The 288,358-nt window shown below is 41.0% G+C and overlaps 2 protein-coding genes and 2 pseudogenes across 2 annotated transcripts; 2 read left to right on the top strand and 2 right to left on the bottom strand.

Annotated features, from left to right (window-relative positions):
- The first annotated feature begins 2,629 nt into the window (after window positions 1–2,629).
- On the top strand, window positions 2,630–72,575 carry SNX14 (sorting nexin 14). Its single transcript, XM_052646110.1, has 30 exons — window positions 2,630–2,769; window positions 3,558–3,641; window positions 18,323–18,443; window positions 19,591–19,667; window positions 19,749–19,827; window positions 23,710–23,753; window positions 25,604–25,691; window positions 29,902–29,986; window positions 33,986–34,142; window positions 35,436–35,511; window positions 36,244–36,288; window positions 36,391–36,471; window positions 36,563–36,677; window positions 42,059–42,214; window positions 42,581–42,705; window positions 43,226–43,284; window positions 46,442–46,468; window positions 48,313–48,445; window positions 50,591–50,792; window positions 53,471–53,554; window positions 58,565–58,665; window positions 60,376–60,487; window positions 64,309–64,349; window positions 64,478–64,597; window positions 67,177–67,300; window positions 67,567–67,731; window positions 68,456–68,551; window positions 70,920–71,011; window positions 71,545–71,601; window positions 72,442–72,575. Exons 1-30 carry the CDS (start codon window positions 2,630–2,632, stop codon window positions 72,478–72,480), a joined length of 2,925 nt encoding a protein of 974 aa, XP_052502070.1. The 3' UTR covers window positions 72,481–72,575.
- Window positions 72,576–81,037: 8,462 nt separating this feature from the next.
- On the bottom strand, window positions 81,038–148,743 carry NT5E (5'-nucleotidase ecto). The gene is made up of 9 exons (XM_052645986.1): window positions 148,405–148,743; window positions 116,385–116,607; window positions 110,941–111,129; window positions 91,245–91,442; window positions 90,364–90,518; window positions 87,647–87,752; window positions 86,441–86,590; window positions 84,630–84,830; window positions 81,038–81,201 (listed from the first exon to the last, which is right to left on the bottom strand). Exons 1-9 carry the CDS (start codon window positions 148,741–148,743, stop codon window positions 81,038–81,040), a joined length of 1,725 nt encoding a protein of 574 aa, XP_052501946.1.
- An 11,063-nt stretch (window positions 148,744–159,806) lies between these two features.
- On the top strand, window positions 159,807–161,967 carry LOC128053488 (heat shock protein HSP 90-beta-like; annotated as a pseudogene).
- A 58,518-nt stretch (window positions 161,968–220,485) lies between these two features.
- On the bottom strand, window positions 220,486–220,808 carry LOC128053620 (uncharacterized; annotated as a pseudogene).
- Window positions 220,809–288,358: the final 67,550 nt, after the last annotated feature.

Here is a 288,358-nt window from a genome sequence, read left to right on the forward strand (position 1 = left end):
AAGTTGGAAAAAAATCTCAAGCTCTGTGTATGACTGCTGACCTGGATGAAGTGAAATAAAAGTTGCTTATGGAGTATACAGTCCATGGGATTCTCCAGGTCAGAAATACTGAAGTGTGGGTACCGTTCCCTTCTCCAGGGATTGAACCCAGGTCTTCCACATTGGGGGTGGATTCTTTACCAGCTGAGCCATCAGGGAAGCAGACATGGATACTAGGCCATAATGTAAAGAAAAAACATTTAATGGAGTAAAAATTTTACTTCATTAAAGTCTGATCCATAGGAATGTTTTTTCTTCTTTTAGACTGGATTTTTATGGAGTATTCTTATAGCAGGAATTTGTTTTTACTTTTTCCTTTTCTGAGCATAAGAGCAATATGAAAATTTAAATTTGTCTATTGTCTAATTAGCTTATATTCTAATTGCTCCTGCAAAGAAAACCATAAGGGAAAGGAGTTGGGTGGTGTTAAGATGTCTAATTTGAAAGAACAAAATATTTTATCATTAAAATGTAGTGGTGCTCAGTGAAAAACTGAACAGGAATTTCAGAATGAGCTTACAAATACGGAAGCAAATTTTTTAAACAGGAAAAAAAGGGCAATATAACTTACTGAAAAGTTTGATGAAGTAACTTACCCAAGTATAAAGTACTCAAGTCCACAGTAGGCACTTGATACATGTAGATTAATTCAACATACACCTTTTATTTATACTTCAGTTTAGCCCTAGAATGTTCATATAAATGAGGGGTTATGTGAATTTATGGTTGTGGTGGGGGAAGGGACTTTTGAAAGATCATGACACTGCTATCTTTAAAATGGATAACCAATAAGGACCTATTGTATAGCACATGGAACTCTGCTCAATGTTATGTGCCAGCCTGAATGGGAAAGCGTTTGCAGGAGAATGGATACATGTATATTATGGCTGAGTCCCTTACCTGTTCACTACCACAACATTGTTAATTAGTTAAAATTAGTTACACCCCAATACAAAATAAAATTTAAAATTTGATAAAAACGAGGGGTTATAGGTAGTTAAAACGACACCAAAAAAAAAAAAAGGCTGAAAATTTAATTATGTGCCTCAAAATATTTTTTAAAAGCACTAAGCTTTCCAACGATGTTACAGAGTAGTCTTACAGTGTATATTTATGATGTGCGTTTAAATAATACCAAAAGATGATCGGTGAAATTGATACTTTTATATCTCATTGTGGAACTGGTAAACCATTCTAGATAGGATCTTGAGTTGGTACCATGTTCTTACTCTGATACAGCAATTTTATTGATGTTGATCTTAAAAGGATTAGAAATGTGTATAATTTGTGATCAAGGTTAGTAACATCATTGAAATTAAATAGCACTAATAGATGCTACGTTGGAAGCAATGCGTAATTAAAGACCCATGCATTCGGAATAACATGGGAACATATTAAGCTGTCCATACACCTTTTTATGTTTTAAAACAATAATTTCTGAACATTCTATCTCTGCACTTTGGAGGCTCACCCTCCCAAGAATGAAAAACAAACGGAGCAGGAAAACCGGCTTTAGTTAGAATAGTTGCAAGCCTGGTTTCGCTAGCTGTGTGATTCTGAGCAAGTTCCTTTCTGCCTTAGTAATGTCAGTTATCTAGCCGTAAAATAGGAGAAACCAGAGTACCTATATCAGGAATTAAACGTGTGAAGGGTAAACTGCTTAGAGCACCGCCTAAATAAATCTTACTACGATACTGTCTTCCTGCATCTGTCAGAGTAGCGGCGAAAAAGGAAATTAAAATTGAGAAATGTGATGACTTGGTAAAGCAAAAGCCCCAAGAGACTCTATTGAGGGATTTAACCTGCCAAGTTGTATCACCCAAACACACATTTTGGTTAGGTCTGCGGGGCTGCTGTGCACTGAAGTCTACCTCGCCCGTGAGCACGTAAAAGATGCTTCCTCGCAAGCGTGGTGACCCGGCGGGTTTGACTCTTCCATGTTCCAGGGTTGTTTTACTCACCCGCGCGCGGCCCGTGCAAAATAAGGGCTGAGAGGTGTCCCCCCCTCCTCCCCTTGGGGCGTCGCGCAAAGCTTGGACCTGTCCCCACGCAGAGCGGAGACTACGGAGAGGAGGCGTGCAGAGCGCTGCAGGGGCGCGTCCCAGAGACTACAGTCCCCAGCGGCCCCGAGCTCCGGAGTACCGCAGGCAGGGCCCGGTGGCTGCAGGGGGCTGCAGTTTCTCCTGTGCTCGGGCACATCCTTCTGTTTCTCCTCCGCAATACAGGCGGTTACTGGGTGCTGCAGCTTCCCCTCGATTTCTGCAAAGGGCCGGCCGCCGGGGAACGGGGCTCTCCACTGGAGGCCGGTGCGAGGGTCCAGACCGGGGAGGTAAGCGATGGGCCTTGCGCCGCCGGCTGACGTCGAACACATCTCGCGGCTGTCCCCGCAGGCCGACGGGGGGCGTGGCCGCGCACGCGCGGCGGGGCTCGTGGGCGGGGCTTTGGGCGGCTGCAGCCGGCTGACCGACCGCCGGTCGCCGGCGGTCTGGGTCCGCGATCCTGCCCCGGGGGGTGGAGACGCGGGCGATAGATGGGGGTCGCCTAGACCTCGGCCTCAGTCTTTAGTACAGCTGCAGCGACGCCGACGAAGATGGCGCCCTGGGTGCGGACTATGGGGGAGAAGCTGAAGCAGCGTCTGCGGCTGGACGTGGGACGCGAGATCTGTCGCCAGTACCCGCTGTTCTGCTTCCTGCTGCTCTGCCTTAGCGCCGCCTCCCTGCTCCTCAACAGGTAAGACGGCGGCGCAGGGGCGGCCGGCCACTGCCCTCCTCCCCACCCCCCGCGAAGCTGCGGGCTCAGGCCGTGTTACATCGCTGCGCGGGGACCGTCGGGCTGCGCAGCTGCGGGACGTGGGGCGAGCTGCGGGGGCCTCTGGGAGAGCGGCCCGTGGGAGCCGGGCGGGGCGCCGGGCCCGGAAGTGCGGACGGGTGGGCTTGGGTGCCCCGGGTCCTAAGGCCTCGCTCCTCAACCACCCGGCCCCGAGTCTTCCCTTGTTTTCACCCATTTCATAAAACCTGGGCTTCCGTCGTCTATGCTTTTCAGAGGAATAAAATCTTTGAGGGCGGTCCGGTCAGCTGACGGAGGAGAGTTGCAAAGTCCGGTCGCGGTCTGTTTTTGACTGACTCCCCTCGCTCCTCCCCGCGGGCGCACACGCCCACCCTATATGAAGCGATCCCAGCCTAGGCTTTCTCCCTCAAAGGAGTGGTGGTGTTGGTTACAACACAGCAAAGATTTGTTGCCTCGAAGTCAGAAGGCAAAATAGTACTGTCATCCCTAGAATATTTCTAAAGGGAAGACTGAAAGGTGAAATTGGTTAATTTCGTTGACATTTTGAAAGCGGAAGGTTCTGCCTCTGAACTAAACTGGTCGATGTCCTTCATTCTGTTATTTCTAGAAGCGGTAGCGATGAAATAGGTAGTAGGGGCGAAATTATTTGAGAATTATTTCCAGATTTGCTTTTGGTGGAAAGACGTGTGAGGCAGTTGTCAGCGATAACACCTGCATGTTTTCTCTCGTAGTCTGAGCGTGCAGCCATCGTTACTCTTTATCTGGAGATATTGGTCCCCAAGCATAATATCGGGGAAACTTTCGCATGAAACTTGGTAAATTGATTTTGTTCTAAGATAACCGTTTCCTGGGGTTGTGTTGAAGTTGGATTTCTTCCCTTGTCGCTTTGCTTTCTAGTTGATTCTGAGTTATATAATACTAGGTTTAAATTGCGATTAATGTTATTGGAAAATGTACTTTGTGATGGTAAAATGATTTTAAGAGCATGGAGGACGTGGAATCCTTAAGAGAGTGGAAGCTATTAATTATTTACTTTATCATCTGGAAGGTATTTCAAGCCAGATAAACAGGTGTAGTATGAAAGATATGCCAACTTTATATGATTGTTTTGTCCAGGCATCTTTACTTATCTTATTTGGGAGTCAGGTCAGTTTAGGTGTTCCAAGTAGGACAACTATGTAGGAACAGGTTGAACTAGATTTCTGAGGTTTTCAACTTAATCATAGCATCCAGCATCTATATTATTAAGGAATCATAGGATAGCATCAATGTCTTTATAACATCTGAACGCTGTACCCTGTATTTGTATTATGCAAAGAAAGAACGAAATAACACGTGTTACCTCTGAGTGGTTGGATTTATGAATGAGATTGTTTTTGTGTCCATGGCACCATTGGGGGTGTAGCGGTGGAACTAGAAAAATGAGAAGATATGCTTAGTACATATTTTCAAAAAATGATTTTTATACAGGCATTTCACCAGTTAATTTTTAGAAATAACTTTATAAGAAATTCTCAGTTTAAAATCTCCCCTGGTTGGAAATTCCCTGGTGGTCCAGTGCTTAGACTCTGGACTTCCACTGCTGGGGGCCTGGGTTTGATCTCTGGTCAGGGAATTAAGATCCACTGCTATACTTAAAATGGATAACCAACAAAGACCTACTGTGTAGTACAGGGAACTCTGCTTGGTATTATGTAACAATCTAAATGAGAAAAGAATTTGAAAAAGAATGGTTATATGGATATGTATAACTGAATCACTTTGCTGTACACTATCACAATATTGTTAGTCAACTATACTCCTATGTAAAATAAAAAGTTAAAAAAAAAGATCCTGCAAGCCTCATGGCATGGCCGAAAAGAAAACAAAAGCAACAAACAAAACAACCCCACACCTCCCCAGAAAACCAACCAAACAAAAACTACCCCGGTTAATTTGTGGTTAAACTTAGACTAGTACTCTTTTTGAAATTAACTTTTCTCTTATTGTCTTGAAATTTTAACCCCTAAAAATCTCTCAAGATGTTATTTAGTATATAAAATTTTCTTTCAGTATTAATAAAATTATGAATTTTATCTGTGGAAAGATAAAACGGATATAACCTTTGGACCATTGTAACTGCTTTGTGGGAAGAGTAGAGTAATATACTTTATGTATTTCAAATTATGATATCTTTATAGTATTTATTTAATATATTAGAGCATACGATTAGAATATACAATTATATACATTTGCTAATCGTAGGATTGAATATTTGAGTATTATAAGGAATATTTTTTAAGTTAATCCTAATAATAATGGTAATATCAATAGTATTAATAGGTAACTCTTTGTGAGTACTTTGGTCTAGTTACTGTGTTGAGTTTTCATTATTATTGAGGCAGTTTATTCATGTGGTCACAAGTTTTGAATCTGAAGCTTGACTGTTAAGAATTTTATTCTGATTCCTCCTTTAACTAGTTATATGACTTTGGATAAGTAATCTTAATTTTTATTTGAGTCAGTCCCCTAATCTGTATAATGTGCATAATACTGGAGCCTACATTTTGTGATTACTTTGATGATTTAAGTGTTTTTGTTGTTGTGCTGGGTCTTTGTTGCTGCACACAGGCTTTCTGTGGTTGTGGTGAGCAGGGGCTACTCTCTTGTTGCGGTGTGTGGACGTCTCATTGTGGTGGCTTCTTTTGTTGAAGAGCACAGGCTCTAGGCACATCGGCTTCAGTAGGTGCAGCCCGCAGGCTCTAGAGCACACACTCAGTAGTTGTGGCACATGGGTTTAGTTGCTCTGTGGCATGTGGGGTCTCCCCGACCAGGGGTCAGACCCGTGTCCCTGCATTGGTAGGTACATTCCCATCCACTGTATCACCAGTTCAGTTCAGTTCAGTTCAGTCTCTCAGTTGTGTCCGACTCTTTGCGACCCTATGGACTGCAGCATGACAGGCTTCCCTGTCGATCAACAACTCGTGGAGCCTACCCAAACTCATGTCCATCGAGTTGGTGATGCTATCCAATCATCTCATCCTCTGTGGTCCCCTTCTCCTCCTGCCTTCAATCTTTCCCAGCATCAGGGTCTTTTCCAGTGAATCAGTTCTTCCTATCAGGTGGCCAAAGTATTGGAGTTTCAGCCTCTACATCAGTCCTTCCTATGAATATTCAGGATTGATTTCCTTTAGAATGGATTTGTTGGATCTCCTTGCAGGCCAAGGGACTCTCTCAAGAGTCTTCTCTAGCACCGTAGTTCAAAAGCATCAATTCTTCAGCGCTCAGCTTTCTTTATAGTCCAACTCTACATCCACATGTGAGTACTGGAAAAACCATAGCTTTGACTAGATGGACCTTTGTCAACAAAGTAATGTCTCTGCTTTTTAATATGCGGTCTGGTTGATCATAACTTTTTTCCCAAGGAGTAAGCGTCTTTTAATTTCATGGCTTCAGTCACCGTCTGCCATGATTTTGGAACCCCCCAAATAAAGTCTGTCACTGTTTCCACTGTTTCCCCATCTATTTCCCATGAAGTGATGGGACCAGATGCCATGATCTTCATTTTCTGAATGTTGAGCTTTAAGGCAACTTTTTCACTCTCCTCTTTCACTTTCATCAAGAGGCTCTTTAGTTCTTCACTTTCTGCCATAACTGTGGTGTTCCACCAGGGAAGTCCTTAACTGAGTTTTAAAACATGGAACATGCTTGGAATGGTGCTCAGCACAAAAACAGTTATTTTTGTCTTATTTATCCTCACAACATTGTAAAGTATGTACTGTTAACTAGCCTTGGTGATTTTTTTTTTTTTGAGATACAACTTATAAAAGAGTACATAACACATATGTAATTGTATAGTTCTGTGAATTATAAAATATAACTACCCATGTAACCACCACTTACCAAGATATAAAACATCACCCTACTAGGCTCCATTGTCAGTAACATTCTCAGTTGTCATGTATCAGTTTTGTTGTTTTTTGAACTTTATGTAAATGGAATCATATGGTCTTCTCTTATCTGGTTTCTTTTTCTCAACTCTCCTTTTGAGATTTATGCATATTATTGCATATATTGGTAGCTGTTCCACTGAGACTATACCACACTTTGTCCATTCTGTTGAAAGGCATTTGTGTTGTTTATAATTTTTGGCTATTATGAATAATGCTGCTGTGACTATTCTAATATATATTTCTTTGAATAGGCATATGTACTTATTTCTGTTGGGTGTATATGCCCATAAATGAACATGCTTCATTGTAGCATATACATTTGTTTAACTTAAGTAGATACTGCCAGTTTTCCAAGGTTATTATACCAATTTATACTCTCGCCAAAAATGTTTTATAGTTTTGTCTAATATTGTTTATAGGTTTAATTTAGCCATTTTACTTAGTGTATAGTGGGAGGTCATTGTAGTTTCAATTTGTAGGGTCTTGATTATAGCCCCATTTTACAAATGAGCAAACTGAAGCTAAGAGTTGTTCAGTAATTTTCTCATAGATAGTAAGTAGCAGAATGAGATTCTAATGTTGATCATTCTGATTTAGAAGCCCAAGCTTTTAAAAATTACATTAAAAAGACATTATTAAGAAAAACTTATTAATAAGTTTTTAAATAACATTGATTCATATAAACTTTAAGTGAAAGTTGCTCAGTTGTGTCTGACTCTTTGCAATCCCATGGACTATACAGTCCATGGAATTCTCCAGGCCAGAATACTGGAGTGGGTAGCCTTTCCCTTCTCCAGGGGATCTTCCCAACCCAGGTTTCCCTCATTGCAGGCACATTCTTTACCAGCTGAGCCAGAAGGGAAGCCCAAGAATACTGGAATGGATAGCCTATCCTTTCTCCAGGGGATCTTCCTGATCTAGGAATCAAACCGGGGTCTCCTCCATTGCAGGTGTATTCTTTACCAACAGCTATGAGGGAAGCCCTAAACTGTAAAGAAGTCAGAAAATTGAAAGGTGTTCAGAATCACTCATAAATTTACCATTTAAAGATGGCTACTGTTGTTAACATTCTAGTCACTTTCCCTGCAGTTTACGATTTTATTTTATAAATTGTAGCCTTTTCTATATATGGAGCCACTTCTTAATGTATTTTATTATTATTTTCTTTGTTACTTTTTAAGTTACCACAATTGGCTTACATATACTTTAACAGTATTAAGACAGGCTCTTCTAAAGTACTTTAATGAACTTGTTTAATTATTATAACAACCCTGTGAGTTAGGTATTATTATTATTACACCCGTTTTATAGAGGACCAAACAATCGGAGAGATTAAGTAATTTGCGTTTTATCATATCCAGGATTAGAACCCAGACACTACAATGTTTTTGATTCCAAACTTAATGGGCCTTTCACTCTGTGTTCTGTTTCTTTTGTCTGTCTATCTTTCTCTTTCTACAACAGTTTGGAATTGTTTTTAAAATGACAGTATTGTAGTTTTGTAGTATGTTTTTTATATACAGTTGGGCTCTTGGTCAGAACATCTACGTACAGTTTCACGTGTGACTTTTTTCCCCACATAGTGTTGGGTGACAAGGGTGAGTATTGTGAGGAAGAGATTCCACTGGAAGCTGTATCTTTTTTATGACCTAACCCTGAAATTTAGACAGTTAGGTAGCTTCACTTCTGCCACATTCTTTTGATTAGGAGTGAGTTATTAAGGCCAGCCTCTATAGAAGGGGAAGGAAATTCGATTCCTGCTTTTGATGTAAAGAGTGCAAAGAATTTGCACAGTTTTATTTAATTTGTAAATTAATCTGGGTAGAATTGATGACTTAACTATATTTAATGGTTTCATCCATGAACATACCTTTCCGCATTCATTGAGATCCGCTCTTATGGTCTTTTAATAGATTTTTTTCTTTTTCTCATTTAAAAACTTTATTATAGAAAACTTCAATCACATACAAAATAAAAATAGAGTAGTACAGTGAAACCTGTAAATACCTATCACCTGGCTTAAAAAATGATCAGTTCAAAGCCAAGTATCACTCCTGTCCCTAATTATTTTGAAGGAAATGCCATGTGAGATGTTTTATCTATAAACATTAAACATACAGTGTGTATGTGCTCAGTCGTTCCAGTCATGTCCAGCTCTCTGCTACCCTATGGACTAGAGGCCTCCAGGCTCCTTTTTGTCCATGAGATTCTCCAGGCAAGAATACTGAATTGGGTTGTCATGCCCTTCTCCAGGGATTCTTCCAGATCCCGGGATCAGGCCTGCGACTCCTGTGTCTCCTGCGTTGCAGGCAGGTTCTTTACCCACTGAACCACTTGGGAAGCCCAAGCATTTCAGTGTGAGCGTTAGTCCTCAATTGTGTCCGACTCTTTGCGACCCAGTGGACTGTAACCGGCCAGGCTCCTCTGTCCATGGAATTCTCCAGTCAAGCACATTTGAGTGAGTTGCCATTTTCTCTTCCAGGGGATCTTCCTGACCCAGGGATCAAACCCAGATCTCCTGCATTGCAGGCAGATTCTTTACTGTCTGAGCCACCAGGGAAGCCTCAAAAGCTTCTTATTTAATGTGTGTGTTAGTCAGTCAGTAGGTATCAAATATTTCAGTAGATGTCTTTATCTGATAAGAGCTTTTTATCCCCTTGGCTGTGCCATGCGGCTTTCAGGATCTTAGTTTTCAGGCCAGGGATTGAACGCGGACCCCCGCAGTGCCCCAGAATCCTAACCACTAGGCCACCAGTGACCTCCCAAGAGCTTTTGTTTTTTCTACATATCCAGGATACCATTTCATTCTTTTTTTAAAGTTTTTTTTTTTTTTTTTGATGTTGACCATTTTTAAAGTCTTTATTTAATTTGTTACATTATTGCTTCTGTTTGATGTTTTGACTTTTTGGCCAGGAGGCATGTGGGATCTCAGTTCCCTGACCAGGGATTGATCCCACACCCACTGTGCTGGAAGGCAAGGTCTTAACCACTGGACCACAAGGGAAGCCCCCACAATACCATTTCACAATAAAAAAGCTGTTAGCATCCTTAAAATATCTACTCATTGTTCAGATTTCCCTGAATCTGTTAGAACTTTATTCTCCAATATTTTATGATGAGAAGTTTTAAATATACAGCAGTGTAGAAATTTATAGTAAGTGATCAATTATCATTAAAATTTTACTGTATTTTTATATGCTTTATTATGAGCCTGTCTCTATTACGCCAACATAATGAATCTTATTTATAAACAGCCTTTTAGATTTATTCAAATAATACCCAAGTATGATCTTTTAATCTGAAAATTTCTTCCCTTTTTTTAACCTTGTAATTTATTTGTTGGGGAAACTGGCCATTTGTTCTGTAGAGTTTTCCACAATTTGGCTTCTGCTGATTGCTTCCCTGCAGTGTTTTTGAATCTCCCTCTAGGTTCCCTGTAAACTAGTAATTAGGTTAAAAGGCATCATTGTTTTGATTTTTTTTCTCCTTTAGTTCATGATGATTAAAAGATATTGAACTATTTAGAAAAATATGCCTTTTTATGGTGTGTTATTCTTTACTTTATGATATATTGCTAGTTTTAGTTAACTACTATTTTACTGAGTATTTCATTTCTCTATTCATGAATAAAATAGACCTAAGGATTTCCTTATATTATCTTTATCAGGTTGGGGGATTAAAATTATTAGTCCTTTTAAATGGGCTTCACTGGTGGCTCAGAGGTTAGTGTCTGACTCCAATGCAGGAGACCCGGGTTCGATTCCTGGGTCGGGAAGATCCCCTGGAGAAGGCAGTGGCAACCCACTCCAGTATTCTTGCCTGGAGAATCTCATGGACAGAGGAGCCTGGTAGGCTACAGTCCACGGGGTCGCAAAGAGTCGGACACGACTGAGCAACTTCTCTCTCTCTTCTCTTTAAGTTGGCAGCTTTTCCTCATTTTTTTCCTCCCTGAAAGCAGTCTGTATAAAGTAAGGATTATCTATTTTATGAAAGTTTGGTGAAATCATATGGGCCAGGGGCCTTTTTTTTTTTTTGAGGCCAGGTCTCTGATTATATTTTAATTCCTCTAATAAATAGTTGGCCTTTTCAGGTTATCTAGTTCTTAACTTCCTAATTCTTAGCATTTTTTTTTTCTAAAAGTTTGTCATATTATTTATCCAATTTATGACTATATAGTTGTTTACAGTCTTACTTTTCATTTCAGTTATAGCTGTGACTGCTTCTTTTTTTTCATTCTGTGTTGTGTCAACTACAAGTTGGCTCTTGCTATGGGCACTTGCCATCTATCTCTACAAGGATTAAATCATGTGCTGCTTCAGCTGCTGATGTTCAACACCTCCTGAAAGAAGTTCAGGATGGAGAGCAGAAATGAGGCACTCTGTGCTGGGGGTGGTGTGGTGGGACTGGCAGCAGAGGTCTTCAGATAGATATTTTCAGGAGCCGATTTTATTAGCATGATTCTTGTATCTCCTGATACCTAGAAAAACACTAAAAGCCTTCATGGTGATGACTGTTTCTCGTGACTCACGAAAGGTTCATGAGTCTAGCAGAAACCTTTCGGAAGAATATGTGCTTGATTGCATGTATTCCCCCTTCACCAAAATCTCATATATACTGAACATCCCCCTTCCTTCTTTGGAGTAGTTTCTTAGAGCTATTTCAAAGTGCTGTCTCCCACACTGCAGTCCTCATTTTGCCCCAAATAAAATTTACAGCTCTCATGTTGTGCATTTTTAAAAAGTCAACAGTTTTATATTTGTATCCTCTCTTTTTCTTTTCTCCCCTGATCTGTTTTGCTAAAACTTTGTCTTTTTTAACTTTTGCTTTTGAGAATTTCCAAGCATACATAGAAAAAAGAGAGTACAAAGAACCTCTAAGCACTCATCACTCAGCTTCAACAACCGTTAGTATTTTAAAAAAATCTGACCTTCCTCCTTTTAAAATAATTATTCTGCACAAAACCATAACCTTACAAAATTAACAGTAATTTTTAAATGTCTTGTAATAATCAGCTCATACTCAAATTTTCTTAATTATATAAAAATTTATAATGCATTTGTTCTAGTCAGAATTGCAACTGGGTCTACTCATTTTATGTAGTTGCTGCATCTTTGAAGCTTTTGTAAGTATAATCTAGAACAAGAGTTGCCCAACTTGCTGTAAAGTGTCAGTAAATATTTTAGGCTTGGCGGGCTATATCAGGTCTCTGTCCCATATTCTTTTTTAAATGTAAAAATCTTAGCTTTGAGGGCTATACCATAAGCCTTTGTCAACCCTAATCTAGAACATTCCTCCTCACCCGCTCTTTTTTTTCCCTTTGCCATTGACTTGTTGAAACTGGGTTATTTGTTCATACTTTGGATTTTGCTGATAGTCATCTGCACCTCTGTATTTCTTGTAGACAGGGAGTTAGAGTTATAAACTCTGTTTGATTTACATTTTTTTAGGGGGGGTGCAGGTGTACTTCAGTGATGATGTGTACATTCTAATACATCACATCAAAAGATAACTCCACATTAGGTCGAGTTGCCTCACATGTTGTAGATTCAGGTGGTGACAGCTGCCCAACACATTTTCTCTTTGATTTCACCATTTATTTCCTCCCTGAATCATTGTAGGATGCAACATGGTGATTTGTTACTGTTTCATTCCTTCTGTATTTTTTAATTTAAATTCATGTGTGTGTGTGTGTGTGTGTGTGTGTTTGTAGAATTGCTTTAATTTATCCTCTGTTAAGGTCTGTTTAGTTACAACGAAGTATAGCTCAAGCTGGAAAAGTAGAATATATGCTTATACCTTTTTCTCTTAATTATCAGTTTTTAGAGTAATTACTGGTGCCCTAATAACCTCAAGTAGTATCCAGCTAGAGGTTTTATTTTATTAATTTTTCCAAAGAACCAGTTTATAATGTCTTTTGTCATTGTTGTCTACTTGATTGATTTCTGTTCTTTAGTGTGTCCTTCCTTTTTATGTGTTTGGATTTGTATTTCCTCCCCCAGCCTTCTGAATGCTTAGCTTGTTGGTTTTCAGTATTTGTCTCTGATTAATGCAGGATAACCTCAACAGTATAGATAATTTGGGTCAGGTAATTCTTTGTTGTGGGGGGCTGTTCTGTACATTGTAAGATATTTAGCAGAGCCTTGGCCTCAAGTCACTTGATGTAAATACCACACCATAAAAAATACCTCTCTTTTATTTCCCCACAGTTGTGACAGTGAAAAATGTCTCCATATATCGCCAAACTCCCCTGGCAGTGGGTGAGATCACCCTTGGTTGAGAACAGCAGGATTAATGTATTTAACGCTAAAGATTTCCTCCTTAAATAATGCCTTTCAGTTAATGCTTGCCTTACAGTGATGTGCATATTGCATGAAGTGTTTATTGTCACTCAGTCTAAGCACAGGTCTATAATTCCTAATCCATAATTCAGAAATCCAAAAGTTCTGAAGAAATAACTTGTCCTCTAGATTTGATACACCAGTTACATTTGATAACAAAACCTGGACCTGAACAGGCATGAGACTTGTTTATTGTATTTATTTCTGACTTATTTATTTATGGTGTATACATTTTTCTATGGAAATATTAATAATAATACCTCATTATTTATGTTATTATAACATGATGTATTATGCTATATAATTTATGTTGTTTATGAAATATGTACTATATAAGTGTTGAAGGATTCTAAAAATTGTGAATTCGGAGTCGTATCTTTCTGGCTCAGAATGATTTTCAGTAAGTGGCTGTGGACATGGATTTCATAATGTGAATACCTCTATAACCCATTGAGTTAGTTTCCAGACTTAAGGTTTTTTAAAAGCTTGATGTCAAGTGTGCTATTTATTGGTTGGAGTGAAGCTTTGTATAAGGCTTTGTATAAAGGAATGGGAAGCATAAGAGCAGAAAAGTGAGTTGGGGCCAGGTTGACAGGGACCATAGAGGTTTAGAGGGTTTGTGTTTCCTTCTGCAGGCAGGTTAATCCGTAGCAGTTCTTTGAGTTAACAGTAACCATATTTATGTGAGAACTTTTAGTGATAGGTTTGTAGTGGATGTTTGTCAAGTGCAGAATTGCCCTGGGGGCCTAGAGACCAGTTTCCTGTGGCTGAGTGGTGCAGCCTTTGTCTCACAGCATTTGCACTTACTGTTCACTGTCTGTAATATGTGAGCACCTTTAATCATCATCTTCACCTTTTCTTACTACTTGGTGCTTTATTCTTCAATTCTGAAATCCCCAGTCTTCACAGTATCTTCTGTAGCTGGTTCTATTTCATGGTGCATTTGGGGCAGTTATCCCCAGTCAGAGAACGGGGCTGGATGTGGCACTCACTTGTGTGCTTCCCTTTTCTGTTCTAAAAATTTTAATTGGAGGATAATTGCTTTACAGTGTTGTATTGGTTTCTGCCATACAATAACAGAATCAGCCACAAGTATGTATACATGCGTCCCTTCCCTCTTGAACCTCCCTCCTACCTACCCCTCTGTCTAGGTTGTTGCAGAGTACTGTGCTTGAGCTCCCTGTGTTACACAGCAGCTTTCAACTAGCTGTCTGTTTTACATATCATAATGTACGTGTTTCAGCGCTGCTTTTGCCCCACCCTCTCCTTCTCCCGTCGTGTCCACAAGTCTGTCCTCTGTGTCTGCATCTCTGTTCTTGCCCTGCAGATAGCTTCATTAGTACCATCTTTCTGGATTCCATATACATGAGTTGATATACAATACTTGTCTTTCTCTAACTTCACTCTGTATAACAGGCTCTAGGTTCATACACTTCCCTTCTTTTCAAGATTCTGTTCCTGTATTGCTTGTTGCTGCTAAGTCGCTTCAGTCGTGTCTGACTCTGTGCAACCCCATAGATGGAAGCTCACCAGGCTCCCCCGTCCCCGGGATTCTCCAGGCAAGAACACTGGAGTGGGTTGCCATTTCCTTCTCCAGTGCATGAAAGTGAAAAGTGAAAGGGGAGTCGCTCAGTCGTGTCCGATTCTTAGTGACCCCATGGACTGTAGCCTACCAGGCTCCTCCATCCATGGGATTTTCTAGGCAAGAGTACTGGAGTGGGGTGCCATTGCCTTCTCTGGTATTGCTTGTTATCCAGTGCCTAAAAACAGTGTATATGGTTTGTCCAGTTTTCCAGTTGTTTATGGTGGGAAGATGAGTCTGGTACCAGTTATTCTGTTGAGGAAGTAGAAATCTCTCACTCCTTTGGAACTTCTGCCATCTGTCTTTTCTTACTGATATCAGTCTCTTGCACTGTAAGCTTCTAGTTTATACACTCTTTCCATTTTAAATCTTGTGATTCTGGGTAACTTTAGTGTTTGTGCAAGTAACCCATCAAATACTGCAGTTTACCTTGAGGTGTCTCTTCTATAGTCTCTCACTTGGATCACCTTTTGGTGGCCTGTGTTATCACCAGAGACTGTTCTGTGAAATCTTAAAAATTAAGCCTCCCACTTGCTGACCTGTGGCTACGTCTCTTATTCCATCAGTCACACTGTACCTGCTTTTCTCTGCTTTCTTCCTATCTATTGTCCCTCTTCTGTTATCCTTTACTTTCTCGTGTGGTTTAGTCAGTCTAGCTTAGATTCCATGGCTCATCACTTTAGCCACTCTACTGCCAGCATCCTTGACTCTCTTTGCTTGCATGTCACTCACTGAACAAAATCCAAACCTTGGATCAGTGATGCTGGTTTGTTTTATTAAGTGTTTATATCCTGGTTACTGAGGGCTGCTAGAGAAGATCGCACACCTGTAAACTGAACTCTTCAGCTTTAGTACTGCCCAGCAGTTCCTGAGGATACCTTTCTCTTTACTTCGCTCCAGCTGCTGCTTCAGAACTTCCTCAGTTTTCTAGAACTCCTGTTCATGCCACCTTTGCCTTTTCCTCTCAAGCAGCACCTGTTTCACTTAAAGGCCATCATATGGCTTTGAATTCTTTTTGTCTAATCTATAGATTTAACTCCATTCTCATCAACACTTTCTTTTTCTCTAGTATTGAAGAGGAGATATCACTTTCTTTTATAATTATTTTTTTCTGTTTTGGCTCTGAATCCCAACTACTCCTGTATTCTCTAGGGGAAAATAATTCTGTGTTATCTTTTCTCTCCTACCTCGTTTTCTTTTTTCTCTGTCTCTCCTATTAATGTTTAAATGTGATCAGATTTTTCTAAACACCTTTCCTAATTGTCTCTCTCCAGCTGACACCTTAGCTCTTTTATTTATTTATTGTTCTTCTTTCCTTTGAAAAGAGAATTATCCACATTTCCTGATTCCACTTCCCCACCAGTCTTCAATCCATTACATCCTGCGAAAATTGATTTGCCTAGTTCATCAGCATCTCTCTTGTTGCTGAGACCAGTGGACACTTCTCAGTCTCTTTTACTTTATTTTACTAATATTTGATCATGTTTAACTACTTCATTCTTGTTGAAATGCTTTCTTCACTTATTCTTCTTTTTTAAAATCTTGACAGCCTTTATGATTTGACCCCTGTGTTTCTTCTCAGCTCTCCTAATCCCTAGATACCTTTATAGATTTCTCTGCTTCTGCTTATTTCTTAAATGTGTCGAGTTCTCTTCATTTTTCAGTTTGCAGCTTGTCTCTGGTCGTGACATTCATTCCCATGACTTCAGTGATCTTTATGCTGGTAATTCCCAAGCCTTTATCCTTGGCCCGTATTCTCTGCAGAGATTTAAACTACCCAAAACCTGGCTGGTTATGGAACATTTCTGCTTGGTACATCTTGAAAGTGAAAGTGAAAGTCACTCAGTTGTGTCCAACTCATTTCTACTTGGTGCATCTTGAGAAACCTGAAAATCAGCATGTCCAAAAGGAACTGATTTTTTATTTCTCTCTTCTCCTTATATCTAATCAACTACTTAGTCCTTTTTTTTACTTTGTTTTTTGAGGGAATTCCCTGGTGGTCCAGTGACTAGGACTTTGAGCTCTCATTGTGGAGGCCCTGGATTTGATCCCTGGTTCTCCCTGGTTGGAGAACTAAAATCCCTTAAGCTGTGCAGAGAGGCCAAAAAAAAAAAAAGGTGTTTTTTGGTCAGGCCATTTGGCTTGCAGGATCTTAGTTCCCTGACCAGGAATCAAACCCCTGCTCCCTGTAGTGAAAGTGTGGAGTCCTAACCACTGGACCGCCAGGGAATTCCCCTACTTGGTCCTCTCAATTCTTCCTCCTAGGTGTCTCAAAACAGTCAGCTGCTTTTTATCTCTAAGTCTCTACAGGCCATCCGTAGATTCTCCTAGAGTAACTGCTTCAGCAGCTTTCTAACTAGCTTGCTTGTTTCCAGTTTAGGCTATCCTCCATATTGCTGCTAGAGTGGTTTTCTGATTAAACAATCTGATGATACTGCTTTCCTTCTTAAAACTCTTAAAAACTCTTAAAATCTTCTTAAGCTGTTCATTATCTCCTGGGTATTACTCAGGACTCTTGATGGTAGACGAAAGAAACTCATCTTACTCTAGGTTTGGCAGAGGGGGAATCATTGGATGCTTATGTAAGTGCAGAAAGAACTGGCAAGTAGCCGGGCCTCAGAAACTTTGAAATACTTTTTGCACCTCCCTGATTGTCCCCCTTCTCTCTGTGGCTTGGCTTCATTCTCTTACTATGTAGTGATTTGTGAACTGAAGAGCGGGCACCGAAGCTTGAACTCCGTGTCCTTGCTCACGGTTAGAGTTGTTGAGGGGCTGCGTTGTTGAGGGGCTGGTGCTTCGCAAAACCATGGTAACCGAAAACTGTGCAATGTGAGGACAGACTGTATTGCTACACCGTCATGTGACTTATGTGACACTAGGTGGTATGGCTATGGCTTGTTTTTTTAGGTTCCTCTCAAGGCCACGTCTTCCTTGGAGCCGTGCACAGATCTTACTTAGCTCACGTTGTTCTCTCAAGTTTGAATTCCCCTCATTCCTCTACCCTGTCCCCTTCTGTTGCTTTTCTCCTGCTCATTCTTTAAGTTTTCCCAGAGACACAACTTTCTCTGCAAAAAGCTCTGCTGTTTTGGGTTGTGTATTCTGCCCTGGGTGCTCTCATATCACGCGTACTTTCTCTGTCATAGTATGGCACACATCATCACACTGTGTTCATTTCCTTACTGCTACACCTGCGGGATAGTATTTCCTATGCAAATAGACACAGTGCTGTTCCTTACTATATCCCCAGAGCCTAGTACCGTGTAGCACTAAATGGGTACTCAGTACAGTTTTTGTTTTGATTTAATGCAAAATAATCAGAATTTTGGTGGGGTATGAATACTACACTGTCATTAGAAGATATTCTGGAAAAATGTAGTATTGGCTAGTTAAATATGACAGCCTAGGTGCCAAGTTATGAAATATTGAGGATTTATACTTCCTTATACTTTAAATGAAATATACTTTTGATAGCAAACATTCTAATATTCTTATAGTTAATAAGTATATTACAGAAAACATGACTGGAGGAATTGCATCAACCTGATACTGTAGATGCTTAATTAAATACTCATTAAATCAATGAAGGCACAAATTAGTTTTATATGTGTTTTTGGTTCTAATAATTATCTTCATTTATTTCTAAGGTATCTTCATGTTTTAATGATCTTCTGGTCGTTTGTTGCTGGAGTTGTCACATTTTACTGCTCATTGGGACCTGATTCTCTGTTACCAAATATATTCTTCATGATAAAATACAAACCTAAGGTAAAATATATGTGTTCTTATTTTTAAGAGTCAGTATATATGATTCTGTGCTGTTCGATATTCTTCTTGAAAGCATGTTAAAGCAGTGATTTCTAAAAAATCTATCTGCTATAATTTAATAATGGAAGACATCAGAACATTTTCAAAGTGAAATTTGCATATGTATATATTTTTAAAGTGTACAGTTCTCCTAGGAGAAGCTAGAAAGAGAAAATTCAAAATGCTCAGAAAATTGGGTCCACAATTTCAGTGTCCTTTAACTTCATATTAACTATGAGGACAGTAAATTAGAGGTTCCCAAAGTTGCTTGTACAGTAGAATCACCTAAGGAATCTTTAAAAAAAATACAGGTTCCTGGGCTCTACCCCCGGAATTTGATTGAATAGTTCTGGGCTAGGACCTTATAATTAGTACTTGTTGAAAGCTTTCCAGGTGATTCTGAGGCACAGACGCAACTCAGGAACTCATTGTTCCACGGATGTCCGTTTGCTTCATAGAAACAAATAATCAGGCAGTTTGCTTAACCAAAATAGTTTGTTTTGTATATCTGAACTTTGAGGAAGATGGTACTGTATTGAGTCTGTCTCTGGTAGGTAAAGTCCCAAGAGTGTAGATGAGGGTTAAGTGGGATATCTTGAAGTCTTCCTTGATAATTCTTCAAGTAGCTGCAGTCCCTCATCTTAGGTTGGTTGATATTTCTGCTCAGAGGAAATACGGCTGTAAATGGTGCCCTGTGTTTGGTCAGGAAACTGACTAGTTATAGCATATGTTCTCCTTCATTGATTAAAGGTTTTGGAGAAATAGAAAATAGTTTTTTCTTATACTTTTGCAGCAGAGTATCATTTTCAAATATAGATTGAATTTTTTTTTTAAATAAGTGAGCATAGCAATTGACTTTAATTTTAAGCTTGGGAATTTGGCTTAGTTATTATAAAGCATTTCATTTGGTATTTTTCTCCTGTTGGCAGTTTGGTATAGCAAGATTTATTTATTGTAAAGAATAGTTTCAGTGTTAAAGCAGACAGTAATAAAAAAAAATCATGTCCTCTGAATTCATACACTGATTAACCATTTTTTGAAAAGTTGATTCTCTTTAGTAAATATGATGTGTAATGTAAAGACAAATCTCCCCACTTCCCTTTTTTAGCAATTAGGACTTCAGGAATTGTTTCCTCAAGGTCGTAGCTGTGCTGTTTGTGGTAAGGTGAAATGTAAGCGACATAGGTAAGTTAAACACTTTTAATTTGTTGATATTTTCCGTTAAGTTTTGGGTTTCAAGCAATTTAACTGTATGATTTTCTTTAGGCCTTCCTTGCTACTTGAGAACTACCAGCCATGGCTAGACCTGAAAATTTCTTCTAAGGTTGATGCATCTCTCTCAGAGGTAACTGATTTAATTAATATTGCTGTGTATACCCAAGCAAAAAATGTTAGATACTTAATGGGAAATGGAATCACGGAGCATTTTAATAAATGCCACCTAGTTGATTCTTGGTTAGATAGTTGATTGTTACACAACTTGAATTGTAAGTCATAAGTATTTTTTGATTCCATATCTAATAAAAATGAACATTTTGGCCAAAGAAAATAGTTTTACCTAGTTACTATTTATCTCTTTAAGAAATAGTCATTTTTTATAATATGGCAGTAGAAATAACCAGAATAGAGCAGAGAACAGGATACATTTCACTGTTTCTGCATAATATAGGAACAGGAAGTGTGATCTCTTTGTGGCAGTCACATTTTATATGTATCTTTTTGGTAATATACCATGTTTTAGTTATTTCTTTGAGATACTTGTTTTCTTCATCCATCTGAGAAAGCTGTCAAATTCTTGAAGGCAGGGAATAGATCTCATTTGTCCCCAGCACCAAGTGCAGGGGCCAGATGTATTGTTGGTATCTGATAGATATGTACTGAATTAAACTAAATGCTGATTAGTTGAAGAGTAGCATTAAATATCTGAATCCTGCCTAATTGTCACTTTTCCCACTTTGAATCCTCCGCTGGCTAAAAAGTATGCTGCATAAATGCTAAATTATTGGCATTTTCCTTTTCCCATTTCTTCTCTAAGCTCTTTTTCATCCTCCAGATTCCTGGATTGAAGACTGTGCTTTCCAGTATGGTAGCAACTAGCTACATGTGGCTGTTAATAAATACTTGAAATATATTAGTTCTAATTGAGATGTGCTATATATGTAAAATATGTACTGGGTTTTGAGAACTTCTTAAGGAAAAAGAAATGTAAAATATCCTATTATATATTTTATATTGATTATATGTTAAAATGATAATATTTTGGGTATATTGGGTTAAATAAGATAGATAATAAAATTAACTTCACCTATTTTTATTTTTCTTTAAATGTAGTTAGTAGAAAATTTGAAATTATATATGTGGCTGACATATTTCTATTTGTGAGTGTTGATCTGAGGTGTTCTGAAGACAAGACTTCTAGGGAAATAGTAATTGTGGTAATTTGACACTTTATTTCTTTGTGAAAACTTTGACACTTTATTTCTTATGTAATTTTTGACCTAGTGCCTGGAACATATTGGTGTTGAGTAAATATTAGCTCTAATATTTAAAAACCATTTTCTGAGGTCTTGCTTTAGGCAGGAACTAGACTACGTCCTAGGAATAAAAAAATAAAATATGCTTCTTTTCTTCTGGGAGCTTTGGTCCAGGAGGGGAGGTAGGCATATAAACAGACAGGCACAGTGTAATGTAATGCAGTCAGTTATGGAAGAAACATACAAGGTATGTCATTAGTACAGAGGAAGAAGTGCATAACTGTAGAGAGGGGCAGTCAGAAAGTATACCTAGATGTTTGCAAGCCTGATAGTAAAAGGGAAAGGGTATTCCAGGGTGTGGAAAGAGTTTTTGGAAGGAAAAAGAGGCTTTGAAACCGGGTGGACAGTTCTGTAAGCTGAAGGATGAAATGTGAAGGAGAATGTGGGCAACGAAGAGACCATACTCTAGTAGCTAGGGTTTATCAATTACTTACTATATAGCTTCCCCTGGTGGTTCAGACAGTAAAGAATCTGCCAGCAGTGCAGGAGACCCAGGTTTAATCCCTGGGTAGGGAAGATCCCCTGGAGGAGGAAATGGCAACCTACTTCAGTATTCTTGCCTGAAGAATTCCATGGACAAGGGGACCCTGGCAGGCTACAGTCCATGGAGTTGCAAAGAGTCTGATACAACTGAGCGATTAACACTTTCAATACTTACTGTATAGTAGATATCGTGCTAATCACTGTACTTGTATTCATGTAACCTATGAAGTAGGTGCTATTTTTGATGGTTTTACCAAACCTAGGGTTTAGAGCATTTTAATAATTTTCTCAAGTATAGCTGGCTGGTAGCAGAACTCATCAAAAATGCAGGACTGCTTTAGTTCATAACCAATTTTTATATCGCCGTTTGGAAATCAGATCATCAAAAGACTTAAAAGGCCATGCTGAAGATGTTTAATTGATCATAGATGTCAGTGATTTTCAAATTGTGTAACTAGAGTTTTCAGATGTGACTCACGGGATGTTTAGTTCAGTTCAGTTGCTTAGTTGTGTCTGACTCTTTGTGACCCCATGGTTTGTGACCCCATGGACTGCAGCATGCCAGGCTTCCCTGTCCATCACCAACTCTCGGAGCTTGCTCAAACCCATGTCTGTTGAGTCAGTGATGCCATCCAACCATCTCATCCTCTGTTGTCCCCTTCTCTTCCTGCCTTCAATCTTTCCCAGCATCAGGGTCTTTTCCAATGAGTCAGTTCTTCACATCAGGTGGCCAAAGTAATTGAGTTTCCGCTTCAGCATGAGTCCTTCCAATGAACGTTCAGGACTGATCTCCTTTAGGATGGACTAGTTGGATCTCCTTGCAGTCCAAGGGACTCAAGAGTCTTCTCCAACACCACAGTTCAAAAGCATCAATTCTCTACAGGATGTAGTGGGAGGTGAAAAGGAAGTAGAAGGTCACAGCTGCTGGCATGCAGCTTTCTCTTGCCTTTTCAGAATCAGTGCAGCTCCACCTTTCTTACTTTGATGTGTGGTTTGTTATATTGACGGTTTCATGCAGGTGAGTGATGTGGTCAAATACATATTTTAGATCACTTTGGCAGTTTTGTGGAGGATGGAAGGGAGCTAACTTGGAAGGAGGGAGACTGATTTAGAGGCTATGTATAGGGGTGAGAAGAGGTAGAAAAGAGCTACCTAGGATGTAAAATCAGTAGGACTTCTGGTTGGATTATTTGGGGAATAATGTAAGATGAAATGTTGAATGGTAAGCTTTCTAGTCTCCTCTCTGTGTCCTAACCCTGTCTCTGTGTATCTTATTTTTCCAGCTGATATCACTGATGCTTAGTTTTTGTAATAAAAAATCCAAATCTTGTTGCCTGAGTATGTAGAGAGTCCACAATCTTCATTACTGGGCCAGAGAAGGTATATAGTCAGATTAGGTATGTTGTTTCATTACCTCCCTAGTGCTTTTTAAAATTAATGCCCACTGCTGCAAGTCCTTTTAAAAATTATACTGTTCCACCCAGGCTCAAGAAATGGAAGGTTTAACACCAAGGATTTCTTTTGTTTCGTTTTGTAACTTTTTTAGATGTAACTTAAAGTTGTCACAAAGCTGAGCATATTCATATACCAGCACTCAAATCAAGAAACAAAAACATCTTAGCACCCAGAAGTCCTGTTCATGCTCCCTTCTAGTCTATCCTCCCTTGAAAGATAACCACTGACTCCTTAGTTCCCCGACCAGAGATCAAACTTGTGCCCCCTGCATTGGGGGCACGGAGTTTAACCACTGGACCACCAGAACCAGGGAAGTCCCCTACGTCTTATATATTTGTCTCTTCATTTTATCCTGGGAATACTGATTTATAGAGGGCATTAGGAATGCAAAAGACCAGCCTATTATTTTCCTTCTTTCCGTAGAATTTTTTTGGTTCATTGAATCTTGAGAGTCAGGAACAATTTAGATTAAATTTTTTTAAATTATGGACATATTTTAAAGTGTGTGTGTCATTCTGATAGTAACTTTTCTTTTTAATGGAGTTTTATTGTTTTCAGAGTGTTTTCCCGTATGTCCCTTTTCATCATCACAGCTATGTGAAGTCGACATGGACATTTTGTCATGCAAAAGAATGACACTAGGGGTCAATATTTGGGATACTAAGCTTAGTTTTTGTTATATATTTCTTAGTATGAGAGTTTATTTTCCCAGAATTAATTAACTTGATTTTTCTTAAAAAATAATTTTTATGCAGGTTCTTGAATTAGTGTTGGAAAACTTTGTCTACCCCTGGTACAGGTAAGTTCTTTCTTTAAGATCCCATTAAGTGTGCTAATGATACATTTTTAGTATAGATGGTGATTTCTCAGTGTTGGCACTATTGATATTTTTGGCCACATAATTCTTTGTTATGGGGACCTATACTGTGCATTATAGGGTATTTAATGTACCCCTGACTTTTTCCCAGTGAATGCTGGTGGCACTCCTTGTTCTCCTTAGTTGTGATCACCAAAAATGTCTTCAGAGATTGCCAAATTTACCTGGGAGGCACAGTGGTCTCTTAAGAACCATTGATGTAGGTAATCAATTAACAATTTAGTGATAGCAAAGAGGAAAAAACCCTAGGCTACTTTTTGAAAAAACAGTAACTTGTACAGTTTCTTATGACTCCTAATTGTAGTGATTTATCATTTTGTATGCACTTTTTACACTTGAATTAGTTGTACATTTAGAGAAAAAATTTTTATTCAGGTATTTCATTAAACTGAAAGTTAATTTCAGTAGACTTCCTGGAAAATTAATGTTCCAGAGTAGCTTTGTTTTTGGTATCTGATGCTAATGTACAAATCCCCCTATGCTCAATGGAATATGGAAAATGCTCTAGATCTGTGGGAAAAAAAAAGTCTGATTTGACAATCAGAAATCATTTAATAAAACATATACTCCCTTACATAAGCATCATGTACTTAGTTATATATTTGAACACTTACACCTATATGACTTATAATATTTAATTATATCTCCCCTAATGTTAGAATGATTCAGTATATTTTGAATTTCCTAATTTAAAAATGCTAATAGGCGGCTTCCCTGGTTTCCAGTGGCTAGGACTTAATGCTTTCACTGCCATGGGCCTGGGTTCAGTCCCTGGTCAGGGAACTGATTCCACAAGCTGAGTAATGTGGCTGGGGGGAAAAAAATGCTAGTAGTTGAGTTGATCTATAGTGGATTAAAACAAATTTAATACTCATATAATATGTTATTTTTGCATTTATAGCTTATATACATTGGCATCTGTCTTAAACATGGGGCATTTGTCATTTAAGTAAATTGATTGTGAGGCCTTTTATAAAATGAATCCTGTTGTGAAACTCCCTGACTGCCACCCCATCCCCACCCCGCCCCCACATTATAACTTTTCAGACAAAATCTGGCTGTATTTTTTAGTGTGTATCCTGTATAGCTATTGATGCTATGATATTCCCTTCCTTGGAGTTAATAGTGGGAACCATGATTGATACAAAATTATCTTCTTTATTCTACCAAGGGACTTAACAGCATCATCTTCTAGTTCAGAAAATTATGATTATACATACCTTTCTTTCTTGCCTTGGATTAGGAAAGTATCCTAATTCTTCTAGGGACCTCAGGCTATAGGAAAATTCAGGAAAAGGTTGTCAAAATTTCTATTTAAAAACATTTTGAGTTTCAATTTATTTTCTTTTTCAAATAGAACACACACTTTTTTTTCTTACTTTTAGAATTAGTTTATATTATTAATCTATAAATATTTAATTTAACTTTTCTATGTAATTCTGTTTCTTTTCAAAATTATTGTGTTTTTCAGATATATCTTTGATGATATTTAGAAAAGGATCTTAAAAATCTTAAACATGTGACTACATACACATGAATGTCTACAGGGAAATCTATACAATAATTTAGTTAATAATTATGTCTTGGTACTAGAATTATGGGAGATTTTAATTTTCTTCTTTGTTCTTCTGTTCCATAATATAATGCATTGTTTGTTAAAAAATAGCATAAGTAAATGGGAAAAGAGTCAGTTCTAGACTTCTCTTGATTTCTAGAAAGGGAAGCTGTATTTCTTTGAACTTCTAAATGCTTGTTTTTCTTTTCAATTGAAGGGATGTAACAGATGATGAGTCCTTTGTTGATGAACTGAGAATTATATTACGGTTTTTTGCATCCGTCTTAATTCGAAGGATTCACAAGGTATATATTTATAATGAGAAATTTGGGAATTTCTATACTATATGTTGGAGAAGGAAATGGCAACCCACTCCACTATTCTTGCCTGGAGAATCCCATGGACAGAGGAACCTGGTGGGCTTAGAGTCCATGGGGTGGCAAAGAATTGTACATGACTGAAGCAACTTAGCATGCACACTATATGTATTTGCTTTGTTCTTCACCTTTAATTTTTTTAGATTAAGAGATAAATGGATTACTATTGATTAATTGATCAATTTTGCTTTCTTTAATGTTTGGATATCTTGGTTTTTAGCAGTTAGAGATAAAAAGACAACTGTAGAAAAAAAAGTCATGTTCTTGTTAGATGAATTTACTGAATACATTGTAATGATTATGACGTTTTAAAAAAATTTCAAGCCATATATATACACTTAACTTTGTTGGCTATAGACACAAGTACTTGTCTACTGCCTTGTCGGTTCTATATATTGAACATATTAATAATAAATTAGTGATCTGTATCTCTGCCAGTAATAAATAAATTCTTGTTAAATGTTGCTATACCCATTTGAGAAATGACCAATAAAATCAACCACTGTAGCAAACATATGCAAAAAATTATGAATAAGTAGTTCCCAAAAGGAAAATATAAAAGTGCCAGTTAATATTTGAAAATATGTTGTCTTTTAATGAGATACTATTCTTTTGCCTATCAGGTTGGGAAAGAAAAAAGAATGATAGTGTTTAGCACTGGTGATTGTAGAGAAACAGGCAAAGCATGTTCAAATTGATATAACTCTTACCCTGTTAGGGGGTTTGGTAATCTTCATTGAAAGACTTAAAAATGTCTGTACTCTCAAATATAATTCCATTTTTTTAGTATATTTTAAAGAGATAGAGGGGAAACATGTATATTCAAAGATTCATTGCAGTATACCTTATAATAAGGAAGACTGAAAAGGAAAACTGATGTCCAATGACAAGATTGTTGGTTGGTTGAATATAGTACATGTTAACTATGAAATCCTTTCTATAGTTTTTGTGATTACTTGCTTTCATTTAGTATAATGTTTGTGATTGTTTGTTTTCACTTTGCATAATATTTTTGAGGTCTATTCATGTTGTCCTGTTGTACCTGTATCAGTACTTATCCTTTTTTATGTCTGAATAATATTCCATTGTATGGATATACCACATTTTGTTTATCCATCTGTCAGTCGGTGGACATTTGGATTGTTTCTACCTTTTGGCCATTGTGAATAATGCCACCATAGGGTTTGTGTACAAGTTTTTTGCGGGGAGAATGTGTATAGAATATTTGTTTTCCTTTCTTTTGATTTTACCTACAAATGTAATTACTGGGTCAAATGGTTTATGTTTAAACCATTTTTTTAAGAAACTGTCAAAAGACTGTTTTCCTAAATGACTGCACCATTTTCCATTGCCACCAGCAGTGTATGAGTGTCTTGATTTCTCCACATCCTTGCCATAACTAATTATTATTTCACTTTTTGATTCTAACCGTGCTAATGGATGTGAAGTCGTATCTCATTGTGGCATTGATTTGCTTTTCCCTGTGACTGATGGGGCTTCCCTGATAGCTCAATTGGTAAAGAATCCGCCTGCAATGTAGGAGACTCCGGTTCAATTTCTGGGTTGGGAAGATCCCCTGGAGAAGAGATAGGCTACCCACTCCAGTATTCTTGGGCTTCCTTTGTGGCTTAGCTGGTAAAGACTCTGCCTGCAATGTGGGAGACCTGGATTCGATCCCTGGGTTTGGAAGATCCCCTGGAGAAGGGAAAGGTTACCCACTCCAGTATTCTGGCCTGGAGAATTCCATGGACTGTCTAGTCCATGGGGTCGCATTGAGTCAGACATGACTGAGCGACTTTCACTTCACTTGATGGCTGATGATGTTGAGCATCTTCTTGGATGCTTATTGGCCATTTGTATATCTTTTTTGGGGGGAGAAATGTATATTCAAATTTTTTGTCCATGTTTTAAACTGAGTTATTTGTCTTTTAATTACTGAGATGTAAGAGTTTATTATCTATTCTGGATTTCCTTGATCAGATATATGATTTCCAAATATTTTTTCCACTTTCTGGATTGTTATGCTATATATTTTTTTCTTTTCATTTTATCTGCATACTGTCCTGGAAGATAAGTGGGTCTTTATCATACTCATTTTGTAGAAAGTTAGTAATAACTCTATGTCAGAGTGTCAGAGGTAATTGATGGGCAGAGGATTAGGCCTGGGTCATGTTATTCCTAGTACAGTGTTCTATCCTTGGTAGCATTACCTGAATTATGTACCTTGGGGGTTTGGGGATAATGAAGACAATCATTTAAGGTCCACAGTGTTTTTTTTTTAAATCGAAGTTTAGTGACAAACTCATTGTTTTATTCATTTTGACTTTGACCTGAAGTTTCTAAAATAGAACTTGCAAGTGAAAATTTTCATGTGTATTCTCAGAAGATGAGATTTTACAAAATATTTGAAAACAAAGACATCTTGTTTATTTGACAATTAATGGAACTAATTTATAATCACTAAGTACCAAGAGGGCAGGGGTAAATGAAGAGTAATGTTATTTTGCAAAAAGCCGTATTGCTAGCAGAAACATAGCCCCTTTTTGAACATGTTTGATATTCATAGCTGAAAGATACCTATAAACTGCTCTGGGTTTTACTAGTAAATCACTAATATTGGGGGCTTCTGAGTCATTACACTTAATAGATTTATCAGGCTGTGATGTTTTCCCTCTTTCTTAATGAGGAATTTAAAAAGAATTGAAAAGTTAACACAAAATAACACTGTTGGGATGCAATTTTCTCATGCCTTTGATAAAGGGAGAATGTAATGTGTTGAGCTTTGTGATGGCAAATAACCCTGTTGAAGTCTAATAAACAGGCTTTTTGGTGATTTACTTAATTTACAAGACTTTTTTAAGTTATTTTATTTTCTGTCTCTTTTATGTGTATTCATGTACACTCCTAATTCTGTCTTACTAACCTACCCTAGTCACTACAGTTTCCAATCTTTAAGTTGAAAATTGTCTGTGGGGAAAAATGAAACTTAGTATTATTCCAAAATAGAATGTTGCCATATATCTTGAAACCAAGATTTGTCTTGTAATCTGAATGAAAAGTTTATTTTCAAGCAGCCTTAGTTAACACAAATATATAACCTCAAAGGAATGATAAGCTGCTTGACATTTTTTTTTCTTGAATTTATTTAGAACAAATACATTAAAGAAATAAGTCAAGAATAAAGACACTAATTTCATGAGAAAAATTTAGTGTATAAGGTATGCCTGTTAAGGTATATTTTCATTATTGTGGTAGTAAAACTGTCTGAAGTTATAATCAATGTGGTCTAAGACTGTAAAGTGCTTTTAAGTTATATTTTTGAAAGATTCCTAATAATATAACTAATTTTTTAAAAATTTATTTTTAATTGAAGGATAATTGCTTTACAATATTGTGTTGATTTCTGCCAAACAGCAACATGAATCAGCCCTAGGTATACATATGTCCCTTCCCTCTTGATACTCCCATTCATATCCCACCCTTCTAGGTTGTTGCAGAGCCCTGGTTTGAGTTCCCTGAGTCATATAGCAAATTCCCATTGGCTGTCTAATTCACGTATGGAAGTGGATACGTTCGGAGAAGGAAATGGCAGCCCACTCCAGTATTCTTGCCTAGAGAATCCTGTGGACAGAGGAGCCTGGTGGGCTGCTGTCCATAGGGTCGCATAGAGTCAGACATGACTGAAGCGACTTAGCATGCATGCATGCGTTGGAGAAGAAAATGGCAACCGACTCCAGTATTCTTGCCTGGAGAATCCCAGGGATGGGGGAGCCTGGTGGGCTGCCATCTGTGGGGTCACACAGTCAGACATGACTAAAGTGACATAGCAGCAGCAGCAGTTTCCATGTTACTCTCTCCCTCTGTCCCACCCTCTCCTTTCTTCCCCAGACCCCATGTCCATAAGTCTTTCTCCATGTCTGTGTCTCCATTGCTGCCCTGCAAATAGGTTCATCAGTACTGTCTTTCTAATTCCATATATATGTGTTAATACACGACATTTATTTTTCTGACTTACTTCATTCAGTACAGCTAATTTTTAAGATCTTATGTCCCAGTGTCTTAAATATAGTGTTCCTGCCATTGTAACTTAGAGATAAATTATTTTAAAAGTTTTTATTTTAATGTTGGATTTTTCTAGGTGGATATTCCATCTATTATCACCAAGAAACTATTAAAAGCAGCAATGAAGCATATAGAAGTGATTGTTAAAGCCAGTCAGAAAGGTAATACAATTTCCTGCTCCGAAATTTGAGTGATTTTGTTTTTATATGCCAACTTTCACCCTAAATATCTGAGTACTGATAAATTAAGTGATATATTCATAAATATTCATATATTTATTAATAATACAAGTGATTATGTGAACTCAAGAATCTATGAAAATTAAAGTACAGTCATTAATTGTTAGGTATATTATTGATGAACCTTGTCTTTTTTTTTTTTTTGAATGGATCCTTTGCCTTTGTTACTTCCTTTGTGGTATCTCTCACATGTCTTCTCTCCTTTTTCCTTAATGATTTCAATTTGACCTAGCCTATCCTGTATACTGTTACTATGTTAATTTCACAATACCACAATCCTGTTACCTCCCTACTTTAAAAAAAAAATTAGTGACTGCTGTAGAGTCAAAACTGTCTTATATTTAAATACTTTCCTATGTAGTTAAGTTGTTTGATCTTGTCCTTCAATATGTATTATACTTTAGCTAGGATGACCTCTTTTCAGTTTCCCACATATGTCCTGGGCTTTATACTGTCGTGATGTATACATAATATATATTCATCAAATGTTTGCTGATTGAACAAATGAAATCTTTCTTTGGGGCTTTTCTTACTCTTAGATCAAGTTGAAATATACTTTTTAAGCAAAATTACTTATATGCTCTATATTTAGTTCTTTGTGAGACTGGTAATTACCATGTATGGTATTCCTCTTCTGGAAATTACCAGTAAGTATTAGCAGTCCAAAGCCTCTCAGGAGTCTTGCAGCAAAGATATAGCTTTAACTTTGTATAACCCGGAACATCCTAGACTCATTTGAGTGTGGAACCAATTTTCCCTTCTCATATAACATCAATTCATATAATCACAGTATATTTGAGGAAATTGTGTTCTAGGTAGAGTGGAAGTTAAATTATTAGTTTACTTGTCATTTGGTATAAATCATTCCTCAGGTACGAGAACCAGTTCAGATTGCATGTTTAAGCTCTTGTGTTTTTGTCTTATATAACAATTAAGAAGTTTTACCTTCAATGTAGTTTAAAAGTAGAAAAGTTTAAATGTGTGTAGTTTAAATGTTAAACAAAAAAAAAATTAACTTTTAAAATTGTCCTTTCACTGGCAAAATCATACCAGAAGATTGTAGCCATTCTGTTAAGGGTACTTTAATGACAGAAAAAAATATGGAAAATGTGTTTTTTTAATTAGTAAATTTTAGTTTTTAGAGTAGTTTTAAGTTTATAGAAAAATTGAGCAGTTATTTTAGAGATTCCCATATATTTCCCCCCTTCCCGATTGTTAACGCCTTGCCTTGGTTGGTACATTTGTTACAGTTGATATGCCAGTATTGATACATTGTTAACAAAGTCCATAGTTTTCATTAGGGTTTTACTCTTCTTGTACATTCTGTGGATTTTGACAAATGATTAATGTCATGTATTTATCATCCTTTATCATACTGAGTGTTTCACTGCCCCCATATCCCCTGTGTTTCACCTGTTTATCCCTCTCTCTTTCCTTCAGGAGCCCCTGACTACCACTGATCTTTTTGCTCTTTCTACAGTTTTCCCTTTTCCAAATGTCATAAATTCCATAAATGGAATCATACTGTAGCCTTTCCAGACTGCTTTCTTTCATTTAGAATTATGCATTTAAGGGTTCTCCATGTCTTCTGTGGCTAGATAACTGATTTCTTTTTAGTGCTCAATTACATTCTGTTGTTTAGATGTGCTACAGTTATCCATTCACTTTTTCAAGGACATCTTGGTCACTTGTGTGCAAGTTTTTGTGTGGGAAAATTATTTTTAATATGGTCTTAATTTTGTTATAAAGACAAACACTTTGAACTCAGGATATGAATAAATGGACTCATCTTTTTACTTTTAGTTGAATTGATCAGTTTAATAAAATCTCCAAGTTGTTTTGTTTCTGAGAGTGCTGAAATTTATCCTTTAGTCTTTGCAAGAGAAGGGTTGCTAGTTTGCTACCACTATTCATGTCAAAAATGGTCCTCAATTACAAAATCACCATAAAAGGCTAGATTGGATTCATTAATGACATTGTATTAGTAATTAATGAAATCCATAAAATTAAAAGACCTAAGTATTAGGAGGATTCCAGTTTGTCCAAAGGTTCTGGTGTTCTAAATGTTATAACAGTGAATTAGACTTGTAAGATTTTCCGGGTTTTGATTTTTCTTCTCTTTCATGCATGCATTTGTTTTCTAAATATTTTTTGCTACACAATTTTGTATACTCCGGAAGTAATTAAAGGTTAACCTCTTTATCCATATACATTTTTACTCTCTTGGTGTTCTCTCCTTATCTGCCTCTTGAAAGTAGGAATTGCAAAGAGGTTTTCTATGTAATTACTTCTGTCATCCTTAGACATGTTGAAAATACGTACATTAGAAGCCTTGGTTTAATTTAAATTCAGTAGTAGTTGAAGGGCCTTATTATATCAGTCTTTTCATCCTAAAGGAATCTTTTTTGTCATGGATTCTGAAAACTTCCTTTCGTGGTCTGAAAACTCCATTGATTAGGCAGGAGGTATACTGGTGATTAGTGGAGTTTAATTCATACCCTGTTTTTCAGCATCTATATTTTGCTTGTACTTGTATTAAGGTTTTCTTCCTCCACATGTTTTTATCTTCTGCCTGATTTTTAAATTCTTTCATTAGCTAAGACTACAAAAATCTCACATCTGAGTAGAGTCCAGTCTAGTGATTCAATTTATATATTATGTATAAATGCTTAATAGCATCAAATATTATAATTACTTGTACATTTTACATGGAATCTTTTCAGTGTTATCTATTTAATGACTTTACTGAGGGGGAAACTGAGGCTCAAAGGGATTATATTATTTAAGATCATCAATTAGTAAGTAGAACTGGAGTTTATAGCATAGCTTAGTCTTCTTATTTTAAATTCCTGTTTATGATATAAATTTTTAAAAGACCTGTACCCCGAATACTTGGGGCAGAATGCTTGGTAAACAATTGTATAATTATAAAATAAAATGCATGAACGTGGTTTGTATGAAAACCACATCATCTTTGTCAGTCCTGCTTTTGCACCTCTGGTGCAGGTAACATTCATTTACCTTCACACCTTTGGAATGTATATATGAGCATTTTTTTTTTTTTTGGTAAATATGCTTGCATTCTCTCAATAAAAATAGAAGTAAATAGTATAAAATAAATGCCATTGAATTAGAATTAAGATTCCCTTCACAGACTTCATGATTTTAAAACTTGGCCCAGAGTGCAGATAGGGGGAAATCGTGACTTCTTTTTCTCCTGCTCTTTTGAGGTCTGTAAAAAAGGATTGACAATACTATTATTTTTAAGTTTTGAAGTATTAGTTTAGTGCTTGGCCTTTAAGAAAACCTTTTGTTAGTGTAACTTTTATCATCAGTTAACATTTAGTAAGTAATCTAACTTCATGAACTTCCACTGTATACAGTTCTATACCTTTTCTGTCCTATACTATGGGCAGAAGATGCAGAACTTAACCAAGGAAGCCCGTTTCTATTCTGTAATTAGTTTAAAGGGTTACCTGATTGATTCTGATGTGAAAGAAGAGATAATAGAGAGCTTTAAGATGGATTTTTTAATACTTGCAGAGGATGAATAAGATGTAATGTTTGATAACTAAAGCTTTGTGTGTGCTGGAAGATGTTTTATTTAGTTTTTTCCACTTAAAACTTTTGCTTTTAATATAATTTGTAATGACCTGAGTTTAAAATTTTGTTTACCAAGGGTGAAAGGACTTTTTTTATCAATTCATTTTGAATAAATTAAAAACTTCCAGCAAAGAGGAAAATTACCTTCTTTACTTTATTTTTGTGGAAAAGTTTACCAGTAGAATACATATTGGAAAGAAAGAAAGGTTAAGAAAGGAATGGCTGTGTTAAATTATTTTCTGTTTGTTAGTGGAAATGGCTGAAGTTATTTAATGCTGTTAACTTCTTCCAATGTTTATTTCTTATTTGTATTTATAGTAGAAAATACAGAGTTTTTACAGCAAGCTGCTTTAGAAGAATATGGTCCAGAGCTTCATGTGGCTTTGAGGAGTCGAAGAGATGAATTACATTATTTAAGGAAACTTACCGAACTACTTTTTCCTTATATTTTACCTCCTAAAGCAACAGACTGCAGGTATAAATAAGACTGGAAAATGTCATAGCAGTATTTACATACCATGCCATGTGTATATTGCTGTTTTTGATCATAACAGGAATACACTAAAACTTGAGGTTATCCTATGATGTGAAAAATTTTCCATTTAAGAAATATAATTTATTAGGTCCTAAAATGCCATTTTAGGCACTGAACATTCATGATATATTGTATTGCTAACAGTTTTTTCCTAGAAGCTGATCTTGGGAAATCAAAGATAAACATAAAAATTAAGTTTCTTACTTGATATCATTATACTGTGTTACATCCTTGGTGTTCCTTTGAAAAGACATGCATATTGGGACTCACTGGCAGAAGCACTTTGGATAAATTATACAGCTAAGTTTGGAAAGTATAGTTAAAGCCTCCTTTGTTCCTATAAGAGCATGTTTAGATTATTCCATAAAGTTCCTTTGTTGCTCTTATCTTTATGATCCTTAGAGATAAGGACCATGGTTTATTTTATTTATTTACTTTAATTGAATTATAGTTAATTTATAGTACTATTTTCAGATAACATAGTGCTTCAGTATTTTCATATATTACACTCTGTTTAATGAAAGAAAGGGGAAGTGAAGTCGCTCAGTCGTGTTCGACTCCTTGCGACCCCATGGACTGTAGCCTACCAGCTTCCTCTGTCCGTGGGATTTTCCAGGCAGGAATACTGGAGTGGGTTGCCATTACCTTCTCCAGGAGATCTTCCCAACTCGGATTGAACCCGGGTCTCCTGCATTGGAGGCAGACGCTTTACTGTCTGAGCCACCAAGAAAGTACTCTATTTAGAGTTATTATAAAATAATAGCTATATTTCCTTGTGCTGTGCAGTATGTCCAACCATGGCTTATTCTTGGTGGTACACTTTAAATGTTACTTTATTTTAAATTTAAAATATTTTAAATAAAAGTTTAAAAAATGGCTTTATTAATTTAAATATTATAGTCACACAATAATTATACTATTAAAATTAGTTTTACTTATTAATTTGTTACATGTAACATTGTAATATTCTGAAGTAGAGTTTTTCTAATGCTTACTCAAGTTCCCCCTGCCGAGGAAATGCTTTTTCCCTCTTAATAGTATTCCTTTTAACCAGTTAAGAAATCCAGATGTGGTCTCTGAACCAATAGTGTGAGCATTAGTTGGTGGCTTGTTAGAGATGGCAGACTCTCAAGGCAGACCCCAGACCTCCTGAATCATGGTCATATTAACAAGATTCCCACGTGAGAGCTGATGTAAGTCACTAAATATGTACAATATTGTTCTTTTTTCCAGATCTCTGACCTTACTTTTAAGAGAGATTCTCTCTGGTTCAGTGTTCCTCCCTTCTTTGGATTTCCTAGCTGATCCAGTAAGATGTAAAAAATTTTTTTTCTTTAATTGTGATAAAATGCATATAAAGTAAAATTTACCATCTTAAATTACATGGACAGTTCAGTGGTATTAAGTACACTTCACATTGTTGAGCAACCATCACCATAGCTTGTCTCCAGAACTCTTTTTATCTTACAAAATCGAAATTCTGCACCCATATAAACATTAATTCTCCATTCCTCCTAACGCCTGGCAACTCTGCTTCCTGACTGTTTTCTGTCTCTGTGAACTTGACTACTCTGGTTACCTTAGATGAGTGGAGTGATGCAGCATCTGGCTTATTTTACATGGTATAATATCGTCAAGGTTCATTCATGTTGCAGCATAGATCAGAATTCCCTTTCTTTTCAAGGCTGAGTAGTATTTCATTATAGATATATGTCACATTTTGTTCATTCATCTATTGATGGATAGTTGAGTTGCTTTTACTTTTGATCCAGTAAGATTTTGAAGAAATAGGGATAATTTATAAGCATTTTGAATGCCAAAGTCAGAATAACTTTTCTTTTTCCATTTCCACAAAAGTTGAGAACCCTGTATTGTAGATTTTTTTAAAAAGTTCTTCTGTGTTACAAAAGTACAGATGCTTTGCCACTGCTCTGTTTTGTCATTTTTCCAGAAACCTTCACAATCTGATAGAAGCTTTCAGAATTCAGGGCAGAATACACTAATGAAATTATTTTGATCTATGTTTATTATTTTCCATTAGGATACTGTGAATCATTTGCTTATCATCTTCATAGATGACAGTCCAGTGAGTATTGAACATGTTAGAAAATATTTCAGATTGCATTGAAGTTTGATACATACCTGTAAAATCAAATGACACTTGACTGAATTAATTCTCTTTTCAAAGCCTGAAAAAGCGACTGAACCGCCTTCCCCTTTAGTTCCATTCTTGCAGAAATTTGCAGAACCTAGAAATAAAAAACCATCTGTAAGTATTTTCAGAAATAACATACTTTTGACATAAACAATTTTATCACGTATTTATATAGCTCTAACTTCTCCTCCCATGTTGTATCAAGGTGCTGAAGTTGGAATTGAAGCAAATCAGAGAGCAGCAAGATCTCTTGTTTCGGTTTATGAACTTTCTGAAACAAGAAGGAGCAGTGCACGTGTTGCAGATTTGTCTGACTGTGGGTGAGGCTTACCTGTGTACTTTACTAAAGTCATTGTTAAACTTTGTCATATACTTGACAGTTCAGATCAGATCTGATGTTGTAGTTGCCAGTGTCTACTCCTTTCCACATTGGAACATAATCTATAACTGACTTCAACCAAGTGCTCTTAGCAGGAAAAAAAACTACTAAAAATTTAGAGTAGTGAAATTGTGTTAAAGACCTGGTCATGAGCATTTTGTCACAGTTTTTGTTAAGAATTATTTTGATTAAGTAATCAAATATAAAAATGTTCTATTTTGACTAGAAGTTCTATAACATCTTGTGCTATTGGATTTTGAGGCACTATATGGACTCTGAAAAGATAGTTTTTTTAATGCACCTAATTTTTTAAAATATATAATGAAAACAAATTGAGGTGTATTTTACACAGAAAACAAATAGAATTTAAATATACGATTGCTCTAACAAATCTGCACTCCATATAACCTACACCTTTACTGAGATCAGGAAGATTTCCATCACCCTAGAAGGTTCCCTGAGAGCCCTTCCCAGCTGATGCTTTCCTGCTCCCACTCCTGCCAAAGCAGTCACTGATCTCATTTCTTTGACCACAGATTGGTTTTTCCTGTACAGTTTCCTTATATAGATGGAAGCTCATAGGATGTACTTTTGGAGCCTGACTTCATTGATTCAGGATGATGCTTTTTAAGATTGATTGATGTTATTGTGTAGATGAGTAGTTTGTTCTTTTTTATTGCGAAGTAGTGTTCTTTTGTATGAGGGTACCACACTTTCTTTATTCATTCTCCTCTAGATGGGTATCTGGACTGCTTCCACTCTGGGGCTATTATGAGTAAAGCTGCTCTGCACATTCTTGTACAGGGCTTTCTGTTGAGCATATATTTAATAACTAGAAGTATAATTGCTGTGTCACAAGGTAGATATATGTTTAATTTTATAAGAAGCTGCCAAATTGTTTTCCAGAGGGTTGTATGTACTATTTTACTCCACCAGCAGGGTAAGAGAGTTCTGGTTGTGCCTCAACTTTATAAAAATTTGGTGGTGTTTATCTTTTTAATTTTAGCCGTTTTAGTTGGTATATGGTAGAATTTTGTTGTGCTTTTAATTTGCACTTCTCTAATGATTAACAGAGATGAATACTTTATCATGTGCTTATTGACTATTTGAATATCTTTGTGGAATTGCTGTCTTTTGCCTGTTTCTTACTGAATTGTTTTTCCTTTTGTCAGAAATTTCAGTAGTTCTTTAAATATTCTAGATATGAGTCTTTTTGTCAGATATAAGTATTACAAAGATTTTCTTTCAGACAATGGTTTGTCTTTTTCTTTTTGAAATAGTGTCTCTTGATGAGCAGAACTTTTAAATTTTGATGAAATTCAGTGTATCAATTTTTAATTTTATGCTTAGTGCTTTCTGAGACTTCCAAAAGACTTTTTTAAGCCTTCACCTATCTTTAGTCAAGGTGATGTTTGCCTGTTTTTCTCTAGGTGTGTTATAGTTACTATATTTTATATACAGGTTTGTGATCTATCTTGAAATAATTTTTAGGTTGGTATTAGGTAGGGGTGGAGGTTCATTTTTCCCCTGTATAGATATACAGGTTTTCCAGTATCCATTTTTTGAAGAGACGTTTCATTCCCATCTTGAGTTACTTGGGCATCTTTGACAAACCTTTTGACCATATGTGGGTCTGTTTCTCGGTTATATTCTTTTCCATTGATCCATATGTCTACTTTTTTTGGCCAATACCACAGTCTTGATTGGGGCTTCCCTTGTAGCTTCGTCAGTAAAGAATCTACCTGCAGTGTAGGAGACCAGGGTTCGAACCCTGGGTTGGGAAGGTCCCCTGGTGAAGGAAATGGCAACCCACTCCAGTATCCTTGCCTGGAAAATCTCATGGACAGTGGAGCCTGGTGGGCTGCAGTCCATGGGGTCGCAAAGAGTTGGGTACGACTGAGCGACTAATACTAATACAGTCTTGATTACTTTGACTAAGTAAGTTTTGCAATCAAGTGGTTTAAGGCTTCCCACTTAGTTCTTTTTAAAGACTGTCCTTAGCTATTTTAAGTTCTTTGCATTTCTATATAAAGTTTACAATCAGACTGATAATCCTACCCCTTCATCCACATACACAACCTGCTTCAATGTTTTAATTGGGGTGGTATTAAATCTGTAGCTCAACTTGGGGAGTAATGACATCTCAACAGTATTTAGATTTCCAGTACATGAATAGGGCGTATTTTTTCATTCATTTCATTCTTAATTTCTCTCCATAAAAGTGTTTCATAGTTATCACTGTGGATCTTTATTTTTGGATTTATTTGAATGTGATATTTAAAATAACTTGTTAAATTTTTTTGTTGCTTATATACAGAAATAGAATTGATTTATTGCATACTGATTTTGTATCCTGTGACATTACTAAGTTTACTTACTAGTTCTAGTAGCTTTTTTGTAGATTGCCTTAGGATTTTCTGCACACACAATCATGTCATCTGTGAATACACAGTTTTACTTTTTCCTTTGTGATGTTTACATCTTATTTCTTTTTCCTGCCCCTATTGTAATGGCTAGGACCTTCAGTGTGGTGTTGAATCTGAGTGGTGAGAGCTTACATCCTTGCTTTACGGGGGAATCATTTAGTGTTACACCATTATGTATAATATTAGCCTGGGTTTTCCTGGTAGATCTCCTTTACTAGATAGAGAACATTTCCTTCTGTTTATTGTTTGCTGAGAATTTTTATCATGAATGAACAGTGGATTTTTAAAATGCTTTTAGTGCATCTCAGCACCCTATTTAATCACCAAGTTATTCCTAATATTCTTTTATTATGGAGGTGTAGTGATATCCCCTCTTTATTGCTAATTTGTACTTTCTAGTGGTTTATAAAGTTTCGAAATATTTTTGATTTGCTAAGTTTTAGCTTTCATATTTATTATTTCCTTTCTTCTTACCTTGTGATTAGTGTGTACTTTTGGTTTCTTAAGGTGAAAGCACTGATGATTAATTTGTACACATTTCTTCTTTCTTAATATAAGCACTTAAAACTATAAATTTCTATGAGTTGCTATAACTGAATTCTAAGATTTTTGATATGCTGTGCTTATTTAGTTTGAAATATTTTAAAATTTTCCTGTGGTTTATCCTTTGACCCTTGGGTTATTTTGAAATGTATTGCTAAATTTCCAAAATTTGGGGATTTTTGAGTTATCTTATTGTGATTGATTTCTGATTTAATACTGTCCTGATCAGACAACATATTTGGTGTGATTTCAGTCCTTTGAAATTGATTGAAACTTGTTTTATGGCCCATCCATATGATCTGTATGAATATTCCATGTACATGTGAGAAGAACATCTATTTTGCTGTGTTGGGTGGTGTCCTGTAAATATTATTTAGATTAAATTGATGGCTTTTGATTTCTTAATGGATTTGCTATTTCTCCCTTTAGTTATTAATTTTTTTTCATCTATTTCAAGCTTCATTATTAGGTGCAGAGACATTTAAGATTGTTAATGAATCTATCCTTTTATCACTATAAAATGCTCTTCTTTATCTCTGTCTTGAAGTCTACTTTGTTTGATATTAATATATAGTTATACTATCTTTACTCTTGGGTTTGCATTGTATTACCTTTTTCTATATAATTAAAGAATTTAACATTTATTATAAATACCACATAGCTGAATATTGCTTTAAAAAAGGCGAGTTTGATAATCTTTATTTTCTAATTGGGGGTTATAGTACATTTACACTTAGTATAATTATTGCATATTTATTGTTAGGTCTTTGGTCTTGGTGTTTTGTATTTGTTCCATGTATTATTTTTTTAATGTTTTCCTACCTTTCTTTGAATTACTTGAGCATTTTTCAGTGTTTTATCTCCTCTGTTGACATTTTCTTATTTTTTTTTAGTGGTTGCTCAATGATCATCATCCTTCATTTATCGCAGTTTTCATTTAAACATATATTTTACTGTTTCAGAAACAGTGTAAGAACCTCAATATACCTCAGTTTGTTCGCTTATTGTCTGATGTGACTGTTACTATATAGTTTAATTCTGTGTAGGCTATGAAACTCCACAGTACATTGCTTTTTCTCCCTTAAGCAACAGTCTTAACACACACACACACATGCACACATATTTTGGCCTTGATAGTTACCGGCAAATTTACTTTTTTGGTGGCCTTTATTCTTTTTCTGCAGAGCCAGTTTCTGTATCATTTTCCTTCTGCTGAAATTAATGTTTTTTATTACATTTCTTATAGCACTATTCTGCTGGAGGTAAATTCTCTTAGCTCTTGTCTGTCTGAAAAGGTGTTATTTTGTATTCATTTTAAAAAGATATTCTCACCAAATAAAAATTTCAGGTTATGTTTTTTTTCTTTCAGCATTTTATGTCATTTTTTCATTGTCTTTTGAGCAGCGTCATTGTTTCTAAGGAGAAATTAGCTTCCATTCTTATGTTTGTTTCCCTATATATATTCCTTTTCTCCCTGATTTTGCAGTTTTCTTTTTGTGTTTGGGGTTTCAGCAATTTAACTGTAATGTGTAGTTTTTAAAAAGTTTATTCTGCTTGGATTTTCCTAGGAATCTTAGATATGTAGGTTGGTGGTTTTCATCATTTTAGAAGATGCTTGGTTGTTATCTCTTCAAATACTGTGCCTGATTTTTTCCTCTCCTTTTTGAGATTCCAATTTTATGAATTTGCTATCATTCCAAAGATCTCATATGTTCTGTTCTAGTTTTTTCTTATTCTTTTTTAAAGAAAAACTCCTTTTCTCTTTGTTTCAGTTTCGATAATTAAGAATTAAGGGGTAAGCTCCATATTACCTCTTGTAATAAAAAAGGCAGTCAGTATTTTGGGTTTTTTAATGCTGTCCTCTGTCTCTTTAGAAAAAATTGATTTGTTCAGACTCTGAGCCCTGTCACTAGTCTACAGCTTCCTTGATGGAAAGAAACATTGTTTAAAAACATTGACCGGGACTAAAAAGAGCCTTAGTTTTCACTATTATTTAGTGAATCAGGTTTCAGAATATTAAAGACCCTTGGTATAAGAAATTAATCCAATATGTTTCTTAAAGAGAATTTTACAAACATGTTTATTATTCTAAGTTTTAGAAGATTTATGTTGCTAGGCTAATATTTACACATTTTATGTTGGTATATATTATATTTGACTGTTTAACTTCTCTTTCATCTCAGTAGTTGTTTTATTGCTCCCAATTAAAACTTTTTTAAAAACTTAAAATGATGAATAGACTACTCATACTTGCCACTTTTGATATTCATTACAGTTAGACTGAGAGCCTAAAGTTTTCACTGAATAGTTTGACTCTATGAAAATCTTTTTTTTTCCTTTCTGAATTTGCTAGAGGAATTCAATGACAGAATTTTACGACCAGAGTTATCAAATGATGAAATGCTGTCTCTTCATGAAGAGTTACAAAAGATTTATAAAACATATTGTTTAGATGAAAGTGTTGACAAAATTCGATTTGATCCCTTCATTGTAGAAGAGATTCAAAAAAGTAAGTAAAAGATGAGGATGAATTCTGTTGTTCTGTAGTTCTTTTACTCTTTTCAGAGTTTTCTGATGTATTCCCTGTTTATTGCAACAGCTGTGTGAGATACACAGGCAGGCATTATCCCATTTTACTAACAAGATGAAAGCTGTGACGAAGAAACTTATTCACAATTCACATAAATAATACTTGCCAGAACTGGCTAGGTTGTTCTAATTCTTCATTCTGGTGTGATCTGCACCTTACAGTGGATTTTCTGCAAAACAGTTTTAGTGTTGTTTGTTTGCTCTTTCACTGTAATGAATTTTAAACTAATATATAATGTATTTGTGCTTTTCATAAATAATTTTTGCAATATAATTTTTTTAACAGTTGCTGAAGGCCCATATATAGATGTGGTGAAACTTCAAACTATGAGATGTCTTTTTGAAGCTTATGAACATGTACTTTCTCTCTTGGAAAATGTGTTTACTCCTATGTTTTGCCACAGTGATGAGGTAAGTCAGAATATTAATGTTGTGTGAAGATTTTTCTTTAAAACTTATTAGTTGCTTTGATATCATTGCATGAATAATTCAGATAATAAATAGAAAAATAAAATGTAGTTAATTAAATGCTGTTTTGCACTACATAATTTAATTTAAGCCACTACATAATTTAAGCCACCTGCCAATGCAGGAGATTAGAAACTGATAATATTATTTCTTAATATCAAAACCATGTTTGTGTATGTGGCTAGTAGATTGCTACCTAATTGGTCTATTTGATTTTCCATATATCTGAGTGGCTTTGTAGTGGTGATGGGGAAACCCCATTTTTGTATGTATATTGTTTACCTACTAGTGGAAATCAGATGGTTTGAATACCTCCATTTGCAATATCTTAATCCTTACTCTATTTGACTGTGATTGTATTCACTTGATTTAAGTAATATTTTCTTTAAACTTGTAAGTAGTAAGGTAAAATAGCATATTCAATATCAAGTACTGGTTTAATAAATCATAATTATTTTTTAAGTATTTTAGACAACTTTTAAGAGGTGCAGAATCACCAACACGCAATTCAAAATTCAACAGGTAGGTATATTCAATCGTATATATGGTGGTTGCTTTTTTTTTTTTTTTGGTTCTTTTTGATACTAATCATTCTGTGATAGCATCATTACCTTTATTAGCTGTTTTTCTTTGACTATGTGGTTTCTTTGCTGTATAAGTAAACCAGATATTTTATTAAGGAGTTGTAGAGCCATATTACATATAGTAATGTAAAAATGCCAGACATTCTTTTAGAAAAATTTAACAAGGTACACACCATTGCTTTGTTAATATTATAACTAACATGTATTATTGCTGGAGTACCTGCTTTATTGGAAACTGTGGACTGCATGCATAATTGAAATCCACAGATAACTCCATTTTAGAGAGTAGTTTGTTTTTTTTTTTTCCAGAGAGTGATGTTTATTAGAGTACCCACTGGTTACAAAAGTGGAAGGGTTTTCCCTTCTTGGCTTTCTGGAAACATAAATGTGCAGTTAAATGACCTAATAAAGGCAGTGTAAGAGAGGTGCTTTATCCATTTATAAACTGGATAATTAATGTCTTGATTTGTTCCTTACATTGTATATGTACAAAATTGACACAGATATCAAATATATAAATCTATAGAATTGATACTCACATTGCTCTCAACATCTTCCAGTTTGTGTATTATATGCTCTCATGTGAAACTCTTTGCAACCCCATGGACTGTAGCACACCAGTCTCCTTTGACCATGGGATTTTTCCAGGCAAAAATACTGGAGAGGGTAGCCATTCCCTTCTCCAGGATATCTTCCTGATCCAGGTGTTGAACCCAGACTCCTGCATTGCAGGCAGATTCTTTACCGTCTGAGCCACCAGGGAAGCCCAGTTTGTTTGAGCAAGAATCTAATAATAAACATAAATAAATTGGAGATGTGTTGCAAAGAGAGAAGTAGATAAGTCAGAAAATGGAGTGGTTTTAAAAATAGCATAAGGAAAAATGTGAAAACCTGAGCCGTGGGGAGACTGTGTTACATATTTTGACAAAACTAAGGGTTGTAGAAATATATAGATTTGAATTTTTTTGTATGTTAAATATTAATTTTTACATAATTATATACATATGTAGTATATATGTAGTAATTTTTCTGAAAGGTGCCCCAGTGCTCAATCGTGTCCAGTGCTCTGTGACCCCATGGACTGTAGCCCACCAAGCTCCTCTGTCCGTGGGATTTCCCAGGCAGAAATACTGGAGTGGGTTGCTGTTTTCTTTTCCAGGTGATTTTCCCAACCCAGGGATGGAACCTGTGTCTCTTGTGTCTCCTGCATTGACAGGTGAATTCTTTACCACTAGCTACCACCTGAAAGGTGGGACATAGCTTTCTAAATGGAGAAGGCAATGGCACCCCACTCCAGTACTCTTGCCTGGAAAATCCCATGGACAGAGGAGCCTGGTGGTCTGCAGTCCATGGGGTCGCTAAGAGTCAGACATGACTGAGCGACTTCACTTTCACTTTTCGCTTTCATGCATTGGAGAAGGAAATGGCAACCCACTCCAGTGTCCTTGCTTGGAGAATCCCAGGGATTGGGGAGCCTGGTGGGCTGCCGTCTGTGGGGTCGCACAGAGTCGGACACGACTGAAGCGACTTAGCAGCAGCAGCTTTCTGAAATGTGGGACGTAACCTTTATGATTCTTTGTTAAAATGTTACTCCTTTACTGTTCCCTAAGAATTTATATATTGCAATTATGTAATAGTTACTTTATATAACAAAAATTCCATGCATACTATTTAAAATAGCATTCTTGACCCAGTCCACACAGGGCTTCCCACTTGGCTCAGTGGTAGAGAAGCCACCTGCCAATGCAGGAGATGTGGGTCCTTCGCTGGGTGGGGAAGATCCCCTGGAGAAGGAAATGACAACCAACTCCAGTATTCTTGCCTGGGAAATCCCATGGACAGAGAAGCCTGGTGGGCTACAGTCCATGGGGTCGCAAAGAGTCGGACATGACTGAGCGACTCTTTAACATTTTATTTATTTATTTTTATCTATGGACTTAGGATGTTTGGAGTCTCACATTGATAGTGAAACTCCTCTATTGGATTCCTTAAGAGGAAGTGGTTCTTTGATCTTCTGAGCTTGCTGAGTAGCTAAATGTAAGTCAGGGTCATAACCTCAGAGATGGAAAGCTTCCTTTGCCACTTTGAGAACACCTAGTTGTCTTCAACATATTGAGACTCTAATTTTGCTGACTTAGCATATAAACTTAATAGGAAGAAAATGTGGATTGTTTTCATTCTGGGTAATGGTTATGGCCTTAGAAAGTATGTTTTTCTTTATGTTGACCTGACTCTGACATTATCTGTCTTGTTAGGACTCTGCTCCAGTGACACTCAATGATTCATTTACCTGTGTAGAATAAGTAAAAGACTTTCTTAACAGTCCTTCACTGAAAATTTATAGTAGCATTGCTAATTAGCTGTTAGATGACTGAAAATATGTAAAATATTTATTCATACATTTTATGCCTACATTAAAAGCAGGTGACCAAGCACTAATATATATTAATTGTGAGATTAGCAAGGCATTGGTGTGTATCTTGTTAAATTTTCCCAAATGTTTAGGCATTTTCACATTATTATTATATTTGCATTTTAAAAGCAAAATTTTAATGCATGTTAATGTTAATCTGTTTCATTCTATACTTACAGCATAACTTAAATATTTAAGGCTGGATCTTTTGTTAACTTTGCTTCGTAGCTTAAGACATGATTTTAAAAAATATTCAAACTAAAAATGTGTTGAGCTTGCATCCATAGATATGAATTCCATGTTAGAAAATACACGTTTGTTTTTTCTGCCAAGTTTTTGGTGGCTTAGTCTCTGAATATTTTGCACTGTATTAAACAAATAGTTTGCTTAAATGAGGGCAAAAAATACAGAATTATTTTGTGACATACTGAGTTTTTAAGAATTTTTTTAATGATCTAGAATTCAGATTCCATTTCCGCAAAAGAGCCATTATGTTTTATTTCTCTTTCCTTTATCATGTTAGTCCTAAGAATTCCTTTTCTTTGTCAAGATGAATGTTATCCATCAGTGTAACTTTTAAAGCTTTTAAATTTTGTTTTATTGTTCTAAAGTGAAACTTGTTTAATGTCTGGGGTTTCTCTTTCTCTTTTCCTTATATAATTTCACATATCTGTTACTGCAGAGGTAGCCTAAGTTTGGATGATTTTCGGTAAGTCTTGAGACAGCATGTGATTCTTTTTTGTATAAATTATCTGTTTAATTCCAAAACATACACCCAAAACAACCTAAGTAAAACTAAAAAGGAAAAAAAAAAAGAAACATTATGCAGCTACTGCCTTTATATCAGCTATTTGGTATATCTCTTAAAATTAACCTGTAGTTTGATTCTAGATGTCTCATTTTGGAAATAACATGATATATATCATTATAAAATAAAAATGTCAGTATAAAAATAAAATGAAAAAGCCAGTATTCAGCTTTTAAAGCTATTACCTCATTTTTTAAATGGTATTGATCTTGCTAAATTACATTTAGACTTACTTGTGTTTAAAGAACTTTTTTTTTTTAAGCAAGTAGTACAATTTTTTCAGTATTTCTGGGCTTCATCACAAGTGAGATATTAAAAAAAAATAGTTCAAAAAGTCCAAACTGTTTTATAATCCATTTAGGTTCTGAAGATCAGCAAAATCTATCTAGATTCTGGAGATTTTAATATTTTATCAGTATTTTCATATTTGTTTTTGACATTTATTTCAGAGAAAATTGTGTTTACAATTTTGAATTTTTAAAAAACACTAATTTTATGCCTGTTTAAAATAATATTCTAGCTTAAGTATCCTTTTTTACAACTACTACTATTTATTATTAGCGTTTTTCCAGTTTTAAAATAAGTTTGATTCACTTCTTCACTCCTTGAACGTGTATAAAATGTATATGTTACTCATATACCTAGTGCATTGAAACTTGATCAGTTTACTTGTATTTCTGTAATTGTTGCATTATTTTTACAAGTACATTTTCTTAGACGAATAGTAGCTATTCATTAAGTTAAGCCGTTCAAAACCAACTTTCTTAAATTTTAAAACAGTCATTTTTTATTTGGAGGTTTGTTATAAGGGCAGTATTACATAGTGAGCATGACTTTTGAATAAAAGTTATGTTTTTACTTGTTGAATCAGAAGCAGTAGGCTGTAATGGACGAAATTTTTGCTGCTTTTTGGAGTATTTTTGTTGTCGCTTTTCAGCTATTTCTGCTTTTAGAAATTCACTTTTATAAAAAATGGCAAAACCATTATTTAATATGTAAGACAGAGCAGGGCTTCTTCCTTAGGCTACATTTGTTTTTATCTTTTATGTTCATTGCTAGCTTTTCCCTTGCCATTTTATTTCTTCTCTTGTTATTACTTTGAAATAATGTAAGGTACACTTTATACTTCATTCTTCTTTTGAGTATCATTTATGTGATTATAAAGTTGAAGTATGCTTAAAAATTTTTAGCCATTTTCAGAATTTTTTTGTTCTATCTAAAAATGAAGTACTGAGAAAGTTTCCTAGTCTTCTTGTTTTTCTGTTACACTGAATTATTTCAGAAGTACATTAGCAGGCAGATTCTTTTACCACTGCACCACCTGGGTGGGTACAGTTTGAGTGGTATAGTCTATTTTGAACATTGGTCTTACCAAATTATTTAACCTGTTATTTCAAAAGCTGAATGGCAGTTAGAAATATGTACCACTAGAGGGCTCTCATCTTTTATACTTGGTAGTTCCATTAGTATTCTAAGGTAAAAGAGTAGGTAAATTTCAAATGTTTGTTAGTAAATACTGTCCCATTTATTCATCCCCTCAAATTTAAACTTTAAATATACTGTCACTTTTGATTATGAAGATATTGAGACTTAATCTATGACTGAGAACTCCAAAAAGTTATGTTTAGCCATACCTTCAGTTTACCCTTTTTGCAACTATTCTTATTATTGTTTACAGTAAACTAGACTGTTGTGATAATGTAATAACTTGCTATATTCTTGATACATTTTTGTTTAATATTTAGGAGCACACAGAAGAGAGGAGAATCATTTGGAATCAGCCGAATAGGCAGCAAAATTAAAGGAGTCTTCAAGAGCACCACAATGGAGGGAGCTATGTTGCCAAACTATGGTTTAGCTGAAGGTGAAGACGACTTTGTAAGTAAGAATTTTTCAATTTGATGTATGTATAACTTCAGACTTAAAAATAGCATAAAAAGTTGGATGTGCTTACTTGTTATTTTCTCTCTTTTTTAATCTTACTTCTTACTTCAGACTTCATTTGTGTTTTCCATCCATGGTGCTAATCTAATTTTAAAATTTCTGAGCATTAAGTTACTGCTTACTAAGGCCAGAATGGTTTCTGTTTTGGTGATAATGCTTCTAATAGTCAAACAATTTATCATATTTTGATTACGCTTTTACTTCACATCCTGATCTTATCTCTTCCTAACCGTATTAGCCAGGCGTTTGGAGTTGTATTAATATGTCCTGTTTAACCCCTTGATACTCAAACTGTGATCTGTGGATCAACATGATCAGTATTAACTAAGAGCTTGTTCTCAGTGCAGACAGAATCTCAGTCTTCATCCTAGACCTACTGAGTCATAATTTACATTTTAACAAGATTCCAGCTGATTTTTAAGCACATTATACCCTCCGTGCTATTTCTCTGTATCTTTTCATGTGATGCCTTGCTTGAGATGCCTCCCCGCTCCCCTTTATTTACCTGGAAAATTCATATGCATCTTTCAGAATCCAGCTGCTTCCCATAAACCTTACCTGGGTCCTCAAGCAGAACTGAACACTCCCTCCTTTGTTACTCCTATTAGATTATGTGTTAAAATATATACCACATTGTATTTGAAATCATGATGTTTTTTTCAACACCATAGTTAGGTAGCCTTGTAGCCTTGTCCCAAAAAGGCAAAAACCAACACTTCCTATTTTTGTAGTTCCATTTTTTAGGCCTAGAACACTTTTGATTTTAACAGAGCATTAAGAAGTCTTCCTAAGATCATTAACAGTCTTCTTAGGGATGACAGAAAACCATTTGAGGACAAAACAGAAAAGGGAATCACTGCCAAGGGATTTTGTCGAGGAGGAAAATAATTTACTTAGAAGAGAGGTGTGGGAAGAAAATACAACCCAGGGTGAAGGGAGCTAGAATTCTGGAAAGAAAGACCTCTCACTACTGGTTTACTCTGACTAGACTATTCAGTATTCTCTTACTTAGAAGAGAGGTGTGGGAAGAAAATACAACCCAGGGTGAAGGGAGCTAGAATTCTGGAAAGAAAGACCTCTCACTACTGGTTTACTCTGACTAGACTATTCAGTATTCTCTTAAGTATTCTCTTACAAGATTCATTTCGTTTAAAAAGTATGTTCAAGATGATTGTGTTTTGTCTGTAAAATTTGCCCCCTTTAGCATGAATCAGAGATGTCTAGGTGACTGGATATTATTATGTGTCAATTCAGAGGTTCTCTTCCAATTTAATGAAGTACATTTTTTCCCTTTCTTTCTGCATGTATATTTCTAGAACATGTATCACACTGCCTTCTTTTTAAAATAATATTTCTTCAAAAATATTTTAAAGAATATTTATTTTAAACATTTATATGATTAAAATTTTTGAAGCCAGGAGATGCAGAAAACAATTCTATAGAAATAGGTTGCCTTCAGACCTTTTTCCAATATTATATTACTTTCTGCTGCAGTGAATATATTTTTTACTTGTGCCTTTTTCATAGTTTAAAGAAATTATTTAGAATAAATACTTTCATAAGTTCCCAGAAATGGGATTACTTGATTGAGGCTGTTTTGTAGCTTTTTATAAATATATATTGCCAAAATGCTTTACAAAAGATTTGTACCTGGTGTATCCAGGTACAATATATTTCCAGTTTGTCTGTGCAATTTCTGTCAGTGGCTATTATCACAAAATTATGCATCTCTAAATGAAAGATATCAGTACAATAATTTTATACTTGTTATTACTAAAGTAAAATATTTACCTATATTTGTGTATTTTTAATATCTTTTCCTGTAATTGCTGATGTATGTGTTTTCTGTTGAATTTTCATATACAGCTGATGTAATAAAACATGAAGTCGATTCTAGTAACTTGCTAGTTTTAGTTTCTTATCTTTATATTTGCAGTAGAAAATTTGATATCACTTAATTTTAAAAGTATTACAAATTATAGGCTTTATAGGGGCACATTGCTTTATAGTATATCTCATATGCTGTAGGTGTAAAGGTCCTGGAAATATTAAATTTTTCTCTGATTCTTTTTCTTTCAGATTGAAGAAGGTATTGTTGTAATGGAAGATGATTCTCCAGTGGAAGCTGTGAACACACCGAATACTCCTCGAAACCTTGCTGCATGGAAAATTAGCATTCCATATGTAGACTTTTTTGAAGATACTTCCTCTGAAAGGAGGGAGAAAAAGGAGAGAATACCAGTGTTTTGTATTGATGTTGAAAGAAATGATAGAAGAGCAGGTATTATTATTATTAATGCGTATAACACTATATATTAAACCAATTTGATTAAGACAGCATTTCTCCTCCATTGTTGTAGCATATAGTAATTGATAAAAATATGATCAAACACAACTGTTAAGTGTTCTTTATATTTCACTGTCTTTTTTCTTTCATTGATTTCAGCCATGGCTTGCAGCAGAGACAGGGATAAACAGCCTCCATAGCTGTATAAATAGTCACCACTCTGGGCTTTATCCCAGAGAGGAGACAGTCTGTATAAGTAAAACCACATCAAAAGTGAGCACATTTTGGGAATGAGAGCAGAAAGCTATAAAGTTGATCTCAGGAAGAGGGAACTCTGTGAGGAAAGAAGGAAAAAATTTCATGGTACTATTAGGAAATGGGTTTGAGAGAGGAGTGGAGGAGTGATTAATATTTCCAGTTACTTGGATAGTATGAAGGTAGGTCAGTGGTAATATTTCCCCTTATTTATTTATTTTCCCCTTATTTATTTTTTTAAAAGTTCAGAATAGGGTTTTTGCTAAGATTGTGTCTCTGCCCTTCTTACTTGTCTCAGTATGGTGCTTTTATCCTTTGTTGCTGAGAAGCAGTTCTTCTAGTTTTTAGATCTTTTTCAGAGGGAAATGATCCATATGTAGCTGTAGACTTGGTATGTCATCTGTTGGAGGTACTGAATCTAGCATCTTCCTATACTGCCATCTTGGACCTCCCGTCCAATATAAATAAATTTATGTAAGCATGTAGTATTTTCTCCTTTTGAAAGTTTTAGATGTGATATACTTTAAAATATTTGGGGAATTTACTTTTGTTTTTGCCTTTTGCACAACTGCCTTTTTTTTTTTTTTTGCTTTATTTTTTAAAATTTGGCTTAATTCAACATAAAATTGAAATGAAGTTATCTTAAAACTTGTATTCTAAGATAATTTTTGTCAGCTGTGCTGCAGACTTTTAAGTAATGTGCTCTTGGGAAGCCATGCCCTATGAAGGATAAAAAAGGTGTATCGTTTAAATGCTGCATTGATTTTATATGTATAAGTGAAAAGTAAAAGTGATAGTCGCTCGTTTGTGTCCGACTCTTTGCAGCCCGTGGACTGTAGCCTGCCAGGCTCCTCTGTCCATGGAATTCTCCAGGCAAGAATACTGGACTGGATAGCCTTTTCCTTCACCAGGGGATCTTCCCTACCTAGGGATCGAACCCAGGTCTCCTGCATTGCAGGCAGTTTCTTCACTGTCTGAGCCACCAGGGAAGCCCAAGGAGAATGCTGTGAGCAGGATGTATAGGAGAATACCGATTTCAGGATTTTAAAAACCAAAACTGAATACAATATAGATCTTCTAAGATGTGTATTCAAGAAGAAAAACAGTATTTGCTTGATAGGTTGTAACTGTATCAGGCTGGTTTTTCTGAATATAGGTGTTAGTTTTGAGTTATTGTGGGTTTAGTTAACTCAATACATTGAATTTCCAGATTTATGCTTGAATGACATGAGGTGCTCATAATTGCTGTTAACATTTTTTGGGGTGCTTGCTCTGTGCTGTGCACCTTACAAAAAGCTCTGTAGGTGGATTATTTAATGTAATAGGTACAGTTCTTTTTATTATAAGCAAACTAAGGCAGAGTGTTGTTTAGTTGCTAAGTCATGTCTGACTCTTTTGCAGCCCCATGGACTGTAGCCCGCCAGGCTCCTCTGTCCATGGGATTTCCCAGGCAAGAATACAGGAGTGGGTTGTCATTTTCTTCTCTAGGGAATCTTCCTGGATCTGGGATCGGACCTGGGTGTCTTACACTGTAGCTGAATTCTTTACCAACTGAGCTACCAGGGAAGGACAGTGAGGTTAAGTGTTCAAATTTACATAGTCAGTAAATGGGGGAATTGGAACTGAAATAGGCAGTGTGACCCGACTCATTCTTTAAACCATTATGTTGTACTGTCCAATTTTTGAGTCTCGAGTCACATGTGGCAGTTAAAATTAAATTAATATTAAAAATTGAGTTTCTTTTACTCTAGCCACATTTCAAGTGGTCAGTAGCAATATGTGACTAATAGCTATGATGTTAGTACAGATAATATAGAACATTTTCAGAAATGCAGAAAGTTCTGTTGGATAGTGCTGTTCTGTACTGTGTTAGTTCTTGACAATTGGGGTTTGAGAGCTCCAAAACTGATTATAAATTTTTATTAAATACAAAATGTGACATTTAAAAATTAAGCATAATTGCATGCTTTTTTGAAGTTTATAAATTCTCTGATACCGTTGTAGGAAAAAATGTATATATTATTGTGATAACCTCATAAATAGCTGAAATTTATCAAGCTCTTCTAAGTTTCTTAAAATTAAAATATAGGATAAAATATATTAATAATGTGAAGCCAAGAAACAGTAAATTATTATTATTATTCTGTTTGGCCTGGCATGGTGTGCAGGATCTTAGTTCATTGACCAGGGATTGAACCCATGCTCTTTGCAGATGAAGCGTGGAGTCCTAACCACTGGACCCCCAGGGAATTCCCAAGAAATAATAAATTATTAAGACTGGGAATAATAATTAATAATAAATTAATAATAAATTATTAATTTCTAGCTTTGTATACTTACTGTTATAAATAGTACATTCCTTTAATAGTAGTTTGTAAAATTACTTATTTCTCATTGTGTATTCATTCATTTCACAGTTGGGCATGAACCTGAACATTGGTCTGTCTATAGAAGATACCTTGAATTCTATGTACTTGAATCAAAACTAACAGAATTTCATGGTATGTTCTTTTTGTATAAAGCATTACATTTCAGCATTAGCTTTCCTGAAAGCCATTGAACAAGCTTTCTAAAGTTACTTTCTAATTTTAATTGAATTGTAATAAGGAAATGTAACAGTGACACTTGTGTACGCTACTAGTGATAATAGGAGTGTACTGTTTTTATCCTATTTCTGCTTATTTATCTTTTTAAAGTTTTTACAATGAAAATTTATTGCTTTTCAAATAACAATGATACTAAAATTTAAGACAGTGGTAGAGAATTTAAAGGAGGCATTTTAGAGCTGCCATCTGTTCTTTTGCCATATTCCTCTGTGGTAAATGTGTTTGCTATGCAACATAGCAAGTATTTTGGTCTCAATCCTAGATTTAGATATAGAAAAAAAAAAAAAAATCAACCAAAACCTTGTAGTTATATGTTTTAAAAACAAATAGCTCAATCAGAAAGGTAGAACACTCTTTTCAGTTATTCCTCTTCTCAGTTTGTCTCTGTTTTGTTGTTGTTTTTTAATATTTACAATTTTATTTGACTGCTCCTAGTCTTAGTCGTGGCATGTGAGATGTAGTTCCTTGACCAGGGATCGAAACTGGGCCTCCTGCATTAGGATCATAGAGTCTTAGCCTCTCAGGGAAATCTTATAGTCTCTCTTCTCTCTCCACTTATTGGAGTTAATATAGGCTTATAGTCATGAAGTATTTCCAGTTGTTTTATTTGTAAATTGGTGTGTTTGAATTGTGTATTTGGAATCTTATTATTTTAGAACAGTTCTTTGGAGTGTCAGTTCAGTTCAGTTCAGTTCAGTCGCTCAGTTGTGTCCGACTCTTTGTGACCTCATAAATTGCAGCATGCCAGGCCTCCCTGTCCATCACCAACTCCCGGAGTTCACTCAGACTCACGTCCATCAAATCAGTGATGCCATCCAGCCATCTTATCCTCTGTCGTCCCCTTCTCCTCCTGCCCCCAATCCCTCCCAGCATCAGAGTCTTTTCCAATGAGTCAACTCTTCGCATGAGGTGGCCAAAGTACTGGAGTTTCAGCTTTAGCATCATTCCTTCCAAAGAACACCCAGGGCTGATCTCCTTCAGAATGGACTGGTTGGATCTCCTTGCAGTCCAAGGGACTCTCAAGAGTCTTCTCCAACAACACAGTTCAGAAGCATCAATTCTTCGGTTCTCAGCCTTCTTCACAGTCCAAATCTCACATCCATACATGACCACTGGAAAAACCATAGCCTTGACTAGACATTACTTTGTTGGCAAAGTAATGTCTCTGCTTTTCAGTATGCTATCTAGGTTGGTCATAACTTTTCTTCTAAGGAGTAAGTGTCTTAATTTCATGGCTGCAGTCACCATCTGCAGTGATTTTGGAGCCCCCAAAAAAAGTCTGACACTGTTTCCCCATCTATTTCCCATGAAGTGATGGGACCGGATGCCATGATCTTCGTTTTCTGAATGTTGAGCTTTAAGCCAACTTTTTCACTCTCCTCTTTCACTTTCATCAAGAGGCTTTTTAGTTCCTCTTCACTTTCTGCCATAAGGGTGGTGTCATCTGCATATGTGAGGTTATTGATATTTCTCCCGGCAGTCTTGATTCCAGCTTGTGCTTCTTCCAGCCCAGCATTTCTCATGATGTACTCTGCATATAAGTTAAAGAAGCAGGGTGACAATATACAGCCTTGATGTACTCCTTTTCCTATTTGAAACCAGTCTGTTGTTCCATGTCCAGTTCTAACTGTTGATTCCTGACCTGCATATAGGTTTCTCAGGAGGCAGATCAGGTGGTCTGGTATTCCCATCTCTTTCAGAATTTTCCACACTTTGTTGTGATCCACATTCAAAGGCTTTGGCATAGTCAATAAAGCAGAAATAGATGTTTTTCTGGAACTCTCTTGCTTTTTCGATGATCCAGCGGATGTTGGCAATTTGATCTCTGGTTCCTCTGCCTTTTCTAAAAGCAGCTTGAACATCTGGAAGTTCACAGTTCACGTATTGCTGAAGTCTGGCTTGGAGAATTTTGAGCATTACTTTACTAGTGTGTGAGATAAGTGCCATTGTGCAGTAGTTTGAGCATTCTTTGGCATTGCCTTTCTTTGAGATTGGAATGAAAACTGACCTTTTCCAGTCCTGTGGCCACTGCTGAGTTTTCCAAATTTGCTGGCATATTGAGTGAAGCACTTTCACAGCATCATCTTTCAGGATTTGAAATAGCTCAACTGGAATTCCATCATCTCCACCAGCTTTGTTTGTAGTGATGCTTTCTAAGGCCCACTTGATTTCACATTCCAGGATGTCTGGCTCTAGGTGAGTGATCACACCATCATGATTATCTGGGTTGTGAAGATCTTTTTTGTACAGTTCTTCTGTGTATTCTTGCCACCTCTTCTTAATATCTTCTGCTTCTGTTAGGTCCATACCATTCCTGTCCTTTATCGAGCCCATCTTTGCATGAAATGTTCCCTTGGTATCTCTAATTTTCTTGAAGAGATCTCTAGTCTTTCCCATTCTGTTGTTTTCTTCTATTTCTTTGCATTGCTCGCTGAGGAAGGCTTTCTTATCTCTCCTTGCTATTCTTTGGAACTCTGAATTCAGATGCTTATATCTTTCTTTTTCTCCTTTGCTTTTCACCTCTCTTCCTTTCACAGCTATTTGTAAGGCCTCCCCAGACAGCCATTTTGCTTTTTTGCATTTCTTTTCCATGGGGATGGTCTTGATCCCTGTCTCCTGTACAATGTCACTAACCTCCGTCCATAGTTCATCAGTCACTCTCTCTATCAGATAGTCCCTTAAATCTGTTTCTCACTTCCACTGTATAATCATAAGGGATTTGATTTAGGTCATACCCGAATCGTCTAGTGGTTTTCCTACTTTCTTCAATTTAAGTCTGAATTTGGTAATAAGGAGTTCATGATCTGAGCCACAGTCAGCTCCTGGTCTTGTTTTTGTTGACTGTATAGAGCTTCTCCATCTTTGGCTGCAAATAATATAATCAATCTGATTTCATTGTTGACCATCTGGTGATGTCCCTGTGTAAAGTCTTCTCCTGTGTTGTTGGAAGAGGGTGTTTGCTATGACCAGTGCATTTTCTTGGCAAAACTCTATTAGCCTTTGCCCTGCTTCATTCTGTATTCCAAGGCCAAATTTGCCTGTTACCCCAGGTGTTTCTTGACTTCCTACTTTTGCATTCCAGTCCGCTATAATGCAAAGGACATCATTTTTGGGTGTTAGTTCTAAAAGGTCTTGTAGGTCTTCTTAGAACCATTCAACTTCAGCTTCTTCAGCATACTGATTGGGGCATAGACTTGGATTACTGTGATATTGAATGGTTTGCCTTGAAATGAACAGAGATCATTCTGTTGTTTTTGAGATCGCATCTAAATACTGCATTTCAGACTCTTTTGTTGACCATGATGGCTACTCCATTTCTTCTGAGGGATTCCTGCCCACAGTAGTAGACATAATGGTCATCTGAGTTAAATTCACCCATTCCAGTCCATTTTAGTTTGCTGATTCCTAGAATGTCGATGTTCACTCTTGCCATTTCCTTTTTGACCACTTCCAATTTGCCTTGATTCATGGTTCCTATGCAATATTGCTCTTTACAGCATCGGACCTTGCTTCTATCGCCAGTCATATCCACAACTGGGTATTGTTTTTGCCTTGGCTCCATCCCTTCATTCTTTCTGGAGTTATTTCTCCACTGATCTCCAGTAGCATATTGGGCACCTACTGATCTGGGGAGTTCCACTTTCAGTATCCTATCATTTTGCCTTTTCATACTGTTCATGGGGTTCTCAAGGCAAGAATACTGAAGTGGTTTGCCATTCCCTTCTCCAGTGGACCACATTCTGTCAGACCTCTCCACCATGCCCACCCATCTTGGGTGGCCCCACGGGCATGGCTTAGTTTCATTGAGTTAGACAAGGCTGTGGTCCTAGTGTGATTAGATTGACTAGTTTTCTGTGAGTATGGTTTCAGTGTGTCTGCCCTCTGATGCCCTCTTGCAGCATCTACTGTCTTACTTGGGTTTCTCTTACCTTGGACGTGGGGTATCTCTTCATGGCTGCACCAATAAAGCGCAGCTGCTACTCCTTATTTTGGAAGAGGGGTATCTCCTCACTGCTGCCCCTCCTGACCTTGAATGTGGAATAGCTCCTCTAGGCCCTCCTGTGCCTGCACAGCCACCGCCCCTGGCCTTGGGCGTGGGGTAGTTCCTCCTGGCTGCCGCCCCTGGCCTCGTGGAGTGTACCCTGATCCAAATTCAGGTTGGTTCTGAAAACTGTACCTTGCTACAAGAATAAAATCCACAATAAGGAGAGTATAGAAAGATAAAAATTAAAGGGTCCCTTTGCATACCTTTTCCCTAGATTTCGAGTTTGTACTTATTCTTAAATGGTTTTCTCCTTGCCTTTGTCACTCTGGTACAATGCCATCCTTGTCTTGGTCTTTCTCTGAGACTTTCCCTTTAGATTTAGAGTTGAGAAAAGATCGTTTATCTCCATAATTTAAAATCGTAGATCAACCAAAGTTGATTGTTCCCCAACAATATTTTTTCTTTTTGATACTAAAATTTCCAAAGTTGACCCTATCTGAGAAAACATGTCCATGGTTTTTACATTTTGTTTTTAAGTTTATATAGCATTGGCAAAATGCTGCATTTCCCACCATGAGACCGTGGATATTTTTTTTAGTAGGATTTTGTCTAATAAAATCCCATCAATTTAAAAATAATCTCATGATAATTTTTGGAAGCTTTTTTGCTAATGTCGATGGCTAAGTAAATTTGTGTCAACCCCAAGTGGTGATATTGTGGATATTGATAAACTCAAGTTCTTTGGTCTTGTTTTCTGACTTTAGAAATCAGGTCTCTGACTTTTTCAAAATTATTTAAGGGATAATGCAACATCTCTACAAGGCAGCACTGTGAATCTGAACTTGTTACGGTAAACTATAAATAAGGTTTTCAAAATAATAGCAGGGTATAGTAATAACTTTCATATGTATTAATTTCAGGCACATTTCCTGATGCCCAGCTTCCTTCTAAGAGGATCATTGGCCCTAAGAATTATGAGTTCTTAAAGTCTAAGAGAGAAGAATTTCAGGAATATCTGCAGGTATGGCACCAAGTTAATTTAACACATCCTCTAGTTTGTTTTTTGCTTTGCCTCACAAACGTCTTTCAATGTGGATTTCTAGAATTCTTTTATTTAAAAAAATTTTTCCCGTGTAGAAATGAATTACTGTCAAGAGTCTGCTTTTTTAAAAAAGATGGATAACCAGGAAATACCAGTTATTTTCTTAGAGGAAATAAGTCTTGTATTGGGCTTATTTTAAAACTTTTGGTGTGGGAAGTTAAAGAGTGAGAGAGAGAAAGAGAATGAGAGAGAAAGAAAGAAAAAGTTTGATGTAATAGATTAAATGCATTCTAAGAATACTGGGTTGTTTTGTTATTTTTTTCTTAGTTTTTATTTGATTTTTGTGCTTAGCACTTTCTGAACTCTGGAATTTTCCCCTCCTATTTTTATTTCTCAACTTTTTTGTTGTTGTTGCAATTGTAGATGTTTTTCCAGTTACTTGGAATCTTCTGACTCTACCATTCACCACTTGGAATTGAATTCCGTTTTTTTCAGTGTGTACATTGTGTTGTATAAACAATGTAATTGATATTTCCATTATTGGTACCATCTGCTTTAAAGTTACTTACTTGAGACTTGGCTAAAATTAAAGACACCATTTTTCTTTAATCAGGTGATTAAGACCAAAGAATGGATGATTTTGTTTTATTTTAAAAAATCTCCTTTAATTGGACATGCCATTTTGTAATTTTAATTGTTAATTATTTGGATGCCTTTTAGTAACCATAATAAGTACTTTTTGTAAAGGGGTAGTTACATTTTAATTTCTGTATTTGAACCAATGAACACTTGAATCCAGAAAGTATTTTTATTTAATTTTTTGGTGGTAGGAAAATTAAAAAATGAAGTATACATTGACTACTGTAAGGATGTTTGAACACAGCATGTGCTAGTGTTAACCTGTTTCTTTGTTGATATCATTAGACTGTTGTTTGAACCAACTAATTCTTTCTAAGAACAAGAGAACCTGTTTCTAGAAGAAATACTTTCCAGTAATATGGAGTTAAATGTTGCAGTACTGGCATTTCATTTATATAGATTTCTGCTCATAGAGTTTTGTAACTGTTTCTCAGTTACAGAACTGAATATTAGGTAAGACTGGGTTAAATTTGGCTTTAAGACATCAGTTTTATCTTGTAAGAAAATAGTGTTGCAAGAAGATCAGACAACAGAGTCCAAGTTATGTCATATTTCCACATTTATTTGTAAAACCCTTTATACCAACTTCCTTTAATTATCAAGAAAGATATATGATATTGTAATACTTGTGTCATAGTTGAGAAACTGAGAAATAATATTAGCTAATGTTTAATCTTCCTTCCTGTGTGTCAGGTACTGAGCTAAAATGCTTTATCTAACAATGCTAGAAGTAAGTAGTGTTATCTTCTTTCTACACGTGAGGAAACTGACTCTTAGGCAATATAGGAACTTCTCTAGGGACACCTGCCTAGCAGAAGGAAGAGCAGAATTCAAACCCTTTCATGTTTGACTATAAGGGTCTTACCTGCTATGTGATAATCTTTCTATAAATGTATCTGGTTATTATTCTGAATATAAAATAGCTTTTGAAGATTTAAAATTGTTCTTGGTTAAAAAAATCGTTTTAATGTAGTTTTTGCGACTTCTAGATTTTTGAAACTGTTTCCCTCCCCCCTCCCTCTTTTTTTTTTTTTGTTTTGGTTCATCAAGAAACTTCTGCAACATCCAGAATTGAGTAACAGTCAACTTCTGGCAGATTTTCTTTCTCCCAATGGTGGGGAAACACAGTTTCTTGATAAGATACTACCAGATGTAAATCTTGGTAAGTCAATTTAAAGAATCATATAGAAGATGATAAACTGAAAAGATAAGCAGCATTTTCAGGTTAATTTAGAAAAGTAATTTATATAGTGCAGCCATGTATCAAGCTCTGAAGGACTTCTTATATACCATTAATAGGAATATAAATTGGAAAACCACTTGTAACTTTTTTAATGGAGTATAGTCTATAAAAATACTGAATGATTGTGTTGTACATTTGAAAGTAATATAATGTAAATCAGTGAAAAATAATTGTAAATATCATAAAGTCAGTTAAAACAGAAAGGAAAACCAGTTTGGTATAAGATCTAATGATCTAGCAGTTCCTCTCTGAGATACTTGAGATACTTGAGAGAATCTTGTATTTATATTTAAGAATGTTCTTAGCAGCATTGTTTATGGTATTGGGTTGGCCAAAACTGGAAATAATACAAGTGTTTATCAGCAATAGAGTAGACAGATAAATTATAGTAGCTTCACAAAATGAATACTTAGAGCAGTGAATACCTGTAGCATTGTAGCTGCTTGGAATGGTGCGTGTAAAAGCAAAGACACAAACCAATGTATACAGCATGATTCCTTTATAAAGTTTAATCCAGACCAAGCAATAAAATAAGCTGGAGAAGTTTGGATAAAAGTGTTAAAGATCATAATGGAAGAAAAGCAGTATTTCTAAATATATTTTGTGTAGTGTCATTTTTATGTGCTGTGCTTTGTCATTTAGTCATGTCCGACTTTCCTTGCAACCCTTCGGACGATAGCCCGCTAGGCTCCTCTGGCCTTGGCGTTTTTCAGGCAAGAATTCTGGAGTGGATTGCCATTTTCTCCTCCGGGGATCTTCCTAATGGAGGGATCAAATCAGCATTTCCTGTGTCTCCTGCATTGCAGATTCTTCACCTACTGAGCCATTGGGGAAGCCCCATTTTAAGAGAGGGTGTGCCTGTGTGTCTGTATACACACACACACATATACCTCATGAATAAATCTGGCTTTCATCTAGATCTTTCCAAATTAGTACATGTAATTCAGGCAGAATATTTAGTGTGTGTCTTATTGAGGGGAGATGCAAGAATATCTTGTATTTGGTTATATATGATGGTTGTTGTTGTTTAATCCCTATGTGGTGTCTGACTCTTTTGCTGCCCCATGGACTGTAGTCCACCAGGCTTCTCTGTCCATGAAACTCTCCAGGCAAGAATACTGGAGTGGGTTGCCATTTCCTTCTTCAGGGAACTTTCCCAACCCAGAAATTGAACCTGCCTCTCCTGCAGAAGGAGAGGAAAGAGAAGAAAATCTTCTCTCTCTCAGAAGGAGAGAGAAAGAAAATCTGCCAGAAGTTGACTGTTACTCAATTCTGGATGTTGCAGAAGTTTCTTGATGAACCAAAACAAAAAAAAAAAAGAGGGAGGGGGGAGGGAAACAGTTTCAAAAATCTAGAAGTCGCAAAAACTACATTAAAACGATTTTTTTAACCAAGAACAATTTTAAATCTTCAAAAGCTATTTTATATTCAGAATAATAACCAGATACATTTATAGAAAGATTATCACATAGCAGGTAAGACCCTTACAGTCAAACATGAAAGGGTTTGAATTCTGCTCTTCCTTCTGCTAGGTGGCAGGTGGATTCTTTACCAGTGAGCCACCAGGGAAGCCATGTATAATGTTTAAGAGGTATAATTGGGTAGACCTGTTTACTGACTCAGTTAGAGTGAAGGAGAAGAAATGATCAAATATGAGCCAGATTTCTGTTTATATAACTGGATAAATACTGTTTATTGCTGAGGTATGGAATAAATTTAGAGTAGTTCTAAACTTGGGCTTCCCTGGTGGCTCGGACAGTAAGGAATCCATCAGCAATTGGGGAGACCTGGGTTCGATCCCTGGATTGGGAAGATACCCTGGAGGAGGGCATAGCAACCTCCAGTATTCTTGCCTGGAGAATCCCCGTGGACAGAGCAGCCTGCCAGGCTACGGTCCATGCGGTTGCAGGGTTGGACACAACTGAGCGACTGAGCACAGCACAGCACAGTTCTAAACTTACTGGTTTATAGAATCCAGTTGAGGAAGTTTTATAAAGTAGTAGCGGCAGCAGAAAGCATGAATAAAGATTTGGATGTTGTTTGAAATCAGATTGAGTAAAAATTTTGGCTCAGGAAGAGCATGTAGAAGAGAGAAGCACAGGATGAAACACCATAATTTAAAGAACTTTGGAAATTCTGAGGCGAGGGAGTAATTCTGGGGGTACCAAAGGAGAAATAGCCTGGCAAGAGGGTTGGAGGTTTTCATGTTATGAAACAGTCTCTGTTTTAGCTTTCATTAGCATGCCTTTTGTTATTGTCATTAGGGTCTACTTTTTTCCCAAACTGTACTGAAAGAAATTTAAGTTATATTAATCAGTTTGATGGATTTTGATAGCCATTTGTAAATGGTTGAGAAAAATCACGTTTGATATTTTATTTTATAATAAAGGAACCTGGAGATAAGATCAAAACAATATTCTGGCAAACTGGATTAGAATATATATATTAATCTAAAATCAAGAACACAGACTATTCAAATAGCCAATTTAAATGTTGTAGCAGTGTTTAGAAATTTTTTTCCTTTTGACTAAATGCAAAAGTTAGATACATTTATATATTTACCATTGTTTAATGTCTTTGCAAAAATTAAATATCTTTATATATTCACCACTGCTTAATATCTTTTGAAAACATTTCTTGTGGACAGTTACATATATACACAAAGGTAGAGAAATTTGTATAATGAACTCTTCACCCCTTCAAAAGTTACTACACTTGCCTTGTTCCAGTCCTTTGAAAAGTTGTTGCTGAGCCGTGAAAAACCCCTCAATTCTTGGCCTCCAGAGGAGAAGAATTCAATCTGGGGCCAGTGATGAGGCTTGATCTCTCAGAGCTTTTGTGAAATAAAGTATTATTAAAGTATAAAAGAGATTAAGATTCTGACATAGACATCAGAGGGGGACAGAAAGAGTGCACCCTGCTAGTTTTTAGCCAGATGATATCAGCTACTAGCAGTTTGCTAATTAGAGAAAGGAAATGTCTCAAAACTCAGAGAATGGCACCAGACCCCTTACCCACAACAGTGATTTTGTGATAACACTGGCACAAGGTGAGTTGTCCTGAGCCGTAAAATGATTGACATGAATCTTGAAGAAAGGCCCGGTTCCAAGCCAATACAGTCTCATTAACATAGCTTAAGAGAACATTTGCATGAGTAAAGCATACTGGTTTGTCAAGTGGGTTCTGAGTTTTAGGGGAACCCACTTGAAGACAGAGTCTAGGGTAAATACATAGTTCATTAACATGGCTTAAGACAAACATTTTCATAAGAAAAACCACACTGGTTAGCTCAAAGTTTGAGAAGAGTTAAGTTTAGGTGGAACCATGTATCATCATGGCAGCACAGGATTTTAAAAGAAACCTCTTTTTAAATGTGTATAGAGAAGGGGAAAAAAATCTAAGATTTGTTTGTTATCTCCTGCCGCTGTAGAGAGAAAGAAAAAATGTCTGACACTTGCAGCCTATTTCCTATGTTTGGAGATCCCTGGCCTTGCTGCCTGTTACCCTCTTACCTTCCCCTGCCTTCCACCCCACTGGATTATTTTGAAGTATCCCAAGTGCTGTATCTGAAAACAGTTAAGAATACCATGTTTATTATAAATTTTTGTGAAGTATGAAATGGTCCATTTTGCTTTTTACTTGGCTTTTTGGTATTTAAAATTACCTGGTGAGGTATTCATATAAGCAGTTATGAGATATATTTTACCTTCTTAAGATTAATATTTTATTTTTAATTGCAGGGAAAATTATAAAATCTGTTCCTGGAAAACTAATGAAAGAGGTGAATATGGGCATTCTATAAAATGATAGTTATAAGCATATTTAAATACTAGTAAATTTTAATTGGCTATATGATACTGAAAATCATAATCTTGATTTTTTTTAATTTTTATACCATGGTTTCCACAGAAAGGTCAACATTTGGAACCTTTTATCATGAATTTCATTAATTCTTGTGAATCTCCAAAGCCTAAACCGAGTAAACCAGAACTGACCATTCTCAGCCCTACTTCAGAAAATAATAAGAAGGTACTATGCATCGTCTCGGAGAGCCATTGAGTTTGAAATTGTCCTACTTACGACTTTTCCGTTGGAGAATTCTGTGTTAATGAAATGGACGGGACTGTATGTCTTTGTATGGAAATCAGTTGTAAAGGATAAAGAGGGTATTATAGGTAGTTGCTTGGTTCTTTGCTTTAATGGGTAAATGTTTCTTAAGAATCTTATTTGTCCGCTCCTACCGTTTCTCTATTGGGGAATTTTTTAAAGTGGTTTTCTTAGGTTGTAAATCACCAACTTCCAGTAATCAGGGAATTGATTTCTATAATGTATTTGCATTTATTTGATGGTATTATATAATTTTGATGACTTATAAAATATTTCATCCTTTCATTAAACAAGCACTTTATTATGTGCCTGCTATTGGGTGCTAGGCACTGGGAATATAAATTCCGAGGACTTCCCTGGCAGTCCAGTGCTTAAGACTTTGTGCTTTTTTTTTTGGTTTGTTTTTTAAATTTTTAGTTGGAGGATTGTGTTGGTTTCTACCAAATATCAACATGAATCAGCTATAGGTATACATATGTTCCCCCTCATCCTGAATCTCCCTTCCACCTTCCTCCCCATCTCACCTCTCTCGGTTATCGCAAAGCACCTGATTGGAGCTCCCTGCATCATACAGCAAATTTCCATTTGCTGTCTAATTAGACAGCCTTGGTTTTAATGTGGGGGAACTAGGATCCCACAGTGGTGTGGCATGGCCAAAGAAAAAAGGAAAAACAGATAAATTTCCTGTCTGGAAGAAGCTCAGTTTAGTGCCAGCATGGGGGATTCTGTGAGCTCAAAGAATAGCACCCTCTTCCTCTAGAGAACTTCTTTGATTTATTACTATAAAGGGTATCTTTAATTTTTTTTACTTTATAAGTTTATTGCTAGTAAACAGAAATACAGTTGATTGTTGTGTACTGATTTTCAATTCACAAGTCTTGCTAGACTTGTGTTAATTTTAGTGGTATATCTGTTAATTCTTTTATATTTATGTATTCAAATGATGGCAGTTATGTTTCATTCATGACTAGGACCTGCTATACAAAGGGAGTGATTGCAGTGTCTCACCATTAAATAATATAATGTAGTTCTTTTTGTAGATATCCTTTATGAAGTTTAGAAGAGTTAACCTCCATGTTTGTGGGTGCACTTAGCCTATAGTTTTTCTTTCTCATTGTATCCTTGTCAGGTTTTGGTATTAAAGTTACGTTAAGTTTTCTTTATTTGCTGGTAGAGTGTTAGTTATTTAAATAGTGATAACTTGTTAATAGTCATCTGGGCCTCAAGTTTTGTTTGTGGAAGTTTTTTTTTTAACCAATGTAATTTCTTTAATGATTATAATATTCTTCAGATGTATTATTTCATGAGTCAGATTTTGATAGGTTGTACTTTTTAATAAATTCTCCATCTTGTCTAAATTTGAAAAATGTTGGCCTTATGTTGTCAATAATATCCTCTTTTCATTTTCCTCTGACATCTATGGTTGTGTCCCCTTTTATTCCTGGCATTGTCTTCTTTTCCTTTGCTTTTCTTTTTGCTTTTCTGACCCATCATACCAAAACTGTCCATTTTATCATTTTGTTTACCTTTTCTGTCAGTTTTTTTTAGTTCTTTAGTATCTGCTCTTTGATTATTATTAATGATAGATTTTTTGGTATAGTAGGCAGGGCTAAGATTTAGTTGCATTTTATTATTTTGCTATGAGTAATTCTTCATTTTTTTTCATATACATTAGGTCTTTGATTATTTTGTCCAAATAAACTTAGCTTAAATCTAAACATTCATCTGTAAGCATCCCTTAATTAGACAGTGATTTACAACCTTTAAATCATGTTGGGATTAAAATCAGTTATTCCTAATTTTTTTTTTTAATAATTTATTTATTTTTGGTTGTACTGGGTCTTCATTGCTGCGTGGGCTTTCTCTAGTTGTGGAGAGTGGACGCCACTCTCTAGTTGTGGTACTTGGCGTTCGCATTGCTGTGACTTCTCTCTTACTGCAGAACGTGGGCTCTAGAGTGCTCAAGCTTCTAGAGCACTGCATGTCATTGTGACGTGCATGCTCAGTAGTTGCAGCTCATGGGCTCTAGAGCGTGGACTCCATAGTTGTGGTGCATGGGCTTAATTACCTGGTCGCATGTGGAATCTTTCCAGATGAGGGATCAAACCCAACCCGGGGATTGACAGGCAGATTCTTAACCACTGGACCACCACTCTAGTGCTAATGGTTTTATGCATCTTTCTATGTTTACTTCTTTTGACATAAAAAATCAAAGGGATTCTTTGTATGGATGATGAATTATCTGTTGCATCTAAAATAAAGGTAGATTTTTATTTAATATTTTGTCCCCCCAAAGTATTGTATTTTTAAATTCAATTTTGGGTATAAATGTGGCATTTAGGGAGCAGATCTTAACCACTCTGGTATTATGTGTTTTTTCCTTTAATATTCTGTTTTGATTGGACAAAGTTTAAACACCTTGCTCTATAATTACTTTACCCTTAGTAATTATTATTAGCCTGTGTAATAAACTTTTTTTATTATTTCAACTTTTACTTTAGCTTTTTAACGATCTGTATAAAAATAATGCAAACCGTGCTGAGAATACAGAAAGAAGGCAAAATCAGAATTATTTTATGGAAATGATGACTGTAGAAGGAGTCTATGATTACCTGATGTATGTCGGTAAGATATCTGTGGTTACTGTTAAAACCCGTGTTATATTTCTTCTGTGATGCAAATTAATGCTCTTGTGTATTGCTCCATTATATATTTTTTGAATTGAAGGTACTTTTAAAATTAAGAATTCAATACATAGAATATAATTGGTCTTGAACATACTAAAGTTATTAGTCTTTAAAAATAAAATATTGACCATTTGTATTTTTTGTATTGGAAAATGTTCAGGTGTCTATTTACCTTAATGAAATGTTCTGTGTGATCCTTCTCAGGACAGGTGGTTTTCCAAGTTCCTGACTGGCTTCATCATCTCTTAATGGGAACTCGAATCCTCTTTAAAAACACCCTGGAAATGTATACTGATTACTATCTTCATTGTAAACTGGAGCAACTCTTTCAGGAGCACCGTCTGGTTTCACTTATAACACTTCTCAGAGGTTTGTATTTCCTCATGTGTTTGTTTCATGTTTGAGTACTCAATTTTTATTTAATTTTAATTAGATCTCAAAAGAGTGAGAAGCCTGGCTTTTCTTTGCTTTTATTAGTATTGCTATTATGAGGAAATACTTTGTATATAATAGGTGAAAATTCCTGCAAATGTTTCTTTTTTAAAAAATTTATTAATTTTTTATAAGATTATTTTTTTAAGATTTATATTATTCATTTATTTATGGCTGCTTAATAAATGGAAACAGCAACCCACTCCAGTGGGGTCAACCACACAGTCCATGGGGTCGCAAAGAGTCGAACACAACTGAGCATTTATGGCTGCGCTGGGTCTTCGTTGCTGTACTCGGGCTTTCTCTAGTTGCAGCGAGTGTGGGCTACTTTCTAGTGGTGGTGAGCTAGCTTCTCATTGCAGTGGTTTCTCTCGTGGAGCACAGGCTCTGGAACACAGGATCAGTAGTTGTGACTCTCAGGCTTAGTTGTCCCTCAGCATATGGGATCTTCCCAAACCAGGGACTGAACTGTCCCCTACATTGGCAGGTGGATTCTTTACTACTGAGCTACCAGGGAAGCCCTAATTTTTTATTTTTAATTGGAGGATAATTGCTTTATAATGTTGTGTTGGTTTCTGCCATATGTCAACAGGAATCAGCTATGTATATATGCATGTCCCCTCTCTCTTGAACCCAGCAAATATTTTTTGTCTCTTTTTAGATGCTGTATTTTGTGAAAACACTGAACCTCGCTCTCTTCAAGATAAGCAAAAACGAGCAAAGCAGACTTTTGAAGGAATGATGAACTACATTCCAGGTATAATATTTAAAAAGTAGTTTAATATAGATTAGCACTCTTTGGTGGTCACAATGTATAGTAATTATTGAGGCAATTTTTACTGTGAGTTTTTATTTTAGAAGTAGTTAGAAGAACCAGTTAAAATTAACTCATTCATTAAATGGAATTTGGTTTTTATGTTAGCACTAAGAACTTTTAGATAAGGCTGTTTCTACTCACACAATAGTTGGATTCTTTCAGTAACTTAGAATCAAACTGATCATAGTGGTATGTCTGTGGGACAGCTGGAGTCCTGCTGTTCACTTCACCATGAGGAGAGCTACATTAGTGTGTGTGAGTTAGAGGTCAGAATTCATTAATTCATCCTGAGTTTATTGAACACCTTCCATGTGCCAGGCACTTAGCACAGTGCAGGAGATATAAAAATTGTACTCGGGTAGCTCAGTGGCAACCCACTCCAGTGTTCTTGCCTGGAGAATCCCAGGGACGGCGGAGCCTGGTGGGCTGCCGTCTATGGGGTCACACAGAGTTGGACACGACTGAAGCGACTTAGCAGCAGCAGCAGCAGCTCAATCTGGCAGGAAGATAGACACACAGATAAGATGTACCTGTGATAATAGAGGCTTGTTTAGGTTATGCAGTATCTCAAAGGAGGAGGGTGAATCCCTCACATAAAGGAGGTAGGCTTGAGTGAATGGTTAGTAACCTCTTACTGAGATGTGAATATAAGGAAAAAACATCAAGGAGTCAAAGCAGATGATACTTAATTTAGGACATTTTGAATGTGACAAGCCTAACTATACATTATTCAGGATGCATTGTCTCGTAATCGATTAAATATCCAGGTTTTGGAATTGGAGGAGCAATGATATAAGATGAGATCTGGGAGTCAGGTAATGCCCAGCAAGAAAATATAGAGTAAAAATTGAAGGTGTCTTAGAGAATTCTCATCATTGAAAAATGAGTCTCAGAATGGTCCTGCTTAATTTTGAAGACAATTTCTCTCCCAAGTCTGAATGTAAACGTGAACCACAGCTGTTGTTGAGTGAATCTTCTGTAGGTGTATGATGAAGTCATTTCTTCCTTCTTTTGTGATGTAATATAGAGACCTTCTATATTGTAATATAGCATTCATGGTTTTGACAGTCTTAGTTTTAATATTTAGAAACATGGAAAGCCAGTTAATATAATAATTGTAATTTTGCTCAGCCATGAATTTGAGTCACATCTGCTTCAAGACTTCCATTTGGAAAGGGGTGATTTAGCTAGTGAGGAAGCATAGCATGCCTTTCTGCTCTCCTCTACTCATTTCCTCCTTAGTGATTCTTGAAGAATCTGAAAGGATCGTCTGTTTTTGTCCATGATGCTTCATGCATATTAATTGGGAAATTCTGTGTAGTATTGGTGAATTAGGGGATTCACAAAGATGCATTGTGGCCCATCTCTCTTGAAAAATATCAAGGATCTACTGACCTTCCTATAAATTGAATTTTGCCTCTCAGGGTTAGATTTACCCTGTAAAAGCAAACATAAAATGAAGATTTTCCTTGAACAACATTAAGTGTTTTATGATGATTGGAGGGGAAAGGACAAATATTTGAGCACCTTGTTTACTAATAAGCTTATTTTCCTGCTTGGAGGAAACCATTCAGCACAGATTTTAATAAGGACCGACTGTGGTACCAGGAGTGATACATGACAGCTGTGTAGTCAAACATGAATTAGAACTTTTGGGAGCATACTTGTGTTTAAACAGTTTCCCAAAAGATTGTTCTGTAAAATAGTTATTAGTAATTTTGCAGAAAGTACAGAAATAAATTGGTCATATTCATTGAAGAGAGTCTCTGTTCACCATAAAATTAAATTAATTAAATTTTAAAAAACATTAACATATTCAAACATGAAAATATGAAGAGTGAAAAGTAGAAGTGATCCTGTCCCTACTGTGCAGAAGTAGCGGTATGCTCCAACTGGTGTTAATCCTAACAGACAGTTTCTTTGTATCTCTCTCTATATATGCACAAGTGTATGTACCTAGTGTTTTATTTTACTTGAACGGGATAATAAAATATGTATTGTTTCCCAACGGTCTTTTATCCTTTAATAGTATAAGCAGATTTCTTTACGGTAACATTCCTAAGAGCTTACAGCTATGCTTTGTGTGTTGTGAATCTTTAAATTCAGGACACATGATGCTGCATTTCTCAACTTGACCACAAAGCCCTTTTTTCCAAGAGGTTCTTACTGAAGCACTGATTTAGGAAATGCTGACTTACAGATTTTACGTAATACCTGGGGGAGAGGGTAGGGATTTTGCCTTATGATCCAGTAAATGATGAGTCACTTTATAATATAAAATTGTTTCACATATGGCTTTCTTGTTTAGATTTGATAGTCAAGTGTATCGGTGAAGAAGCCAAGTATGAAAGCATCAGACTTCTTTTTGATGGTTTACAGCAGCCAGTTCTCAACAAGCAGGTAAAATTCGTTAAAGCAGACTGACTCGGGTCAGCTTAGCTTAGTGAATGACACAGTAGTGTGTCTGGTATATTAACTGTGACGTGATACTGTGCTAAGTGAAGGCAATGTAATTCAAACATGAGGATGGAATAAAAGTGTCTCTTGTTAACTCTTTTTGCTCATTTTTTTTTAATAACATGATTGAAAATAAATATTCATTATAGGAAATTTGAAATATACCAAGCGGATTCTTTACCCCTAGCACCACCAGGGAAGCAAAAATTCATGAAATAAAGTAAAAATTTATATATCAATAATTCTGTCATTTATTCAGGTCATTTATTAAAATTTTGCATCAGGCTTGTTTTCTTTAAAATTGTTGTTATATACAAAATATTTGACATATAAATTCTGAGGCATAATAATAAAGTGTAAACATGTGAAAACATATCTATCTAAAACTCATCCTAAAAATAGAACATTATGGATCTTGTTGAAACTACTTTTTTTTTTTGGTCTAATTCCTTAAAATCATTTTTTTTGCATTTTAGCTGACTTATGTTTTATTGGACATTGTGATACAAGAACTGTTTCCAGAGCTCAATAAGGTAACTGAAAAGCAGCGATACTTTCTTTATGTTCTTAATGGTGTACTAACATTTTGTTAGGGACATAAAAATTAAGGAAATCCTTGTGATCGTTTTAAAAATGAACAACCTTAACAAATAGCTCTTTGTATTTTCTTCATTCAACATACTTAAACATAGAGTGGATTTGAGGATGTATGAACTGAATAGCCCCTGCCTTGCCTTCCCCCCTTCCTGATTCCAGTCAGATGGGATCTGTAGAGCCTCACCAGAGGAAGGTGTGAGTGTACATCCTATCTCTAGGATGGGCCAAGCTCTGCAGGCTGTCATCTGCACACTGAATGCTGTGTGAGCATTTTTAAAGCAGTTGAGCTTATATGAAGCCAAGAACACAAAATGAATGGGAGTTGCAGGATGGTGATACTATTATTACCTTGAATCCTGCAGATTTTGAGTTTTGATGAAATAACTAACTATTCAGGGTTGTGATACAGCAGTGAAATGTTAGTTTTATAGAGGGAACTAGATTTGGACTATTTACCTATTGAATACAGGTTTTCAAGTTATAGCAGTATTCAGTGTGTATTAAAACAGGGTGGCAGTTACAGACATTTTGTGTTCAATTTATGTAGGAATCAGTACCAGGAAATTCCAGCTCTGTTTGAGACTTTATGAGGTCTATCACATGCTTTTTTTTCTCCTCTCTAAAACATAAATATCATCTGTGGCATATGCAGGTTTTAACACATATATATATATGTTTTAGGTTAGAATTTTAATACACGGGAACTGTTAGGCAATTCACAAATGAATTCTTGTTTGTTTTTTCTCTTCTATTAAATACATTTATTTTTACTTTAGGTGCAGAAGGAAGTTACATCTGTGACGTCCTGGATATAAACATTTGGATTTGGGATAGAATAACCAGTTGAAATGTTTGCTGTGCTAGTGTAGTATATATGTACTGTTTTTTCTTTTACTTTTGTATATTCCTGTATATATCATGTAATTCAGTGTCTGACGTTTTGATTTTGTTGTTTTAATAAAGACTAACAAATTTAATAATGACGAAAACTGATTAGGTCTCATGGCCTTTCATTTTACATCTCTTATCCAAATTTTCTTAGATCTGTGTCACTTGTTATTGCTGTTTTTAAAAGAGATAATTCATAATCTTCTTGGGGCAAATCAGTTAGACTGATAACTTTGAAAGTATTGTATCACTTTGAAAATAATTATTTTTAGTGCAGAGATCTGATTTGCTGTCATATTTGGAGTTAATAAATTATGGCAGATTTATTCCACTCCCCCTTTTCATTTTTCTGTGTAGGTAACTGTGTGTCTGTAAAGAAGACATACTTTTATGAGTTTTTCATAACAAATAAGGGACTTCTTACTCTTCCTAGATGATTGACAGGTTATATGTAGACCTTTTGCGTGTGAAAACCGAGTACTTAACAGATATTTGTGATTGTGTGGTTACAACTGCATTTCACTGAACATCTGTAACTATAATCCAAAAGCTTATATAAACAGTTTAGTCAAGTGGATTTTTGGTTTATGTTGTCTCTCCAAAAGAAAGGTATAAATTAACTGTATTCTTTGGAGAAAGTTAAATAATTATTTTTAAAGGTTCAACATTTAGAGTTTTGCTTATAATTGCTCTTCATGCTGTATTTTTCTCCCTGAATCATATTTGTCTTTCAAGATCGGGCATTTTGTGTTTGGTTATTGGCTGTGATGTACATTCAGAATATATTTATTGAGTTTCAACCATGTATCAAGTGCTGATAATGTGGGAACTCTAAATATAATTTGGAAAGTGAAACCAGTTGAATGATACTGTTCAGTTATTTTTTTCCCAGTTTTGAAAAATGGTCTTTAGATATTATAAAAATTTTTTAAGGTTTTGCCAGTAGTTCTATTATCTTTTTAACTGCTGAAAAATTCTAAACTGTGTATGAGTTTCTGTGCATCAGTACTTTTAACCAAGCCTTCAACATTTTACTTACTTCTCAGGGGCAGGTGGGAAATTAATCAAGGTAACTCTTCACATTTTAATCCATAGCATTTTGGCTGGAAAAATAAAATATTTACAGCCCTTTTATGCCTTTCTTACCTACTTTCTTATAAATTGTGATATTTTGTTTATTTAGATGAGAAAAAATTCTTTTGAGTGTCTCAAACAACCTAGGCTTACTCTGATAAAATACCATAAATGGGGTGACTTAACAGAATTTTATTTCTCACAGTTCTGGAGGCTGGTAAGTCCAAGATCAAGGTGCCCAAAAGGTACATTTCATTCTGGATCCTCTTCCTTTGCTCTGTGGATGACTGCCTTTTTTCCCTGTGTACTCACATGACCACTGTGTTTGGCCGTGTGGGAAGAAAGAAAGAGATCTTTCACTCTCCTCCTTTTCTTCTTATAAGGCCCCGAATGCTCTTAGGTTAAGCCCATGACCTCATTTAACCTTAATTACCTCCTAAAGGCATCATCTCCAAAGACAGTCATATTGGGGTTTAGGGTTTTAACATGTGAGTTTTAGAAGGACACATTTAAATCCATAGCAGTGGGTGAGCTCTGTTTAAAGAAAATGTAATGTATAAAAATCTTTAAATACAAAGTCATTTGCATAATAAAAGAGGAACTGGATGCATTCCCCATTGGTCAGGCGTTTTATATTACATTTCACCATGCAGTAACTGTGAGATGGTATTATTCCTCTCTTGTTATTTATACTGAAGCGAGAGAGAGCAGTGAAGCTGGAATTCAGACAGATCTGTCTCTAGTCTTGTACTCTTCCAGTGTTGCCCCATGAAAGGAGCCTTTACTTCCAAAAGTGATTACTCGAGATTCCTTTAATGGTCCCCTGGTGCATTTCAGATATTTTACTTTGCACTTTCCTTTCTATCCATCTTTATGTATGTCTTATACTGCATGAGTTTTACGTTTTGAAATGTGTTTAGAGAAATAACTCTGGTTGCAGGGGTAAATTAAAAAGATGAGAAGACACTGAAATTTATAAAGGACATGATGTCTGTGTTATAATCATTAAGCTATGGATATCAGAAGATTCTGAGAAATGGTTGAAACACTTAAATTATTATTTATTGGGACTTCCCTGGTGGTCCAGTGGTTAAGAATCTGCCTTCCAATGCAGGACACTGGGGTTTGATCCATGCTGGGGGAACTAAATTCCTACATGCCCCCGGGAAAACTAAATACAGCCCGCATGCCCTGCACCACAGCTAATGAGCCAGTGGGCCACAATTAGTCAAGTACTGCAACAAGGATCCCATGTGCTGTGACTGAGACCCAACACAGCCAAATAGATACATGTTTTTAAAATTATTTATTGACTTACTAAAAACAGAGTTTACAATAAAAATATAAACAGAAGTCTAAATTTGCCATTGTTCTTTGTAATGATATATATGTAAGTTGTAACTTCAGATATAGTCAACATTAGAATAAAAATTACCCACTGAATGAATGAGCAAACAAATAGATCTTGCTAGTCAACTCCACTTCCATTTCAAAGACTGTTCTCTTTTATGTATATGTTAGTGTCTTCAGTGTTGCTAGGTACATGAGGAGAAATCCTTAACCTGAGGCCTAAGGACCCTGGAAGATTTTTAAGTCCACTGCAAATGGTTTTTTATTTCACTTCTTTTAAAATTAATTTGATGTTGATGATTTTTTTCTATCAAATTACACTAAAGTATTATTCCAGGTATTGGATGTGGCTGTATTCCAATAAAACCTTATTTATGTGAAGCAGTGGCAAGCAAGATTTGGCCTTTAGGTCCCTGATGTAGAGAAACAGAAGTGGAGAGGGAAAAGGGATCCTATTAGAAAAATTGTAATCACCTTCAAATTAAGGAGCAGGGGCTGCATGTGTGCTTACTTAGTCACTTCAGTCACATCCAGCTCTTTGCCACCCCATGCCGCCAGGCTCCTCTGTCTGTGGGATCGAACCTGTGTCTCTTAAGTCTGCTGCATTGGCAGGAGGGTTCTTAACTGCTAGTGCTACCGAGGAAATCCAGGGAGCAGGGAAGGAGGCTAGAAAATTCATTTTTATAAAAAGGCAGCTATCCTTTTCAGGGAAGACTTAATTGGCCTTTTGGTTGCAGAGGGGTTACAGTAAAAAAGAGGCAAACTGCTCTGCATGATGAAAAGGGTGGTTAGATAGAGAAATTATTTTCTGGAGGAACTGATACTGGAGAAAAAGGACTGTGTGGCTTTTGGACTGAGTCTAGAGGGTGAGAGAGAGGTAGCAGAGAAGGGATTATTCATGGTTTATTCAATTTATTATGCACATGTGTATTGAGCAATTACTATGTGCCAGGCAGTTTGAGATGCCAAGGATATATTTGTGCATTTACACCTCACGCGAAGAGTTGACTCATTGGAAAAGACTCTGATGCTGGGAGGGATTGGGGGCAGGAGGAGAAGGGGACAACCCAGGATGAGATGGCTGGATGGCATCACGGACTCGATGAACGTGAGTCTGAGTGAACTCTGGGAGATGGTGATGGACAGCAACTCCTGGCGTGCTGCAATTCATGGGGTTGCAAAGAGTCGGACACGACTGAGCAACTGAACTGAAGCTTACATGTAGCCCAGGAAACAGAGACAGTATAAACAGTGTAAATAAGAAAGTAGTATATAGTATGTTAGAAAGTAACAAGTGCTCAGAAAAAAAATTAAAAAGAGAATTGGGTTGCAGTTTAATGTGATCATTGACATTGAAGAAAAAGACCTGAAGGTGAGAGATTAAGCCGTGCAGATATTTGGGAGCCCATATTCCAGGTAGAAAAATAGCAAGTGGAAGGTTTAAGTGGAAGTCCTTTTGAAAGAAATCTGCCTCAATCACGGTGCGTGAAGGAATGATGGGAAACAAGATCTCAGTGGTCCTTGGAAGCCATTATGATAACTCACTTCTATTTGGTCCGTGATGGAAAGATTTTGAGCACATGAGCAACGTCATCTTTCTAATACTGTGATAGAATCTCTTTGGTTACTGTGTTGAGAGTGTTGAGAAGAGACTAAAGTGGAGTAAAATTTAGAGACAGAGGATTTCCCTAATGGTTAAGAATCTGCCTGCCATTGCAGGGGAGACAGGTTCACTCCTGGTCTGGGAAGGTTCCGCATGCCTCTGGGTGGCTAAGCCTGTGTGCCACAAGCACTGAGCCCATGCTTTAGGGCCTGTGCTCCTCACAAGAGAGGCCACCGCGATAAGTCCACACACCGCAATGAAGAGTAGCCCCACTCCCTGCAGATAGAGAAAGCCCTCGCGTAGCAACAAGAACCTGCGTGGCCAATAAATGAATAAGTAAACATTTAAAACAGAGACAAATGGCTCATTTAGGAGGCTGGTGAAGTAATTCAGGTGACATGACAGTGATTTGAATCAGGGCAGTACTTGTGAAGTTTTTGAGAAGCTGAAGTCTCTTTTTAGTTCTTTTTTAGTCAGGAAACAGAATTTACTGATGGACAGGTTGTGAGTTTGAGAGAAAAACAGCAGCCAAGGATATTCCAAGATTGAGTTTGAGCAATAAGAATGATGAAGGGTCCATTAAATGAGCTGAAGGGAATTGTGCCTGGCACCAGTTTTCAGGAGGGATCAAGAATCCACCTTTGGGCATGTAAAGTTTGGGTTGCCTATTAATCATCTCAACTAGAGATGCCAAGTAGGCCATTGTATTTGTGAATCTGGAGTCCATGGGACAGATGTAGGCAGGGGTATAAATTTGAGAGTCACCAGCCTTACAATGTAAAACTGAATGAGAGCACAGAGAGATTAAGTGTAAAGAGAAGACAGAAGCAGTCCAAGGACTGTCCCCCTGGGGCTGTCCAGTGCTTGACACTAAGAGAGCTGGAAAGGAACCCAAAAGGACTCCAAGTGATGAGTTTGGTTGATTGTTTAAATTTTTATTTATTTACTGATGACTCTGCTGGCTCAGTAGTTGTGGCTCCCAGGTTCTAAGCAACGGACTTGGTTGCTCCGCAGTATTCAGGATCATCCCAGAGCAGGGGTCAAACCTGTATCTCTTGCATTGGCAGGTGGATTCCTTACCACTGAGCCACCAGTGAAGCCCTGGTTGATGCTTTTTAGGAGCACTGCTGTCTCACCTTGAGTTGTAAGTTTCCTTTTGCATTGTAACTCCCATTTATGCCTAATCACTAAGGTTTTATTTTAACACTTAAGCATTATGCTAGCTGCTCTTGGTGAAGATAGTACTATATCCATATTTTAGGATAATGCAAGGTGGAGAAAAACTGGTGCAGCATGGAGAGGTGGTGATGAGGTTACCTGAAGAAATTGTGGAGCAGCCTAGAAGGGCTTCCCTGGTAGCTCAGCTGGTAAAGAATCCGCCTGCAGCGCCGGAGACCCCAGTTTGATTCCTGGGTCAGGAAGATCTTCTAGAGAATCGATAAGCTACCCACTCTGGCATTCTTGGGCTTCCCTGGTGGCTCAGACGGTAAAGAATCTGCCTGCAATGCGGGAGACCTGGATTCGATCCCTGGGTTGGGAAGATCTCCTGGAGAAGGGAACGGCTACTGCTACCCACTCCAGTATTCTGGTATGGAGAATTCCATAGACAGAGAAGCCTGGCGGGCTACAGTCCATGGGGTCACAAAGAGTTGGACACGACTGAGTGATTTCACTCACACTAGAGCAAATGCAGCAACCTAGATATGTAAGCAAGTCCTGGCAACTCTCACAAATAGGAAGGGACCTGCCAAATTATTTTTTTTAATTAATTAATTATTTTTGGCTATGCTGGGTCTTTGTTGCTGTGTGCAGGCTTTTTCTAGTTGTGGCAAGCCAGGGCCACTCTCTAGTTGTATACAGGCTTCCCATTGCGGTGGCTTCTCTTGTTGTGGAGCATGGACTCCAGAGTGCATGGGCTTCAGTAATTTCAGTACTCAGGCTCGGTAATTGTGGTGCACAGGCTTAGTTGCTGTGTGGCATGTGGAATCTTCCTGGACCCAGGGATCAAATCCATATCCCCTGAATTGGCAGGTGAGCTCTTAACCACCGAGCCACCAGGGAAGCCCCCTGAGGGAACTTACTCTGTTGTAAACTGCTCAGCTCAGCTCTGCCACCAAATGGATCTAATGTGTCTGCCCAAGGTGTAATAGCTGGTCTGCTGTATCATCTGTATTAAATGAGGAAGATTCTTAGATGCACGGCCAGTTCAGGTAAATTAATTAAAATCCCCAACACTGTATAACTTGAACATCTTTTATTTTTTGGAAACCATTATTGTCATCAAAACAGATTCTGTACATAAAATTTATTTATTTATTTATTTATTTATTTTTGGCCATGCCGTGTGGCATGTAGGGTCTTAGTTCCCTGACCAGGGAGAAGTCCACCGCAGTGAAAGCATGGAGGCTTGACCACTGACCACCAGGGAAGTCGCGTTAGTCTTAAGTACCCTTTATCTACTGTTCTTTCCTACCTGAAAACTGAATGTATTTTTCTTATTTTTAGGGGGGTAAGATGGGATATAGGGAGGGCTGTCAGATGGCAGGGGGCTTATAATCATGGCCAGTGGTACCAGTGATGAACTGTCAAGAGTTTTCCTTCAGTCATATTGTCTTGGGTTGTAAGTATTTGCTTGAGAGAAGAAATAACTACCAAAGACAGAGTGTATCTTCAATTTTATTGTTTGGAACCTATAATTGAAAAGTATTTTTAGCTCATTTCTTAAACCACTGAACAATACAGGCACACGGATTTAGAAAACTTACAAAAATGTTCTTTAAAAATTTGTGCTTCAATAGGGTTTACCCTGTTTTCCTGGCCAAGCATAAAAAATGTAGCCCAAATGCAGTCCTATTGACATTCTTCTCTTACAATCTTATTGGCATTCATTTATGGTCAATCTCCATATGCATAGAACCGAGGGCATTACTTTATTGCATCAATCTTTATAAAGAGGTTATGAAATTTAAAAGTACATTTGTATCAAGAGTACCTAATATTTGTAAACATTAAAAAACAAGCATTCTCACTCTTCAGTCCTTTAGCTGTTGTCTGCTCACTCATTTTTAAGGTGAGGCCTCCCATTTCTCGTTGAATCATGTATACAATGAGGAGCAGGCTCACTTGGTCCCCACTACCCCTTTAAGCAAGTATTTGTGCATAAATCATGTATGGCATTAGTCTGGGTATTTCCTGAGCACTCACTCAGAGGGTGCTCCCACTCTCAGGCAGGAGTCCTTATGTCTGTGCTTGAGAATGACTGAGAGTGACTGTTCAAATATGGAGGCAGAGCTGACTTTAAACTTAGGTGGACCACTTGAAAAATCAACCTTGTCTCTCCTCTGGATTTTCCAAAAGTGAGGAAGGGGTGAAGTATATATGTGTGTGCCTAGAATAAGTATATCTTGCTAGGAGACACAGGTGCAGGTTTAGAATTACACCTTCTCTAAGAAGGTTCTCTTTTTGTGACACCTTCCCATTAGGAAGGAGGAGGAAAGAAATGGAGAACTGATAGAATGTCATGAAATTATTAGTAGCTACTGCCATGTGTTAGGGACTCTGCTGCTACTCCCTAGCAAATATCTATGTAGCAAGAGTAAACGGGCTTTATCTGTTTCTCTTCTCTAATGGAAGTTGTTCCTGGGCGTCCCAGTCTTTCCTTCCCCTTCTTCCCTACCCCCAGATGGCCTTTTGCAGCTCCCGGCCTTTCCCATTATCTGCTGCCCGTTGTGTCCCAACTCCTCAAAGGTACATGGTGGTGAGGAAGAGAACACCACTGTGTGTTTAGTCCATTAAACTCCCTATCACATATACTAGCGAGGAAAAAAAGAGAGACCAGAAATAAAGCAGAGACTTGTCCTCCATCAGTGTGGGGCTCCAGTAAATATCATCCTGAACAGTAACTGGATTTAACTGAAGAGTGTGGGACTGAGGTCAGAGGGCCTAGGTGCAGGTCTGGGATCTGTCACTTTTACCTATATGGCCTTAAGTCAGCTCTGAGCTTTAGTTTCTTCATCTTTCATACAAGAAGAAAACAATGCCTGTCTTTCCACGCACAAAAGTTATGGGCATCAAATAAGAAAATATGCTTAGAATTCCCTTGTAAATGATAAAGTTATGTAAACATAAGTTGTTTGGTGGATTAGAATGGATATAAAGGAGAAAAAATGATGTGTATGGTTTAAAGGTGTTAAAGTTTTATTAAAATTTGCATATGTAAACTAAAGATGGCTGGCCTTCTCGTCAGAGGTCCCATTTTCATTTCTTTTCCTGTGTGTTCACTAAGTTGCTGACCCTGAGTGATGATGTCAGTGTCTTTACTTACAACCGTCTAAGCTCAGCTTCTAGGAAACTGCAAAGACGGTCTGCGCCATCGTAAAACCAGTTCCTAAAAAACCGACTTGAATCTCACGTGAGAAAAAAAATACAGTTCCATTAATGGCAAGGAGAATTTTTGGCTATTGGTATAAAATAATGATCACTGCCAAAACTGAAAGAAATATTAAAGAAAAACTTTCACAGCAATGACTTCCTGCAGAAAACTGGATCCGACCTTCAACTGCTGGATAAAGCACTTTCATTTTTGAGATGTATCCGGAAACCACATTGATATCTTGGTCACCTAGAAAAATACATACATTATTTTAACTACAGAAAATGATTCATTAATAATAATAAGGGGAAAGCCAATGTATTTCTTTAAAGTCCTTTGTGATTATAAGAAGGAAGATACTCCTTTCATAAGTGAGGCTAAAGTATCACGAAAGACAAGGACAGTGGTGATCATAAGTGCAAAGAATCTGATTGCTTTTCATGTTTCAGATGAGAAATGTGCCCATTGTCTACTACTGGATAATTCAGGGGAATAGAGTCCTCTCAACTCTGAGATGACTTGGTAAGAAGGGACTTCCTACCTAGGGACTTCCCTGACAGTCTAGTGGTTAAGAATCTGCCTTCCACTGCAGGGGACAAAGGTTTGATCCCTGGCTGGGGAACTAATATCCTAATGCCTGAAAGCAACTAGTAGCCCACACACCACAAACACTGAGCCTGCAGGCTCTGGAGCCTGTGTGCTACAAGTAGAGAGTCTGCCTGCCACAACTGAAACCTGAAACAGCCAAATAAACATATGAATGTTTGAAAAGGAAAAGGCTGTTGTCATTATTGCCTCTGAACCACTCCAGAGTGGGGGCACTAAGGAACTGGGTTAAGATAATTAGTTGAGAAATAAATGTGGCTTTTTTGTTTTTTGGGTTTTTTGTTGTTGTTGTTCTGCCTACTCAAGAATCATTTTCACATCGTTGATGGTGAAATAATGGAGGCTTCATTTCCAAAAGAGAAGACAACTGACAAATACTAATCACCTGTAACTACAACAAACCCACAGTGACCTGACAGACTTTTATTTTAAAAGTACCACTTCAAATCATATATCTGATAAGCGGTTAATACCCAAAATATGTAAAGAATGCACACAACTCAATAGCCTACCCCCCAAAAAATCTGATTAAAAGATGGGCAGAGAATCTGACACGTTTTTCCAAAGAAATGCAGATGACCAAAACCACATGAAAAGATGCTCAATATCATGAGTTATCAGAGAAATGCAAATCAAAACCACAAAGAGTTACCACCTCACACCTGTTAGAACAACTATGACCAAAACGACAAAAAATGTCAGTGAGGATGTGGAGAAAAGGAGCTCTTGTGCATTGTGTGCAAAAATGTAAATTGGTGCAGCTGCTATGAAATATAGTAGGAGGCTCCTCAAGAAATTGAAAATAGAACTCCCAAATGATTCAACAGTTCCACTCCTGAGTATATACGTAAGAAAATGAAAATACTAATTTGAAAAGATATGTGCACTTCTGCGCTCATTACAGCGTTATGTACAATAGCCAAGATAAGGAAGTGTGTTAGTCACTCAGTTGTGTCCAATTCTTTGCGACCCCATGGACTGTAGCCTGCCAGGGCCTTCTGTCCATGGAATTCCCCAGGCAAGAATACTGGAATGGGTTGCCATTTTCTCCTCCAGGGGATCTTCCCGACCCCTGGATGGGACCCAAATCTCTGGCATTGCAGGCAGATTCTTTACCATCTAAGCCACCAGGGAAGCATAAGGAAACAAATGTCCATTAACGGATGGATGAATAAAGATGTGTGTATATATATACAATGGAATACTCTTCAGCTATTTAAAAAAAATTACCTTTTGCCATTTGCAACTACATGGATGGCCCTTGAGGACATTATGCTAAGTGAAATAATTCAGACAAGACAAATGCCATAAATTCAACAACAACAGCATAGCAAGCAAGCTCAGTTACAGAGAACAGACTGATGGTTCCTAGAGGTGGAGGGAGTTGGGATTGGGTGAGGATGCAAATGGGTGAAGGGAGTCAAAAGTTAATACAAACTTCCAGTTATAAATAAGTCCTGAGGCTGTAATGTATAGCATAGTGAATATAGTTATTAATACTATTGCATATTTGAATGTTGATACAAGAATAGATCTTAGAAGTCCTCATTACAAGAAAATTTGTAATTATGTAAGGTGACATTAATTGGACAATGTGGTGATCATTTTGCAATATATACAAATATGGAATCATGTTTTATACCTGAAACTAATGTTATATTTCAATTATACCTCAATAAAACAATGTATTACTATAGTACTTAAAAAGAATCCTTCTCTGCAGTGGTTCTCACCCCTGGGTATACATCAGAATCACTGCAAAGCCTTTTGCTCCAACCAAGTAAATCAGACTCTCTTGAAAGTCAGGACCAAGCTGGTATTTAGTTTAAAATACTCCCCAAGTGATTCTAATGTATGATGAGGGCTGAGAACACTTGCAGCCAAAGCTTTCTCAGCCTTGCATGCGGGATCTTTCCCTCCAGCACTCACTAGTCTGGGCTTGAGTGATACACAGCCATTAACTTTGTTTCATGCAGGACTCAAGAGGACACCTTCTAAGCCTGCCTTTCCACTTCCTATCACGGAATGGTTGGAAGTAGCTGGCGCCTTTCCTCCCAGGAAGGGCTGCCTCCTTGGCCCTGGCTCTGCCCTCCACCCTCCTTGGGATATGCAGCTACGGTGGCAGGACCCTCATGATAAGGCTGTAGAGACAGACGCAGAGAAGCTGTGCGTGTGTCTTGTGAACACACTAGGTTTTGCCCTGGAGAACAGGAAGGGGTCGTGTACTGGCAGTGTACTCCATGCACAGGAAGTGGTTCTCAACTGAATTTTTGAAAATGAGGCTGGGGTATAATGACCCTCACCTGGGGTCAACTTGGTGGTTCCTATGATGTCCTCCACCAACACATTGTGCTGACTGGGGCAGGGGGCATATCCCATTTGTGCCTACCTGACCTTCTCACACCAAAAGCTTCTTCAAGAAAGTTGAGGTGATTTGGGGACTTTCCTGGTGGTGCAGTGGGTAAGAATCTGCCTGCCAGTGCAGGAGACAGAGGTTCAATCCCTGATCTGGGAAGACTGCACATAGAGTGGAGCATCTAAGCCCTTGTGCCACAACTACTGAGCCTGTTTCAGAGCCTGTGCTCTGCAACAAGAAAAGCCACCGCAGTGAGGAGTGTGGGCACTGCAACCAGGAGTCGCCCCTTGCTAGCTGCAACTAAAAGAGAAAAAGCCCGAGCAAACTAACCAAGACCCAGCACACCCCAAAATAAATAAATTTTTAAAAAGTTGAGACGATTTAATATGGTTTCCCGCATCCAACCTAAAAATGCCACATGTTTATATTTCACAATTTAAATAGCTGCTTAGCTGCACTTTTAAAAGGTTTAAAACACTTTTTGATGTAAAAATACGTTTTCCCGGGGTGTGGATGGATGGGTTGAGTGCTGGGGAGAGGTGAGACTACTACGCTAGGCTGTTTCCGAACAAAGTGGGAGCGAGCTGACAGTGTAGGGGCAGATCTCGTTTCTGGCTTTGCCCTCCTGGTGTCATCGTGGGCTGCTCCGCTCTTGGGATCTGTTCTGTTCTCGGGTACCTTTGGGTTAGGGAGGGGAAGAGACACTTGTGCTTACCAGAGTCATGTTTTATCATTTCATCTTTTATCATCCGGAACCCGTCTCCACCACTGACAAGGAAGCTTGGGAGGATCACCTTGTACACCTTATCCATTCTGAGAGGCTCATAACTGGGCACACGACACTGGGTGCAAAGAACCTCTAGTTTGACGACCCTGTCCCCAGGGTTTCGGGAAATATCGTACACCACGTGAATTCCTAGAAAAGAAATGAGGCTGTAGGTTTTCACTAGATCCAAAGGAAACTTTTTGTTTTCTAAGAAAGATTTTGGCCCAAATCTGGAGTTAGGGGGCTGCGGCTTAGTTTTCATTTAGTTTGAGCGAAACTTCAGCAAGAGAGCTGAAGTGACGTTGGAGCTACTGTATCTGGTTAAGTTTATGCTTGAGTCTTTCCGGGAGGCCTGAGAACCCCTGGAAGGGAAACTGGCTCTAGCCCAAGGTGGGCACTCTGAGACTCTGCAGGGAGAAACCACACTTTTTTAAATTCACTTCATGAATTAATCGGTCCAGCAACTTGGTTCAGTAGCTTTGGAAAATGAGGAACAGATGAGAGATACAGGATATTTACCATTTTGCTGACCAACAAATAGTTACTAATTTGGCCTGGGTGACTTCTGCGAAACATACAGCTACCCAACACAGTGCCTCTCTCTGTTCCCTCTGCTCTCTCCTGGAAAACACAGAATATCTGGGCAACCCTATAGGCAGCGGGTGGGACTCCACCAACCTCTGCAGCCCCTCAGTCCCAGCAGTGAGGTGCTCTGGGACTTCCCAGAAGGGGGAAGACTTGAAAAGCAATCAGACCCCTCAAGTGGGGCCTACCATCTATAGTACAAACAGTGAGGTCAGACTGTGGTGTCAGAGTCAATTAAGATTATTCATATTAATTTTAACTCATTGGGCTGTGGAATCAGTGATTGACAAAAGCACTTTAGAAGTCCTTAACAATTTGGGAAGCATTTATTTTCCTTCCACTTCCATGGCAATCCATAAGATAAGCAGGCACATTTTCTTACTGTTCTCTGAGAGGCTGAATGAAGACTTGCCCCAGGTCCCAGTGGAACTAGAACCAGGTTCCAATGTCTTGTCCTGGCTGCCCCTGGCAGAAATCATCTTTGTTTATAGTGATCGGACATTGCATTCCCTTGAACCTCTGCATGCTTCAAGGCAATTACCAGGCAATAGAACAGAAAAAGGTTTGGTTTGTTTTTGTTTTTACAAAGAATATTGAATGTTTAAACAACTAAGGTAGAAGGCAATGGCACCCCACTCCAGTACTCTTGCCTAGAAAATCCCATGGACGGAGGAGCCTGGTAGGCTACGTACGGTCCATGGGGTCGCTAAGAGTTGGACACAACTGAGCGACTTCACTTTCACTTTTTTTCACTTTCACGAACTGGAGAAGGAAATGGCAACCCACTCCAGTGTTCTTGCCTGGAGAATCCCAGGGACGGGGGAGCCTGGTGGGCTGCTGTCTGTGGGGTCGCACAGAGTCGGACACGACTGAAGCAACTTAGCAGCAGCAGCAGCAGACCTCAAGGCAGCTGACCTGCTTAGACCCAGAGGGCTAGCTCCTCAGAGAAGATCGTCTGATGTCCAAATCAGACTTGGCAAATATTGCTCATTTTCAGGGCCTTGGGGCTTTGACCCCGACCTATTCTCAGTGGTCTGGGAGTCCACAGCCACTGAAAGACTGTGCATTGGTGCTGGGTGTGTGAAGCCCAAGCAAACCTGGCCAGGACGTCCTGGTAAGGCGGGGAGCTAAGCCAACCAGCAGGAAGCCTCCCCTCACCTTGGAAGGTGACTTACCTCCCACCTGCAGAAACTCGCCCGTGGCCTGGCCGTAGCGGTACACGCTGTGCTCGAAGGCCTTCTTCAGGGTGGAGCCTTTTAACTGGATCAGGTCAAAGGTGCCTCCAAAGGGCAACACAGCAGCCAGGTTCTCCCAGGTAATCGTGCCTGAGGGTAGTCACAGATGAGGCCAGAGGGAAAATGGCTTGCGAACAAGCCCATTGTCCGCAGAGGAGGTAAAGGAGACGGGGGCCACGAGGAGGCTATGAGGACAGCATAATCTGAGTGTTCCTGATGCTCGGGAAGACAGGGATCAGGAGGCCCCTGGCTGTGCCCCCCTCCACTGAGACTATTTTGACAGTATATCAGGGAAGATGATTAGGGCTTCCTAATCAGGTGGGTCAGTGGTAAAAAACCCGCCTGCCAATGCAGGAGACATGAGAGGCCCGGGTTTGATCACTGGGTTGGGACGATCCCCTGGACGAGGCCATGACAACCCACTCCAGTATTCTTGCCTGGAGAATCCCATGGTCAGAGGAGCCTGGCGGGCTACAAGTCCATAGGGTTGCACAGAGTTGGACTCGACTGAAGCGACTTAGCATGCACGTACGCAGGGAAGATGACGGGAGTGTCTTGAATATCTGTCTGGTTGGCTGGTTTTACCATGTGCTATAATCTGGGATATCTGTAAATGCACTAAAGGAAGTTGTCCAGCTGTTTTGTCCAGGGCTTGAGATTGGCAGTTTTGTCCTCCTCTTTCCAGATATCCAGGTGGAAACTGTCACTATTTTGCATAAATCAGTCAATGACTCATGTGAGTCAGAAGTTTGATTTTTTTTTTTTAATTTTTGGCTGCACTGCACAGCATGTGGGACCGTAGTTCCCCGACCAGGGCTCGAACCCGTGCCCCCTGCATTGGAGTTGCAGAATCTTAACCACTGGACCACCAGGCAAGTCCCAAGTCAGAAGTTTAGGTAAAGCTGGGTTCCACTAAGGCTAACTGCTCCCTCTGTGTGCACATGCATCCAAGAATGCAAGTGCGCATCAAGAATACAAGTGTGCGTGTGCCCTGTAGGTGGGGCGCTGACTTGAGTGGCAGCTAACCCAAGCTGAGGGGCCTGGCACTTTGGATTGTGGCTGGCAGCACAGAGGAGCTAAGGCTGCCCATGGCCAGGTTTGGGGAGCTGGTCAGACAGAGAGCTGAGGCCGGGTCCAGGAGCATACCATTGTTCCGCTCGTCAATGGGCGACCGGATGCCACCTCCATTTAAAATGCACATGGACACGTGGTTCCAGGACATCTCATCCGGGTGTCTCAGGTTGTTGTTAATCTGCAACAGCAGCAGGAATTTACACTTGTTACTCTGAGCCTTCTTTCTGAGGGTTCATTCCCAGAAATGAAGCTGCTTTTCTTCTGCCCCTGTGTGCCCGGAGCTCTCTCAAGTGTAACTTGTCAAAACTAGCTTTATGATCTGAGAAGCGACAATAAGATATTGTGACCAGTCCCAGGGAAGACTCTGAGCAGCCAGCAGCTCTGAGACCCTCTCCTAAGACCCTGCATCCCCAGAGCAGGGGCCCTGAGCAAAGCCCACCCCCCAACCCCCAGCAAAGGCCGGGGGCCCCTGTGCAGAGTGGCTCACGGGGCTGCTCCCACAGGACAGGCCCCACACTTGCTCCTGAGGGCAGAGCCCAGAACCCTTTCAGCTCTAGACCTTGGGCCGCCAAGAATCCTGGCATCCTGGTCTAGGTCCCCAGCCAGTTCCCAAGCTGGCAATTTTGGAGACGCAGACAGAGACAGCCCCTGAGATGGAGTTCCAGTCTTTTCTTTTACCTAATATGTGTTTAGTGACTAGAAATAAAATGAATACATTCTCATTTGAAAAAATAGGATGGTGGAGGAGGTGAGGGAGACACGGGGTCGCGGCCAGGAGGACAGCACCACGGCAGTGTTCCTGACATGGGAGGAGGGACTCCTTCATGTGCGGGGAGCACGGCTAGAGCCTGGGGTGTTTCCTTGCACTCCTGCCTCCACACAGTCACACTCTGGCTTCTCTACAGCTGCTGGTCTCACATGGATTGCATGGTGCTTAGGAGCCAGCGCTGGTCCTGCCTTGGGAAGTATGAGTGTTGTCATTTACTTGGCAGGCTTTTTTAAAAAATTATTTTTAATTGAAGGATAATTGCTTTACAATATTGTATTGGTTTCTGCCATACAATAACATAGATCAGTACTTGGCAGACTTCTATTGAGTGTGGCTTCATCCTAGATACCAGGCATGGCGCCAAGGCCCCCTGGGTTCCCCTGGGCATGATGAGTTTGACCCTGAGACCTCAGTTCGGCATGGCCCCTGGGGGGCTGCCTGCAGACAGGTGGACAGAGGGGTGCTTTGGGTGTGAGATCTCACTCACCATGGGACTTACTATCCTAAGGATAACTACATGTCATCGTTCTCTGCTTGTGAAGGCTGTTCCCACAAGGCCAAGTTCTCAGGGCCAAGAGGAGACAGATCAGGGAAACGCAGCCTGGCCTTGTTAGGCCCAAGCAAAAGTGTTTTATCTACTATGTCCACATCTTCAGGGAAGCAGAGTGTGTGGAGTCAGGTCATCTTACAAAAGGAAAGCCATAACCAAAATTCAGAACTTAAGATGAGCACCTCCAAGTAAAGGTTTCATTCTTGTCCAGCAATAAAGAGGTTAAATAGTCTTGTTCAGGCTTCAGAGACAAAGCCGAGCAGGCCTCTGACCTTGCTTCTAACCTGCCTGTACATAGCCCTGACTGCTGCTGTGAGTGTCAGCCATGCCTGCTGTGAGGGTTGGCTGAGAGCCACCGTAGATAGATAAAGGGAGGATCTTTGCTGAGCCATCTGGCCAACCAGGACCAATCGACTGGGACTTAACAACATTCCAAGATTTGCAGAACAAAGCAAACAGCATTGTAAAAGATGGTGGTTGTTGTTCAGACTCAGTCGTGTCTGACTCTTTGCAACCCCCCTGGCTTCCCCATCCTTTGCTATCTCTTGGAGTTTGCTCAAACTCATGTCCATTGAGTCGATGATGTCATCCAACCATCTCATCGTCTGTAGCTCCCTTCTCCTCCTGCCTTCAATCTTTCCCAGCACCGGGGTCTTTTCCAAGACCTACGTAATCTACATGAAAAAGATTAACATAATACCAGAGCTGCAGTTTTGCTCGCAGACTGATGATGATGGTTTGCGGCCTGGGGATTGTGAGCAGGAACCCCAGACTGCAGCCCTTGAAGTCTCATCCGCAGAGCAGACATGCTGCCTTGGGCCTTTTCCCAGTTGGAACTCCGGATGTGCTATGTCACGGGGCTTCCCAGCACTGTTTGTCTGATAGTCAACCCCCAGTTTGGTGATGCATCCTCTGCTGTTCCTATTTCTCTTTTCTTTTAGTGTTAGTATATTGAAAGTAAGCTAGATACTTCTCTAATAAAGGTTTCTATTATTTATTTGTATATAACAAGTGGCTTATTTTGTTAACAAACCTCCTGAACCTGAGATAAAAGTGAAAACTTTTTACAAAACAGGGATGGTCCACTGTATGGTTCAGGCACCTTCCCAGGGTACTCAGTGCGAATCCACACCAAGCTTTTGTCTGGGCATTAATTGTTAAAAAACATTTTCACTGGAGTATAGTTGCTTATAATGTTTTGTTCGTTTCTGCTGTATAGCAGAGTGAATCAGCCGTATGTTATATGTATCCTCCCCTTTTCGGATTTCCTTCCCATGTGGGTCACCACAGGGCACTGAGTCGAGCTCCCTGTGCTAAGCAGCAGGTCCTCTTTGGTTACCTATTTGGGCCTTAAGCTTTAAACGTCTTCGCTTCTGTGTCAGGTGGTCCGTCCTCACATCCTCCCTCCCTCCTTCCGTCTCTCCTCCACCCTCCCTAGGCGTGGGCTCTGCTCTCCCGGGAACCACTCACCATAGCATCGCAAATCAGGTTGCCCATGTTGCATTCTCGAAAGCGGCACGACTGAGCGGTGCCATCCAGATAGACAATTGTTTTCCCCAATTCCTGGGTCGAATAGTTATCTAATTTTACCCGCCATTTGTTAATGTCTGCTTTTATGTTTGGATCTAGAAGAAAACAAACAAATCAGCCTGCAGTTAGAGCAGATCTCACACTGGCTTAAATGTGAGAGAAAGACTCAAACATCATTCAGCTAACCTGGCGTGAGTCTACAGTTCTTCACCATATGTGTGTACATTTTGGTTTTTGACCAGGAAATTTCCTTAGGCACATCTGTTCTGTTTCCTGGAAATAAGGCCCTGCTTGGATCTTAAAATGCCAAGTGAACCAAAATCAGCTCATCACATCTGACTACCTGCTGGCCCACCGGGGATAGCATCCATGGTGCAGATGGGGGCAATGATTATGCTTATACTTGGGCAGGTAAAGGGATGAGAGGTCCTGCTATGGGGTCCTGGCCCCTCCCTTTGGCTGTCAGAAGCTCTGACTCTCCAGGGCCCCTGATCAGCAGTCTTTCCCTGTCTGAACCCAGCTCTCCCCCAGCTCTCCTCTGGGACATGAGCTGAGAGTGGTTCTCCTGTGCCAGGGTAGAGCTGAAAAAAGCTCAACAAGCAGTGTCGCAGTGTCTGGTGCTGAGAGGGCTTGGAGAAGCCCATGGGGACTTCTGAAATTTGGGTGTGTTTTAAATCTTATCCAAGAAGATAGTAGGGTAAACTCAAGGAAGAAACTCAGTTCCTCAGAAACATTGTCCTGAAACGTTAACAAAGCAAATAAAACACAATCCAGCCATCTAATTTTGGGATTGGTGGATCACTGCCCTGAATTTCACATACCTTCTGGGATGCTGCTGTTGAGAAGAATGGGATTTCCATGTGAAGTGACAACATTTCCTTTTTCATCAAACTCAACCTTCAAATAGCCTAGGTATTTGCCAAAAGCATAGGCCTGGACCACAGGAACCTTCCGTCCATCATCAGAAGTGACTATGAATGGGTACTGCCCTGCTGGCACCTCTTTGGAAGGTGGATTGCCTGCAATGAAAGATCCAAAGCTGATCAAGTCAGGCCTTGTTCACAGCTGGCTGTGGGCCCGCAGGCCGCCGGCCAGGTGACTGCAAATTCTGAACCAATGATTCCCCAGCTGCTGCTCTACACAGCTGGTCTTTCAGAGCCCAGCTTTGTCGTCTGCCCCAGTTTCCAAATGCCCTTTTGGCACATGAATCCTCCCATTCTCAACCCAGCAGACATTTGCTAAGCTCTTCCTAAGTCCAGGGCACCGTGCCCGGTGCTGGGGGCACACAAAGATACGACACTGCTAAACTCTCCTGTCTCCATCCTGACCCGGCTGCACTCTCACCAGCCAGGTGGAGTAGCCAAGTTACTTCACATCCCTGAGCTTCAGTTTTCCCACCTGTCGGCTGTTTAGTTGCTCAGTCTTGTTCGACTCTTTGCGACCCTATGGACTGTAGCCCGCCAGGCTCCTCTGTCCATGGAATTCTCTAGGCAAGAATACTGGAGTGAGTAGCCTGCTCACTCCAGATCAAACCTACATCTCCTGTGTCTTCTACATTGCAGGCAGACTCTTTATCCGCTGACCCATCAGGGAAGGCCTTCACCACCTGTACAATGGGCAAAATAATTCCTGGGGCTGTTGTGAGGATGAAACATCTAATCTCCCTTGAGTAATGTCTGGGATACAGTAGAAACTCATTACATGTGTATTTCTTTCCCTTATGAGAGGATGGCAACCTCTTGGAAACTCTAGACACACATTCAGAACTTAGACTCTTTAATGGAGATGATGAGAAATTAACATGGTAAATCAACTGTACTTTAATTAAACAAACAAAAAAAAATGCCAAAGGGCCGTCCCTAGGTTTTGTCGCTGAGTTCTGTGTCCCCTTGGTGCCCTGTGGAACAGCTCATGCCGGGAGCTGACCAGCGCACACACCACCCGCCCCAGCCAGACCACGGACCCGCTAAGTTCTGCTGAATTCTGTCTCCAAGGGGAGCCCTAGGAGAACCTGAGTGCCACGTATCAGCCAGACGCTGAGACCCGCCCCAGCATTGCCTTCTAGACATGGGCCCATGGGAGGGTGGCAGCCTGGGCAGTGGGACCCTGAGCCCTGGTCTCTGATCACCTCACCTGACATGTTTCAATTCTGCAGCTGCAACCTCCTGTGGGCACCCTGCATGTCCTGTTTCACCTCCACAGAGACCAGGACCTCACTTGGGCTGTCCTGAGTCAGAGGCAGTGAAACAGGTACCCTTGACCTGCCACTGTTTCTATCACCTCCCTCCACACACCCACCACCAGCGCTTCCTATTAGATGTTCACAGAGGGCCCGGGCAACTTCAGCTCGTGTTGGCTGCTCACTGGACCAGTTACGAGAGTCAGCCAGGAGCCAGTCCTGGACTAGATCTAGGTTAGCCCTCCAGGCACCCCGCGAGGCAGCTCCTATTATTGCCCCCACTGTACAGACTGTACACCCTGTGTACAGGGTGTCACAGGCCTTGTGTCCAAGGTTATGCAGCTGGTCTGTGCAGGAGGGGGTTGCAAACAGGATTGTGAGGCACTGGAGCTTCTGTTCTCTCCACCTCCCAACACAGCCGATGATGTGCTGTTTTCAGAAGCCTGTAAGAGTTGGTTTCCAAAGGCCACTGCCCAAAGCAAGTGCAAGCCTAGGGGCTGCGCCTTTGTGCTCCAAGTTGTGTCCGGGCTTCACTCTTCACTGAAGACAAGCTGGGGTGAATGTTTTATGAAAAACCCAGTCCTGCCTTTGCTCTTGTCCTCAGTAATCCCAGAGCAGACATGCTGCAAATACCAACATCCCACAAGCAGGAACAAGCTGTTGCCCATATTAATTTCCCATTTTCTTGCTTCCCATGGAAAAAGAGAAAAGCCTTGGAACTTTATTTTTACAAAGGCACCTGACTTGAGATCCAGAGCAGGCCATGTCCCATCTCCATTTGCACGGATCACAACAGATGGTGGCTAGGACTGTCATAGATGGTTGGAGGTACTGCAGAATAGCAAGGAAGGTTAATGCTCACACCATCCTCAATCGGTTCTGTGGTGGTCCTTTTTTGGACAAGCTTGGAGCCTGCTTTTTACTTCAGAGGAAGGGGATATAGCAGCCCTCCTCCACTCCCTCAGCTGAGGAGGGTTCCTCCTTTGAGCTCAGAGAACCTTGGCAAGATGCAGTTTCCATTATGTCCACGAGGTGGCGCAGAACACCCCATCCAGGAGGAAAAGGCACTAAGTCTGTTTCAGAAAGGAATCTAGCAGATTCCTGGAAAGTCGAGAAGGGCAAGCCTGACTATTTTGGCCTCTATTATTCTGCCTTCCATAAATATATCTGAATTTAAACAGAATGTAAAAATTTGGAATCCAACTATTCAGTCAGATGTCTTAGCCGATCAGCTTGCTCTTTAGAAATAGGAGCCACCAACCCCCAGCTCCTGCAGGACAGGGACCTGCTCTAGTTCTTGAAAGGCCTTGATGTGCCTTTTGTTAGAACAAATGATGTGTCATCTTCGTCTCAGATGGACCTAATTAGGAACAAGCAGGACGCTTCCCACGTGGCTAAGGCAACAACCAGTCTAGTTTGGCTCAGGTCAGCCTTCTCCACAACTCTGCTTCCCCTCCACTCGTCAACCCCAGAAAACCGCTGGCAGAGAAATGCAATCCAGGGAAACCGTTCACAGTTTCCACAGCTCTCTATTCAGCCAAAGATACTCAGGCACCAAATATTCTCTTCACACACGGAGCCACACATGTCTTTAGATCCCAGCTTGTTCTCTTGGTGGGGAGAAATGGTTTATCAGAACTCTATTCAGCCATTTGGCAAACAAATAATCTTGGGAGCAAGCCTGAGGAGGTAGGAGGTGTGGGCTGACATTTTCACCTGGTCACCGGGCATTTCCCAGCACAGCGAGGGAGCAGCCCCTCAGGATGTGGGGGTTCCCAGCGCTGGCCTTGACAAGTACCTGTCTGGGGGGCCAGAGGATGGATCATGCGGCCACAGAGATGCCAGCGAGCAGGCCTTCAACACAGTTCCCACTTGGCTGAATGAATTGCTTATGTTTAAATCTTTATTGGATTTGTTATGGGACTGCTTCCGTTTTATGTTTTGGATTTTTGGCCATGAGGCATGTGGATCCCTGCCCAGGGATTGGACCTGCACTCCCTACATTAGAAAGTGAAGTCTTGTCACTGGGCCTCTGGGGAAGTCCTGGCTGAATGAATTGTAGAATGTTTGAGGCGGTCCGTGTGATGATTTTAATGTATAATGGGATTGGTCTAAGAATTTCCAAAGTGAAAGTGAAAGTTGCTTCAGTTCAGTTCAGTTCAGTTCAGTTGCTCAGTCGTGTCCGACTCTTTGTGGACTATACCGTCCATAGAAGTCTCCAGGCCAAAATACTGGAGTGGATAGTTTTTCCCTTCTCCAGGGAATCTTCCCAACCCCGGGACTGAACCCAGGTCTCCCACATGGCAGGCAGATCCTTTACCAGCTGAGCCACACAGGAAGCCCAAGAATACTGGAGTGAGTAGCCTACCCCCTTCTCCAGTGGATCCTCCCGACCCAAGAATTGAACCGGGGTCTCCTGCATTGCAGGTGGATTCTTTACCAACTGAGCTATCAGGGAAGCCCCAAGAACTTCCAATATTCCTATAAAAGGACTGGATTAAAGTACTTGGTAATTTGCATATTTCACATCGATGCTTCTAAGGGGCTTGAGTCTCTCTTTTAAATGACTGGGAAGTGCTTGCTTTCACCTGTTTACTCCTCAACATCTCAGAAGAGTCACACCTTGGTCACCATTATCTTGTCCCTGGGCCACTGTGCAGCCTCCTAACTGGTGTCTATTTATGTATCTATCTCTTCTTTTCCTCTTTCTGATCCAGTTTCCCCACAACAGCTTGAGTGATCTTTCTAAACATAACTAAACACTCCCTGGTTTAAAACATTTCCTATGGCCTGAGTTGTTGTTCAGTCGCCAAGTCATGTCCGACTCTTTGCCACCCCATGGACTGCAGCACACCAGGCTTCCCTGTCCTTCACTATCTCTGGAGTTTGCTCAAACTCATGTCCATTGAGTGGATGATGCCGTCTATCACTGGCCTTAGGGAGAACAGCAAAACTGATCAGGACCCTGCAGGGCCTTCCAAGGTAAAAAAATGTCCCTCCCTGTTCCCTATTTCTCATTTGTAGAAAAGGGCTTTAGTCTCCTAGACTTTCCCTGGGTTCCAAAGACTCAAGCAGTTACTAATTAGGGAAGTGAGAGGCTGAAGAAACAAAGGGAACATAGTCAAGCAAGAAAACCAACGACAGCTTAAAAATAATAACTTAGTGGTGGGGGAGGAAAAACGGAATCCTGGAGTCTCCACAAGGGATATACATAACAATCTGACATATAGCTTTGAGTCGTTCCCCCCGCCCTCATCCAAGTGGAGAATGGTGACTCTATGCTGACCACATGCATGCAAATCCCAGACCAACTGAACCAGAAGACTGATGATTAGGATTCCTGAAATACCACAGTTTCCTCACTACCACCAAGCAGAAGAAGGTGCACCAGCTGTAACTCTTACCCCCAAAACCGCCTTTCAAAATTGTCCCCTGAAAGCCATTGGAGAGTTTGGGTCTTTCGAGCACAAGTTACCCATCCTCCTTGCTTGGCACTTGGCAAATGAATGCTGTACTTTCTCTCACTACAACCTGATGTTAGTAGACAGGCTTTTCTGCATGGTGGGGCAAGCAGACCCAAATTCGGTTTGTAGCAATATTGTAATTTTTGTCATGAACATCATAACCTATCAGACCTACATGATGTGGCCCTGCTTTGAGGCAAGAGGTAGATGCCCACCCCCCAACACCCCCAGGGCAGATACCACAGGATGAAAATAGCAGGACAATCAAGAGCCTAAGCCCTCCCCAAATAGAAGAAAAAAGACCACATTATTTCTCATTCTTGAAGTCAGAAGACCTCCCTGACTACATATGTGTAGGAAGACTCCTTGGTGGTCAAAGGGGACTGATGCTAAGTGATACTAACTACCCATAGGCTTCTTTGGTAGAATCCATCTTGGCTAAGAGATGCATGTACACATATGGGGGGATCCTACACCAAATATGAACTCTGAACCAGGCAAATCAACGGGAACCCAGAAGAAATGCCCCATATAAGTAATTCAAGCTACCACAAGGGAGGGACACTCCCTGAGTCTATCCATATATCTATCCACACATACAGGACTCTCTGTTCCTTTTCATAAGTGCTTTATTTGTTTCACTACTTTCCTTCTTTGTGGGAATTTTCTGCAAAGCTGAAGGGCCAGGTTCTTGTCATTGACCACTAGTCTAGTGGCTAGGATTTGGTGCTCTCATAGCTGCAGCTTGACTGGATCTCTGGCCAGGAGCCAAAGCCCCACTTCAAGCTCCTGCAGGCTGAGGCTGCTAGAGATCAGCTTCATGCGGACCTTCTGCCCTGCACTTCAGCAATCTTAGCGTCTTCCATCCTCACACTACACTCACCTCCACAGTCACAAACATAGAGTAAGACTCAGAACCAGAGGCCCACGGGTGAATTATTTCTATTTTTTTTTTGCTTGAGTTTATTCATCTGTAAATGGAGAATGTAACAATACCTGACTTGGAGGGTTCCTGAGAGGATTTAAGAAGTTAATGAAGCATATGAAGCCTGATTCAGGCAAATGCTCAATAAAGGTTAGTGATAATTAGTTACCAAGTTACCTCCTGGACGTTTTTCTGATCTTAGCCTAAATGTCAGTTCCTCAGAACACTCTCTGACAATTCCCCAGACGTGGTCAGGTCCTCCTACACCTGCCCTCCCAGCATCATGGACTTCTTTCTTCACAGCATGCTTTGTAATTATATATGATTGATTTCTTTGCATACTTAAAAAAAAAAAATCTGATCAGTGTCCATATCCCTTTTAAGATAGTAGGTTCCATAAGGGCCCAGGGGCTGGCCCAGCACATAGCAGGTGATTGATACATGTTGAATGATTATGCTTGAGTAGTTTAGCCAGCTCTTTTTCAGATCAGACAAGATGTGTATGCCCTTCCTGTGGAGGAATCCATGTGTCAGGGGGAGGCAAGCCCCAGTTCCCAACTCCCCTCTATCTAATTCCTTCAACAAGCTGGGTGGGGCTTGTAAAGCAGAATGAGCTGCTTGTTGAGAGAGCAAGTGTGGGTGCAGCTCCCTTTCAATCTGGTGACCTTGGGAGAGACTCTTAGTTCCTAATGTATTTCCTAAACGTATTTCCTGTATTTGTAAAATAAGAGATTTGATCAGTGGTTGAAACCAACAGGGTTTAATTTTTTTTAAGCTATGAGTATCTTCTGCATGCTAGAGATCTCCTGGCATAGCAAGCCATGAAGCAAGTGGGCCAAGAAGCACTCTGTGAGTGGGCAGTCAGGCCAGCTGCTGTCAAGAAGCATTCTGCAACCAGAGAGGTGAGTCACCAGCTCCTCAGCCACCTCTGTACCCAACCCTGACACATCGGCTGTCGCTTCTCTGGGGACTCAGGGGCCACCAACAGTCTCCATATCTGGACCATGTCCCTCTGTGTGGTACATGCTTCGATTTACTGCCCACATTCTTGCTCTTAGACATTCAGTGACCACCTGGAGGCCTAAAGAGACGATGCATCTCTGAGTGGTTCCCGAGTGGGCACAAACCCCCGGAAGTCCAAGCCAGGCTGTGTGCCTCTACCCGGTCGCGACCGGCTGGGGCAATTACAGGAGCTTGGCAGGGTGGGAATGGGCTCATACAACTCACTTACTCAATAAACATCTCCAAGCTCCAACAAGTCCTGGTGTGCTGGACTCCGCTGCCCTGCGGGGCCAGGCCTGAGGGCTTTGCTTCACCTTGTGAGGCAAAGGCCACTCAGTGTGACAGAGCAGGGGACGGAGTGACACCCTCTTCTCTTCACAGAAGATTAACTCATGGCCGAGTATCCTTCCAGATCCCAGGATTCTTTCTTTAAAAAAAATTTACTGGAGTACAGTTGCTTCCCTGAAAGCTCAGTTGGTAAAGGATCCACCTGCAGTGCAGGAGATCCCAGCTTGATCCCTGGGTTGGGAAGATCCCCTGGAGAAGGGAAAGGCTACCCACTCCAGTATTCTGGCCTGGAGAATCCCATGGACTGTACCGTTCACGGGGTTGCAACGAGTCGGAGACGACTGAGTGACTTTCACTTTCACGGTTGCTTCACAATGTTGTGTTAGTTTCCGCCGTAGAGCAAAGTGAATGAGCCACATGTGTACATACAGCCCCTCTTTTTTTGGATTTCCTTTTCATTTAAGTCACCACAGAGCACTGAGTAGCGTTCCCCATGACAAACAGGTTCTCATTAATTATCTGTTTTATACATAACAGTGTGTGTATGTCAATCCCAATCTCCCAGTTTATCCCAACCTCCTTTCCCCTCCTTGGGGTCCATGAGTTTGTTCTTAATGTCTATGTTTCCATTTCTGCTTTGCAAATAGGTTTATCTGCGCTATTCAGATACCAGAATTCCTTTTTTTTTTTTTTTTACAGTATAGAACAGTGTTTTATATAAAAATTAAAAACAAAATCCCAACAACACAGCTGTCCTCTGGTTCTATCACTGTGGCCTGTTAAAACACAGAGTCCAGACCCAGCAATCCCACCATTGGGCATATGCCCTGAGAAAACCACAATTCTAAAAGACACATGTACCCCAATTTTCACTGTAACACTATACAATAGCCAGGACATGGAAGCAACCAAGGTGTCCATTGACAGATGACTCGATAGACAAGTTGTGGTACATTTATACAAAGGAATATCACTCAGCTGTAAAAACAAATGAATTTGAGTCAGTTGTAGTGATGTGGATGAACCTAGAGTCTCTTATTCAGAGTAAAGTAAGTCAAAAAGACAAGCACCATATATTAACACATATATATGGAATCTAGAAGGTTCCACAGAAGTACACAGAAGAACTATACAGAAAAGATCTTCATGACCCAGATAACCACGATGGTGTGATCACTCACCTAGAGCCAGACATCCTGGAATGTGAAGTCAAGTGGGCGTGAGGAAGCATCACTACGAATAAAGCTAGTGAAGGTGATAGAATTCCAGTTAAGCTATTTCAAATCCTAAAAGATGATGCTGTGGAAGTGCTGCACTCACTATGATGTCAAATTTGGAAAACTCAGCAGTGGCAACAGGACTGGAAAAGGTCAGTTTTCATTCCAATCCCAAAGAAAGGCAATGCCAAAGGCTGTTCAAAGTACCATGCAATTGTACTCATCTCACATGCTAGCAAAGTAATGCTCACAATTCTCCAAGCTCAAAATGTTCAATTCTCCAATGTTCAAAATTCTCCAAAGTTGGCTTAAAACTCAACATTCAGAAAACTAAGATCATGGCAAATAGATGGGGAAACAGCGGAAACAGTGACAGACTTTATTTTTTTGGGCTCCAAAATCACTGCAGATGGTGACTGCAGCCATGAAATTAAAAGACACTTGCTCCTTGGAAGAAAAGCTATGACCAACCTAGACAGAATATTAAAAAGCAGAGACATTACTTTGCCAAAAAAGGTCCATCTAGTCAAAGCTACGGTTTTTCCAGAGTAATGTATAGATGTCAGAGTTGGACCATAATGAAAGCTGAGCACCTAAAAATTGGTGCTTTTGAACTGTGGTGTTGGAGAAGACTCTTGAGAGTCACTTGGGCTGCAAGGAGATCCAATCAGTCCATCCTAAAGGAAATCAGTCCTGAATATTCATTGGTTGGTGAAGCTGAAACTCCAATACTCTGACCACCTGATGTAAAGAACTGACTCATTGGAAAAGACCCTGATGCTGGAGAAAATTGAAGGCAGGAGGAGAAGGGGAAGGGGACGACAGAGGATGAGATGGTTGGATGGCATAACTGACTCAATGGACATGAGTTTGAGGAGGGTCCAGGAGTTGGTGATGGACAGGGAAGCCTGGCATGCTGCAGTCCATGGGGTTGCAAAGAGTCAGACATGACTGAGTGACTGAACTGGGAACTGGGATGGAATCTAGAAAAATGATACTGATGAACTTAGTAGAGAACAAACTTGTGGACACAATGGAGGAAGGTAAGGGTGGGATGAATTGAGAAAGTAGCATTGACATATATACACTATCATGTATAAAATAGTTCGTGGGAAGTTTCTAAATAACACACAGAGCCCAGCCTGGCTGTTCTGTGATGATGCAGAGGGGTGGGATAAGGGTGGGGGGTGGGAAGCTCAAGAGAGAAGGGATATATAAAATTATGACTGATTTGTGTTATTGTATGGCAGAAACCAACATATGATTGTAAAACAATTTTCCACCAATTAAAAATATGAAAAAAAAGACAAAAACTGCAGAGTCCAAAGGAATGGGACAGAGAGAGAGAATGATTTGCATTCTAACAGGCCTCTCTCTCTCTCTCTCTTTTTTTTTTTTTAAGAGAAAACCAGCATTTAGTTGGAGAGGGCATTCCAGAGTGGTTGTGTACCCTGGGAAATGCTAGGTGTTTCTATTCAATGAGGGTCTGAGCAGCTGATTTCCACAAAGCATGAGCTTCAGCCACGCTGGTGAGCAGTGGAACATGGGATGCACGATTCATATGAACTTATCTCCACTATTGATACTATGTGTAAAATAGATAACTAATGAGAACCTACTATACAGCAGAGGGCGCTCTAGTTAATGCACTGTGTTGACCCGGATGGGAAGGAAATCCAGCCAAGGGAGGGGAGAGATGTATTTGTGTGGCTGATTCACTCTGCTGTGGAGCAGAAACTAACACAACATTGTAAAGCAATTATAGTCCAATACAAATTAATTTAAAAAGTGAGCTTCTTTTAGAACCCAGAGGACTTCTAGTAAGGAAGCCAAAGTTCTGCTTCCATGGCGTGACAGAGCATTTGGAAATGTCTTTACACACGAACCATCAAAACCGACAATCCTACGAGTTTCTAGGCCTGAGAGAAATTTATAAACTGAGGACAAGCGATCTGAGAGAGGCATAGCCCAGCTGCTTGGGACAAAGCATCACACTCCCAGTTTCTTATCTTTTCAAGGTAAGAAGATACATTTGGTCATCTGTGTATTTAGGTCAGGTTCTCAAATTGAGCCTATACAACGCCTTAAAAAAATTTAACAGCTATATTTATAAGAGTTAAAGTTTTAAAATAACCAGATCAGTCCCAAGATGGAGTCACTCATGCTAAGCTTCCTGTGAGTAAACCAGAACCACCTGTCTTCTGTGAGGCTCTCCCAAAACAGGCAGACCCAGACCCCCCAGTCTGTGCCCACAGGCCCCACACACAGGCTCCAAGACCTCCCTCTGTTCCACAGAAGGGAAGCTAATGTCAGCAAGGCCCAGGGCCAAAATCACTGCAGATGGTGACTGCAGCCATGAAATCAGAGGACATTTGCTTCTTGGCAGGAAAGCTATGACAAATCTAGACAGTGTGTTGAAAAGTGGAGACATTACTTTGCCAACAAAGGTCTGTATAGTCAAGGCTGTGTTCTTCCCAGTGGTCACAGAGTTGTGAGAGCTGAACCTTAAAAGAAAGCGGAGTGCTGAAGAATCGATGTCTTGGAGCTGTGGTACTGGGGAAGACTCCTGATAGTCCCTTGGACAGCAAGGAGATCAAACCAGTCAATCTTAAAGGAAATCAACCCTGAATACTCATTGGAAGGACTGATGCTGAAGCTGAAACTTCAGTATTTTGGTCATCTGATGCGAACAGCTGACCCATTGGAAAAGTCCCTAGTGCTGGGAAAAATTGAGAGCAGATGGAGAAGAGGGCATCAGAGGATGAGATGGCTGGATGGCATCACTGATGCAATAGACATGAACTTGGGCAAACTTTGGGGAGATGGTAAGGGACAGGGAGGCATGGTGTGCTGCAGTCCATGGGGTCGAAAGAGTCAGACATGACTAGGCAACTGCACAATAGCAACAGCAGCCTCCTTGTTACTCCTCCTTTGGTCTTTAAGACTCTCTGGCCTCCTACAGGCCTTCCAAGCCTCTTTTCTCTCTGCCAGATGGGATGCTGCTCCATCCATGAGTTGCTGAATAAGAGCCTACTGATCAGTACATTGTAGAAGATTTTCTTTTAACAAACTTTAGGATTAATGGTTCAGTTTACAAAGCTTGAAAAAGAGTGAAAGTGAAGTCACTCAGTTGTGTCTGACTCTTTGTGACCCCATGGACTGTAGTCTACCAGGCTTCTCCATCCATGGGATTTTCCAGGCAAGAATACTGGAGTGGGGTGCCATTTCCTTCTCCAGGAGATCTTCCTGGCCCAGGGTTTGAACCTGGGTCTCCCACATTGTAGGCAGACGCTTTACCGTCTGAGCCACCAGGGAAGCCTGTTGACTTGGGAAATGGGTGGCAGAATCCATTCTAGGGAGAAACGTTTTCCATCTAGTGAATGCCCGTGAGAGGATGAGGGCCCAACAGGCTCCCCTAACAGCTTAGGGAGGTTAAAAAAATTTTTCAGATCAAAGTGAAATTAGCAGGACAATATTTGGCAAATGGAAAAGAAAAAAAACTTACTTGCAGTCCCACTCCCATCCCATGTCAATAACCAATATAATTTCTGTGAATTAAAAACGATGTATGTATGGAGAGAATACACTTGTGGTTGCCAGTGGGGTGGGGGTGGGGAGGGATGGATTGAGAGCGTGGGATTAGCAGATGCAAACTCTCATACATGATGGATGAACAACAAGGTGACACTGTAGCCCACAGGGAGCTATAGTCACCATCTTGTGATCAATCAGAACAGAAAAGAATATGAAAAAGAATGTATATGTATGTATAACTGAATCACTTTGCTGTACAGCAGAAATTAATACAACATTGCAAATCCACTATCCTTCAATTAAAAAAAATATACATCTATGGATCGCTAAGAGGGGGAAATAGGTGGCAGAATCCATTCTAGGGAGAAACCGTTTTCTGTCTAGTGAATGCCTGTGAGAAGATTAGGGTCCAACAGGCTCCCCTAATGATGACTTGGGTCCCTGTCCCTCGCCTTCTCCTCATGGGGAGGTGAGGTAGACCTGCCTGGAAGGAGGGTCCCTGACAAAGACGGGGATGTAGCATGGCAGGGGTGTATGCAGAGAGCTTATTTTTTTGCATAAACATAGTGGGAGACATTTGAGTTTCAGGAGGTAGCCTTGGATAAGGGGTGTGCACACAGGAGGAACAACAGGAGAACATGGAATGGGAGGTCGGTGAGAATGGGGAGGAGGGTGGGCTGGGGAAGAAAGTCAGCCAGTGAGGCATGCCCTGAGGTGCTGCTGACATGGAAGGCGAGGCTGCACAGTGGCGGGTCCCCTGCAGGGCCTGGCAGACTTGAAAGGAAGCTGCCTCGTGTGGATGGAGTTCACAGGGATCAAGAAGAAAGGTCACTTTTCCATATTTGGGTCTGTGCTTCATGCATAAGAATGGTTTGAAAGAGGCAAGAACAGAGGAGACACAAGAAAGAATTAGGACCAAGGGGATCAGGAAAAATACAGGCTCCCCAAGGAATGATCAGATTTTGGGGGAAGAGGGTAAGAAGAGCTCCAGTGTTCCCTAAGCTTTGTAGGATAAAGAGTCTTTCCATTTATTAAAGGGAGGAGTAACCATATAAATTTGTTTGGAGTTACGAGTGTCAAGGGGCTTCCCAGGTGGTGCTAGCGGTAAAGAACCTGCCTGCCAGTGCAGGAGACATAAGAGATGCCGGTTCAATCCCTGGGCCAGGAAGATCCCCTGGAGGAGGGCACGGCAACCCACTCCAGTATTCTTGCCTGGAAGATCCCATGGACAGAGAAGCCTGGAGGAATATAGTCCATGGGGTCGCAAAACAGTTGGACAGGACTGAAGCAACTTGGCACACATACACGAATGTCAAATTACTACAATCTGGGTAAGAAAATTCTGTATAGTTATAAAAATTTTTTGTATCTTCCTCTTTTTCATTTAAAATGAAATTGTATATATTTTCCTATGTTACAGAATATTAGAGAATTGACATTTTTTTCTTGGACCCACTATGCTCTGGGGTCCATTTCTGTTACTATATAATCTTATTTAATCCCTACAACATTCTCTGAGGTAGTCAAATCATTGCAACTATTTTTTAAAATAAAAAGCTGAAGCCTAGAGTGGTTAAGACATGTCCAAGGTTGGACAGGACTTTCCAGGAGGAGCCAGTGGTAAAGAACCTGCCTGCCAATGCAGGAGACTTAAGAGATGTGGGTTCGTTCGATCTCTGGGTTGGGAAGATCCCCTGGAGGAAGGCACGGCAACCCACTCCAGTATTCTTGCCTGGAGAATCCCATGGACAGAAGAGCCTAGCAGGCTATAGTTCATAGGGTCACAAAGAGTCAGACACGCATGCATGCAAAGTTGTCCAGCCAGCAGTGACTGACCCCAGGAGGGAGACTGGATCCATCAGAGTGCAAAAGCCCTCTCCACAACCCCATGATGCTTGCCAGAGAGATCAGAGAACTGAAATCCATCTCCAAGACCATCAAGAGGAAAAATCAGAACAACAGGAATGTAAAAGATTCTTCTCTCCTCCAGGAAAGAAATTTGACTCTGTGATAGGAGTAGGCTTTCTATTTCACAATATGTAGTTGGCCATCAGCTTTCCTACAACTCAGCCTGCAAAACGACGTGATCCTCTTCTATAGTAATAGCTCTTCTTTTCACTTTGGGGGCTTGGCTCATCCCACTTCGCCTTGGAAAGCACTTCCATGAGATGCTACTAAAACCGATCAGTGTTCAGTTCAGTTCAGTTCAGTCGCTCAGTTGTGTCCGACTATTTGCGACCCTATGAATTGCAGTACGCCAGGCCTCCCTGTCCATCACCAAATCCCGGAGTTCACTCACACTCACGTCCATTGAGTCAGTGATACCATCCAGCCATCTCATCCTCTGTCGTCCCCTTCTCCTCCTGCCCCCAATCCCTCCCAGCATCAGAGTCTTTTCCAATGAGTCAACTCTTCACATGAGGTGGCCAGAGTATTGGAGTTTCAGCTTTAGCATCATTCCTTCCAAAGAAATCCCAGGGTTTTCTCCTGGGTTGATCTCCTTCAGAATGGACCGTTTGGATCTGCTTGCAGTCCAAGGGACTCTCAAGAGTCTTCTCCAACACCACAGTTCAAAAGCATCAATTCTTCGGCACTCAGCCTTCTTCACAGTCCAACTCTCACATCCCTATATGACCACTGGAAAAACCATAGCCTTGACTAGATGGACCTTTGTTGGCAAAGTAATGTCTCTGCTTTTCAATATGCTATCTAGGTTGGTCATAACTTTTCTTCCAAGGAGTAAGCGTCTTTTAATTTCATGGCTGCAATCACCATCTGCAGTGATTCTGGAGCCCAGAAAAATAAAGTCTGACATTGTTTCCACTGTTTCCTCATTTATTTCCCATGAAGTGATGGGACCAGATGCCATGATCTTCGTTTTCTGAATGTTGAGCTTTAAGCCAACTTTTTCACTCTCCTCTTTCACTTTCTTCGAGAGGCTTTTTAGTTCCTCTTCACTTTCTGCCATAAGGGTGGTGTCATCTGCATATCTGAGGTTATTGATATTTCTCCCAGTAATCTTGATTCCAGCTTGTGCATCTTCCAGCCCAGCGTTTCTCATGATGTACTCTGCATATAAGTTAAATAAGCAGGGTGACAATATACAGCCTTGATGTACTCCTTTTCTATTTGGAACCAGTCTGTTGTTCCATGTCCAGTTCTAACTGTTGCTTCATGATCTGCATATAGGTTTCTCAAGAGGCAGGTCAGGTGGTCTGGTATTCCCATCTCTTTCAGAATTTTCCACAGTTTATTGTGATCCACACAGTCAAAGGTTTTGGCATAGTCAATAAAGCAGAAATAGATGTTTTTCTGGAACTCCCTTGCTTTTTCAATGATCCAGCAGATGTTGGCAATTTGATCTCTGGTTCCTCTGCCTTTTCTAAAACGAGCTTGAACATCTGGAAGTTCACAGTTCATGTATTGCTCAAGTCTGGCTTGGAGAATTTTGAGCATTACTTTACTAGCGTGTGAGATGAGTGCAATTGTGCGGTAGTTTGAGCATTCTTTGGCATTGCATTTCTTAGGGATTGGAATGAAAACTGACCTTTTCCAGTCCTGTGGCCACTGCTGAGTTTTCCAAATTTGCTGGCATATTGAGTGCGGAACTTTCACAGCATCATCTTTCAGGATTTGAAAGAGCTCAATGCCATCACCTCCACTAGCTTTGTTCGTAGTGATGCTTTCTAAGGCCGACTTGACTTCACATTCCAGGATGTCTGGCTCTAGGTGAGTGATCACACCATCGTGATTATCTTGGTTGTGAAAATCTTTTCTGTACAGTTCTTCTGTGTATTCTTGCCACCTCTTAATATCTTCTACTTCTGTTAGGTCCATACCATTTCTGTGTTATGTGGCTGCAAAAATCATTAGCCAGAAGGCTCTGGTTTCGCTCTGTGAAGGATGTTGGTGCTGAGATTGGAAGTTGACTGAGGGGTCCTGAGTAGTGACCCCCAGAAGGAGTGAGTCCCTGTGCCTGGTGGCCATCATCTCTGAAGCTACCAGCCATACCTCTGCCCTGTGGCTGGTTCTTCCAGTTCACTCAAACCCACACATCCTCAGTTCTGTGGATGCCCAAAGGAAGTGTTCTTTGTTGGAGAGTGTTTCCATATCGTGTAGGTGTAGTAAGTAATAAGACTCCTTTTTTGTTCTAAAAGGCAAGATTATCTAAAGTACAAGAGTGAAAAGCAATGGTGACATGAACAATGATTGCACAACCAAATCTCTTGCGCTCTTTCACTTATTCTAATGAAGCAGGGATGGGTCCACCCCCGCACAGTGCATACCTGGCTGCTGGCTGCAGTGGGAAGAACAAACACTAGCCTTCATGGTTTTGTTTATCCTTAAAACTGTGAACTTCTTTTATTTTGAGAACAAAATACTGTGTGCATTAAAATCACTTATGTTCTCTCAAGTCAATGACAAGGCTTGGATTTCATATTTGAAATGTGTGATGAAATCCAGAAGCAACACAAATTAGGTACTTAATGAAAAAAAAAACTTCAAATAAAGAAATCTTGCTTAAAAAATTTTTTTGGGGGGTGTGTGGGGTGGGGTGGGGGCTGTGCTACATGGCATGTAGAATCTTGGTTCCCCAACCAGGGATTGAATCTGGGTCCCCTGCAGAGTCCTAACCACTGGACTGCAAGGGAATTCCAAAGAAATGTTACTTTTAAAGGAGCCACATCTGTTGGCATTCACTCAACAGTTCTGGGCACCTGTCTTCCTTGAATCAGCTAGAGACCTGGTGGTGAGTGCAGTGAGTGTTCCCAGGCTAAGGAAGAGAAGTGGTGCCTGCTGGGCTGGGAGGGGTGGAGGGTTCATCAGACTGAGGTTTCAGTGAGGCTGCAGGCAGCTTGCTGAAGAATGAGGTAAGAGCGCCTTATGGGGAAGAGCGAGTGGGGTTGTGGGGATGAGCAATTCAGGATGATGACTAGATCTCATCAGCCTGCGACTCCAGAAGTGAAGTTGCTGAAAAAGAGGTGACAGTCACAAGTTGATAGGATCAAGAATCTCTGAACAGAAGGGATTGTAGACTTTAAACTTGTAACTCTTTAACTCTGCAGATGGAGAAACAGATACCTACACTCACCAAAGCCACAGCTAACCAGACAGACTTGCATGATTCAAACTACAGTTAAAATAGTGGGAGGCACACAGAGCCACAGCCTCTTAGGAGCCTGTCTGCTTTCAAGGGTCACACACGGAGGAGTCCTCTGTCACACCTGCCACATCTTTCAGTCTGAACGTACTTTACCTCTTTTTTTCTCCCAAGGCAAATGCACAGACCAGCTCATATCTCTAGGGTTTAATTCCTTTAGAGAAGACATCTGCATTCTAGCCCTCATCCTTGTAGCCCTGACATTTTGCAAAGCTGGTCAGGAAAGTTCTCTCGTCTTCATCCTGACATAAGCATGGTGAGGCAATACCAGGGTGGTCTGGTCTGCACGTGCATGGCGGCTGTCATCCAAAGCACCTGCAGTGGTGTTCAGTATTCGGAGGGAAACTGTTTATGCACTGTTTGGGCCATTTTGGCCTGCCTCATTTAAAGCTGAGTTTTAAAAAATATGGACAAGACAAACCTCTTTAGTAAGTGGTTACAGCATTTAAAAGAATTAAACAACAGAACATAAAATATCAGGTACAATCTAGACGCTTTGTGAAACTGTTTTAGGTGACTGTGTGAGTGTGTGTGTTGGGTCTTGTGTGTGCTGAAATGGCTCTCAGGAGACTTAAGATCACAAATGATGCACTGTTGTTGTTGTTATTTAGTTGTTCAGTTGTGTCCGACTCCTTGTGACCCCGTGGACTGTAGCCCGCCAGGCTCCTCTGGCCATGGGATTCTCCAGGCATGAATACTGGAGTGGGTTGCCATTTCCTTCTCCAGGAAATGATGCATTATTTTAACCCTAATTTGATTAATCAAGCATATCTAACTTTATGCTAATTCTTTTGTCTTTTTCTTGGCTTGTTGGACCTTAGTTCCTGGAGCAGGAATTGAACCCAGGCCCTTAGTGGTGAAAGTGCAGAGTTCTAACCACTGGGTCGCTAGGGCATTCCTAACTTTATGCTAATTCTCAAGGCAATGTAGTGAAGGGCTGTGTTTTCTGTTTGCTTTTTAAGGTTGGGAAAATTTATTTAAAGAAGCAAACATATCTCATTTCCTATTGTGTCCTAGAATTCCCTTTAATTGTTAAGTTCATTCTTCACAATGATGAGTGTCCGAATTGAACATTTTCATGAGAACAATTTAATCTTGGTAAGCAATCATGAAATGTGAGATAAAATACTAACTCTACAGGTAGTTTTTTCTCAAGACTGTAATTATCTACTTCAAAGTTTGTAGATAAATAGTGTAATTTTTATCCCCAAATCTTTCTTTCATCCAGTCATTCATCATTTATCATCTCCTTAGCAGAAGACACATTCTCTTTTGCAGGATCTCATTGGCTGGAATCAAAGTGACAGGAACAAAACAACAGGCTGCAGAATTAATGGGAGGCAGAGCACAGCCATTCAGCCTTTTCAGGCCCAGCAGGGCTCACTGACTGACGGCTGTGTACCAAGGCTGCGGAGGATGGCTGGGCCTTCAGAGGGTCTAAGGCAAGTCAGAGGGAGTGTGGCAATGCCTTCAACATCTGAGAGGTGGCATCGGATTCCTTTAATTCTTCTTGCCCATTTGGCCATAGCTCATTGAAAACTCAGCTATTCAAAATACAGCCTAGCTATAATATGAAGCAATTAATTAAGTGGGTGGTAATTGGCACTTAAAAAGTGAAAGAGTAGACGTTTTCCCTGGAGTTCCAGTGGTTAAGAACTTGCCTGCCAATGCAGGGGACATGGGTTCAATCCCTGGTCCAGGAAGATCCCACATGCCCCAGAGCAACTGAACACTCATGTCGAAACTACTGGACCCACACGCTCTAGAGCCTGTGCTTCACCACAAGAGAGGCCACCACAGTGAGAAGCCTGAGCACTGCGCCTAGTGAGCAGCCCCTGCTCGCGGCCGCAGCTAGAGAAAGCCCTGTCGCAGCAGTGAAGACCCAGCACAGCCAATGAATTAAAAAAGGTGAAACAGAACAGAAAATATCAGGGCGCACCCCAGGTGCCTTGGGAAATGTTTCATTCAGTGCACGCGTGTGTGTGTGAGCATGCATTGGGTCCTCGTGAGCAACACCCTTCTTACTATGGATCACAGTCAAACGACCCTGAAGCCACTGCTCTGCCAGATGCAGGGGTGGGATGCATCTAGTTCTTACTGTGTGTCCTGAGGCGCTGATGCTGCCTCAGAGGGAAGCTAAGAAAAGACCCAGGAGGGTGTCTTGTTCCAGAGCCGGGACACGACCAAAGTGAGAACCTAAGCTCCAGGCCCTGTTCTGAGGCACTTCACCAACATCCACTCACACACACATGAAGCCACAGCAATGCTTTATAACTGACCCTCATCCTAGCAATGAGGGAGGTCAGGCCGACAGGAGCCCACCCCTTGTTAGTAGTCTAGACCGTCCACCCCAGAGTCTTAACCTCCACCCAGGGTTGCCCAATGACCTGCTCCAGTGGGGGTTTTCTTGGTGTTGGCATCCTCAGTCTAGCCAACTCCCCCGTCTTGAATTACTTAAGCGGCTCTCAGATGCTTGATGGCAAAGTCACCTGCACTAAGAAAGCTGGCATCTCTAGCATCCTCACCATCTTCATCACACTCACATTTTGTCTGCAACCTGCCAGCAGTTATTCCCACCCAATGTGGTAAATCAACTGTATTTCAATACAAAACATTTTTAAAAGTCTCTTCGAGTAAGATTTACACATTATCACTCAGTGTGTATCACTTATATACATTATTACACGTATTAATACATATTATACTTTATATTAACATATATTGTCTAACCCTCCCGGGACCATTACCTGTGTAGAGAAACGTGTTGGAATGTCCTCCCACCACCACATCCACGCCCTTCACTTTCTGAGCAATGAGTTTATCCACTTCAAAACCAGAGTGTCCCAGTGCAATAATTTTGTTCACGTTTAGAGTTTTTAACTTATCTACTTCAGGTTGCAATGCAGCGATTTCATCTTCGAATACTAAATTCGTTCCTAAGGAAGAAAATAAAATGGACACTTACTCAACAATAGCTTTATAAAAATCATATTGCTTATTATATAAGCATATCAAGTAAAAACACCTTACTGCCTAAAGTCCTTAAATTTTTAAGACCAAAACTTGTTTATAAATTCAGTGTAATATCTCTACAAAGCCAATAAAAATTCACACCAATATTCTCACTTACATTCCCGTAAGTTGCACTGGGGCTTCCCTGGTGACTCAGAAGATAAAGAATCTGCCTGCAACGTAAGAGATCTGGGTTCAGTCCCTGAGTTGGGAAGATCCCTTGGAGAAGGAAATGGCAACCCATTCCAGTATTCTTGCCTGGAAAATTCCAGGGACAGAGGAGCCTGGCAGGCTACAGTCTATGGGGTCACGAGGAGTCAGACAGGACTGAGAGTCTAAGACACACACACACAAGGTTGCCTGTTGGTTTAAGGCTGCGGATGATACTATGTTGCTCGAGTTCAATCTCAAACTGTGAGCAGGGTTCAGATTTGTAATCTCTCTATTTCTTTAATCTATTTGTATTTTTATTCAGACTTCCATTAGGTCAGCACAAAGCACGCCTGAGCACATAAACATGTTGCACTGTATACATGCCAAGTCATTATGCTATACACCCTAGTGTGGATCAATCATATCTCAATAAAACTTAAAAAAAGAAAAGATTAGCTACTGTATGGCTTTGTTTGCAAGTTCAGCACAATCAGTCTTCAGACTTGAAACTCTTGTCAGCGACTAGTCCTTGAATTGACGCCATTGACAACACTGTCTTGTCCACCAGATAAGGTCAGTGTTACAGCATCACTGAGCACTGATTAGACTGGGTTCTCATCCGAGGACTGCTGGCCCTGGGAGCCTTGCATCCCTCCCAGGAGGCTCACCCCCTACACAGTGGGAGCTGAAGCTTGCCTGCTAGTGCGGCTGGCGAGTGTGGGTGTGATCGCACAGCTGGGCGCTGTGTGCTGCAGGCTTGCACTACCCAGTGTGGTAAGCCCACCAGGCTCCCCCTTTGTCCCCGTCCTGCAGTCAAATCGCAGCATGGCTGGAGGGCTTACAGCTCTGACTGGCACAGACAGGACTACAAACACAGATACGCTGCCCTGAAGTCACAGCAAGCCAGCTGTGACTCCAGATCTTCCAGAGGATCTGGATTCCCTTATGCTGGAACCAACCCTAAAACAAAAATGCCAAAAGTTGAATCAGTCTCCTAACAACTTTTCAAAACCCAGGAGTCTGTTATCTCCAGTTTGAAAAGTATTCATCTAAGGAGCTGTGAGATGGTTCAACATATCACTTCTGAAGCTGTGGTGTTTGGGGGTCTCTGTGTGTTCCAGGAGGGAACTCTGGAGTCCCTCAAATCAGTTAAGATGATCTGGGCCAAAGAGCATGGAAAATAAGCAGCAAGGCTGATGGTAAAGCTAGGGGTACCCCAGACCAACAGCCTGAAAACAAGTGGTTCACAGATGTGGATGGGATCTGCATTGCTGCCAGTAGCTCACAGGGCAGCTCTTGATTTTTAACTCTTAAAAATCAAGAGTTTAACAGCTTGGCCCTCACTGTCTGCCATGAAGCCATTAAGAATCATCTGATTATTCTTGCCAGTCACCCCAAGAAGCTCAAGGTTCCCAGGTCACCCTCAGTGCTGTGTCAACACTGAACCTCTCACTGATCTCCCCTTAAAACAACGAGGTGCACCCTCCCCATGCCACACTGCTGCTTAATGTCTCTCTGTGGCACTCACCACCTTCTGGTGCACTAAACATTCTCCTCATCTACTTCTTTTCCCTCTAAATGGGAAGCTCCAGTGGGCAGGGCTTTTTGGGGTCAGTATCTCTGATGCCAAGAACACTGCCAGGAACAGAGGTAGGCTCCCAGAGGGAATGAATGAATGAATGAGTAACTGAATGGATGTTTGCTGAGACTTATGCTTCATCCTCTGCTTCAGTGTGGTGGGCAGGAAAGAACAAAAAGTCAAGAGAAAGGCCTCTGAAGACAAAGAAATGTATTCTCCTAACACATCAGAAACCTCACATGATTGATCATCCCACATACAGAAGGCATGGGATTTATTTCAGGATAATATGAAGGGAAAGTTGCAAGTGTTAGTCGCTCAGTCATGTCCGACTCTTTGCAGCCCCACAGACTGTAGCCCATCAGGCTCTTCTGTCCATGGGATTCTCCAGGCAAGAATACTGGAGTGGGTTGCCATGCCCTCCTCCAGGGATCTTCCCAACCCAGGGACTAAACCTGCATCTCCTGCATTGCAGGTATTCTTTACCATCTGAGCCACCAGGGAGTGAGAGGAATTTCATTATCTAAATAATGAAATTATGCCCGTGGGCACCCAGGCCACCAGGACTGAAGGATTGAGGCTGGATATTTGGGGCCAGAGATCTATAGGAGGAGCCAGGCTGCTGAGCCTGTGGTCTTGGGAGAAGCAAGCGTCCCCTGAGACACTGATGCATCCCTGCCCAGCTCCTGCACTGGTCCCTACATGATGCAGCCCCTCTCTCCTGGGAGATGCTGGAAAGAGTGTGGTCCTTTCAGCTCTCACGTCTTTTGTAACCTGGTAAAGTGCCATCAGAGTCCCAGCAAGGCTAGTCCCTGCCCCCTGTCTCTCCACCATCCCCCTCTTCTATCTTTTTATTGGTGACTATTTCTAAGAACAATTTTTAAAGTCTTTATTGAATTTGTTACAATATTGCATCTGTTTTGTGCTTTGTGCTTAATCGCCCAGTTGTGTCCAACTCTTTGTGACCCCGTGGACTGTAGCCCGCCAGGCTCCTCTGTCCATGGGATTCTCCAGGCAAGAAAACTGGACTGGGTTGCCATTTCCTTGTCAGGGGATCTTCCCAACGTAGGAATTGAACCCAGGTCTCCCACGTTGCAGGTGGTTTCTTTACTGTCTGAACCACCAGGGAAGTGTCTGTTTTACATTTTGGTTTTTTTGGCCATGAGGCACATGCGATGTTAGTTCCTCAACCAGGGATGGAACCCATACCTCCTGCATGGGAAAGTGAACCATTGGACCATTAGGGGAGTCTCTTTATTGCTGAGTATGAAAGAAGGGACGAATGTTTTTCTCCAAATCATGCTGAACTCCTCAGCCCAACAATCCAGTCCTCACCCCACTTTCCCGCTTTCACTTAGAATCCATGTTCCAGGAAACTAAACAACTACCACTTTGGGATTGTGGCCCCACACCCGCCTGCTCGCGTGTGTTCATTCCACAGCTTTCACTGGGAAGCCCCCTGTGCTGGCACCAAGCAGGTCCCTGCCCTTGGCAGCGTGGGTCCCAGCAGATGACTCTGACCTCACTTCTGGAATGCCCTTTGCCCCAGAATTCTTCACACACCTTAGAGGGGGCCAAGGAGGGCCATCCTGCCCTTCACTCACCAGACCCTCTTCCCTCCCTCCCTGACTTTGTTAGTGACATTTAATTAGATTCTACCTTTAATGAACTCAAATCCCCCTGGATGGAACATCATGGAGACACATAACTATTCTGTTATTCAACATGTCCACATCTTTAGTCAGAGAACCTGAGCTGGCCCCTCTATTAGGTTCCAGATGTTCACTGAGAACAGACTAGCTCTGTCCTCAGGCTGCTCCCAAGGAAGCCCAGAGTGAGGACAAATGTGATCAGGGGAGGCATTTTCGGGGGGTGCTGGGGACCCACAGCAGGAGCGTCTCACCAGAGGGCCACCTGCGGCAACGGGGCCTCAGGACCCCAGCCCCACCCATATCGGTGATTGGTTCACTGTATAATCGCCCCCCTCGCCTCTGGGCAGGAAAGCCCCAGGGGGCCCAGACAGAAGGTGCCCTGAACCCGGGAAGGGCTGATCGCCTTGCTGTAAGTGGCGGGGCAGAAGGGCCAGAGCCTTGCTGGCGGTGGAGAGAAGCCCGAGACTGCACTGGGTACCTCCAGTGGGGCCACATCCTTCTCAGTCAGAAGAGCACTCATATAGCTCTTCAAAAGCCAGTAATTCATGAGGTCTGCAGGCGCCTGCTGTGGCATTTTCACAATGATTTCAGCCACACCCATGGACCACGTGCAAAGGCTTGGGGGAGAGATGTCACCTGGTGCCTGGGGTGCCTGACAAACCCCAGGTCCCCAGCCGTGGAGAGCAGCCCAGCCCTGCTTCCGAGCTCGCAGGACCCTCTCCTTACCCCTGAGCCACTCAGGGTCAAGTGCATTGACTTTTGTGTCATTTCTGATGGCCTGCAACCACTTTAACAGCAACAGTAAACACACGACATTTCTAACTGTCATTTTCTAAGATTTCCTTTATCAGTTTGTTCTTGTCCAAAACCCTTGTTTCCTTTTTTTCTTCAAATATGGAAAGAAAACTGACTTGGATAATTTAGAAAAATCTTCCCAGGTGACACATTGGTAAAGAATTTGCCTGCCAATACAGGAGACGCAAAGAGATGTGGGTTTGATCCCTGGGTGGGGAAGATCCCCTGGAGAAGGAAATGACAACCCACTCCAGTATTCTTGCCTGGAGGATCCCACAGACAGAGGAGGCTGGCGGACTATAGTCCATGGGTCTGCAAAGAGTCTGACATGACTGAGTGACTCACTTGCAATTTAGGAAAAACATCTTTTTGTTTTCACTGCCAAACCATTCCTGTAAAAGTGGCTCAAAAATGTTTTTTGAATGGTCTTCGGGTTATACAGATATATGTGTGTGTATATATGGCTATAGCAGATATGCATATATGTCTGTTGTATATACACACACAAGACCATTCAAGAATATATATATCTCCCAGAAAGCCAGATATAACAAAGCCATTAAAACAAGAGATAATGAAAAAGGGAGCTAACTAGACATAGAATAATCATACTAGAAAAAAGGAAGACAAGGTAAAACCCTGGCTCTGGGCTCCCTGGTTCCAAAGAAAAAAGGGCGTGAGTTACGTGACTCATTTTCCAATAAATGACTCCTTCTGACATCAGCACTGGATATAAATGGCCCTCTCATCCAAATTCTGAATGTGCTGAATTAAGCAATGTTACTGTTGGTGTCAACAATTCACTGAGCAGGAAAGCAAGGGTCTTTAAGAAGTTACTTAGGGCAACTGGAAACCACTAGATCGGTGTTTCAATGTCATCCACACGTGTCCAACACCACACACTGTTCCTACTTTAACCAATCATCCAGAAAAATAATGCCACACTCTGATTTAGTGGCACCTATTTTCAAGCAATGAGTGCTATAAAAGAAGCGAATACCTGGATTTGAGAGGAAAGGGGTTTCCTTTGAAGTGTATCCAACAATCCCCACAACTTCATTACCAACTGGAAGAATTTTATATGGTGAATAAAGTCCTGAAATTTTAGACGCTAGAGGCCCCTTGGCTTTAATGTTTGCGCTCAGAATTGAAAAATTGACCTTTTTGAGTAGTGGATCAATCAGGCCTTCCACACCATTATCAAATTCGTGATTTCCCAGTGCCTGGTGGAAAGGGAAAAGAGAAAAAGAATTAGGTACTCTGTAATTGCCAGTAAAAACATACTACAGAGAATATTACCTTGGGGAATTCCCTGCTGGTTCACTGGTTAGGACTCCACACTTTCACTGTGGAGGACACGGGTTCAATTCCTGGTCAGGGAACTAAGATCCCACAAAGCATATAGCACAGCCGAAAAATAAACAAACAAACAAAAAAGACCTTAACACAGGGTTCTGAAAACTGGAGAAGCTCTAGGAAGCTGACTGTATGACTGATGTCTTCCTCAGGCTCAGAGATTTTACTCCGGGGCCCTGGGGTCAGGCCCAGGGGCATTCAGATCACCAGGCAGATTTCAGAACCCCAGGCCCCATATCACCTGCTGAGGTGACGTCAATGTGTGTGGAAGGCACTCGCAGACAGGTCAGTGTCCTCTGCCTCCAGGTCTGAGGCAGGTTGAGAGTCTGCATTTACCAGGCTCTGTCCAGTCCCTTCTCTCATAAGCCCATATTTCAATTCACCAAACCAATCATTCCATTCCTTTATGCCAGGGACAACTTAAAATCAACAGGACTTTAGCAAAAGGGGCTGGGGTCATGTGATGAACAGACACTCGAGGCGTCCCCTCCCCGACGCAGCTCCCATCTCCTGGGTCATGATGCACTTATGTTCCCATAACTGTTTCTTCCCTAGGTCTCTGTGGTCCTCTGTTCTTCTGGGAAGGCGAGGATCCCCAAGGGCAAGCAGGAGATTGCACTTTGATAGCAGAGCATTGGTTTCTGCTTCCCGTCAGTTCTGGGTCACCCTGGGTTTTACTCTCAGCAGCTTCACATCCAAGGATGAGTAGGATGAAACCACCACAGGCTTTGGGGCTCTGGATGAGCCCTGAGCCAGGGCTCTGGGAGGAGCTGGCATGCTTTAACACAAGACACTTTACTCCCAACTTATTCCCTAGCTCCCTTTCCTCACTGCTCGGGGACCAGCTGGTGAGCCAGAGCTATCACCTTGGCGTCTGGTATCTTTCCCCAGGGTGATGCTGACAAAAGAGGACCCACTGGCCACCTCCCCCAAAGCCTTCCACTCCTTCTCTATGCGTCTCCTGGAAAAAACTCACCTATTGCAGCCACCCACCCATGGGCTCTGGCTGCCAAGGCTGATTTGCTATCTTAGTACTTAACTCAGTGGGTCTCAAACTTTCTATACACCACACTTGATTTTGCTTCACTTTGAGGGTCATCTGGGAACAGGCCTAGAAGTGCTGACTGGTGGCCCCTCCATCTAAATGAATACCCCCATCCCCATGTTCTCTGACTGTCCCCATCCTCCTCCTTCCTACCCATTCCACTCTGTAGCAGCTTGTTCTGCACATCCGTGGGGTCTTCCCCACAAGGAGTGCCTGTGAGTCACTGGGACCTTCACCTCACTCACTGCTGGAGCCCCTCGCCTGCCTGGCAGGTGACCCTCGCCAGTACCCACGCTCAAAGGGCAGTGTGCATCACGTCCTCATCTGCACGTGTTTCCATGAAGGAAGCAGTACAGTGTCTTCATGTTCCCATGTACCTGTCTTCCTGATTAAACTCAGAATTTCTGAACTTGCCTTTTATCCCATCTCTGAATATCTGCTCATTTTTACTTCTTCCTCTTACCTAAGTGCTTCCCTCTTAAAGGCTGACCTACTTAAAGGTTCTCCCAGTCTTGGGTAATTGTCTTTTTCTCTTCTATTCTTAGAACATCATGGTTTCTTCCTATGGTGAAATGTCTGCCTTATGAGGTTACAATAACTCATAATAATCTTGCTTAATTGTACAGGTTTTTTTTTTTTTTAAATGAATGTTTCCATAGCTCTTCATGAAAGATTGTCAATGCGTCAGCTGCCTTGCAGTTTACCATTATACTGCTAGCACTCAGCAACAGCTGAACTTACAGTTTTCCTTTGTCTTGCTTGGTGTCTCCTCCTTGGACTTGAGTGTAAAGCCCTGGAAGTGGTGACCTTGGCTGCCTTTCTGCCTCTCTGCCTGGCGGGGAGAGAGTGTGCTTGGAGGTGTGCAAGGATCACCTGAAAGCTGTCGCTGCCACCCACACTTTCAACACTCAACGGAACATCTGCAACCCCAGCTGGACTCCTGACTCTGCATCTCTACGTCTGGCTACCACGTGGACACTGCCCCCCAGAGTCTCACAGGCACCCCAAGCTTACTGCGCTCAAGCTCCTGCCTCTGGGATCCCCATCTTGGTCCAAGGTACTGCCCTCTCCCCAGTCAGCTGCAGCCAGAAACCCTGGAGCAGCCGAATCCCTCCCACTTGCTCACTCCCTCTCCTCACCTCCCACCAGCATCTCCCGCTTTATTTAAAAGCTCCAGTTCAGCCTACCCCATTGCTCCCACCTGCATGTAGTCCTGGTGCCCCCACCCCAACCCTGCCCCCCAGCCAGGCCTTCAGATGCTACCACTGCCATCTCTAAACCTGAACCTTGCTGCCAGAACCATCTTTCTAAAATGCAAATCTGAACTTGTTGTTCCTGACCTTAAGGGTCCTGAGAGGCTTCCTCTGGGATAAAGTTCAATGTCCTGAGCTCTTTGAGGTCTGGTCTTGCCTTCTCCTCCAGCTTCCCTCAGACACCCACCTCCAGACAGGCCTGGAGGCTCCATCATTCATGAGCAGTGACCTGAACACATTTCTAAACTGAAGCTTCCTCCAGAAGAGGAATGAATGAATAAAACAAAAGCTGTAATGACAGCAAGTCAGTATTTACTAAGTACATACCACACACCAGTATCATGCAAGGTGATTTTGTGTAGCAAACCTGGTTTTGTGCTGTGACGTCAGTATTATTATTATGCTTGTGTTACAGAGGGGAAAAACTGAGATCTAGAGACATTAAATGAATGGTTCAAGGTCACAAAATTAGTAAGGAGTGGAGCTGGGACCAGAGCCACTTCTGTCTGACTTCAACTTTCTTAACCTCTATGCTTGGCTATAATGGGCTTTGCATAAGAGAGTAAGGACTCAAAATACATTCCTGACTACTCACAGTTTTCTGTGTTTTCACTTATCTTTATCCCTCTGTATATGATACATGGACTTCCCTGGTGGCTTAGTGGTAAGGAATCCACCTGCAGTGCAGGAGACACAGGAGACATGGGTTCCAACCCTGGGCTGGGAAGATCCCCTGGATGAGGGCATGGCAACCGACTCCAGTATTCTTGTCTGGAGAATTCCATGGACAGAGAAGCCTGATGGGCTACAGTGCATGGGGCTGCAGAGCCGGACCCGACTGAAGCAACTGAGCATGCATGCATGCGCATATGATACATAATTGCTGACTGATTGATATATACATAGACAGGGCTCCCTTGGTGGTCCAGCAGTTAAGAATCTGCCTTGCAATGCAAGGGACACTGGTTCAATCCCTGGTCCTGGAAGATCCCCATGCCACGCAGCAACAAAGCCTATGAGTCACAACTACTGCGCCAGCGCTCTAGAACCAGTGCTCCTCAACAGGAGAAGCCCGCAGTGAGAAGCCCTCACACAAAGACGAGTAGCCCCTGCTCACTGCAACCAGGGAAAGCCCACACACAGCAGTGAAGACCCACCACAGCCAAAAATAATAATAAAAAAGATATATACATAGATAGGAAGATAGAACATTCCTTTCCCGTGCCAGGCCTTTACTGCCTTATTCAACTAATTACTCTAGCTCCTGAAGGCCAATGGACCTTCTGGAAGAAAGACCCCAATCCCTCAAGGTCCTCCCTGAGTTAGCAGTCCTTCCTGCACTTGATGATCCCCTTGGGCAGCCCCGGCAGACCCTGCACCTGCCCACTGAGTTGCTTACCACGCAGCACAGTTTTGGGAAGAGAGCAAGGATGCACCATCAAATGAATAAATAAATGAACAGAGAAGTCTCCATCAACTTATTTCTCCTACACACAGCTAATTCTTCCTACAGATACCAAAGCAGAACAATCCCTTTGTAAATCCGTATCTCTAGAAACTCAGTGCTTCCATTTTCTGACCTTGACTTTGCCTGCTCCCTCCTGTTCCCCTGCACCTAACAGAGCTCCACCATTTGTCCACTCTGCAGAGGAAGGATCCTGCAGCTCACCTGAGGACACCTGCTCCCACCACCCTGCCAGCACACAAGAAACTTGTGAAATACACTACTTCTTCAGTCGTTCCTGTTGCTTTTATTAATAATGTGAAAATACCTCAGGAAGAGTCTGCCTAGGAGTAGAACTTAAGAGCAATAAAGATACAATGTAACAGAGCCTATAGTCTTCCCTTGTTCCTTTATATCTTACAGAAACTTTGTAGGGCAACCATGTTGTTGCTGTTGAATCTCTAAGTCCTGTTTGACTCTTTTGCGACCCCATGGACTGTAGCCCTTCAGGCTCCTCTATCCATGGCATTTCCCAGGCAAGAATACTGGAGTGGGCTGCCATTTCCCTCTCCAGGGGATCTTCTAGTCCAGAGATTGAACACACGTTTCCTGTGTTGGCGGGCAGATTCTTTACCACTGAGCCATCAGGGAAGCCCCAGTACAAGAACTTAGAAATTCATACTGCAGTATTATTACGCCTTCTCGGGTCCTCTCTGAAGACCCTGTCCACCTTCTCGTATGTGTGCTTGTTGACCTTTTGCTGCCCTGCCCAGCTAACATGCTTATGTTGTACCATACTTATGTGTACCAACTAACCCTGATATGAGCTAACCTCTTATGTGCCACTTATCACTCTAATCCTCACATAAGCAAGTGATTTTCCTGAGCGTAAAGGACATTCTCACATTTTCTCTCTTTTCTGCTTTCCAAACATTTCATTTCCAATATTGGAAACGAAACTCATTTTCATTCATTTGCTAATTTGAGAGCCTTATTCACCCACTGGTTCTAGCACTATCGTCACCTTGAATATTTTTAATACAAACGCTAAATTTCACCAAATGCACTTTTCTGTAATTTAAGAGAGTTGAATCTCACAAAATGACCTTTTTCAGTATCTCCAACACTGGGATCAAAGGAACACAATGAGAGCGTCTGGTCTAACCCCAGCTCATTATCCTCATCACTTCCTTGGTATAGGAGAACCCTGGGGTTCTCACTATTAAAAGCAAAACAAAACTTGATGCTCATATAGGAAAGAGACTTTCCATGTTCTCTACCTAGCTCAGCCCAGTATTTTCGATCATCCAAATACCTGGAATATTGCCAGCCTTTTCTTCTTCTTCTTCTTTTAATTTTAAAATTAAAAAAATTTTTGGCTGTGCTGTGAGACTTGTGGGATCTTAGTTCCCTAACTAGTGACTGAACCCAGGCCCTGGTGGTGAAAGTGCAGAGTCCTAATCCTGGACCACCAGGGAATTCCCTTGCTTGCCTTTTAAAGCTAAAAGCAAACTGAAATGTAAGGACAAGGGAGATATGTTTTTTCTCTGACTCAAAACCCTGCTGTTGTTAAATAAATTCTGCAGAACACAGTCAGATGTTTTTAACCCCAACTGCAGGCATTTGTTAATATTTACATTTGCATCCCAGGTGGTGCTAGTGGTAAAGAACCTGCCCGCCAAAGCAGGAGACATAAGAAATGCAGGTTCAATCCCTGGGTCAGGAAGATTCCCTGGAGGAGGGCATGGGAACCCACTCCAGTATTGCCTGGAGAATCCCATGGACAGAGGAGCCTGGCAGGCTACAGTCCATAGGGTAGCACAGAGTCAGACATGACTGAAGTGACTTAGCATGTATACTTGCTGTGTATAGTTTGTGAAAGACTTTGAAGAAACTCTGCAAGGATAGGGCCCAAAAGGTCTTATGAATCAGCAATGGAAGAATGAATCCATTTGGAGTTTCTTGTTTTGATTAAAAACACTCTGAAGTGAGGAGTGAGGGAAAGCTTGCGTTACCATCATTGGTTTATAACTCTCATTAATTCTGAATACAGGACAAAGTCTAACTTCCTTTTGGGGATAAGCAATTCCTGACATATACCCATTTTAAGGTGCTTATATGATGACCACATCTCTATTTATTCATTTATTACCATTGCATTGAATGCTAATGAGAATTTAACAGTCAATTCAGTTCAGTTCAGTCGCTCAGTCGTGTCCGATTCTTTGCCACCCATGGACTGCAGCACGCCAGGCCTCCCTGTCCATCACCAACTCCCGGAGTTTACTCAAACTCATGTCCACTGAGTCAGTGATGCCATCCAACCATCTCATTCTCTGTTGTTCCCTTCTCCTCCTGCCCCCAATCCCTCCCAGCAGCAGGGTCTTTTCAAATGAGTCAGCTCTTCACATCAGGTGGCCAAAGTATCAGAGTTTCATCTTCAACATCAGTCCTTCCAATGAACACTCAGGACTGATCTCCTTAAGGATGGACTGGTTGAATCTCCTTGCAGTCCAATGGACTCTCAAGAGTCTTCTCCAACACCGCAGTTCAAAAGCATCAATTCTTCGGCGCTCAGCTTTCTTTATAGTCCAACTCTCATAACCATACATGACTACTGGAAAAACCATACCCTTGACTAGACAGACCTTTGTTGGCAAAGTAATGTCTCTGCTCTTTAATATGCTGTCTAGGTTGGTCATAACTTTCCTTCCCATGAGTAAGTGTCTTAATTTCATGGCTGCAATCACGATCTGCAGTGATTTTGTAGCCCAGGAAAATAAAGTCAGCCACTGTCTCCCCATCTATTTGCCATGAAGTGATGGGACTGGATGCCATGATCTTAGGTTTCTGAATGTTGAGCTTTAAGCCAACTTTTGCACTCTCCTCTTTCACTCTCATCAAGAGGCTCTTTAGTTCTTCACTTTCTGCCCTAAGGGTGGTGTCATCTGCATATCTGAGGTGATTGATATTTCTCCTGGCAATCTTGATTCCAGCTTGTGCTTCATCCAGCCCAGCATTTCTTATGATGTACTCTGCATATAAGTTAAATAAGCAGGGTGACAATATACAGCTTTGACCTACTCCTTTTCCTATTTGGAACCAGTCTGTTTTTCCATGTCCAGTTTTAACTGCTGCTTCCTGACCTGCATATAGGTTTCTCAAGAGGCAGATCAGGTGGTCTGGTATTCCCATCTCTTGAAGAATTGTCCACAGTTCATTGTGGTCCACACAGTCAAAGGCTTGGGCATAGTCAATAAAGCAGAAATAGATGTTTTTCTGGAACTCTCTTGCTTTTTCGATGATCCAGTGGATGTTGGCGACTTGATTTCTGGTTCCTCTGCCTTTCCTAAAACCAGCTTGACCATCTGGAAGTTCATGGTTCATGTATTGCTGAAGCCTGGCTTGGAGAATTTTGAGCATTACTTTACTAGCATGTGAGATAAGCGCCATTGTGCGGTAGTTTGAGCATTCTTTGGCATTGCCTTTCTTTGGGATTGGAATGAAAACTGACCTTTTCCAGTCCTGTGGCCACTGCTGAGTTTTCCAAATTTGCTGGCATATTGAGTGCAGCGCTTTCACAGCATCATCTCCCAGGATTTGAAATAGCTCAACTGGAATTCCATCCCCTCTACTAGCTTTGTTCATAGTGATGTTTTCTAAGGCCCACTTAACTTCACATTCCAGGATGTCTGGCTCTAGGTGAGTGATCACACCATTGTGATTATCTGGGTTGTGAAGATCTTTTTTGTACGGTTCTATGTATTCTTGCCACCTCTTCTTAATATCTTCTGCTTCTGTTAGGTCCATACCATTTCTGTCCTTTATCAAGCCCATCTTTGCATAAAATGTTCTCTTGGTAGCTCTAATATTCTTGAAGAGATCTCTAGTCTTTCTCATTCTATTGTTTTCCTCTATTTCTTTTCACTGATCGCTGAGGAAGGCTTTCTTATCTCTCCTTGTTATTCTTTGGAACTCTGCGTTCAGATGGGTTTATCTTTCCTTTACTCCTTTGCTTTTGGCGTCTCATCTTTTCACAGCTATTTGTAAGGGCTCCTCGGACAGCCATTTTGCTTTTTTGCATTTCTTTTTCTTGTGGATGGTTTTGATCCCTGTCTCTGTACAATGTAACGAACCTCTGTCCATAGTTCTTCAGGCACTCTGTCTATCAGATCTAGTCCCTTAAATCTATTTCTCACTTCTATTATATAATCATAAGGGATTTGATTTAGGTCATACTTGAATGGCCTAGTGGTTTTCCCTATGTTCCTCAATTTAAGTCTGAATTTGGCTATAAGGAGTTCATGATCTGAGCCACAGTCAGCTCCTGGTCTTGTTTTTGCTGACTGTATAGAGCTTCTCCATCTTTGGCTGCAAAGAATATAGACAATCTGATTTCGATGTTGGCCATTTGGTGATATCCATGTGTAGAGTCTTCTCTTGCATTGTTGGAAGAGGGTGTTTACTATGACCAGTGTGTTCTCTTGGAAAAACTCTATTAACCTTTGCCCTGCTTCATTTTGTATTCCAGGACCAAATTTGCCTGTTACTCCAGGTGTTTTTCGACCTCTGGGGGCCATGAGGAGATACCCCATGTCCAAGGTAAGGAGCAGCAGCTGCGCTTTGCTGGAGCAGCTGTGAAGAGACACCCCACATCCAAGGTAAGAGAAATTCAAGTAAGATGGTAGGCACTGAGAGAGGGCATCAGAGGGCAGACAGACTGAAACCACAATCACAGACAACTAGCCAATCTGATCACATGGACCACAGCCTTGTTTAACTCAATGAAACTAAGCCATGCCATGTAGGGCCACCCAAGACAGACGGGTCATGGTAGAGAGGTCTGACAGAATGTGGTCCACTGGAGAAGGGAATGGCAAGCCACTTCAGCATTCTTGCCTTGAGAAATCAATGAATAGTATGAAAAGGCAAAAAGATGAGGCACTGAAAGATGAACTCCCCAGGCTGGTAGGTGCCCAGTATGCTACTGGAGATCAGTAGAGAAATAATTCCAGAGAGAATGAAGAGATGGAGCCAAAGCAAAAACAACATCCAGTTGCGGATGTGACTGGTGATAGAAGCAAGGTCCGATGCTGTAAAGAGCAATATTGCATAGGAACCTGGAACGTCAGGTCCATGAATCAAGGCAAGTTGGAAGCGGTCAAACAGGAGATGGCAAGAGTGAACGTCAACATTCTAGGAATCAGCAAACTAAAATGGACTGGAATGGGTGAATTTAACTCAGATGACCATTATATCTACTACTGTGGGCAGGAATCCCTTAGAAGAAACGGAGTAGCGATCACAGTCAACAGAAAAGTCCGAAATGCAGTATTTGGATGCAATCTTAAAAATGACAGAATGATCTCTGTTCATTTCCAAGGCAAACCATTCAATATCACGGTAATCCAAGTCTATGTCCCGACCAGTAACATTGAAGAAGCTGAAGTTGAACTGTTCTATGAAGACCTACAAGACCTTTTAGAACTAACACCCCAAAAATATATCCTTTTCATTATAGAGGACTGGAATGCAAAAGTAGAAAGTCAAGAAACAGTCAATTACCATCCTTTAGATACTGAAGTCAGTGGAAAGTACCTAGTATCCACCCAATGAAAATAAATACATAATGTCATAATGCCACAGTCCCCCATCCCTTCCTCTACCTGGGGCAGATGCTGAATAACTGATGGAGTCAGTCTTCCCCACCGAGTTTGAACTGATTCTCAAAACTCTTCTTTTCCTGGCCCTGCAGGGACTTATTGTCAATTAACTAGAGACGGACACTTGAGATGAAATTGTTCTCCATGTCTGCATGAAGATAATAATGATAAGCGTGAAATCTATTGACTTCCAACAACAGTAAAATAAAACTTCAGAGAGGAACATGTGCTAGAGGAAATGATTTCACATCCTTCCTGACTTTTCTCTCTTTTACCATGTTTGTTCCACAGAGTGCAGATGGAACCTGCAACTGAATCCAGCTGTCACCTAACAAGGCATGCCTGACCACCTTGTCCTGTGAGGCCTCATGCCCACGGCCAGTCTTTTTTCTTTCTCAAAGCTTTTCCTAAGAGAAGCTGCTATTTCTTCATTTATTTCCTTCATCAATAAACACATGTTCTCAGTGGTGTTGAGTAAATGAATGAACAAGAACAAATAAGAACACTCCTTGGGGTGAGAGTGAGAGAAACAAAGCCCTTGGTGTTGGAGTGGGTGGCTCTGGGGGCTGCCACAGGGAAGAGGCCCAAAACCTGAGCCTTCTGCTCTTTCTTCATGGTCTTCAGGAGGGGACATGGAGGTCGGTGGCCATCAGCTGGCCTTCTATAAAGGTCTCCCATTATGCCAGAATTGGAGAAGGAAATGGCAACCCACTCCATTGTTCTTGCTTGGAGAATCCCATGGACAGAGGAGCCCGGTCCATGGGGTCACAGAGAGACGGACACAACTGAGTGACTAACGCTTATTATGCCAGAATATTTAGTCTTTATGGAGAAATCTCCCATTTTCTGAATCCTCCAGTTACAAGTGATTGATCAGAGCCGTTTCTCTCTGTTGTTGAAGTCTGCATTAATTGGTGGATAAAGGAGGTGCAGTACATATATAAAAGGGAACATTACTCGGCCATAAAGAGAATGAAAAGATGGCATCTGCATCAAAGTGGATGGACCTCGGGATTATCATACTAAGGGAAGTAAGTCAGACAGAGAAAGGCAAATATTGTATGATATCACTTATAGGTGTAATCTACAGTATGATATGGATAAACTTAACTATGAAACAGACACATGGACAAAGAGAGTTGTGTTTGCCAAGGTGTAAGGAGGGTGGAGGAAGGATGGATTGGGAGTTTGGGTTAGCAGATGCAAATTATTATATATAGAATGGATAAACAACAAGTTTCCACTGTATAGCACAGAGAACTATATTCCATATCCTGTGGTAAACCATTATGGAAAAGAATAGGAAAAAGAATGTACACTTTGAATGAATCACTTTGCTGTACAGTAGAAATTAATTCAACATTATAAATCAATAAAGTAAATTTGAAAAAAAAGAATATGCATTAATCAAGTCCCATAATCTATTTAAAATGGACTTCTCTAGTAGCCCAGTGGTTAAGAATCCATGCCCAATGCAGGGGGCCCAGGTTCGATCTTTGGTCAGGAACTCGATCCCATCTGACAAACACACTTGGCACAGCCAAATAAATAAATAAAAAATAAATGTAGCTACCACAGGGGAAATGCTCAGTAAATATCTACTGGATGAAAAAACAACTTGATAAATGATTGGTGAGGAGGAGGAAAAAAAGAGACTGAATGCCCAAGGCTGGGGTTACTGGTCCTCAGTCCCTGGGTGGTGTTCCCAGCAGCTTCTTCTCTGTAACCTGTACCTGTGTTGGCCTGTCTGTGTGGGCTGCGGTGGGAAAAAGGTTCAGACACAGTGCCTCTGGGCTCCGGCACCAGACTGATAAAGAGTTCTGTTCTGAAAGCCACAGCAGCCACACAGTGATAATTTTCACAGAACACAGAGCCACAAAAAGGCTAGTGAGCAGCAAAACCCAGAGAGAGAGAGAGTCTCACAGGCCAAGAACATGTCAGGCCTCCCTGAATAAAGCAAGCTGTGCGGCAGCGGTCATGGTGGCCCAGCTCTGACTAGTGTCTAATGCTACATCTTTGGTTGGTTTGCGTCAACCCGCAGCAGTATTTTTATTTCAAATGTTACCAGGAAACGTAGATTTTTTTCCCCAAGTTTGAAATGACATCCCCCACCCCAATTTCAGGCCAGCCCAGCTTGAACCCAGGTGAGGGGGTTACAGACACTGAAACTGGGTCAGTGGTGGGGCAGAGACCTGGGCTTCTGTTGCAGGAGATGTTGCATGGAATTGCCTGGGAGAAACCTGGTGCTCACTGCCCCCTCCATACCCTACCCATGGGTCCCTGCTCTGCACAGTCTGCTGGCCAGGCAGTCCCCACCATTCAGCCAGCAGAACACGTGCCTCAATAACCCATGAAGGTTATTGTGAGGCTGCCTGTGGTTCCAGGTGCTAGCAAAGAGCAATCCCCAGTATAGCATGGGGCAGGCCTCTCCTCCCCTCAGGCCTCCCCTCCCTCTCAGGCCTCCCCTGCCTCTCAGGCCTCCCCTCCCCTCAGGCCTCCCCTCCCCTCAGGCCTCCCCTCTCTCTCAGGCCTCCCCTCTCTCTCAGGCCTCCCCTCCCCTCAGGCCTCCCCTCCCCTCAGGCCTCCCCTCCCACTCAGGCCTCCCCTCCCACTCAGGCCTCCCCTCCCCTCAGGCCTCCCCTCCCTCTCAGGCCTCCCCTCCCTCTCAGGCCTCCCCTCCCCTCAGGCCTCCCCTCCCTCTCAGGCCTCCCCTCCCTCTCAGGCCTCCCCTCCCCCTCAGGCCTCCCCTCCCTCTCAGGCCTCCCCTCCCCTCAGGCCTCCCCTCCCTCTCAGGCCTCCCCTCCCCTCAGGCCTCCCCTCCCCTCAGGCCTCCCCTCCCCTCAGGCCTCCCCTCCCTCTCAGGCCTCCCCTCCCCTCAGGCCTCCCCTCCCCTCAGGCCTCCCCTCCCTCTCAGGCCTCCCCTCCCTCTCAGGCCTCCCCTCCCTCTCAGGCCTCCCCTCCCTCTCAGGCCTCCCCTGCCTCTCAGGCCTCCCCTGCCTCTCAGGCCTCCCCTCTCCCTCAGGCCTCCCCTCCCACTCAGGCCTCCCCTCCCCTCAGGCCTCCCCTCCCCTCAGGCCTCCCCTCCCTCTCAGGCCTCCCCTCCCCTCAGGCCTCCCCTCCCCTCAGGCCTCCCCTCCCTCTCAGGCCTCCCCTCCCCTCAGGCCTCCCCTCCCTCTCAGGCCTCCCCTCCCTCTCAGGCCTCCCCTCCCTCTCAGACCTCCCCTCTCCCTCAGGCCTCCCCTCCTGGCGACCCAGCCAGGAAACCCCTCTGTTTCTGCTCCTGCGCCATCCCCTCCAGGGGTCCCCTCCTCCAGGCACTCCCACTGTCCCACTCTGTCTCATCGCTTCTCACCTAGACATTTCGAGACCCTCTGAGCCAGTCTCTGGCTTCAGACCTCCCGCCCACTGCCGAGGGGCCACCAGAATGCACGTCCCCAAACACCCAGCCCACTGCTTCCAGCCCTGCTGGGTGTCTCTGCAAGGCTCCCCCCTTCCTACTGAAATCCGTCCTGCTCAGACGCTAAACCAGCCCCTCTCTGATCTCCCTGAGTTGTCTCATTTTTTTTTCTTCCTGACCAGGCACTTTCGGTTCCAGGAACACAAAGCCACCTGCATGTAAGAACTACTTCAGACGCAGCTCAAGTGTGTGTGAGAAGGCTTCAGCGGCACCACCACCGCAGACTGCCCTCCTATCACATCCATTCACACTCCGCTGCCGCTGTCTGTCCACGTCTTTCTCCTCTTTCCCCTGGAGGCAGGAGCGATGTTAATTGTCCCAAGGTCCTTGGTAATGCCAGATGAGTGCCTGGCACCAGCGGCTCAGCAGGTGTTTACTGAAGGAATAATAAAACCACCCACCCCACCTGCTCCTTTCAAATAGGTTCCATTTTCATCTCTGATTTGGTAGGTGAGCCACTGAAGCTGTTCAAGAACAGGATATAAAAACACACTTGATAAAGAGTAGTTAAGCAGCAGCAGTAGTGTTAATCGCTCAGTCATGACTAACTTTTTGTGACCCCACGGACTGTAGCCCACCAGGCTCCTCTGTCTATGGGATTCTCCAGGCAAGAATACTAGAGTGGGTTGCCATTCCCTTCTCCAGAGGATCTTCTCGACCCAGGAATTAAATCTGGGTCTCCTGCATTGCAGGCAGATTCTTTACCATGTGAGCCACCAGGGAAGTTGTAAAACAGAGAAACCAAACTGCTTGGAAGAAGGTGAATCAGACAATAAGCTTGGAAGCTTAGCTGACTGCATCACGATTCACAGCTCAGTCTGGTTCTCTTTTTCAATTCCTGTGTCTTCATTTATATTTCTATTAATATCTTACTGACACTTGCTTGTGAATAGATTTTTTTAAAGTTTTTTTAACTGTTCAGTGTCTTGCATGTGCACATATGAACGTTATATAGATTTCATGAAGGCAGTTAGCAAGAAAAAGGAATTTTTAAAAATCTCTTTCTATTGGGTATCTGCCAAGGAGACCAACCACCTATATGGTATCTGAATTACAAAGGGGGTTATTTCACAGCCCCCTGCTTGGTCCATAAAGGACTGTGAAAATTACCAGTGAATTTGACATAAGGGAATTTCAAGAAAGAGAAAAAAAATACATGACAGAAAGAAATATTAATAGTTCAGACTTTCATGCTACATGGCTAAGCCCTGTTCATACATTAACTTATTTAATTCTTGCAATGCTGTGAGATAAGTACTAATTACTTGTCCTTTACAGAGATGGGAAACCTGAGGCATGGGGCTTCCACAACTAGCAAGAGGCATAGCTGGGACTGGAACAAAGCAAGGCTTTAGCATCTGGGACCTTAACTATCCTGCCAAACTGCTCCTAATACAAGCACCTGTAAACCATAATGGAAAGGATATTAAAAAAATTAATGTGTATATATACACATGTATATGTATGTATAACTGAATCATCTTGCTGTACAGAAGTAATTAAAAACATTGTAAATCACCTGTGTGCTTAATTGCTCAGTGGTATCTGACTCTTTGCAACCCTATGGACTATAGCCTGCCAGGCTCCTCTGTCCATGGGGATTCTCCAGGCAAGAACACTGGAGTGGGTTGTCATGCCCTCCTCCAGGGTATCTTCCCAACCCAGGGATCAAATGCAGGTCTCCTGCACTGCAGGCAGATTTTTACCATCTGAGTCACCGGGGAAGCCCCAAATCAGCTATGAAACTAATAAAACTAATAAATAAATTTATTGTATTTGGGATGGATAAACAGCAAGGTCCTCCTGTATGGCACAGAGAACTATGTTCAAGATCCTATGTCAGGGCCTTCCCTGGAGGCTCAGTGGTAAGGAATCTGCCTGCCAATGCAGGAGACACAGGTTCCATTCCAAGATCCCACATGCCTGGGGGCTACAACTACTGAAGTCCGTGCACCCTAAAGCCCATACTCTGCAACAGGAGAAGCCACCACAATGAGAAACCTGCACACCACAGCTAGAGAGTAGTCCCCAGTTGCTGCAACTAGAGAAAAGTCTGAACAGCAACAAAGACACAGAATAGCCAAAAGTAAATAAATAAAATCATAAAAAATACAGTAAGGTCTCTGACTTCTGCAAATAGCCTTTAAAAAAGATCCTATGATAAACCATACTGGAAAAGAGTATGTTAAAAAAAAAAAAAAAGACAAGCATCTGGAGAGGGATGAGTATCATTAAACAACCCTCTGGTTTCTTCCAGGTTTCCATAGTGCTGAATAACACAGCCCTGGTCTTTGCCCTTAGGAAGGGTTAGGCAGACAGGGAGAGAGCATGAAATAAACACACCCATCCATGCATTCATAAAGCAAGTGGGAACCACAGGCAGAGATGTGTGTGAGACAGCCTGACAGTTAAGGATGGACGGGGCTCCAAGAGTGAGCTTCACCTTCGAGGCACTCATCAGGGAAAGCTCACAGGCCAATGACATCAGCTGTAGTAACAAATGTGGGGATGGAGACATGAAAGCTGAGGCAGTCAGAAAAGTTCCAAATAAGAAAAGAGGCTTAAATCCAGATAGAAGAAAAACAACGGAAAGCGAATTAAGAGCAGCACAGGATGCATGATGCAGAAGAATTTTGGTTTTAATCCGCAGAAATCGATTGTAACAACATCAAAGAGCCGTGTGTCGGAAATTTGCAACACATGAATCCAGTTAGTCACTTAGACTCTAGCTCATCCCATGAAGAAGGCTGTGGGACACCCTATAGTTTAAGGATTAGAGGAAACTCTGGTCTGTCACTCAACAGGGCTTAGTTGCCAATCACTCAGGGAGACTCAGCAACAACCATAAGCAGGGAAGATTACAAGGTAGGCATCGTGGCTGCTTCTGGTGTTGGGTTGTGCTTCACATCCCCAGTCTTAGTCCCTGGCAGATGAATGTGGCGTCTGACTGAATGGCAGAAAAGATTCCTGAGCTCAATGAACAAACAAGTACTGAACAGACAACATTTTATATTAATTCTCTGACCACGCAAAATACCCAAAGCAACATTACCTTTAGGAATACCTGCTCAACTAATTGGGTTCCAGGAAGGTTTCACTACTGTGCTGGTCAAAAGGCTTATTCGTTTTCCCCACAAGATGGCTCAAGCAGTGCTTAGATGTTTTTAGCTTCATTCAAAACAATTTTGTTTGTATTGTGACAGCTGTCATATCAGTGTGCATTTTTAAAAGCCTTATCTAAATTGGTGAATTTTTGTGTAGCCATTTTAATTTTGAGGATAACATCTTTGGCATATTATGCTTTGTTATTTCACAAAAGGTGAAAGTGCAATTGAAATGCAAACAAAGATTTATTTAGTGTATGGAGAAGATACTGCAACTGATTGAACGTGTCAAAAGTGGTTTGTGAAGTTCTGAGCTGGAGATTTCTCACTGGATGATGTTCCACAGTCAGGTAGACCAGCTGAAGCTGATAGCGAGTAAATCGAGACATTGAGAACAATCACCATTATACCACGCAGGAGATAGCTGACATATTCAAAATATCCAAATCAATCATTGAAAATCATTTGTACCAGCTTGCTTATGTTAATTGCTTTGATGTTCGCGTTCCACGTAAGTGAAAAAATTTCCTTGATCATATTTCCACATGCCACTCTCTACTGAAATGTAAGATGTTCCATTTTCAAAACAAATTGTGATGTACAATGAAAAGTGGTTACTGCACAATAACGTGGAATGGAAGAGATTGTGGGGCAATTGAAATGAACCGCCACCAACCACACCAAAGGTCAGTCAATCTTCTTTTAAAGGAGGTGATATTGTGTATATGGTGGGATTGGAAGAGTCTTCTATTAGGATAAAACCTTCCAGGAAAAAAAAAAAATTAATTCCAACTAGTACTTCTCCCAATTAGACTAACTGAAGGTAGCATTCGATGAAAAGCATCCAGAATTAGTCAACAGAAAACGCATAATCTTCCATCAGGATAATGCAAGACTGTATGTTTCTTTGATGACAAGCAAAAACTGTTACAGCTGGGCTGCAAAGTTCTGATTCCTCCACCACATCCAGATATTGCATTTACAGATTTCCATTTATTTTGGAGCAACCCCACATCCAAGAAGCGGTGGCTGTACGGGCGCAGGAGGGCCAAGAGGAGCTACTCCTTGTTCAAGGTCAGGAGGGGTGGCTGTGAGGATATACCCCTAATCCAAGATAAGGAGAAGCGGCTGCACTTTACTGGAGCAGCAGTGAAGAGATACCCCATGTCCAAGGTAAGAGAAACCCAAGTAAGACGGTAGGTGTTGCGAGAGGCATCAGAGGGCAGACACACAAACCATAATCACAGAAAACTAGTCAATCTGATCACACGGACAACAGCCTTGTCTAACTTAATGAAACTATGCCATGCGGTGTGGGGCCACCCAAGACGGGCGGGTCATGGTGGAGAGGTCTGACAAAATGTGGTCCACTGGAGAAGGGAATGGCAAACCACTTCAGTATTCTTGCCTTGAGAACCCCATGAACAGTATGAAAAGGCAAAATGATAGGATATTGAAAGTGGAACTCCCCAGGTTGGTAGGTGCCCAATATGCTACTGGAGATCAGTGGAGAACGAACTCCAGAAAGAATGAAGGGATGGAGCCAAGGCAAAAACAATACCCAGCTGTGGGTGTGACTGGTGATAGAAGCAAGGTCCAATGCTGTAAAGAGCAATATTGCATAGGAACCTGGAACGTCAGGTCCATGAATCAAGGCAAATTGGAAGTGGTCAAACAGGAGATGGTGAGGGTGAACTTCGACGTTCTAGGAATCAGCGAACTAAAATGGACTGGAATGGATGAATTTAACTCAGATGACCATTATATCTACTACTGCGGGCAGGAATCCCTTAGAAGAAATGGAGTAGGCATCATGGTCAACAAAAGAGTCCGAAATGCAGTACTTGGATGCAATCATAAAAATGACAGAATGATCTCTGTTAGTTACCGAGGCAAACCATTCAATATCACAGTAATCAAAGTCTATGCCCCAACCAGTAACATTGAAGAAGCCGAAGTTGAACTGTTCTATGAAGACCTACAAGACCTTTTAGAACTAACACCCAAAAAAGATGTCCTTTTCATTATAGGAGACTGGAATGCAAAAGTAGGAAGTCAAGAAACACCTGGGGTAACAGGCAAATTTAGCCTTGAGATACAGAATGAAGCAGGGCAAAGGCTAATAGAGTTTTGCCAAGAAAATGCACTGGTCATAGCAAACACCCTCTTCCAACAACACAAGAGAAGACTCTACACATGGGCATCACCAGATGGTCAACACCGAAATCAGACTGATTATATTCTTTGCAGCCAAAGATGGAGAAGCTCTATACAGTCAGCAAAAACAAGACCAGGAGCTGACTGTGGCTCAGATAATAAACATCTTAATGCCAAATTCAGACTTAAATTGAAGAAAGTAGAGAAAACCGCTAGACCATTCAGGTATGACCTAAATCAAATCCCTTATGATTATACAGTGGAAGTAAGGGACTAGATTTGATAGATAGAGTGCCTGATGAACTATGGAATGAGGTTCATGACATTGTACAGGAGACAGGGATCGAGACCATCCCCATGGAAAAGAAATGCAAAAAAGCAGAATGGCTCTCTGGGGAGGCCTTACAAATAGCTGTGAAAAGATGAGGGGCGAAAAGCAAAGGAGAAAAGGAAAGATATAAGCATCTGAATGCAGAGTTCCAAAGAATAGCAAGTAGAGAAAAGAGCCTTCCTCAGCAATCAATGCAAAGAAATAGAAGAAAACAACAGAATGGGAAAGACTAGAGATCTCTTCAAGAAAATTAGAGATACCAAGGGAACATTTCATGCAAAGATGGGCTTGATAAAGGACAGAAATGGCATGGACCTAACAGAAGCAGAAGACATTAAGAAGAGGTGGCAAGAATACACAGAACTGTACAAAAAAGGTTTTCACAACCCAGATAATCACAATGGTGTGATCACTCACCTAGAGCCAGACATCCTGGAATGTGAAGTCAAATAGGCCTTAGAAAGCATCAGTACAAACAAAGTTAGTGGAGGTGATGGAATTCCAGTTGAGCTATTTCAAATCCTGGAAGATGATGCTGTGAAAGTGCTGCACTCAATATGCCAGCAAATTTGGAAAACTCAGCAGTGGCCACAGGGCTGGAAAAGGTCAGTTTTCATTCCAATCCCAAAGAAAGGCAATGCCAAAGAATGCTCAAACTACCACACAATGGCGCTTATCTCACATGCTAGTAAAGTAATGCTCAAAATTCTCCAAGCCAGGCTTCAGCAATACGTGAACCGTGCACTTCCAGATGTTCAAGCTGCTTTTAGAAAAGGCAGATGAACCAGAGATCAAACTGCCACCATCCGCTGGATCGTCGAAAAAGCAAGAGAGTTTCAGAAAAACATCTATTTCTGCTTTATTGACTATGCCAAAGCCTTTGACTGTGTGGATCACAATAAACTGTGGAAAATTGTGAAAGAGATGAGAATAACAGACCACCTGACCTGCCTCTTGAGAAATCTGTATGCAGGTCAGGAAGCAAGAGTTAGAACTGGACATGGAAAAATAGACTGGTTCCAAATAGGAAAGGAGTAGGTCAAAGCTGTATATTGTCACCCTGCTTATTTAACTTATATGCAGAGTATATGATGAGAAATGCTGGGCTGGAAGAAACACAAGCTGGAATCAAGACTGCTGGGAGAAATATCAATGACCTCAGATATGCAGATGACACCACCCTTATGGCAAAAAGTGAAGAGGAACTAAAAAGCCTCTTAATGAAAGTGAAAGAGGAGAGTGAAAAAGTTGGCTTGAAGCTCAGCATTCAGAAAATGAAGATCATGACATCTGGTCCCATCACTTCATGGGAAATAGATGGGGAAACAGTGGAAACAGTGTCAGACTTTATTTTCTTGGGCTCCAAAATCACTGCAGATGGTGATTGCAGCCATGAAATTAAAAGACACTCCTTGGAAGAAAAGTTATGACCAATCTAGATAGCATATTGAAAAGCAGAGACACTACTTTGCCAACAAAGGTCTGTCTAGTCAAGGCTATGGTTTTTCCAGTGGTCATGTATGGATGTGAGAGTTGGACTGTTAAGAAAGCTGAGCACCAAAGAATTGATGCCTTGAACTGTGGTTTTGGAGAAGACTCTTGAGAGTCTCTTGGACTGCAAGGAGATCCAATCAGTCCATTCTAAAGGAGATCAGTCCTGGGTGTTTTTTGGAAGGAATGATGCTAAAGTTGAAACTCCAGTACTTTGGCCACCTCATGAGAAGAGCTGACTCATTGGAAAATATTCTGAGGCTGGCAGGGATTAGGGGCAGAAGGAGAAGGGGACAACAAAGGAGAGATGGCTGGATGGCATCACTGACTTAATGGACATAAGTTTGGGTGAACTCTGGGAGTTGGTGATGGACAGGGAGGCCTGGCGTGCTGTGATTCATGGGATCGCAAAGAGTCGGACACGACTGAGTGACTGAGCTGAACTGAACTGATTTATTTTGGTCTTTACAAAATGCTCTTAGCGGAAAAATTTCAATTTTCTGGAAGACTGTAAAAGGTACCTAGAACAGTTCTTTGCTCAAAAACATAAAACATTTTGAGAAGACAGAATTATGAAGTTGCCTGAAAAATGGCAGAAGCTAGTAGAACAAAATGATGAACTACACTGTTCAATAGATTTCTTTGTGAAAATGAAGAATGTCTTTCAGTTTTATTTAAAAACCAAACAAACTCTTTGGCTAACCCAGTACATCTCTGAGGAGCTAGGAGGCTCCAGCTGATTTTTGGATTCCTTATAGAGCCAACTTGAGAAGGAAATGGCAACCCACTCTCGTATTCTTGCCTGGAGAATCTCAATGGACAGAGGAGCCTGGCAGGCTATAGTCCATGAGGTCACAAGTGTCAGACACAACTTAGTGACTAAACCATAAAGACAACTGTTCAGGTGAAGGAAAAGAAGTGTCAAGAGGATTTGCAAGTTCTGGTTATATAGCTGAAGAACAGACAGGGAGGGTGTTTACACAGCATCCAGATGTTTTCGTGAGTGAAGCAGGGAGAGCTGCCAATCTGTTGTGTGACTAGTCCGGTTCTTCTCCCATTTTCAGCTAAGAAAACACAGATGTTAGGACAAGATGAGCTCAGAAGCTGCTGCTGCTTCCTTTCCTCCGTGCCTGAGGCTGGTCTCACCTAGACCAGCCCTGATGTGGAACTCAGACTGAAACAGAGGAAGCAGAGGTTGGGGACAACAGCCACAGGATGGGGTTGGGGCTGTTCACACATATCACTGAGACCAGAGGATCCACAATCCATAGACATGCACAGCTTTCAGGGTCTGAGCTCTAGGGATAACCACCAACTTTCCATGCTTTCTATGCTTCAAGGACTTCCTTGGTGGCTCAGACAGTAAACCGTCTGCCTGCAACGGGGGAGACCTGGGTTCAATCTCTGGGTTGGGAAGGTCTCCTGGAGAAGGAAATGGCAACCCACTCCAATATTTTTGCCTGGAAAATCCCATGGACCAAGGAGCCTGGTAGGCCATAGTCAGTCCATGGGGTCGCAAAGAGTCGGGCACGACTGAGCAACTTCACTTTCACTTCTATGCTTTAATAAAACAAAACAACAAAACACTGCCATCAGGTATCTCTTTCAAGCTTTCCAAACCATCACTACTAGTCTGTCTTCCCAGAACATGCTGCTTTGTTATTGAAGATAAAGTAACTCTGTTTCCTTGGTATGAGAGACTTTGTAAGCACTTGAATACCAGGTGACTTTGTCACTGATGATAAAGTAACTCAGTTTCCTTGGCATGAGAGACTATGTAAGCACTTGAATACAAGGTGACTTCCCTATTTGCTTATGGATTGCTCTTCTGAGAGGAGGGGAAACACACCCGCTGTGGATCTGGACATATGTGGACATATGTTCATATACCTGAGCACTGTCTTCTGCAGATGGGATCTGTAGTTGGAGAAACCTGGTGCACAGGTGTTAGCATTTCCATCATTTTTGCTTTGTTTTGCTTCTCCCTGCTCACCCGCCTTCATAGGTCTTACCCAGCCTCTCTATGTGGTTAAGAAGGGCTCAGAGAGGCACGATCCCCTCACTGAACGGTAAGTTTCCCTCTGGCAGGTCTTGTTTACTGTCTAAAGTACTCAGCACAGAGTCTGGCACAGGCTTGGTTGTTTAGTCGCCAAGTTATGTCCGACTCTTGTGACCCCATGTACTGTACCCTGCTAGGCTCCTCCGTCCAGGGGATTCTCCAGGCAAGAATACTGGAGTGGGTTGCCATTGCCTTCTCCAGGGGATCTTCTCAACCCAGGAATCGAACCTGGGTCTCCTGCTTTGCAGGCAGATTCTTTACCAACTGAGCTGCAAAGGAAGCCTGTTAAGTGAAATTCAGTCAGTTGTGTCCGACTCCTTGTGACCCTATGGGCTGTAGCCCCCGCCAGGCTCCTCTGTCCGTGGAATTCTCCAGGCCAGAAGACTGGAGTGGGTACTGTTCCCTTCTCCAGGGGATCTTCCCAACCCAGGGACTAAACCCAGGTCTTCAGCATTGCAGGTGGATTCTTTACCATCTGAGCCACCAGAGGAGCCCCTAGTGAGTATCCGTGGACTGAAAAAGTAAGTAAACCTCACAGAAAACAGACTTGAAACTGGGTTCATCACCCTTCCATTTTGGCCATCATTTTCTATTACAAAACAGATAACCCTCCATCTAAAATCCTGGGAACCTCTTTGTCTGGAAGCAGTAGCCACCTGGAGGTACCTGGGGGAAGACCCAAGCCATCCCTCCAAAAGAAAATAGCTTCTATGAAAGGAACTGTGGAGGAGAAACAAGAGTTGTCAGGCCAACTTAGACCCATGCGTACTATTAAGTCCTGGGACCAGTCGAGCTGTGTTGGCAGATTAGAAGCAAGACACAGAGCTGGGCAGGGCCTGAGGCACTGAGAAATGACACGGGCAGACCACCCCCCTCCAAATCCCTTGTTTTATAGATGAGGAATCCGCTGCCCAAACTCACAGAGCTAGAAGCTGGAAAAGCCAAGAAGTGAAACCTGAGTGTCCTGAGGTCCTATCCAGATCTCTTTCTACTGCTTCTGTCTGCCACAACCCCATGGGCACAAGCATGGCCACTAAGTCAGGAAAAGCCTGGAAATAGGAGGCTTTAGCTGTCAGGGGGTAATCTTACTACACCTCTGCACTCTTGAGGTGCAATGTCAAACACCGCTGACTCGCCCTGTGTCCTGGACTTGAACCCTCTTAGTCATCTTTTGATTATAAGCTCTTTTGAGCCACCTCTGCCAACAGAAGGTGAGTACAGCCAGCACTTACTGACCCCTGATTGTGGCTGGCACTGTGCAAAGAAGTTTACACCCACTATCATCTCCTTTAATATTAATTTTAAAAATATTTATTTATTTATTTGGCTGTGCTGAGTCTTTGTTGTAGCATGCAGGATCTTTAGTTGTGACATGTGGGATCTAGTTCCCTGACCAGGGATCAAACCCGGGTCTCCTGCATTGGGAGAGCGGAGTTTTAGCCACTGCACCACCAGGGAAGTCTCTGTCATCTCCTTTAAACCCTACAACAACCTATGGGGAGAAGACCATGATCACACTCACCTTACACCTATGGAAAGAAAACCTCCAGGAGATTCAAGAACCTGCTCACACTCCATAGATTTTAAGTGGCAGGGAGGGGACCTGATCCCAGATGGTCACCCTAAATTCACCCTCCTAGCCCTGTGCCATGCTGCCTGCCTACTGAAAATGGCGCTGGTGGATTCAGCCTTTCTTTCCCCATCACCATAGTTCTGACTTGGAGTGCCCCTAAAACCGAATTCTCTTCCAAGTTAATGATTAATCTCTCTATTCAAAACTTTATTCACTTCCTGTCCCCAGTGACCTCAACCACAGGTTTATAGAACAGTAATCAACCAGAGTTGGAGGAACCGCTATTGTAGATTTCATCATTAACATACAATTTCAGGTTGCTCTTCTAATAGGCCCCCAAGTCACAGACTACCTGGCCTGAGAATCCTAAACCAGAGACTTACTGGCTCCCGAAACTGTGACTGAGAAACGTCACAAAATGATGATGAATTTCAGTTTCTTTGTTCTTTCCCTTTAAAAACACCCTCAACTCAAAACCCAAGTGGGAGTGGATCTGAGGCTCTCTCTTCCTCCCTTGCTCGGCGCCCTGCAATAAATACTTTGCCACAAATGTCTGCTGTTAACACGTCAGCTTTCTGCACTGCACCCATACAAGCCCTTTGCCCAGTTTCAGTCTGTCTTCATCTCTTGACTAGACTATACTGTCCAGCCCCTTCTCCCTTCCTCTTTTCTGGTATCTTTGCCCTCCCATCCATTTCTATTCATTTTTCCAAAACTGTGATTTCCCTCTGTGGCTGAGAAGTGTTTTCTCATATCAGCTAATTGTCCAGGTCTCTGAGGTTACCAACTGGGTGTCCAACAATTCAGTTCCATACTGACACTATCTACCTGGGGCTTCCTAGGTGGTGTTAGTAGTGGTAAAGAAACCACCTGCCAATGTAGGAGACTCAGGAGACACGGGTTCGATCCCTGGGTTGGGAAGATCCCTTCCAGTAAAACCCACTCCAGTATTCTTGCCTGAAGAATCCCATGGACAGAGGAGCCTGGAGGGTTACAGTCATGGGATTGCAAAGAGTAGGACACAACTGAAGCGACTTAGTGCGCACACACTGTCTACCAGGAGTGAACATTAAATCACAGATCCTGGGTTCAGAGCCACAGGCCTGCCCCCACTTCAGATGCCAGTTGCAGGTCTTGGGTCACTTGTACTTGTAATACATCAGCTGTAAATCAGGGATTCCCACAAGACCCTACACAGTTTTGATAATTTGCTAGAAAAACTCACAGAACTCAGGAAAGTACTTTGCTTTTACGGTTACTGGTGTACTATAAAGGCTGCAACTCAGGGACAGCCAAGTGGAAGACATGCATGGGGCAAGGTGTGCAAGCAGAAGGGTGCACAGGGCTTCCCTGCTCTCTCTGGGCACACCACCGTGCCACCACTTCAGTGTGTTCACCATTTAGGACTTTTTAGGATGGTTTCATCACACTGACATAATTGATCAAATCCCTGACTGCTGGTGGTCAGCTCAGTCTCTGGGTCCCTGCCTCTCCCCAGAGGTTAATAGTCCCTACTCTCTAATCTCACTCTGAAGATGCCTAGGAGTCTCCAGCCATCAGTCATCTCATTGACATATAGAAGACACTGATCATGTATCCGCAAGAGTTTGGGGAGCTATGTGCCAGGAACTGCAGACAAAGACAAAATATTTATTTTTTATTAACCACAATTCCTCCACTCAGACACCTCCAGTGGCTCCCCATGACAATAGAGCAGAGCCCCATTTTCTCAGGGTGGCCTGTAAGTTGCATGCGATCCCATCTCTCCTGATTCCTGCCACCTTGCTCTGGTCCAGGCTGGTCCATCTTACAGATTCCTGCTTCTGCACCTTTGCCTCATCCTCCCATCCCTCCACCGAATTGAAATGGAATCAAAATATTTCTCAGGTCACCACTGGTTTAGAGATGTGAGGACCCTCAGACTTTACAGATGAGGAATTGATGGCTCAAAGAGCTGAATGGCATATTCCCAGTTACAGATTCACCATCTCTCAAAGGCAGAGAGAACAGTACTCATGTCTGAATTCCAATGATGAGTGCTGGGGATGATAAGCTTCAAACTGCCGAAATCTTATGTAAAATTTCAAAAGCACAAACCATAAGACAAAACAACAAAAAAAATTAATTTGATTATACCAAGTGGAGGATTTCTGTTCAATGAAAAGACACTAAAAAATGGAGTATTTTCTGCCATATCAGTAAACAAGGATGTCACAGTCATCAGAGATGGCAGCCCTCAATATGGGCCCTAAGGGAATTTGAGAAGGAGATGAATACCAGCTATCTAGCACCCATCAGACTGCAGCCACTCCCTAGGGTGAGCCCTGAGGAAGATCAGGATATGAAAACACACATACTGGCCCCAGATATTAGAGGTACATATCAAAGGAATGACTTCAGTGAGCCAGACTCTTGCAACTGTCCATACATAGAAAAGCACTACAATCCTTAACTTGGGATATTTAGTCTTCTTTAACTGACGTAACTCTTTTGATGTTCAGACTATCTACTATTTTGATGTTGCAAAACTATATAAAGCACTACACTCCTTAATATAAAACTATAGCACTACACTCATTATATAAAACTATATAAAGCACTACAATCCTTAACTTGGGATATTTAGTTTTCTTTAACTGGCATAACTCTTTTGATGTTCAGACTATCTACTATTTTGATGTTGCAAAACTATACAACCAGACTCCTCCCCTTGCCTCCTTGAGGCAGTTCTCTCAGGGTCACTTGAGATGCTATCTCCCAGGCCTGGGCCCGATGTCCTAAAAATTCCCACCCAATAAAACAAGTTGACAATGCTATGGACAAAATTAATAGATCTAAAAATGGTAAATAATCCACTTGCAATGCAGGAGACCTAGCTTGAGTCCCTGGGTTGGGAAGATCCCCTGGAGGAGGAAACAACAATGTCTAAAACTGATTGCAGGGACTTCCTCTGTGGTCCAGTGTGCTTCCATTGCACAGGTTCAATCCCTGGTCAGGGAACTAAGATCCCACATGGTACATGGTGAGGACAAAAACAATTAGAAAAAATAAAATTGATTATGGATCAATACTTAGAACTCTTGAAAAGTAAGAAAACTAGAGCAAACCTAATTTATAAAGAAAGAGCAAAGTATGTGACCATGCAGTTAGGGCAGAGGAAACCCATAAAGTAACAAACATATTAATTTTACTAATTATTAGAAAAACACAAGCTCAGATAGTGAGATGTCATTTTACACCTCTTGGAAAGCTGGAGAATGATGCAAAGTAGGGGTAAGGATGTGGTGGGGGTGGGGCCATATCTGCCTGGGGGCGGGTGGGGTGAATAGAAGGCCCCAGGAAGGCCATCTGGTGGTCAGTTCTTGAGTAAGTGTACACATCCTTGTGCCCAGCAATCCTGCCATGGGTATGGATCCTAAAGGAAGTCTCACAGGCGGGACCTGCAGGAGGCTGTTTGGGGCAGCACATTTGTGGAACTTCAGCATGATGTGTCCCATGTCCAAACCCATCAAAGGGGAGCAAAAGCTAAAATGTGGGGAGGTCTTCAGGGTGCACGAGGCACAGTGCAGGTGCCCAGTTCAGGACAAAAGAAACAATGAGCTGAGTAACAGAATGAGTTGCGTAACTTAAAAGTATAAGCAACTAAAACTATAACAAAGGTTCTACAATCCCACATAGAAATCAAACACAAACAGCAACATGCGAGGAGGGCTGCCTACATGGGAAATGGAAGGTGAGGCATGTGGGCTAAAGGGGGTTTATTGGGCTAGGGTGAGGTAAAGTCAGGGGCCATGGTCCCCACTCAGGCTGCTGGCTCTGGCATCAGGGAGTGGTTTGCTCAGGTTGAGGCTGCTGGCTGTCAGACAGAAATTGGGCTCAGCGGCCAGGGCCTTACAACAGGGCCCAAAAGAGGCTGCCCTTCCCCACAGCCCACCTTGGTGGTGAGAATCCTGTCCCTGGAAATGAATCCCTTTGCTTCTGTGCTTTTGGGGGTTCACATAAGTCTGCTCAATGACTAAACATGAAGAATAGCCCAAACCAAAAAAAAAAAAAAAAAATCCAACTTCTAGTAAGTCTTGATGGAATATGTTACATGAGTAGCATTTAAAAATAATTTTTTCTATAGAAACAAAAGAAATGTAAAAAAAAAAGACTAGTTCAGAAATGGGACATAGAAAAGTTGGTGGAGTGGGCAGAGGAGGGTGGTAGGCTGTGCGGGCAGTCAGAATCAGATAAACTGAGAGCTTAAAACCCCAACCCCCCTTACTCACAGCTTTCTCTTTTTTTTGGCAGGACACATGGAACTAACTTTACTGAGTATTTACTCTGAGCCAGCAGGAAGCTAGGGAGTTTTACATTTGCCATCTCATGGATCACTTGCAAAAGTCTTACACAGAGGGGCGGGGTGGTAGTTGATCCCGCCAGTCTTGCAGTTGGGAACAGGAAGCTCAGAGAAAGCAACCCGCCCAACTCACATGGTGAGTACATCAGAGCTGTCTTCCTGTGCCTCCACCAACACAGCGACACTAACTAGCAGCTTGTGATGGCCTCCCTCTAGAGTTTTCTGCCTGGCAGCTGGGTCCAGAAGTCTCTAAGCTTGTCTTTGGCTCCAGTACTATCAGAACCCCCCAGCACTGCTGGTGGAATGTAAATTGGTACAGCCACTGTGGAAAACAGTATGGAGATTCCTAAACAAATTAAGAATAAAATGATCCAGCAATCCCACTACTGGTGACATGCCCTGAGAAAACCAGAATTCTGAAAGGCACAGGTACCCCAATGTCCACTGCAGCACCGTTTACAATAGCCAGGAAGCAATCTAGATATCCATCAGTGGATGAATGGCTAAAGAAGTTGTGGTACACATATACAATGCAATATTACTCAGCCATAAAAAAGAATGAAATTGAGTCAGTTATAGTGAGGTGGAAGAACCTAGAGCCTGTTATACAGAGTGCAGTCAGTCAGAAAGAAAAAAGCAAGCATTGTATACTAAAGCATATATATGGAAACTACAAAAACACTACTGATGAACCTATTTACAGAGAAGAATGGAGACACAGGCATAGAGAATGGTCTGGTGAACACAGCGGAGGAAGGAGAGAGTAGGACAAATTGAGTAGTAGCATTGACATATATCCACTACCATGTGTAAAATGGATAACTAGTGGAAGCTGCTATGTAACAAACATAGGGCGACCAGCCTGGTGTTCTGTGATGACCTAGGGGGTAGAATCGGTCAGAGGAGAGAGGCTCAAGAGGGAGGGGATACACACAGACACACACACACGGTTATGACTGATTCAAGTTGATATTTGGCAGAGATCACCATAACACTGTAAAGCAACTAGCTACCAATAAGAAAAAAAGAACCCCTCTAGCTGTTCTCACTGGGGCGCACAAGTCCAGAGGTTGAGGGAACTCCTGGGGTTAAGTTAAATTCTAGTCACTTCCTCTTTGCCCTCCAAACCCATGCATCCTTAGATGTGGCTCCTCTAACCAGGTCCAGTTTCTAGAGAACTGGGGATACCCTTTCACGACTGTTTTCCACCCTGATCTACATCTCCAGCTTCCTGAGAGTCAAGAGGTGGCAGCAGGTCGGTGGGCTGGGGGTAGATTTTAACAGCAGAACAGCAATAAACTCCCTGAATGGTGTGTAAGCAAAATGACAGTGAAAAGCCACTGGAAAACCAAAACACAGTGAATGTGGCAGAGCTTTATCCCCTACTAAAGCATCACAAGAACTAAGATTTTATGCAGGTCAAACCATGTTTGTCAAACCTGCATGGAGTGAATCTGATGAGATGGTATCAAGAATCTGGCCACCAACCTTACCTCTGGCTTTCCTCCTCTTTCACAACCTGCCAACATTACATAAGTTGCCTAGTTTTCCTCAGGCCCTGGTCCAATTGTTTTGAGTGAAATTTAAAAGACAGTAAATCCATCCAACAATAAGTATCCTAAACATTTCTGGCGGTGATGGGCTGTAACTTGTAGCAGATTGCTTCAGCTTCACCCAGCATCTTATCATAAACACTTGATTAACATTGTGAGCTTAATTCATCTGAAAGAGGAAAACAGTATCACTTGGGAAAACTGGGAATTATCCACTTTTTTTTCCCACCGAAAGGAGTCTACACAACTGTGGAAAAAAGAGCGTCATGAAAAGAAAAGTTTAGAAAGTTGTGGTTTGTAGAAGAAATCAAAACAAACTCACGTAAGGTTTATTCTTTTTGGGAGGAAATGGCAACTATGGGCTAGTAACAATTCAGTTTTATAAATATTTATTCTGTCATTACCTAGGACAAAGCATCAGGCAGGTCTAGCTGCTGAGATAAGAACACTAAGAGGCCACACACAGAATTCTTGAGACCTGCGAGTCTTTGGCACAGTCCAGATGCTGGCAAGTCCCCCAGATAAATGCTGTGGCTCAGATAAACACAAAGGCTATGGGGCTCATAGCTTTTGAATTGCAGTGGCTCTGAGTGTTCCTGATAACCTTAAAACCAACGATTAGATAGAGAGGACCTCTCTGTCCTTCTTTCATCTCTCTACAATGAGCTTTCCTGGAAAAAAAAAAGAAAAGTCTACCCACCCTGTATCTTTCCTGTCCCCCTCTCTCCAAGTTTCCAGGGGGAAAACTACAACACTGTGCTTTGCCCACCTCTCTGTTCCTCTGATACAAAGTGTACCATTAGCCTGCTGTATCCCAGGCAGGACCACACCTCTCCTCGGCTCCCATATCCACATACCACATCTCCCTGGACCCCTTGCTCTGTTCCTGTTGTAAAACTTCTAGGATTTTTTTCCCCCAGTTTCACCACACAGAATCCCTTCACTCTAGGATTTCACACAGGGCTAAACTCGGGCGTTAGTTTGACTTACAAAAGTCATACCTATTTATTACTGTGCAACTCCTCTCTGCTCCTTTTCTAGAATTCAGTCCAACAAAATAAGGCATCACCTTTAACAGAGCAGTGAGGAACTGGCACTTCAACTCTCACACATGTTTTAACAGCCTCTCCTCTCTTAAGTGGGACTCTTCCTACATCTCTGCTGCCAAACTGGTTTTAATGAAATTCTTTGAAACCCAGTGCTTTCAGTATTTTCGCTTCCCTAGGGAAGTTTCTTTATTTCTGTTTTTAAACCTCTACAACAGTGCCTGGTAATAATAAGAACTAACATTTAAAGAGGTCATACCATATGCCAGCCAACCCTCTGAAGTGGGCTTCCCTAGTGGCTCAGTGGTAAAAAATCCACCTGCCAATGCAGGAGATGCGGGTTTGATCCCTGGGTGGGAAGATGCCCTGGAGAAGGAAATGGCAACCCACTCCAGTATTCTTGCCTGGGAAATCCCACGGACAGAGGAGCTTGGCAGATGATAATCCATGGTGCCGCAAAAGAGTCTGACACAGTTTAGCAACTAAACAACAACTATGTGTCGGCCAACCCTCTGAAAGCAGACAGGATTATTACCCTGTTTTCTAGAGGCAGGAACTAAGGCACAGAGAAAGTCAGCTGCACACAGAAGGTGTCCAGCTGGGATTCTCCCCAAGACTGTGAGCTTAATTATGCTTAAGCTCTGGGGTCAAAGGGATCTGGGATCTGTTATTATCCTATCTCGCTCCCTCTCCCAGCACATGACCTGGATAACGCACTTAACCTCTTTGTCCCTGAGTTTGTTTCCCTTCCAATTAACTGGAGATAAAGCATTTCTTCGAAAGACCAAGCAGTAAATGAGAGATATGTGAGGGGTCTACCTCGGTCCAGGGCACAGTGTAACTGAGGACCTACACATCCCAGCTGAACCTCCTCACTGGCAAGTCCGAGTCCTGCTCCTCTAAATACCCAGTTTCCTGGTGGAGGCACAACATCAGTCCATTTAAGACGAATCAGCCAGGGGCGTCTACGTAAGCATCCCCCTGGAAGCCTGCCGGGAGTCTCGCTTTCTCTCCACATCGCTCAGCGCCGGGGTCCTAGGCTCGCCACCCACGGCCTCACCATCTGCGGCTCCTTCACCTGGGCATCTCTCTCGCTCGGACACTCCCCCCCGGGGGCGCCGCAGCCTGCCGGGCTGGCGGTCTTACCATGGCATCATAGCGCAGGGCGTTCATGAAGTGCGCCACCTCGGTGCCCTTGTACACGGTGAACCAGATGGTGCCCTGGTACTGGTCGCCGGCGTCGAGCAGCAGCACGTGGGGCTCGGCGCGGCGGATCTGGTGCACCTTGGTGGCAAGCCGTGCCACGCCGCCCACGCAGCGGCTGGCGTTGACACACTTGCTCGAGTCCTCGCTCGTCTGCTCCAGGCGGCTGTGTACGTCGTTGGTGTGCAGGATGGTGAGCTCCCAGGCGCGCGCCGCGGGCCACAGCAACGCGCCCAGCGCGAGGAGCCTCAGCGCCGGGGCGCGTGCGGCTCGGGGATCCATGGCTGCGGCTGGCGGCGAGAGCGCGAGCGCCGGTGAGTGCGAGCCGGACGGGCGGTCGAAGGAGGGCGGCGGCGAGTCGAAGGCGGCTTGCGCGGGCCGGCGGGCGGGGCTGGGCCGGGCCGGGGCGGGCTCTCCCGAGGCCGGCCCCACACGGCCAGGCGCACACCCCCGCGGTCACCCCGTCCGACCCTGGCCAGCGGGGCGGCTCGGGCGCGGCCGGCGGCTGGCACTCGCTCCGGGCGGGACCAGTGAGGAGGTTGTTCCCCGCGGGAGGAGGGCACCGGTCGCGGTCCCGGCCCGACCAGGGAGCCTGGACCCTGGTGCTCCCACTATGGGTGGTCGGCTGCTCTTCGGGAGCTGCGCGGGAGGATTTGGAGGGCCCACTCCGCTTCCAGCTCTTCGCTGATCTCGCCTCGTTAAATTTTTCTAGAGGGATGCGTTGTTTCTGTGGGTTTGTGGTTGCCAGTTCTCACTTGAAAGAAGGGGAAGAGGGAAGAGAGAGGCGGTGGAAAGGAAAATAGGTGAGAGCAGGGAGCGAGGGCAGCGCTGTGCTTTGGGGGCTGTGGGAGTGGTGACTTAAGAAAAATACACAGCCTGAGAGTTGACTGTAAAGTTTTATTTGGGGCAAAAAAAGGACTGTAGCCTGGGAGATAGCACCTCAAATAGCTCTGAGAAACTGCTCCAAAGAGGTAGGGGGGAAGGAGAATATACATGTGATTTTGGTGAAGGCAGAGTACATGCAATCAAGTCCCTATTTTTTCCAGAAAATTTCTACTGGTCTCAGGAAGCTTTAGTCACAAGAAATAGTCGTCACCATGAAGAACTTCAGCGCTTTTCTAGATGTGAGGAAATACAAGAATTGGGCTCATAAAATCAGCTTCTGAGATTATCTATCTGAAGATCTGTCCTTCCAGTCCCCATCTCCCCCTCATCCCCCCACCTCACACCATCCCCCCCTCCCCAGGACATCCACCCCACACCAGCACAGAGTGCCTCATTTCTGCTCTCCACCCTGAACTCCTTTCAGGGGACGCTGAAGGTCAGCAGCTGCAGCAGTACATGATCTAATCCTTGCAGAGGTAGATGGCAAGTACCGGTTTGTAGTTGACAGGGCTCTCTCATGGGCATACATCCGACTGTACTTTGGAAGGCATTTCCTGGCCATTTCGTCCCACAGTGCCCTAAAGGCTCATTCCTAGATCTGGCAAAGATTTTGCTGATGGGCCGCTCAATGTGCTGTTACTCACTAGGTCTATCAACAGTAACCAAAGGGCTCTGGAGCACCTACCTCTCTTAATCTGTTATGGTCCAGGAAAAATTCCCTCTTGTTGTATCTTCTCATATCTAGAGTTACACTGTTACAATCATTGAGCACATAGTATTAGTTGCTCAGTTGTGTCCGACTGTTTGAGACCCCATGTACTGTAGCCTGCCAGGCTCCTCTGTCCGTGAAATTTGCCAGGCAAGAATACTGGAGTGGGTTGCCATTTCTTTCTCCAACTGACTGCATACAAAACTATAGATTTGATCAACTTCTTTAAATCGCCTAGTCATGATTATTTTCATTGAAGTTTCTGTCACACATTTGGTAATGCAAGAAACAACAATCTTGTAAAACAGGCAAAGTACAGTGGCATAGCTAGCAGTATTATTAAAGTCATAAGTAAGAATTCAGCCGAGAACTTCCATTAAGTGTAGCCCAATATAGCCTCAGGTCGTCTGACTTAGTTTATTCTGCACCAATCTTTATTTTTCAGGGAAATTATATATCTGCACAGTCCATAGGTCCCAGCCCAATTTCCTAGTGTTACTAGGCTGGTTATCCTTAGTATAATTTAACTGTTCTCAAGATAAAGGAAGGCCTTAAAACTTAAATGATGATAGCCTGGTGTTAATCACATAAATCCATCCCATAATTGTGGGAGGTTTTATTCCTTAATTCCTTGGCTGAATTTTTGCTTGTTGCTCTGACTGAGCTTGAGTAACTTTAGAGGAAAATTCATATTTATGGCCAGAATCAGAGCAATAACTAACTGGCCAGGTGAGAGAATTCTAGTAATATGAAGAGTAGCCTGAACAGGACTGAACTTCCTTTCTTCTAAAATCAAGTTCCTTAGGGCCAATTAGAGGCTTGGAATGGAGAAGTCCATCAAAGTAGTCTAGAAGTATAGACACAGATAATTGGCTGCAAACTCAACAATTGGATTGATTTTTAAAATGAGCACAGAATCGTGTCCATGATAGAAAAACATTTGATTTATATGCAGAGGTCTAAGAAGTCAAGAAAATATTATAAATAATTGTATGATCAGGTCCAGCATCTTGGGTAAGCTGTCACTTCTGATGTTATCTTCTTCTTCTCATGGTGGGTGTAGTTTCCTCTGTTTGAGCTTTGTTTTAAGGTGGGTTTGAGGTCAGCATTCCTCTCTATAGACCAGTCTGATGTAGGGGCCTTTAGAAGTGGGAATTAATCCAAGAGTCAGTTTCCCTTCAGATTCACTGTGCATGAGCTAGTTAAGAGCATCTGATAAAAAGTCCTTCCATCCAGTTTGGAAATAATCCTTTATATCTTTTCCAATATACGTGATCCCCTGTTTGCAGGTCCTGGGGTATCTGATTTTCATTCAAAGATTACTGAGATAAGCTTTAGAAACAAAACTTAGAGTGTCCTTTTAGTAATTCAATTACCTTTACGATAATATAGTATAACAACAAGGAACTCTCTGGGAAATGAATCAGTAAGTGCAGACCTCCATGAACAAAACTGGAATTTAACATTTTTTGAAACATAATATCTTTCTCTCTAAAATTACCCTAATTTCTACCAAATATCCACATTTTGTTGTTATTGTTTAGCTGCTAAGTCATGTCTGACTCTTTTGCGATCCCATGGACTGTAGCCTGCCAGGCTCCTCCATCCATAGGATTTCCCAAGCAAGAATATGGAGTGGGTGAAGGGGCATCTTCCAGGATTGTTGCTGCCAGTGCCCCCATTCCCATGGCGAGCCACTACTGATCCACGCCTCCACAGGAGATCCTCCAACACCAGCAAGGTCTCATTTCTCCCAAACAATCCCTTTAGCTGCACACCATTGAGCAAGAGACATCCTCTTTGATGATGTAAAGATCCACAATGAGGCTGGCTGGCTGCCTCCTTTGAGGAAATCACATTGGACCATCCTATAAGAAGGGAGCTCCTGTAAGAAGATGATTTACAGCCTGGACCCAAATAAGGAAAAAATACTTAACTCACAAAGTAAACCTTCTGTACTTAGGTTTTAAAGATACACACAACTAAAACATTAAAAAAAAAAAAAAACCAAACCTGGAGTATGTTGCCATTTCCTTCTCTAGGGGGTCTCCCAACCCACAGATAGAACCCATGTCTCCTGCATAGGCAGGTGGATTCTTTATCACTGAGCCACCTGGGAAGCCAATTGTCACCTATGCGTGCTTAGTCGCTCAGCTGTATCTGACTCTCTTGCATCCCCGTGGACTGTAGCCTGCCAGGCTTCTCTGTCCATGGGATTTTTTAGGCAAGAATACTGGAATGGGTTGCCATTTCCTCCCTCCTCCAGAGGATCTTCCCAACCCAGTACTGAACATGCATCTCCAGCGTCTCCTGCATTGTAGGTGGATTCTTTACCTGATGAGCCATTGGGGAAGACCTTATTTGTTGCAAAATAAGTGTGGTCTCAAAAAACCATGGCCTCACAATTTATGTAACTATAATTTATCATATAGGCTTTTTGCTTTGCTGAAACTTTTGGAAGGAGTTGCACACTGAACTTACAAAAAACACCTTTCAGGGCTGGGAGAGTCACGCCAAGGACTTAAGAGATCTAGGTGAATTCCTCCCTTTACAAGGTACCCAATATACCTTGAAATTTCTGACCTGTTAGTGAGGTAGCCCTCCTAATTTATGTGATAAAGCTGCTGGGAATCTAAGGGTTTCTAATCTCTGGAGGAGCAGATAGAGAAAAAGGATAAATGCTTCAATTCTGCTTACAAATGTATAATTTACCAAATTATTGTAAGCCATGATTAGTTGGAGGGGAAGGTTTTCCTTATACGTGGAAAACACAGATTCAACCCAACAATTTTTCAGATGGAAACCATAAAAATTGTAATGATATTCATGTGTTCACTGTCTTCTGTAACTAACTCTTTTTGTTAACAGTTTTATCAAGCCATCAGGTGTTTTCCCATTAGGATGCTTTCAGCTCTTACTCAGTTCAGCATTCTGGTCCTGAAGGTTAGACACTTCAGAAGGTTCTTTCTGTTAATCTTAAAAAGGAAGCACTCTTGCAAAGGCATCAGTGAAACCACAATGACAAAAGACTTACAAAGGCACATTTAAAATCTGATGACAATTCAATTGACAAAGTAACCTGGTCACTGCTGTGATATATAACACTTGTAGACAATAACTAGAATTATGACTGATAACATTTTACACCATTTCAGAATTTTAGAAACTCTATATAATTTCTAGGATATCTGTATTAGTAATATTTACTGTACAATATAACCTAAGCGGTCACAACAGTTGTGAGAGCTGGACCTTAAAGAAGGCAGACCTGAAAGAATTGATGCCTTTGAACTGTGTTATTGGAGAAGACTCCTGACAGTCCCTTGTCCAGCAAGGAGAACAAACCAGTCAATCTTAAGGGAAATCAACCCTGAATACTAGTTGGAAGGATTGATGCTGAAGTTGAAACTCCGGTATTTTGGACATCTGATGGGAACAGCTGACTCATTGGAAAAGTCCCCAATGCTGGGAAAGATTGAGGGCAGATGGAGAAGAGGGTGTCAGAGGATGAGATGGCTGGATGGCATCACCGATGCAATGAACATGAATGTGGGCAAACTTTGGGGGATGATGAGGGACAGAGAGGCCTGGTGTGCTGCAGTCCATAGGGTCACAAAGAGTTGGACACAACTGGGCAACTGAACAACAACATAACCTAAGAAGATTTATTACTTATTGACAATACTTCCCATGTAATTTAATGTACCAAAAAACTTAATTAGTTTAATATCTCTCTTTGGGATGTTTCAGGGGCCCTTTGAAGCATCCCAAAGTTAACTAATGTTCAAAGGACTTCATTAAATTTTGATTTAGAGAATTTTGTCAATAAATATCAAAAGAATTTAGAACACTCAGTCAGATAGGATCATAGGTCACTGTGAAACAACAGTTATTCACTTAGCTAAAGTACCAAAGTTTCCAAAGGCCAATTACAGAACAGATCACTTCAGAGGTAAATAAACTTAAAATCTGTTATCAAAGGCAGTTTAGCATCTTAAGAAAACTTGTACCATGCATGAAATTCTTTTCTTGGGGCCTGCTTTCTGCAAACCTTCCTCACTTTCTGTAGCCCATCCAGAAACAGTCATCTGTAAACCAGACCTACTTCCTTTTTTCTTAATAAAATACAATTCCATTTACATGCCGTCTTTACTGAGAATACGCATCCTACTTTTCTTAAGCAACCATCAACTGTCATTTATATTAGTATTCTGTAGATTGATGAACATAAATACCAGTGATAATAATTTAGATGATTTAGGAAAAATTTCTAAAAATATTTGCTTTCTTGTAGAGAACCTCTCAGGATGGCACCAAACATATTCATTAGTAGTCCAAAATATCTTTAAGTTTTCTATAAGAGGGAGCCAGTGTTTAGCATTAAATGTTTCAGTACCTTATTTTGTTTAGGAGTGACTAGCTAGTCAATAAACTTTCTCGTATTCCATTATCTCATTACATTTTTTTTGTATCTCTTTACATGATCTCTTCACAATTCTTATCTTATTATATTTTCTTTCCTTAAAAGTTTCTTCACATGGAGTTATTTTCCTTGCTGACAAATTTGCAACACATATAATAAGATCTTAGTTAGCTTATATTAAACCTAGGCACAATGAAAGTATTATACTGATTATTATATTGACGACTCTTAAGACATACATGTATTCAGACAGACACACTGAGAGATCTAACTTCATTTTCTAAACCTAGTCATGAGTCAGATATCACAATATAAAACTCACTAGTTTATAAGTAGCAGTTGGAATAAAAAATTCTTTTTAAAGGCTTCATACCCTTTTTGTCCCCCTTCAGTCTCAGAAATTAGAGATGGTCTGGATAAGTGATCCTGAGAGCTCTGGTCTCAAGGATCAGGGAGCAAAAATCAGGTTCTTCAAATAGGACTTATTTCCTCAGGACTTACTACTATTTTCTTTCAAGCTAGCTTCTCTACTGGTTGGGAATTAAACCAGTTGGGGGTCGGTTAACCTTCAACAGGCATTGTGTACTTAATTGGTGCAATTGAAGGTTCATACTTTTCATAGATACCTCCTTTTTTTCTTTAAATGGTTTGGAAAAGTTGGTCAGCCAGTATAACAAGAGCGTTTATGTGTAACTCAGACCAACCTAGATTGTCTTTTGACAAAGTAGCCAAATCCTCATCTAAACCTTCTGAAAAGGCAGAATTAAGCAAAGGGTCATATTGGTGGTTAGAGAATGACTCAGGTGTCAAGCCAGAATATTGCTTAATTTTTTTCTTTTTCTTTTCCCCAAACCTTTCATAATAGTCCAGAATTGATTCATTTGATCTTTGCTTACACTGTTGAATCTCTGTCCAGTCTACAGTTTTTAGAAAAAGCTCTGGATTAAGTTCAAGTAGTTTTTGAGCTAATCCCTTGTATTCAGTGTGAGCCTCTAGAGTATGTGATTCAAAGTTCACTAAGAGGTGTTTCCATCTTTTTTTCTTTATTAATACCCTTGCTTTACTTTCAGAAACTAACAGTTGTATTAACTAATATACATCTGAAAACCTGGGCTCATAGGAGCAGATGGTTGACTTGAATTTATTAGCAAATTCCAATGGATCCTGACTTGAATTGGGAAATTTCTCAATCAAGGCTCAAAGTTCTGCTTGAGTCCTGGTTGTGTATGTAAGCACTGAGGATGGTTCACTTCTCCTTGGAATAATTTTCTCTTTAAGGCAACTATAATCACTTCTGAATTTTTAAATCCTCCTTTACTGGGGGAAGGGGAGCGGCAGGAGGAGGAAGAATTGGAAGAGAAACAAATGCTAACATCTGGTCAAGTAACTCAGATAGAAGAAGATATGTAGTGGGAGCTTGTTTCCATCTCTGGCTACTGTAAATAATGCTGTTATGAATGTGCTGTACAAGTATCTGTTCAAGTCTCTGCTTTCAACTCTTTTGGGTTTATGTCCAGAAGTAGAATTGCTGGATTGTGCACAGTAGTTCTGAATGAGTGAATGTGTGAAGTCGCTCAGTCGTGTCCCACTGTTTGCGACCCCATGGACTGTAGCCTACCAGGCTCTTCCATCCATGGGATTCCCAGGCAAGAATCCTGGATTGGATTGCCATTCCCTTCTCCAGGAAATCTTCCCATCCCAGGAACTGAACTCAGTTCTCCCGCCTTGCAGGCAGATTCTTTACTGTCTGAGCCACCAGGGAAGCCCATTCAGCAAATACTTACTGAATATTTGACACACTGTGACAGGTGTTAATGGGGCTCTGGGGCTAAAATGGGTCACAGGACAGACCTGTCCTTAAAGCTCTTACCGTTCAGTGTGTGCCAGGTTGAATTGTGTCCCACCAACTCTGACCCCCAAGACCTCAGAATGTGACCTTATTAGGCAATAAGGGCTTCCCTGGTGGCTCAGAAGGTAAAGAATCTGTCTGAAATGCAGGAGATCCAGCTTTGATCCGAGGGTAGGGAAGATCCCCTGGAGAAGGGAATGGCAATCCACTCCAGTATTCTTGCCTGGGAAATCCCATGCACAGAGGAGCCTGGTGGACTACAGTCCATGGGGTTACAAAGAGCTGGACACAACTGAACAACTGCCCACATGCACACACACGTGTTCTGGTATGACTGGTGTACTTATAAAGGGAAATTTGGACACAGAGTCAGATGTGCATAGAAGGGAGATGATGTGAAGATGTTGAAAAGGCAACAGGCCCTAAATGGAGTCATTTATGCCAACCCCCAAATCACCAAACTCAGACTTTAATTACAGTTTCAGCTCTCCCAGAAGTGGAATCTTACCCTAGTCAATCAAGAATCGCCTGATCAACATTAGTCAAGTAATCTGCCTGTCAGACCCTTGCCATACCCTCTAAGGAAAGTCATCTTGCAATAAACAATCTGCTTTTTTTTGCCTAGTACTTCTTTATTCCTGCTCTAGTCTGTCTATAAAATCTCTTGCCTTGTTTAACTGTTCAGGGAAACTTTCCATCTGCTAGATTGTTGATGCTGCTTGAATCTTGAATCATGAATCTTTATACAGAGCCAATAAGATCTTTAATGCTTACTCAGTTAAATTTTGTTTTTCATAAAGACACACACAGGGAGAACACCACTTAAACTTAAAGGCAAAGAGCCCAGTGATGCTTCCACAAGCCAAAGTATGCCAAAGATTGCCTGAAAACCACTGGAAGCTGCAAGAGAGGCATGAAGCAAAATCTCCCATCATGGCCCCTCAGAGAGAGCCAACCCTGCTGACACCTTGATCTCACTGTAGCCTCCAGGAAAGTGTGCCAGTGCACTTCTGTTGCTTAGGCCACTCAGTTGGCGACATGTTGTTACAGTGGCCCTGGGAAACTAATACGTGAAGGCAAGACAAAGCAATCACAAAACTGTGTGACATGTGAATGGGGCGTATATGTGATGCCTCAGAGGGTGGTGTGGGTGAGGTGAAAATCACGTCTTACTGGCCTTGAGGGCCCATGAAAGGGGTTTAGATTTGCCCCTGGGTCACAAGCCAGGAGAACCTTGCCATCTGGCAGAAGACACAAAGGAATTTTATTTTTTTAAACTGCAGAGGAGGACATATTCTTCCAGTCCTTAGCTCTTCATCTGGTAGAATGCAGGCTTTCTCAACTGGAAACAGCTAAGAGATGGAGCAAAGCCCCAGAATCCTTGGCAGGATAGGAGGCTGTGAAAGTTACCCCTGAGAAGGCCTTACACCGGAGTGCACTCCCTGGTCCTGCCACCTCCCATCTGTGTTGCTCCAGGTGTCGCCCTGGTCACGAGGAACTGCTCTGGGAAGAAGACCATGGATGGGGGCATTTTGATTTCATGTACTTGACGAATTTTAGCTAGAAGGCTTGTGAATGAAATTACAAGCCTTAACTGGTTTTAACTGGTTTAAATTCAGTTTAAAGCAATGATCCTCCCCGCCCCCCACCCCGACTCTTGGCAGAGTTTAAAACTCAAGAAGCAAATTTATATTGGGGTCAATAAGAAGAAACCAAGGAGTTGATAAGTTTGAGAACAAGGGCTTACAATCTTCCAAAGGCAAAAAATCTAGATTCTGGAAAAGAACAAGGAGTTACTGTTCTTTGTCAATGTGGTCATTTTAAAATAATGTTTCTTTTTCTGACAAAAATGTTGTTTCCAAATTTGGGGATTTTTGTATTGAATGCCCTTTACATTTCGAAAGACTTTTTAAAAAATCATTGCAATGAAACTAGAAAATCTGTGGATTTACCTTGATTTTTAAAGAATATAATTTTGTTTCATTCTGTAATGATATATGCAGTTATTACAGAGCTCAAAATTGGAAATTTGGGGCATGGCAAATATTTGGAGTTTACATTAAACCAAAAATGCTAAATCTTATGCAAATGTGATAAAACATGGGATTTCAGTTGCAATTAAAATGTACTATAATGAGAAAGAATGGTATCTTCTAGGAAATAGTTCTATTTCCTGAAAGGAATTATATGAATCTATAAAATTTTCCTCTTGAACATTCTGAGTAAGATTCATTTTACAATCAGAGTTTATTTTTTGATTTTGCATTTTCCTTTCATATGCTTTGGTTATATATTATAATATTTTAAGTTGACTCGGGGAAATTTGAACTCATAATTTTACAGTAACAGATATTCAGTGAGTTCTGAGAATTTGCAGTTCTATACCATGTTTATCTGTAATTAAAATTAGGATGCTGATACTGAATTTCACCCAGAAATCTCTTGAATAAAACCTCAAAAGCCTGTAATTCCACCACTTAGCCTCTTTCTGGTCAATTAGTGGAATTATGAAGTAGTTGTACTGTCTTGATCTCTCCGTAGGAAAATTAAAACCTTTGATGGGCATTGGTTAAAATAATACTAATTGGGAGAATCATTTCGATGTATACACTACACAGTTTAGAATAAGTATTATATTTTAAATTTATAAGAGAGGACTGACACTGCTCAACTTAGAAACTTACCGTAAAGCTACAGCCCTCAAAACAGTGTAGTATTATGAGAGTAGATACATAGATCAATGGAACGGAATAGAGAGCCCAGAAGCAATCCATAGAAATGTAAACCAATCAGTAAACTGACCCTTGACAAAAGACAAAGATGATACAATGGAGAAAAATTAGTCTTTTCAACAATTGCTACTGGAACAACTGGATATCCACATGCAAAAAAAAGAAAAAGAAAAAGAAACAGAGTTTTTACTTCCATCACAAGAATGAACTCAAAATTACTCATAAACCTAACTATAGAACAAAAAAACTACAAAACTCCAAGGAGATAACACACGAAAATCCAGATGACTCCGGGTATGGTGATGCCTTTTTATTAGATACAACACCAAAGATAGGACTCATGCAAGAAATAATTGATAAGCTGAACTTCATTCAAATTAAAAACCTCTGCTCTGTGAAAACTCTCAAGAGAATAAGTAGACACTATAGACTGTGAGAAAACATTTATAAAAGACATGCCTGTTAAAGAACTTATCCAAGATATACCAAGAACTCTTAAAACTCAACCATAAGTAAAGAAACTATTCCAATTAAAAATGGGCAAAAGACCTTATCAAGGAATATATACAGACAGCAAATAAGCATATGAAAAGATGCTCCACATCCTATGTCACTTGGGAAATGCAAATTAAAACAACAGTGAGGCTCTCTAAGAGTCACCCCTGCGCAGCTTTCTTGAGGCAAATGAGCCTGAGGCAGCCATTGCCTGCTCTGTGTTCTCCAGTACCTGGATTCTTACCCTTGCAGATGCCTGAGGAAGTGCACCATGGAGAGAGAGGTGGAGCCATTTGCCTTCGAGGCAGAAATTGCCCAACTCATGTCTCTTATTATTAATACCTTCTATTCCAACAAGGAAATTTTTCTTCCAGAGTTGATCAGTAATGCTTCTGATGCCTTGGACAAGATTTGCTGAGAGCCTGACAGATCCTTCCAAATTGGACATTGGTAAAGAGCTGAAAATTGACATCATCCTGAACCCCCAGGAATGTACTCTAACTCTGGTAGACATGGGCATTGGCATGACCAAAGCTGATCTTGTAAATAATTTGGGAACCATTGCCAAGTCTGGCATTAAAGCATTTATGGAGGCTTTTCAGGCTGGTGCAGACATCTCTATGATCGGGTGATTTGGTGTGGGCTTCTACTCTGCCTACCTAGTGGCAGAGAAAGTGGTTGTGATCACAGAGCATAACAATGAGGAACAGTATGCCTGGGAGTCTTCTGCTGGCAGTTCCTTCACTGTCTGTGCTGACCATGGTGAGCCTATTGGCCAGAGTACCAAAGTGATTCTCCACCTGAAGTAAGACCATACAGAGTACTTGGAAGACAGGTGGGTCAAAGAAGTGGTGAAGAAGCACTCACAGTTCATAGGCTATCCCATAAAACTCTATCTGCAGAAAACATGAGAAGGAAATCAGTGATGATGAGGCTGAAGAAGAGAAAGGTGAGAAAGAATAGGAAGATAAATATGATGAAGAGAAGCCTATGATTGAAGATGTGGGTTCAGATGAAAAGGATGATAGTGGCAAAGATAAGGAGAAGGAAGACAAAGAAGATAAAGGAGAAGTACATTGCTCAGGAAGAATGGAACAAGACCAAGCCCATTTGAACCAGAAACCCTGATGACATCATCCAGGAGGAATATGGTGAGTTCTACAAGAGTTTTACCAATTACTGGGAAGATCACTTGGCAGTAAAGCACTTCTCTGTAGAAGGTCAATTGGAATTCAGAGCACTGCTGTTCATCCCCCGTTGGACTCCTTTTGACCTCTTCGAGAACAAAAAGAAAAAGACCACCAAACTGTATATCTGCCATGTGTCCATCATGGACAGCTGTGATGAGTTGATTCCAGAATATCTCAACTTCATCCATGGGGTGGTTAACTCTGAAGACCTTCACCTGAACATCTCCCGAGAAATGCTCCAGCAGAGCAAAGTTCTGAAGGTTATTCATAAGAACATTGTTAAGAAGTGCCTTGAACTCTTTTCTGAGCTGGCAGAAGACAAGGAGAAATATAAGGAATTCTATGAGGCATTCTCTAAAAACCTGAAGCTTGGAATCCATGAGGACTCCACTAACTGGCGATGCCTTTCCGAGCTGCTGCGCTATCACACCTCCCAGTCTGGAGATGAGATGACTTCTCTCTCAGAATATATGTCTCGCATGAAGGAGACCCAGAAGTCCATCTGTGACATTACTGGTGAGAGCAAAGAGCAGGTTGCCAACTCTTCCTTTGTGGAGTGCGTGTGGAAGCAGGGCTTTGAGGTAGTGTACGTGATGGAGCCCACTGATGAGCACTGTGTGCAGCAGCTCAAGGAGTTTGATGGGAAGAGTCTGGTCTCCATGACCAAGGAGGGCCTGGAGCTGCCTGAGTACAAGGAGGAGAAGAAGATGGAGGAGAGCAAGGCCAAGTTTGAGAACCTCTGCAAACTCATGAAAGAGATCTTGGATAAGAAGGTGGAGAAGGTGACAATCTCCAACAGGCTCATGTCTTCACCCTGCTGCTCTGTGATGAGCACCACAGCTGGACAGCCAACATGCAGTGCATCATGAAAGCTCAGGCACTTTGGGGCAACTCGACCATGGACTAAATGATGGCCAAAAAGCACCTGGAGATCAGTTCTGACCACCCCGTCTTGGAGACCCTGCAGCAGAAGGCAAGAGGCAGGCATAAACGGCAAGGCCGTCAGGGACCTGGTGGTGCTGCTATTTGAAACTGCACTGCTCTCCTCTGGCTTCTTGCTTGAGGATCCCCAGACCCACTCCAGATGCATCTCCCACATGATAAAGCTTGGCCTGGGCGTTGATGAAGACAAGGTGATGGCAGAGAAGCCCAGTGCTGCTGTTCCTGGTGAGATTCCCCGCCTTGAGGGTGACAAGGATGCCTCTTGCATGAAAGTAGATTAGGAGTTTCTACCTGCAGCCTGCTCCCTCTGTATAGCATCCCCATGGTGCACCCAGTGGCAGCCCTAGTGGCCCTGGCTCATGTGGTTCCCTCTGCTGATGTCTGGTGGTTTTATTTCTGTCCTTCTGTCTAAGGCAGGATACAAGGGCCTCAAGCAAGCCCTATCCCTATCCATGTTTGACATGGGGTTTGAATATTGTGTTGTGTTTTTTTTTGACCTGAAATTAAAGTATTGGGGAAAAAAACCCAAAACAAAACAGTGAGATACCACTACATGCCTCTTCAGTTCAGTTCAGTTCAGTCGCTCAGTTGTGTCCGACTCTTTGTGACCCCATGAATTGCAGCACGCCAGGCCTCCCTGTCCATCACCATCTCCCGGCATTCACTCAGACTCACGTCCATCGAGTCGGTGATGCCATCCAGCCATCTCATCCTCTGTCGTCCCCTTCTCCTCCTGCCCCCAATCCCTCCCAGCATCAGAGTCTTTTCCAATGAGTCAACTCTTCGCATGAGGTGGCCAAAATACTGGAGTGTCAGCCTTAGCATCATTCCTTCCAAAGAACACCCAGGACTGATCTCCTTTAGAATGGACTGGTTGGATCTCCTTGCAGTCCAAGGGACTCTCAAGAGTCTTCTCCAACACCACAGTTCAAAAGCATCAATTCTTCAGCGCTCAGCTTTCTTCACAGTCCAATTCTCACATCCACACATGACCACTGGAAAAACCATAGCCTTGACTAGATGGACCTTTGTTGGCAAAGTAATGTCTCTGCTTTTCAATATGCTATCTAGGTTGGTCATAACTTTTCTTCCAAGGAGTAAGCATCTTTTAATTTCATGGCTGCAGTCACCATATGCAGTGATTTTGGAGCCCCCCAAAATAAAGTCTGACACTGTTTCCACTGTTTCCCCATCTATTTCCCAAGAAGTGATGAGACCAGATGCCATGATCTTCATTTTCTGGAAATGGCCAAAATCTAGAATGCTGCAAGAGCAAATGCTGGCAAGGATGAGTAGCAAGAGGAACTCTCATTCGTTGCTGGTGGGAATGCAAAATGGTATAGTCACTTTGGAAGAAAGTATGGTAGTTTCTTACAAAAAATAAACATACTCTTACTATATAATCTCTCAATCTCTTTACTTGATAATTTACCCCAGTGAGTTGAAAATTTATGTCCACCCAAAAACCTGTACATGGATGTTTATAATAGCTTTGTTCAGAGTTGCCAAAACTTGGAAGAACCAAGATGTCCTTCAGTGGGTGAGTAGATAAACTGTGATACATTCAGACAATGGAACATTATTCTGTACTAAAAAGAAATAAGCTATGAAACCATGAAAAGATGTGGAACTATGAAACCAGCTTAATTCCATAACCAATGAAACGTTATTTAGTGCTAAAAAGAAATGAGTTATAAAACCTTAAATGTACATCACTAAGTGAAAGATACTAATCCAAAAAGTCTGATACTATATGATTCGAACTATATGATATTCTGGAAAAGGCAAAATTCTGGGGACAGGAAGAGGGTCAGTGGTTGCTATGGGTTAGAGTAGAGGGAGGGATAAAGAAGTGTAGCACAGAGGATTTTTAGGGCAATGAAATTACTCTGTATGATACTATAATGGTGGATTTGTTATACATTTGTGAAAATGCATAGAATGTACAACACCAATAGTTAAACAATGCAGAGTATGGACTTTGGGTGATAATTATGTGTCAGTGCAGGCTCATTGATTGTAATCAGTGTACCACTTTGGTATAGGGTGTTGACAGGCAGGGAAGACTGTGTGTATGTGGAGCCAGAGAGCGTATGTGACATCTCTGTACTTTCTGCTCTGTTTTGCTGTGAACCTAAAATTGCTCTAAAAAATGTTTTTTTGAAAAAGTTAGAAGGATGCCAGTCCTGCTCTCTTTGTTTCATTTCAGCAGCTAAGCCGAGAACTCATATAATTTTTCAATAGTATCCATGATGGTGACTGTAGAGATTTTAATGGAAAGATTTATTTTATTCGTGTAAGTGTAACTAAATGTCAGGTAATGCAACTAAAGGATATTTTCCCCCCAAAGTCAAACAAGAATTGGGTTTCTTTTTCTCTTAGAGAAAAGGAAACTTCTGCTCATAGTTCAAGTGCTTTTAAAGATTTTCCTCTTCTGAGTGGACGTGCAGTCATCTCCCCCATGTTTCCATTTCCTGACAGAACCCTTTAAAAGATGTGGCGATTCAGAGATCTGGTTCTAATAATAGTCTTGCCTCTGTAACTAAAGGACTTCCCTGGTGGTTCAGCGATAAAGAATCCACCTGCCGACGTAGGAGATGTGGGTTTGATCCCTAGGTCAAGAAGATCCCCTGGAGGAAGAAACTGCAACACACTCCAATATGCTTGCCTGAAAAGTCCCATGGACAGAGAAGCCTGGTGGGCTAGAGTCCATTGGTTTACAAAGAGTTGGACATGACTAAAGTGCCTGAGCAGCCATGCTAAAAAATGTCTTCAGGGTGACCTGAGTAGTCTTTGTTATGAGCACCTGTCTATGTAGAAGGTGATGACTGATAATGACCTGAGGAGGTCCCTTTTTCATGAAAATAGCAGAATAAGCTGTAGAATGAAGTGTGGCAAGAATTTTATCTGCACAAAGAGTTTCTTTTCAGCCAAAAGTTGTGTTTGGCAATCCTTCTTCTTTTCTTTCTTGTCTTAGAAAAGTCATTTTGAAGACATGCAGTCATCAGAATTCCTAAAACAGACTAAAAAAAAGGAAGAATTTTTCTTTGATGGCACCAGTAAGCACATAGTGAATAAAACAAGGAGATGCCTATTATAAAGAGATGTCTTGCAGATACAAGGGAACTGAGAGGTTGCCAGTTCTTCCATGATGTGCTTCAAAATACCCCTGAGTATGATCCATACTCTCCTGTTTCTTTGCATGTCTCATAGTTGTTTTTTTTTTTTTTTCTTGTTGGTTAGATCTGCTTTTAAAATAACATATTGTGAAAACTCTGATAATTACACCATCCCCTCCCTCACCTCCCCCTAACCAGGGTTTGCTGTTGTTGCTGTTTGGGATTGTGGATGTCACTGTAGTTGCTGTTTGTTTTTTAGTGACTTCCCTGGACAAGTTATAGAGTCGATATTCTTTGCTATGTACAGCCACTGAAGTCTTTGTTCAGTTAGCCTGGTGAACAGCTAGTGATTGGAGGTACATGTCCTTAAATTTCTTGAGCCAGTAAGTCTCCCAGCCAGTAAGTTCCCAGTAAGAACCCCAAGGGGTTCTCTGTGCATTTCGGGACTTGCTTTTAGTGTTTTCACAGGCAGTTCACAACCCTACCTTAGCCTTCATTCTCTTTTCCTGCAGAATCTCGAGGCTAGTCAGAGGTGGAAAAATTAGGACCTTCTCAGGTCTTCCCTGGACATACTCAGAGCCCAGTACATGCAGGTGGCTTTCTAGATTCTAAAGAGTATGTTGAGCTTTTCAAAGACCCCCAAAACTTTTTATTCACCAGATTCTTCTTTTAAAATGTTTTATTCAGCCCCTTATTTGCCCAACTCCTATGGCTATCATCCCTGGGTCAGGAAGATCCCCTGGAGAAGGAAATGGCAACCGACTCCAGTATTCTTGCCTGGAGAATCCCATGGACGGAGGAGCCTGGTGGGCTACATGGTCCAAGGGGCGCAAAGAGTTGGACACGACTGAGTGACTTCACTTCTTGCTTTCATAGGCACCTGGGATGTTAATTGCCATGGATTTTCCTGAGGTTTTGTTGTTTGGTTTTATTCTTTTCTGCCAATGACCATTTGTGATTTTTTAAAGTCTAAGTGTAATTGACTTACAATATGGTATTAGTTTCAGGTATATAAGAGTGATTTGATATTTTTATGCATCATAAAATGGTCAGAAGTCTAGTTATCATCTATCATTATACAAAACAGTGTAATATTGTTGTTGGCTATATTCCCCATGCTGTATATTAGATCCCTGTGACTCATTTATTTTATAAATAGAAGTTTGTACCTCTTAATCTCCACTACCTGTCTCACTCCTCTTCCCATTCCTCTCCCTTCTGGCAATCACCTGTTTGTTCTCTGTATCTATGACTACTTCTCTGTGTTATGCTTGTTCATTTGTTTTGCTTTTGAGACTCCACATATAAGTGAAATCATACAGTATTTGTCTTTGTCTGACTTATTTCGCTTAGCATAATACCTTAAATCCATCCATGTTGTCACCAATAGATGAGTAAAAAAAGAATGAATTTTTTTTGGCTGAATAATATTCCATTGTATACATACACCACATCTTCTTTATCCATTTATCTATTGATGGACACTTAGGTTGCTTCCATATCATGGCTATTTTTTCTTTTTTTTTTTTGATGCACTGTATGGTTTGCAAGATCTTAGTTCCCTAGCTAGGGACTGAACCTGAGCAGTGGCAGCGAGGAGTCCTAACCACTGAACCACCAGGGATTTCCCTTCATGACTATTGTTAATAATACTAGAATGAACTGTGGGCACATATATCTTTTCAAATGAGTGTTTTTAGTTTTTTTTTTTTTTTTAACAGAGAAGTAAATACCTGGAAGTGAAATTGCTGAGTAGTATGGTAGTTCTATTTTCATTTCTTTGAGAAATCACTGTACTGTTTTCCGTAGTGACTGTGCCAATTTACATTCCCATCAACAGTGCGCAAGGGTTCCCTTTCTCCACATCCTCACCAACACTTGATATTTGTGTTTGTTTGTTTGTTTGTTTTTGATAATAGCCCTGGTAGGCAGGGTCAGGTCCCAACATAGTTCACCGTGGGCTCTTGAATTTTCTGGAGCTGGTGTCCACCTGCTGGTGGGTAGAGCTAGGGCTGGATGCCAGGGAGGCTGGCTGAGGGGCCCAAAGTGTCTGGAGCTGCTGTTGGTCTGCTGGTGGATTAGACCAGGGCCCAGGTTAGCGTCGGGCTGGTGCCCACCCACTGGTGGGTTGTGGAGAGTCCTGGGGCTAGTGTTGGCCCACTGGAGTGGAGCTGGATCCTAGGGCCTCTGGTGGGTGGGACTGAGTCCCCTGGGCTCAAGAGGGTCCTATGATAGCCCTCTTGATGGTGGGTGGGGCTGTGTTCCCATCCAGTTAGCTGCTTGGCTTGGGACATCTCAGGACTGGTGTCCATCAAGTAGTGGGAAGGTCGGGGTTCTGGTTCTAACAGGCTATAGTGAGGAGTCCAAAATGGGGCTTGCCAGCACAGTGTCCTCAAGGTGGAATATGTACCCCAAATGGCTAGTGCCAGTGTTTATGTCCCTGGAAGGGAGGGTTCAAGTTGTCTCCTGTCTCTCCAGGAGGTGCTCCAAGATTAGCAAGTGGGTCTGACCCAGACTCCTTTACATACAGCTTCTGTCCTGGGTCTCGGAGCATGTGAAATCTCATGTGCATCCTTTTAAGAGTGGAGTTGCTGTTCCCCTCTGCTCTCTGGCTCTCCCGGCTTTCACAGCCAAATGTTCTGGGAGTTCATCTTCCCCGTGTGGGACCCCCGGATTGGGAAGCCTAGTTTGGGGCTTGGACCCCTTGTTCCTTGGGGAGAACCTCTACAACTGTGGTTTTCCTCCTCTTCTCAGGTCTCCTGTGTGTGTGGGTCTTGACCATGCTGCATCTCTGTCCTTCCTACCTGTCTCGTTCTTCCTTCTCTGTATCTTTAGTTGTGGAAAAGCTTATCTTCTAGTCTAGTCAGCCAGTCATAAATAGTTGACTCTGAAAATAACCGTAATTTTGGTGTGCCTTTGGGGGAGGTGAGCTTAGTGTCTCCCAACTCCGCCACCTTGGCCACCCAAAGATGGTTTTGGACTGGTGTTGGGGCGGGGACAAGGCTATTCCACTGAGAACGTGCTGGGTTAGGTCAAATAAGAACCAGGTCTGTGAGTGGGGATTTCTAGGGAGCTACCAGATAAGTTATAGAATGACAGTTCTTTGGGAATGGAGATTTCAGGGGAGTGTCAGATCTGTTCTGCCTCCCTCAGCCATTTCTAAATTGCTGCTGGTAGCAAGATTGTTACATTTCAAGATTACTGTGGGGATGGGAATAAGGCAGGTTAACACTGCACATGGTTTTCTTTTCCTACAGAGATTCAGTCATTTTTCTTGAGGAAACAAGAAAAATTGCATTGTTACTAGCCTTTGCTTAATGTCCAGAATAACGAAGAGTTAATTTTGACTATTTTTGCCAGTACTTACTGTTTTTATAAAGAAGTGAGTTTGGGAGGGTTTCCCCCACCCCTTTGGAAGTGTTTTTCCTGATTTTTTAAAAAATTTATTTTTTACAAGCAGTTATATTGAAACCTGTCCAGGAGAGAAACAGAAAATTTCCACTTCACTGTGCCTTTCCTCACCCTCAAGTCTATTGTTCAATTTTAATCATAATAGCTATCTGAAAAAAGTCACATGATTTTCTGATCCTTCATCCAATCCCTTAACTCTTAAAAAAGAAAGGGGTTTGAAGTGTTAATGTCCCCTTAGGTTTGATAGTTAAGGATTTTAATAATCTTTCCATGACTTCAATTTGGACTTTAGAGAATTATTATATATTATTTGTCTTAAAAAATTTTAAATGTAACTGCCTCTCCTTGATTTTACTAATATGTAACCATTGCACAAAGCAAGTTAATAACTTATAACTTCCTTTGATGAATGGGTGTCTTATAGCCAAAGCTGAACAAGGAAGAAATCTTCTGAGTAATGAGTTCCTGTTCACTTCTTTTTAACCATCTGAGTTATTTTTTAATGAAAAAAAAAAAAATATTGAGTTGAAAGCTCATAGAAAAGGAGCAGTCAATGTTAGACCAAACACTGGAGTACTGTAAATTCTTTTATGGCTCTTACTGTGTAAGCATTTTTCAGCTGAGTCTTCCTCTGAGTTTATTCCTCTCACTCTTTCTTTCCAGCCTCCTAGACTATAGAGATTGCCCTCAATCACATATCCATAGTGAGGAGATTTATAGGGATGGTTCAGAGAGGCTGTGATCAGCTCATGGACATTTCTCTGATGGGTTGGAGGTGAGGTAAGTAGGAATCAGCATCATCAACCTACAGTTTCCAGACAGTTTGGGGTCTATGTGCTTGTCGGCAGCTTACCATTGTTAATCCTTAGCTTCTCCCACCTGGAGGGTGTTTCAATATCAGCAAAACAGCTCAGAAATATTGTTTTGTGTACTGATGGGAAACCCGGACCTTGCCTGAAGGCTGCACTATTATTTCTCTTGACTGTTTATCCTTGGCCTCCCAAACTCTTCCTTCCCTACTTGAATCTCCTGTAATCAAAGAATTGGGGAACTCAGAATAGTTTTGTGCCCAGGAGCTCCCCAGTGTCCTGCTTAGTATCAACTCACATTTTTGTCTTAATGTACCAAGATCATTTTTCCATATGAATACATAGAGATTTTACCTTTAAAAAAAAACCAAACAGATGTTTAGTATTCCATACTATAAAAATATCCTAAAAAAACCCCAAACAAACAAAAAATCTTAATTTATTTACTTCTCTTAATAGATCCTTGGATTGTTTACAGTTTTTCAGTATTGCAGACGATGTTTCTGTCAACCTTAACAACCTATACATTACTATCCATGCATCTGGGTGAGAAAAGATTTTGGTTTTTAGTTAATTCAAAGTGCCACCCCTCAACTGCTGCTGCTGCTGCTAAGTCGCTTCAGTCGCGTCCGATTCTGTGTGACCCCATAGACGGCAGCCCACCAGGCTCCCCCATCCCTGGGATTCTCCAGGCAAGAACACTGGAGAGGGTTGCCATTTCCTTACATGTTATATCAATTTTCACTTTTACCAACAATGTGAGAGAGAACCTATACTCCCCTGTCTTAATCAAAAGCTATTTCAGAAAATAATTTTCAGTTTTTTAATAAGAAAATAGTGTCTCATTATTATTATGGTTTAGTTTATATTTCTTTTTTTTCCCCAGTCTTCCCATTTGTGAATAATGTAGCATTTCTTCTAATTGTTAGGGAGATTGGGCATCTTCCATAAATTCATTGATATTTTGTGTGTTGTCTGAATGGACTTTATACTTTATCTAGCATTATTTATTAAATAATGCAGATTGAAAATATTTTTTTCACATGTTGGTTCTTGTCCTTGACTTCTGTTTCTGGTGTTTTTAGGCATGTAACATTTTTATATTTTGATATAGTCTAGTCTATCTGTTTTTTCCATTTGGTCTGGGTTTCATGTTATAAGTCAAGTTTTCTTGTATTTTCTTCCAGAGTCTAAATAGTTTCATTTTTAATAATTGTTCCAACTAGAATTTATTAGTCTAAAGAGTGAGGTGGGGATTCACTTTTGCTGTTTTCCCAAATGACTTGCCAGGTGACTCAATTCTATCATTGAATAGTTTTACCTTTCCCCAATTTATAGATAATGCAACTTTTTATCAAAAGAAATTTCTATATGTGCTTTAGTGTTGATTATGTTTTATTTATTGTTAAATCTTGACAAAGTTATCAATTATATTGCTACCAAAATGTAATAGGACTACTAGTTCATTACCAAGTAGATCCATGTTTTGTGTGACCTGAAGTTTTAACAAAAAAGATACAAAGTTATGAAAATGAAATCAGTACAAAATAAGAATATTTATATACAAAGAGAAAAAAATCATCACAAATTACAGAGTTTCAAAAGATCATAAACGCTGCAAATACCCTAATATCTGGAAAAAGCAATACTTCTATTCATTGCCTCTGATCTTTCTATATTTCCCCTACTATTTTTGGCAGTGCCCTCTGATTATCTCTTCATGTCAAACGACTTTATAATTTTCTATAGGAAAAAGTCATTTTTTTCCTATCATGTTTAGATGAAATTTATTTTTTTATGATTGAACATTTTTATAATTGAAGTTTATGATTTTTAACTTATTTATTTAAAATTTACTTTATTGAGGTAACACTGATTCATACTGTTATGTTATTTAGGTTTCACATTTCCAATGTTATATTTCTAATTCTATATACACCATGACATGCTCACCACCAAAAATTTAGTTTCATCGACATACATTTTACCTCAGTTTTACCTTCACCTCCCCACTTTGGTAACCACTATATGTTCTTTTTGTCTATCTGTTCCATTTGTTTGTTTATTTATTAGTTTATTATATTCCACATTTGAGTGAAATCATACAGTATTTGTCTTTTACCATCTGACTTATTTCAGTTAGCATAATAACCTCAAGGTCCATATATGTTACAAATGGCAAGCTTTCATCTTTTTATGGCTGAGTAGTATTCCATTCGGAGAAGGCAATGGCATCCCACTCCAGTACCCTTGCCTGGAAAATCCCATGGATGGAGGAGCTTGGTAGGCTGTAGTCCATGAGGTAGCTAAGAGTCAGACATGACTGAATGACTTCACTTTGACTTTTCACTTCCATGCATTGGAGAAGGAAATGGCAACCCACTCCAGTGTTCTTGCCTGGAGAATCCCAGGGACAGGGGAGCCTGGTGGGCTGCCATCTATGGGGTTGCACAGAGTCAGATATGACCGAAGCGACTTAGCAACAGCAGTATTCCATTGTATTTATTACCACATCTTCTTTACCCATTATCCATTGATGGGTACTTATGTTGTTTCCATATCTTGGCTACTGTAAATAATGTTGCAATGAACATAGGGTTGCATATATTTTTTGGATTAGTGTTTCTGTATTCTCTGGATAAATGTCCAGAAATGGGTTAGCTGGATGAAATGGGGGTAGTTCTATTCTTATCTTTTTGAGGCATCTCCATAGTTCTGAAGTTTATAAATTTTTATAATTGAAATACAATTTTTTTTCAGCTTCATAGTTTGTCATTGGTAATGTCATGTAAATTGGAGGAAACTTCAAGTTTGGTTCTCAATGTCCATCAACCTCTAGAAAGTTTCTAGATCTCAGGGCATTTTAAGTTTTTTCATTTCAGTGACTAATCTTGTATCTTCTTCAAAATGGTGGCCCTAATCAATAAATTGGTTGTTGATGTTGGGGCCCTAATCAATAAATTGATTGTTGATTTGTCATAGTCACATTGTACCTTTATGTCCTGAATCTGAGGGAACTGGTGTAACAGACAGCAGAAATATTCTTAGCAGCTATTCCTATACAAAGATGATAACAATGAGTTTAGCTATATACAAAATGACTGAATATTATGTAAATATATCCATTAAACCTAAACTAAGTGAATCTTCAAGTCAGCATTCCCTTACCTGGTTTCCATTATGGCCCCTCTGGTACCATCCATCATAAGAGAAAGTGTTATATAGAGGAAGTTGGAGTGAAAAGAGATAGAGATCTTAACCAAAGTTGGCTGAAATACATTACATTCCAAGTTTTTATAAACACATATAACCATATGGGGGCTTCCCAGATATTGCTAGTGATAAAGAATTCACCTGCCTGTCCAGGAGATGTAAGAGACATGGATTTGATCCCTGGGTTGGGAAGGTCCCCTGGAGGAGGGCACAGCAACCCACTCCAGTATTCTTGCCTGGAGAATCACATGGACAGAGGAGCCTAGGAAGCTACTGGGAAGTCTATTGGGTTGCAAAGAGTTGGAAATGACTGAAGTCACTTAGCATGCATATCGATATGGATACATTGCTAGATACTTCCCAGGGTCTTGAAAGTGGACCATGCAGGTGTGGGACCCTGAAGTTTATCAGCTTCATTGCAAATCTATCTCTGCAGATTATTCTCCTTTTCCATAAAGCTTCAAGCTAGTCTCAGTTGTTTATTTCTTCATAAAAGCTTTAGAATAATTGTATCCAGTTCACAAGAATCTTGTTTGGTATTTTGGTTAGCATATCAGTCAAAGGAAAGAAACCACACAATAAGGTGAACAGGGAATTTTTCATATAAATAGCTGTTAACTACAACAGAGGACTGGGGGCAGGAGGAGAAAGGGACGACAGAGGATGAGATGGCTGGATGGCATCACTGACTCTATGCACGTGAGTCTGAGTGAACTCCAGGAGTTGGTGATGGACAGGGAGGCCTGGCGTGCTGCGATTCATGGGGTCGCAAAGAGTCGGACACGACTGAGCGACTGAACTGAACTGAGCTGAACTGATACTGACCTGTCCTTGGTCGTGGGGTTATGGCCTTTTAAAATATAGTTTGATTTTATTTTCTAATGCTTTATTTAGGATTTTTGTATCAATATTTATAAGATAAATTGGGATATAGTTTGCTGTTATATTTTAGAATTAGTGTTACATGGTTTTGCACAAATAATTAGGAAGTTTTCCACTTTTTCTCCTGGAAATGTTAACAAACATTTAAATATTTATTCCTTGAAGACTGGAAAGACTTCATATGTAAAACTCTCTAGTCTCTGTGTCTTGGGGGATGTCTTAGGCAACTTTAAAAACATTTTACAGGGTTAAAAGTATCTTTAGATATCCATCTTTTCTTGAGTTACTTTTGGTAATTTGTATCTTTCTCAAAAGTTATGAATTTCTTCTGAATTTCCAGACTTATTAATGAGAGTTTAAGTTACTTTACTCTTGGTAGTTATTTTAATTTTCTCATTCTTTTTTCTCTTTTAGTTGAAGTTTAGTTGATTTAAAATGTGTTATTAATTACTGCTATACAGCAAAGTGTCTCCATTAGACATCAGTTCAGTTCAGTTTAGTTCATTCACTCAGTCGTGTCCGACTCTTTGTGACCCCATGAACTGCAGCACACCAGTCCATCACCAACTGCCGGAGTCTACCCAAACCCATGTCCATTGACTCAGTGACACCATCCAACCATCTCATCCTCTTGTCCACTTCTCCTCCTCCCTTAATCTTTCCCAGCATCAGGGTCTTTTCAAATGAGTCAGCTCTTCACATCAGGCGGCCAAATTATTGGAGTTTTAGCTTCAACATCAGTCCTTCCAATGAACACCCAGGACTGATATCCTTTAGGATGGACTGGTTGGATCTCCTTGTGGTCCAATGGACTCTCAAGAGTCTTCTCCAACACCACAGTTCAAAAGCATCAATTCTTTGGTGCCTAGCTTTCTTTATAGCCCAACTCTCACATCCATATGTGATTACTGGAAAAACCATAGCCTTGACTAGATGGACCTTTGTTGGCAAAGTAATGTCTCTGCTTTTTAATATGCTGTCTAGGTTGGTCATAATTTTCCTTCCAAGGAGTAAACATCTTTTAATTTCATGGCTGCAATCACCATCTGCAGTGATTTTGGAGCCCCCCAAAATAAAGTCAGCCACTGTTTCTGCATCTTTTTGCCATGAAGTGATGGGACCAGATGCCATGATCTGAGATACCATGATCTTTCTGAATGCTGAGCTTTAAGCCAAGTTTTTCACTCTTCTCTTTCACTTTCATCAAGAGGCTACATTTTCCTCCATATTCTTTTCCATTGTAGTTTCTCACAAGATATTGAATATAGTTCCTGGAGGGCTATAGTCCAAAGGGTTGCAGAGAGTTGGACATGACTGAGCGACTTAGCAGCAGCAGCAGCAAAGCGACTAAGCGCATGCGTGCATGCGCACGCGCGCACACACACACACACACACACACACACACACAATCCTTGTGCTACATAGTACTTTCTTGCTGTGCTCCTTTAATGGACTGGAACATGGTGGTCTGGAGTTGACGATAAGAAAGTGAGAAGAGGAAAGAGCTTAATATTTTCTGGGTTACACAGAAAAACAATAAAACCCTAAGACAGGGCTTATACCACTCACTTAGGCACAGGGTGCAAAGGCTGAGATCAAGCCTCAAGGAAACCCCCTGGGCTTTCTCGAGAATCTACCCCCAAAACCAGAGTCTGCCTGCCTTACTGCATTATGCGTTCCACCTATTCTTCTGACATTACGGGGGAGGGGGGAGCTAGCCCCGACCACCTTTCTCTGGAAAAAGTTAACTTAGAGCTCCAATTAGTCTCCTGCATATAAAAGGAGTGTTTCAGATCAAACCCCTCTGATGGCTGTCTAACTTGCCTGACAGTTAGAGACTTTTACAACTTGTGATTGTTTACAGCCCCCCAACTGTGAGAGGCACGGGAAGCCTAAAACATAGAACCTTTCAAAGAGTTAAAAGTTATTAGAGTAGTGCTGGTGTAAGATTTCACTGTTGAGCCAATACTTGTTGCTAAGTTCCCATATCTCTTAATCCACTGTGCACCTGGGAGTACATTTGTTAACGTAGTTAGAATGTAAGAAAAACAAGTGTAGCCTTGAAACTAACCACATCAGACTTTTGAGCTAATTGGTTCTTTCTTCATTGTAACTTACTGCACCTTTGCTCCTTGAGAAATTTAACCTTGTTTGATACTTTCTGAGGCTGACATAGATTAGAAATATAAAGAAAAAACACTTCCAGGGAAAATAAGTTTTCTGGTTGAGCAGCCTTTATCAAAAGAGGGTCTTAAAATGTTTCACAGGCCTCCAAGGCCAGAAGATAAAGTACACAACATCATTTGTGGGAAAGTTATAAAAGTCCTTTTGAAAATAAAGTTATTGGGCTTCACTCACCGAAGCAGCTTGGTCTCCCCATGTTAATCATTCTCTCTCTCTCCCTCTCACTCTCTTTTTCAGGCTGATCCCTTGGAGCATAGAGGCTCCCAGCGTTAACTTATCTGCCCAGGTTTCTAAGACCTGAATGGGAAGACATTCTGCGTCTTCACTCCCTCGGGAGACCGGGAGGGCACCTGTGGCCTCCGTGAACAGGGCAAACTTCTTGTCTCGGAGTTTCATTGGTTCTCTATGTAAACCAAGGACTATCAGCCTCTTTCTCTCCTCTATTTTCTTATCTGCAACATCCTTTCCTTATCTCTCTCTAAATCAATCGCTGCCTCCGTCTCCCCTTCGAATTCCCTGGATCCACCAGGGCTGGACCCCAGCAGTTTTCCCCTTCTCCTCCTGATCCCAATTCCTCCCAGCATCAGAGTCTTTTCAAATGAGTCAACTCTTCGCATGAGGTGGCCAAAGTACTGGAGTTTCAGCTTTAGCATCATTCCTTCCAAAGAACACCCAGGACTGATCTCCTTTAGAATGGACTGGTTGGATCTCCTTGCAGTCCAAGGGACTCTCAAGAGTCTTCTCCAACACCACAGTTCAAAAGCATCAATTCTTCGGTGCTCAGCTTTCTTCACAGTCCAACTCTCACATCCATACATGACTACTGGAAAAACCATAGCCTTGAGTAGATGGACCTTTGAAGTAATGTCTCTGCTTTTGAATATGCTATCTAGGTTAGTCATAACTTTCCTTCCAAGCAGTCAGTGTCTTTTAATTGCATGGCTGCAGTCACCATCTGCAGTGATTTTGGAACCCCCCAAAATAAAGTCTGACACTGTTTCCACTGTTTCAAAACTGGGTTGTAAATAATCCCTTTCACCATATGGAAAAGCTAATGAAGGAAATCTTATGCAAGTATCCCATCTCTTTGATCTCAGTTCTGGGAGCAGCTTGCCGCTCTGCTCATTCCTGACAGAAACTGATAAGGAACAGAGGGGTCAAGAGAGACAAGAAACAACACACAGAAATCCTACTGTTAAACATTGCCTGACACTTTCTCATTTTTTTTCTTTTTTCTAAGATTTCTTTTTCTTTCTTTCCTTTATTTTTTGGCTGTGGTGGATCATCATTGCTGTTCATGGGCTTTCTCTAGTTGCAGTTAAGCAGGGGTTACTCTTCTTTGTTGTGTGAGCTTCTCATTGTGGTGGCTTCTTTTGTCCTGAGCACAGGCTCTAGAGCATGCAAAGTTCAGTAGTTATAGCAGGTGGGCTCAGCATTTGTGTCTCACAAGCTTAGTTGCTCCGGGGCATTACTTTCTCATTCTTAATTATGTGTATTTTTACTATTACTTTTGTAATAATTTATTTTATTGTATCAGTTCAGTTCAGTCGCTCAGTCGTGTCCGACTCTTTGCGACCCCATGAATCACAGCATGCCAGGCCTCCTTGTCCATACCAGTTCCCGGAGTTTACCCAGAATTGTGTCCATTGAGTCAGTGATGCCATCCAGCCATCTCATCCTCTGTCGTCCCCTTCTTTTCCTGCCCCAAATCCCTCCCAGCATCAGAGTCTTTTCCAGTGAGTCAACTCTTCTCATGAGGTGGCCAAAGTACGGGAGGTTCAGCTTTAGCATCAGTCCTTCCAAAGAAATCCCAGGGTTGATCTCCTTCAAAATGGACTGGTTGGATCTCCTTGCAGTCCAAGGGACTCTCAAGAGTCATTTCCAACACCACAGTTCAAAAGCATCAATTCTTCGGCGCTCAGCCTTCTTCACAGTCCACCTCTCACATCCATATATGACTACTGGAAAAACATTAGCTTTGACTAGATGGACCTTAGTTGGCAAAGTAATGTCTCTGCATTTGAATATGCTATCTAGGTTGGTCATAACTTTCCTTCCAAGGAGTAAGCGTCTTTTAATTTCATGGCTGCAGTCACCATCTGTAGTGATTTTGGAGCCCCCCAAAATAAAGTCTGACACTGTTTCCACTGTTTCCCCATCTTTTTCCCACGAAGTGATGGGACCGGATGCCATGACCTTCGTTTTCTGAATGTTGAGCTTTAAGCCAGCTTTTTCACTCTCCTCTCTTACTTTCATCAAGAGGCTTGTTAGTTCCTCTTCATTTTCTGCCATAAGGGTGGTGTCATCTGCATATCTGAGGTTATTGATATTTTGCCTGGCAATCTTGATTCCAGCTTGTGTTTCTTCCAGCCCAGCATTTCTCATGATGTACTCTGCATATAAGTTAAATAAGCAGGGTGACAACATACAGCCTTGATGTACTCCTTTTCCTATTTGGAACCAGTCTGTTGTTCCATGTCCAGTTCTAACTGTTGCTTCCTGGCCTGCATACAGATTTCTCAAGAGGCAGGTTAGGTGGTCTGGTATTTCCATCTCTTTCAGAATTTTCCATAGTTTATTTTGATCCACACAGTCAAAGGCTTGGGCATAGTCAATAAAGCAGAAATAGATGTTTTACTGGAACTCTCTTTCTTTTTCCATGATCCAGCGGATGTTGGCAATTTGATCTCTGGTTCCTCTGCCTTTTCTAAAAGCAGCTTGAACATCTGAAAGTTCACGGTTCACGTATTGCTGAAGCCTGGCTTGGAGAATTTTGAGCATTACTTTACTAGCATGTGAGATAAGTGCCATTGTGCAGTAGTTTGAGCATTCTTTTGCATTACTTTTCTTTGGGATTGGAATGAAAACTGACCTTTTCCAGTCCTGTGGCCACTGCTGAGTTTTCCAAATTTGCTGGCATATTGAGTGCAGCACTTTCACAGCATCATCTTTCAGGATTTAAAATAGCTCAACTGGAATTCCATCACCTCCACTAGCTTTGTTCATAGTGATGCTTTCTAAGGCCCACTTGACTTCACATTCCAGGATGTCTGGCTTTAGGTGAGTGATCACACCATCGTGATTATCCGGGTCATGAAGATCTTTTTGTAAAGTTCTTCTGTGTATTCTTGCCACCTCTTAATAGCTTCTGCTTCTGTTAGGTCCAGACCATTTCTGTCCTTTATCGAGCCCATCTTTGCATGAAATGTTCCCTTGGTATCTCTAATTTTCTTGAAGAGATCTCTAGTCTTTCCCATTCTGTTGTTTTCCTCTATTTCTTTGCATTGATCGCTGAAGAAGGCTTTCTTATCTCTTCTTGCTATTCTTTGGAACTCTGCATTCAGATGCTTATATCTTTCCTTTTCTCCTTTGCTTTTCACTTCTCTTCTTTTCACAGCTATTTGTAAGGCCTCCCCAGACAGCCATTTTGCTTTTTTGCATTTCTTTTCCATGGGGATGATCTTGATCCCTGTCTCCTGTACAATGTCACAAACCTCAGTCCATAGTTCATCAGGCACTCTATCTATCAGATCTAGGCCCTTAAATCTATTTCTCACTTCCACTGTATAATCATAAGGGATTTGATTTAGGTCATACCTGAATGGTCTAGCGGTTTTCTCTGCTTTCTTCAGTTTAAATCTGAATTTGGTAATAAGGAGTTCATGATCTGAGCCACAGTCAGCTCCTGGTCTTGTTTTTGCTGACTGTATAGAGCTTCTCCATCTTTGGCTGCAAAGAATATAATCAGTCTGATTTCGGTGTTGACCATCTGGTGATGCCCATGTGTAGAGTCTTCTCTTGTGTTGTTGGAAGAGGGTGTTTGCTATGACCAGTGCATTTTCTTGGCAAAACTCTATTAGCCTTTGCCCTGCTTCATTCTGTATTTCAAGGCCAAATTTGCCTGTTACTCCAGGTGTTTTTTGACTTCCTACTTTTACATTCCAATCCCTGATAATGAAAAGGAAATCTTATTTGGGTGTTAGTTCTAAAAGGTCTTGTAGGTCTTCATAGAACCGTTCAACTTCAGCTTCTTCAGTTACGGGTTGGGGCATAGACTTGGATTACTATGATATTGAATGGTTTGCCTCGAAACAAACAGAGATCATTCTGTCGTTTTTGAGGTTGCATCCAAGTACTGCATTTTGGATTCTTTTGTTGACCATGATGGCTACTCCATTACTTCTGAGGGATTCCTGCCCGCAGTAGTAGATATAATGGTCATCTGAGTTAAATTCACCCATTCCAGTCCATTTTAGTTCGCTGATTTTTAGAATATCGACGTTCACCCTCACCATCTCCTGTTTGACCACTTCCAATTTGCCTTGATTCATGGACCTGACATTCCAGGTTCCTATGCAATATTGCTCTTTACAGCATTGGACCTTGCTTCTATCACCAGTCACACCCACAGCTGGGTATTGTTTTTGCCTTGGCTCCATCCCTTCATTCTTTCTGGAGTTTGTTCTCCACTGATCTCCAGTAGCATATTGGGCAGCTACCAACCTGGGGAGTTCCTCTTTCAGTATCCTATCATTTTGCCTTTTCATACTGTTCATCGGGTTCTCAAGGCAAGAATACTGAAGTGGCTTGCCATTCCCTTCTCCAGTGGACCACATTTTGTCAGACCTCTCCACCATGCCTGCCCGTCTTGGTGGCCCCACGGGCATGGCTTAGTTTCATTGAATTAGATAAGGCTGTGGTCCTAGTGTGATTAGATTGACTAGTTTTCTGTGAGTATGGTTTCAGTGTGTCTGCCCTCTGATGCCCTCTTGCAACACCTACCATCTTACTTGGGTTTCTCTTACCTTGGCCGTGGGGTATCTCTTCACGGCTGCTCCAGCAAAGCACAGCTGCTGCTCCTTACCTTGGATGAAGGGTATCTCCTCCACCGCCCTTCCTGACCTTCAACATGGTATGTATCCTCTAGGCCCTCCTGTGCCCGCACAGCCATCACTCCTTGGACATAGGGTTGTTACTCCTGGCGGCCACCCCTGGCCTTGGTTGTGGGGTTGTTGCTCCCTGTTGCCACCCTGGCCTCGAGCGTGGGGTTGCTCCTCCTGGCCACCGGCCCTGGCCTTGGGCACCACCCTGGCCTCGGACGTGGGGTAGTTCCTCTTGGCTGTCACCCTTGATCTCGGATGTGGGGTAGCCCCCCGGCCGCCGTCCCTGGCCTCAGACGCGGGGGTATCTCCTCTTGGCTCTCGCCCCAACCTTGGACGCGGGGTAGCTCCTCTCGGCCGCCGCCCCTGACCTCGGAGGCAGGGTAGCGCCTCTCGGCCGTTCCTGTGCCATTGCAGCCTGGCACTCTAGGCCGCTGCCCCTGACCTCGGATGTGGGGTAGCTCTTGGCCACGCTTAGTGCACCAGCCGCCGCCACCACCTGCGCTTAGACCCAAAATTGTGCTTCATTTTTTCACTATATACTTTAACTTGAGGACATCTGTAAAATCAGTACCTTACAGAAATCCTGAAAGAAATTCCACTAGTATAAGCTATTTAAATATTACTTATATACAAAGTATTTAAAAGGGGGATAAAAGCTTATTTACAATACAGAAGTAGTCATGGATATAGAAAACTTGTAGTTACCAGGGGATTTGAGGGAGAGGGATATGTTGGGAGTCTGAAACTGACATATATACACTGTGTGTGTGTGTGTGTGTGTGTGTGTGTGTGTGTGTGTGCGTGCGTGCACGCGCTGTGTGCTTAGTTGCTCAGTCATGTCCTAGTCTTTGTGACCTCATGGACTGTACCCTGTCAGGCTCCTCTGTCCATGGGGATTCTCCAAGCAAGAATACTGGAGTGGGTTGCCATGCCCTTCTCTAGGGGATCTTCCCATCCAAGGCTGCTAATGCTGCTGCTAAGTAGCTTCAATCGTGTCCTACTCTTTGTGACCCCATAGATAGCAGCCCACCAGGCTCTGCCATCCCTGGGATTCTCCAGGCAGGAACACTGGAGTGGGTTGCCATTTCCTTCTCCAATGCATGAAAGTGAAAAGTCAAAGTGAAGTTGTTCAGTTATGTCTGACTCTTTGCGACCCCATGGACTGCAGCCTATCAGGCTCCTCCATCCATGAGATTTTCCAGGCAAGAGTACTGGAGTGGGTTGCCATTGCCTTCTCCTCCCATCCCAGGGATTGAATGTATAACTCATTCATTTTGCTATACACCTGAAACTAACACAACATTGTAGGTTAACTATACTCCAATAAAAATTTAAAAGGGAAAAGTGTTTAAGGAAAGCCAGCACCACATGAACAGCATACACTTAAATAAAAGAGATGAATGCTTAACATACAGAGTAATGATTTTATTCCCTGATAAACTAAAGGTCCATTTCAAGATGTTTCTTTCTTTTGTATGCTTCATTTGTTTTATTAGCAAGTGAAGCCCTATAAAGGATGGCTTCATCTAGTCCTCAGACTCAGATTCATCTCCATCTTGACTAATTTGGAAGTAACAAAGCTCATAAGTCTCCTTGTCAGATGCAACCACAGGAAGCCAATCACGAAGATTGTTCTTTTTAAGCTATTTCTTGGTAAGGTATTTCAGATACCTTTTAGAGAACTGTTTCTCAGAAACAACTGTGATTTTGTTCAATGTGAATGACTTTCCCAAGATTTCCAGTCTTTCTATTCACTTTAACCTTCTCCAGTAGAAACTGTTCAAAATGTCCAGAATCAAAATTCCATCTTTGTCAGGAAGCATTTAACAGGAGGCTTCCTGTGTGCCATTTTGGATCTGTCAGGAATTCTCTGTTCCTTATTAATTACTGAATATTCAGGAATTAAGAGGAGAGGCAAGCCTCTCCTGGGGGCTGAGGAATCCAGGCATTTCCTTCGTTAGTTTTTCTATATGGTGATAAGTACCCTCTTCCTTTTTATGAACCATATGGTTACAAGCTATCTTGTAAGACAGTATAAATACCTACACAATGTTGAATAAAACACTGTTGCTCCATCAGAGCTCTGGTCCCCATATCTTTCTTTCTCCTTCTTTCTCTCTCTTTCTCAGGCTATTTCTTTGGAGCGCAGAGGCCCTCTGAGTTCACTTTCCTGCTCGGGCTTCTAAGACCCTCTCAAGAAGGCGCTCTGCGCCTTCACCCCATCGAGAGGGTGCCTGAGGCCTCCGTGAACAGAGCAAGCCCCATGTAGGGGCTTTATTGGCTTTCTGTGTAAACCAAGGAATATCAGCCTCTTTCTCTCCCCTTTACTTTCTTATCGGTCGACTCCAGACCACCAGGTTTCGATCCATTAAAGGACCTCAGCAGATCTTCTACTGGATGAGTAAAATCCAAAGTAAACTTCGAAGTTGATTCTTAAGATTCTTGTCTTTGTTTGGCGCTATCTTGAAGGCTTGCTGTATGATCAGAGAGCTGTATTTGTACTTTTAATTTATAATTTTATTGCATTGATATCAGAGAATGTTATCTGTACTGTTTCTACTTTCGGAATTCATACACTTTTTCTTTACAGCCACTGTAGGATTGATTTTTTGTATTAATAAATATTTCACGGGCAAATGATTTAAACTCTTTGCTATAGGATGTTCCTCTTTTGTCATTCAGTTCAGTTCAGTCACTCAGTCATGTCCAACTCTTTGCGACCCCATGAATCACAGCACGCCAGGCCGCCCTGTCCATCACCAACTCCCGGAGTTCACTCAGACTCACGTCCATCGAGTCAGTGATGCCATCCAGCCATCTCATTCACTGTTATCCCCTTCTCCTCCTACCCTAATCCCTCCCAGCATCAAAGTCTTTTCCAATGAGTCAACTCTCTGCATGAGGTGGCCAAAGTACTGGAGTTTCAGCTTTAGCATCATTCCTTCCAAAGAAATCCCAGGGCTGACCTCCTTCAGAATGGACTGGTTGGATCTCCTTGCAGTCCAAGGGACTCTCAAGAGTCTTCTCCAACACCACAGTTCAAAAGCATCAATTCTTCGGTGCTCAGCCTTCTTCACAGTCCAACTCTCACATCCATACATGACTACTGGAAAAACCATAGCCTTGACTAGATGGACCTTTGTTGGCAAAGTAATGTCTCTGCTCTTCAACATGCTATCTAGGTTGGTCATAACTTTGCTTCCAAGGAGTAGCATCTTTTAATTTCATGGCTGCAGTCACCATCTGCAGTGATTTTGGAGCCCCCCAAAATAAAGTCTGACACTGTTTCCACTGTTTCCCCATCTATTTCCCATGAAGTGATGGGACCAGATGCCATAATCTTCGTTTTTTGGATGTTGAGTTTTAAGTCAACTTTTTACTCTCTAGTTTCACTTTCATCAAGAAGCTTTTTAGTTCCTCTTCACTTTTTGCTGTAAGGGTGGTGTCATCTGCGTATCTGAGGTTATTGATATTTCTCCTGGCAATCTTGATTCCAGCTTGTGCTTCTTCCAGCCAGCGTTTCTCGTGATGTACTCTGCATAGAAGTTAAATAAGCAGGGTGACAATATACAGCCTTGACGTACTCCTTTTCCTATTTGGAACCAGTCTCTTTTTCCATGTCCGGTTCTAAATGTTGCTTCCTGACCTGCATACAGATTTCTCAAGAGGCAGGTCAGGTAGTCTGGTATTTCCATCTCTTTCAGAATTTTCCACAGTTTCTTGTGGTCCACACAGTCAAAGACTTTGGCATAGTCAATAAAGCAGAAATAGATGTTTTTCTGGAACTCTCTTTCTTTTTCGAGGATCCAGCAGATGTTGGCAATTTGATCTCTGGTTCCTCTGCCTTTTCTAAAACCAGCTTGAACATCTGGAAGTTCATGGTTCACGAATTGCTGAAGCCTGGCTTAGAGAATTTTGATGCAATCTCAAAAACGACAGAATGATCTCTGTTCGTTTCCAAGGCAAACTGTTCAATATCACGGTAATCCAAGTCTATGCCCCAACCAGTAATGCTGAAGAAGCTGAAGTTGAATGGTTCTATGAAGACCTACAAGACCTTTTAGAGCTAACACCCAAAAAAGACGTCTTTTTCATTATAGGGGACTGGAATGCAAAAGTAGGACATCAAGAAACACCTGGAGTAACAGGCAAATTTGGCCTTGAAATACAGAATGAAGCAGGGCAAAGGCTAATAGAGTTTTGCCAAGAAAATGCACTGGTCATAGCAAACATCTTCTTCCAACAACACAAGAGAAGACTCTACACATGGACATCACCAGATGGTCAACACCAAAATCAGATTGATTATATTCTTTGCAGCCAAAGATGGAGAAGCTCTATACAGTCAGCAAAAACAAGACCAGGAGCTGACTGTGGCTCAGATCATGAACTCCTTATTGCCAAATTCTGACTTAAATTGAAGAAAGTGGGGAAAACCACGAGACCATTCAAGTATGACCTAAATCAAATCCCTTATGATTATACAGTGAAAGTGAGAAATAGATTTAAGGGCCTAGATCTGATAGATAGAGTGTCTGATGAACTTTGGATGGAGCGTCGTGACATTGTACAGGAGACAGGGATCAAGACCATCCCCATGGAAACAAAATGCAAAAAAGCAAAATGGCTGTCTGGGGAGGCCTTACAAATAGCTGTGAAAAGAAGAGAAGTGAAAAGCAAAGGAGAAAAAGAAAGATATAAGTATCTGAATGCAGAATTCCAAAGAATAGCAAGAAGAGATGAGAAAGCTTTTCTCAGCGATCAATGCAAAGAAATAGAGGAAAACAACAGAATGGGAAAGACTAGAGATCTCTTCAAGAAAATTAGAGATACCAAGGGAACATTTCATGCAAAGATGGGCTCGATAAAGGACAGAAATGGTCTGGACCTAACAGAAGCAGAAGCTATTATGAAGAGGTGGCAAGAATACACAGAAGAACTTTACAAAAAAGATCTTCACCACTCGGATAATCACGATGGTGTGATCACTCACCTAGAGCCAGACATCCTGGAATGTGAAGTCAAGTGGGCCTTAGAAAGCATCACTATGAACAAAGCTAGTGGAGGTGATGGAATTCCAGTTGAGCTATTTTAAATCCTGAAAGATGATGCTGTGAAAGTTCCGCAGTCAATATGTCAGCAAATTTGGAAAACTCAGCAGTGGCCACAGGACTGGAAGAGGTCAGTTTTCTTGTCATTAAATCAGATCAAATCTGATTTGAAAATCTAGTATAAGAATGTTGTTTTTTTTTTGTTTGTTTTTCTGGTAAGTTCAGGCTTGAGCTCATGCCACCAGGCAGCACTGCCAGACCAAGTGCCAAGTGCTGAGCAGCAACAGAAACAAACAAGAAGCACATTTTGTTTTTAATTCTCCCTGCAGCTCAGAACCCCAGGAAACCTTAGAAAGTAGGGGGCAAGGAACAACCAGCATCTTGGGAGCCACAGAGGAGCTTAAAGGGTTGGGACTTGGTCCAAGTCAAACCAGAAGTACCAGGCATCTCTGGAATTAGGCCCTGTCAGATATAATTCATCAGAATAGTATATCTGCATCATGCCAGGCCTCAGGGACTTTCCTTAAGGGAACTGTCTAACGGCTAATTTTTGTGAACCAATAACTCTAGGGATATCTCTGGCAGGGGAGAATTTCAAATGAAGCCAGGAGGGTATGGAGCACAGCAACCCAGTTGTACAGGGCCTGCCCAGTTACCCAGTTAGGTAGTGTCACTGTATACAGATCAGCAGTACTTCAGCAAAGGTGTAACTCTCACTTATCTCCAAAAAAAAAAGCCAAAAAAAAAAAAAAAAAGAGCTAATTCTTAGTCTGATCAATAGCCTGGGTAAGCCTGAATTCTCATACGAATAGAGTTTGGCGTGAAAATCTACTCAACTGATGTGTTTGAGAAATCATCAGTGCCTGTTCCACAGACATCGGAAACGTTCCAAGAGCAGGTTTTGACTAATTTTAACTCCTTTAAGTTCTTATCAACTAGACAGTTGTCTCTTGGGTTGTTTTATAGCCACACCTTTCTAGAATCAGGGGATTGCCTTGGACTGAATTAGGCCTCCTATGCCACTGAAGTCGCTAAGAGGACTCTTGTGACAGAGTACCATAAAAGAGATTAGGCTCTGCACTTACAGGTTTCTTCCTTTTCTGTCCCTCTCCCTGTCCTCTGTCTCCTTCTTGTCTTACACCCTTCTCTTTACTTTCCATTCTTCTTTGGACTATATCTGGGAGCCCCAGTAGCACTAATCAGTCAGTTCCCCAATAGGCACCTACCATGCACCAGGCATAATGCTGGGTAGTAGAGGATACAGAGAAGACCACAGCATGTGTTTGTCCTTGAGGAACTTATGACCTTATACCTCTGCTATAGGATGTTCCTTTGGGACATTCAATCAGATCCATGCTTTTGGGAGCAGGCCACATTCTTTCAAGTCCACACATTTTCTCACCATAATCTAGAGTCTTGCTTAAAAATAAGATCCCAAGACCATCAACACCTACTTTGCCTGGGAGCTTGTCAGAAATGCCAAGGAACTGAAGTCCCATCCCAAACTTAATGAATCAATCTCATTTAAACAAAATCCAGTGGTAATCCATGTGCACATTAAAATTCTAGAGCATTTCATGCTTCATATAAAACATTTAAAATGGACATACTCCAAATTTGTGATTTATTAATGTTGCCTTTTTCATTTTTATTTTGTTTTAAGAATTTTTAATGTTGCCCTTTTAAGATGAATTGACTCTGTTATCAAAATCTAACAAAAAGTAAGTTTTGAAAGGCATTGGATAGGATATAATTACAGCTGGGGTTGGCCCCTGGATGCATTCTGACATCATCCTTTCTTCCATATGCCCTGACTTCCTCATCCTTCCTCCCACTGCTGGGGATGCTTAGGAATCAAGGTTTTCGGCTCTGCAGACCTGGGGAGCATAGTCACACCCCCAGTGGGATGCAAAATCAAGTGTAAGAATGATGTTTTTGTTTGTATGTTTTTCTGGAAAGTTCAGGCTTGAGCTCCAGCCACCAGGCAGTACTGCCAGACCAAGTGCCAAGTGCTGAGCAGCAACAGAAACAGACAAGAAGCACATTTTTAAAAAATTCTCCCTGCAGCCCAGCAACCCCAGGAAACCTTGGAAAGTAGGGGGCAAGGAACAAAGAGCAACTTGGGAGCCACAGAGGAGCTTAAAGGGTTGGGACTTGGTCCAGGTCAAACCAGAAGTACCAGGCATCTCAGGAATTAGGGCCTTTCAGATATAATTAATCAGAATATTACATCTGCATCATGCCAGGCCTCAGGGACTTTCCTTAAGGAACTGTCTAATGTTTAAAAACAGGGCAAATGGTCTAGCTCTCCTAGGCTATTGCATTTTATCTTTTGTGAACCAATAACTCTAGGGATATCTCTGGCAGGGGAGAGTTTCAAATGAAGCCAGGAGGGCATGGAGCACAGCGACCCAATTGTACAGGGTCTGTTCAGTTACGCAATCAGGTAGTGTCATTGTGTACAGATCAGCAGCACTTCAGCAAAGGTGTAGCTCCTGTTTATCTCCCGCCCCCCCCCCGCCCCCCCCCCCCCCGAAAAAATGTTGATTCTTGGTCTAATCAATAGCCTGGACGAGGCTGAATTCTCATACGAACAAATCTTGGCATGAAAAATCTACTCAACTGATGTATTGAGAAATCATCAGTGCCTTGTTCCATAGACACTGGAAATGTTCTGAGAGCAGGTTTTGACTAATTTAACTCCTTTCAGTTCTTATCAGCTAGACAGGTGACTCTCAGGTTGTTTTATAGCCACACCTTTCTGGAATCAGGGGATTGCCTTGGACTGAATTAGGCCTCCTGTGTCATTGAGGTCACTAAGAGGACTCCTGTGATAGCGTTCCAGATACTAGATCAGGCCCTCCATATGTGGCTTTCTTCCTTCTCTATCCCATTCCCCTGCCTCATTCCCCTTCTTGTCTTACACACTTCTCTCTACTTCCCATTTTTCTCTGGACTCTATCTGGGGTCCCCAGGAGCACTAATCAATCAGTTACCCAATAGACATCTACCACGCACCAGGCATGGTGCTGGGTAATGGAGGACACAGAGATGACCACAGCATGTGTTTGTCCTTGATGAACTTATACCTTATACCTCTGTTACAGGATGTTTCTTTTTAGCATTAAATCAGCTAAATGCTTTTGGGAGTAGCCCACATTCTTTCAATTTCTTAACCAATGTAGTCAAGAGTCTTGCTTAAAAGTATGGTCCCAAGACCATCAGCACCAACTTGGCCAGGGAGCTTGTCAGAAATGCAGCATCTCAAACCCCATCCCAGACTTAATGAATCAGTGAGTGAATGAGTGAGTGGTAGTTGCTCAGTTTTGTCTGACTCTTTGCTGCCCCATGAATTGTAACGCTCCAGGCTCTTCTGTCCATGGAATTCTCCAGGCAAGAATACTAGAGTGGGTTGCTATTTTCTTCTTCAGGGAATCTTCCCGATCCAGGGATCAAACCCAGGTCTCCCACATTGCAGACAGATTCTTTACTGTCTGAGCCACCAGGGAAGCCCTTAATAAATGAAGCATATGCTTAATAAGTATGTGTGCATGCATGTTAAGTCGCTTCAGTGGTGTCTGGATGTTTGTGACCCTATGGCCTTTAGCTTACCAGGCTCCTCTGTCCATGGGATTCTCCAGGCAAGAATACTGGAGTGGGTTGCCATGCCCTCCTTCAGGGTATCTGCTGGATCCAGGGATCAAACTCTTAATAAGCATATTCACACATAAGGGTGTGAAGAGCTTACTCATTGGAGAAGACCCTGGTGCTGGGAAAGATTGAAGGAAAAAGGAGAAAGGGCAGCAGAAAATGAGATGGTTAGATAGCATCACTGACTCAGCGGCCATGAATTTGAGCAAACTCCAGAGCATAGTAGAGGTCAGAAGAGCCTGGTGTGCTGAAGTCCATGGGGTCACAAAGAGTCAGACACGACTCAGCTACTGAACAACAAGAAGACATAAATGTGACCTCACATAGTGCACACTGTGCTATGAATATAAGTATCATAGCATAAATTCAGGACAGGGAGAGATCTTCATTGTCTCAAATGGTCAGAGGGGAAAAGATTTTCCAGGGCAGTTGGAACTTGAAGAATAATCAGGAATCAATAGCTGAGATAGTCTTATTTGTTTCTTAAAAAAAAAAAAAATATTGTTGAGACCCAGACTAGTTCCTTCTGAACCTATACTTTTTTAAAAATTTATTTATTTATTTGGCTGTGTTGGGTCTTAGTTGTGTCATGTAGAATTTTTGATGCCTCATGTAGAACTTTTGTTGCCATGTACCCATTCTCTACTTGTGGCTCCTGGGCTTAGTTGCTCCACGGATGTGGGATCTTAATTCCATGACCAGGGATCAAACCCACATTCCCTGCAATGCAAGGTGGATTCTTAACCACTGGATCACAGGAAAGCCCCTGAATTTATACCCTTTAAAGTTCTTTATTGTCCAAAGTGAAATATTGAGTTTCTGGAAAAGATTTTTATTATGTTTAGAATTTTACTCAATATGTATTTAAAAAATGCATCTTTCTGAAAGTACTATCTGTAGGTATAATAGTATAATATAATACTATAATTGTACAATATTATACTATGTACTATGCTAGTATATATATAGCATATATTATTAGTATATATTATACTATATACTAAGCTATAATACTCTGAGTAGTATTTTTCATGGCAAATTGAATATCTAAGCTAGAAATTCCTAGCATTTTTTAATTTACTTGACCTTCTTCATATTGGCCCACCTAGGAAGCATCCTCCTTGAAGCCCAAGTTAGTTGACTGTACTATTTCCTCTTATCTAAACAAACTATGCTTCTCAGGTGGCTCAGCAGTAAAGAATCCACCTGCCAATGCAGGAGATGTGAGTTTGATCCCTGAGTTGGGAAGACCCTCTGGAGAAGGAAATAGCAACCCACTCCAGTATTATTAATTTTTTTTTGTTCTGAGAGTTTTTTTTTTTTTTTTTACTTTATTTTACTTTACAATACTGTATTGGTTTTGCCATACATTGACATGAATCCACCACGGGTGTATACAAGCTCCCAATCTTGAATCCCCCTCCCACCTCCCACCCTATATCATCTCTCTGGATCATCCCCATGCACCAGCCCCAAGCATCCTGTATCCTGTATCGAACATAGACTGGCACTTCGTTTCTTACATGGATAGTATACATGTTTCAATGCCATTCTCCCGAATCATCCCACCCTCTCCCTCTCCCTCAGAGTCCAAAAGTCCGTTCTATACATCTGTGTCTCCTTTGCTGTCTTGCATACACCACTCCAGTATTCTTGCCTGGAGAATTCCATGGACAGAGGAGCCTGGTGGACTATGGTCCATCAGGTCGCAGAAGAGTTGGACACAACTGAGCAACTAAACAGCAAACAAACTATATTGAAAGTTGTGAGTTCTTGGTTATTTAAATTAAAATAGTGAAAATGACTGTATTTGCTGAGGATCTTCATGGTAGGATGTAGTATCACATCAGAACTTTTATGCTGTTTCACAAGAACCACTCGGAAACAAGGGTAAATATTGTGGTGGGCTCCATCCACCTCATTACCAGAAGCTACTTCATTACCAGAAGGGGCTGTGAAGAATTTCCCAAAAGTCAATGATCAGCTTTTGCCTTTCTGTTAAGTCTCGGCACAGCTTCTTTATCTTAGAGGTGAGTGAGAGTCAAGTTTGAAAGTCTTGATTCTCCTTGCCCTTTCTTCTATTGACCCTGGCTTCTGTGAGTGGCTTTCTTTTTGTACAAATCCCACTTCACATTCCTGAAAGGAAGAGAAGACTAGAAGGTCAAGCACGCCCACATTTCTTCATAGGTTCATGGCTGTTTTTCCTACATTTGTCTTCTCCAGGTTGTCTAATGCCTGACACACATAACCAGTGGCATGGTTAAATTTGCTTAGGTTACTCTATTAGTGCGATCACCCTAAATGCACATTTGACAGCTGCCCCTGGCATTATTCCTGTCTCTGAGGTCATCAGGAAAAAGCAAATGACCTGCTGGTCATTTCATTTTTCTTGTTATAATAGCATCATTCTGAAATCAGTAAAATCCTTTCTGATGACAGTTCTGTGGGAGATAAAACTTAGATCCATGTGAATGTTTGGTGTGATGGAGAGTCACAGAGAAAGAAGTGAACTTTCTCACTCATGTGCAGTTTTTGAGCTCTCCTGGTGAGGGTTTACATTCTGTGTTGACTGGATGGTTGGAAATTCTCACCTGGAATTTGCACAAGTTTTTACCTCCAGGCCAGATAGATCATTGCTTAGTTAACCTAATCTCTCATTATGTGTAGATTTTATTTTTGAACAATTTTTATCATCATATAGGATTTACAATGTTGCATTAGTTTCAAGCGTACAGCAAAGTGAATCAGTTATACATATACATTGTTGTTCTGCCGCTCAGTTGTGTCCGACTCTTTGTGACCCCATGAACTTGCAGCATGCATGTATATTTCCCTCTTTTTTAGATTCTTTTCCCATATAGGTCATTACTGAGTTTTGAGTAGAGCTCTCCGTGCTATACAGTAGGTCTTCATTAGTCATCTATTTTATATATAGTAGTGTGTGTATGTCAATCCCAATCTCCCAGTTTATCCCTCCCTCCATTCCCCCTGGTAACTGTAAGTTTGTTTTTAAATGGTTTATGAGTGAATGACAATGTGAAACACCTTATATGCACTTCAGTTGAGAAACATGATTAAATAGTCTCTAAAGTCAATGCTCCTTTTCCTTTTGCTGTCTTGGTGCTTCTTTGTCTGTAGCAGCTGCTGACTGAGGGGTAAGACTTCAGTGTCAGTCATCGTGGACTCTGCTGACCAAGGATGATTCTAGGGTTCAAGGACTGGGAGCATTTTCTAGATAGCCTGGCTGGGAAAACTCTGTTCTCTGGGCCACTGTGTCCTTCCTGGCTTATCTTGCTCAGGGTAGCTTTTTCCCCTTTTGTGTTCTCTTGGATAATAATATTATCTTTAGTGCTCTCCTCCCTGCTCTGGCCAGTTTCCTCCCTGTTTGATAAATAGTGTTTCACATTTTCCAGAGGTTAAGGCCTAGTTGGCTGGCCAGGAAACTCAGCGGTACAAAGCCACAATAGCCTTTCTCTAGAAGGCCTTAAAACACAGCCTGAGGGAAGTGAAGTTTTAAAGCTGAGGGAAAACTGAGATTGACCACAAATTCTTTCTTGTTGCCATGGATGTGGAACTTCCCTTGTTTTTCTAATTGTGTGTGTGTGTGAAGAGAGAACGGGAGGGAGACTGTAGGTGTCTGTGTCTAGGGCTGTCATTTATGTTTGCATTCATTCATTCTCACCTTCTCTTTTTCATGGTTTCCAAGTATTTGTGTTCTATTTCTCCTGCCGTTAAAACACCACCAGAACTGATGTTCGCACAGTGCACAGTGATATGGCTGTGGTGACTATTAAATATGGAGATGCTTCTGTACTTGAAGACAAATAACTTTTGTCACAGACTCCATCTGGATTCTCCTCTGCTGCCAAGGGCCTTCACACAGTCCAGCTACTGGCGGGTTCATACCTGGCATAACTGGGGAAGGATCCCCTGGAACCCTAGGGCAGTGTATCCCTGCCTGCATCTACTCTGTTTAGTTCATACCCTCTGTATATGTTTTGAGTATCACCTCCTGAAAATAGAAGAACTTAACACAGAGAGTACATGGTTATTAGGTCAATCTTAGTCTTGGAATTCAGCCAAGATTTGTGAAGGAAGCACAAGAAATAGCTGAACAGTGAGGACAGATTCTTCAAAGTCTAAACACTAACGACCACATCCTTTCCTCATAAGAAAGAACTTCATGATGACTTAGACGGCCACAATCCAGACCCAGCCATCTTGCCGAAGTTTGAGCCTCCTGTCACTGGAAGTGGACTAGAATGACTTCCAAGGCCCCTTCCAAGGTTTCTATTTAAAAAAATCATAAACTTTATAGATTCCTTCAGAAAGTGCATACCTAGCATGTTCCTTGAGATTTATAAGAGCTAAATAAATGAAGAACCAGGTGTCTTAAGGCCTCTGGTTGCCTGTCCTGGGTTTAGACATCTGGTGGCCTCGATATTCACATGAACACAGTGTAAGTCTGTAATTATGGGACTGTATCTTGGACCCCTGCTCATCTGTGGCCACCCAGAGGACGTGGGATGAAATGACAAGCCTGTGTATGGGATACTAGGATGTGTGGGAAGGAAGTGGTTTGATTTTGGGAATACGCAGTTGAACTTCATAAGAGCAATAGCAACAGTGAAGCAAGGATTTATTTTCTGGGAAAAAAGCTGAAATGGAAGGAACTCCTAGTCTCCTGAAACTGATGAGGCAGTGGTAGGTCTGGGTAATTCGGAGAGGCATTGACTCCCTAGCTCTTCGGGATCTGCGAGTTTGGAGTCTAGATAAAGAGGTTCTGGTAGACCCAGTTTAGTCCTGTGAAGAAGGTGGCAGGTGAGAGCCTTTGGGAGTGAAGGCACACAGAACTGGGCAGAGAGACTCCAGGGTATCCAGGCAGAATATCAACATGCCTCCCGCAGAGACTTCTCGTGAGGTGGCTGACTTGGGTGTGCTTCAGTTTTCTCCTTGGTAAAGTGGGGTTTTTAATGTTTTCCCCCATACCTTTTCTTAGCAATTGTAAGTTATGTATTTGGCCCCAACAGGTGTCAGTATGATTTTTAGTAGGAGCCCAGGAAATAAGCTTGCTCCTGGGAAAGGGAAGCATCTTGGGAGTCTGCAGCCACGAGACTTCCTGGAGCCCTACATGCCCTCTAAATCTGGTTGGGTTGCATGAGTTCAGTTCAGTTCAGTCGCTCAGTCGTGTCCGACTCTTTGCGACCCCAACGTTGGGTATACCTGTCTTCAATTAAGAAATTAAAGTCTGAGTAAAATTGAAAGAACATAATTATTAACACTCCTGTACTGGTCTTCTGGGCTTCCTAGGTGGCTCAGTGGTAAAGAATCCACCTGCCAATGTAGGAGAACCAGGTTTGATCCCTGGGTCGGAAAGATCTCCTGGAGAAGGAAATGCCAACCCACTCCAGTATTCTTGCCTGGAAAAATCCCATGGAGAGAGGAGCCTGGCAGACTACACTCCATGGGGTGCAAAGAGTCAGACACAACTTAATGACTAAATAACAACTGGTCTTCTAGATTCACTATCTGTTAATGTCTTCACACACACACACACACACACACACACACACACACACACACTTCTTTTGTAAGCTATCCAAAAGTAGTATACAGGTATCATGACATTTCATTCCTATATGATTCTAAATAATACACTTCTTATAAACAAAGACATTTTCACGTTCCTGGTCAATAATCATATTATTTCTACATCTAAGAAAAGGTTAATTCAATAATATCAAATACATAGTCCATTATCAAATTTCCTAAATCATTTCCAGAATGTTAAGTCCTGGTTAACGCCTTGTATTTGCTGCTGTATTACTTTAGTAGGCATCAGTCTAAAACAGCTGCCATTTCCCTCTGTTCTTTCATGTTGAATCTTGGAATTTTCCTGGCCAGATGTTCTGCAGTGTACTTCATGGGTTCCTGTCACTGCTTCATGTTGTGTTGTATTTCTGAGCCAGTCCTTCTAGCCCTGGTCTATGAGTCATGAGGTTGTCTTTGATGTTTTAACCCAAGAACCTTACTGGATGTTTAGGGCAAGCACTTAAAGCAACTGAGTTTATTTTCCTACACATTCGAAGACCCAGCTTTGTTAATATGCCCCCTAAATGACTCCAGACAGAATGTGGTCCACTGGAGAAGGGAATGGCAAACCACTTCAGTATTCTTGCCTTGAGAACCCCATGAACAGTATGAAAAGACAAAGTGATAGAATACTGAAAGAGGACCTCCCAAGTCAGTAGGGGCCCAATATACTACTGGAGATCAGTGGAGAACGAACTCCAGAAAGAATGATGGGATGGAGCCAAAGGAAAAACAATACCCAGTTGTGGATCGGACTGGTGATAGAAGCAAGATCTGATGCTGTAAAGAGCAATATTGCATAAGAACCTGGAATGTTAGGTCCATGAATCAAGGCAAATTGGAAGTGGTCCAACAGGAGATAGCAAGAGTGAACGTCGACATTCTAGGAATCAGCAAACTAAAATGGACTGGAATGGGTGAATTTAACTCAGATGACCATTATATCTACTACTGTGGGCAGAAATCACTTAGAAGAAATGGAGTTGCCATCATGGTCAACAAAAGAATCCAAAATGCAGTACTTGGATGCAATTTCAAAAATGACAGAATGACCTCTGTTCATTTCCAAGGCAAACCATTCAATATCACAGTAATCCAAGTCTATGCCCCAACCAGTAACGCTGAAGAAGCTGAAGTTGAACGGTTCTATGAAGACCTACAAGACCTTTTAGAACTAACACCCAAAAAAGACATCTTTTTCATTATAGGGGACTGGAATGCAAAAGTAGGAAGTCAAGAAACACCTGGAGTAACAGGCAAATTTGGCCTTGGAATACGGAATGAAGCAGGGCAAAGGTTAATAGAATTTTGCCAAGAAAACGCACTGATCATAGCAAACACCCTCTTCCAACAACACAAGAGAAGACTCTACACATGGACATCACCAGATGGTCAACACCGAAATCAGATTGATTATATTCTTTGCAGCCAAAGATGGAGAAGCTCTATACAGTCAGCAAAAACAAGACTGGGAGCTGACTGTGGCTCAGATCATGAGCTCCTTATTGCCAAATTCTGACTTAAATTGAAGAAAGTAGGGAAAACCACTAGACCATTCAAGTATGACCTAAATCAAATCCCTTATGATAATACAGTGGAAGTGAGAAATAGATTTAAGGGCCTAGATCTGATAGATAGAGTGCCTGATGAACTACGGACGGAGGTTCGTGACATTGTATAGGAGACAGGGATCAAGACTATCTGTATGGAAAAGAAATACAAAAAAGCAAAATGGCTGTTTGGGGAGGCCTTTCAAGTAGCTGTGAAAAGAAGAGAGGCGAAAAGCAAAGGAGAAAAGGAAAGATATAAGCATCTGAATGCAGAGTTCCAAAGAATAGCAAGGAGAGATAAGAAAGCCTTCCTCAGCGATCAATGCAAAGAAATAGAGGAAAACAACAGAATGGGAAAGACTAGAGATCCCTTCAAGAAAATTAGAGATACCAAGGGAACATTTCATGCAAAGATGGGCTCAATAAAGGACAGAAATGGTATGGATCTAACAGAAGCAGAAGCTATTAAGAAGAGGTGGCAAGAATACACAGAAGAACTGTAAAAAAGGTCTTCACGACCCAGATAATCACGATGGTGTGATCACTCACCTAGAGCCAGACATCCTGGAATGTGAAGTCAAGTGGGCCTTAGAATACATCACTATTTACAAAGCTAGTGGAGGTGATGGAATTCCAGTGGAGCTATATCAAATTCTGAAAGATGATTCTGTGAAAGTGCTGCACTCAATGTGCCAGCAAATTTGGAAAACTCAGCAGTGGCCACAGGACTGGAACAGGTCAGTTTTTATTCCAGTTCCAAAGAAAGGCAGTGCCAAAGAATGCTTAAACTACCGCACAGTTGCACTCATCTCACATGCTAGTAAAGTAATGCTCAAAATTCTCCAAGCCAGGCTTCAGCAATACATGAATCGTGAACTTCCAGATGCTCAAGCTGGTTTTAGAAAAGGCAGAGGAACCAGAGATCAAATTGCCAACATCTGCTGCATCATGGAAAAAGCAAGAGAGTTCCAGAAAAAACATCTATTTCTGCTTTATTGACTATGCCCAAGCCTTTGACTGTGTGGATCACAATCAACTGTGGACAATTCTTCAAGAGATGGGAATACCAGACCACCTGACCTGCCTCTTGAGAAACCTATATGCAGGTCAGGAAGCAAGTTAGAACTGGACATGGAACAACAGACTGGTTCCAAATAGAAAAGGAGTACGTCAAGGCTGTATATTGTCACCCTGCTTATTTAACTTCTATGCAGAGTACATCATGAGAAATGCTGGGCTGGAAGAAGCACAAGCTGGAATCAAGATTGCCGGGAGAAATATCAATAACCTCAGATATGCAGATGACACCACCCTTATGGCAGAAGTGAAGAGGAGCTAAAAAGCCTCTTGATGAAAGTGAAAGAGGAGAGTGAAAAAGTTGGCTTAAAGCTCAACATTAAGAAAATGAAGATCATGGCATCCGGTCCCATCACTTCATGGGAAATAGATGGGGAAACAGTGGAAACAGTGCCAGACTTTATTTTTTGGGGCTCCAAAATCACTGCAGATGGTGATTGCAGCTGTGAAATTAAAAGACGTTTACTCCTTGGAAGGAAAGTTATGACCAACCTATATAGCATATTTCGGAGAAGGCAATGGCACCCCACTCCAGTACTCTTGCCTGGAAAATCCCATGGATGGAGGAGCCTGGTAGGCTGCAGTCCATGGGGTTGCTAAGAGTCAGACATGACTGAGCGACTTCACTTTCACTTTTCACTTTCATGCATTGGAGAAGGATATGGCAACCCACTCCAGTATTCTTGCCTGGAGAATTCCAGGGATGGGGGAGCCTGGTGGGCTGCTGTCTACAGGATCGCACAGAGTCAGACACGACTGAAGCGAGTTAGCAGCAGCAGCAGATAGCATATTCAAATGCAGAGACATTACTTTGCCAACAAAGGTCCATTAGTCAAGGCTATGGTTTTTCCAGTAGTCATGTATGGATGTGAGATTTGAACTGTGAAGAAAGCTGAGCGTCGAAGAGTTGATGCTTTTGAACTGTGGTGTTGGAGAAAACTTGAGAGTCCCTTGGACTGCAAGGAGATCCAACCAGTCCATTCTAAAGGAGATCAATCTTGGGTGTTCTTTGGAAGGAATGATGCTAAAGCTGAAACTCCAGTACTTTGGTCACCTCATGCCAAGAATTGACTCATTTGAAAAGACTCTGATGCTGGGAGGGGTTGGGGGCAGGAGGAGAAGGGGACAACAGAGGATGAGATGGCTGGATGGCATCATTGACTCGATGGACATGAGTTTGTGTGAACACCGGGAGTTGGTGATGGACAGGGAGACCTGGAGTGCTGCAATTCATGGGGTCACAAAGAGTCAGACACGACTGAGCAACTGAAGTGAACTGACATGAAAGGACTCCAAGTTCACTCAACACCTAATCATCACCACCTTAACCTGTGTTTCCACAAAATCAGTCATATTCAACATACTGCCTCCACTGGAATCATTCTAAAATGTGAAACATAAAATGAGCAATGGTGTTTGACTAATTTTTCTCTGCAGTGATGATGTAGGCTCTCAAGTCACCAAAAGTAAAGTAGAGGTTGAATACAGCGTTGCGGGAAGAGGATTTGTTGTTTTTATCTTGGCTATTTGCCTGTAATACTGCAGACTATAAACTGGGCTAAGACTTGGAGTTGTGAATTGTCAGGTGAATGGAGTGGACAGAAGAATGTTTATAACTGCCACATGCCACTCCAGCATTGATGTGGATCCTCTTATTTCCCCAGGAATCTATAATTATGGAGACCAAAGGGATTGTTTTGCAGATGAGAAAATGAAGGCCCAGAAAGGAAAGTGATGTGACTGATGACACCCAACTCGCTGGTGGGTGGATCCTGGATTAAAGCCTTTCTCCCACGTCCAGCCCTGTGCTTTCTCTGTTATCCATAATGACAGAGTCATTACATTTTGTATTTAGACGCTCGAGGAAACAGTTTTGAAATGACAAGGGCTAAGGAAGAAGAGAAAGCTTCCCCCCATTGCTCAGTAGTTAAGAATCCCCTTGCGGTGCAGGAGATGTGGGTTCGATCCTTGGGTTGGGAATATGCCCTGGAGGAGGAAGTGGCAAACTGCTCCAGTATTCTTGCCTGGAGGATCCCATGGACTGAGGAGCCTGGTGGGCTACAGTCTATGGGGTTGCAAAGAGTCAGATACAAGTGAAACTACTTAGCAGGCACACATGCACACAGGGAAAAAGAGAACATGATTAATTAAGCAGACACAATAGACTCTCACAGTTGTTAAAATCAAAGCACCAGTGTTCCACTGTCATATCCTTGAATCTTGAAACAGAACAACTGTGGCAGAGCCCTTTGCTTCTTTAAAACCCTCCTCTCTCATCTTCCAAAATCATAGTCCTTTGACCTTCAGAGTTTGAGTCAAGATACTATGTGTTTGGGATAAGTAACTTTTTCTTGGGTTGTCATAATGGATTGTTCATCTTTAAAATTGTAAACTGAATCACTTTTGAAATTATATCTTTTTTTTTATAGGCTTTTTCCTTCTGAAGTCATTTTGCAAAAATCTCTCTCTGCCTCCTCCACAGGTGTATAAATACTCTTTGCAATTACCAGGTATCTGTCTTCACCTGTCTATTACAGAGAGTTTTCAGAAGTTCCAATTATATACCAAATTACAGATTATGGCTTAGATGTAATTTGATCTTAAAAACAGAATTTAAGGTAACTTTTCTCAACCAAGTTGCAAGTATTGATTTTTTTTTACATGAAGTATATTTGTTCAATTAGGTCTCCTTTTTTCATTCTTTAAAGAATGTATCTTCAGTTACCTATAGAAAGAAAGGAAAGGAAGGAGAGAGGAAAAGGAAGAAAGAAGAATGGAGAGAGAGAGGGAGGGAGGAAAAGAAAATCTTCATCAGCCACTTGCAATTAGTCACAGTTCAGTTTTTTGGTCCATTGTCTTGGTTATGGGGTTTTCAAGCTCTTTTTGATGAATATGAAAACCTCCTGCAGAAGCTGTTAAGAAAGGGAGAGTCAGTAAAATGCACATTTGTATCAGTGAGATGCTTTGGCAGCAAGTGGGCAGTGGTAAAGAATCCACCAGCTGATGCAGGAGATGCAAGAGACCCAGGTTCCATCCTTGGGTCAGGAAGATCCCCTCAAGTAGGAAATGGCAATCCACTCCAGTATTCTTGCCTGGAAAATCCATGAACAGAGGAGCCTGGAGGGCTACAGACCATAGAGTTGCAAAGAGTTGGACATGACTGAATGGCTGACCACCCATCCACCAGCAGAAACAAGCAGACCACCCCCCCCCCCCAAAAAAAAACCTGTCTTACATGATAAAATTTATGGCTTATATAATGAGAAATCTAAAAATGGGTACATTGACTTTGTGACTCAGTGATGTCATTAGAGCCTCAGCCTCTTTCCATCTCACCATCTGTCAATCATGGTATAAACGTTGGTCTAGGACTGGATGACCTGGGGATCAAAATACACTTGTCAGTAGCAATTGGAGTTTGCCTATTCAGGTCTAGTTTGGAAGGGCAATCATCTTTTCCTATGGTTCTCTCTCAGTTCAGTTCAGTCACTCATTCGTGTCTGACTCTTTGCGACCCCATGAACCGCAGCACGCCGGGCCTCCCTGTCCATCACCAACTCCCGGAGTTCACTCAAACTCACGTCCATCGAGTTGGTGATGCCATCCAGCCATCTCATCCTCTGTCGTCCCCTTCTCCTCCTGCCCTCAATCCCTCCCAGCATCAGAGTCTTTTCCAATGAGTCAACGCTTTGCATGAGGTGGCCAAAGTATTGGAGTTTCAGCTTCAGCATTAGTCCTTTCAATGAACACCCAGGACTGATCTCCTTTAGAATGGACTGGTTGGATCTCCTTGCAGTCCAAGGGACTCTCAAGTGTCTTCTCCAATGCCACAGTTCAAAAGCATCAATTCTTTGGTGCTCAGCTGTCTTCACAGTCCAACTCTCACATCCATACATGACTACTGGAAAAACCATAGCCTTGACTAGATGGATCTTTGTTGGCAAGGTAATATCTCTACTTTTGAATATGCTGTCTAGGTTGGTCATAACTTTCCTTCCAAAAAGGAAGGATGGTTCTCTCTAGAGGTAAGAAAATTCCCCAGAATATCCCAGAACCAAATCCCTTCAGTTCATATTAACTTGATTTGAGTCATGTGCCCATTTCTGAACCAATTCTTGTTACAGGGGACTATCATGCTTAGACATAGTATTAATACATGTCTTAGGGTGGATTCCTCGGGAAGCAAACTGAGACAGTTTGTGTGCAGGAGGCTTATTGGAGCGTGTCTTCCAATCAGTGCTTGTTGAGGAGTGAAGAAAGCAGGATTAGGAAAAGGAAAGGGTTAAATAAAAGATTCAGTTAATCCCACGGGAACTCTCACGAGCAGAGAGGGCTTTGCAGAGTTGTCCTTCCTTTCGTCAAGACTGCTGGGCTTTATACTTTTCACCTTGACCATCCCCGGATGTGAGCTAACACCAGGGATAGTGTGTGGCATTGGGGAAAGTGGCTTTTTCTGGCTTGCCTTTCCAGGGCAATGCCCAGGGACTGACTCGCTGAGCAGCATTAGGTCTGAGCAGGCCTAATGGCAGGAGGAATGGGTGTTTTAGTGTTGATGCGGGGATTTGGGCAGCATACCACAACATTGGTTATACTTCAGCTCTTGAGCCATTTGGATGCACCTTTTTGGTATAGTATACTCTGGGAGTAACTCCTTCAGGATACTGAATAGTCTATGTTCCCAGGGAACTTATAAAAGGAAAGTTACTATTCAGCATGCATTACTGCCCCTTGGAGGGTTGAAGGGGTTGAATTAAGTCAGGTTGCCTGTAAGTGGCTGGTTAGTCTCTTCAAAGGATGGCCCTATTGCTCCTTTCTTCCTTCTGCAGTAGTAGGCAGATTGCAAAATAATATCAGAATTTGAAGGACCACTAAACTAGCAGAGAGTTTGCTCTCTCTCTCTCTCCCTCTATGTCTTTATCTATCTATATTTATGTGTTGTTGTTGTTGTTCAGTTGCCCAGTCGTGTCCAACTCTTTGTGACCCCATGGACCGCAGCATGCCAGACCTCCCTGGCCCTCACCAGCTTCTGGAGTTTGCCAAAGTTCATGTTCATTGCATCAGTGGTGCCGTCCAGCCATCTCATCCTCTGAAGCCCTCTTCTCCTTCTGCCCTCAATCTTTCCCAGCTTAGGAACTTTTCCAATGAGTCGTCTGTTCACATCAGATGACCAAAATCCTGGAACTTCAGTTTCAGCATCAATCCTTCCAGTGAACATTCAGGGTTGATCTCTCTTAAGATTGACTTGTTTGATCTCCTTGCTGTCCAAGCCACTTTCAGGAGTCTTCCCTGGTGGCTCAGACGGTAAAGTGTCTGTCTACAATGTGAGAGACCTGGGTTCGATCCCTGGGTTGGGAAGACTCCCTGGAGAAGGAAGTGGCAACCCACTCCAGTATTCTTGCCTTGAAAATCCCATGGACGGAGGAGCTTGGTGCAGGCTACTATCCATGGGGCCGCAAAGAGTCGGGCAAGACTGAACAACTTCACTTTCACTTTTCACTTTCTCCAGCACCACAATTTGAAGGCATCAATTCTTTGGTGTTCTGCCTTCTTTATGGTCCAGTTCTCACAATAGTATGTGACTACTGGGAAGACCATAGCCTTGACTGTATGGATCTTTGTCAGCAGAGTAATGTCTCTGCTTTTCAATGCACTGCCTAGGTTTTTCAAAGCTTTCCTGCCAAGAAGCAATCGTCTTCTGATTTCATGGCTGCAGTCACCATCTGCAGTGATTTTGGTGCCCAAGAGGAGGAAATCTGTCACTACTTCACCTCTACCTTAAAAGAAAATTAATATTTTAAATTAAGTAATTAAGTAGTTTACTTTTGGATGCACTGTGTTTTCCATTGCTGTGCACAGGCTTTTTGTAGTTGCAGCAAGTGGAGGCTACTCTTCTAGTTGCAGTAGGTGGGCTTCCCATTGCCGTGGCTTCTGCTGTTGCAAGGCACAGGCTCCAGGCGCCTGGGCTTTAGTAGTTGTGGCCTACTGTCTTAGTGGCCCTGTGGCATGCGGGATCTTCCTGGACCAGGGGTTGAACCTGTGTCCCCTGCATTGGCAGGCAGATTCTTATCCACTGTACCACCAGAGAAGTCTGTTTACTCTATTTTTCTCCTTAGGTATCTCCAGCCTGATTCCATAACATCAAAATTCAGAAGTAAGCATTATGGAACAGACAGAGAGAGACCCAGGAATACTCTTTTAGTTCTGGCTTGAGGAACAGAGAAGAACTCTTATAACTCAGAGATTGAGGGAATCACCCTTTTTCTTTTCCTTCTCCTTTTTTGCATTTACTTTCACCCCAGACCCCAGGCAATTTTGTGGTGGGGGCAGTGGCAGCAAAGCAGCCTATATGGAAAACCGCAGGAGCCAAAATTCTGAGGGAGAGGGACCCTCATTTTTCATCTGATGGAGCTGCAGTTCCAAACCTCCTCTCCCTACCTCTGTCTGGCCTCTTGTCATTTGAACGCCAGATGTGAGTCAGTCACAGAAGCAAGAGGCTTTTGGCTGATGGACTGAAAAAAGGAGGTTTAAGAAACCAGACAGTATTAGGGAGACAGCAGAGAAGGAAGAGATCAGGAAATGGATCCCATAAAGTTGTTTGTCTTTCTGGGCTGTTCTCCAACCTGTGCATAGTGGATCTGCCCCTAATTAGCCTTCCAAAGACTATGAGAACTGAGCTAACAGACTTCTTGCCTTGTTCCAGAATAATCTCTGGGTGACACACTTACAGGACATATCTGAATAGCACATAAAGCCTTTGAAATCTGAATTGATTTTGTGACTACACACACAGAAATTGAGCTGAAACTTATGACTTGAACTTAACCAGGTCAAATGCCTGCTAAAACAGAACCATCAACATTCTCTGATGGGATTTAAATAAGACCCAGAGTCATATAAAGTGATATTAAAGATAACCAGGATACAATCCAAAATTACCTGAAGTATGAAGAATTATGAAAGTCTCAAATTGTTTTGGAAAGGACAATCAACAGATGCCAGTGATGAGATAATACAGATGTTGGAATTATTTGACAGTCTTTAAAACAGATTTTATAAATATGCTCAAAGGAGCAATCATGAGCACTTTTGGAAACAAATTTTAAAACAGATATAGAAGATAGAAAAGAAAACAAAATGAAAAATTTTAGAAGTGAAAAATACAATAACCAAAAATATAAATTCACTGGAAAGAGTAACAGAATGAAGATGATAGGGGAAAGAAATAGTGAACCTGATATCATATTATTGAAAATTATCCAATCTGAACAACAGAGAGAAAAAAGATTGAAAAAAAAAAAGAACAGAACCTCAGGGTCTGATGGAACAATAGCAAAAGGTCTAGTATTTGTGTCATCAGACTGTCAGGAGGAGACAAGAAAATGTGATGCTGAAAAAATGTTTGAAGAAATAATGGTTGAAAACAACATATTTGGAGAAAGACACATACCTACAAAGTCACAAAGTGGAGTAAACTCCAGGTAGGACAAAAATCAGAGGAATCTATGGCCAAACGTATCATATTTATATTTCTGGAACATCAAAGACAAAGAAAAATTCTTGAAACAGCTAGAGAGAAACAGTGATTTTAAAAAATTTTTAAATTTTATTGGAGCCTAATTGATTTATAATGTGTTAGTTTCAGGTGTACAGCAAAGTGATTCAGTTATACATATACATATATTCACTCTCTTTTAGATTCTTTTGTCGTGCAGGTTATCACAGAATATTGAGTAGAGTACCCTGTGCTATACAGTAGTTCCTTGTTGGTTATCTGTTATCAGTTCTGTTGCTCAGTCGTGTCCGACTTTTTGAGACCGCATGAATCAGGGCATGACAGGCCTCCCTGTCCATCACCAACTCCCGAAGTTCACCCAGACCCATGTCCATTGAGTCAGTGATGCCATCCAGCCATTTCATCCTCTGTCGTCCCCTTCTCCTCTTGCCCCCAATCCCTCCCAGCATCAGAGACTTTTCCAATGAGTCACCTCTTTGCATGAGGTGGCCAAAGTACTGGAGTTTCAGCTTTAGCATCAGTCCTTCCAAAGAACACCCAGGACTGGTCTCCTTTAGAATGGACTGGTTGGATGTCCTTGCAGTCCAAGGGACTCTCAAGAGTCTTCTCCAACACCACAGTTCAAAACCATCAATTCTTCAGCGCTCAATCTTTTTCACAGTCCAACTCTCACATCCATACATGACCACAGGAAAAACCATAGCCTTGACTAGATGGACCTTAGTCAGCAAAGTAATGTCTCTGCTTTTCAATATGCTATCTAGGTCGGTCATAACTTTCCTTCCAAGGAGTAAGCGTCTTTTAATTTCATGGCTGCAGTCACCATCTGCAGTGATCTTGGAGCCCCCCCAAAATAAAGTCTGGCACTGTTTCCACTGTTTCTTACCTATTTCCCATGAAGTGATGGGACCAGATGCCATGATCTTAGTTTTCTGAACATTGAGCTTTAAGCCAACTTTTTCACTCTCCTCTTTCACTTTCATCAAGAGGGTTTTTACTTCCTCTTTCTGCCATAAGGGTGGTGTCATCTGCATATCTGAGGTTATTGATATTTCTCCCGGCAATCTTGATTCCAGCTTGTGCTTCTTGCAGCCCAGCGTTTCTCATCATGTACTCTGCATAGAAGTTAAATAAGCAGGGTGACAATATACAGCCTTGACGTACTCCTTTTCCTATTTGGAACTAGTCTGTTGTTCCTTGTCCAGTTCTAACTGTTGCTTCCTAATCTGCATACAGATTTCTCAAGAGGCAAGTCAGGTGGTCTGGTATTCCCATCTCGTGAAGAATTGTCCACAGTTGATTGTGATCCACACAGTCAAAGGCTTGAGAATAGTCAATAAAGCAGAAGTAGATGTTTTTCTGTAACTCTCTTGCTTTTTCGATGATCCAGCAGATGTTGGCAATTTGATCTCTGGTTCCTCTGCCTTTTCTAAAACCAGCTTGAACATCTGGAAGTTCACGATTCATGTATTGCTGAAGCCCGGCTTGGAGAATTTTGAGCATTACTTTACTAGCATGTGAGATGAGTGCAATTGTGTCATAGTTTGAGCATTCTTTGGCACTGCCTTTCTTTGGAATTGGAATGAAAACTGACCATTTCCAGTCCTGTGGCCACTGCTGAATTTTCCAAATTTGCTGGCATATTGAGTGCAGCACTTTCACAGCATCATCTTTCAGGATTTGTAATAGCTCAACTGGAATTCCATCACCTCCACTAACTTTGTTCATTGTGATGCTTTCTAAGGCCCACTTGACTTCACATTCCAGGATGTCTGGCTCTGGGTGAGTGATCACACCATTGTGATTATCCGAGTCATGAAGATCTTTTTTGTACAGTTCTTCTGTGTATTCTTGCCACCTCTTCTTAATAGCTTCTGCTTCTGTTAGATCCATACCATTTCTGTCCTTTATTGAGCCAATCTTTGCATGAAATGTTCCCTTGGTATCTCTAATTTTCTTGAAGAGATCTCTAGTCTTTCCCATTCTGTTGTTTTCCTCTATTTCTTTGCATTGATCGCTGAAGAAGGCTTTCTCATCTCTCCTTGCTATTCTTTGGAACTCTGCATTCAGATGCTTATATCTTTCCTTTTCCCCTTTGCTTTTCGCTTCTCTGCTTTTCACAGCTATTTGTAAGGCCTCCCCAGACAGCCATTGTGCTTTTTTGCATTTCTTTTCCATGGGGATGGTCTTGATCCCTGTTTCCTGTACAATGTCACAAACCTCCATCCATAGTTCATCAGGCACTCTATCAGATTTAGTCCCTTAAATCTATTTCTCACTTCCACTGTATAATCATAAGGAATTTGATTTAGGTCATACCTGAATGGTCTAGTGGTTTTCCCCACTTTCTTCAATTTAAGTCTGAATTTGGCAATAAGGAGTTCATGATGTGAGCCACAGTCAGCTCCCAATCTTGTTTTGCTGACTGTAGAGAGCTTCTCCATCTTTGGCTGCAAAGAATATAATCAATCTGATTTTGGTGTTGACCATCTGGTGAAGTCCATGTATAGAGTCTTCTCTTATATTGTTGGAAGAAGGTGTTTGCTATGACCAGTGCGTTCTCTTGGCAAAACTCTATTAGCCTTTGCCCTGCTTCATTCCATATTCCATGTCAAATTTGCCTGTTACTCCAGGTGTTTCTTGACTTCCTACTTTTGCATTCCAATCCCCAATAATGAAAAGGAAATCTTATTTGGGTGTTAGTTCTAAAAGGTCTTGTAGGTCTTCAGAGAACCATTCAACTTCAGCTTCCTCAGCATTACAGGTTGGGGCATAGACTTGGATTACTATGATATTGAATGGTTTGCCTTGGAAATGAACAGAGATCATTCTGTCGTTTTTGAGGTTGCATCCAAGTACTGCATTTCGGACTCTTTTGTTGACCATCATGACTACTCCATTTCTTCTAAGGGATTCCTGCCCACAGTAGTAGATATAATGGTCATGTGAGTTAAATTCACCCATTCCAGTTCATTTTAGTTTGCTGATTCTTAGAATGTCAACATTCATTCTTGCCATCTACTGTTTGACTACTTCCAATTTGCCTTGATTCATGGACCTAACATTCTAGGTTCCTATGCAATATTGCTCTTTACAGCATCGGACCTTGCTTCTATCACCAGTCCGATCCACAACTGTGTATTGTTTTGCTTTGGCTCCATCCCTTCATTCTTTCTGGAGTTTTTTCTCCACTGATCTCCAGTAGCATATGGGACACCTACCGACCTGAGTAGTTCCTCTTTTAATGTACTATTGTTTTGTCTTTTCAAACTGTTCATCGGGTTCTCAAGGCAAGAATACTGAAGTGGTTTGCCATTCATATCTGTTATATATATATAAACGGTAGTGTGTATATGTTCATCCCAAGTAACCAATTTATCCCTCCCTGAGAAACAAGTGACTTGCTGACAATGATTCTTTCATCAGAAATCATGGATATCAAAAGGAAGCAGTACAGTTTTCTGTGCTGAAAGAAAAGAATTGTCAGCTTGGAATTTGTGTATAGCAAAAATATCTGTCAGAGATGAAAGTTAAATAAAGGCATTTCTGATGCTTTAAAGGAATTGCTAAATTCTACAGATTGAAGGGAAATGATACCACAAGGAAGCAGGGAACATCAAGAGTGAAAAAGAGGAATAAAACTGTTAAATATTTGGACAGGTATAATAGACTATTCTTCTCTTGGGTTTTTTATAATACATTTTGTGGTTGAAAGCAAAAGTATAACATGGTCTGGTGAAGTTTTCAGTGTATGTGATATTTATGATAATATCTATAGCAAAAAGAAGGGCAGGGTAAGGGCAACTTTATGATGTTAAAGTTTCCAATAAAAGTGACAAAATATTGAGTCTAAGTAGACTGTAAAAAAGTATATATTTTGTAATCCTTTAGAGCAACCACTCACTAAAGAACTATATAGAGAGATACCATTAAAAATCATAACAGTGTAGAATAGAGTAATAAAATAGATTAGAGTAATATTTATTGCTATAATTACAATATAGTAATAAAATATAATAATAAAAAGTGCTCAAATAATGTCCTCCTCCCAAGAAAAAAGGCAAAAAAAGGGAAACAGAGAAATGAGAAATAAGAGAACAAAAAGAAAACAGTAATACAATGGTAAACAAATCCAAATGTATCATTAGTTTCACTCAGTGTAAATACTTTCAATATACCAATTAGTAAACAGAGATTGTTAGAATATATTAAAAAATGATGTGTAAACTGTATGCTGTATGTAAACAAAATACTTCAAATCCAATGCTATTTCAGTTCAGTTCAGTCGCTCAGTCGTGTCTGACTCTTTGTGACCCCATGAACCACAGCACGCCAGGCCTCCCTGTCCATCACCAACTCCCGGAGTCCACCCAAACCCATGTCCATTGTGTTGGTAATGCCATCCAACCATCTCATCCTCTGTTGTCCCCTTCTCCTCTTGCCCTCAATCTTTCCCAGCATCAGGGTCTTTTCAAATGAGTCAGCTCTCTGCATCAGGTTGCCGAAGTATTGGAGTTTCAGCTTCAACATCAGTCCCTCCAATGAACATCTAGGACTAATCTCCTTTACGATGGACTGGTTGGATCTCCTTGCAGTCCAAGGGACTCTCAAGAGTCATCTCCAACACCACAGTTAAAAAGCATCAATTCTTCGGTGGTCAGCTTTCTTTATAGTCCAACTCTCACGTCCATACTATAGGTGGCCTAAAAGTTAAAGGATAGGAAAAGACATACCATGCAAATCTAAATAAAAAGGAGGCTGAAATGAACATGTTAGCACCAAACCACACTTTGGAGGAAAGAAAATTCAGGGATGAAAAGGAACCTTGCTGTTATTGTTTTATTGTCTCCTTAGTTTTGCCTTTTCCAGAATGTCATATAGTTAGAACCAAATAGTATGTCAGCTTTTCAGATTGACTTCTTTATGTAGTGATATGCTATTAAGTTTCCTTCAAATCTTTTCATGACTCTTCAGTTGTTTTTTTCTTTTTTTCTTACATAAAAAAAAAAATTTATTTGGCTGTGCCATGTCTTAGTTGCAGCATGTGAGACCTGTGAGATGCAGGATTTTTAGTTGTAGCATGTGAGCTCTTTATTTGTGGCATGTGGGATCTTGTTCCCTGACCAGAGATTGAACTCAGGCTCCCTGTATTGGGATTTCAGAGTCTTGACCCCTGGACCACCAAGGAAGTCTCCCCCACTTCTTTAAATTATTTATTTATGTATATTTACTTTGGGTTTAAGTTTTTTTTTTTTTCCCCTAGTTTCTTAAGGTGTCAGCTTAGATAACTTATTTTGAATCTTTCTTCTTTTCTAATAAATATATTCAATGCTATAAATTTCCCTCTAAGCACTGCTTTCACAAACTCCCATCAATTCTCACTTGTTTTTCATTTTTATTTTGTTCAAAATATTTTAAAATTGTCTTGAGATTTCTCTTTTGGCCTATGATTTATTTAGAAGTATATCATTTAATCTTCAAGTATTTGGTGATTATCTAGCTACCTTTCTATTATTAATTTCTGGTTTAATTTCATTGTGGTTTGAGAACAGGTATCATACAATTTTTATTCTTTTATATTGTTAAGGTATGTTTTATGGCCCAGAATATGGTTTATCTGAGTGAATGTCATTACACTCAGACTTTGTCTTGAGCAGAGTCAATCTGATCAGGTACAAGGATTACCTTTAAATCAGAAAGTCACTTTATCTATTTACAATAGTGTGAATTTTTTTTACATGAATATTTATATTTGTGATCTAGGCCTCCCACTAGTTCTGGTGCCTTTTAGTATTAACATTAATTAAAAAGTTGCTTAATGAGTTTGGATCTCAGAGCAAAGAAATTTTCAGTTTTATGGGATAAAGAGAAGTTCATCTCTTGGCTACCTGATGAATCTAGGTGCTGTCATGTCCAAATTATGACCAGCTTAATGTCTGTAAATCATTGTACAGAAAGCTATGCAGGCTTGGCTAGGTGCTTAGACTTGGAGCCAGACAGTGCTTTCACCACCTACTTGTTGAGGGACCTTGGTGAGGTTATGAAACCAGATACTGAAAAACTTCTCTATGGCTCAACTTCCTCATCTATAAAACAAGAACAACAGTAGTCCCTACTTTACAGCCTCATTGTAAAGATTAAGTTAATTGAAATATGTAAACATTTTGCAAAGAGTATGTCATGTAAATGATCAATAAATATTAACCATGAAAATGGAACCAACCCTGCTGCTGGAATCTCTTTGACCCTTTGCCCTGGGGCTCTACCTCTCTTCAGTGATTAAGGCTACCTGCTTTCTCACAATAGAATTCCTGCCCTTACAACTGGCCCAGTTATTCAAGTTCCCCTAGACCTTTTTCCAAGACCTGGAGCACTTTCCCAAACCGATGAGGCCTGGGGTGAGAGGGAGAATTGATAGGTGTAAGAGCTGAGTAAATTCTCAAAGGATAAGTAGATCTGAGAGAGATGAAAATAGGGACAGATGTGGAGGGGAGCATGTGAGCAGAGGCATGGAGGTGAGCACATCATGATGTGGGGGGAGCAGCAAACTCCTAAGTGGTTCTGAGGGTAAAATATGACACCAGAAATGGTGCAAGATGAGAGCAGCTTGCAAGCAGAGGCCAGGTCACTGACATTTCCCCCTGCCATGATAAGAAGTTGAATTTTATAGCATTTATACCACTGACAGTTAGAAGTACAGAAACATTAGAAATTTCAGAGAAGATAAGTCATGGTGCACAAGCGCAGGGGATGCGATGGTGCAGCAGAGAGGAGCTACCCCACATCCAAGGTCAGGAGCAGCATCTGAGAGGAGCTACCCCATGTCCAAGGTAAGGAGTAGTGGCTGCGCTTTGCTGGAGCAGCTGTGAAGAGATACCCCATGTCCAAGGTAAGAGAAACCCAAGTAAGACAGTAGGCACTGAGAGAGGACATCAGAAGGCAGACAGACTGAAACCACAATCACAGACAACTAGCCAATCTGATCACACGGACCACAGCCTTGTCTAACTCAATGAAACTAAGCCATGCTGTGTAGGGCCACCCAAGATGGATGGGTCATGGTAGAGAGGTCTGACAGAATGTAGTCCACTGGAGAAGGGAATGGCAAACCACTTCAGTATTCTTGCCTCGGAGAACCCCATGAACAGTATGAAAAGGCAAAAAGATAGGACACTGAAAGATGAACTCCCCAGGTCGGTACGTACCCAATATGCTACTGGAGATCAGTGGAGAAAAAACTCCAGAAAGAATGAAGGGATGGAGCCAAAGCAAAAACAACACCCAGTTGTAGATGGGACTGGTGATAGAAGCAAGGTTCGATGCTGTAAAGAGCAATATTGCATAGGAACCTGAAATGTTAGGTCCATGAATCAAGGCAAATTGGAAGTGGTCAAACAGGAGATAGCAAGAGTGAACACTGACATTCTAAAAATCAGTGAACTAAGATGGACTGGAATGGGTGAATTTAACTCAGATGACAATTATATCTACTACTGTGGGCAGAAATTCCTTAGAAGAAATGGAGTAGCCATCATAGTCAACAAAAAATCTGAAATGCAATACTTGGATGCAATCTCAAAAATGACAAAATGATCTTTGTTCATGATCAAGACCATTCCCAAGACAAAGAAATGCAAAAAGGAAAATGGTTGTCTGAGGAGGCCTTAGGAATAGCTGAGAAAAAAAGAGAAGCTAAAGGCAAAGGAGAAAAGGAAAGATAAACCCATTTGAATGCAAAGTTCCAAAGAATAGTAATGAAAGATAAGAAAGTCTTCCTAAGTGATCAATGTAAAAAAAGAGGAAAACAATAGAATTAGAAAGACTAGACAGCTCTTCAAGAAGATTAGAACTCCCAAGGGAACATTTCGTGCAGAGATAGTCACAATAAAGGACAGAAACAGTATGGACCTAGCAGAAGTATGATATTAAGAAGAGGTGGCAAGAATATATGGAAGAACTATACAAAAGAGGTCTTCATGACCCAGATAACCACGATGGTGTGATCACTCACTTAGAGCCAGACATCCCAGAGTGCACAGTCAAGTGGGCCTTAGGAAGCATCACTATGAACAAAGCTAGTAGACGTGATAGAATTCATCCATCAACTCACCTATTCCTCAAATAGTTGAATTACTTCAAGTGCTAAAAGATAATGTTGTGAAAGTGCTGCACTCAATATGCCAGGAAATTTGGAAAATTCAGCAGTTACCACAGGACTGGAAAAGGTCAATTTTCATTCCAGTTCCAAAGAAAGGCAATGCCAAAGAATATTCAAACTACCGCACAACTGTACTCATTTCACATGCTAGCAAAGTAATGCTCAAAATTCTCCAAACAAGGATTAAACAGTACATGAATTTCCAGGCATTCAAGCTGGATTTAGAAAGGGCAGAGGAGCCAGAGATCAAATTGCCAACAGAAAAGGCAAGAGAATTCCAAAAAAACATCTGCTTTATTGACCATACCAAAGCCTTTGACTGTGGATCACAACAAATTGCAGGAAATTCTTAAAGAGATGGGAATACCACGCCGTCTTGCCTGCCTCCTGAGAAATCTGTCTGCAGGTCAAGAAGCAATAGTTAGAACTGAACATGTAAAAACGAACTGTTTCCAAGTTGGGAAAGGAGTATGTCAAGGCTGCATATTGTCACCTGCTTATTTAACTTATATGCAGAGTACATCATGTGAAATGCCAGGCTGGATGAAACACAAGCTGGAATCAAGATTGCCTGGAGAAATCTCAATTACCTCAGATAAGCAGATAATACCACCCTTATGGCAGAAAATGAAGAACTAAAGAGCCTCTTGATGAAAGTGAAAGAGGAGAGTGAAAAAGCTGACTTAAAACTCAACATTCAAAAAATGAAGATCATGGCATCCAGCCCCATTACTTCATGGCAAATAGATGGAGAAACGATGGAAACAGAGACAGACTTTATTTTCTTGCACTCCAGAATCACTGCAGATGGTGACTGCAGCCATGAAATCAAAAGATGCTTGCTCCTCAAAAGAAAAGCTATGACCAACTTAGGATATTAAAAAGCAGAGACATTACTTTGCCAACAAAAGGCCGTCTAGTCAAAGCTGTTGTTTTTCCAGTAGTCATGTGTGGATGTGAGAGTTGGACTATAAACAAAGCTGAGCCCCAAATAATTGATACTTTTGAACTGTGGTGTTGGAGAAGACTCTTGTGAGTTCCTTGGATTGCAAGGAGATCCAACCAGTCCATCCTAAAAGAAATAGTCCTGAATATTCTTTGGAAGAACTGATATTGAAGCTGAAACTCTAATATTCTGACCAACTGATGTGAAGAACTGACTCACTGGAAAAGACCCTGATGCTGGGAAAGATTGAAAGCAGGAGGAGAAGGGGATGACAGAAGATGAGATGGTGGGATGGCATCACTGACTCAATGGATATGAATTTGAGCAAGCTCTGGGAGTTGGTGATGGGGGAAGCCTGGTGTGCTACAGTCAATGGGGTCGCAAAATGTCAGAAAGACTGAGCAACTGAACTGAACTGAACTGAACTGATCAGGCATTAACTTATTAAGACCAACCTACCTGCTCTTCCCTGATGGCTCAGACAGTAAAGAATCCACCTGCAATGTGGGAGACTTGGGTTTGATCCCTGGGTTGGGAAGATACCCTGGAAGGGAATGGCTACCCACTCCAGTATTTGACCTGGAGAATTCCATGGACAGAGGAGCCTGGCAGGCTACAGTGCAGGGGGTCACGAAGACATGACTGAGCAACTTTCACTTTGCCTGCCCTTAGAAAGAGAAAGTTTTCCATTTTGTACAACTTGACTTTCAGCCTCACCTCTCTCCTGAAAGTGCTACTAGCTCAGTCATAACCAACTCTATGTGATCCCATGGGCTGTAGCCTGCCAAGCTCCTCTGTCCATGAGATTTTCCAGGCAAGAATACTGGAGAGGGTTGCCATTCCCTTCTCCAGGGGATCTTTCTGATCCAGGGATCCAATCCAGGTCTCCTGCATTGCAGGCATATTCTTTACCTTCTGAACTAAAGATGTATGTAGTTTTTCTCCTGACAATAACAACTGACTTTATTCTTGTGTGCAAAGTTTTGTGGCTCTCAAAATCAGCACTATTTATTTTGAATTCCTAGCCACAGCTTGAACTGGACTGAAAGGATATTGACTGGAATGAAATTTGAGGGATTGTGGTTTGGAAGGATGTATTGTTCTAGCTAAGAAAAGAAATGAAATTTTCTCTTGTGATTTGGTGTGTTTTTTGTGCCGTTAAGTATTGACACTTGTGATTCCCTTCCCTCAGTTGGGGGGTGCCAGGGAGCACTCACCTGTGTTCTGGTACCTGTGACCCCCTTCACTCAGCCAGGTGTCTTTTGGCTGTGACAAACCAAAGACAGGGAAAGTAACTTGGTTTAAGTCATCTCTCTCAGATGACACTATGACTCCACTGCCTCTCACTTTTAGGTCTAAGAGCACATTCTAATTTTAGAAGGTAAATGAAAATCTTGCCCACGCCTAGGAGTATTATTTATTTGCATAGGGCAGACGGGCCTCACCCAATTTCCTGAACTGTCCCCAGTTTGACTCACCTTGCCAGTAATGCCCAATTATTCCATCATGGCTGAAACACAGGGGCAAATTGTGTGACCATAAAATAATTATATATATGTATATATATATTTATTTATTTATCTTTGGATGCAGAGTTCTAAATCTCTTTAATTTTCCCACCACATTGATAAAGGATGCTCAGAACTACATACAACCTCTCCTTGGTAGCTCCCTACTATTGTTCTTTTAAAAGGAATTTTAGCCACGCTACTCCTAAAGCTGGATTCCTAGATTGCTTTGGCTCTCTTCATTTTTTCAGGTAAATGATTAAGGGCTCTATATTAAGTCAACTTGCCCTTTCACTTGGACAAATACCTGAGCTTCAATGTAAAACCCACCTTGAATGAATATCAGAAGATGCCTATTTCAGGGTTTCAAGTGTTTGGTTAAAGCTGCCTCCATCCAATGAGTCAACCATGCTAGCTTTATTTCTTAAGATATTTCAGTGTGCTGATTTACTCAACGGGTTGTATTTCCTGAGGACGTGATTCATTCATACCCAGCAGAAGGGGAAAAAACAACATTTGAAAGCCCACTTAAGGAGGGGTAGATAAAACTATTCTTTTGGGCAAACTGTCCTTTACAGTATGATGTGGATGTTTCTGGCATTTCTCTTTGGGAAAAGAGTTTGAGATGAGGTTTTTGAGCCTGCAAATGGGGATATGAGGACAGCTTGTGGGGCTAGCCTGAGTCTCTGAGAAAGGAGGGATTTTCTGTTCAGTGAAGAGAGGCAAGCAGGCTCTTTTTGGAGCTGGAGACATGCATTTCCTGACCATGAGGAATCACAGCTAAAGCCACATTTCTGTGCCTTGATCCAAGGCTGCCCATGGAGGTCTGATAAATCAGGGAAGGGGGCCAGCTCTGCGTATGAATGCTCTGCTAAGGCAGGTCTTTTATAATGAGGACTTTCAGGTTGTCACCCTGAGGACTGTGACTCTTTAGCTTCCTGTGAAGACCAAGGATTTCCCTGTGTGGAAGGCACTGCCAAGACCTTTCCTGCCAAGACACACATGCTCCCTCAGGAGCTGCTTCTTGCCCCCTCCCTGGCTGCCTTTTGTAATGCCTTCCTGGCCCCCCAGCCCCTCTGGGATCTTACCCTTCTCCTCTGAACTGCAGAGTTCTTGCTCATCATACCTAAGTGGCTCCTAGTTTTTGTGCTAATTAAAAGAAACTGCCTTCTCATGGCAGAGGAATGAGATTTTTTTTGTTGAGGTTTCCACAGAAGTTTATTTTTCATTATTATTATCACATTTTAATGAAGTTGATTCACATATTTAAAACACTAAATATTTAAAAGGTATTATCACTTTAAATGACTGACACTTTACTAGCCAACTTATGAGCATCTACATCACTGAAATTCTTTCCTCTTACTTTAAAAAAAAATAATACTTATTACTGAACTGAACTTGGATCTGCTTACTTGATGCCCAGCAAAGCCAATCTACTGACTTGGGTTATCGTGAAGGAAAGTACTGTGTTTATTTGTAGGGTACTAAAGAGAAGAGACAGCTTGTGCTCCAAAGATGTGAACTCCCTGATGACTTTCAGGGTAGGATTTTTAAAGGCAACATTTGGGTGACGGCTGCAGAGAGCATGACTTTCTTCTGATTGGTTGGTGTTGAGATAACAGGGTGGTATTTTGGGGGCATTTTAAGCATCGCGCATCTGGTTCCACCCAGTCTGGAGTCTACATTCTTGCGGTCAGCATGTAGTCACCATCTTCCTCCTGGCTGAGGGTCTTAGTTCCTGCAAAATAGCTCAAAGATATGTATCAGATTGTTATATATCCCTTGAGGAGGAACTCGGACTCTGTTTTGTCACTGAGCTATTGTTTCTTGACTTTGCATTTTCTTTGTTTTTGCATTCCCTCACTTCCCTAATTATTAACTGCTTTTAACTTATATGCAGAGTACATCATGAGAAACACTGGGCTGGAGGAAGCACAAGCTGGAATCAGGATTGCCGGAAGAAATATCAATAACCTCAGATATGCAGATGACACCACCCTTATGACAGAAAGTGAAGAAGAACTAAAGAGCTTCTTGATGAAAGTGAAAGAGGAGAGTGAAAAAGTTGGCTTAAAGCTCAATATTCAGAAAACGAAGATCATGGCATCTGGTCTCATCACTTCATGGCAAATAGATGGGGAAACGGTGGAAACAGTGGCTGACTATTTTTTTGAGCTCCAAAATCACTGCAGATGGTGACTGCAGCCATGAAATTAAAAGATGCTTACTCCTTGGAAGGAAAGTTATGACCAACCTAGATAGCATATTTAAAAGCAGAGACATTTCTTTGTCAACAAAGGTCCATCTAGTCAAGGCTATGGTTTTTCCAGTAGTCATATATGGATGTGAGAAAAGAAAAAGGCTATAAAGAAAGCTGAGCGCTGAAGAATTGATGCTCTTGAACTGTGGTGTTTCAGAAGACTCTTGAGAGTCCCTTGGACTGCAAGGAGATCCAACCAGTCCATCCTAAAGGAAATCAGTCCTGAGTGTTCATTGGAAGGACTGATGTTGAAGCTGAAGCTCCAATATTTTGACCACCTGATGTGGAGAGCTGACTCATTTGAAAAGGCCCTGATGTTGGGAAAGATTAAAGACAGGAGGAGAGAGGACAACAGAGGATGAGATGGCTGGATGGCATCATCGACTCGATGGACATGGGTTTGGGTGGACTCCAGGAGTTGCTGATGGACAGGGAGGCGTGGCGTGCTGCAGTTCATGGGGTTGCAAAGATTCAGACCCGACTGAGCAACTGAACTGAACTGAACTGAATCTGCTCTTTGGATCTCAGGGAAGGTCTAGGAGACTAAAGCCTTTTCCTCTAAACAAGAAAAAAGGGATACAGAGGAGCTTTTATACTCAGGAGGGCTCCTCAGGGTCCTGCTCAGTTTCAGTTCCTCCTTTTCTTTGATATTCCTCCATCATGGGGATAACATGATTGGGACAAGAAAGAGAATAACATTTTGGATAGAGAGGTTAATTGTGAATTCGACAGGGGAACTCAGTTTAATGGGGACTCAGTTTCACACTGATGACTTAATAGAAGCAATTTCCCTTCTTGGTAAAGCCTATGGGATGGTGCCTTCTCCGGGTGAAAGAATTAGAGAAAATTTCCTCCTGTAAGCAGCATAGCTCCATGGGCAATGGGCTTTCCACCCAAAGGCTTCTGCAGGCAATGAAAACTCAGGCTGCGTTGCAATCATTGAGCTTGGGGCCTGTCTTGGGAGCTGTGTGGGGCCTCTGTAATTCAGTCCCTCCCACCTTGGGTGACTTTGATCTGAGCACATTGCTTTTGTCATCAGTCTGCTTTCTATCATCCACTGGTGGACACTAATTATAAATGCATGGCTCCAAGTATCTGCTTGTGCATCTGCCAACCTTGAGTAGCGTTGACCTTGTTGGGAACTCAGTTTCAGCATCTCAAAGGACATTATCTACGATGACTGTAGCCTGAAAACAAGTAATAAAAAACAAACAAACAAACAAACAAAAAAAAACAAGGTCATTCAGTCGTGTCTGGCTCTTTGTGACCCCGTGGTCTGTATAGTCTATGGAACTCTCCAGGCCAGGATACTGGAGTGGGTAGCCTTTTCCTTCTCCAGGGGATCTTCGTAACCCAGGGATCGAACTCAGGTCTCCCACATTGCAGGCAGATTCCTTACCAGCTGAGCCCCAAGGGAAGCCCAAGAATACTGGAGTGGGTAGTCTATCCCTTCTCCAGTGGATCTTCCCAACCCAGGAATCAAACCAGGGTCTCCTGCATTGCAGGCAGATTCAACTGAGCCATCAGGGATGCCCAACAAGGAATAAACAACTGTTTAATTCATGAAGTAGTCAGTTTTCTTAAATACAATTGATAGCAGTAAGCAAGTGCATTTCAGTTCCAGGGTGGGACTTATAAGACACTGTCCTACCTTTTTGGAAATTCTTCTTCTAGGAGATATTACTTAATAATTATATTGATGCTGCTGCTACTGCTAATAATGATAAAAGTAGGTTCTTACTCAGTTCTTACTCTGGGCTATCAACTTTATAAAACTCTCACGACACCCTAGGTTTCTCATTGTACAGAGCTGGAAGTTCAGAGAAGGTAAATGGTAAATAAGGAGCAGTAAGCCTTATCCCAGGTTGGAAAAAGTCTCTGTGAGCTACTCACTCCTCCCTTCCATTCTAAGCTGTGTTCAGTCTGGAACCCAGCAGCCTGGGATTGCTTGGATGTGCTCATTTGTTCTTGGTGGTGGTGGTTTAGTCACTAAGTTGTGTCACACTCTTAGATTCGTTGGGTTCATTTGTCCATAGGATTCTCCAGGCAAGAATACTGGAGTGGGTTGCCATTTCCTTCTCCAGGGGATCTTCCCAACCCAGGGATCAAATTCACATCTCCTGCATTGGCAGGCAGATTCTTTACTGCTGAGTCACCAGGGAAGCTGAATTTTTCCTTTCTGAATGTTATCAACCCAGTCACCAGTTGTAATCACTTTGAGAACAAGGACAGAAGCTTCTACTTCTTTGCCTCCCAAAATATCTGTTGTGGTCTCTTATAGATTTATGGGTGGTTGAACAACTGCTTGTTAAATGGGCAATCCTTTTAATCCTTTTAATGGATTAATCCTTTAATCCTGTCAGGAGGAAACAGAGAAAGTTCCCATAGGTAGAAATCTGCCTGTTAAAGTGTCTGAGTCTATTCAGTGGAATATTTGCTGTTTTTTCCCCCATAGCAACTGTGAACGCATTTCTTGTTCATGGCCACCACTTCTATTTTTAAGCAGTTCCCAAGGTCCTCATGGTTGCTGAGGATCATTCCACACTTCTGCTTTTAAAAAAATATTTTTATTTTATTTTTATTGAAGTATAGTTGATTTATTGATACAATGTTGTATTAGTTTCAGGTGTACAGCACAGTGATTCATTTATACATACATATGTGTATGAATATATATGTGTGTGTGTGTATATGTATATATATTTCAGATTCCTTTCCTTATAGATTATTACATTATATTGATTATAGTTCTCTGTGCTATACAGTAGGTCGTTGTTGGTTCAGTTCAGTTCAGTCACTGAGTCGTGTCTGACTCTTTGCGACCCCATGAATCGCAGTATGCCAAGCCTCCCTGTCCATCATCAACTCCTGCAGTTCACTCAGACTCGCGTTTACTTTATATATAGTAGCATGTATATGTTAATCCCAACCTCATACTTTATTCTTTCTCCTCCTTCACCTTTGTCCTTGGTAACCATAAGTCTGTTTTAAAAATATGGAATGCTTCATGAATTTGTATGTCATCCTTGGGCAGGGGCCTTGCTGATCTTTGTTCAGTTCAGTCACTCAATCTTGTCCAACTCTTTGTCACCCCATGGACTGCATCATGCCAAGCCTCCCTGTCCATCACCAGTTCCTGGAGTTTACTCAAACTCATGTCCATTGAGTTGGCTATGCCATCCAACCATCTCATCTTCTGTCGTCCCCTTCTCCTCCCACCTTCAATCTTTCCCAGCATCATGGTCTTTTCAAATGAGTCAGATCTTCCCTGTATTGTTCCAATTTTCATATATATGCTGCCAAAGCAAGCACCACGCTTCTGCTTTAAGTGCACTCAAACCTTCCTCAGTCTGCACCTGGCATGTTCACAGGTCTTTTGCTTTTGTTTTTCCCTTTTATGTTCTTCAGTCCTCCTTCCTCTTCTTCTTCATTTTTTTTTTTTTTTTAATGTAGCCAAGGAAGAGGTGCCGTTAGTAAACTCTCTGCTCAAGGTTTCCTGGCTTTCACATGATTCTGAAAATTCTGTTCCTTGAAAGTAGTCCTAAAACGTGGGTCCTGAGAATGTTTGGCATTCATTTTTCAGCAGTTTTATATTTGTGATTAAGACTGGTAGGAGATCCCAGTTTACCTAAATAAAATGATCTCCTCTTGGCACTATAATAAAGTTAAAAAAATAAAAAAGAAACTGTTCAAACAGGAATATAAAAGTTGAATCCTTAGGACACATTTCACATTTTTATTTTGCCCCAGAATAGTAGCTCATAAAGAGGGTCATCTTTGATTTGGTTTGGAGGTCATTTTGAGAGTGTACTTGACTTCCCAGAGTTCCTCATGTTTATTTAAGGTCTCAGTCTGAGCAGGGGTTTGTGCTAAGCTCTGGTCAAATTTTAATGTATCTTTGAAGATTCTGAGCCTGACCTGAGAATCTTTGCTTTAATTTAAGGTGTCAAATTAAAACTGTTACAGAATGAGAGAGCTGGAGTTGGTAAGATTTGATAAGAAACTCTGTTTTATTACTCCTTTTGTATTTATTTATTAGTTGATTTTAGGCTAATCTTACCATTACTAATGTGGAAAAATGTAAGATATAAAAGTTGACATTCTCCCAAGAAATTCCTGTGTGACTTGTTGAGCCTGATTAAAAATATTACATGTTGGCACCAAAATTTCAGGCCTCTACTTTTCTAGCCCACAGTGTTTGGGAGAAGCCGTGAGGGATAAAGAGAAGCTATTTAGAATTCTGGAGTTGTTTGTACAATCCTGTGATCCTCCTGGAGCAGCAGCTCTGTGGAAACACAAAGTCTCAATGTTTGTAGGAGGAAAGAAAATATGATGGAAGCATGAATGGAATGGTGAGCAAGGTGGAGTGTCAAGGATGTGGGTTGTGTGAGTGGTTAATTACTTGTTTCACTTGATTGGGCTTTTGGAAAACTTGAGAAGTTCAGAGTTGTTTTTGCAGCCTGAGAGCGGGCTTCCTGTTTGGATCTGGAAAGTCACTGTACATTCATAAAGAACAGTCGAAAAGTGATTGAGAAAGATTCTTTGTAGCCACTAGCTCCCACATTCCTGTTTGTCTTCTTAAAAACCAGGAACTCCAACAAACAGAATTGAAAAGTAAAATATCCATGATCTCTATTCTAGAACATTCCAGAATTGGGTCCTAGAATATTATATGTTAAGTGAGTTAAATAGGATATTAGGTAAAAAAGATTGATGTAATTTTTCTAGATGGGTGACTTTACATTAAGATATACACAGTGTTTATGAAATAATTATTTTTGCATTCACTCAGTGCCAGCTAGATTTTTACTGAACCCCAGCCCTGAGTTCACCTACAGCCACAACAGACAGCTCTTGTGCACACTGGCAGCCTGCCACCTTAAGTGTTCATGTCTCTTTGCTTCAAGAGAAACAAAACAAGGAAGACATGCAGCCAAAAGTGTTTGTACAGTGCATGTGCAAGGCTGCTGGAAATGAATGCCTGAAAATGAATGTGCTGGAAATGAATGCCTATAGGTCAGTCCTTAACCAATGAAGGATGAGGGTCAGTGGATGAATACTCCAGCTTCATCATCCCTCATTGGGATACTTCTGAAGGGTACTTCTCAGGGGGTCCTCAGCAAAACTGAACTCTAGCTACTCTCAGGAGTCATCAATCATCAAACACATGTCCTTTTTTTTAAAAAAAAATTATTTATTTTAATTGGAGGCTAATTACTTTACAATATTATAGTGGTTTTTTGCCATACATGACATGAATCAGCCATGAGTGTACATGTGTTCCCCATCCTGAATCCCCCTCCCACCTCCCTCCCCATCCTATCCCTCAGGGTCATTCCAGTGCACCGGCCCTGAGCACCTTGTCTCATGCATCAAATCTGGACTGGTGATCCATTTCACATATGATAATGTATGTATTTCAATGCTATTCTCTCAAATTATCCCACCCTTGCCTTCTCCCAAAGAGTCCAAAAGTCTGTTCTTTACCTCTGTCTATTCTGCTGTCTCATATATAGAGTCATCTTACCATCTTTCTAAATTTTTTATATATGTGTTAATATACTATATTGGTGTTCTTCTTTCTGCCTTACTTCACTCTGTATAATAGGCTCCAGTTTCATCCACCTCATTAGAACTGATTCAAATGCATTCTTTTTAATGGCTGAGTAATACTCCAGTGTGTATATGTATCACAGCTTTCTTGTCTATTCATCTGCCAGTGGACATCTAGGTTGCTTCCATGTCCTGGCTATTGTAAACAGTGCTGTGATGAACATTGGGGTACACATGTCTCTCTCAATTCTGGTTTCCTCGGTGTGTATGCCCAGCAGTGGGATTGCTGGGTAGTATGGCAGTTCTATTTCCAGTTTTTTAAGGAATATCCACACTGTTCTCCATAGTGGCTGTACTAGTTTGCATTCCCACCAGCAGTGTAAGAGGGTTCCCTTTTCTCCACACCCTCTCCAGCATTTATTGTTTGCAGACTTTTTGACAGCAGCCATTCTGACCAGTGTGAGATGGTACCTCATTGTGGTGTTGATTTGCATTTCTCTGATAATGAGTGATGTTGAGCATCTTTTCATGTGTTTGTTAGCCATCTGTATGTCTTCTTTGGAGAAATGTCTGTCTAGTTCTTTGGCCCATTTTTTGATTGGGTCATTTATTTTTCTGGAATTGAGCTGCAGGAGCAGCTTTTATATTTTTGAGATTAATTTTTTGTCAGTTGCTTCATTTGCTATTATTGTCTCCCATTCTGAAGGCTGTCTTTTCACCTTGCTTATAGTTTCCTTTGTTGTGCAAAAGCTTTTAAGTTTAATTAGGTCCCATTTGTTCATTTTTGCTTTTATTTCCAATATTCTGGGAGGTGAGTCATAGAGGATCCTGCTGTGATTTATGTCGGAGAGTGTTTTGCCTATGTTCTCCTCTAGGAGTTTTATAGTTTCTGGTCTTACAGTTAGATGTTTAATCCATTTTGAGTTTCTTTTTGTGTGTGGTGTTAGAAAGTGTTCTAGTTTCATTCTTTTACAAGTGGTTGACCAGTTTTCCCAGCACCAGTTGTTAAAGAGATCGTCTTTTCTCCATTGTATATTCTTGCTTCTTTGTCAAAGATAAGGTCTCCATAGGTGCATGGATTTATCGCTGGGCTTTCTAGTTTGTTCCATTGATCTATATTTCTGTCTTTGTGCCAGTACCATATTGTCTTAATGACTGTAACTTTGTAGTATAATCTTAAGTCAGGCAGGTTGATTCCTCCAGTTGCATTCTTCTTTCTCAAGATTGTATTGACTATTTGAGGTTTTTTTGTATTTCCATACAAATTGTGAAATTATTTGTTCTAGTTCTCTGAAAAATACAGTTGGTAGCCTGATAGGGATTGCATTGAATCCATAGATTGCTTTGGGTAGTATACTCACTTTCACTATATTGATTCTTCCTATCCATGAACATGGTATATTTCTCCATTTATTTGTGTCATCTTTGATTTCTTTAATCAGTATTTTATAAAACACTGTTTTCTATATATAGGTCTTTTGTTTCTTTAGGTAGGTTTATTCCTAAGTACTTTATTCTTTTTTTTGCAATGGTGAATGGAATTGTTTCCTTAATTTCTGTTTTCTCATTGTTAGTGTATAGGAACAGAAGGGATTTCTGTGTGTTAATTTTATATCCTGCAACTTTACTATATTCATTGATTAGCTCTAGTAATTTTCTGGTGAAGTCTTTAGGGTTTTCTATGTAGAGGATCATGTCATCTGCAAACAGTGAGCATTTTACTTCTTTTCCAGTCTAGATTCCTCATTTCTTTTTCTTCTTTGATTGCTGTGGCTAAAACTTCCAAAACTATGTTTAACAGCAGTGGTGAGAGTGGGCACCTTTGTCTTGTTCCTGACTTTAGGGGAAATGCTTTCAATTTTTCACCATTGAGGATAATGTTTGCTGTGGGCTTATCATATATGGCTTTTATTATGTTGAGGTATGTTCCTTCTATGCCTGCTTTCTGGAGGGTTTTTATCATAAATGGATGTTGAATTTTGTCAAAAGCTTTTTCTGCATATGCTGAGATAATCATATGGTTTTTATCTTTCAATTTGTTCATGTGGAAACACACATCCTTGTCATTCCTCCCAGCTCTGCCTTGCTTTCCCCGCTTGTGTTTCTTGGGATCATCTTCCCAATAAACTACCTAAATCAGGATTGCCGCATGGTTTCTTTCTTCTTCTTCTTTTTTTTTTTTAGCATTAAAGAAATACTTTTATTGATTTATTTGGCTTCACCAGGTCTTAGTTGCAGCACATGGGATCTTTGATCTTCATTGCAGCATGCGGGATTTTTAATTGCTGCCTGTAAACTCTTAGATGCAGCATGTGGGACCTACTTCCCTGACCAGGGATCAAACCTGGCCTCCTGCACTGGGAGCATGGAGTCTTGGCTACTGGTTCACCAGGGAAGTCCCTGCCTCAGGGTTCCTTGAAGAGGAACCCAGAAGACCAGGTGTGGGGGCAATGTTCAGCTAAACAATAACCCTAATCAGGTCTACTAACAAACTAGAGTATTAGATAAAGAATATTTTAAAACATCTCTGTTAAGTTGACCAGATGCAAGCCATTTATTCTAGCTGAAACCAAATATAAATCAAAGCCCTAATATCTTTCATAGTATCTGTGGAGATGGGAATTAACTGTCTCTCCACCTAAAAAATTATGCTATGTCCTGGAGCCGATAGTGTTAACTCCCAGGTCTTAGGCCTTCATTTGTTGAGTAATCATGATTTAAATTGTCTATTAAGTTTGATTTGGAGATATAAGAACCCAGAACTTTAGAGTGGGGATAAATAATGAACATCATCTTTGGTGGCAGTCAGTCACCTTGAATGATTGCTGTTATATATTTGAAGAGCAATTAGTGATCATTCTCTGTTTGAGGATATAGTTGGCTCTGTTAAAATTGTTGTCAATTATTAACCAGTGTGAAATAGCCATGAAAAGCTAAGCTTTTCTCTTTTAGTTCACAAACCGCCAAGGGAAAAAAAGGTGCAATTTTGAAATTTTGTGCTTCTTTAGGTTTTACAATTATGTCCATTTGCTTTGAAGTGACTTTAATCTGGATAATAATCTGTCTAGAGATATTGCAATTCAAGAGGTTTCTACCTAATTAAAAATGAAAGAAACAACTTGAAAGCATGGTGGGATATAATTGTAGCACACTTTCTTCATCCCCATGGGCAAAAGGTAGGTGAAGGTGAGGAGAGAAATTGAAGGAAAAGAGGAAAGAGTGAGATAAAAGGTTTACTTTAGTGTCTTGGAAGCACTAATGAGAATAAAAAAATAATAGCTAACATTGAGTACATTCTTACCTGGGCTCTCCAGTCTTCTAAATACTTTATTTATGAAGCAATTGAGGAATACCACATTTTGGATAAAGTGAGTCTGGAATGAAATCCAGGCAGGTTCAGAGTGTGTGCCTTAAGCCTCTATACTTTCTTGCTTCAATAATAGTAATAATAGGGATCTTTCCCAGTGGTCCAGTGGTTAAGAATCTGCCTTGCAATGTTAGGGACACCCATTTGATCTCTGGTCGACAACCCACTCCAGTACTCTCGCCTGGAAAATCCCATGGATGGAGGATCCTGGTAGGGCTACGGTCCATGGCATTGCAAAGAGTCGGACATGATTGAGTGACTTCACTTTAGTGCAAGTCAGATTTAAAAAAATGTGCTTTATGGGCTATCAAGTAGCTTTTCAGAAAGAGGTTTCAGCTTTCTCTCCTCAAAGTTGGCCTTAGTGTCCAGGGCCGCTGGAGTCCAGCTCCAGCAGCCAAGGAATCAGCCTGAAGGGATGAGCGGTGTCAGTGAAGAATGATGTAGCCTCTGACTCGAACGGGACTACATATTTATTTCTAGCTTCAGGTTTTATTTCATACTTTGACAAAAGCATTAGGTCAGAGGTTTGACATTTTTAGTCCCCCTCCCCCGCACCCAGATTTATTATCTCCAGAAATCACTGTTGCCCTTCAAACAGAGTTCCTGCTTCAGCGATTCTCTCAGAATCGGCTTTACTATCTATTATCTACTTCTTCTTATGTGTCCTATACTTGTGATTACATTGTAACTCATGTTTATGTCTGGGCTGCATACCACATTCCTCAGTTTATTTCTTATCTTTCTAAATCCTGTATGCTCCTAGCATCCTAAGCTCACTATCTCCTAAAAAGGCTTCTAGCTATTCTTAATTATTCCTAAACCCTAAGCTCAGCAAACTTCTTTTGCCATAAACATTCCCCTCACAAACAGGTCTCAGATAACAATCCTTCCCATGGCCTCAAGCTGCGGCCTACATGCTCATCCTGGAACATTCCTTGTATAGATCCTTGAACAAATGTCAGTGGTTAACTTTATGGATTATTTGCTGGGCACAGCTGCAGAAGGCTTTGTGCTTTCTCATGCTCCTTTCAAGAACAATAAGCACCTCAACATTCTTTCCAGCCAACTCAACTGAAGAAAGGAAGAAACAAGTCAGAATCACAAGAGCTAACTGCTTCATCCTGGGACCGTGCCTGTGGGATGAGGAGAGGGGGTTGGGGCTGTGCCTCCATTTTGTCAGTAATGCCTAATGCAGCTCCAGACACAGTGCCATGACTAGGAAACCTGGTTAACAGAACACTTGTGGTCCCTGGGGCTGCTCCAGGGTGCTTGTATATAGGTAGATAGGCCATTCCTGAGGCTTCCAGGAGAACTGAGCTGCCTTGCTAATAAGTTCAAATGCTAAATGAACTTCTTGCCAGCTTACAGTTCAGGTGTGTTCTCTTATGGACCTGAACTCACATCTCTTTGAAATATAACCATCAAAGAAGGTAAGGCCCTACATCCAGCTTCCTGGGAGAAGACGGGCCTAATTTCAGCTGTCCCTTTGACTCCAAATGGCAAATCTGACCTCCAGCTGTAAACATATGATAAAATTACCAGTTTTATCCTGAACACATAAATCCAGGGGATTGTATCCACTGAGTTATATAAAAGACTTTCCTCTGTCTTTGCAGTCTCTTTAGAGAATTGCCTGTGGTATCACCTCCTGGTTTTATTCAGTAATAAGATTGTTTTCTTTCTCTTTTACCTTAGTGTAAAGGTTTTCTAGATTGGAAGAAAATTTTGCTTTTCAATTATATTTCCCAAACAATATCTTATGTGACCTCTTCTTAGGGAGTCTGATAAAGAAAATTGCTTCTGGAAAGGATCTGGGGTGTAAGGGATGGGGAATGTGTACTAGACTCTCTAGGAGGGCTTCTCATATTGATAGATGTGATTGTCTGAGTCATTAGTTAATTTATTCAATGTTTATTGAGCACCTACTTTGTGCCTGGCTCTGTGCTAGAGTCAGGATGTCAGAGACATATAGTTCTTGACCACAACCCACTGGGGCCACAGTGATTGAAAAAACATGTGCTTCTTGGGTTGCTAGGACAGGAATTACCTGTGGGTTCCCAGCCTGGAAACCTGGGAGCTCTACAGAGAGATCAATGGCTGTAGAATTTAAAATTCCCTAAAGAAAATATCAGTGTGTCTTCCTCTGACTGGGCCTTGAAGAAGGCCTAGAACTCTTTCCTTATAGACTGGCATTCTTAAGTGGCACAGCTCCTGTGTGAATCATCACATAGCAAGACTACACCTGAGTTTCTAATATGTAGTAAGTTGGCTAAATGGTCTTTGACTAAGGGAATGAAGGAAATTAACTTTCTGTCTGATCAGGAAAGACTCAGAGGCAAAAATCATTATGAACTTTTGTCGACTGAAAGAAAAATGCACAACATCAAGAGCTGAGGGTTTAAATTTATTCAAGAACTATTTATTGAGAACTATGGTCTGCGAGGCAGCGGCTCTGTAACTCTGAGGAGCTATTCCAAAGAGGGACATGGAGAAGCCAGTATATATGTGATTTTTGGCTGGGGAATACGTACAGTCACACACACACACATATGTACAGTAAAGCTTTCATCTCGGTAAAAAGTCACTGCTAGTCACACAGAACACACCTCTCAAGGTAATGATTTTAGGGCTTTTGGGAAGACTCTTCCCATGCATAGAATAATTATAATTAAATAATTAAAAAATAATTAAAATTATTCCTGAGATATTAATCTAACTATCAAAGGAGCCTGCTTGTCCAAAGTACATAACATCCTGTTAACATCTTAATTTCCTCTCAAGGTTCCCTGTTGGTCCATGACTGCAGCAGGTTATGACTTAATCCTTAATAGTACTGAGTGGTAAGCAAGAAAAGCTCTTTTTTCTCTTTATGTACTTTCAAGATTTTTGTGGGCACGTGTTTCGTTGTTTCCCTCCTGGGGTGGCTGTTTCCTAATAATGTCATTGTGATAGAGTGCATTCATCGGGGTTATGGTTTTTATATTCTGGAATGTCCCTCCTTTCTCCCATTTACCAGCTCTTCATTATTTCTTTTCTATTTGAACTCATTTCTCTCCTACACTCTTCCCCTTCTCCCACAGCAACTTCTCTCTGTGCTGAAGTCTGAAACAATACTAAAACTTAACAATCAGTCACTATTTGAGTAGGACTACTGTTTCCTTAAATTAAAAAAATTTTTTTTAAATTTTTACAGTGTTGTGTTGGTTTCTATTGAACAACAATGCAAATCAGCCATAATTACACATATATCCCCTCCCTCTTAAGCCTTCCTCCCCTCTCCCATCCTACCCCTCTAGGTCATCACAGAGCTCCAGACTGGGCTCCCTGTGTTGTACAGCAACCTCTCACCAGCCATCCACTTTACACACGATAGAGTATATATGTCAATGCTACTTTCTCCATTTGTCCCACTCTCTCCCTCCCCCACTGTGTCCACAAGTCCATTCTCTACATCTACATATCCATTCCTTCCCTGCAAATAGGTTCATCAATACCATTTTTATAGATTCCATATATATGCATTAATATACAATATCTGGGCTTACCTGGTGGCTCAGTGGTAAAGAATCTGCCTACAATGTAGGAGTGGCAGAAGATGCGGGTTCCATCCCTGTGTTGGGAATATCCCCTGCAGGTAGGTGTGTCAACCCACTCCAATATTCTTACCTGGAGGATCCCACAGACAGAGGAGCCTGCTGGGCTACAGTCCATGGAGTAGCAAAGAGTCGGACATGGTTGAAACTACTTAGCATGCATACAATATTTGTTTTTCTTTTTCTGACTTACTTCACACTGTATAACAGGCTATAGGTTCATCCACTTCAAATATAATATCTCTTTTTCACACAAGATACCCTTTACAGTATCTTCTTGCTGTTCAGATTTGCCAGTTCGCAAATTAGCAGGGGAAGATACATGTATTAGTTGCCAGGGCTGCCATAACAAAGTACCATAGACTAGGTGGCTTAACCAACAGAAATTTATTTTTTCACAGTTCTGGAAAGGTATAAGTCTATGATTGAGATGCCAGCAAGGTTGTTTCTTTTGAGGTCTTTTTCTTTGGCTCAGAGATAGCTCTCTTCTCCCTGTTTTCAGGTGGTCTTTCCTCTATACCTCTCTGTGTCCTAATTCTCTCGTCTTATAAGGACACCAGTTGTATTGTATTAGGATCCAACCTAATGACCTCATTTTAACTTAATTGCCTCTTTTAAGACCTTATCTTCAAATACAGTCACATTGTGAAGTACTGGGGTTAAGACTTCAACATATGAATTTGGGAGAATACAACTGAGCCCATAACAGTACACCTTCAAGTTGTCTTAAAAAAAAAAAAAATCACTGGTCTAAAGCAATGTTGCTATGAGTGGTTGATAAAAGAATTACCTGGGGAGGTTAAAATATATAGATGCCTGCATGGTCTCCAAGACATCAGTCAGTGGGTCTGAAACAGGAATGGGAATCTCTACATTAAAAAAAAAAAAAATCCCAGGTAACTAGGGCTTCCCAGATGGCTCTAGTGGTAGAGTCCACATGGCAATGCAGGAGACACAAGACGAGGGTGCAACCCCTGGGTCAAGAAGATCCCTGGAGCAGGAAATGACAACCTGCTCCAGTATTCTTGCTTGGAAAATTCCCTGGACAGAGAAGCCTGGTGGGCTACAGTCCATGGGGTTTCAAAGAGTCAGATGCGACTGAGCACACAATTCAGACAATTAGTCAGCTTTGAGAACCACTACCACTATTCTAATTCCTGGCATGTTTGTTTATTGTGCTAGAAAGATCAAGTCTGGTGAGGACTCCTCTCAAAGGGTGCTGTTTTCTATCATTTGTTTTCATGTTTGTTTTTTTTTATTTCTGTCTTCTTCACTGCTTTTCATTTTTGTGTGAATTAATTGATGACTAACCTAGACAGCATATTAAAAAGCAGAGAGATTACTTGCCAACAAAGATCCATCTAGTCAAACTATGGTTTTTCCAGTAATCATGTATGGATGTGAGGGTTGGACTATAAAGAAATTTGAGTGCTGAAGAATTGATGCTTTTGACATGTGGTGTTGGAGAAGACTCTTGAGAGTCTCTTGGACAGCAAGGAGATCCAATCAGTCCATCCTAAAGGAAATCATTCCTGAATATTCATTGGAAGGACTGATGCTGAAGCTGAAACTCCAATAATCTGACAACCTGATGTGAAGAACTGACTGATTGGAAAAGACCCTGATGCTGGGAAGGATTGAAGGCAGGAGGAAAAGGGGACAACAGAGGCTGAGATGGTTGGATGGCATCACCAACTCAATGGACATGAGTTTGAGCAAGCTCTGGAAGTTGGTGATGGACAGGGAGGCCTGGTGTGCTACAATCCATAGGGTTGCAAAGAGTTGGACACAACTGAGTGACTGAACTGAACTAAACTGAATTGAAGTTCTTAAGGCACCCAACAAATTCCAGTCCAAGTTTTATGATTTAATTAGCTTCATCTATTGGACTTATGTCCCAAATAATTTCTGATTCATATACTCCTATCTCAACTACAAGTATCAACTAGGTATCTAATTTATGCTGTGTCTGCCAGTCATGGTTGATGATGATGACATAAAGAAAGGTGGAGTAAGGTCTGCCCTCAAGAAATTTAGAAACTTTCTTTGTTAAAATAACAAAGACGTTATCTCCTAATGCTTCCATTTTATTAAACAAAATCATATCACTGGAGACTTACTGTGTTTTGGATTGTTTTGACTAGGGTCTTATTACCCAGTTATGGTGACACATTCACTAGTAAGTCTATGACTAAACTAGGGATCGGCCACCTAGGTTCTATGCCTTGAAGCTGCCACCCTGAGAGACTGACTTGAGTTCCCCAGTTCCTTTGTCCCTAGCATAGCTGTAGCCATGGCAGTATGTTGGGGTTCTTTAATGGACTGGGACCTGGCAGTCTGGAGGCAACAATAAGAAAGTGAAAGAGAGAGAGAGGCCGATATTTCCTGGTTTATGCAGAGAACCAATAAAGTCCTTGACACAGGACTTACGTCTTTCATGAAGGCACCGGGCATCCTCTCAAGGTGGGTGAAGGCACAGGGCGCTTTCTGGAGAGAGTCTTAGAAGCATGGGCAGGAGAGTGAGAAGATGGGTCTCTGCGCTCCAGAGAATCAGCCAAGGAGAGAAAGAAAGAAAGAAAGCAAGAAAGACACAGGGACCCAAGCTCTGATGGAGCAAAGGTGCTTTAATGATTTCTCTGTGAGTATATAAAGGCTGTGGTACAAGAAGTTTCTTTTGACAATGATAAAGATCAGAAAACCAAATGCACAGCAACTGTTACCAAGGGAACAAGGGATTAATAATGGTCACAAGGTCAGGAGACAATCCATATCTCAAGAAAGGGGATCAAGACTAAGCAGTTTTGTCATAAAGAGAATGTTTACTAAAGGAGACTCAAGCCTGTCTCATACAATGACCTCAGTTCCTGGGAGCAGCGTGCTGTTGCACTTAAAAAGAAACAAAGGGCTTGTGAGAAACAGCACGTAGGAATCCTCCTGTTAAACATTCCCTGACAGTAGTAGAACCATGAATTAGCAAGTTTCGAAGGTTTACTAAGCACATTCCTCTGTCTGTAGGGTTGCAAAGAGCCAGACGTGATTGAAGCAACTTAGCATGCATGCACACAAACACAGTCCTCCCTAGATGTGATTTTGTATCTGATTAAACCAATCTCTGGCGGCTTCCCCAATAGCTCATAAAGAATATGCCTACAATCCAGGATACACAGGAAATTCAGATTCTATCCCTGGGTCAGGAAGATCCCCTGGAGCAAGAAATGATAACTCATTCTAGTATTCTTGCCTGGGAAATCCCATGGAATGAGGAGCCTGCTGGGCTACAGTCCAGAGGGTTCCAAAGACTTAGACATGACTGAGCAAACACACAAAACCAGTCTCTCCAGAATGCTTTCTGGATTCCAGTGAAATTATGCCCCATTTCTGGCAAAGTAAACCCAACAGCTATTGTCAATATAGGAGATAATTTAGGCATTTAAGGGTGAAACATAATCCCTTGGTTAAAAAAAAAAATCAAAGTCAAGAACAGGGATTTTTCTTTTCATAGCAAGTCATCTGTTGTGTCTTGAGGGTAACATAAAAAATGATTATAGATTTAAAAATTTGCTTCAGGTGTGTTAGAGGAAGAAAATATGAAGGAAGCAGAAACAAAAAGAAATGGGTTCTGTGGATTTGAGATGAGAAGTAGAGGTCAGCTCATGCTGGGGTCTTCAGAAGTTTAATGAAGGTTACCTGTTGCTCTTTAACTTATCTGTTCATTTCTTCTCTCAGTCATTTTGTAAATCATTGATCAAACATTTATTATCTGCCTTGAGTTGTACAGATAAATAAAAAAGCTATCTGTTCTCAGAAAGCTCAAAGTCCTGGAAGAGATGACCACGTAGACTGATAGTACAGTAGGTGTGATGGGTGTGTAATGGAGCCATGCAGAGGGCAATGAGGAGCCTGGAAGATGGACGACCAACTACTTGGTGGGATAGGATGTGGATTCAGAGAAGGAAACACTGAGCTGAGCAGAAGAAAGGGGAAAGACATTTCATTCAAAAGGAATAGTTTAACAACAACCCACAACCTTTGGACCATTAACATATACATACTAATGTTTATAAAATAGTCAATAAAGACCTACTTTATTGCACAGGGAACTCTACTCAGTGCTTTGTAATAACCTATATGGGAAAAGAATCTGAAAAAGAATAAATATATGTATAACTGAATCACTTTGTTTACACCTGAAACTAACACAACATTGTAAATCAACTATATGCCAATATAAAATGAAACTTCTAAAAGAAACTTCTAAAGGAATAGTATTTCTCAATTCAGATTACCCTCCCACCCCGCTCCCACTGCCCAACCAAAGCAAGTGGTTGTTTAAGTCTTACTAGTAACTTTTCATCAGAAAGAAAAGGTAGCTAGAGCAAACTATCCTGGCAGATGTACTTCTTGAGCCTGCAACAGTTTGAACAGTAAGAAAAATTCGTTTTTATATAAGTCTACTTCACTTCCCTCTTGAATCTGGTTGGCTTTGAGTCTTGCTTGAGGCATAGAAGGCAGGGAAATAATGTGCAACATTCAAAAATCAAGACTATGCCTCAAGAGGTCCTGACCAGGAGCTCTCACCCTCTAGGAATGTTGCTGTCAAATGAGGAAGCTCTAGGGACTTCCTTTTCTTCCCTTTCTCTCCTTATTTTTGGCAGCACTGGGACTTGGTTGATGTGCGAGGGCTTTCTCTAGTAGTGGTGAGAAGTGTTACTCTTTGCTGCACTGTGTGGGCTTCTCACTGTGGTGGCTTCTGTTGTGGAGCACAGGCTCTAGGCAGAAGTGGACTTTGGTAGTTACAGCACTCAGGTTCAATGGTTGTGGCTTGTGGACTCTATAATGTGGGTTCAGTAGTTGTGACCCATGGGCTTATTTGTACCGTGGCATGTGGAATATTCCTGGACCAGGGATCAAATCCCCATTCCCTGCACTGGCAGGTGGATTCCTATCCACTGTACCCCCAGGGAAGTCTTCTAGGGACTTGGTGGTCCAGTGGCTAAGACTCTGAGCTCCCAATGCAGGGGTCTTGAGTTCAATCCCTGGTTGGATCTCTAGCTCCCACATGCTGCAACTAAGTTCCTGTGCTGCAACTAAAGATCCTACATGCCTCAATAAAGATCGGAGATCCTGTGTGCCCCAACTAACACCCATCTCAGCCAAATAAAAAGGTTTCTTTTTAAAAAAACAAAAACAAAAACAAAAACAATGAATAAGCTCTGCTCAACCTGCTGGGGACACGCAGACACCCTGGCCAACAATACCAACTTTCAGAGATTAGACTCATGCTGTCTTAGACCAGTCCAGCTCAGGTGAGCTCTCAGATGACTGTAGCTGTGTGAGTGACTTTAGCCAAGACCAGCAGATGAAACTTCTAGCTGAATCTAGGTCAAATGTAGACTCACAGAATTTCGGGCAAATAAAGTGATTGTTGTTTTAAGACACTAACTTTTAGGGTTTGGTGCACTAATGATTTTTTTTTTTCTGTGTAAACATCAAAGTCTTATTCTGGAATCAAACCAAAGTCAATGATTTTGCCTTCTCAATGCTTTGCCACTACCCACGGGCTGAATAGATGGCAGCTGCTCATTGAGTCTTACTCTCATGTGTATTATTTGCATTTGCACTGAAAGGAGCTCTGTTCTCCAGGATGGAACTACTCTAAGGCTCTTCAGGAACAGGAATAAGAGTCCATCACACACAGCCGATTTTGAACTGTGTCCTAAACAGAAGCATACAGACTAAGAGCTGAGGGACTGGGAATTATTCGGCCTCGCACCCTCATTTTACATTCAGGCCAGAGAGATGAAATGACTTGCTCGAGTTCTCACAGCTCATTAATTGCACAGTCAGGACAAAGAGGATAATCTTCTGACTACTAATCTAAAATGCTTTGAATGTCTGAATTGAACATACAAATTTGAATATTTAAGTGTGAATTGCTTTTTGAGCAAGAGGAGAAGCTAATCACTTCAAGATATGATTTTGGAGTCACCGAAAGACCTTGAAAGATAAAAATGCCTCAGGAACACAGCTGCTAATAACCTGGGAGAAAATGTGCCTAACTTCAGTTGTCCTCCAGCTCCAAATGGCAACCCCCCTTTCTAATTATGAAGGCAAAGTAAGCTTAATGATTTTATCTTGAAAAATGAATATAATGGGTTGTATCTACTTGGGTAAACAAAAAAGTGAGAATTTCTTCTGTCTTTGCAACCTCAAACAATTTGCCTGTGATGAGTATTATACTCTTGTTTAATGATTATTTGATAATTTAAAAATTTTTTTTCTTTCTTTCCTATCTCTGTGGAGAGATTTTCTGGGTTGGGAGAAGATTTTGTTTTAAATGATATTTCCTAATAACTTATAACTCCCTTCTTTTCCTCCCTGCCCCTCTCTCTCTCTTCCTACCCTCTTTCCTTCCTTCCACCTTGGCTTTGTGTAGCCTACTCATTTCCATTTTGGGGGAGTGTATCCTTTGGTAGTCTTTTCCAATGAGGTCTCAGGAAGTTATCTGCTTGTCTTTGTATGTTTGAAAAACGCTTTTATTTCCTCTAAATTCCTAGAGTATAACTAAGCCAGATATAGAATTATAGACTGACAATTATTTTCCTTCATCTTTTAAAAATTAATTATTTATCTGACTGCATCAGGTCATAATTGTGGCACATGGGATCTTGATAGTGGTGTATGGGCTTCTCTAGCTGCAGCCCATGGGGTCGCTACGAGTCGGACACGACCGAGCGACTTTACTTTCACTTTTCATTTTCATGCATTGGAGAAGGAAATGGCAACCCACTCCAGTGTTCTTGCCTGGAGAATCCCAGGGACGGGGGAGCCTGGTGGGCTGCTGTCTACGTGGTCACACAGAGTCAGACACGACTGAAGTGATTCAGCAGCAGCAGCAGCAGCAGCTTTGTGAGGGCTCAGTAGTTATGGCACATGGGTTTAGTTGCCCCTCAGCATGTGGGATCTTAGCTCTTCCAACAAGGATTGAACTCATGCCCCCTGCATTGGAAGACAGAGTCTTAACCACTGGACCACCAGAGAAGTCCCTTCCTTTATCATTCTTAAGATATTCAGTCATTGTCTCAAGCATATATAATTGCTGGTGAGAAGCATTCTGTCTTATTGTTGCACCTTTTCAGGCAACCTATCTTTTCTCTTTGGGAGCTTCCAAGATTTTCTGTTTAATCTTGGTGGTTTGGCAGTAAATAAACCTTTGTTTTTATTTATCTTGTTTGGTTTTGTGTATTTTTATCTGACATCTCATACCTTTTCATAAATCTGGAAAACTCTCCACTGTTATCGCAAATGTTCCTCTTTCCAAGTCTTTTTATTCCTTATTCTAGAGCATCTATTAAACATAGATTAGAACTTTTCATTCTACCTGCCATATTCCTAACTTCTGTTCCTTATTTTTCACTTTTTTTCTATATTTACTCTTTTCTTGGTGATTTCCCCAGATCCATATTGCAATTCATGAATTATTTCCTCATCTGAATCTAGTCTATTATTTAACAAGTTTAATGAGTCTTTCTATTTTGTCTATTGTATCTTTCACACTAAGAAGCTTCTAGTTGGTTCATTTTTAAGTCAACTTGTTCTTGTTTGTTCTGTTCCTTTAAAAAAGTTATACTTACTTGTTCTTTTCTCTTTTGTAAATTAATATACAATAATGATACTCATTATTAATTCGTCTATTTTGGAGTCTTTGGACATTCTCTTTTTGCTTTGAATTTCCTCATGCATCTGTTAATTTATGTCTATAAATTCATCTTCTGAAAGAGTTATCTTTAGAGAGAATTCTGTCCATGCCCTGAGTTAGAGAGTCCTCTTGATGACAAGGTTCACTGTTGTTCTTGCTCAAGTCCTACTGAGTCTACTGCTTCCAAACTAACTTTGACACTAGGTTCTGAGCTCCAGATTTGAAGGGTTAATACAGTCACAATAGGGTAAGCGGAGATGTGCCTGCAAACGGGTCTCTCTGCCCGGGCTGAACGTGCTTGCAAACGAGGCGTTCTGCCAAGGAGTCTGGACACAGCCTAGAGTTTAATGGTCCCTTGCAAACGAGGGAGCATTCCCTTCTTGTGATAAGAAGAAAAAAAAAAGGGCCCTGGACAGACTCTGCAGTAGACAGGGATTTCACTCCCCTTGCTGTATGATAACATGTATGCACCTGCGCTGTACTGGAAAAGCTTATTCATGCAGTCTGGAATTCTGCCTAGGGGGCTATATAATAATAAACTGCAAATGTTTTGCACAGTTCTGTTCCTCCGGCCGGAGTATGTATTGTCTGTCTCTTGTGCATCTCGTGTGTTTTGTCTTTGTGTCATTTCGCTCGCAACACAGATTATCATATTGCTCTGGTAATGGGAAGGTGGTTGGTTCTGTTCTGGTGTAGACTCAACATTCAAAATCTCTCTGTATGTAGGAGTGGCTGTTGAAATCTCTGTCTCTGAGAGCCTGAGAAAGTCAGCTCACTTCTTCATGCAATCCTGGTCATGTTGGAGGAGATTTTCAGGTAATGTTTTTGAGCTTGTCAGCCTTCTTGGAAAATCAGTGCTAAGAGAATGCCCATCCTATTCTTTGACATATGTGAGGCCTGCGGCTTAAATTCCTTTCTCACAAAGGTATGAGCTTGCTATCCCTTAAGATATATATCAGGTCTAGATTCTTCCAGGGACTGTGTGGTTTAAAAAACTGCATACTTTAATAATTATGTGTTCCTTCTTCATTTCTGGCATATGAAGATGTCCTTTTCTGTTGAGCTCAGCTGTGACTTTAACATGAAACAATTATATATATATATAATGTAATATTATATATATTTTAAATTGGGGTACAGTTGTTTTACAATGTTGTGTTAACTTCTGCTGTACAACAAAATGAATCAGCTATATGTATATATCCCCTCCTTGTTGGACCTCCCTCTCCCCACTTACTCCACCCATCTAGGTCACCACAGAGCACCAAGCTGAGCTCCCTGTGCTATGCAGCAGCTTACCACTGGCTATCTGTTTTGCATATGGCAATGCACATACGTCAGTCTCCCCCCACCCCCACCTCCCATCCATTCTCTATGTCTGTGTTTCTATTCCTCTCCTGCAAATAGGTTCATCTGTACCATTTTTCTAGATTCCATATATGTGTTAATATATCATATTTGTTTTCCTCTTTCTGACTTCACTTTGTATAACAGACTCTAGGTCCATCCATGTCTCTACAAATGACCCAATATCATTCCTTTCTTTTTTTATTTTAAAATTTATTTTAAATTGAAAGATAATTGCTTTACAATACTGGTTTCATTTCTGCCATACATCAACATGAATTGGGCTTCCCTGGTAGCTCAGTGGATAAAAATCTGCCTGTAATGCGGGAGACCCCAGTTCAATTCCTGGGTCAGGAAGATCTGCTGGAGAAGGGATAGGCTACCCACTCTAGTATTCTTGGGCTTCCCTGGTGACTCAGCTGGTAAAGAAGCTGCTGACAATATGGAAGACCTGGGTTAGATCCATGGGTTAGGAAGATCCCCTGGAGAAGGGAACAGCTACCCACTCCAGTGTTCTGGCCTGGAGAATACATGGACTGTATAATCCACGGGGTTGCAAAAAGTTGGACACGACCGAGTGACTTTGACTTTCACGTCAACATGAATTAGCTATACATATGTCTCCTCCTTCTTCAACCTCCCTCCCACCCCCCACTCTTTCCCACCCCTCTAGGTTGTTACAGAGACCTAATTTGGGTTGCCTGAGTCATACAGCAAATTTCCACTGACTCTTTTACATATGGTAGTGTATATGCTTCCATGCTACTTTCTCCACTCGTCTTACCCTCTCCTTCCTCCCCTCAACCCATGTCCATAAGTCATTCTCTATGTTTGCTTCTCCACTGCTGCTCTGCTCTCCACTCATCAGTACCACCTTTCTAGACTCCATATATATGCATTAATAGATGATATTTGTTTTTCTCTTTTTGATTTACTTGACTCTGTATAATAGGCTCTAGGTTCATCCACCTCATTAGAACTGACTCAAATGTTTTCCTTTTTATGGCTGAGTAGTATATTCCATTATGTGTGTGTCAGTCAGTTCAGTCAGTTCAGTTGCTCAGTTGTGTCCGACTCTTTGCGACCCCATGAACTGCAGCATGCCAGGCCTCCTTGTTCATCACCAACTCCCGGAGTTTACTCAAACTCATGTCCATTGAGTTGGTGATGCCATCCAGCCATCTTATCCTCTGTCGTCCCCTTCTCCTCATGCCCTCAATCCCTCCCAGCATCAGAGTCTTTTCCAATGAGTCAACTCTTCTAATGAGGTGGCCAAAGTACTGGAGTTTCAGCTTCAGCATCATTCCTTCCAAAGAACACCCAGGACTGATCTCCTTCAGAATGGACTGGTTGGACCTCCTTGCAGTCCAAGGGACTCTCAAGAGTCTTCTCCAACACCACAGTTCAAAAGCATCAATTCTTCAGCACTCAGCTTTCTTCACAGTCCAACTCTCACATGCATACATGACCACTGGAAAAACCATAGCCTTGACTACATGGACCCTTGTTGGCAAAGTAATGTCTCTGCTTTTCAATATACTATCTAGGTTGGTCATAACTTTCCTTCCAAGGAGTAAGCATCTTTTAATTTCATGGCTGCAGTCACCATCTGCAGTGATTTTGGAGCCCCCCAAAATAAAGTCTGACACTGTTTCCACTGTTTCCCCATCTATTTCCCATGAAGTGATGGGACCAGATGCCATGATCTTTGTTTTCTGAAAGTGTGTGTGTGTGTATATATATATATATATATATATATATATGTATGTATGTATGTATGTATAGCTTCTTTATCCATTCATCTGCTGATGGACATTTAGGTTGCTTCCATGTCCTGGATATTGTAATATATGTTTTATTTCCTTTGTATTTTGAATGACTCTGGAGATTCCTGCATCTAATCAATTTACATCTTGAAGGAAGTGCCTCGGGACCACAATTTACATTGTTCATATTCCCTGAAATGCTGTTCTTGTCCCTTCCAATCTACCCCATCCCCCAGTTGTTTCCTCTTCCCCTTTTGATTTCAGATCAAACATTGCCAAGCTCCATGACATACGGAACATGAAACAACCTGTTCTAGTTTATCAAAATCCTACCTGCTTTCACTTATAATTCCTAGGAAAAGAAATATTACTAAAGTCAAAGGCTAAAATAAATAAAGAAAACTCAGTGTCAGTAAATCCAAGTTCCCGTGTGGAATTACAATTAAGTCTTTGATGACTATGAAAGATGTGACATTATGTGTTTTTTTATGTATGTTGTGACATGTCAGTTTTAATGACATCAAATTATCAACATATTTTTATAAGTAGGTTTAATTGTAGTGCTTGAGAAAAATTACACATGATTCAAATCTAACAGTCTTCAGCTCCCCCCGCCCCGAAATTGCACACTGGCTAACCTTTTGTTGTATGCATGCTAAGTTGCTTTGGTTGTGTCCAACTCTTTGTGACCCCATGGACTGTAACCCACCAGGTTCCTCTGTCCATGGGATTCTCTAGGCAAGAATACTGGAGTGTGTTGCCATGTCTTCCTCCAGGGGATCTTCCTAGGGATTAAACCTGCGTCTATTATGTCTCCTGCATTGGCAGGCAGCTTATTTACCACTAGTATCACCTGGGAAGCCCCACCTACTGTTGGTTGCAGCTAAAGGCCCTCTAGGAAATGTAAGAGCAAGGGGAAGAGGGAGGGACTAGTCCAGATCTAGTTCACAGAATAAAAACAGGGACAAGCATAACAATATCCTCAGGACGCTCCACACACCTTTGGAAAAATTAAGCTGCAGAATCAACAGGCCTAGGTGCACCGCTGGTAGAATTCAGGAGTTTCATTTAGAGGCAGAGCTGTACCGAAGCAGCTCTTGAATTGAGGAACATGTTTTCAATGAAGTTATGAAAAATTATTTTAGCTCTGCAGCAGGGAAAGATGCTACAGTGTCTCCTGGAGTCTACTTGAATAGCTTAATTAAGTTATTTAATACCATTGCTCCAATTAAGCAATTAGAGCTGAAGTAATTGTGTGAGGTGCTTCCCTGGGAATCCCTCTTCACTGACAGCTCCTTTCACTTCCTCTAACTGCAATTTCTTTCAATAAGTGTAGGTGGAGCAGCTACTGGGATCAGGACATCCATCTACTCAGTGCTATGGATGGTGGGGGGCAGGTTCAGAGCTCAGTGCCAGTGGTCTAAGGCTTGTAAGGTAGTCTGGAGACAAGCCACAGGCCTGAGGTAAAGGGAAGATACACCGTCTTCAGATGACAAGTCCGCTGAGACAACCCAAGAGGGAAGCCCATGAGTGAAGCTGTGAGGCTGCTGGACTGGTTGACAGCTGAATGAGTATTGTAGAGAGTGACAGGGAGTGAGGGGACTTGTCTCCTTTCGGCATTGTGAAGTCCTTCTCTTTTGCAATAAGCAGCCATTTTCTTTTCTAGGTTGTAGCACACTAATTTATTGCCTAATAGGATATGTTTTCCATTCCTTTTAATTCTCTACTGAGAGATTAAAGGAGATGATGTGTGGAAGTGCATGGCTTAATGCCTGGCACATAATAAATCCTTGATACATATTTGTCCCTGCCTATGAAGCAGATTCCTTTTTTTACATTCATTACAAAATGAGGTCACTGCAACTGGGTAGTGTGTAGCAAAGCTTTCCCTGGGTAGGTTAGTTGAATTGATAATTTTAATTCCAGTGATTGATAGTCTTAAAGTTTAAACACCTTTATGATGGGAAAATGTTAAGATGCTCTGGAGCCAAACTGCTGAGTTTTTTTGAGGTGAGGGGTATAGTTGCTTTACAACGTTGTGTTAGTTTCTGTTGTACAGAAAAGTGAATCAGCCATGTGTACACATGTGTGTTCCTCTTAGCCCTCCCCGCCTCCTCCCACCTCTCTAGATCGTCACTGAGCTCCCTGTGCTATACAGCACGTTTCCACCAGCTGTCTATTTTACCCATGGTAGTGTATATATATCAACCCCAATCTCCCAATTCATACCCCCACCCCGTGTCTGTGTATCCATTCTGTACATCTGCATCTCTGTTCCTGCCCTGCAAATAAGTTCATCTGTACCATTTTTCTAGATTTCACATATATGTATTAATATACAATATTTCTTTTTCTCTTTCTGCCTTAACCCACCTCCCTCCTATGACTTTGGGGAATCGATGTACTCTCCACTAGGAAATGTAACATGGATTCATTTCTGTTATTAATGTGAACTGTATTTCTATACTTGTTTCTCCAATTTTCATAATAACATTCTTTTTTTTGATCAAATCAGAATTCGACAAAATATTTTGCATTGTATTTCCTTTAATCTAGCCTGTAGTTAATCCAGTTGATGCAATTTCATTTAATACAAACAAATTCTCTGCTTATTACTTTTTCTTCTTTCCTGACACTGATATTTTTGAAAAGCCATGACCAGGAGTTTTGTAGAATATTCCTCAATTTGATTGTATATGAATGTGACTATTTGATATTTTAATAGCTCTGAATTCTGAGACTTTCTTCCTTTACTGGGGCTTCCCAAGTGGCACAGCAGTAAAGAACCCACCTGCCAGTGAAGGATACACAAGAGATTTGGGTTCAATTCCTGGGTTAGGAAGATCCCCTGGAAAGGGAAATGGCAACCCACTCCAGTACCATTGCCTGAAAAGTCCCATGGACAGAGGAGCCTGGTGGGCTACAGTTCATGGGGTCACAAAGAGTCAGTCACAACTGAGCATGCACTCACACACTTCCTTTACTGAACCAAAATTTTGTTTTTGTTTCTACCCACTGATGCTAGTAATCTGCATGGTGATTATTCCTGAAGGACAATGAGCAAATATTAATGAGCTTTCAGTCAAAAAATCCAGGGGTTGTGTATCTTGGAGAATAATCCCTTGCTGATTTTTTATATTACTCAGCCATAAAAAGGAACAAAATAGTGCTATTTGTTCATCCTGTGGGTGGATCTAGAGATTGTCATCAGAGTGAAGTAAGTCTGAAAGAGAAAAACAAGTATCATATAATATCACTCTATGTGAAATCTAGAATAACGGTATAGATGAACTTTCAAAACAGACACAGAGACACAGATGTAGAGAACAAACTTTCAGATACCAAAAGGGGATGTGGGGTGTGATGAATTGGTAGATTGGGATTGACATAGACACTATATAGGTATATATAATATATATACACACATGTATGTAACTGTCTATATAGAGTATATTAACTATATCTATATATATACACACACACACACACACATACTGTATAGCACAGGGAATTCTACTCAGTGCTCTGTGGTGACCTAAATGGTAAGGAAACCCAAAAAAGAATCTGTATATGTGTCAGGGAACATTTAACAGGAGGATTCCTGCATGCTTTTCTCTATTTCTCAAGGATTCTCTGTTCATAATCAGTTCCTATTCCAAGAATGAGAAAAGCTGCATGCAGTTCTCAAGACTGAGGTCATGGGATGAGACATGCAGTGACTCTTTTCAGCGTCAGAACTTGTATGTATTAGACTATCCATGGTGTGGCTATTGATAAAATTTCATCCTGTGTAATCATCTTACTAAAGATATATTGACTATGCCAAAGCCTTTGACTGTGTGGATCACAATAAACTGTGGGAAATTCTGAAAGAGATGGAAATACCAGACCACCTGACCTGCCTCTTGAGAAACCTATATGCAGGTCAGGAAGCAACAGTTAGAACTGGACATGGAACAACAGACTGGTTCCAAATAGGAAAAGGAGTACATCAAGGCTGTATATTGTCACCCTGCTTATTTAACTTCTATGCAGAGTACATCATGAGAAACGCTGGACTGAAAGAAACACAAGCTGGAATCAAGATTGCCGGGAGAAATATCAATAACTTCAAATATGCAGATGACATCACCCTTATGGAAGAAAGTGAAGAGGAACTGAAAAGTCTCTTGATGAAAGTGAAAGAGGACAGTGAAAAAGTTGGCCTAAAGCTCAACATTCAGAAAACGAAGATCATGGCATCTGGTCCCATCACTTCATGGCAAATAGATGGGGAAACAGTGAAAACAGTGTTAGACTTTATTTTGGGGGGCTCCATAATCACTGCAGAAGATGACTGCAGCCATGAAATTAAAAGACGCTTGTTCCTTGGAAGAAAAGTTATGACCAACCTAGACAGCATATTGAAAAGTAGAGACATTACTTTGCCAACAAGGGTCCATCTAGTCAAGGCTATGGTTTTTCCAGTGGTCATTACGGATGTGAGAGTTGGATTGTGAAGAAGGCTGAGCACCGAAGAATTGATGCTTTTGAACTGTGTTGTTGGAGAAGACTGTTGAGAGTCCCTTGGACTGCAAGGAGATCCAACCAGTCCATTCTAAAGGAGATCAGCCCTGGGTGTTCTTTGGAAGGAACGATGCTGAAGCTGAAACTCCAATACTTTGGCCACCTCGTGCGAAGAGTTGACTCATTGGAAAAGACTCTGATATTGGGAGGGATTGGGGGCAGGAAGAAAGGGGGACGACAGTGGGTGATATGGCTGAATGGCATCACGGCCTCGATGGATGTGAGTCTGAGTGAACTCTGGGAGTTGGTGATGGACAGGGAAGCCTGGCGTGCTGTGATTCATGGGGTCTCAAAGAGTCAGAAACGACTGAGCGACTGAACTGAACTGAACTGAAAGATATATAAGCCTGTATTTCTGCTAATAAAGCACCTTTGCTCCATCAGAGCTTGGGTCCCCTTGTGTGTCTGTCTGTCTGTCTTTCTTTCTTCCTTTCTTTCTTCCTTCCTTCCTTTCTTTCTTTCTCTCTCTCTCCTCGGCTAATTCTCTGGAGCGCAGAAACCCGTCTTGCTCACTGTCCTGCCCGGGCTTCTAAGACTCTCTCAAGAAGGCGCCCCGTGCCTTCATTTCCCCCTTGAGAGGGTGCCCAGTGCCTTTGTGAGAGATGGAAGTCCTGTGTCAAGGACTTTATTGGTTCTATGCATAAACCAGGGAGTATCAGCCTCTTTCTCTCTTTCACTTTCTTATTGTTGCCTCCGGACCACTAGGTCCTGGTCCATTAAAGGACCCCAACAAGTGGCACCCCAGAACAGGGACACTGGTATACATGGCATTTCAGACAGAGGGACTCGGGACCTATTGAGGACAGTAAGTACTAAGACATGGGTTATACGGCTGGAAAGCCCCATCATTTCTCTACTTTACTTCACCATTTGTTTAAAGCTCAGGGACTTTTGGTTTTGCACCAAAGAATAGAGGCTTGCTTTCAAACAATGGTTAAATGTAATCCTTGGTTCCCTGATAAATGCAATTTTGATTTAGAAATTTGGCACCAGGTCAAAGAAAATTTTGAATGAGATACTAAGCAAGGAAAAAATATTTCAATTGATTTCTGGCCATTTCAAGGTAAATTATAGCCCTTTTAATATTAAACAACAGACAGAATACTTATTGGATGAATATGAATTAGATGACGAAATGTTACAAAAGGCCCAATTAGAACAACATAAAATATTTCAAAATTTTCTTACTAGCTCTGCCCAGCTGCTCCAAATGCTCCGCCTCTGCCAACAGGCGCAACTCCAAAAGTCTCTCCTTTGTTGGAACCTAAGCTGAGCGCCGAAGAATTGATGCTTTTGAATTGTGGTGCTGGAGAAGACTCTTGAGAGTCCCTTGGACTGCAAGGAGATCCAACCAGTCCATTCTAAAGGAGATCAGTCCTGGATGTTCTTTGGAAGGAATGATGCTAAAGCTGAAACTCCAGTACTTTGGTCACCTCATGCGAAGAGTTGACTCACTGGAAAAGACTCTGATGCTGGGAGGGATTGGGGGCAGGAGAAGAAGGAGATGACGGAGGATGAGATGGCTGGATGGTATCATCAACTCTATGGACATGAGTTTGAATGAACTCTGGGAGTTGGTGATGGACAGGGAGGCCTGGCGTGCTGTGATTCATGGGGTCTCAAAGAGTCGGACACGACTGAGCGATTGAACAGAACTGAACTGAACTGAATGAAAATTATGCTAATTTTTTGCTACATTAGAAACTGTTATTTCTCATGCTGTAATTGGAGAAGAAACCAAGAAACAGCTAGAGAAATTACTTGCTTATGAGAATGCAAATCAGGAATGTCAGAGAGCTATCGCTGCAATTTGTAAGACTGGGACTATTATTGATTATTTGAAGACTTATCACAATCTAGGATCAGAAACTCAAAAGATGCAAATGCTAGCTGAAACAATGACTACTACCTTTAAAAAGGGAAATGAAGGATGCTCTGCATGCAGAGATAAAAACCATATAAAAGGGGACTGCCCTAAGAAGGCTAATAAAAAACCTCCAAGAATTCCCCCTCGCTACCATAGAGGAATGCATTGGGCCAAAGATTGTAAATCTAAATTTGATATTAAAGGAAAACCTATTCCAGGAAACTCCAAACACAGGACCCCCAGGTCCCCTACAACAAAAACCAGGGGCAAATTCTATCTTTTCTGTCAAACCCTCAACATCCTGCAGTGCTGCCGTCAATATACCAGCCCTAAATAATTTTTTCCTTTATCCTCAAGCAGTCCCTTCTAGAGTACCTACCCGACTTTTTGGACCCCTGCCCCCACAAACCTTCAGTCTTTTATTTGGCCGATCTAGTTTGGCTTCTAAAGGAATTACTGTTCACCCTGGAATAATTGATTCAAACTATAAAGGAGAGATTCAAATTATGATGTCATCTCAGATTCTATGGCAATTCAAAAAAGGGGACAAAATTGCTCAATTACTTCTCTTGCCTTGCAGTTCTATTAACTCCTCTAATGATATATGGACAGGCAGATTCAACAGTACAGATCAAAAACAATCCTTATGAACAGCATTGGTATCTGAATATGCCCAATGAAATATAAATATCAAAATTAATGATAAAAGATTTTCTAGTCTCCTCAACACTGGATCTAATATTACTATTATTTCCAAACACTTATGACCCAAATCCTGGCCTATACAAAAAGTCTCTCGCCAAATTGCAGGAATTTCTCAAACCAAAGTACAAGAAATTTATCAAAATGTTTAGATCTACCCATATGAAGGACCAAAAGGCCAGCCTGCAACATTAAGACCTTATGTGATAGATGCACCCCTTAATCTAATAGGAAGGGACTTACTTATGCAATGGCACACTCAGATATACATCCCACATTTTTCCTAAGGGCCACTGCTCATTTAACAAACAAGCAATTATTAAAATTACTTGGAAGAATGATGAGTCTATTTGGACAGAGCAATGGCCCCTTACGAAAGATAAATTTCAGGCTACTAAAGAACTTATAGACACACAATTAGAATTAAAACATATTGAGGAATCTTACTCTCCTTAGAACATTCCTATTTTTATGATAAAAAAGAAATCTAACAAATGGTATATCTTAACAGACCTTAGAAAGTTAATGCATCTATGAAACCTATGGATACATTACAACTAGAGATCCCATCACCTATTACCATTCCTCAAAACTGGCACATTATTATTACTGATTTACAAGATTGCATTTTTAATATACTTTTATACCCTTTAGACCAGGAGAGACTCACTTTCTCTCTTCCTCATCCTAATCATATCGGGCCTCATAAAAGATTTCAATAGACTATATTACTTCAAAATATGCTTGACAATCCTAATATTTGTCAAAATTTTTGTAGCCAAGGCTTTACATCCAATGTGACAACAATTCCCTCGTGCATATATAATTAATAATATACTATAACTATAAGAAGGAGAAATGATATTTTTTACACTGAATGGCCATGATATTCTTTAGACTCTGGAGAAAACTGATTAAAATAAAATCTTTTTTAAAATTGCAAAACCGATTCTTCTTACAAGTGCAGTTAAGAAAAGGTTAACTTCTTAAAATACTTTTTTGGAGCTCCAATTCTGCCTGGGAAACAAAACAGGCCTAAGAAAAAACCTAAAGTTAACTCTTATCATGTCCTTGGGATACACAACCCACTTTATCTGGGACTCCAGCCATAAACAAATTGGTGAAAAAAAATTTATTTTAATGGAAAAGATATTTCAAGTGGAAAACTATGCCTATTTATCTATGTCTCAATGTATGTCTTTGTTTTTGGGTAATATGAAGTTAATGAACTGTATTTAAATTTAGGTTCACGTGAACTGAAAAATATTCAATATTAAATATAATGTTTATTTAAATATAAATATAATTTAAATATAATTGTTTGCTAATCTAATTAAAACATGTCTTAAATCATCAACACTATTAAATACTTTCATTTTTTGTCAACAAAAGGGTAACTTTATATAGATATAAAATAAGATGAAAACTTTTGGATAAACTCTATTAAAAATAATTATATTTTTAATAGAATAATCTATTATTAAATCTAAAATAATCTCTTAGGATTGGGGTAACAAGTTTCTGGAGTTATACTAAACTAAATAATAAAAGTTTATTAAATAGCTAGGTCATTTCCAAATGAAATAATATTTTAAAACATTAATTACTGAACATTAACCTCTTCTTACAAAAAGTGTTTCTCATAGAAAAACTAAAGAGATTTTAGACTATTAATAAATATATATATTATAATAGATAATATGATAAAATAAATATATTCACCAATCTATAAAATACTAACATACAAGACACTTCATAGTTGCTAAAGAAAAGTAAGATATATACTTTAATAAAAGGATATAAGAAATGGCAAATAAAATGATGAATACAAAAATATAAAAAGGGTTTATGACAAAAGAAAGAAAATTTTATGACAAATGGATTTAACTCATTATCCTGAACTTTCTTCTTCCTTCTTACATGTTTTGATTAATACAAATTCTTCTTTTATATGGGCTATGCCTCTCCAAGGTAAAACTACACATGTTATAACCTACCTATCAACTTACTTTGCAATAATGAGAACACCTAATTCTATAAAAACAGACAATGGCCCTGCCTATATTTCTAAGCAAATTCAAATAATTTTTACATTCATCCTCTATTAAACAGATTAAAACATTCCTTATAATCCACAAACACAAGACACAATTAAACAAACACATTATACACTGTAACTGCAAATAAAAAATTAAATAAGAGGATATACACAGGAACACTTTTATCTTCCTTATTCAGAACAGACTTTACTAGATTCTAATGCAATAGAGTCTTTAAGCCTATAACTATTATTAATATAGCTTTATTTCTGTTTCTAATCTGTGAGATTCTTAAAACAAAATAACATCAACTTTATTGCCTGTTTCACAATACAAAACTAAAACAACATAAAAATGACACCATTTGCCAAATAAGTTATTTGTTCCTAAGAATATTAAAAGTGCAAAATATTTACCTTCTTTTCAGGTCTGTCTTGAAAATATAATCATCTTCCCTGATACACTGAACAGAGATTCAACAGCTACCAGGCTCCATTTCTTTTCCAAGGACAAGGTCAAATATATTTAGATATGAGCAACAATTCATTTATCAAGTTGTTCTGCATCAACTTCTCAATAATTTCACTTAGGAAAAAATATTTGAGTGTTTGCTCCTAATCCTTTGCCCCAAATAACACAAACGACTTAAAACACAGTCAGATCTCATTTCTCTTTATATCAGAAAAATGTATATACTGAATGAAGAGAAAATCAACCCATTAATTCAAAACCACAGCCAAGTACCAGTCCCAAACAGATTTCTAGATGATTGTTTTTTCTTTTGGACTGAAATATTTCCTAAGAATGTTTTCATCATTTTCACTTTCCTTTCTTTCTATAACTATTGTTAATATAGCTTTATTTGTTTTAAATTTTTTAAACTTACCGCAAGGAAATATTTTGACAAAAGCAGAAAAAGACATTTCAAGACATGAAAGGACACCTCCCTTCCTTTGACTATTTGATATCAAGACAGATTAACTAATCAATAGAAATCTAAGAAACTAATCTTACAGGGAAAGGGGTATACTTCTATTTCTCCAGATGGATCCAATGAACTCATATGACTTCCTCTTCAGAAGATTCAACCTAAGGGGGACCTCAACATTCAAACTAAAGACAAAACAACAAAAACCCTAGGAAGCAGAAATTCCAATACGAGCCATGGCAGCTTTAAAAATTTCCAAAAAACGCTGCACTTGACGTCACCGATTTTATGATCTCCCTACTTGGGGACAGATAAAAACCCTTACTAATCAAGCTGAAAATCTGATTTCTCAACAGGGAATGCCTCGGAATCCTGAAAATATTTTTCTTCGCTATGCTTGCTTTGCTTGCTTTTGCTTCCACCACTCAGGCTGACTTGATTGATCACACTTAATGGGCCTAAGCCGCCCCCGCCCTTTTTTTATTGTAGGTTATAGACTGGACAAATATAGGACCAATCGTATCCACTAATGACTCAATATATATGCCCCCTCCTTGGAGCTTGGAGGGGCCCTCTCATCCTGAGAAAGTAGGAAAACTAATTAACATTTCTCTAGGCTATGAAATCCTACCATTATGCATGGGCCCAACAAAATTATATATTAGTGTGAATCAACAAACTTGGGCTTTCATCCTGCCTCCAAAAGAAGACTTTCAGACACTGTTTGGATTATTTACTGCCCTTTCTTTGTCCATGAACCATGTTTTTACTACTAAAACTTTAGGGAAAGAATTAAGGAAAGAACAAAGAACACTATGCAAAGGTTTACTAATAAGAACTTTAAATATATTCCTATTTATTGGGACAAATGTCAGGCCAAATCAGGAAAATTAATGTTAATGGCTAATCATACAAGTGTAGTTTGGGGACCCCATAATACATGGTTATCTAACTGCTCAGATGATATTAATAGAACTATGTGTGATTATGTTACTCAAGTGGCACCGAAAGTTACTAATACTACAACGGAGCATTACCATGACAGAGGACCTCCTGGACGGCTTGATCATGGAATGGCTCCCACTCGTCCTTGAATCGTCCTTGATAAACAGATTGGGCCTGAGCAATGAGACATCTGGAAACTTGCTGCAAGCACCAAGGAACTTGGGACTTGGACCTGACATTTTACAGGGACCAGTCATAGCCATAGCAATTATTTCTTTTGCTATGATCAATCATATTTTATACAAGCCTGTGTTCCACTTCCTTTTGTTATAGCTATAGGAAATTTACAATTCAATAAGACTTTATGTTCTGTAACTTGCATAAATTGTAAATTATATACTTGTCTTAACTCTTCTATTTCCTTGAGAAATGACTCCCTTTTGATTCTTCGATCTTGACATAATCTGTGGTTACCAATGAATCTCCAGTGGCCTTAGGAAGAAGGTCCCATGGCTGGACTTGCTTCCTGGTTACTTACTAAATTGCTCCGGTGATCTAAATGATTTGTTGGGTGGCTGATTTTTGGCATTTTGGGATTAATAGCTCTTTGCACCACTGCTGCTGTCACTGGTGTTGCTTTACAAACCTCAATTCAAACACATAATTCTATTCAAAAATGGACTAAAGATGCCTGTACTATATGGGCCACTCCGGCTCAGATAGATGAGGATATTCAAGAGAAAACACAGGAACTAAAAACAGCCATCAAATGGGCTGGAGGTCAATTGGCAGATGTACAGAAACAGGTAATGCTAAACTGTGATTGGCATTCTACTCAGTTTTGTGTTACTCCTGTCCATTTCAATAATAGTGCCTACAGCTGGGAACAAACCAAATTTCATCTATGAAACATACATGATAATGCCTCTCTGAGTGTGCGATTATTACAGAAAGAAATATTTGAAACCTTTTCTAATAATCTGCCCTCTTCCACTAACTTGAAACCTTTAGCTGAACAACTAGCTGATCAATTATCTGGGTTAGACACACATGGATGGTTTCAAAGCATTTCTCACAGCATCAGGTCTAAAACTAAAAATTTTGGTGATTATCTTAACAATTATATTTGTCATCTACCATTGCCTTCATGCCAAGATTGTTAAAACTAAACAAACTCTAATGGTCAGAACTCTTTCTACAAATATTATAAATAAATAAGGGGGAATTGTTAGGGAGTGTTTAACAGGAGGATTCCTATGTGCTATTTCTCACAAGTCCTTTGTTTCTTTTTAAGCAGAACCGCAGGCTGCTCCCAGGAACTGAGGTCGTTGTGTGAGACAGGCTTGAATCTCCTTTAGTAAACATTTTCTTTACAACAAACTCAATTAACCAAGACTCTTTTTACAAATATAATAGATAAGGGGGAATTGTCAGGGAACATTTAACAGGAGGATTTCCGCATGCTGTTTTCTATTTCTCAAGGATTCTCTGTTCCTTATCAGTTCCTATTCCAAGAATGAGAAAAGCTGCATGCAGTTCTCAGGACTGAGGTCATGGGATGAGACACGCAGTGACTCTTTCAGCGTCAGACACCTTGTATGTATTAGACTATCCATGGTGTTGCTATTGATAAAATTTCATCCTGTGTAATCATCTTACTGAAAATATATAAGCTTGCATTTCTGCTAATAAAGCACCTTTGCTCCATCAGAGCTCGGGTCCCCATGTCTTTCTTTCTTTCTCTCTCCTTGGCTAATTCTCTGGAGGGCAGAGACCCATCTTGCTCACTCTCCTGCCTGGGCTTCTAAGACTCTCTCGAGAAGGCTCTCCGTGCCTTCATTTCCCCCTCGAGAGGGCACCCAGTGCCTTTGTGAGAGATGCAAGTCCTGTGTCAAGGACTTTATTGGTTCTCTGCGTAAACCAGGGAGTATCAGCCTCTTTCTCTATTTCACTTTCTTATCGTCGCTTCCAGACTGCCAAGTCCCAGTCCATTAAAGGACCCCAACACATGAATACCTATGGGCTTCATGGTGGCTCAGTGGATAAAGAATCTGCCTGTGATGGAGGAGACACTGGTTCAATCCCCAGGTCGGGAAGATCCCCTGGAGGAAGGCATGGCAACCCACTCCAGTATTCTTGCCTAGAGAATTCCCATGGACAGAGGAGCCTGGAGGGCTACAGTCCATAGGATTGCAAAGAGTCGGACATGACTGAAGTGACTGAGCATGCATGCCTGTATAGCTGATTCACTTTGCTGTAGAGCATAAACACAACATTGTAAAGCAACTATATTAAAAAAAAATCCAGGGGTTGGATAATGGACTTTTGGTGTCTATAACTCAGGGACATGGTGCTCACCTGAGGGAAAGGACACTATACAGGTGTCCAATCAAACAAGCCACCGTGTTAGAAGGTAGCAATTGCATTCACAATGGGAGGGGGAATGAAAGCTTAAAAAAGATGATAGCACTTGGCATCTGATGTGCTTTCCTTCTAGTTGAGATACACCTTGGTTTTACTTGGAGGAGGGAAGGGATATGTGTGCAGTAAAAGTGAGGTGAACAAAATTTGGAGTTCTAGCAGCTACTAATAGTGCCAGGAAGTTCTTACAAAATGGTTTCAACCTTATTATTTTTCTTAAAGAGAATATTATACTCAAGTTTGGTCTTATTAGAGTCAAATTGTATGCTTTCAAGTGTACATTTCTAGTTACAATAATGTACATTTTTAGCAAACAAGGAGCTTAATGATTCATACTAATAAAGATGTGTCTGAAGATCTGAAATATTAAATAATTGTTCTTTATAAAAATACAAATACCCTGTGAGTCTTGCTGTGACCCTCAGGATCTGTGAGTGAATCAAGTTAAGCACACAGTTACCGAAGGCTCAGAGCAAATCCCTCAGAGAATTTAAAATAAAAGTTGAAAATAAGGCTTAACCACCCAGGATGAAATGAAAGACAAATGAAAGCAAAAGCTCTCTATGCCTGCTGATTAGAAACAGAAAGCAAGCAGAACCTGGGTGATTTCGAGGTGAATCATAAAGACTGTGGTTGTTAACAGGAGCAGAGGAGTACGGAGTAATGTGGAAGTCCTCTCTGCCTTTGACTCTAAGTTCCTTTGACCTCTTTCCATATCTATTAAAACAGGAGCATAGCATATGATCCAACAGTTGTACTCCTTGGTATTTACCCAAATGAGTAGAAAACTTAAGTCTGTGCAAAAACGTATACACAGTACTTCCCTGGTGGCTCAGTGGTATAGAATCTGCCTGCCAATGCAGGAGACACAGCTTCAGTCCTTGGTCTGGGAAAATCCCTCATGACGTGGAGCAACGAAGTCCATGTGCCACAACTATTGAGCCTGTGCTGCTCTAGAACCTGGGAGTTGCAACTACTGAGCCCACGAGCCACGACTACTGAAGCCCGCCGCCCTAGAGCCTGTGCTCCACACTAAGAAAAGCCGCCATAATGAGAAGGCCATGCACCGCCACAAGAGAAAAACCTGCGCAGCAGTGAAGAGTAGAACAGACAAAGCCAAAACAAATCCTCCCTCCAAAACAAAAACACACTTATACATAGACGTTGATAGCAGCTTTATTCATAATTGCTAAGTCTTAGAAGCAATCAAGATATCCTTCAGTAGGTGAATAAATAAAAACAAACTGTGGTATACTCAACCAGTGGAATATTATTCACTGATAAAAAGAAATGTGCTATCTGGCCACGGAAAGACATACAGGACCCTTAAATGGATGTTAATAGGTGAAAGAAGCCAATATTAAAAGGCTGTATAGTGTATGATTCAAAGTATATGGCAATTTTCAAACAGGCAGAATATAGAGACAGTAAAAAGATTGGTGGCTATTAGAGTTTGAGGGACAAGGATTATTAACTAATAGACAGAGCACAGGAATTTTAGGGTGGTGAAACTAATTGGAAAATCTGTTGGGCTGACTTCCAGGTTTTCATTTATAAGGTACATATTGAAATCTCTTTGAAAACTCAGCTACAGTGGTAGAAGAGCCATGTTACCTGAAACAAGCCATATCTTTAGTCTGTGTTTGATAGTCTTCCAATCAGGCTCTGATGTGGATGGAGAAGATCAATCTGACCAGTCCAGGAGTTCTGGTTTCCTGCATCAGAGCCCATTTCATCTGAGTGAATGCTTTGGGGGGAGTTCCCCTGCCTCTTTTCTGTTTTTCCCTAGTCTCTTATCATTTTTCCAGCTTTTATACAGATTCTTCAGGCCATTAAGCAAGGTTCAACCTCTTCCTCTTCCAAATTCCAGCAGTACACTTTTATGTTGCCTCCAGCCATTTAAAAGGTAGAGCTAAGTTCTATGAAGATTCCTATGGGAATCCACTCTCATCAGTCAATGACAGTTTGAGACTCGGAGTGTGAGTATCTCTTTACACTGTGGTGTGGACTCTGCCCAAAGTTCTAAGCTCAAAGGGCAGAAATCCCAGAATCCCAGAAATCATGGTACCTAAGGCGTGCGACAATTTATGGGGTCGCAAAGAGTCGGACACGACTGAGCGACTGAACTGAACTGAAGACTTCATGGCTCTAAACATTTTATGTTATAGATAAGATAAAGAATTTGAAACTTACAGTTGTTAAAATAACACAGATAAGATGTGAAAATGGAAAGCAGTTTCCAAAGATGATACAGTTTTCATTGGCATATTTTTTGTATTAATAGCTCAAAATTAAAACACAGTTGAGTCTCACGGGAAATATCCATAGCCAACAGCTGTTTTCCGGGAAAATTAAGCTTTGGGAATTAGAAAGCTTTGTAATATATTTTCTGGAACTTTAGGAGTCAGATGGAAAACCCTAAAGAAGTCTTGCAGAAGTTGCTAAGTGATTTGTGTTGGTTTACAGGACATGACCCTGGCTTCTCCAAGCTTGAGTCTGGGCAGAATGTTCGAGGAGCGGGTACCAGTCACAGGGGCGTCAGAACTCCCATAAGCCTCAGGTCCTGGGAATCAGGGGCTACATGTGGTCAGTGGCTACCATACTGGATAGTGTAGATAAAGAACATTTTCATTATCATAGAGAGTTTTACTGGATGGCATTGCTTTATAGGAGGGGTTGGCAAATGTTTCCAATAAAAGACCTGGCGGTATATGTATCTTAGGCTTTGCAGGTTGAGACCAAATCGAAGCGACTGTGTGTCTCTGTGGCAATGACTCACCTGCTCAGAAGCCGCTGCAGATGCTGTGTAAACAAGTGGGTGTGGCTGTGTTCCATTTAAGACTTACTGCACAGATAGCCTCTGGGCCTATTTGCTGAGCCCGGGTTTATGGAGTTGGCTTCTGCAGTACTTGTGGTGTCAGCATAAACCATCGTAATCTGTCTAATGCTTCTGTCTCCACTGGGTGGTCAACAGAACGTACCTTTGACATCATTCCAGCAATTTCACACAAACATTATCTACATGCGCTAAAACCAAATGTAAAGAATTAGAGCTTAAAGTTTCTTTGGGGGAGGGGGGATTAAAAATACCCCCGCTTCAGCCCAGTTCTATGATTTTATCAGTGTGTAAATTCTTCATCTCTGGTTCTTTCCTCAAGCCTTAACGTCATCTTCATGATGAACCAAGTGTCCAGTTGAACATGATGAGATCTTACAACTGGCACAAGGGATCATTAGTGTAAATATCACCTGTGACCCGATTTAGACTAATCTGATTTCTTGTGTCTGCTGTACTCTGTGCAGGGCTGCTAACAGACCTCCCAGAGTGCTGAGCTGGGAGTCAGAGAGGGTAAACATTAACTAGCATTGTGACCTTGGGCAAAAATTCACATGATCAAGTTTGTGTTTTCTGATTTTTACCTTCTAACACTTAAAATCTGTCAGAGGCCTCTCCTATTGATCCAGTTGTCCAAAGCCTCCCCCGCATCTGTACTCTTTTTACTAGATGATGTCGCCCTCTTCTGGATGCCTTCTGTATCTGCACCGTGGTTTCTTTCCAGTGCACCCTTTGAAACCCTGTTGCCACTTGCTCAGGCCGAACTCCTTTGTATTCTCATGTCATGAGCCGTAGTATTTCATTCATGATTAATAAGACATAAGTGAAGAGACAGAATTTAAATAGCCCCTTCACTTTTTATATTACTATAATAAAAAGCTAAACTATAGTCTAGAATTACAGTTTGCAGAAGACCTTAGACAGCCTTCCAAAAATCACCAACAAATACCATATACTGCTTTCAAATAAATAATTACATGGTGAAAAAAATTTTTTTTAAAAGGCATAAACAGCACATATCAACTTCAGGGTGGAGGTTGCTCCTGGGGAGGGAGAGTGGTAAGTGGTATTCTGAAGAGGCGTACGTGCTGTCTCTTCAGTCATGTCCAACTCTGTGCAACCCTATGCATGTTAGCCCACCAGGCTCCTCTGTCCATGGGATTCTCCAGGCAAGAATATGGGAGTGGGTTGCCATGCCCACTTTCAAGGAATCTTCCCCACCCAGGGATTCAGCCCACATCTCCTGTGTCTCCTGCATGAATTCTTTACTCGCTGAGCCACTGGGGACTGAAGAGGGGACTTTGTTAAATTTTATTTATTGAATAGAAAGATCTGAGGACAGAACTGAAGGACAATATGACAAAATATTTAGTAGCAGCTGGGATTGGTGAAGGTAGATCTCACAGTATCCTTTTATGTTTTCGCACCACTTTTTTTTTCATGTATGTGTGTAAATCTCCTTTTCCTACCCCTGGATAATATTTTGGGCAGATTCCAGAGTTTTTGCTGTCACTTTTAGGCATTAAAAGTTGAATATCAGAAGGGCAGCTCAAGAGGGAGGGGGTATATGTGTAGATATAGGTGATTCACTTTGTTGTACAGCAGAAACTTATACAACATTGTGAAGCAACTATTGATCTGTTAGTCTCTCAGTCGTGTCCTACTCTTTGCGACCCCATGGACTGTAGCCTGCCAGTCCCCTCTTTCCATGGGATTCTCCAGGCAAGAATAGTGGAGTGGGTTGCCATTCCCTTCTCCAGGGGATCTTCCCAACCCAGGGATCAAACCCGGGTCTCCTGCATTGCAGGCAGGCTCTTTACAGTCAGATCCACCGCTATACTCCAATAATAAAATCAAAAATTTTAATACCTTTAAAAGTTCTCAAAAATCTCAATCTGATTTAAACAAAAGCTTTGACATGTCCTTCAAGCATCCGCCTGCCATGTCTGGTGCCTGGACCTACAGGCTCAGCATCTCTCTTGCGGTCTCCTGTTCCTTGAGCACAAGGACAGCTGCACACACACATGCATGCACACACTCCTACATACACACATGCCCATACACATGCAAAGAGGAGGCGGGAAGGAGAGGTCAAGAGAGAAAAACTGGATCTGACTCACGCAGTTTGTGGTGTGTGTGCTGATACCCACTGGTTGAGCAGATGTATATGTGATGTGGACACATCTGGGCTATTTGGAGTATCCTCCCCATCAGGGAACCTCCCACCACATGCTGTCCTCTGCTCGTCCTTCCTGTAGTTCTCCTGGCCCAGGGCCTTTCTGCTGGGGTCCCACTCTCTTTCATGGGTCCCTTCTGGCCAGGGGAAACACACTGCCTGCTGTCAGCTGCTCTCAGCAAGGTTTCCTCCCCTAGCTTGGCCACTGGGTGGCCACTGGGGCAGCACATACTCTTGCCTTAACCTGCTGGTGTGTCCCCTAGACTTCTGGGGCTCAGGCAAGCTCTCTGTGCAAGTTGGACCTGCCCACCTTTAGTGTGAATCCCGGGGAAGCTCAGTCCTCTGACGTCTCTCTGGCCAGAGCTCTTCTCTGCCGATCTTAGGGACCTTTAGCTCTTCCTTTCATAGCCTAGAGGTTGACGGACTTAAATGGCAGAACATATTTTGGGATGCCCTCAGTGAATCCTGCATCAATGACCTTGTACCTCTTTTTAGAAAAGGTGACACATAGTATTCTGTGTTCCCAGCTGAAGTCCATCCAGAGCCCCATTTGAACACATCCATTTAGTCAGTCACTTCTTGGCCAGGGGCTTGTGCTCTTGCAAGCACCCAGGTCCAAGTGGCAGATCTCCGTCTACAATCCTGTATCTATAATTTCCAGCTATAGGCACATGGGTTCCATGCTCTTCAGGGCTATTGTCGCACCATTCCACCTTTTATTGGATTGGCCTAAAAGTTTGTTCATATTTTTCTGCAAGATGTTATGGAAAAACCCAAATGGCCTTTTTGGCCAATCCAGTATTAGTCTGGGCCCTTTTGTCTTAATTTATTTATTTTTAATTGGAGGATGATTACTTGTGGAGGAGGATTACTTTACAATACTGTGTTGGTTTCTGTCATATATCAATGTGAATCAGCCACTGTTGTTCGGTTGCTCAGTAGTGTCCGACTCTTTGCGATCCCATGGACTGCAGCATGCCAGGCTTCCCTGTCCTTCACCATCTCCCAGAGCTTGCTCAAACTCATGTCCATTGAGTTGGTGATGCCATCCAACCATCTCATCCTCTGTCATCTACTTCTTTGCCTGCCTTCAATCTTTCCCAGCATAAGGGTCTTTTCTAATGAGTCAGGTCTTCACATTAGGTGGCCAGAGTATCGGAGCTTTGGCTTCAGCATCAGTCCTTCCAATGAATATTCAGGACTGATCTCCTTTAGGATGGACTGGTTGGATCTCCTTGCAGCCCAAGGGACTCTCAAGAGTCTTCTCCAACACCACAATTCTAGAGTATCAGCTCTTCAGCACTCAGCCTTTTTTATGGTCCAACTCTCATATCCATACATGAGTACTTGAAAAACCATAGCTTTGACTGTATGGACCTTTGTCAGCAAAGTCATATCTCTGCTTTTTAATACACTGAATAGGTTTGTCATAGCTTTTCTTCCAAGGAGCAAGCATCTTTTAATTTCACGGCTGCTGTCACCATCTGCAGTGATTTTGGAGCCCAAGAAAATATAGTCTGTGACTGTTTCCCCATCTATTTTCCATGAAATAATGAGGCTGGATGCCTTGATCTTCATTTTCTGAATGTTGAGCTTTAAGCCAGCTTTATCACTCTCCTCTTTCACTTTCATCAAGAGGCTCTTCGGTTCCTCTCCACTTTCTGCTATAAAGGTGGTGTCATCTGCATATCTGAAGTTATTGATATTTCTCCCAGCAATCTTGATTCCAACTTGTGCTTCATCCAGCCTGGCATTTCGCATGATGTACTCTGCATATAAGTTAAATAAGCAGGGTGACAATATACAGCCTTGACATACTTTATCAGTTTTGAACCAGTCCATTGTTTCATGTCCAGTTCTAACTGCTGCTTCTTGACCTGAATACAGGTTTCTCAGGAGGCAGGTAAGGTGGTTTGGTATTCCCAACTCTTGAAGAATTTTCCACAGTTTGTTGTGATCCACATAGTCAAAGGCTTTAGCATAGTTAGTGAAGCAGAAATAGATGTTTTTCTGGAACTCTCTTGGTTTTTCTATGATCCAACAGATGTTGGCAATTTGATCTCTGGCTCTTCTGCTTTTTCTAAATCCAGCTTGAACAGCTGGAAGTTTGCAGTTCATGTACTGTTGAAGCCCAGTTTGGAGAATTTTGAGCACTACTTTGCTAGCATGTGAAATGAGTGCAGTTGTGGAGTAGTTTGAACATTCCTTGGCACTGTCTTTCTTTGGAATTGGAATGAAAACTGACCATTTCCAGTCCTGTGGTCACTGCTATTTTCCAAATTTACTGGCATATTGAGTGCAGCACTTTCACAGCATCATCTTTTAGGATCTGAAATAGCTCAGCTAGAATTCCGTCACCTTCAATAGCTTTGTTCATCGTGATGCTTCCTAAGGCCCACTTGACTTCACATTCCAGGATATCTGGCCCTAGGTGAGCAATCACACCATCGTGGTTATCTGAGTCATGCAGATCTGTTTTGTATAGTTTTTCTGTGTATTCTTTCCATCTTTTCTTAATATCTTCTGCTTCTGTTAGGTCCATACCATTTCTGTCCTTTATTGAGCCCATCTTTGCATGAAATGTTCCCTTGGTATCTCTAATTTTCTTGAGATCTCTAGTCTTTCCCATTCTATTGTTTTCCTCTATTTCTTTGCATTGATCACTGGGGAAGGCTTTCTTATCTCTCCTTGCTATTCTTTGGAACTCTGCATTCAGATGGGTATATCTTTCCTTTTCTTCTTTGCCTTTAGCTTCTCTTCTTTTCTCAGCTATTTGTAAGGGATCTCAGAAAATCATTTGGCCTTTTTGCATTTTTTTCCCCTTAGGGTTTTGGTCACTGCCTCCTGTACAATGTTACAAACCTCCATCCATAGTTCTTCAGGCACTCTGTTTATCAGATCCCTTGGATGTATTTGTCACTTCCACTGTATAATCATAAAAGATTTGATTTAGGTCATACCTGAATGGTCTAATGGATTTCCCTACTTGCTTCAAGTCTGTATTTGGCAATAAGGAGTTCATAATGTGAGCCACAGTCAGCTCCTGGTCTTGTTTTTGCTGACTATATAGAGCTTCTCTATCTTTGACTGCAAAGAAAATAATCAATCTGATTTTGGTATTGACCATCTGATGATGTCCATGTGTAGAGTCTTGTCTTGTGTTGTTGGAAGAGGGTGTCTGCTATGACTAGTGTGTTCTCTTGGCAAAACTGTTAGCCTTTTCCCTGCTTCATTTTGTAAAGGCCAAACTTGCCTGTTACTTTAGGTATCCCTTGACTTCCTACTTTTGCATTCCAGTCCAGATGAAAAGGACATCTTTTTTTGGTGTTAGTTCTAGACAAACTTGTACGTCTTCATAGAACTGTTCAACTTCAGCTTCTTCAGTGTTAGTGGTTGGGGCATAGACTTGGATTACTGTCATATTGAATGGTTTGCCTTGAATCAGCAATAGATATACACAGGTCCCCTCCCTCTGGAGCCTCCCTCCCACCTCCCACCCCATCCCACCCTTCTAGGTTGTCACAGAGCCCTGGTTTGTGTTCCCTGAGTCATATACCGAATTCCCACTGGGTATCTATTTAATATATGGTTGTGTATATATTTCCATGCTACTTTCTCCATTCATCTCACCATCTCCTCCCACCTGCCCCATGTTCCTAAGTCTGTTCTTTATGCCTGCATCTCCACTGCTGCCCTGCAAATAGGTTCATCAGTACCATCTTTCTAGATTTCATATATGTCTTGATATACGATATTTATTTTTATCTTTTTGACTTACTTCACTCTGTATAATAGGCTCAAGATTCATCCACCTCGTTAGCACTGACTCAAATGCATTCCTTTTTAAGGCTGAGTAATATTCCATCGTATATATGTACCACAGCTTCTTTATCCATTCATCTGTCAATGGACATCTAGGTTGCTTCCTTGAACTAGCTATTGTAAATTGTGCTGCAATGACCATTGGGGTACAAGTTATGGTATTCTTAGGGTATATGCAGTCTGGGCCTTTTTTGATGATCCCAGGTAACAGGGTTACCAATATGTTTGTGAAGTCTGGTTTTTTAGGTACATGATAATTGTTATACTACTTTTTATTTTCACTGTATAGAAATACTTTAAAATATAATTTAAGAAGTTTTTCTAATCCATTACAGTCTATTCTGCTCTTAATAGTAAGGAGACTGAGATCCAGAAATGCTGAAGCCATCTGCCCTGCATCGCACACCCCCAGATCCCCAGCCTTGGCTTTGTCACCTGGAAATCTGTTATATATTTGGCCAGAGCATAGAAAGAGTAGTTCTCTCTCTTTTTGAATTTGTGTGAGTATGAGGCTAAAAATGTTCTTAGCTTACTGAATATCAAGAGACCAGCTATCATGTATTTGTAGAAGGTATTAAGTTAGGGGGTAACTTTCTGAAGTATGGGAGTATTTGGACTCTTCAGTTCAGTTCAATTGCTCAGTCATGTCCAACTCTTTGTGACCCCATGGACTGCAGTACGCCAGGCTTTCCTGTCCATCACCAACTCCTGGAGCTTGCTCAAACTCATGTCCATCGAATTGGTGATACCATCCAACCATCTCATCCTCTGTCATCCCCTTCTCCTCCTGCCTTCAATCTTTCCCAGCATCAGGGTCTTTTCTAAGGAGTCAGTTCTTCTCATCAGGTGGCCAAAGTATTGGAGCTTCTTACTCATCTGGTAAAGAATAGCAATGCATGTACAAATAGAGGTCCTGAGTGTACACACACGGTGACTTGTTGAAACCAAAGATATATTGTTCCAGTTATATAAGGGCTTTGGTAATTAACAGTTAGTCTCATTTCATAAAACAAAAACATGTAAGTTGTGGTCCAGCACAGAGCTCATTAGCCATTTTATTATGTTACTGACAATGTGAACAACTTTCTTCCATCTTCGTGGGATAGTTACTCATCCATTTGTCCATCTGTGAATCCAACACACATTTATTTAGAGCCTTGTATGTCTGTCTCCCTCCTGCCCCCATCCCTGACAGCTTTGCTTTATGAAACACATCCCACCTGGGTATCAGCCTCCTCGATCAACTAGCCACTAATGGTCTTTTCTCTACTCTGCCAGAAGACGATGGCTTCAAGTTACTGGAGCTTGTTTAGGGTCAGAAGACTATGGCCTCAAGTTACTGGAGCTTGTTTAGGGTCAGTGATGAGAATAATTGTGAGGATATTGAGAAGACTTTCTGAATGGAATTTTAGTAAGTATTGGATTTTTAAAAACTTTTAACTTTGTACTGGAGTATAACCGATAACAATGTTGTGACAGTTTCAGGTGCACAGCGATGTGACTCAGCCATAGATACACATGTATCCACTCTCAATACTGGAGGTTTTGATTACATTTCTCTCCTGTCCCCTTCTTCCTGCTCGTGAAGAGATGTGCCTGGCATTGAGGAGGCATGTGCATGTGTGTTGCCAGGCCAGGGGTGTAGGGTGCTTGTGCAAGTATGCATATATATGTGTGCAAAAAGCCCAGAGTTCCAACTTTTAAATGAGGTTCCTCTAGAAATCTCTTTTACCTTTAATGAATTTTTAAATAGGTGGAACTCAGAATGCCTCAGAGCACAGCCACATTTTCAAAAGTAATTTTTAAGATTTTTAAAGTTATTTAAGAAGTTCATTGTGTGATTTGAAGTAGATTCTGCAATTTAGTTATATATTAGAATGAATTATATTCTCTTAGGAGAACAGCTGCTTCCTTCAGTTCACTGATGGAAAGAAACGAAACACTTGGATATTTTCGATCTCTTGTTAATAGTTTGTCAGGATGTGGAATGTGTGCACATTTGCAGGAATAGAGGAGGTTGCAGAGAGAGGGTGGGGTTGAGGAGAGCACAGCTGGCTGCCTAGGAAGGTACTCCCAGAACACGCCTCATGGTGCAGCCACTGAGGGCCCAGGGCAAGTGCTTAGCTTTGTTGTTCTTGTTGAGTCTCTTAAGTTGTGTCTGACCCTTTATGACCTCATGGACTGTGGGACACCAGTCTTCCCTATCCTTCACTATCTCCCAGAGTTTGTTCAGATTCATGTCTATTGAGTCAGTGATGCTATCTACCCATCTTATCTCCTGTCACCCCCTTCTCCTTTTGCCCTCAATCTTTCCCAGTATCAGGGTCTTTTCCAATGGTTCTTCATATCAGATGGCCAAAGTATTGGAGCTTCAGCTTCAGCATCAGTCCTTCCAATGAATATTCAGGGTTGATTTCCTTTAGGATTGACTGGTTTGATTTTTTGTGCAGTCCAAGGGACTTTTAAGAGTCTTCTCCAACACCGCAATCTTAGCTTGGCTCCCCCTGAAATGCAAATGTGTGAGTGTTTGGAGTTAATTCTACTAACATGCCATAGATTTACTTTTTCTTGAAAATCAGTTTGAGAAATTCTGTTCTTGGCGACAAATAATGGTCATTGTAATCAGAACCTTCTCTTTCTAGGATGGCACCAGAAATTACTGTGGGATTTATAGACTCTCTCTCCTCTGGCATCAACGAACTCTATCTTTCTGTGTAGATACACATCTCAATCATAGAAATAGTTGATAATATACAGCTTACATTGTGATTTCCTTACAGATATTTGGAAGATACTCCTCTCCCTGTACGAACTGTGGGAAGCATCTCATTCTCAATGGGGTACTCCTGTAGGTGACTCATCTCACTTCTCTATTCATGTTTACTGGCTTTATGGTTGGAGGCTGTAGTGAGTCAATAGTGTCTCCCCCAAATTCATGTCCATCTGTAACCTCAGAATGTTCTTTATTTGGAAAGAGGGCCTTGGAAGACGAAATTAGTTAATGAACTTGAGATGAAGTCCTCCTGGATTTAAGGTGGATGGGTCCTAAGTCCGATAATTGGTGTCTTTATAGAGGAAAGAAGAGGAGGATTTGGATGGAGAAGAGACAAAGGGATGATGGCCATGTGAAGAGACAGGCAGAGGATGGAGCGAAGCAGCTGAAAGCCAAAGAGAGCCTCGAACTGCTGGAGGAACCGGAAGCTGGAAGAGCCTGCAGAGGAAGTGTGGCTCCCTGACATCTTTCTTTCAGCCTTTTGACCTCCAAAATGTGAGTGAATAAATTTTTTTTGTCATTTTAAACCACCACATTTGTAGTGATTTGTTGGAGCAGCCCTACAAAACTAACACAGAGGATATTATTTCTTGGTATTTCTTCCCAAATTATTCTTTAGCTTACAACTCTGACTACATTCAGTGCAGGTGTTCTATTGAACAAAGTTTGGAACTTAGCCTACAGTTTTCGAATAGATTACTAGAACCAATCAGACCTAATTTTTTTAAAGCATTGTTTGGTCAACATCCTCCTCCTTCATGTGCTTTAACTCTATCCCTAACTCTGCCTGATTCCAGAAAGGATGCTATGCTCCAAAATTATTAGTCATCACTACCCATTCCCACTTCTACCTTGCAAACAAAATTCACTCCCTGTGCAGTTTACATTTTATGATGTGGTTAATCCGATTGCTTCTAATTCTAATGGATGAATACTTGACTTTCTTATAAGTCAGGAACATTAGCCTTTTAAGAGGATACTTTGTTACCTGCCTTAATAGTCCTTAATGCTTCATCTTTTTAAAAAAATTAATTAATTTAAAAATTGAAATGTTGTTGATTTACAATATTGGGTCAGTTTCAAGTGTACAGCAAAGTGATTCCTATATATATATTTAAATATAATATATATACACACATACATTGTTTAGTTGCTAAGTCATGTCCAACTCTTTTGCAGTCCCATGGACTGTAGCCCGCTAGGCTCCTCTGTCCATGGGATTTCCCAGGCAATAATACTGGAGGGGGTTGCCATTTCCTTCTCCAGGGATACACACACATATACATATATCTTCTTTTTCAGATTCTTTTCCATCATAGGTTATTATAAGATATTGAATATAGTTTCCTGTTCTTTACATAGTAAATCCTTTTTGTTTATCTGTTCTACACATAGTAACCTGTATCTGCTAATTCCATAGTAACCTGTATCTGCTAATTTATACCTCCTGGTCCCTTTCCCCTTTGGCAACCATAAGTTTATTTTCTACGTCTGTAAATCTGTTTTGTAAATATGCTTATTTGAATTATTTTTAAAATTTCACATATAAGTGATATCGTGTGATATTTGTCTTTCTCTGACTTATTTTGGTCAGTATAATGATCTCTAGGTCCACTCGTGTAGCTGCAAATGGCATTCTTTTTTTTTATGGTTGAGTCATATTTTATTGTATACATGTATCACATCTTCTTTATCCATTCATCTTTTGATGGACACTTAGGTTGCTTCCATGTCCTGGCTATTTTAAATGCTGCTGCTTTGAGCATTGGGGCACATGTATCTTTTCAAATTAGTGTTTTCTCCAGATATATGCCCAAGGGTGGGATTGCAGGACATATGGCAGTTTCTAGTTTTAGTTTTTTGAGGAACCTACATACTGTTTTCCACAGTGGCGGCACCAATTTACATTCCCACCGTCAGTGTCAGAGGGTTTCCTTTCCCCCACACCCTCTCTAGCACTTGCTTCATCCTTAAAACCCAAGCAGTTTCAGCAGAGTGCTGCAGTGCCTTTGACTGCTCTTAGGTTGGCCTGTTGGGAACCAGAGTTGCACTGTCTCTGGGATGGAGGCATCAGTCAATGGTCTGAGGGCCTCATCTGGAAGACCCAAAGGGGGCCAGGGTCTAGTTTCAAGTGACTGAGGCAAGTGGAGGAGACTGGACACTGGGCAGTGGGTCCAGTTGTACAGACTAGGATGTGAATCTCATCATTAGAGCTCTAGCTGGTCTGGTACTGGGGACTGGGCATGAAGGTGAGGAAAGGAGCCCGGCTAGTCACCCAGCATCATGGTACGGAGGAAAGAAATAGAAAAGAATGACCTCATATACTCTCCCTTTTTATGTAGATTGAGATCTAAAAAAATCAATGCCATCCATATCTTTAAAAAGTCCAAATTGGTTTTTTGATCTCAAACACAAGAAAAACATGCTCAATGTGAATAAAGAAAAAGTGATAAGTACGACCTTGTCCTCTCCTTTCTCATCTCCTCGGGGTGACTAACAAATCAACAGCTGGTGCTTTTCCTTCCGTGTAGAGACACACATGTTGTTCTTACTGTTGATCTCGTTTGGCTTGTTTTCACAAAAGTGAATTATGCTATAAACATTTTGTGACACTTGCTTTTGCTCAGTCATATATCATGGACATCTCTCTGGGCAACATGACTATGGACTTTGTGTGCTCTGTTCAAGGGTTAGGACTTACTGAACTTTATGTAGTCATTTCCTTGTGAATGGATCCTTAGTTCCCCCTCCAGGTTTTTGACACTAAAAATGTTCTTGCACAACATCTGTGCCTATTCTTTGTAGCATAAGATTCCCCAAAGTGGAATTCCTGGGCAACAGAATATGTGTATTTTAATAAATACTTCCAATTTACTTTCCAGAAACATGGTCACATTTCACACTCTGATCCACAGTATAAGGTCTGTTTCTGACAATCTTGCCAGCATTGGATGGTATCAGTCTTTTCTATTCTTGCCAGCCAGATGAATGGGTGATTTTTTTCTCCTTGCTTATTTCACTTGTTTTTCTCATCTGTAAGGCCACAAGAAGAACTCTTCTGGGCTTTGGAAAAAAGTGGTAGCTCTAAGTCCTGACTCTACTAATTCCTAGCTGTGTGGTCTTGGGAAAGTTAGTTAACTTTTTATTTCTCAGTCTTACAATCTGTAAAATTGTTGCAATTATTAAATAAAATACATGTAAAACTCATAATGCAATCTCTAACAGCTACCAGAACTCAATACATGGTAGCTTTTATTGTTTTATTTATATATATATTTATTATTATTATTTTACTTTACAATATTGTATTGGTTTTGCCACACATCAGCATGAATCCACCACAGGTGTACATGTGTTCCCCATCCTGAATCCCCCTTCCACCTCCCTCCCTGTACCATCATCCCTCTGGGTCATCCCAGTGCACCAGCCCCAAGCATCCTGTATGCATCAAACCTGGACTGGTGATTCATTTCATATATGATATTATACAGGCTTCAATGCCATTCTCCCAAATCATCCCACCCTTTCCCTCTCCCACAGAGTCCAAAAGAGAGTTCTATACATCTGTGTCTCTTTTGCTGTTTTGCATACAAGGTTATCATCACCATCTTTCTAAATTCCATATATATGCATTAGTATACTGTACTGGAGAAGGAAATGGCAACTCACTCCAGTGTTCTTGCCTGGAGAATCCCAGGGATGGGGGAGGGGCGGGGGCTGGTAGGCTACTGTCTATGAGGTCGCACAGAGTTGGACACGACTGAAGTGACTTAGCAGCAGCAGCAGCAGCATACTGTATTGGTGTTTTTCTCTCTGACTTACTTCACTCTGTATAATAGGCTCCAGTTTCATCCACCTCATTAGAACTGATTCAAATGCATTCTTTTTAATGGCTGAGTGATACTCCATTGTGTATATGTACCACAGCTTTCTTATCCATTCATCTGCTGATGGACATCTAGGTTGCTTCCATGTCCTGGCTATTATAAACAGTGCTGCCATGAACATTGGGGTACGTGTGTCTTTTTCAATTCTGGTTTCCTTGGTGGGCATGCCCAGCAGTGGGATTGCTGGGTCGTAAGGCAATTCTAATTTCCAGTTTTAAGGAATCTCCACACTCTTCTCCATAGTGGCTGTATTAGCTTGCATTCCCACCAATAGTGTAAGAGGGTTCCCTCTTCTCCTACACCCTCTCCAGCATTTATTGCTTGTAGACTTTTGGATCACAGCCATTCTGACTGGTGTGAAATGGTTCCTTATTGTGGTTTTGATTTGCATTTCTCTGATAATGGGTGATGTTGAGCATCTTTTCATGTGTTTGTTAGCCCTCTGTATGTCTTCTTTGGAGAAATGTCTATTTAGTTCTTTGGCGCATTTTTTGATTGGGTCGTTTATTTTTCAGAAATTGAGCTGCAGGAGTTGCTTGTATATTTTTGAGATTAGTTGTTTGTCAGTTGCTTCATTTGCTATTATTTTCTCCCATTCTGAAGGCTGTCTTTTCACCTTGTTTATAGTTTCCTTTGTTGTGCAGAAGCTTTTAATTTTAATTCGGTCCCATTTGTTCATTTTTGCTTTTATTTCCAATATTCTGGGAGGTGAGTCATAGAGGATCCTGCTGTGGTTTATGTCGGAGAGTGTTTTGCCTATGTTCTCCTCTAGGAGTTTTATAGTTTCTGGTCTTACAGTTAGATGTTTAATCCATTTTGAGTTTCTTTTTGTGTATGGTGTTAGAAAGTGTTCTAGTTTCATTCTTCTGCAAGTGGTTGACCAGTTTTCCCAGCATGACTTGTTAAAGAGATTGTCTTTAATCCATTGTATATTCTTGCTTCTTTGTCAAAGATAAGGTGTCCATAGGTGCACAGATTTATCTCTGGGCTTTCTATTTTGTTCCATTGATCTATATTTCTGTCTTTGTGCCAGTAACATACTATCTTGATGACTGTGGCTTTGTAGTAGAGCCTGAAGTCAGGCAGGTTGATTCCTCCAGTTCCATTCTTCTTTCTCAAGATTGTTTTGGCTATTCGAGGTTTTTTGTATTTCCATACAAAATTTGAAATTATTTGTTCTAGCTCTGTGAAAAATACTGTTGGTAGCTTGATAGGGATTGCATTGAATCTATAGATTGCTTTGGGTAGTATACTCATTTTCACTATATTGATTCTTCTGATCCATGAACATGGTGTATTTCTCCATCTATTAGTGTCCTCTTTGATTTCTTTCACCAGTGTTTTATAGTTTTCTATATATAGGTCTTTCATTTCTTTAGGTAGATATATTCCTAAATATTTTATTCTTTTCATTGCAATGGTGAATGGTATTGTTTCCTTAATTTCTTTTCCTACTTTCTCATTATTAGTGTATAGGAATGCAAGGGATTTCTGTGTGTTGATTCTATATCCTGTAACTTTACTATATTCATTGATTACTTCTAGTAATTTTCTGGTGGAGTCTTTAAGGTTTTTTATGTAGAAGATCATGTCATCTGCAAACAGTGAGAGTTTTACTTCTTCTTTTCCAATTTGGATTCCTTTTATATCTTTTTCTGCTCTGATTGCTGTGGCCAAAACTTCCAAAACTATGTTGAATAGATGTTGAATGATAGTGGTGAAAGTGGGCACCCTTGTCTTGTTCCTGACTTTAGGGGAAATGCTTTCAATTTTTCACCATTGAGGATAATGTTTGCTGTGGGTTTGTCATATATAGCTTTTATTGTGTTGAGGACCCTAAATGGATGTTGAATTTTGTCAAAGGCTTTCTCTGCATCTATTGAGATAATCATATGGCTTTTATTTTTCAATTTGTTAATGTGGTGTATTACATTGATTGATTTGTGGATATTGAATAATCCTTGCATCCCTGGGATAAGGCCCTCTTGGTCATGGTGTATGATCTTTTTAATGTGTTGTTGGATTCTGATTGCTAGAATTTTGTTAAGGATTTTTGCATCTATGTTCATCAGTGATATTGGCCTTTAGTTTTATTTTTTGGTGGCATCTTTGTCAGGTTTTGGTATTAGGGTGATGGTGGTTTCATAGAATGAGTTTGAAAGTTTACCTTCCTCTGCAATTTTCTGGAAGAGTTTGAGTAGGATAGGTGTTACCTCTTCTCGAAATTTTTGGTAGAATTCAGCTGTGAAGCCATCTGGACCTGGGCTTTTGTTTGCTGGAAGATTTCTGATTACAGTTTCAATTTCCGTGCTTGTGATGGGTCTGTTAAGATTTTCTATTTCTTCCTGGTTCAGTTTTGGAAAGTTGTACTTTTCTAAGAATTTGTCCATTTCTTCCAAGTTGTCCATTTTACTGGCATATAATTGCTGCTAGTAGTCTCTTATGATCCTTTGTATTTCTGTGTTGTCTGTTGTGATCTCTCCATTTTCATTTCTAATTTTATTGATTTGATTTTTCTCTGTTTCTTGATGAGTCTGACTAATGGTTTGTCAATTTTATTTATCCTTTCAAAGAACCAGCTTTTGGCTTTGTTGGTTTTTGCTGTGGTCTCTTTTGTTTCTTTTGCATTTATTTCTGCCCTAATTTTTAAGATTTCTTTCCTTCTACTAACCTTAGGGTTCTTCATTTCTTCCTTTTCTAGTTGCTTTAGGTGTAGAGTTAGGTTATTTATTTGACTTCTTTCTTGTTTCTTGAGATATACCTGTATTGCTATGAACCTTCCCCTTAGCACTGCTTTTACAGTGTCCCACAGGTTTTGGGTTGTTGTGTTTTCATTTTCATTCATTTCTATGCATACTTTGATTTCCTTTTTGATTTCTTCTGTGATTTGTTGGTTATTCAGCAGCGTGTTATTCAGCCTCCATAGGTTGGAATTTTTAATAGTTTTTCTCCTGTAATTGAGATCTAATCTTACTGCATTGTGGTCAGAAAAGATGCTTGGAATGATTTCAATTTTTTTGAATTTACCAAGGCTAGATTTATGGCCCAGGATGTGATCTATCCTGGAGAAGGTTCCGTGTGCACTTGAGAAAAAGGTGAAATTCATTGTTTTGGGGTGAAATGTCCTATAGATATCAATTAGGTCTAACTGGTCTATTGTATCATTTAAAGTTTGTGTTTCCTTGTTAATTTTCTGTTTAGTTGATCTATCCTTAGGTGTGAGTGGGGTATTTAAGTCTCCCACTATTATTGTGTTATTGTTTATTTCCCCTTTCATACTTGCTTCCCTGGTGGCTCAGACGGTAAAGCGTCTGCCTACAATGCGGGAGACCCGAGTTCAATCCCTGGGTCAGGAAGATCCTCTGGAGAAGGAAATGGCAACCCACTCCAATACTCTTGCCTGGAAAATCCCATCGACGGAGGAGCCTGGTAGGCTACAGTCTATGGGGTCGCAAAGAGTCAGATATGACTGAGTGACTTTACTCACTAGCATTTGTCTTACATATTGCGGTGCTCCTATGTTGGGTGCATATATATTTATAATTGTTGTATCTTCTTCTTGGATTTATCCTTTGATCATTATGTAGTGGCCTTCTTTGTCTCTTTTCACAGCCTTTGTTTTAAAGTCTATTTTATCTGATAAGAGTATTGCTACTCCTGCTTTCTTTTGGTCTCTATTTGCGTGGAATATCTTTTTCCAGCCCTTCACTTTCAGTCTGTATATGTCCCCTGTTTTGAGGTGGGCCTCTTGTAGACAACGTATATAGGGGTCTTGTTTTTGTATCCATTCAGCCAGTCTTTGTCTTTTGGTTGGGGCATTCAACCCATTTACATTTAAGGTAATTATTGATAAGTATGATACTATTCCCGTTTACTTTATTGTTTTGAGTTCGAGTTTATACACCCTTTTTGTGTTTCCCGTCTAGAGAAGATCCTTTAGCATTTGTTGGAGAGCTGGTTTGGTGGTGCTGAATTCTCTCAGCTTTTGCTTGTCTGTAAAGCTTTTGATTTCTCCCTCATATTTGAATGAGATCCTTGCTGGGTACAGTAATCTGGGCTGTAGGCTATTTTCTTTCACCACTTTAAGTATGCCCTGCCATTCCCTCCTGGCCTGAAGAGTTTCTATTGAAAGATCAGCTATTATCCTTATGAAAATCCCCTTGTGTGTTATTTGTTGTTTTTCCCTTGCTGCTTTTAATATTTGTTCTTTGTGTTTGATCTTTGTTAATTTGATTAACATGTGTCTTGGGGTGTTTCGCCTTGGTTTTATCTTGTTTGGTACTCTCTGGGTTTCTTGGACTTGGGTGATTATTTCCTTCCCCATTTTAGGGAAGTTTTCAACTATTATCTCCTCAAGTATTTTCTCATGGTCTTTCTTTTTGTCTTCTTCTTCTGGAACTCCTATGATTCGAATGTTGGGGTGTTTAACACCATCCTGGAGGTCTCTGAGGTTGTCCTCATTTCTTTTAATTTGTTTTTCTTTTTTCCTCTCTGATTCATTTATTTCTACCATTCTATCTCCTACTTCACTAATCCTATTTTCTGCCTCCATTATTCTACCATTTTTTCCCTCCAGAGTGTTTTTTATCTCATTTATTGCATTATTCATTATATTCTGACTCTTTTTTATTTCTTCTAGGTCCTTGTTAAACCTTTCTTGCATCTTCTCGATCCTTGTCTCCAGGCTATTTATCTGTGATTCCATTTTGATGTCAAGATTTTGGATCATTTTCACTATCATTATTCGGAATTCTTTATCAGGTAGATTTCCTATCTCTTCCTCTTTTGTTTGGTTTGGTGGGCATTTATCCTGTTCCTTTACCTGCTGGGTATTCCTTTGTCACTTCACCTGTTTATATTGCTGTGTTTGCAGTGGCCTTTCTGTATTCTGGCAGTTTGTGGAGTTCTCATTGTGGAGTTTCCTCACTTTGGGTGGACTTCTATGGGTGGCTTCTCAAGGTTTCCTGGTTAGGGAAGCTTGTGTCGGTGTTCTGGTGGGTGGAGCTGGATTTTTTCTGTCTGGAGGGCAGTGAAGTGTCCAGTAATGAGTTATGAGATGTCAATGGGTTTGGAGTGACTTTGGGAAGCCTGTATATTGGAACTCAGGGCTGTGTTCCTGTGTTGCTGGAGAATTTGTGTGGTATGTTTTGCTCTGGAACTTGTTGGCCCTTGGGTGGTGCTTGGTTTCAGTGTAGGTATGGAGGCATTTGATGAGCTCCTGTTGATTAATGTTCCCTGGAGTCAGGAGTTCTCTGGTGTTCTTAAGATTTGGACTCAAGCCTCCTGCTTCTGGTTTTCAGTCTTATTTTTACAGTAGCCTCAAGACTTCTCCATCTATACAGCACCACTGATAAAACATCTAGGTTAAAGATGAAAAGTTTCTCCATAGTGAGGGACACCCAGAGAGGTTCACAGAGTTACATGGAGAAGAGAAGAGGGAGGAGGGAGTTAGAGGTGACCCGAATGAGATGAGGTGGAACCAAAAGAGGAGAGAGCAAGCTAGCCTGTAATCACTTCCTTATGTGCGCTTCACAGTCTGGACTGCTCAGAGATGTTCATGGAGTTATACAGAGAAAAGAAGAGGGAAGAAGGAGACAGAGGTGGCCAGGAGGATAAATGGGGAATCCAAAGGACAGAGACAGATCCAGCCAGTAATCAGTTCCCTAAGTGTTTTCCACCATCTGGAACACACAAAGAGATTCACAGAGTTGGGTAGAGAAGAGAAGGGGGAGGGAGGAGATAGAGGTGACCTGGTGGAGAAAAGGGAGGGTCCAAAGTGGGAGAGAGCAGTCAAGCCAGTAATCTTGCTCCCAAGTGAAAATGGGTAGTGAAGGTTGGGTTATTAAAGGTACAAAATTGATAACAAATACCAAAAAGCAAAGATTAAAAATCTAGAGTAGAGGTTGGATTTTCAAAAATACAATATTAAAGAAAAGAAAAAAAAAGTCACAAAAATTATAAAATATATATATATATATATGTAGTTTGCTTTAAAAATAGGGTCTCCTTTTTTTTTTTTTTTGCAAAGTAACTGAACTGAACTGAAGTAGGTTATAAAAATGAAAATTAAAGGAGTAATAGAAGACTTAAATTTTTTAAAAATTTTAAAAAAATGATAGTAAAAGTAATAAAAACATATCTAGAACTTTCTCTGGTGTTGTTGTGGGCAGTGTGGGGTCAGTTCATTTTTGGATAGTCCCTTGGTCCAGCTTAAATTTCTCAAGATCTATAGGCCCCTTCCTATGTAGATGGTACTAACTATAGGGTTTTAATTTATTACACCTGTCACTTCCAAGGCGGTTCCCTCTGTTTAACTTCTTCTGTTTGCTGGTCTCTTCAGTGTCTGAGTTCTGCCCAGACACAAGGGGGCAGAGGTGGACACTTTTTTAGGCTCACTTGTTCAGTCGTGCTGTGGGGAGGGAGGGACGCTGCAAACAAATAGCACTAGCGTGTGCTCACAGTGTCTCAGCCACACTGGGCCTGCCCCCGCTCACGGCGCATGTGCCCTCCTGGCCCACACTGCTCAGGCTCTAGGTTGCTCCGCCGGGAACTCTCTGAAGGCGGCCCTGAGCTGCATGCACCTCTCAGGTCTAAGCCACTCAGGTTGAGGCACTTGGGTAGTCCTCAGAGGCGCAGACTTGGTTGGGCCTGCATTTTGTGCCCTTCCCAGGTCCGAGCAGCTCAGGTGATGAGGAGTTTGGCGAACATGGTCGCTGCGACTTATCACCTCCTCTGTCCCTGCCGCTTGGTTTTCTGGGTGTACAACTGGCTCACCTTCTCAGGCAGATGTTGACCATCCAGAACCCCAAGAAGTCTTAGTTAGCAAAGAAGCCTGCTTGCAGCTTGGTACATAATGGCTCTCTGGGGCTGCGATTGCCCCCTTCTGGCTCTGGCTGCCTGTCACCAGAGGGGGATGGTCTGCAGCCGGCTAGCTCTGTTCAGTCCTTTATTCTGTGAGCGGGCCTGACTGTGTCTTAGGTTAGGGCTTTTCACGTAGCTCTAGTCAGTCCTTTGTTCTGTGAGCGGGCCTGATGGTGTCTTATGTTAGGGCTTTTCGCGTGGTAGCTATCCTACAATCTGGTTTGCTAGCCCAAGTTAGTTCCTTCAGATTGCCCTCAGGGAATTCAGGCCCAGTCCTTACTCTAAGCAGTGCAGCCCGCGCCTCCCTGCCCAGCCCCCACTTGCTAGTGGTGGGTGCAGGCATCTGCGCTGCTTCTCCACTGGGGGAGTTACCGTTGGGCACATAATCTGTGGGTTTTAATTATTTATTTATTTTTCCTCCCTGTTATGTTGCCCTCTGTGGTTCCAAGGCTTGCCACAGACTCGGCAGTAAGAGTGTTTCCTGGTGTTTGGAAACTTCTCTCTTTTTAAGACTCCCTTCCCAGGACAGAGCTCCGTCCCTACCTCTTTTGTCTCTCTTTTTGTCTTTTATATTTTTTCCTACCTCCTTTTGAAGACAATGGGCTGCTTTTCTGGGTACCTGATGTCCTCTGCCGGCATTCAGAAGTTGTTTTGTGGAATTTACTCAGCGTTTAAATGTTCTTTTGATGAATTTGTGGGGGAGAAAGTGGTCTCCCCGTCCTATTCCTCCACCATCTTAAGACCACCTCCTATTTCCACTTTTATTGTTATAATTAATAAATAGTGGTATAAAGGGCTGAGATTGAATTGTAGATTATTACATTATTTCTCTTGATTGCTAATGTGGTCACCTTAATTTACAAACTAAGTCTAAATGAGTTAAAATACATTTAAACTGTTTATATTTGACTTTATCCAGTAGGGGTAATTTATTATTCATTAAGTTATTAATGCAGTTACTCATATCTTTAAAGGATTTTTTTTTTCAGGTAATGGCCATGTTATAAGGATTATGTTGAGCCTTAGGGATTTATCCATCATGATAGGTGGAGCCAAACTGTGGTGGCAAAGCATTCTAAAATCTTGGTGGTCTAAACAACATGGCTTATTTCTCATTCTCACTGTGTGTCTCTGGGGGGTCACTCTGAATCATCTAGTCTTTACTTGGGGTATGGTGAGAGAGTAGCTACTCTCTGGCCGAGGGGAAAGACCATCTAAGAGATGCACATTGATTCACTGGCTAAAGAAATTCATGATAGAGAAGAGCCATTCTATTGTTAGGAGATACTTGGATTATTTAACTGTCTTGGTGACAGCCACAGAATATAATGAAGAAAAAGACATGGTTTTGACTTTAAAGGAGTTCTCAGTTGGAGGGAGGGAAGAACAACACTAAGACAAATGACTTATTGTTTTAATGAAAAAATTGATTTTATTTTTAAGATTTTTAAAAATTGAGGTATAGTTGATTTACAACATTGTGTTAATTTCTGCTATACAGCAAAATGATTCAGTTATTCATATACATGTATCCTTTTTAATATTCTTTTCCATTATGGTTTATCACAGGATATTGAATATAGTTCCCCATGCTATACAGTAGGATCATGTTGTTTATCTATCCTATGTGTAATAGTTTACACCTGCTAATCCCAAACTCCCACCTCTCCCTCCCTTTTGGCAACCACAAGTCTGTTTTCTGTCTGTGAATCTGTTTCTATTTCATAGATAAATACATTTGTGTCATATTTTAGATTCCCCATGTAAGTGGTATAAAAATAATTCTAATTAAGTACTAGGTGTAGTGAGAGCTCAGAGGAAGGAAGGACAAATTCTGTTGGTGCTGGGAAGTGGGAAAGATTTTCACAGAGATGTTAATACTTGAGGTTTAAACATTTAAAATTATTTTTAATATTCTAGTTTTTAAATTCAGAGAAAGCAATGGCACCCCACTCCAGTACTCTTGCCTGGAAAATCTTATGGACGGAGGAGCCTGGTAGGCTGCAGTCCATGGGGTCGCTAAGAGTCGGAGACGACTGAGCGACTTCACTTTCACTTTTCACTTTCATGCATTGGAGAAGGAAATGGCAACCCACTCCAGTGTTCTTGCCTGGAGAATCCCAGGGACGGGGGAGCCTGGTGGGCTGCCGTCTATGGGGTCACACAGAGTCGGACACGACTGAAGTGACTTAGCAGCAGTTTTTAAATTAAAAAATTGTAAAACACACATAAAATTTACCACCTTAACTGTTTTAAAATGTACAGTGCCACTAAATACATGATTATTTCTTTGCTGCCATCCCCATCATCCATCCACAGAGCTTTCATCTCACAAAACTGAAACTCCACACCCAATAAACAATAAATTCTCATTCCCTCCTCCTGGAGCCCCTGCCAACCGCAGCTCTACTTTCTGTCTCTATGATTTGACCACTCTAGATTCCTTAAAATAGAATCATACCATATTTATTTTTTTGTGATTGGTTTATTTCAGTTAGCATAATGTCCTCAAGGTTTATACATTTTTGTAGCATATGTCAGAATTTCCTTCCTTTTTAAGGCTACATAATAATCCATTTTATATTCACACCCCATTTCTTTATGTAGACATTCGCTGATAGACACTTGGGCTGTGTCCACATTTTGGTTGTTGTGAATAGTGCTGCTATGAATATGGATGTGCCTATAACTCTTGGAATTTCCACTTTCAGTTCTTTTTGGGTATATATCCAGAAGGGGAATTGCTGGATCTGATGCCTGTATTTTAATGGACAAGAAATTCACTAGGCAGACCAGTTGGGAAGGGTGTGCCAAGCAGGGAGAAGAGTGAGTACCAAGGCTAGGAAATGAGAGGGGGCTGAGCCTTGGGGAGCAGTAGACAGTTGCTGTGATTGGAAGACCGAATGGTGGAGAAGTGTTTGGAGCCAAGCAGAGCCAGAGGATGGAGACAGTGTCCCACTAGAGGGTGAAGGCAGAGCCTTACATGCTGGCTTAGGGTCTTGGCTTTGACTCAACAGCTATGGGGGGATGGTCTTAATGACAGTGTCACCCTGTCAGCTGAACACACGCTCTGCAAGGTCTGAGGAGAGCCCTTCTTAAAGAGTTTGCATTATTTTTTTCTTAATCAGTCCCTTTCAAATAATTTAAAAAGTGTCTTGTATGTTGTTGACACTCAATAAATTACTTAATAATGGTAATTTTATAGAAGAAAATAGAGGAGAAAATTCCTATGATCTTCAAACTCTGAGTTTCTTTAATGCGCCACAGACTTCCTGCATCCTTTTCCAATTAAATAAAATGCAACATCAGGCAGCTGTTGTCACAAATGGCCAAATTGCTTTTCTAAAGTGGCCAAGTTTATACCCTTTTCTGCTGCCAGACAGAACTTTAATAGCATTAAGTCCACTCAGACAGAAGAAAGTAAATAAAAATTTCCCAAAGTTGTTAACTTTGGACATCTAACATGTCACGGTCCCATGCCAGCTCCACTTACCCAGAGGTTCTTGGGACTCATATCAGAGAAAAAGTTATTAAAATCTTTATAAAGGCAAAAATGTGCCATGGAAATCTAAATGTGTCAGTATTTTATTAAGAATCAAGTAATTTGTGTTAAATGTATACATCCAAGGTGTTGTAAAAACCACTAGCTGGAGAGAGGGGGCTGGTAGCAGTCCAGAATCATATTCTTAGAAATAGTATTAGAAATAGGCCAGAATTCTCTACTGGCCTTCCTCAGGTCAAGAATTTGTTGGTTCTACCATAACCATCCTTTTCAGGGCCATGTGTTATTTAAGGACAATGTTTGATTTTCTTAAACAGACTTGGGAAAAGGCAGATGGAAGAACCCATGTTTCAGATGAAACCACAGAAATGTGTTTAAATGATGTTGTCCCCAAAGATTGAGCTTAATGAATGTGCCATCTTTGGAGCGGGCAAACCTTGGGAAAAATCAGTTTCTTCCCAAATTCCCAACCTTAGTGGAGGCAGAATCAGATCTAATGTGCAATAAAGCAATGTTGATGGAGAGAAAACATCCAAAGGACGACTTGAATTAGAAGGTGTGTTTTGGTGGTGGTGGCAGCTGGATTTTACGGAGCACATGAGTGCTTATGCTTATATTTCCGCCTTTGTATGTTTATTTCTTCAGTGAAAGAAAGCATGACTGCCTTTTTCTAAGCTTGTGTGGTAGTATTTGGGGAGAAAATATTTCATCCTTTGGTTGGAATCCTTGTAGCCTGCTTTCATAGGAGGCCAGAAAGCTTTTGGCTCAAGAGTTTTTAGAAAAATTAGGATCCTTTGTCTTTAAAATGAAATGTTTCCTGTGTTGTCTGTTTGATGAGGATGGAGGGTGAGTGAAGACTAGTGCTTTTTTTCCTCTCTTTTTAAATTGAAATTACTTTACAATGGTGTGTTAGTTTCTGCTGTACAATAAAGTGAATCAACTATATGTATACATCTGTCCCCTTTCTCTCGGATCTCCCCCGGCACCCCTGGCATCCCACCTCATCGAGGTCTTTAGAGAACACTGAGCCGAGCTCCCTGTATTAACAGCAGCTTCCCACTAGCTCTCTCTTTCACACATGGTAGTGTATATATGTCTAACCTAATCTCCCAATTCGTCCCACCCTCTCCTTCCTGGCTGTGTCCATGTCTGTTCTCTATGTCTGTGTCTCTGTTCCTGCCTTGGAAATAGGTTCATCTGTATATAAGATGGGATATTACTCAGCCACTCAAAGGAGTGAAACTGAGTCATTTGTAGAGATGTGGATGGACATCTGTCACACAGAGTGAAATCAGAAAGAGAAAACCAAATATATGCTGATGCATATACGTGGAGACTTGTTCTGACTGTTCTCTGGTCAGTCAGTACAGATGTATTGGCACTTCAGCTGCTGGCCAGAGGTCAGCCTTCTGTTAGCATAATCCAGTATCTACCAAATGCACAGTCAAAATGCTGATACATGGAGCAATGAAATCATTGTTTTGTTTCTGTTAGCATGTTAAGCATGAAGTCCAGGAGTTCTAAGCTCCAATCCCACGTGGAGTGAGATGTGTCTGGGAGATCCAGACTCCAGTCAGAATTCCACTGATGACTTGTGTGACTGGGATTTGTTTTCACATCTGTATGAAGGGTGCACTGCTGCCTGCTGGGCTGACCTCACAGTGTAGCTGTACATGTCACATAGATGTGAACTATGAAGTCCCATGCAAGTGTAAAGGACTTTTTGGGAAATTAATATTATTTTTTCTTAGTTTTTAAGTTTTTCAATTAGACGATAATTACTTAACAATGCTGTGATGTTTTTTTGCCATACATCAACATGAATCAGCCCTAGGTGTACATATGTCTTCTCCCCCTTGACCCCCCTTCTTACCTCCCTCCCCATCCCACCCCTTTATGTGGTCATAGAGCACTCACTGGCTTTGTGTTCCCTGCATCATACATCAAACTCCCACTGGCATCCATTTTACATATGGTAATGTATATGTTTCAATGCTATTTTCTTAAATCATCCCACACTCCCCTTCCTCCGCTGTGTCCCAAGTCTGTTCTTTATGTCCACGTCTCCTTTGCTGCCCTGCATGTAGGATCATCTGTACTATCTTTCTAGACTCCATATATATGCGTTAATATACAGTATTTGTCTTTCTCTTTCTGACTTACTTCACTCTGTATAATAGGCTCTAATATAATAGGTTCACCCACCTCATTAGAACTGACTCGGATATGCTCCTTTTTATAGCTGAGTAATATCCATTGTGTGTATATGTACCACAACTTCCTTATCCATTTGTCTGCTGATGAACATCTAGGTTGCTTCCATGTCCTAGCTATTGTCAATAGTGCTGCAGTGAATATTGGGGTACATGTATCTTTTTTAATTCTGGTTTCCTCCAGAATTATATGGGCTTCCCTCCCTTGTGGCTTAGCTGGTAAAGAATCTGCCTGCAATGCCAGAGACCTGGGTTTGATCCCTGGGTTGGGAAGATCCCCTGGAGAAGGGAAAGGCTACCCACTCCAGTATTCTGGCCTGGAGAATTCCATGGACTCTATAGTCCATAGGATTGCAAAGAGTCGAACATGACTGAGTGACTTTCACTTTCAGGGTATATGCCCAGTAGTGGAACTGCTGGGTCGTATGGTAGTTTTATTCCTAGTTTTTTTTTTTTTTTTTTTTTAAGGAATCTCCATGCTGTTCTCTATTATTTGATAAAAATGAAAATATAAGCATGGGTAAATGTGACTAGGGGGAAAGGAGAGAGCTCGAGTGGACTCACAGGGTATCACTGCGCTCGGAGTTAGTAAGACTAGAAGGATGCCTGTTTCCTAAATTGGCGTGGAATCTGTTCTTGCCCTTTAAGCCATGGTGACTGACCCACACTCATTTCATGCTCCAGGTAACTTGGGCTTCTTTTTCCCTGGGGTCAGCTTCTCTTGCTCTGGTCTTCTTTTTGCCAGATTTGAGCTCCTGGCTCCTCGCTCCTGTTCTGATTCTGCATCTGGATCTGCTGTTTGTAATTTGATCTCCCCGAGGTCTGAAGAGTCTTTAGAATGTAGAATGCATATAACTTGACATTCAGAGAAGTCATAGCTCAGCAGATTAAGCAAAGAAATCTAATGTCTTCTTGGTGGATATAACCTCATCCTTTCCTTTGTTGAGTGGATCACCCCTGGCAGTTGCCACAGCCCTCTTAGCTGACAACTGGTCTGGTTCAGCCACTGCCCCACCATGAGTGGGGAACTGGCCCCTCTGAGGGTTAAATGCTGGAAGCAGCCTTCCTGTAGAATAAGACAATAAACATGGATTGGCTCTGTAGAAGGATGTGAGTGGAAGCCTTGATGTTCTGGGATTTTTTTCTGTTTCAGTGATTTCCCAACTCCCTTGTAAGTCTGCTCAACCTCAGCAGAAATGTGTCCTCAGTGTGGGAGCAGATGCACACAGGAACCATCTGACTTGAAGGTATAGCTTGATGTGCTGGACAAGGCGATAAGGGTTTCTGTGATAGACCCAGATTTTACAGTTTTAGCTGCAGATTTCATCCTAATTATCAGTGTCTGTAGAGACCTTCCCTAGTTCTTTGCCTCTGTTTTGTGATTATTCTTATCATTCTGTCTTCTCATCTGCACCTTAAACTCTTTCGATTGAATCCAATTCACTGAGCATTTTTGAGCCTCTTCCCTATTCCAGGCACTGTGTGGACATGAGTGACTTCCTGTAGCAGCTGGCAGGTGGCTCAGTGTGTCTGGGTATGTCCTTTCTTCCTTCTCTAAAACTGGCCCAGCCCTGGGTGTGAGAGAGCTCTATGTTCCACAGAGTCAGGATATGATGGGGATGGTGATGTCCAGACCTCATTCTGGGAGAATTTGGGATGACACACTTCCATTTTGTGTGGTACCTATGGCTGGGGAGGGACACGGAGAAGAAGGATGGCAGCAGGATGGGTGGGGGGACAGAGTGGCTGTCTCAGTTTACAAATACCTTACTGTTTCTTACTGTGTGCACAGTTCTCCCTTATGTATTCCAGTACCTCATCACTCCCTGTGAAATGGTATCCCTGGTCCATTTTTACAGAGGAGGAAACTAAGGATTTAAAAGGGCTACATGACAATTCACAAGCTCATAGTTAAAATGCATCTTCTACTTTTGGTAACCCTTCCTCACGCTGCTCCAGCCACAGTGGCCTCCTGGCTCTCTCCCAAACCAGCCTAGTGTTCTGCTTTAGTGCCTTTGTTTTTGCTATTCTTTCTGCCTGGAATGCTCTTCCCCCATTTATCTACCACATATATACAAATGCCCTCTGCTCCAGGACACTTGATCCCCTTTCCCATCTTTACTTTATCCACAACAATTTCTACCCTCTAACATATTTCACTTGTTTATTGTCTGTCTACTTGAAATAGTTTATAAACATCATGCAGGCTGGGATTCTTGTCTGTTTTATTAACTGTTGTGTCCCTGACGCTTTGCCCTACTCTTGGCAAGGAAGAGGTCCTCAATAAATAGTTGTTGAATGAATAAATGAAGGTAAAGATCCAAGGGCCAAACCCAGTCCAGCTGACTTCAAGTCTTGCCTTCTACCAACATTACATGAGGCCACTGGATTCTGAAATGATATACAGATTGATGCAGACATGTATTGGCATGACTGATGGAGACGGCAACTTACCATCCTGGAACACCTTCAAATAGGTTGATTTCTTTTGGCTCTAATACTTTAGAATGTAGAATGCATATAACTTGACATTCAGAGTTGTCATAACTTTGCAGATTAGGCAAAGACATCTAATGTCTTCTTGGTGGATATAGCCTCATGCTAACATGTAAGCTACACAACTGTATAAAGAGGCTTTATCCCAGTTCCAACTGAGAAAACACAGCCACATGCTGAAGTGGGTCTCAGGGCCTGTTGGCTGCTGAGTTGCAGGGGAGTGAGTTACTTTGGTTTTCTCTTTGCACAGTGCCCATTGTGGTCATCAGACCTGCCAGCCATGTTTGGTGGGTGAGAAAGGAGTGTACTGTAGAGAAGAGGAAGATTTCACTTGTGTCTCCTGCCTCAGAAATGCAGGGAGCAAGCAACCTGTGGCGCAACATGGGACCATAGGGGTTTGTGTGCTCTGAGAGGCTCTTGTGAAGGACCATGACTCCCTGATCCAAAGAAAGTTAGGGAACTATATTTCAGAGTCAGAACAGTGGATGCCAGGGAGCTGATGGTATAATAATCTCATTATGAATCTGAGAACTCAAGGGGGAGTGTACAAAAGGGCATGGTGTGACTTTGGACCTTGGCGGAGGCCCTGGGAATTCGGCCCTTTTAAATCCTTTGGGCTGAGGTGTTTGCATTGGGGGAGTGAGTGACTTCCTTTGTTCAAAGGCTGCCTCCTTTAATGAAGTCTTTCTTTCCTCAAGTGAAACTGACTGACTGGAAACAAGTTTCTAAAACACGGGGCACAGGATCTACCATGTTATCTGGCCTGCAGAGGGCGAGTTTTATCCAGAGTTGCATATTTAAGAGAAGATCGGCCCAGGAGAAGGGAACAGTTCGTGTTCAATAGCCCAAGGTCACTGTGGGTCACAGACTCCTCAGAGCTGGACCCGAGATGGGATTAGATCTGCTAAGACCTTTCCTGCCTAGAAAGTCCTCAGAACTGGAACTGCCTCATGGTGGCACATGAACAGCGAGGCAGGAAAAGGAGAGGAACCAAGATTCTTGAGATCCCACAAGTGCTCAGTACCCTCTCAGTTACTTTATTATTTCTTAAATAAAAACCCAATCTATTTATTTATTTGGATCTGTAGGGTCTTAGTAGCAGTACACGGGATCCTCAGTCTTCATCGCAGCATGTGGGATCTAGTTCTCTGGCCAGGGATGGAACCCAGGCCCCCTGCATTGGAAGCGCAGAGTCTTAACCACTAGACCACCAGGGAAGTCTTCCCTCTCAGTTACTTTAAATAGTAATTTCTTTTCAGTCATTCAAAACCTTATCAAGTGTGTTTTCTCTCTTTCTACTGATGAAGGAACTAGACTCAGACCAGTAGAGTCAGCTATGAAAGTTACAGAGCTCATCAGGGGTAGAATTAGATTGGAAACTTGCAGCTGACTTTCTTCTGGAATACAAATTGGCCACTTCCTGATGGGGCTAAGCTAGATCCAGATACACACTCACTTGAAGCTTTCTGAAACTGGGCCTAAGCTCCAAGGTCCACATAGCTCAGTCCTGTGGTTGAGATTTCCTTGAGAGACTGGATATACAAACAGACAATTCCCAGACCATGTGTAAAAATAGAACTCCGACCCACAGTCTGTAGAAATCAGCCCAGGAAACTAATTTACTATCCACTACTCAGACTTGTAGGAAGTAGTAAGCCCTCTGTCTCCTGCAGCTGGTCTAGGAAGCCAAAACCTCTGTGACCAATGGCCCAAACAGCCAAGACTTGATTCATAACTGACCACTTCCCTCATCCCTACCCCTCACTTCTAACTTAGGACCAACTGGAGAAAGTCAAATATACACCCCTAACCAACCAGTGTCCCTTGTCCACCTTTCTCACCTACAGCTTCCCCAGGTTGTCAGCCTCTAGCCAGGGCATACATGAAGCCTCCCTTCTTTTCCACAGTGAAACTTTCCTGCTCCTCTGCCTGCTTTTGAATCCCTGCCAAATGCAAGTGATGGTGGCTAACTCTCTTGCTATAGTTAGCTTTGAATAAAAAGATAAATGAAAATGTTTTAATTCACAAAAAAGATGTCCATCAACAGATGAATGAATAGAGACTACGTAGTACGTATATACAACGGGATACTGCTCATTCCTAAAAAAGAATGAACTGATGCCATTTGCAGCAACATGAATGGAACTAGAGATGAGCATACTAAGGGAAGTAAGTCAGGAAGAGGAAGACAGATACCATATGATATCTTCATATGTGGAATCTAAAATGTAACACAAACAAACCTTTCTATGAAACAGAAACAGACTCACAGACATGGAGAACTGGCTTGTGGTTGCCAAAGTGGGGTGGGGAAAGGATGTAGTGGGAATTTGGTGCTAGCAGATGCAAACTATATATACAGAATGGATAACAACAAGGTCCTACTGAATAGCACAGGAAAATATCAATATAGTAAATATCCTGTGATAAACCATAATGGAAAAAATATATATAATAGAATGTTTATATATGTATAACTGACTCACTTTGCTATACAGCAGAAATTAACACAAGATTGTAAATCAACTATATTTCAATAAAAAATTAACTTAAAAGAGCCTTTGCTTGTTCGCATTTGAATGGCCTTCATTTATCCTTGCTCTTAAGTAATTTCCTGCAAGGAGATTGCTTAATTCTTCAGGCTACACTGATATAATAGCTTCCTTTGATATGAATTTTTTGGTGTTTGTGTGTCTTATATCCGTAATGAAACATTAGGCTTTTTGACAGAAGGTATGCTAATATTTTCTCTAATGTCTTCTCAAAGAGCAGCACACTCCTATCTGCTTAGTCAACACTACTTAATATGTAGTTGATGAATTTCTTTTACTCCTTTATTTCCATTTCTGTGGCAAAGTTAAGCTAGATGTTCACAATTCTTTCCTTTTCGGGGGAGCATAAAAGAAAATGGTATTTCGCAGATTCCATGAGGTTAGGCTGGGAATATTGGATTGAATTCTGGTCAATGAGAACATGAGCAAAGGGCTTCCTCTACTCTTTCTCCCCTCCTTGTGACTAGAAGCAAAGAACTCCAAGACGGTAGAGTTGGGAGATGGAAGCTCCAGAGATGCTCAGAGTAAATCATCAGGAGACTATTGCCTGACCTGCCTCCAACAGTGAAATGAACAAGAGATAGATTTGAGGTGAACTTCTGAAATATTGTCTCCCCTCATCACCCCAAAGTGTTCATGGAACCTTGACTAATAGTACAGTCTCCTTGTTTCATAGATCACTGGGGAGGTCTGTCTACTGTGTCCTGTGAAGTGAAGTGAAGTGAAGTGAGGTGAAGTCGCTCAGTTGTGTCTGACTCTTTGTGATCCCATGGACTGTAACCTACCAGGCCCCTTCGTCCACGGGATTTTCCAGGCAAGAATACTGGAGTGGATTGCCATTTCCTTCTCCAGGAGATCTTCCCCACCCAGGGATCGAATCTGGGTCTCTGCATTGTAGACAGATGCTTTACCATCTGAGCCACCAGGGAAGTCTGTGGCTGTACCTCTGTA

The sequence above is a fragment of the Budorcas taxicolor genome, chromosome 9, assembly GCF_023091745.1.
Source record: "Budorcas taxicolor isolate Tak-1 chromosome 9, Takin1.1, whole genome shotgun sequence".
Taxonomy (NCBI): Eukaryota; Metazoa; Chordata; class Mammalia; order Artiodactyla; family Bovidae; genus Budorcas; species Budorcas taxicolor.

Coding starts and splice junctions, on each gene's coding strand:
- SNX14 (XM_052646110.1), top strand. CDS start 2,630: ATGGCGCCCTGGGTGCGGACTATGGGGGAGAAGCTGAAGCAGCGTCTG. Junction 42,215..42,580: donor TGTAGAAGAGATTCAAAAAA/GTAAGTAAAAGA, acceptor TTTTTTTAACAG/TTGCTGAAGGCCCATATATA. Junction 60,488..64,308: donor ACTACCAGATGTAAATCTTG/GTAAGTCAATTT, acceptor TTTTAATTGCAG/GGAAAATTATAAAATCTGTT.
- NT5E (XM_052645986.1), bottom strand. CDS start 148,743: ATGGATCCCCGAGCCGCACGCGCCCCGGCGCTGAGGCTCCTCGCGCTG. Junction 116,608..148,404: donor CCCTGCGCTATGATGCCATG/GTAAGACCGCCA, acceptor CCTTTCCACCAG/GCACTGGGAAATCACGAATT. Junction 87,753..90,363: donor ACCTGATTTGCGATGCTATG/GTGAGTGGTTCC, acceptor CTGCTGTTGCAG/ATTAACAACAACCTGAGACA.